Here is a 243,793-nt window from a genome sequence, read left to right as displayed (position 1 = left end):
GAGCTCAAAGTAAAGTGTGACCTTAATCTTTTATTGCAGGTCTCCAGAGTGCCTCTCCAGCCTGTGAGGCCTGCTTAAGTACAGGTGCTCCCAAGGGACTGCGGGATCCCTTGGGACTCCAGGGGATAAGCCCTCTGGTGGTTAAACAAGGTATTTACAGGTTTACATATATAACAACACCCCGCCCCCCCCCCCCCCCCACCTCCCGCCGCAAAGTCAATAGTGTAGCTATTTACAAGGTGAGTCGATCTGGGGCTTTTCTTTCCCTGGTTGATCGTCTCGGTGTAAATGCTGGTTTTGGTGAATCGCTTGTTGGGCCCGCGCTGGGCAGCTGTGCAGCTAACCTTGCTGGGCAGCCTGGTGTGGTGAATCCTGCTGGGCTGCTGTGTGTGATGGGTTCTGCTTCATAGTTAACCGCTGTTCGTGTAGATCAGGGTGGATTAACGAGAGCCTTGTCTTATGTGCCCTTTTCATGAGCAGTTCAGCGGGTGGAATCCCAGTAAGTGAGTGTGGTCTTGTGCGGTAACTAAGCAGGACTCGGGATAAGCGAGTCTGCAGTAAGCCTTCAGTTACCCTCTTCAAGCTCTGCTTGATGGTTTGCACTGCTCTCTCTGCCTGACCATTGGATGCTGGTTTCAACAGGGCAGATGTGACACGTTTGATCCCATTGCAGGTTATGAACTCTTTGAACTCGGTACTGGTAAAGCATGGCCCTTTGTCACTCACAAGGACATCAGGCAATTAAGTTAATCTAAGGGTAAAGTTAATCTAAGGGTTAAGTCATGGCACGACAGCTCGGACACGTGTTATGCTCCTCCTGTACTATGTGGGAAGTCAGAGATGCTTCCGGTGTCCCTGATGACCACATGTGTGGGAAATGTATCCGCCTGCAGCTCCTGACGGACCGCATTGCGGCACTGGAGCTGCGGGTGGATTCATTCTGGAGCATGCACGATGCTGAGAATGACATGAATAGCATGTTTAGCAAGTTGGTCTCACCGCAGGTAAAGGGTGCACAGCCAGATAGTAAATGGGTGACCAACAGGAAGAGCAGTGCAAGGAAGGTAGTGCAGGGATCCCCTGCGGTCATCCCCCTGCAAAATAGATACACCGCTTTGGGTACTGTTGAGGGGGATGACTCATCAGGGGGGAACAGCAGCAACCAAGTTCATGGCACCGTGGGTGGCTCTGCTGCACAGGAGAGCAGGAAAAAGAGTGGGAGAGCTATAGTGATAGGGGATTTGACTGTAAGGGGAATAGTTAGGCGTTTCTGCGGCCGCAACCGAGACTCCAGGATGGTATGTTGCCTTCCTGGTGCAAGGGTCAAGGATGTCTCGGAGCGGGTGCAGGACATTCTGAAAAGGGAGGGTGAACAGCCAGTTGTCGTGGTGCATATAGGTACCAAAGATATAGGTAAAAAAACGTGATGAGGTCCTACGAGACAAATTTAGGGAGCTAGGAGCTAAATTAAAAAGTAGGACCTCAAAGGTAGTAATCTCTGGATTGCTATCAGTGCCACGTGCTAATCTGAGTAGGAATTGCAGGATAGCTCAGATGAATACGTGGCTTGAGCAGTGGTGCAAGAGGGAGGGATTCAAATTCTTGGGACATTGGAACCGGTTCTGGGGGAGGTGGGTCCAGTACAAAGCAGACGGTCTGCACCTGAGCAGGAGCGGAACCAATGTCCTAAAAGGGAACCTATGCAGGGAGACAGAGGGAAATAAAATGGAGGCAGAAGCAAAAGATAGAAAGGAGAATAGTAAAAGTGGAAGGCAGAGAAACCCAAGGCAAAAAACAAAACGGGCCACATTACAGAAAAATTCTAAAGGGGCAAAGTGTATTAAAAAGACAAGCCTGAAGGCTCTGTGCCTCAATGCAAGGAGTATTCAGAATAAGGTGGACGAATTAACTACGCAGACAGCAGTTAACGGATATGATGTGATTGGCATCACGGACACATGGCTCCAGGGTGACCAAGGCTGGGAACTCAACATCCAGGGGTATTCAACATTTAGTCAGGAGAGGCAGAGAGGAAAAGGGGGCCAGGTGGCATTGCTGGTTAAAGAGGAAATTAATACAATAGTAAGGAGGGACATAAGCCTGGATGATGTGGAATCGATATGGGTGGAGCTGCGGAATTCCAAAGGGCAGAAAACGTTAGTGGGAGTTGTGTACAGACCACCAAACAGTAGCAGTGAGGTTGGGGACAGCATCAAACAAGAAATAGGGGATGTGTGCCATAAAGGTACAGCAGTTACCATGGCGACTTTAATCGACATATTGATTGGGCTAACCAAACTGCTAGCAATGCGGTGGAGGAGGATTTCCTGGAGTGTATTAGCGATGGTTTTCTAGACCAATATGTCGAGGAACCAACTAGAGATCTGGTCATCCTAGACTGAGTGATGTGTAATAAGAAGGGACTAATTAGCAATCTTGTTGTGCGAGGCCCCTTGGGGAAGAGTGACCATAATATGGTAGAATTCTTTATTAAGATGGAGAGTGACATAGTTAATTCGAAAACGAGGGTCCTGAACTTAAGGAAAGGTAACTTCGACGGTATGAGGCACGAATTGGCTAGAACAGACTGGCAAAGGATACTTAAAGGATTGACGGTGGATAAGCAATGGCAAACATTTAAAGATCACATGGATGAACTTCAGCAATTGTATATCCCTGTCTGGAGTAAAAATAAAATGGGGAAGGTGGCTCAACCATGGCTAAGAAGGGAAATTAAGGATAGTGTTAAAGCCAAGGAAGAGGCATATAAATTGGCTAGAACAAGCAACAACCCTGAGGACTGGGAGAAATTTAGAATTCAACAGAGAAGGACTAAGGGTTTAATTAAGAGAGGGAAAATAGAGTACGAGAAGAAGCTTGCAGGGAACATAAAAACTGACTGCAAAAACTTCTATAAATGTGTGAAGAGAAAAAGATTAGTGAAGACAAATGTAGGTCCCTTGCAGTCGGATTCAGGTGAATTAATAATGGGGAACAAAGAAATGGCAGACCAATTGAACAAATACTTCGGTTCTGTCTTCACGAAGGAAGACACAAATAACCTTTCGAATGTACTAGCGGACAGTGCGTCTAGTGAGAAGGAGGAACTGAAGGATATCCTTATTAGGCGGGAAATTGTGTTAGGGAAATTGACGGGATTGAAGGCCGATAAATCCCCAGGGCCTGATAGTCTACATCCCAAAGTACTTAAGGAAGTGGCCCGAGAAATAGTGGATGCATTGGTGGTCATTTTCCAACAGTCTATCGAATCTGGATCAGTTCCTATGGACTGGAGGGTAGCTATTGTAACACCACTTTTTAAAAAAGGAGGGAGAGAGAAAATAGGTAATTATAGGCCGGTTAGCCTGACATCAGTAGTGCGGAAAATGTTGGAATCAATCATTAAGGATGAAATAGCAGTGCATTTGGAAAGCAGTGACAGGATCAGACTAAGTCAGCATGGATTTATGAAAGGGAAATCATGCTTGACGAATCTTCTGGAATTTTTTGAGGATGTAACTAGCAGAGTGAACAAGGGAGAACCAGTGGATGTGGTATATTTGGACTTTCAAAAAGCTTTTGACAAGGTCCCACACAAGAGATTGGTGTGCAAAATCAAAGTGCATGGTATTGAGGGTAATGTACTGATGTGGATAGAGAACTGGTCGGCAGACAGGAAGCAGAGAGTCAGGATAAACGGGTCCTTTTCGGAATGGGAGGCAGTGACGAGTGGAGTGCCGCAGGGTTCAGTGCTGGGACCCCAGCTCTTTACAATGTACATTAACGATTTAGATGAAGGAATTGAGTGTAATATCTCCAAGTTTGCAGAAGACACTAAACTGGGTGGCGGTGTGAGCTGTGAGGGGGACGCTAAGAGGTTGCAGGGTGACTTGGACAGGTTAGGTGAGTGGGCAAATGCATGGCAGATGCAGTATAATATGGATAAATGTGAGTTTATCCATTTTGGGGGCAAAAACACGAAGGCAGAATATTATCTGAATTGCGGCAGATTAGGAAAAGGGGAGGTGCAATGAGACCTGGGTGTCATGGTTCATCAGTCACTGAAAATGGGCATGCAGGTACAGCAGGCGGTGAAGAAGGCAAATGGTATGTTGGCCTTCATAGCTAGGGGATTTGAATATAGGAGCAGGGAGGTCTTACTGCAGTTGTACAGTGCCTTAGTGAGGCCTCACCTGGAATATTGTGTTCAGTTCTGGTCTCCTAATCTGAGGAAAGACGTTCTTGCTATTGAGGGAGTGCAGCGAAGATTCGCCAGACTGATTCCAGGGATGGCTGGACTGTCATATGAGGAGAGACTGGATCAAGTGGGCCTGTATTCACTGAAGTTTAGAAGGATGAGAGGGGATCTCATAGAAACGTATAAGATTCTGATGGGACTGGACAGGTTAGATGTGGGAAGAATGTTCCCAATGTTGGGGAAGTCCTGAACCAGGGGACATTGTCTTAGGATAAGGGGTAGGCCATTTAGGGCTGAGATGAGGAGAAACTTCTTCACTCAGAGAGTTGTTAACCTATGGAATTTCCTCCCGCAGAGACTTGTTGATGCCAGATCATTGGATATATTCAAGAGGGAGTTAGATATGGCCCTTACGGCTAAGGTGATCAAGGGGTATGGAGAGAAAGCAGGAAAGGGGTACTGAGGGAATGATCAGCCATGACCTTATTGAATGGCGGTGCAGGCTTGAGGGGCCAAATGGCCTACTCCTGCACCTATTTTTATGTTTCTATGTTTCAGGCAGGCCTTTCAGTGGTGGCAGCGGACGTGCATGCTGACATTATCTCACATTCAATCCATTTGGAGTACGCATCTACAACCACGAGGAACATTTTTCCCAAGATCAGGCCTGCATAGTCGACATGGACCCTAGACCACATTTTGGAGGGCCAAGACCATAAACTTAGTGGCGCCTCCCTGGGAGCATTGCTTAATTGTGAACATGTGTTACACTTGTGCATGCAGGACGCTAACTCCGCAACGATACCGGGCCACCACATGTGGGATCTGGCTATCGCTTTCATCATTACAATGCCTGGTGGGTACTGTGCCGATCACTAATGAAAGTGTCCCTGCCCTTTTTTGGTACGACTACCCGATTACCCCGTAGAAGGCAGTCTGCCTGTATCGACATTTCATCTTTGCGCCGCTGGTACGGCTCTATTTCTTCCTGCATTTCTAATGGAACAGTGGACCAGCTCTCGTGAAGCACACAGTTTTTTACTAAGGACAGTAAGGTGTCCTGGCTCATCCAGGTTCTAATCTGTCGGGCGGTAGCAGGTGATTGCTCACTCTCGAATGCTTCCATTACCATAACAAAATCTGTGGGCTGTGCCATTTCCACCCCCGTGGTGGGCAATGGCAGCCTCCTGAGAGCATCAGCACAGTTTTCTGTGCCTGGCCTGTGGCGGATGGCATACTTGTATGCGGACAATGTGAGCGCCCATCTCTGGATGCGGGCTGATGCATTCGTATTTATTCCCTTACTTTCAGAAAAGAGGGATATCAGTGGCTTATGGTAAGTTTCCAATTCAAATTTGAGACCAAACAGATATTGATGCATTTCCTTTACCCCATAAACACACGTTAACGCTTCTTTTTCAATCATGCTGTAGGCCCGCTCAGCCTTAGACAGACTTCTGGATACATAAGCAACTGGTTGCAATTTCCCAGATTCATCAGCTTGTTGCAATACACACCCGACACCGTATGACGACACATCACATGCTAGTACCAAACGCTTACATGGATCATACAACACAAGCAAGTTGTTTGAGCATAACAGTTTTCTAGCTTTTACAAAGGCATTTTCTTAGCTTTTACCACATACCCATTCGTCTCCTTTACGCAGTAAGATGTGCAGTGGTTCTAGCAGGGTGCCGAGACCCGGTAAGAAGTTACTAAAGTAGTTCAGGGGTCCTAGAAACGACCGCAGCTCCGTCACATTCTGTGGCCTTGGTGCATTCTCGATTGCCTCCGTCTTCGAATCGGTGGGCCTGATGCCGTCCGCCGTGATACTTCTCCCCAGAAACTCCATTTCAGGCGCCAGGAAAACACACTTCGAGTGTTTTAACCTGAGCCCCACGCGATTGAGCCGACTAAGAACCTCCTCCAGGTTCTGCAGATGTTCGATTGTGTCCCAACCTGTAACCACGATGTCGTCCTGGAAGACCACGGTGCGCGGGACCAATTTCAGTAAGCTTTCCATGTTTCTCTGGAATATCGCCAGGGCTGATCGAATCCCAAACAGGCATTTGTTATAAATGAAGAGACCTTTGTACGTGTTAATGCAGGTGAGGTCCTTCGATGATTCGTCCAGCTCCTGCGTCATGTAGGCCGAGGTCAAGTCCACTTTCATGAATATCTTTCCTCCCGCCAGCGTCGCTAAAAGGTCGCCTGCCTTTGGTAGTGGGTATTGATCCTGCAGGGAGAAACGATTGATAGTTACTTTGTAATCACCACAGATTCTGACGGTGCCGCCTCCCTTGAGAACTGGAACAATCGGACTGGCCCACTTATTGAACTCGATCGGCGAAATGATGCTCTCTTGTTGCAGCCGGTCCAGCTCGATCTCCACCCTCTCTCTCATCATGTACGGTACTGCTCTCGCCTTCTGATGGATGGGTCGTGCCCCCGGAATTAGGTGGATCTGCACTTTTGCTCCTTGGAACTTCCCAATGCCTGTTTCGAACAGCGAGGGGAGCTTGTTTAGGACCTGGGCACACGAAGTGTCGTCGACTGGCGAGAACACTTGGATGTCATCCCAGTTCCAGCGTATCTTCCCCAGCCAGCTCCTGCCGAGCAGCGTGGGGCCATCGCCCGGTACCACCCAGTGTGGTAACTGGTGCACCGCTCCATCGTAGGAGACCTTTACAGTAGCATTGCCGATTACAGGAATCAGTTCCTTTGTATAAGTTCTCAGTTTAGTGCGAATGAGAGTCAGGACTGGTCTTGAGCCTTGCTGCACCACAATTTATCAAAAGTCTTTTTGCTCAAAATGGACTGGCTCGCGTCTGTGTCCAGCTCCATTGACACCGGGAGTCCATTTAATTCAACCTTCAGCATTATCGGGCGACACTTTGTGGTGAATGTGTGCACCCCATATACCTCTGCCTCCTCGGTCTGAGGCTCTGGTTCATTGTGATCCGCTGTGGATCTTTCCTCCTCTGCAACATGGTAGTTTGTAGGATTAGCAGGGTTTGCAGCTCGCCTGCACATACTTTGGAGATGTCCCATTGTTCCACAGCCCTTTGAAGTGGCATGAATGGAAATGATGATCACCCCCCCGCAGCACCAACAAGGTGTTAATGGCCCAGCATTCATTACCCTTGATGGTGGACGCAGACATCTGCGGATGTGCAGCTGCAGGCATGTGAGGCCTGCCCTGTACGTTACGATTTGAAAACAACATTCCTTTGTTCACAGTACTTGTAGCAGCACTCGTGTGCTGAGAGATTTGCTTAGTATTATCACTGGTGGCGATGAATGCCTGGGCTATCACTATGGCCTTACTCAAGGTTGGTGTTTCTACAGTCAAAAGTTTGCGAAGTAGTACTTCATGGCTAATGCCAAGTAAAAAGAAGTCCCTGAGCATGTGCTCCAAATGTCCTTCAAATCTGCAATATCCTGCAAGGTGTCTTAGCTCGGTGACATAGCTTGCCACTTCCTGGCCTTCAGACCTCTTGTACATGTAGAACCGGTACCTCGCCATCAGAACGCTTTCCTTTAGGTTAAGATGCTCCTGGACTAGTTTGCACAAATCATCATACGATTTCTCTGGGTTTCGCTGGAGCAAGCACATTTTTCATGAGGCCATACATTGGTGTCCCGCAAACGGTGAGGAGAATCGCCCTTCGTTTGGCAGCGTTCGCTTCTCCTTCCAGCTCGTTAGCCACGAAGTATTGGACAAGTCACTGCACGAAGATTTCCCAATCATCTCCCTCCGAAAATTTCTCCAGGATGCCCACTGTTCTCTGCATCGTTGCGGTGGGGTTTGTCATCTGTATCTTGTCGGCAGTTGTGGTGTATGAATAAAGAGTCTGACCAGATACTATGAGCTCAAAGTAAAGTGTGAGCTTAGTCATTTATTGCAGGTCTCCAGAGTGCCTCTCCACGCTGTGAGGCCTCCTTAAATACCTGTGTTCCCAAGGGATTGTGGGATCCCTTGGGACTCCAGGAGATGAGTCCTCTGGTGGTTAACTAAGGTATTTATAGGTTTACATATTTATAAAACAGTTTACATGGGTCATACAGTACAAGAAACATATTAGAACTAAGTAGGTTTCTGACCTTCTCAAAGGCTGTTTCTTGAGATTTATCCCAAACCCAGTCATCACCTTTATGTAGCAACATGTGCAACAGGTCCAGCAAAGCGCTTAACCCGGGTAGAAAGTTATCAAAATAGTTGAGGAGTCCCAGGAACGAATGCAGCTGTCACATTCTGTAGTCTGGGTGCATTCTTGAGTCCGTGGGTCTGATGCCGTCTGCCGCAATCATTCTCCCCAAAAATTCGACCTCTGGCGCTAGGAAAACACATGTGGAGCATTTCAGCCTGAGTCCCACTCTGTCTAGTCGACTTAGAACCTCTTCCAGGTTGTGCAGGTGTTCAGTGATGTCACGACCGGTGATCAAGATGTCGTCTTGAAACACAACGGTGCACGGAACCAATTTCAGCAGACTCTCCGTGTTCCTCTGGAAGATGGCAGGAGCTGAGCGAATCCCAAAAGGGCACCTGTGGTATATAAACAGTCCTTTGTGCATGTTGATGCCCGTCAATCTTTTCGAAGATTCAGCCAGCTCCTATGTCATGTAAGCGGAGATAAGGTCCAACTTGGTGAACAACTTCCCCCCCGCCGACTAACGTTGTGAACAGGTCATCCGTCTTAGGTAGTGGGCACTGTTCTTGTAACGCTACTCGGTTGATCGTTACCTTGTAGTCTTCGCAGATTCTGACCGTGCCATCGCTTTTCAACACCGGAACAATCGGACTGGCCCACTTGTTGAACTCGACTGGCGATATGATTCCCTCTCGTTGAAGTCTGTCCAGTTTGATCTCGACTTTCTCCATCATATATGGAATCGCTCAAGCCTTGTGATGAACAGGCCTTGCATCGGGGACTAGATGGATCTGTACCTTGGCATCTGTGAAGTTGCCAATGTCTGGTTCAAATAGTGACGGAAACTTGCTCAGCACTTGGGTGCACGATGCGTCATTCATTGAAGATAGTGCTTTGATGTCGCCCCAGTTCCATCAAATCTTTCCCAGTCTGCTTCTACCGAATAGCGTTGGGCCATCGCCTGGTACAATCCACAGTGATAAATCATGCACAGCTCCATCGTAAGGTACCTTAACTGCTGCACTGCCAATGACTGGTATGAGCTCTTTGGTATGGATGTGCAGCTTTGTCTGAATCGGGCTCAGTTTGGGCCTTTGTGCCTTGTTGCCCCACAGTTTCTCAAAAGCCTTCTGACTCATAATTGACTGACTCGCCCCCGTGTCCAACTCCATTGATACCGGAATACCGTTCAATTTGACTTTCAGCCTGATAGGAGGGCTCTTGGTGGTGAAGGTGTGTACCCCATACACTTCTTCCTCGGGTTGAGTTGCTTCTCTTATTTGTTCTGCATGATCTGCGCCGATCGATCATCCTCTGCCAACTCTGCAACGTGGTGAGTCGCAGCAATCGTGCACATTCGCTGGAGGTGCCCCATTGTTTTGCAGCCTTTGCACACGTAGTGCTTGAATCGACATTGATGGGCTCGGTGATTACCCCCGCAGCGCCAACATGGTGCTAATGGATTTGCATTCACACCCGATGGCGGACTCTGAGTCATCCTAGGTCTTGCAGCTGTAGACGTGTTGACCCTGCCATATGCAGTTCTGCCTGCTAGCGATGTTATTTATGCACAGTACTTGCCGGTGAGCTTCGATGCTGGGAAGATATCTGTCTGGTATTATCGCTCGTGGATGTGAATGCCTGGGCTATCGCGATGGCCTTACTCAGGTCTAGGAATTCGGCGGAAAGCAGCTTGCGCAGAATGACCTCGTGGCCGATGCCAAGCACAAAAAAGTCCCGCAGCATTTCCCCCCAAAATCCAGCAAATTTGCAAGTTCCCGCAATGCGTCTCAGGTCGGTGACATAACTCTCCATGTCCTGGCCCTCGGAGCAGTGGTGCTTGTAGAAGCGATACCTGGCCCTTAAGACGTTCTCCTTCGGCTTGAGGTGGTTCCGAACCAGCGTATACAACTCTGTATATGTCTTCTCCGCTGGTTTCTCCGGTGCTAGCAGAGTCTTGATGGGGCCATATATTGTGGACACACACATGGTGAGGAGAATTGCCCTGCGCTTGATCGCTTTATCGTCAGCCACGAACTACTGGTCGAGACGCTCAACGAAGGCTTCCCAATCATCACCCTCTACAAATCTCTCTAAAATACCAACGGCAGTGATGATCGTGTGAAAGTTCCAAATCTGCTACTCGTCGCCAATTGTTATGTATGGAAGAACTCCACAAGACTGAGTACTGTGAGCTAAAACTGATGTGATCTTAGTCTCTTTAATACAACTCCAGAGTGCCGAAGCAGCATGGCAGACAGCCTTTTATACTCCCTCGCACGAGGTGTGCAGGTGACGCTTGGGCCTCCAACAGTTGCGCCCTCTAGTGGCAAGTCTTACACAGTTACAATGTTTACATACATAACATCAATGTACATTTCCTAAGTCTGTTGTCAAATGCTCTAATAAATCCAAATACAAAAAAGAAAAGACTGCGAGTCAACAGGGGCCGCAATGCCACTGCCAACAACAGGAGTTGGGGGCGGAAATGCTCAGGGCCAGCTGTTCAGAGATGAACTGACCTTATGTTAACAATGATACCATCCTGGCTGCAGCTTAAAAGAACAGGCACCGTAAGTCGGACATACATTATATCAGATCTGTCTGTCCATTGTTAAGGCTAGCCAAGGAGCAAATCTGACATAATAGAAACATAGAAACATAGAAAATAGGTGCAGGAATAGGCCATTCGGCCCTTCTAGCCTGCACCGCCATTCAATGAGTTCATGGCTGAACATGCAACTTCAGTACCCCATTCCTGCTTTCTCGCCATACCCCTTGATCCCCCTAGTAGTAAGGACTTCATCCAACTCCTTTTTGAATATATTTAGTGAATTGGCCTCAACAACTTTCTGTGGTAGAGAATTCCACAGGTTCACCACTCTCTGGGTGAAGAAGTTTCTCCTCATCTCAGTCCTAAATGGCTTACCCTTTCTCCTTAGACTGTGACCCCTGGTTCTGGACTTCCCCAACATTGGGAACATTCTTCCTGCATCTAACCTGTCTGAACCCATCAGAATATTAAATGTTTCTATGAGGTCCCCTCTCATTCTTCTGAACTCCAGTGAATACAAGCCCATTTGATCCAGTCTTTCTTGATAGGTCCGTCCCGCCATCCCGGGAATTAGTCTGGTGAACCTTCGCTGCACTCCCTCAATAGCAAGAATATCCTTCTTCAAGTTAGGAGACCAAAACTGTACACAATACTCCAGGTGTGGCCTCACCCAGGCCCTGTACAACTGTAGTAACACCTCCCTGCCCCTGTACTCAAATCCCCTCGTTATGAAGGGCAACATGTCATTTGCCATCTTAACCGCCTGCTGTACTTGCATGCCAACCTTCAATGACTGATGTACCATGACACCCAGGTCTCATTGCACCTCCCCTTTTCCTAATCTGTCACCATTCAGATAATAGTCTGTCTCTCTGTTTTTACCACCAAAGTGGATAACCTCACATTTATCCACATTATACTTCATCTGCCATGCATTTGCCCACTCACCTAACCTATCCAAGTCCCTCTGCAGCCTCATAGCATCCTTCTCACAGCTCACACGCCACCCAACTTAGTGTCATCCGCAAATTTGGAGATACTACATTTAATCCCCTCGTCTAAATCTTTAATGTACAGTGTAAACAGCTGGGGCCCCAGCACAGAACCTTGCGGTACCCCACTAGTCACTGCCTGCCATTCTGAAAAGTACCCATTTACTCCTACTCTTTGCTTCCTGTCTGACAACCAGTTCTCAATCCATGTCAGCACACTACCCCCAATCCCATGTGCTTTAACTTTGCACATTAATCTCTTGTGTGGGACCTTGTCGAAAGCCTTCTGAAAGTCCAAATATACCACATCAACTGGTTCTTCCTTGTCCACTCTACTGGAAACATCCTCAAAAAATTTCAGAAGATTTGTCAAGCATGATTTCCCTTTCACAAATCCATGCTGACTTGGACCTATCATGTCACCTCTTTCCAAATGCGCTGCTATGACATCCTTAATAATTGATTCCATCATTTTACCCACTACTGAGGTCAGGCTGACCGGTCTATAATTCCGTGTTTTCTCTCTCCCTCCTTTTTTAAAAAGTGGGGTTACATTGGCTACCCTCCACTCCATAGGAACTGATCCAGAGTCAATGGAATGTTGGAAAATGACTGTCAATGCATCCGCTATTTCCAAGGCCACCTCCTTAAGTACTCTGGGATGCAGTCCATCAGGCCCTGGGGATTTATCGGCCTTCAATCCCATCAATTTCCCCAACACAATTTCCCGACTAATAAGGATTTCCCTCAGTTCCTCCTCCTTACTAGACCCTACGTTTGTCTTTACTAACCTTTTTCTCTTTACATATTTATGGAAACTTTTGCAATCCGTCTCAATGTTCCCTGCAAGCTTCCTCTCGTACTCCATTTTCCCTGCCCTAATCAAACCCTTTGTCCTCCTCTGCTGAGTTCTAAATTTCTCCCAGTCCCCGGGTTTGCTGCTATTTCTGGCCAATTTGTATGCCACCTCCTTGGCTTTAATACTATCCCTGATTTCCCTTGATAGCCACGGTTGAGCCACCTTCCTTTTTTTATTTTTACGCCAGACAGGAATGTACAATTGTTGTAGTTCATCCATGCGGTCTCTAAATGTCTGCCATTGCCCATCCACAGTCAACCCCTTAAGTATCAATCGCCAATCTATCCTAGCCAATTCACGCCTCATACCTTCAAAGTTACCCTTCTTTAAGTTCTGGACCATGGTCTCTGAATTAACTGTTTCATTCTCCATCCTAATGCAGAATTCCACCATATTATGGTCACTCTTCCCCAAGGGGCCTCGCACAATGAGATTGCTAATTAATCCTCTCTCATTACACAACACCCAGTCTAAAATGGCCTCCCCCCTAGTTGGTTCCTCGACATATTGGTCCAGAAAACCATCCCTTATGCACTCCAGGAAATCCTCCTCCACCGTATTGCTTCCAGTTTGGTTAGTCCAATCTATGTGCATATTAAAGTCACCCATTATAACTGCTGCACCTTTATTGCATGCACCCCTAATTTCCTGTTTGATGCCCTCCCCCACATCACTACTACTGTTTGGAGGTCTGTACACAACTCCCACTAAAGTTTTTTGCCCTTTGGTGTTCTGCAGCTCTACCCATATAGATTCCACATCATCCAAGCTAATGTCCTTCCTAACTATTGCATTAATCTTCTCTTTAACCAGCAATGCTACCCCACCTCCTTTTCCTTTTGTTCTATCATAGAAACATAGAAAATAGGTGCAAGAGTAGGCCATTCGGCCCTTCTAGCCTGCACCGCCATTCAATGAGTTCATGGCTGAACATGCAACTTCAGTACCCCCTTCCTGCTTTCTCGCCATACCCCTTGATCCCCCTAGTAGTAAGGACTTCATCTAACTCCCTTTTGAATATATTTAGTGAATTGGCCTCAACAACTTTCTGTGTTAGAGAATTCCACAGGTTCACCACTCTCTGGGTGAAGAAGTTTCTCCTCATCTCGGTCCTAAATGGCTTACCCCTTATCCTTAGACTGTGACCCCTGGTTCTGGACTTCCCCAACATTGGGAACATTCTTCCTGCATCTAACCTGTCCAAACCCATCAGAATTTTAAACGTTTCTATGAGGTCCCCTTTCATTCTTCTGAACTCCAGTGAATACAAGCCCAGTTGATCCAGTCTTTCTTGATAGGTCAGTCCCGCCATCCCGGGAATCAGTCTGGTGAACCTTCGCTGCACTCCCTCAATAGCAAGAATGTCCTTCCTCAAGTTAGGAGACAAAAACTGTACACAATACTCCAGGTGTGGCCTCACCAAGGCCCTGTACAACTGTAGCAACACCTCCCTGCCCCTGTAATCAAATCCCCTCGCTATGAAGGCCAACATGTCCTTTGCTTTCTTAACCGCCTGCTGTACCTGCATGCCAACCTTCAATGACTGATGTACCATGACACCCAGGTCTCGTTGCACCTCCCCTTTTCCTAATCTGTCACCATTCAGATAATAGTCTGTCTCTCTGTTTTTACCACCAAAGTGGATAACCTCACATTTATCCACATTATACTTCATCTGCCATGCATTTGCCCACTCACCTAACCTATCCAAGTCACTCTGCAGCCTCATAGCATCCTCCTCGCAGCTCACGCTGCCACCCAATTTAGTGTCATCCGCAAATTTGGAGATACTACATTTAATCCCCTCGTCTAAATCATTAATGTACAGTGTAAACAGCTGGGGCCCCAGCACAGAACCTTGCGGTACCCCACTAGTCACTGCTTGCCATTCTGAAAAGTACCCATTTACTCCTACTTTTGCTTCCTGTCTGACAACCAGTTCTCAATCCATGTCAGCACACTACCCCCAATACCATGTGCTTTAACTTTGCATAATAATCTCTTGTGTGGAACCTTGTCGAAAGCCTTCTGAAAGTCCAAATATACCACATCAACTGGTTCTCCTTTGTCCACTCTACTGGAAATATCCTCAAAAATAGATCCTTCCTGAATGTTGAATACCTCTGGATGTTGAGTTCCCAGCCCTGATCATCCTGGAGCCACGTCTCTGTAATCCCAATCACATCATATTTGTTAACATCTATTTGCACAGTTAATTCATCCACCTTATTACGGATACTCCTTGCATTAAGACACAAAGCTTTCAGGCTTGTTTTTTTAACACCCTTTGTCCTTTTAGAATTTTGCTGTACAGTGGCCCTTTTTGTTCTTTGCCTTGGGTTTCTCTGCCCTCCACTTTTCCTCATCTCCTTTCTGTCTTTTGCTTTTGTCTCCTTTTTGTTTCCCTCTGTCTCCTTGCATTGGTTCCCATCCCCCTGCCATAATAATCTGGACAGCACTGAATAACCAAAGTATTTGTAATTTAAAAAAATCAATGCTTTAAAATCACTATCATTTTATACATACAAACTTGAGGGATTGTTGTTTTGTGCATCATAACTACCATATTGCATATAATATCTATGCAATATTACCATAGCCATATTGCAAATCATTGTGAGAAGATCCTAGTACAGTTTCAATACAAGGGGACAATAATAATTTAGATGGGTTAGGGTGAGTCCGTGATTATTAATCCATTTGAAAAAAGAGTCATTTAACCAAAAAAGTTTGAAAACGACTGCCCTAGATAATTCTTGTATGATGCTACTGTGGGTCCTTCAGCAATCTTGAAAAGCCACTGTACACAAAGCTATAACATAATATTACTTCACTGGAGAATATACGTACTACCTTAGCACCTAGTATGATTTGCAAACACAACCATAACACTACACTTCGCTAAAGACCTTCACAACCTGATAAGGTTTGTTCTTTTCCAATGCACAATTTTATATTATGGAATCGGTCTTTATTTATTACTTTTACAAAATTCACTTTAACATCATCTATATTTAACTGACTAAGAAAGCTGCTTTGCAAGAGAATTTGACAAGACGACAGTGCCACTTTAATACTGAGGCTATGACACAATGATTAAAATATCTTAAGAAATGTTGCTTGCAGCAGTCTATAGCGAACTTGAGCTGTTAACCAGTGCAAGGTTGAAGAGAGAACAAAAGAAACTTGGGAGCTTTAAATTGTCGCGCGTGCGCACAATTATTTTTTAAAGTCGGCAGCTTGTTCCAGTGCAGCCTCTGGTAAATGCGTGATGCCGGTGAAGGACATGCAAGCATGCTCTCTTCGCTGCTGCCTCCTGAACAGAGAGAATTACTACAGGCACTTTGTGGCAGGAAGTTGGTGTAGTGCGATGTGAGAATCTAAGTGTTTGCTCACTATCTGGCAGGGAGGAGAGGGAGGGAGCTTTAACGTCGTCGCTGCTGCTGCAGTATGTTTGTGTGAGACCGTGCTGTAGAGTTTGTGTGCGCGGGGGAAAAACAGAGACTCCAATTTTTTGTATATATATAAAAAAAGGTAAAGGAAATGAATACATTTTTTACCTTTTACAGTTTATACGCAGTCTGTCGGGTTTTCAGAAATAGAGCGACACCGGGTAAGGTAACCGGGGGAGGGCAGAATAAAAGGGAGAAAGATGAAGAAATACAAGTGTGCATAAAGTGAGGGAGCAGGCAGGCAGGCAGGGAGCGGGCGGGCAGCTCGGGCTCCTTTGTTTGAGCGCGAGCGAAGGTTAGAATCCGAGCCCAGACGCTGCTGGTTCCAGGGCTGTTCGTGCAGACAAATTGTGCGGCATCGTTAGCCTGCATCATGGTTGCTACGTTGCTGCTGTGATTTTCAATATTTCTGTTCCTTTTTTTTTGGGGTGCTGTAAAGCGCCCATCGACTTCAGTGGGAGCAAAACTGCGATTTAAGTATTGAAATGACCAGCCTGTGTGTAGGTTTTGTTTTGCTGCTGTCCTTTCTGCCTTCCTGGATTCAGGTTCACTGTGTCATTGAAGGGGAAAATATTTTTTTTTGTCGACGGAAAGAAAAATGCATATTTTCCATAAACCAAGAGAAAAGAAAAATAAATACATTTGAAAGATGTTTTTTTTTTAAATATTCTGTTTGCTTGTATAACGGAATATTAGACAAAGTCAGCTGGATTCGAGACTTGTTTTTGGAACAGTTTTATTGTGAAGTGCAGTTACATTTATAACGGATGTAAATGCTGTATTCAGGCGTTAAATCCAGGCTTAAATATTTTTACATTTCTCAGATGTAACCGTTCAAAATATTTATGATTTTGGAAATAGCATTTCATGGTGCTTAACTGCAAATGACCAATACATTTAGAGTATGATGTCAGTCTAGAGGACATGGTGCATAGAGGAGACGTAGTATCTGCACTGACTGTTCCTGCCGACACACAAACTGACCCAAAACAGAATAAACTCCCACATAACATGTAAACATAAAGTCATTAAAGATTTAAATCACTAATAGTATTACGTACATGGCTTGTAGATGACGGAGCAGACTTGATGGACCCAAAGGTCTTTCTACCTTCCATACTTTGTTTTCTAATTTTGAGTAATTTGTGATCTGATACCAAGATTTCATATTGAATTTGAACAGAATAACAATACCTTTTATTGTTTAGGAATCAGAGTTTTATTTAAAACTCTAGAGTATAAATTATCATACTGGGGAGAAATAGAATTGTTAACTGGGCAATAAGCAGATTAAGAAGCCTCATAACAAAATGCTGTCATTGCTCACTTATCAAACCATTATCAAACTGCACTTAACAAGCTTTTATATGTTCCAATTTCATACTTAATATGAATCCTTGTAGATGCTTTTGGAAATGTCATTAATACATCATATAGGTAATATTGAAATGTTATTTATTTTTCAAATTTCCTCCCTTCTGAAGGTATTAGCCCACTCAGGAATATGGTTTCGTGAGCATCGGCCACTCTGCGGTTCTTCATTTAAATAGTCATTTTTGAGGCTAGGTAAGGAGCATCACAGTCAAGCTCGATCCTGTTCACACCAGGCATTTACATGTCTATTTTCCAATAATTGCAATTAACAGTGAGAATTCTGACTATTTCTACTCTTCCTGCCCTCCAGCCCAAAGCTGATAGAGCCAATTTTAGTGTACCACCTGTTGGTAGAGATCGGTTAACTCATATTGAGAATCAAATCTAGGATCTTCTTAGTCATGACATTGGATGGGGCTTTTACCCACTAAAGAAAGAATGTTCACTGCTTACATCCTCAGGATGTCCCAAAGCACTTTACAACCAATGAAGTACTTTTGAAATGTCGTCATTATTGTGAAGTAGGGAAACTCAACAAGCAGTTTGCATGCAGCAGATCCCACAGAAAGCAAAGTGATTAATGATCAGATAAGCTGTTTTAGTGATGTTGGTTGAGGGATAAATGTTGTTCAGGATACTGGGAGAGCTCACCTGCTCCTCTTAGAAACATAGACATAGAAACATAGAAAATAGGTGCAGGAGCAGGCCATTCAGCCCTTCTAGCCTGCACCGCCATTCAATGAGTTCATGGCTGAACATGAAACTTCAGTACCCCCTTCCTGCTTTCTCGCCATAACCCTCGCCATAAAATAGTGCCATTGAGATCTTTTACATCCACCTGAACGGGCTGACATGGCCTCAGTTTAATGTCTCCTTCGAAAGAGTCACCTCTGAAAATGCAGTACTCCTCCAAAATGCACTGGCGAATCAGTCTAGATTATTTGTTTTAAGTTTTGAGTGGAAGTGAAAGTGCTACCACTGAGCCAAGGCTGACACTAGGTTGTCAGTAAGGCATGTTTAGAATTCTGTTCTACTTCTACATTTAAGAACAGACTCTGATTTATTCAGAATTTGTTTTTTGATTGTATAAATTACTTTCTTAAAAACTACTGATCTTAAGTCTAACCAGCTTCTAGCATAGTCCGCTCATGTTTTCTTATATTTGTATTCTGGCTAGGGTGGGTAAAGGCTGTTACTTCATCTTATCTTTATATAGTGTTATTTGTCCCTGAAAGACGAATTGGACTGATTTGCAGTGAGGTGAGAACAAATGGATATTGAGGAGGAAAGAACAAGTCAATGGAATTAGGGAAGGGGCCAAAATAACTGGCAAATATTTTAAGAAAGCTTTTGAAACCAGGAATGGAGGAGGTGAGGTGGAAAGATTTCAGGAGGGAATTTGAGGGCAGGGATATGGTGGATAAATGTGCAGCCACCAATAATGGAATGTAGAGGATGGCAAACAAGGAGTTAGACCAGTGTCGGAGAAGGATATGAGCAGGTGTATAGACTGAAAAATGGAGCAAGCTGGGGGTGAGAGACAGTTGAAGGCAAGGGCAAAGATTTTGAAATTGACATGCATGGTCACAGGGAGCAGTTGGGTTGATGGAATTGTGAAGCTATGAATGAATAGTGCTTTTCTTGATTAGTTGCAATTTATTGAGGGTAGAAATGGGGAGACCAGCTTGGGAAATGGTAGAGAAATAGAGTATGAGGTGACAAAGACATTGAATACAGTCTCAACATCAGTGGTGGGTTGGCAATAGAAGCTAGTTCTAGCTTTAATATTAAAATGTTTAGTTGAAGATGGATAAATAAGCTGTATTTGCCCAGCTTTCTAAGGATGGCTGAGTTTATTACCCTTTTCACATCCTTTTTATATCAAATATTCTGGAATTTGTAATTGTTATTTCTGACCAGTGTGTGGATTTCAGTGCCATTCACTGTAATGTAATCCTTTCTGATTTGAATACTGTTAAGGTCAGCTTCTGCAGGCCTGCAGACTGTGCAGTGTTGCAAGCATATTGGGGTGGGTTCTGTCCCTTTTCTGTATCAGCAGAAACTACTTTGGATAGATCGTGTCTTGCACAGGTACTACTTTTAGAGTCTGTGATGCTTTTCTTCCATTGGTGGAGTCCTCAGATTTTGTATAAATAGGTTGAGCAAATAAAGCATGGAAGCGATTATGCTGCCTTTACTTCCAGCTTCTGGATTGCTTGTCTTTGTTTTACACTCTGTGTACTAGAATGCATGGCCAAATTCCAGAGTTGGGTTGGTAAAGCTTTATACAGTCTGAGAAAAGATCCATGGATGACACTATGGGGGCGAAATTGCATACCGCCCCAGTTAGAGGTGGTGACAGCTGTGAGGTAGGACTTCCTGCGCCAAGTGCCAAAGTCCCGCCTCGGCTGCTAAATTGGAGTTACCGCCCCGAGAGGAAGTGGAGCGCAATGTCACATGCTCCACTTCCTCTTGGGGGCGGGACTGGGGTGCCAACATCGGGAATTTTACAGTGCTACGCGTGAAGAGGCAGGTAGCACTGGCGAGTGCACGGAGCCCTCCCTTTCCGTCAAAGGGAGGGCACACTGTGGACTCTGCATTGCGGAGAAGGCCACCACTACACCACTGGGGAGTGGGGTGCCGTGGAAGCAGCCCGGCACAGAAGCGGGCAAGGGCAGGACAAGGCCATGACCAGTAAGTCAGTTTAAAAAAAAAAAAGTCAGCGCCGTACCATTAATTTTTGCCCCATTAGCGGTACGTGCCCTGCGAAGCTGGCGTGGGCATCGCCTGCTGCAGCCCCACAGGACACTACTGAATTTTCGCTTCAGGATGAAAACGGGTTGCTGCGCATGATGATGATGCGAAATTTCATGGGAGTCGCTACCGGTACTGTGCCCCGGATGCTAACGGGAGGCGCAAACATCCAGAATTTGGCCCCCCATGTTTCATTCCACAGACAATTTGCAGTTGGCCCAGCTTGGCTGATGCCTTGGCGTTGACGGTAGTGTCATCGATTGTCATTTCGGGAATGTCAGACTTTTCCGAGTGGCAGCACTCTTGTCTCTGAAGGTCATGGGTTCAAGTCCCACTAGAGCACATAATTTGGGCTGACACTTCAGTGCAGCAATGAGGGAGTGCTGCACTGTCACAGGTGTCCTGTTTGGATGAGACATTAAACCAAGTGAGGTTACATCAACCTAATATCTGCCCTGTTAGGTGGATGTAAAGGATCCCATGGCACTGTTTGAAGAAAACAGACATTTTCTCCCTGGTGTCCTGGCCAGTAATCATCCCTGAATGGTCATGATCTCATTGCTGTGTGCAAATTGGCACCCGTGTTTCCTACATTACAACAGTAAATACACTTCAAAAGTACTTAATTGAAATGTAAAATGTTTTGGGGCATCCAGATCGTGAAAGACACGAAATAAATGTAAGTTCTTGTATCTCTGCCAATGTGTGGATTTGACAGCTCAGCATCACTCATAATCTGCCTGGCGTGACCTGGTGGAACGTCAAACCTGATGTACTCACTGTTTCCTTTGTCATTTCACATAACTCAGGTTGACCCAGAATTGGTGGACTTCCCCTAAAACTTGTAAGCCAAATAAGGAATAGCATATATTTTTTATTTAAAATGCAACATTTTAGAGACACACTTCATTTTTTTTTAATTTAGCGGAATTATGGAGCCTAAGGAAATATCAGTGTTTCTTTTGTACTCTTAATGGACACAAAAGGAATTTGTGGAAGTACTTTGTATTTCAGGTAGACAGTCTCATATTGCACTTTAATGTTCTAAATAACTTGGTGAAAAGGGACTGGATTGTGTTTGTTACTTTAAGAATCTGGCTTCAGTGTTGATGGGAAGAAGATTATCTAGATGTGTTTGGTGCTTGGGAACTCCTGTCTCTAGTGTGGAAGAGCTCAGTGAGCTACAACTTTCTGATTATATGCTCAAATTTCAACCAAAGAGCACTTGAATATTGAGCTTGACCACCAACAAGTTCACATAATGTGTAGACACTTTATAAAGCAAAAACAGTCTATGGAAGCAAGTGTCTGACTTTTATATTCTCTTTGCATTACCTGCTGTTGTAATGTGTTATTTTATATTTTGTATATTTTTCGGCCCTTTACTTTTTCTCTCCTTTCCTCACCCCCTCCACCCAAAAAAGGGAGAATGGACTGATAGCCTGACTCATTAGTTGAGACATTTTAATTTAGATCTCTTGGATGGAAATCCCAATGCATTATCATACTCTTGTGCTTCACTGCTTACAATCTGGTCGCAAAATGTTGAAACTGATGTTTACTCGTTGTCCGACATCCAATTGTATGACATCTAGTGTATTTACAAATTGTGGATACATTTTAAAAATGTTTATGTCCATGGATCTCAGTTGCTTTTAAAACTTCTGTACATACTTCGTGTTGTAAATTCTGTAATGACTAATTGAAAAGTCAACATTTTCCTGTGAATTCAATGTTTCTTCATTATTTTAAATTTTGTTGGAGTTGCTGTTTCGATTGTCTGTTTGTTTTGAAGATAAATCAGTTTGCTCAGTACTTCAAAATAATTTTTCCTTTGGCCTGTGGAAGAAAGTGTTCAGGCTTAGTTGCAGTGGTATTGACTTTGCTCATGGACTGTTGTATGTGCACACGCGTGTGTATGTTCAGAGCCAGTGAGACTCGTGTAATGAGCACACAGGCTATGTAAGACACACATACAGAGTGAAGACCTCCAGACATGTAAATTTGGGGAAATCCTTTTAGGGGTACATACAGCATCCTTTGTAAGCAAGATTGAGAGTCCCACATGGTATGTTGCCTACCTGATACCAGGGTGAGGGACATCCAGAAGCTGCTTGAAAGGATATCTGAGAGTGAGGGGGAAGATCCAGTTGTTGTGATCCATGTTGGGACCAATAACATAGGGAAGAGTAGGCAAGAGGGCCTGTTTGGAGAATAACAGGAACTAGAAGCTAAATTAAAGAACAGGATCTCCAGGGTAATTATCTTTGGATTATTACCTGAGCCACATGCAAATTGGCATAGGGATAAGCAGATTAAGGAGGTGAACATGTGGCTGAAAGAGGGGTTCCATTTCATGGGGCACTGGCGCAGTATTGGGACAGGAAGGAACTATATCTTTGGGACGGGTCCTAGCAGAAAGGATAAATGGGGTGGTCGCAAGGACTTTAAACTAGTAAAACGGAGAGGCTCAGGTAGAAAATGTAGTATAAATAATAGTTCAAAAACAAACGAAGGGAAGAGAGTAGAGTAACAGTCAGAAATTGTGCTTTAGGCACTACAGGTAAAGGGAAAACTAAAAGATGTTTGGGAGGTGTTAAACAAATATGGCAGGGGAATGGGAACCTATGCAGGGAGACAGAGGGAAATAAAATGGAGTCAGAAGTAAAAGATAGAAAGGAGAATAGTAAAAGTGGAGGGCAGAGGAACCCAAGGCAAAAAACAAAAAGGGCCACATTACAGCAAAATTCTAAAGGGGCAAAGTGTATTAAAAAGACAAGCCTAAGGCTCTGTGCCTCAATGTGAGGAGTATTCGAAATAAGGTGGACGAATTAACTACGCAGACAGCAGTTACCGGATACGATGTGATTGGCATCATGGAGACATGGCTCCAGGGTGACCAAGACTGGGAACTCAACATCCAGGGGTATTCAACATTTAGGAAGGATAGACAGAAAGGAAAAGGAGGCGGTGTGGCGTTGCTGGTTAAAGAGGAAATTAATGCAATAGTAAGGAAGGACGTTAGCTTGGATGATGTGGAATCGGTATGGGTGGAGCTACGGAATATCAAAGGGCAGAAAACGCTAGTGGGAGTTATGTACAGGCCACCAAATAGTAGTAGTGAGGTTGGGGACAGCATCAAACAAGAAATAAGGGATGCGTGCAATAAAGGTACAGCAGTAATCATGGGCGACTTTAATCTACATATTGATTGGGTTAACCAAACTGGTAGCAGTGCGGTGGAGGAGGATTTCCTGGAGTGTATTAGGGATAGTTTTCTAGACCAATATGTCGAGGAACCAACTAGAGAGCTGGCCATCCTAGACTGGGTGATGTGTAATGAGAAGGGACTAATTAGCAAACTTGTTGTGCGAGGCCCCCTGGGGAAGAGTGACCATAATATGGTAGAATTCTTTATTAAGATGGAGAGTGACAAAGTTAATTCAGAAACTTAAGGAAAGGTAACTTTGATGGTATGAGGCGCGAATTGGCTAGATTAGACTGGCAAATGATACTTAAAGGGTTGACGGTGGATAGGCAATGGCAAACCTTTAAAGATCATATGGACGAACTTCAACAATTATACATCCCTGTCTGGAGTAAAAATAAAACTGGGAAGGTGGCTCCACCGTGGCTAACAAGGGAAATTAAGGATAGTGTTAAATCCAAGGAAGAGGCATACAAATTAGCCAGAAAAAGTAGCAAGCCGGAGGACTGGGAGAAATTTAGAATACAGCAGAGGAGGAAAAAGGGTTTAATTAAGAGGGGGAAAATGAGTACGAGGAAGCTTGCCAGAAACACACAAAATGACTGCAAAAGCTTCTATAGATATGTGAAGAGAAAAAGGTTAGTGAAGACAAACGTCGGTCCCTTGCAGTCGGATTGGGTGAATTTATAATGGGGAACAAAGAAATGGCAGACCAATTGAACAAGTACTTTGGTTCTGTCTTCACCAAAGGAAGACACAAATAACCTTCCGGATGTACTAGGGGACCGAAGGTCTAGCTGAGAAGGAGGAACTGAGGGAAATCCTTATTAGGCGGGAAATTGTGTTATGGAAATTGATGGGATTGAAGGCCGATAAATCCCCAGGGCCTGATAGTCTGCATCCCAGAGTACTTAAGGAAGTGGCCCTAGAAATAGTGGATGCATTGGTGATAATTTTCCAACAGTCTATTGACTCTGGATCGGTTCCTATGGACTGGAGGGTTGCTAATGTAACGCCACTTTTTTAAAAAAGGAGGGAGAGAGAAAACGGGTAATTATAGACCAGTTAGCCTGACATCAGTACTGGGGAAAATGTTGGAATCAATCATTAAGGATGAAGTAGCAGCACATTTGGAAAGCAGTGACAGGATCAGACCAAGTCAGCATGGATTTATGAAAAAGAAATCATGCTTGACAAACCTTCTGGAATTTTTTTGAGTATGTAACTAGTAGAGTGAACAGGGGAGAACAAGTGGATGTGGTGTGTTTGGACTTTCAAAAGGCTTTTGACAAGGTCCCACATAAGAGATTGGTGTGCAAAATCAAAGCACATGGTACTGGGGGTAATGTACTGACGTGGATAGAGAACTGGTTGGCAGACAGGAAGCAGAGAGTCGGGATTAACGGGTCCTTTTCAGAATGGCAGGCAGTGACTAGTGGCGTGCCGCAGGGCTCAGTTTTACTATAAACATTAATGATTTAGATGAAGGAATTGAGTGTAATATCTCCAAGTTTGTAGATGACACTAAACTGGGTGGCGGTGTGAGCTGTGAGGAGGATGCTAAGAGGCTGTAGGGTGACTTGGACAGGTTAGGTGAGTGGGCAAATGCATGGCAGATGCAGTATAATATGGATAAATGTGAGGTTCTCCACTTTGGGGGCAAAAACACGAAGGCAGAATATTATCTGAATGGCAGCAGACTAGGAAAAGGGGAGATGCAACGAGACCTGGGTGTCATGGTTCATCAGTCATTGAAAGTTGGCATGCAGGTACAGCAGGCGATGAAGAAGGCAAATGGTATTTTGGCCTTTATAGCTAGGGGATTTGAGTATAGGAGCAGGGAGGTCTTGCTGCAGATGTACAGGTCCATGGTGAGGCCTCACCTGGAGTATTGTTAGTTTTGGTCTCCTAATCTGAGGAAGGATGTTCTTGCTATTGATGGAGTGCAGCGAAGGTTCACCAGACTGATTCCCAGGATGGCTGGTCTGACCTATGAGGAGAGACTGGATCAATTGGGCCTTTATACACTGGCGTTTAGAAGGATGAGAGGGGATCTCATAGAAACATATAAGATTCTGACGGGACTGTACAGGTTAGATGCGGGAAGAATGTTCCCGATGTTGGGGAAGTCCAGAACCAGGGGACACAGTCTTAGAAACATAGAAACATAGAAAATAGGTGCAGGAGTAGGCCATTCGGCCCTTCTAGCCTGCACCGCCATTCAATGAGTTCATGGCTGAACATGCAACTTCAGTACCCCATTCCTGCTTTCTCGCCATACCCGTTGATCCCCCTAGTAGTAAGGACTACATCCAACTCCTTTTTGAATATATTTAGTGAATTGGCCTCAACAACTTTCTGTGGTAGAGAATTCCACGGGTTCACCACTCTCTGGGTGAAGAAGTTTCTCCTCATCTCGGTCCTAAATGGCTTACCCCTTATCCTTAGACTGTGACTCCTGGTTCTGGACTTCTCCAACATTGGGAACATTCTTCCTGCATCTAACCTGTCTTAAACCCATCAGAATTTTAAACGTTTCTATGAGGTCCCCTCTCATTCTTCTGAACTCCAGTGAATACAAGCCCAGTTGATCCAGTCTTTCTTGATAGGTCAGTCCCGCCATCCCGGGAATCAGTCTGGTGAACCTTCGCTGCACTCCCTCAATAGCAAGAATGTCCTTCCTCAAGTTAGGAGACAAAAACTGTACACAATACTCCAGGTGTGGCCTCACCAAGGCCCTGTACAACTGTAGCAACACCTCCCTGCTCCTATACTCAAATCCCCTCGCTATGAAGGCCAACATGTCATTTGCTTTCTTAACCGCCTGCTGTACCTGCATGCCAACCTTCAATGACTGATGTACCATGACACCCAGGTCTCGTTGCACCTCCCCTTTTCCTAATCTGTCACCATTCAGATAATAGTCTGTCTCTCTGTTTTTACCACCAAAGTGGATAACCTCACATTTATCCACATTATACTTCATCTGCCATGCATTTGCCCACTCACCTAACCTATCCAAGTCCTCCTAGCATCCTCCTCACAGCTCACACTGCCACCCAACTTAGTGTCATCCGCAAATTTGGAGATACTACATTTAATCCCCTCGTCCAAATCATTAATGTACAATGTAAACAGCTGGGGCCCCAGCACAGAACCTTGCGGTACCCCACTAGTCACCGCCTGCTATTCTGAAAAGTACCCATTTACTCCTACTCTTTGCTTCCTGTCTGACAACCAGTTCTCAATCCATGTCAGCACACTACCCCCATCCCATGTGCTTTAACTTTGCACATTAATCTCTTGTGTGGGGCCTTGTCGAAAGCCTTCTGAAAGTCCAAATATACCACATCAACTGGTTCTCCCTTGTCCACTTTACCGGAAACATCCTCAAAAAATTCCAGAAGATTTGTCAAGCATGATTTCCCTTTCACAAATCCATGCTGACTTGGACCTATCATGTCACCTCTTTCCAAATGCGCTGCTATGACATCCTAAATAAATGATTCCATCATTTTACCCACTACCGATGTCAGGCTGACCGGTCTATAATTCCCTGTTTTCTCTCTCCCTCCTTTTTTTAAAAAGTGGGGTTACATTGGCTACCCTCCACTCTATAGGAACTGATCCAGAGTCAATGGAATGTTGGAAAATGACTGTCAATGCATCCGCCATTTCCAAGGCCACCTCCTTAAGTACTCTGGGATGCAGTCCATCAGGCCCTGGGGATTTATCGGCCTTCAATCCCATCAATTTCCCCAACACAATTTCCCGACTAATAAGGATTTCCCTCAGTTCCTCCTCCTTACTAGACCCTCCGACCCCTTTTATATCCGGAAGGTTGTTTGTGTCCTCCTCAGTGAATACCAAACCAAAGTACTTGTTCAATTGGTCCGCCAATTCTTTGTTCCCCGTTATGACTTCCCCTGATTCTGACTGCAGGGGACCTACGTTTGTCTTTACTAACCTTTTTCCCTTTATATATCTATAGAAACTTTTGCAATCCGTCTTAATGTTCCCTGCAAGCTTCTTCTCGTACTCCATTTTCCCTGCCCTAATCAAACCCTATGTCCTCCTCTGCTGAGTTCTAAATTTCTCCCAGTCTCTGGGTTCGCTGCTATTTCTGGCCAATTTGTATGCCACTTCCTTGGATAATGGGTAGGCCATTTAGGACTGAGATGAAGAGAAACTTCTTCACTGAGTTGTTAGCCTGTGGACTTCACTGCCGCAGAGAGTTGTTGATGCCAGTTCATTGGATATATTCAAGAGGTAGTTAGATGTGGCCCTTACGGCTAAAGGGATCAAGAGGTATGGAGAGAAAACAGGAAAGGGGTACTGAGGAAATGATCAGCCATGATATCGAATGGTCTACTCCTGCACCTATTTTCTATGTTTCTATTTGGGATGTGAAGTTCAGGGCATTGTGCGTCCAAGATTATAATCTAAGTGAGGCTTGTGGCATAGCGTACATTGTGCCATGTCTGGGGGGGGGGTTGCGAAGAAAGTCAGAGCAATTTGGAGACAGGATTGCTAAGCGCATGAGTAAGTTTTTTTTTTTGAAATTTTTTTTTTGTGTTCAGTTTTATGTTTTGGGTGGATGGGGAATTGTTGTGGCAAATTTCTGTTGAAAAAAACTGTGCTGCAATGTGATTGGGGAAAATTTATTGATTGGTTTTGCGCATTCTCATTGGCGAGATAACCAGTAGAAAATAAGCAATTAGAAAACACAAAATTTCAGACTGGATTTACAATTAATTGCAATTGTACAAGTGGTACAATAAAAATTGGAGGGGGGAGGCTGGAATTCAAAATCAGGAGATAAATTACAAATCAAAAATATCAAAGGGCTTAGGTAGACATCATGCACGCTTTAGACATAGTGAACCAGTATGAAATGAGCTGCCATTCAATAGATGTGCGGTACCCTCAACTGCACCACAGCTACAAAGAGGGCTATTACTAAGTCCCCAGGTGTGGTCATTTGCTGCACACCTTACTACCCCACATCTAAAATGATTGAGTTTGCAGCAAATATGGTGTGGCAGCTCGAAGGCAGGCATTGGGCTGGATGATGAGCAAGGAATTTCTTGCAGAGTGAACAACTTGTCCCTGAACTGTTCATAATGAGGTTGCATCTGCCATTACGTTGATTGCTAGCATGGCCCAGATTAGTTTTTTGTTCATGAGTCGGTGACACTTTGAAAAGTGATAGTTGTGGCATCTCATAGAATCATAGAATGGATACAGCACGGAAGGCGGCCATTCGGCCCATCGAGCTCATGCCTGCTCTCTGCAAGAGCACTTCAGCTAGTCCCACTCTCCCGCCCTTTTCCCATAGCCCTGCAATTTTTTTTCTTTCAGGAACTTATCCAACCCCCTTTTGAAAGCTGTGATTGAGCCTGCCTCCACCATCCTTTCAGGCAGTGCATTCCACATCCTAACTACTCGCTGTATAAAAAGTTTTTTCTTGTGTTGCTTTTGGTTCTTTTGCCAATCACCTTAAATCTGTGTCCTCTGCTTGACGTTTCTGCCAATGGGAACAGTTTCTCTCTATCTACTCTGTCCAGAACTCTCATGATTTTGAACACCTTTATCAAATCGCCTCTCGATCTTTTCTGCTCTAAGGAGAACAAGCCCAGCTTCTCCAGTCTATCCACGTAACTGAAGTCCCTCATCCCTGGAATCATTCTCGTAAATCTTTCCTGCATCCTTCGTAAAAGTGCGGTGCCTAGAATTGGACACAATGCTCCAGTTGAGGCTGAACCAGTGTTTTACACAGGTTCATCATCATTTCTATGCTTTTGTTCTCTCTACCTTTATTCATGAAGCCCAGGATCCCGTAAGCTTTTTTAACTGCTTTCTCAACCTGCCCTGCCACCTTCAATGATTGATTGTGCACATATATCCTTGGGTCTCTGTGTTCCTGCACCCCCTTTAGGATTGTACCCTTTAGTTTATGTTTCCTCCCATTCTTTCTACCAAAATGTATCATGGCACTTTTCTGTATTAAATTTCATCTGCCACGTGTCTGCCCATTCCACTAGCCTGTCTATCACTATCCTCCTCACTGTTCACTATACTTCTAAGTTTTGTGTCATCTGCAAATTTTCCCAAGCGATTCTTTGCTGCAATATATCACCCTGATGTTAGGAGACAATATATTTGCGAGGACTGGTAGCCATTTGCTGTTTGTTGGATTCATAGTCCCTGTTGTTCTCGTGCATTCGTTCCTCAAGTTGAGCCTGCAAACTTTTGCATCATCTGAGCTACCTTGGTGCTATGGTCCTTGTAGGTAAAGGTGCAATATATAGTTACTCCTTTATATGCTTTCTTTGTGCTTGTCATCCAAGAGGACGTTAAATTCTCGTGAAGCATTGTTACGATGAAGATAGAAGCATGAAAACACTGTCACTTTTTGCAATTGTCACTTTTTGCAATAGTCACTGATGGCTGCCATGACTTGACTCAAAAGCAAAATACTGCTCCTTCCGCTTCCCGGCCTGCTCCGATGGTGCTCGCAAGCCAAGGGTCGCGCAGACTGATGGTACCGGTACGCTTTTATTGACAACAAAATCTTGGCTGCCCGCGCTTACAAACATCATACTAGGTACTAGGCCCCTTGTTTTTGTCATATCCATCAATGATCTAGACTTGAACATAGGGGGTATGATTTAAGAAGTTTGCAGATGATACTAAAATCGGCTGTGTTGGTTGCTAATAAAGAAGAAAGCTGCGAACTACAGGAAGATATCAATCAACTGGTCAAGTGGGCAGAACAGCGACAAATAGAATTTAATCCAGAGAAGTGTGAGGTAATGCATTTTGGGAGGGCGAACAAGGAAAGGGAATACACATTAAATGGTCAGTCATTGAGAAGTGTAGAGGAACAAAGGGACCTGGGAGTGCATGTCCACAGATCCCTGAAGGTAGCAAGCCAGATGGATAAGGTGGTTAAAAAGGTATACGGAATGCTTGCCTTTATTAGCCGAGGCATAGAATACAACAGCAGGGAGGTTATGCTTGAACTGTATAAAACACTGGTTAGGCCACAGCTGGAGTACTGCATGCAGTCCTGCTCACCGCATTACAGGAAGGACGTGATTGCACTGGAAAGGGTACAGAGGAGATTAACGAGGATGTTGCCTGGAGTGGAGTCTAAGCTATGAGGACAGAATTAGATAGGCTGGATTTGTTTTCATTGGAACAGAGGAGGCTGAGGGTAGACCTCATTGAGGTGTATAAAATTATGAGGGGCCTAGATATAGTGGATAGCAGAGGGGTCAACAACCAGGGGGCATAAATTTAAAATAATTGATAGAAGGTTCAGAGGGGATTTGAGGGGAAATGTCTTCACACAGGGTTGTGAGGGTCTGGAACTCACTGCCTGAAAGGGTGGTGGAGGCTGAAACACTCACCACATTTAAAAAGTACTTGGATGTGCACCTGAAGTGCCGTGACCTGCAGGGTTACGGACCTAGAGCTGGAAAGTGGGATTAGGCTGGATAGTTTCTTGTTGGCCGGCATGGACACGATGGGCCGAAATGGCCTCCTTCCATGCTGTAAACTTCTATGATTCTATGATCATGTCACCACACCTGCGCCGCAAATATGCAGTCTCCAGAGAATACAACTGCTATACCAGCAAAGACATGACGATCCAAGCCGACTTGAACAGCATACCACAAACCCATTTCAAATCTAGAAAGCGGAAGGAGTAGCGTGGCGGCATACCACACCAGGGAGCAGCACGTGCTGGAGCAGGAGAACGACAACAGCGAAGAGTGACTGGATTGGACGTCACCAAGGTCCAGGTCGCTGATTGGAGCGTGAGCAGGTACATCAGGAACAGCGAGGTTGGGATGCAGGAGCGGCAACTGATTGTAGAGTGACGTGATTGGGGCCCAGGAGAGGGGAGGGCCAGGGTCAGCACGGGCCAGCCCACACTGCAATATGTGTGCGTACTAGGTCCGTGCAGCAGAGCTGGTCTCCAGTCATCTTGGTTAATCCTTGCCACTGGACCAAGACCTAGCTTTGTCAAGCCCGTGTGGTCGCTGGTGTGCAACAGCCACCACACGTTTAATTTAAAAAAAAAATAAAAAAAAATCTTCCATCCGTCAAAATTTAGTTCGGGACCTGGAATATTAGGTCCTTCATTGAACACCTGTGAACTTTTTGGCATGGAAGCAAGTCATCCTTGATTCGAGGAACTGCCTATGATGATGTTGTTTGTGGGCAGGATTTGGGATGTGTTTTGCTTAATATTGATTATCTGGCTTCAAGAAAGAAACCAGGCTAATCACTTGTGACTGTTCCAGCAGGTCCCAAGGCTCTCAGTTGGCTCTGTCCTGAATGGGCATCAGTAGGTTGGAAACTGCTTTTGAGGAAAGTAGCCTATGCTTTTTTTAAATCCTACTATAAGTGCAACGAGTGGGTTTAACTAATTGTAATGCAGCTAAGTTTTTTTTAGTGAATTTCTGCTTTGCCAGGCCATTTGTCAAGTTGGAGCTGGTGGGAGCACTCCACAAATTCCATGTTTCAAAGATAACAAGTAGTTATTGGTTGGGCTTGAGACAATTTGCATGCAGCGAAGTCCCATAAACAGCAGTGAAAAAATGACCACATAATCTGTTTTTGTGGTGTGATTGAAAGACAAATCCTGGACAGTACAAAGACAAAATTCCCCTGCTCTTCAAATAGTGCCAAATAATCTTTTGCTTTCAACCAGTAGGGCAAACAGGCTCGCTTTAATATCGAATACAAAAGACAGTATCACCGACTGTGCAGTAATCCCTCAGTACTGCACTGAGGGTTTGGCTTTGAATATGTGCTAACATTTCTGGAGCGAGGCTTGAGTCCACATTTTGACTCTGGTGAGAATGCTATGATTCAGCTATGGCTGACCAGAATCTGTTGTGATTAAATTGGAGGTTTCGCTCCTGAGAGACGTATTTTTATTCGTGTTGCTCGTATAGTATTGCCCATGGTGAGTTGGTAAATATGTTGTTTAATCCCATGTAAAGTACAATATATTACTGTATACTTATGTCATTATTCCACCATTCACACCCTATCTTGACTAATTTTTTTTCTAACTCCTGGCATTACCATTTCAATTCGGCCTATCGTCCCTTTTATATCTCTGATCTCTCCTGCCTGCCATCCTCTCTCATACCTTCCCTTTTGTTCTTCCCCTCCCCTTTTCAGTGCTTCTTAAGAATATGTTCTTTTCGAACACTTACCAGTTCTGACGAAGGGACGTTGACCCGAAACGTTAACTCTTTCTCACCCCAGATGCTGCCTGACCCACTGAGATTTCCAGCATTTTCTGTTTTTATTTCAGATTCCAGCATTCGCAGTATTTTGCTTTTGTACTTATGACTGTTGGTGATCAAGTGAGTTAAAATTGTTTTTGTACACCGTATCATGAGAATGTTAATGGTGTTTTCTGTTTGAGTTCCATTGTTATATGCATATCTTCATAGAAACATAGTAAATAGGTGCAGGAGTAGGTCATTCGGCCCTTCGAGCCTGCACCACCATTCAATATGATCATGGCTGATCATGCACTTCAGTACCCCATTCCTGCTTTCTCTCCATATACCTTGATCCCTTTAGCCGTAAGGGCCACATCTAACTTCCTTTTGAATATATCTAACGAACTGGCCTCAACAACTTTCTGTGGTTGAGAATTCCACATGCTCACAACTCTGAGTGAAGAAGTTCCTCATCTTGGTCCCTAAATGGCTTACCTCTTATCCTTAGACTGTGACCCCTGGTTCTGGACTTCCCCAACATCGGGAACATTCTTCCTGCATCTAACCTGTCCAATCCTGTCAATTTTATATGTTTCTATGAGATCCCCTCTCATTCTTCTAAATGCCAGTGAGTATAAGCCTAGTCAATCCAGTCTTTCTTCATATGTCTATCCTGTCATCCCGGGAATCAATCTGGTAAACCTTCGCTGCACTCCCTCACTAGCAAGAATGTCTTTCCTCAGATTAGGAGACCAAAACTGTACACACTATTCAAGGTGTGGCCTCACCAAGGCCCTGTACAACTGTAGTAAGACTTCCCTGCTCCTATACTCAAATCCTCTCGCTATGAAGGCCAACATGCCATTTGCTGCCTTCACCGCCTGCTGTACCTGTATGCCAACTTTCAATGACTGATGTACCATGACACCCAGGTCTCGTTGCACCTCCCCTTTTCCTAATCTGTCACCATTCAGATAATCTGCCTTCCTGTTTTTACCACCATGGATAACCTCTCATTTATCTACATTATACCGCATCTGCCATGTATTTGCCTAGTTACCTAACCTGTCCAAGTTGCCCTGCAGCCTCTTAGCATCCTCCTCACAGCTCACACTGCCACCCAGCTTAGTGTCATCTGCAAACTTGGAGATATTACATTCAATTCCTTTGTTTTATTGATTAATGTATATTGTAAATAGCTGGGATCCCAGCACTGAATCTTGCGGTACCCCACTAGTCACTGCCTGCCATTCTGAAAAGGATCTGTTTATTCCCATTCTTTGCTTTCCTGTCTGCCAACCAGTTCTCTATCCACGTCAGTACATTACCCCCAATACCATGTGCTTTAATTTTGCACACTAATCTCTTGCGTGTGGGACCTTGTCAAAAGCCTTTTTGCAAGTCGAAATACACCACATCCATTGGCTCCCCCTTGTCCACTCTACTAGTTACATCCTCAAAAAATTCTAGAAGATTTGTCCAGCATGATTTCCCTTTCATAAATCCATGCTGACTTGGACCGATCCTGTTACTGCTTTCCAAATGTGCTGCTATTACATCTTTAATAATTGATTCCAACATTTTCCCCATCACCGATGTCAGGCTGACTGGTCTGTAATTCCCTGTTTTCTCTCTCCCTCCTTTTTTAAAAAGTGGGGTTACATTAACTACCCTCCAGTCCATAGGAACTAGGCCAGAGTCTGTAGAATGTTGGAAAATGACCATCAATGCATCCACTATTTCTAGGGCCACTTCCTTAAGTACTCTGAGATGCAGATTGTCAGGCCCTGGGGATTTATCTGCCTTCAATCCCATCAATTTTCCTAACACAATTTGCTGACTAATGAGAATTTCCTTTAGTTCCTCCTTCTCGCTAGACCCTCGGTCCCCTAGTAATTCCGGAAGGTTATTTGTGTCTTCCTTAGTGAAGATAGAACCAAAGTATTTGTTCATTTGGTCTGCCATTTCTTTGTTCACCATTATAAATTCACCTGATTCTGACTAAGGGGCCCACATTTGTCTTCACTAATCTTTTTTTCTTCACGTATCTGTAGAAGCTTTTGCAGTCAGTTTTTATGTTCCCTGCAAGCTTACACTCATATTCTATGTTCCTCCTCCTAATTAAACCCTTTGTCCTCCTCTCCTGCATTCTAAATTTCTCCCAGTCCTCAGGTTTGCTGCTTTTTTTTGGCCACTTTATATGCCCCTTCCTTGGATTTAACACTATCCTTAATTTCCCTTGTAAGTCACGGTTGAGCCACCTTCCCCATTTTATTTTTACGTCAGACAGGGATGTACAATAGTTGTAATTCATCCATGTGGTCTTTAAATGCCTGCCATTGCCTATCCACCGTCAACCCTTTAAGTATCATTCGCCAGTCTATCCTAGCCAATTCATGTCTCATACCACCGAAGTTACCTTTCTTTAAGTTCAGGACCCTAGTCTCTGAATTAACTGTGTCACTCTCCATCTTAATGAAGAATTCTACCATATGGTCACTCTTCCCCAAGGGGCCTCGCACAACACAGAAAATTCAATTGCTTTGATTATTATGTTTAAGTCATTCGATAATTTTATCTCCTGCCTTTTATAAACATCAGGATACAGATGATGATGCTGGGGAAGATCCTCTAGCATGCAAGTAGACATTAAGGGAGATTCCAGGTACTGTGTTGCAGTACAGGGGATGCTATGTGGTTATCTGATTTTGGGAGAGTAGTTTTGAGTGTGGGAGCCCTGAGAGGGGGTAGTGCAATGTGGTAGAACAGAAGGTTGTCAGGATGCAAGCATTGGAGTGGGGGATCTTCTGGCTGTGGGGCAAGCATTCCAAAATGTGGGAGTGCTGTATCAGTGTGTGACCATGTCAGATTTAAGTTCTGGGTTGTGGCAGTGATTGGAAAATGGTGCTAGGGTGAGATGTCACGGCCCGGGTCTGGTAGGAGATGGAGTGCATTCTCATAGTGAAGGGTGAAGGGGTCCCTTGTCTGTTAAGCACTTGGAGGTGGGAGGATGGGGTGGGTACATCCAGGTGTAGTAATGCTGGCATAATAGTCGGGGTGTGGGAACACTTGCATGATGGTGGTAAGGTGTGGAAATAATGGAAGAAAAGTTCTGAGGTCTGACAGTGGTGTCAGGATGGAATGGGGGGTTCTGGATTGTGTCGGTGCTGGGAGACGGTGGCATCAATGCTCCGTGAGTGATGGGACCAGTAAGAGGTAGTGAAGAGTACCATTTCTCTCGACCCCTGCACTGTCTTTAAATTGTCAGACTCTTTGTCCGCCATCCGGTATTGGATGAGCATAAATTTCCTCCAACTAAATATTGGGAAGCCAAAGCCATTGTCTTCGGTCTCTGCCACAAACTCCATTCCCTAGCCACTGACTCCATCCCTCTCCCTGGCAACTGTCTGAGGCTGCACCAGACTCTTCACAACCTTGGTGTTATATTTGGCCCTAAAATGAGTTTCTGACCACATATCTGCGCCATCACTAAGACCACCTATTTCCACCTCTCTAACATCGCCCGACTCTACCCCGGCTCATCTCATCAGCTGCTGAAACCCTCATCCATGCCTTTGTTGCCTTCAGACTTGACTCTTCCAACGTACTCCTGGCTAGCCTTCCACATTCCACCCAAGTGAACTTGTTTATCCAAAACTCTGCTGCCCGTGTCCTAACTCACGCCTAGTCTCGTTCACCCATCACCCCTGTACTCATTGACCTACATTGGCTCCCGGTTAAGCAACACCTTGATTTTTAAAATTCTCATCCTTGTTTTCAAATCTTTCCATGGTCTTGCCCCTCCCTATCTCTAACCTCCTCCAGCCCCACAACCTCCCAAGATGTCTGCGCTCCTTTAATTCTACCCTCTTGAGCATCCCTGATTTTAATTGCTCAACCATTGATGTCTGTACCTTCAGCTGCCGAGGCCCGAAGCTCTGGAATTCCCTCCCTCAACCTCTCTGCCTCTCTATGGGCCCAAGTTTCCACATGATTTGCGCCTGATTTTTAGGAGCAACTGGTGGAGAACGGACTATCTTAGAATTCGCAATTCTCCACATTTTTTTTTCTGCAGTTCTAGTCAGGTAGAACAGTTCTACTTTGGAACAGAATTTTTTCTTCAAAAGGGGCGTGACCGGCCACTGACGCCTGATTTGAAAGTTTCCACAGTGAAAACGTACTCCAAACTAAAGTAGAATGGCGCAAGTGAAGATTTTTGTAGAACTGAAAAAACCTGTTCTACACTTAAAAAAATCAGGCGTAGGTTACAAATCAGGCATCCAGAACGAGGTGAGGGGGGAAGGGAACTCATTAAATTCTACAATCAATCCTTATTTATACTTATACAAATATTATACAAATAAATCCAACCTGAATAAACATTTATAAGCAAAGAAAAGATTAAATAAACCATCTTCCTACCTGTGTGAAAGTGCTTCAGCCAGGGAGAATGGTGCAGCAAGCCTCACAAAACGAGGGAGCCGACCGAACACGGGCGGGGGGGGGGAGGAGGGAGCCGACCGAACGCGGGCGGGCGGGGGGAGGAGGAGGGAGCCGACCGAACACGGGCGGGGGGGGGGAGGAGGGAGCCGACCGAACACGGGCGGGGGGGGGAGGAGGGAGCCGACCGAACACGGGCGGGGGGGGGAGGAGGGAGCCGACCGAACACGGGCGGGGGGGGGAGGAGGGAGCCGACCGAACACGGGCGGGCGGGGGGAGGAGGGAGCCGACCGAACACGGGCGGGCGGGGAGGAGGAGGGAGCCGACCGAACACGGGCGGGTGGGGAGGAGGAGGGAGCCGACCGAACGCGGGCGGGCGGGGAGGAGGAGGGAGCCGACCGAACACGGGCGGGGGGAGGAGGAGGGAGCTGACCGAACACGGGCGGGCGGGGGGAGGAGGGAGCCGACCGAACACGGGCGGGGGGGAGGGAGCCGACCGAACACGGGCGGGGAGGGAGGAGGGAGCTGACCGAACGCGGGCGGGCGGGGGGGAGGAGGGAGCCGACCGAACGCGGGGGGAAGGAGGGAGCCGACCGAACGCGGGCGGGGGGGAGGAGGGAGCCGACCGAACGCGGGCGGGCGGGGGGGAGGAGGGAGCCGACCGAACGCGGGCGGGGGGGGGAGGAGGGAGCCGACCGAACGCGGGCGGGGGGGGAGGAGGGAGCCGACCGAACGCGGGCGGGCGGGCGGGGGGAGGAGGGAGCCGACCGAACGCGGGCGGGGGGGGAGGAGGGAGCCGACCGAACGCGGGCGGGGGGGGGAGGAGGGAGCCGACCGAACGCGGGCGGGCGGGGGGGGAGGAGGGAGCCGACCGAACGCGGGCGGGCGGGGGGGAGGAGGGAGCCGACCGTACGCGGGCGGGCGGGGGGGAGGAGGGAGCCGACCGAACGCGGGCGGGCGGGGGGGAGGAGGGAGCCGACCGAACGCGGGCGGGCGGGGGGGAGGAGGGAGCCGACCGAACGCGGGCGGGCGGGGGGGAGGAGGGAGCCGACCGAACGCGGGCGGGCGGGGGGGAGGAGGGAGCCGACCGAACGCGGGCGGGCGGGGGGGAGGAGGGAGCCGACCGAACGCGGGGGGAGGAGGGAGCCGACCGAACGCGGGCGGGCGGGGGGGAGGAGGGAGCCGACCGAACGCGGGCGGGGGGAGGAGGGAGCCGACCGAACGCGGGCGGGGGGGAGGAGGGAGCCGACCGAACGCGGGCGGGGGGGAGGAGGGAGCCGACCGAACGCGGGCGGGCGGGGGGGAGGAGGGAGCCGACCGAACGCGGGCGGGCGGGGAGGAGGGAGCCGACCGAACGCGGGCGGGCGGGGGGGAGGAGGGAGCCGACCGAACGCGGGCGGGCGGGGGGGAGGAGGGAGCCGACCGAACGCGGGCGGAAGGGAGGGAGCATGCCGAACGCGGTGGTGGGGGGGATGGAGGGAGCCGACCGAACGCGGGGGCGTGGGGGGGGAGGGAGGGAGCCGACCGAACGCGGGGGCGTGGGGGGGGAGGGAGGGAGCCGACCGAACGCGGGGGCGTGGGGGGGGAGGGAGGGAGCCGACCGAACGCGGAGGCGGGGGGGGGGGGGGGGGGAGGGAATGGAGCCGTTGCAGACGGCTGGTGGGAAAGAGAAGGCTGCCGGAAGCCTCAGAAATTGAGGAGCCATTTCCCGACGGCAAAAGGGGGAGATCGTCGGGAAACGGCTGCCTCAACTTTCTGAGGCTTCCTGCACCCTTCTCAGTGCTACAAGAAGCCTCTGTGCTGATGGCAATGTACTTTTATTAAAAATTTTAAAAAAACTAAACAGCTACAAAGAACTACAAAAATGGCCGAGTGCCAATGTTTTTTTCACACTGAGCATGCGCGAACGCTCCAACGCGCACGTGCAGCGTTGCCGGCAGGAAAAAAACTAATTTAAATAGTACCCGCCCCCTCTCACTTACAAAATTGCCGCGAGTGTAGGCTCCGCCCCCCTGGGCGCTGCGCCAAGCAGACAAGGAGCTGCAAAGCGCTCCAGAATCGCTCGTTTTTTTTCCGGCGCCGTTTTAGGCGCGAAAAACGGGCGCCCAGCTCGGAGGGGCGCCCGTTTTTTATCATGTCCAAACTTGGGCCCTAAATCTCTTTCCTCCTTTAAGATGCTCCTTAAAACCTACCTCTCATCTGCCTTAATTTCTACTTATGTGGCTTGGCGTGAAATATTGTTTTATAACACATCTTGTGCTGGCAAGTGGAGAGTATTCCATCACACTCCTGGGATATTGGCTGAAAGGTATGATTCTGAGAGTATGACTATGTCAGGCTGTTGCTTGACTAGTCTGTGGGACAGTTCTCCCAATTTTGGCACGTCCCCAGATGTTGGTGAGGAGTACAATGCAGGGTCGACTGGGCTTGTCGTTGTGTCCGTGGCCGGTGCCAAGGTCAATGTTGGCTGGTACTAGTTGCGATAAAACTAAGAGGCTCAGTGATAATTTCCTATGTAACTTAGCCAACAGAGACAGTTAATCAATTCTTACTGGAAAGAGCTCTAAGAATCTTGCTGTGTCTTTCTGTTTCCATATATTATTTTGCCTTAAATAAAGCTGACAAACCTTGTGTTCACTGATCTAATATATTGTGTTTTTATTCACTGATGAAGGTTAAAGGTACCAGAATAATACATGGATGTCGACCACATTCACCCATGAGTGGCTTACATTGGTTAGCGGTTAATACTTAAACTTGGATACACTATAGGCGGTGAATAAGGACACCTGTTCAGATTCACATTGACCAGTCTGCTTATGAAAATTACCGTCTAGCTGTGAACAAGAGAGCAAGTGTTGGGGGAGGGGGGGACCAAAAGTGTTTTTATAAATGTCTTAAAATATTTAACTGTCTGAATAAAGGACATAGGTTCAGCCCTTCTTTACTGTCTCCTCCTGTTTCTTTCATCTAGTCAAGCCACCTTTCTTTTCTCCCCACCTCGGTTATTTTGCCTCCCCATTCTCTACCCTAATACATCACTGTTGCTCTACCTTACTACTCTCCTGTCATCACCCCAGACTAGTCCTCCTTGGATAAGCCCACAGCTACCCTCTGTGCTTGTTTCGGCATTCTCCAAATAGCCCATCAAGGTACTCCCTGTTGCCTACTTATAAGCAACAACCCCAAATGCCCCACCCTGAAGGGGAAGTCGTGTTTGACAAATTTGCTGGAATTCTTTTGAGGATGTAATGAACATGGTGGATAAAGGGGAACCAGTGGATGTGGTGTATTTGAACTTCCAGAAGGCATTTGACAAGGTGCCACAAAAAAAGTTACTGCGCAAGATATAAGTTCACGGGGTTGGGGGTGATATATTAGCATGGATAGAGGATTGGCTAACTAACAGAAAACAGAGTCGGGATAAATGGTTCATTCTCTGGTTGGCAATCAGTAACTAGTGGGGTGCCGCAGGGATCAGTGCTGGGACCCCAACTATTTACAATCTAAACGACTTGGAAGAAGGGGCTGAATGTAACGTAGCCAAGTTTGCTGATTATACAAAGATGGGAGGAAAAGCAATGTGTGAGGAGGACACACAAAATCTGCAAAGGGATAGAGACAGGCTAAGTGAGTTGGCAAAAATTTGGCAGATGGAGTATAATGTTGGAAAGTGTGAGGTCATGCACTTTGGCAGAAAAAAAATCAAACAGCAAGTTATTATTTAAATGGAGAAACATAGAAACATAGAAAATAGGTGCAGGAGTAGGCCATTCGGCCCTTCTAGCCTGCACCGCCATTCAATGAGTTCATGGCTGAACATGCAACTTCAGTACCCTATTCCTGCTTTCTCGCCATACCCCTTGATTCCCCTAGTAGTAAGGACTTCATCTAACTCCTTTTTGAATATATTTAGTGAATTGGCCTCAACAACTTTCTGTGGTAGAGAATTCCATAGGTTCACCACTCTCTGGGTGAAGAAGTTTCTCCTCATCTCGGGTCCTAAATGGCTTACCCCTTATCCTTAGACTGTGACCCCTGGTTCTGGACTTCCCCAACATTGGGAACATTCTTCCTGCATCTAACCTGTCTAAACCCATCAGAATTTTAAACGTTTCTATGAGGTTCCCTCTCATTCGTCTGAACTCCAGTGAATACAAGCCCAGTTGATCCAGTCTTTCTGGATAGGTCAGTCCCGCCATCCTGGGAATCAGTCTGGTGAACCTTCGCTGCACTCCCTCAATAGCAAGAATGTCCTTCCTCAGGTTAGGAGACCAAAACTGTACATAATACACCAGGTGTGGCCTCACGAAAGCCCTGTACAACTGTAGCAACACCTCCCTGCCCCTGTACTCAAATCCCCTCGCTATGAAGGCCAACATGCCATTTGCTTTCTTAACCACCTGCTGTACCTGCATGCCAACCTTCAATGACTGATGTACCATGACACCCAGGTCTCGTTGCACCTCCCCTTTTCCTAATCTGTCACCATTCAGATAATAGTCTGTCTCTCTGTTTTTACCACCAAAGTGGATAACCTCACATTTATCCACATTATACTTCATCTGCCATGCATTTGCCCACTCACTTAACCTATCCAAGTCGCTCTGCAGCCTCATAGCATCCTCCTCGCAGCTCACACTGCCACCCAACTTAGTGTCATCCGCAAATTTGGAGATACTACATTTAATCCCCTCGTCTAAATCATTAATGTACAATGTAAACAGCTGGGGCCCCAGCACAGAACCTTGCGGTACCCCACTAGTCACCGCCTGCTTTACAGCCAATGAAGTACTTTTGGACTGTAATCACTGTTGTAAATCATAGAAGCTTACAGCACGGAAGGAAGCCATTTCGGCCCATCGTGTCCGTGCTGGCCAACAAGAGACGATCCAGCCTAATCCCACTTTCCAGCTCTAGGTCCGTAACCCTGCAGGTCATGGCAGTTCAGGTGCATATCCAATTACTTTTTAAATGTGGTGCGGGTTTCTGCCTCTACCACCCTTTCAGGTAGTGAGTTCCAGACCCCCCTCAGCCCTCTATGAAGAAATTTCCCCTCAAATCCCCTCTAAACCTTCTACCAATTACTTTAAATTTATGCCCCCTGGTTGTTGACCCCTCTGCTAAAGGGAATAGGCCCTTTCTATCCACTATATCCAGGCCCCTCAAAATTCTATACACCTCAATGAGGTCTCTCCTCAGCCTCCTCTGTTCCAAGGAAAACAAACCCAGAATATCCAATCTGTCCTCCTAGCTAAGATTCTCCACTCCTGGCAACATCCTTGTAAATCTCCTCTGTACCCTCTCCAGTGCAATTATGTCCTTCGTGTAATGGGGTAATCAGAACTGCATGCAGTTCAAGCATAACCCCCCTCCCGTGTTATATTCTATGCCTCGGCTAATAAAGGCAAACATTCCATATGCTTGCTTAACCACCTTGTCTACCTGGCCTGCTACCTTCAGGCATCTGTGAACATGCACTCCCAGGTCCTCTACACTTCTCAGTATCCTACCATTTAATGTGTATTCCCTTTCTTTGTTAGCCCTCCCTAAATGCATTACCTCACTTCTCCGGATTAAATTCCATTTGCCACTGTTCTGCCCACCTGACCAGTTCATTGATATCTTCCTGCAGTCCACAGCTTTCTTCTTCATTATTAACCACACAGCCTATTTTTTGTTTCATCAGCAAACGTCTTAATCATACCCACTATATTCAAGTCTAGATCACAGATGTATACCACAAAAAGCAAGGCACTGAGCCCTGCGGAACCCCACAGGAAATGTCCTTCCAGTCACAAAAACACCTATCAACCATTACCCTTTGCTTCCTGCCTCTCAGCCAATTTTGGATCCAACTTGCCACTTTGCCCTTGATCCCAATGGGCTTTTACTTTGGTGACCAGTCTGCCATGTGGGACCTTATCAAAAGTTTTGCTAAAAGCCATATACACCGTATCATACGCACTGCCCTCATCGAACCTCCTGGCTACCTCCTCTCAAAATCCAATGAAGTTAGTCGGACATGACCTTCCCTTAGCAAATCCGTCCTGACTGTCTTTCTAAATGTAGATTTAATCTGTTCTTCAGGTTGTTTTCCAATAATTTTCCCACCACTGAGGTTAGGCTGATTGGCCTGTAATTACTCGTTCTATCCCTTTCTCCCTTCTTAAATAAAGGTACCGCAGAAGCAGTCCTCCAATTCTCCAGTCCTCTGACACCACACCTGAAGCCAGAGAGGATTGGAAAATGATGGTCAAAGCCTCTGCTATTTCCTCTTTTACTTTGCTTAACAGGCTGGGATACATTTCATCCGGGCCTGAGGAGTTATCGATTTTCAAAGCTGCTAAACCCCTTACTACTTCCTCTCCCTCTGTTTATTTCATCTAATATTTCACATTCCGCCTCCTTGATAGCAGTGTCTGCATCGCCCGTCTCTTTTGTGAAATCAGACGTGAAGTATTCATTAAGAACCATGCCCACATCTTCCCATGAACGTAAGTCCCTTGCAGTCAGATTCAGGTGAATTTATAATGGGGAACAAAGAAATGGCACACCAGTTGAACAAATACTTTGGTTCTGTCTTCACGAAGGAGCTAGGAGCTAAATTAAAAAGTAGGACCTCAAAAGTAGTAATCTCGGGATTGCTACCAGTGCCACATGCTAGTCAGAGTAGGAATCGCAGGATAGCGCAGATAAATACGTGGCTTGAGCAGTGGTGCAGCAGGGAGGGATTCAAATTCCTGGGGCATTGGAACCGGTTCTGGGGGAGGTGGGACCAGTACAAACCGGACGGTCTGCACCTGGGCAGGACCGGAACCAATGTCCGAGGGGGGAGTGTTTGCTAGTGCTGTTGGGGAGGAGTTAAAGTAATATGGCAGGGGGATGGGAACCAATGCAGGGAGACAGAGGGAAACAAAATGGAGGCAAAAGCAAAAGACAGAAAGGAGATGAGGACTCGTTTATCCCGACTCTCTGCTTCCTAGGAGGACAAAGGCAGCAGGTGCATGGGAATGCCACCACCTGCAAATTCCCCTCCAAGTCTCATACCACCCTGACTTGGAAATGCATCGCTGTTCCTTCCTCGTCGCTGTGTCAAAATCCTGGAACTCTCTCCCTAACAGCAGTATGCGAATACCTTCACCTCATGGACTGCAGCGGGTCAAGAAGGCATCTCGAGGGCAAATAGGGATGGGCAATAAATGCTGGCCTTGGCAGCAACGCTCACACCCCATGAATGAATTTTAAAATTCATTCATCATGTTTAAGAATCTTCGAAACAAGCTGCTGAGGAATCTACACCCGTTTGAAAGGTTTCTGTTTGTCCAGTGGAGTACATATACTCTTCCTCCACTTAACTTTCCTTCACTTGACTAAGTCCCAGAAAACTTGGATTCAGGCCGTCAGTCAAAGGTTTAACAACTAAATCTACACCTTTACCAGGGTAAGCTTCATGTTGCTTTTTTTAGAACCAGCCTGACCATTGCAGCTTTAGCTTGCAAGGTTATCTGGAACCAAGTGGAAAGAGAACCAGTGACTAGAGTATCTTTCCAGGCGGGATCAGTGAGCTCGGCTGGCTGGTCAATCATCAACAGTCATGCAGTACGGTGGCTCTGCCTGGTTCAGGTATTGCATTACCAAGTCTACGTTGGAAGATTTACTTAAGTCTGAACTTCCTTCACGGTAATGTCAGTAAGTGGACAGCAGATACAAGAGTTCCTCATGACTGACATTGTGAGCAGTGCAACTCATCATGAAATGTAACTGAGTGCATTGACTACAGCTGGGAACACTACAGGTGCAACATCCTGAATCCGGAACTCCGAAAGCCAGACATTTCGTCGAGCAGAGGATTGGCGGGTGGCGAGGTCCAAAATCTGGCAAAACCTAAAATCCGGCACAGATTCGGGCCGTGAAGAAGTCTGAAATCTGGCAAAACCCAAAATCCGGCACGGATTCTGTCCCGAGAATTCCGGATTTCGGACGTTGTACCTGTACATCCTAAAGAATGATGCTTCCAGGTTTTGAGTATGTGGAGCTTCAGTGGGAGCTGCTTGCCTTTTTGCAACCCAATTATGGTAGGTAGCAAGCCCTGGGTATGTGAGCATGTGGTCTCATATCCGACTTTCATTCCCAGTAGCTGTTGTCCGACGTCTGTTTTCGCATCAGCAAGACTAGAAAGATCGATGCATTGTTTGCCCCTTCCCAGAGGATTGCATCTAGATTGAAGCTGGCATTCTCCAGGAGCCTCAGGCACCAATATGAATAAAGAAAAATTGGGACAGCTGTCTCTTTAATCTTCCAATCATATGTTTGAGATTTCCTCTTAAGTTGTGCAAGGCCCAAATCCTGTATTGGGAGAGACACTAATCTCCAAGTGAATCTGCCAGCAACATATCATCTGCAAATAGGAATGCCACAATATTTTCAGAAATTCCTGGAACAAATACGCTGAGGCTATCCCTTCTGGCTATGGTGGGGGCATTGAATATGATGGGGAAACAGTGGACAGCCTTGTCTCGCTCTCTTCTTGAATGAAGTCCAGTGAGTCATCTACTTTTATAACCATCTTGGAGCTGGATAAAATCCAAGATATAGCCACTTACTCCTGTAGCTTCTTCATAAGGGCTGCATAGACACTTTTTTGAGAATCGGTGATAGTAATGTATGTGGGGTTCCTCTGAGCCTTGTGATGATCGACAATCTTGTATAAAACCACAACTTCTCGAGTGAAATCTAGCCTGTTCCTTTGAGTATTCATTTAATATGCATTCTTCCTCTTCCATTCCTTCTCCAAAACTGAAGCTCTACAATTAGTTAAGCAATGCAATATGTAGTCCACATCCTCAACCTTGTTTTATTTAAGGCTTCTCATTTATGCAGCATATTGTCCCAGCTTTTCCAGCCTCCATTGAGATGGATCCTTACTGTGTCATGTTGGGTCTGATGCCAACTCTGTCTAATCATTTCTCCAGTCCTTGAAGATACCTTCCTGGGGTTTTGTTTAGGGTTCCAGATTTGTCAGTCATTGGCACTAGCCCACAGCAGCTATTTTGATTATTACTGATGACAGACTTTATTCAATGAAAAAACAATTAAGGTCATTTTTGTATAATTGTGCACTTTTATGGATAAACATAATCCACTGATTACCTTCATCTCTGTACTGACCTTCCTGATTCTCCTTTTAAAAACTGACATAGATTTCATAGTTGTACCAGGTTTAATAGCTGTGAGTGTTACTTTTTTATCTATTTACTATTCCGAAGGCTACTTCTACCAGCCTATTGAGCAGAAAGGTGGATCAATTGCATGTAGATAGTCGAAGGGTCAGAACCATATCTGAACAGATTAATAAGGTTATGTTCTGTTGTGTGGTATTCCAGTAACCTTAAGTTTAGATCTATTGGTTGTATGGCTTTGTCATAGTGATGATTGTTGAAGTTGCTTTCTTGCTATTGATCGTGGAATCTATAACTTCATTGCAACATTGATATATAACTATCAAATTAGCTACATGTTTTAGTTGGGCTTTCCGCAGACGTTGTTGAGTTCTTGATGTCTGTATTGAGCTGAAATTAACCAGTAGCTCTATCATTGTGGCGTCATATTTGTAGTACTGGTAATGAGATCTTTTATTTGAGGCGCTTTAAGGTAGGGGTGAGAGAATCACAATTACAGGTTGTACCTCCCCCAGATCGGGGGGAACTTGACCTAATGTTTATTCGTTTACTCTAAAAGAGTTGTACCTCTCCAGTCCGGGACTTTTTTTTTAGTCCGGAAACATCCCTGGTCCGGCATCAGTCCTGGCGTGGGTGGCATAAATTGGGGAAAAAAAAAATGTGGCTCCACATGTTAAACGTACATGTAATGCACTTTAGATGACACATCTTGACAGCCTTGCCTTGGCCAGCTGCAGGTTTTACACACCGGCTGGTGCTGTGGTTTGACACACGCTCCTCGCTGCCTCAGCTGCTCTTCTTGCCTGATTGACGGCGGGCGGGCGCCGCATGCTCGGAAGGCTGCAGCTGCAGTGCTGGGCTGAGCTGACATTTTGCTCTCCCCACCCCCTTCCCCCCCCCCCCCCCTCCCCCGGTCTCTGGGGTGGGTGGGGGGGCGGAGTGGTTGTTGTGTGTGTCCCAGTACAAGGAAGCTGCTGCTTCCACCAGTCAGGTTCTGCTCGCGGCTTACAGATGGACTGGCACCGGAAGTAGGATCGTGGGTAAGAGTTGGTGTCTCTCCTTGACTTTATCCTCCACTTTATCTCCGATCTTTAGGCTTTTTTTTGTGTGTATGCATGTGATTTTTTTGAGGTATTGGTGTTGATGTTCATTGAGATAAGTGGGCCCGAAAGGGAAGGGTAGTCAGCTGACTTAGACGCCAAAGCTGGGCCTGAAGATTTAAAAAAAAAATGGAGTAATTCTGGACGACTAAATGCTGCGCAGTAGACTTCTGCGCAGCGCATGCGCAGAATGCGTCCTGGTCGTTGTCAGCAGCATTGTCACCCGTTGACCTCACGTGGTTCGGAAAATTCTCTGGTCCGGCACCAGTCAGGCCCCAAGGGTGCCAGACCAGAGAATTTTCCGAACCACGGGAGGTCAACGGGTGACAATGCTGCTAATTCAGTTGTGAACAAAATCTCGATAAATTCAGAGTTGGTCAGTTTTCCATTTTGTGGGGTCATCTCCGATATTGTCCTATTAATGGAAAGTCACAAACTTACCAATGCTGTTAAATTATAATTACTCGGCTGCCTAGTCAGCAATTAGTTTATTTTTTTTCTTCCAAGCTTGCATCTGAAGATGTTTAGGACAAGCATGTATAAGGCGAGGCCAATTGTGTCGTTTTGAGTCAAGAACAGAGTTTAGTGTCTGTACTCAATAGAGATAAGATGATTATACTCCCTTGGATATGAATTTTAACTTCTGGAGTTGAACTTGATCAAAGCACAATATCTTAGAATTTTACAACATAGCAGAGGCCTTTCAGCCTATCACGCTTGTATCAGCTCTCTGAAAGATGTAGCCACTTAGTCCCTGTTATAAATTTAGGAACTGTCTTTTATATTTTCTTGGGTGCAGTGGTGCCAATCAGGCCTGGAAGTGGTCTGACTTATGTTCTGGAATGTGCGTATAGTGTCCAATATCTAATTATACAATAGCGTATCACGGGTGTATCAATAGGATCGGCTTGTGATCTGAACTGGATATTGTGGCTTTCACACATGACCTCACATCAGCTTCTCCAATCTTTTTCAAGGAGAACTCAAAAAACACTTGAAGGCAAGGCCAGATACAGAATGTATTATTTCATAGACAGCAAGTTAGCATACAGGGATCAGTCAATGCAAATTCCATTTACTTCACTCGCCCTCACTGCTCAAAAAATGGGGAAAATAATATATTCACATACACTGATCCTTTTGTGGGCTAGAAAACTTAAAAATATATATATTTCTAGACTATGACTAACTGCAGAAACTGATTGCCTGCAGCTTAGCTTATCTTCCAGCCTTCCTGAGCGAAATAAAGATTGGCACATTCACATGGGGATAATGTAGAAGCTGAAATATCATGAACAAACTTAATAAAAATATATACATTTTAAAAATTTAGCAATCATTATCAAAATAGAGAAATTTGACATTCCACAAATATAAATTTAGTTTTTCAGGGTCAGAATGGTTTCAGAAGTCAATATGCCGGTAAAACCCCAGTTATACCTATTCCAACAAGGATTAACTTTTTATGGGTTGTTAACAGTGCAATTAGAGTGGAAAAGTTTAAGTTTTCATCAGTTCAAGTGATTCACTGATTGCTGGCTTATGGAGAGTTCCACAGCGCAACCTGTGGCAGATGTTTCCAAGGATAGGGGAGACTAGAACTCGAGGACATAATCTTAGAATAAGGGGCCGCCCATTTAAAGCTGAGATGAGGAGAAATTTCTTCTGAGGGTTGTGGATCTGTGGAATTCGCTGCCTCAGAGAGCTATGGAAACTGGGACATTGAATAAATTTAAGACAGAAATAGACAGTTTCTTAAACGATGAGGGAATAAGGGGTTATGGAGAGCGGGCAGGGAAGTGGACCTGAGTCCATGATCGTATTAAATGGCGGAGCAGGCTCAAGGGGCCGTATGGCCTACTCCTGCTCCTATTTCTTATGTTATTACATACACGTCCTGAGTGGGCATAAACCCACAACCTTCTGACCTCGGATTTGTTTCTTATAATTCAATACTAAAACCACAATATAAACATCATACAAGAAAGTTGGAGTGAATGGCAGATGTACAAACCATTATGCACTCTGCTTAGAAAAGGAATACAACAGGCCCTCCATCATTCATTTTATGATTAATATGGCAATTTTTTGAGCAACTGAAACACTGCAAACCCAAGAGAATTCTACAGGAAGCTTTGCTGCACGAAGTTTGTAGGAAGGGATAATGACATACAAGAAGAGAGTTTTCAAGGATGTTTCAGAATTTACAAATGTTCGAAGCAAGTGTTTTATTTTATATTCGTTCATGGGATGTGGGTGTCGCTGGCAAGGCCAACACTTATTGCCTATCCCTAATTGCCCTTGAGAAGGTGGTGATGGTGAGCCACCGCCTTGAACCATTGTTCAACTGTACCATTTGTATAGATGTAAAAGTGCTCATCTCTCTTGTAGATATGAGGGTGTGGTAGATACTTCCGTCATTGTCATGTATTCAACCAGCATTGTAACCCATGTATAATCTGACCTAAGTTGTACACTGAGAATAATGACCACTAGGTGGGAGACACTCCTAACCTGGACCTTCAGGTATAAAAGGGGAAGCTCCACCTATCTTCATCACTTGATTGCTAAGGAATAAAGGACAGGTCACAGACTGACCTCTCAAGCATGGGCCTCGTGAGCATTTATACTGTATAGTAAGGACGTATCAATGGCGACGAGAAACTGGGATTTAAATCACGCGAGCATGGCCACTAGCAGAACAGACGAGAGGTACTGTGTTAAGGAATGGTTGGGACAGAGATTCAACATTGTTAAAGCAGCGCACAGTTCTCCAGGCAGACGAGGACAATCGGGCATGCCCCAACATGCAGTCGAACCCAGAGGGGGAGTTCGACAGAGACAATGGCAAGTTGAACGGCGATTCACGCCATTGCAAGGGACAATGCGGCCAGTAATGGGGCCATCAACACCTGTTAATGGCACATTCAAGGATAGTCACAGGGGCAGTCAGGGACGATTGACTGGCAAGGGACCTTTTGTTTCCAACAACAGCTCATGTTGGAGGCGTGGAGGCACACACTCAGCCGGAGTTTGTAGCGATGAGCAAAATACCTGCAGAAATTGCAGAAATGAATGCTGGGGGAAATCGCTGGAAGCTGAAGTTCAGCGAGTTCATGTGGAGCACGTATACAGTTCATACACCAGGACGCCACCGATAATGATGAAAGTGCTCCTCAATGGCATCCCAGTATCAATGGAGCTAGACACTGGGGCCAGCCAGTCCCTGATGGGTATCAAACAGTTCGAAAAGTTGTGGGCGTCCAAGGCCAGGAGGCCAAAATTATCGCCAATTGACGCACAGTTACGGACTTGCACCAAAGCAGATCATTCCGGTGCTAGGCAGCGCCACGGTAGTCGTGATCCACAAAGATTCAGAGAACAGGTTGCCACTCTGGATTGTCCCAGGGGACGGTTCAGCACTACTGGGGAGGAGTTGGCTTGCTGTCATGAACTGGAAATGGAACGATGTCAATGCAATTTCCTCTGTGGAGCGAGTATCATGCTCACAGATCCTGGACAAATTTGACTCATTATTTCAACCCGGCATCAGCACTTTCATGAGGGCCAGGGTAGTGATTCACATAAACCCGGACGCCAGGCCAGAGCGGTGCCGTGCATGATGCGGGAAAAGATAGAAGGCGAATTGGACCGCCTGCTGAGGGAAGGCATCATCTCGCCAGTCGAATTCAGTGACTGGGCAAGCCCGATTGTGCCAGTTCAAGGCGGATGGGTTGGTCAGGATATGGTGATTACAAGGCCACCATCAATCGGGTGTCACTCCAAGACCAGTACCCGCTACCGAGAGCTGAGGACCTCTTTGCGACACTTTCCGGTGGCAAACTTTTTTTCAAAATTGGACCTGACCTCAGCTTACATGACCCAAGAGCTGGCGAGTGAGTCGAAGAAGCTGACCACCATCACGACACACAAGGAGTTGTTTGAGTACAACAGATGTCCGTTCGGGATTTGCTCGACCGCCACGATCTTCCAACGAAATATAGAAAGCCTCCTCAAGTCGATTCCAGGGACGGTGGTTTTTCAGGACGACATCCTCATCATGGGTTACGATACTGAAGAACACCTCCACAACCTGGAGGAGGTGCTACGCAGACTGGACCGGGTAGGGCTGTGACTGAAAAAGGCGAAGTGCGTCTTCCTAGCTCCAGAGGTAGAATTCCTGGGGATGAGGGTAGCAGCAGATGGGATCAGCCCTACTGCGTCCAAGACTGAAGCGATCGAGAGAGCACCCAGACCCCGTAACACGACGGATCTGCGTTCGTTCCTGGGGCTCCTGAACTATTTTGGTAACTTTATTCCCAAATTGAGCACGCTGCTAGAGCCGCTACACGTGCTCCTACGCAAAGGTCGTGAATGGGTCTGGGGGGACAGCCAGGAAAGGGCTTTTAATAGAGCACGCAATTTGTTATGTTCCAACACTCTCTTAAAACTATATGACCCATGTAAGAAACTTGTGTTAACGTGCGCTGCGTGCGTGTGTGTTGCAGCAGGTCAATGTCAAGGGTCAGTTACAGCTGGTAGCTTATGCCTCCAGGAGTCTGTCCCAGGCATAAAGGGGTTACGGGATGGTGGAAAAGGAGGCGCTCGCATGTGTATATGCTGTAAAGAAAATGCACCAGTACCTGTTTGGCAGGAAATTTGAGCTGGAGACAGATCGCAAACCCTTTTTGGCCGACAACAAGGCCATAAATGCAAACGCATCGGCCCGCATACAGAGGTGGGCACTCACGTTAGCCGCCTACGACTATACAATTCAGCACAGACTGGGCACCGAAATCTGCGCCGATGCACTCAGCAGGCTCCCACACGCCACCACTGAAGGGGCTACAGAGCATGCTGCTGAGATGGTCATGGCTGTTGAAGCTTTCGGAAGCGAAGGCTCACCCGTGACAGCCCGTCAGATTAAAGTCTGGACAAATAGAGACCCGCTATTGTCTCTCGTCAAGAAATGTGTCCTGAGTGGGGACTGGGCAGCCACGTACAGGGCATGCCCTGAGGAATTTAAACCATTTCACAGGCGCAGGGATGAACTCTCGATTCAGGCCGATTGCCTACTGTGGGGAAACCGCGTAGTCATGCCCCAGATGGGCAGAGAGGTGTTCATCAGAGAACTCCACAATGAGCACCCGGGCATTGTCACGATGAAGGCAATTGCCAGGTCACACGTTTGGTGGCCAAGGATAGACGCAGACCTGGAACTTTGTGTTCGTAGGTGCAACACGTGTGCCTAGCTGGGCAATGCGCCTAGGGAAGCCCCCCTTAGCCCCTGTCCATGGCCCGCCAAGCCTTGGTCACGCATCCATGTGGACTACGCAGGTCCTTTCATGGGAAAAATGTCTTTGGTTGTAGTAGACGCCTACTCCAAATGGACCGAGTGTGACATTTTTAATTCAAGCATATCCTCTGCCACGGTAGAAAGTCTATGGGCAATGTTCGCCACCCACGGTCTACCGGACGGTCTTGGTCAGCAACAATGGCCCGTGCTTCACAAGCACTGAATTCCAGGACTTCATGGCAGGCAATGGAATTAACCATGTCAGAATGGCACCGTTCAAGCCGGCCTCAAAAGGCCAGGCAGAACGAACAGTGCAGATAATCAAACAGGGCATGCTCAGAATCCAAGAAGGTTCCCTACAAAGGCGCTTATCACTCCTCCTGTTGGCCTATAGATCCCGACCACACTCGCTCACAGGGGTTCCACCTGCAGAGCTGCTAATGAAAAGGACGCTCAAAACCCAGCTATCCATTATACACCCCACCATGAAAGAAATTGTCGAGAGCAGGCGCCAGCCACAATATGACTACCATGACAGGACTGCGAGGGCGCGATGTATTGATGTAAATGACCCTGTTTTTGTCCTCAACTCTGCTGCAGGGCCCAAATGGCTCGCAGGCATTGTGATTGCCAAAGAGGGAAATAGGATTCTGGTAGTTAAACTTATCAATGGACAAATCTGCCACAAACACGTGGATCAAACTAAAAGGAGGTTCAGCAACCCCATAGAAGAAGCAGAGGAAGAACACGATGTAGAGTTCACTCCATCACAGGTGGCCGCACACCGGAACCCAAGGGAGGAGAGCCCAATCACTGTGGGCAGTCTGAATAGGCCTGAGGCACCGCAAACAACAGACACTCAGGCCAGCGCCCAACAACCGGAGCCCCAACTCAGTCGCTCTACAAGAGAGCGTAAACCACCAGAGACTCAACCTGTGATCCCAATAAGATTTTGGGGGGTGGGGGGAGGTGATGTCATGTATTCAACCAGCAGTGTAACCAATGTATAATCTGACCTAAGTTGTGCACTGTGAGAACAATGACCACTAGGTGGGAGACACTCCTAACCTGTACCTTCATGTATAAAAGGGGAAGCTCCACCCACCTTCATCACTTGAGTGCTAAAGAATAAAGGACAGGTCACAGACTGACCACCTCTCAAGCATTTATACTGTATAGTAATAGTAAGGACGTATCAGTCATCATTAAATACCTTTCCAAAAAGAAAAGCAAAACTAATGTGTATGCCATCATTATGATGCATACAAAGTTACAAGATGGGAAAGAGAATTGTTAAACTCTTAACAACTTAACAAAAATACAAATAATACTCAACACGGATCAGGTTTACTAAGGAAGGGCTGGAGGAGCTTACAGAGAAAGAAAGGGGTGAGGCCATGAATGGATTTAAACATGAGGATGAGAACTTTAAATCTGAGTTGTTTGGGTACTGAGAGCCGCTGTAAATCACAGAAATTTACAGCACGGAAGGAGGCCATTTCGGCCCATTGTGTCCACGCTGGTCGAAAGAGCTTTCCAACCTAATCTCACTTGCCAGCACTTGATCCATAGCCTTGTAGCTTACGGCACTTCAAGTGCATATCCAAGTATTTTTTTAGTGTGATGAGTGTTTCAGCCTCTACCACCCTTTCAGTGAGTCCCCATTACCTTGCACTTCTCTGGATTTAATTCCATTTGCCACTTATCTGCCCACTTGACCAGCCCATCAATATCTTCCTGCAGTCTACAGCTTTTTTCTCACTAACAACCACATGGCCAATTTTTGTATCATCTGCAAACTTCTTAATCATGCCCCCTATATTGAAATCTAAATCATTGATGTATACCACAAAAAGCAAAGGGACCTCGTTCTGGGCACTGAGGAACCCCACTGGAAACAGCTTTCCAGTCACACAAACATCCGTTGACCAATACCCTTTTCTTCCGGCCACTGAGCTAATTTTGGATCTAACTTGCCACTTCCCCTTTGATCCCATGAGCTTTTAATTTTCTGACCAGTCTGCCATGTGGGACCTGATCAAAAGCCTTGCTAAAATCCATGTAGACTACATCAAACACACTGCCCTCATCAACCCTCCTTGTTACCTCCTCAAAAAATTAAATCAAGTTAGTCAGCCTCTATCTTCCTTTAACAAATCCATGCTGACTGTCTTTGATTAATCCATGCCTTTCTAAATGACGATTAATATTTTCCCTCAGAATTTTTTCCAACTATTTTCCCACCAGCGAGGTTAGGCTGACTGGCCTGTAATTACTTGTTCTATCCCTTTCTACTTTATTAAACAATGGTACAACTTTAGCAGTCCTCCGGTACCATACCTGTAACCAGAGAGGATTGAAAAATAATGGGCAGAGCTTCCGCTATTTCCTCCCTTGCGTCTCAACCGCCTGGGATACATTTCATCTGGGCCTGGCAATTTACCTACTTTCAAAGATACTAAACCCCTTAATACTTCCCCTCTCGCTATGCTTCTCTCATCTAATATTTCACACTTCTCCTCCTTAACTACAATGTCTGCATCGTCCCCCTCTTTTGTGAAGACACGCACAGTATTCATTAAGAACCATACCCACGTCTTCCGTCTCCACATACCAGCTTCCTTTTTGGCGACTAATAAGCCCTATTCTTTCTTTAGTTATCCTCTTGCCCTTTAAAATTAATAGGTGATTGGGACTTGGTGCAGATAAGATACATGCAGCAGAGTTTTTGATGAGCAGAAGTTTATGGAAGATGGGAAGCCAGCCAGAAGAGCCATAGTCGAATCTGGATGGGGATTTCCGTGGCTGGGAAGAGAAGGCATTGCTTGGGAAACTCAAGCTGCAATTGATTAGATAAGCGTGGAACCATGTGCTGGCACAGTCGACCACACCATCCCCCTCTTGCAACACCCCCCTCCACTGAGCTGGACAACAGAGGAGAGCTGTTGCAAGAGGATGGTGTTGTCAAAGGCTTCAGATATGTTGAGTAGGGTTAGTGCATCGCTGTCGGAGAATGTCATTTGTGACTTTCATTAGGGCAGGGAGGGAAACCTGATTCGAAGGTAATCAAGCCATAAAGCTTCTAACTTAACTATACCATGAAGGTTTGTGCACAAACAATGTGTTTCTTGGGGTCGTAAAGCCATTTTGAAGACTCTGGTCCATGGAATAAGCACATTGTGAGTTGTAAACATATCGCATTTCCATATGTTTGTGAGACATCTTAATGGATAGGCAAGGTGGGTCATAAAACGGAGGCATATCAGGTGTGCTTGGGATATTTAGGTCACTAACTCAGATAATCCAGGACCCTCCATGTTAATTAGAAGTGATTGACAGAAGAGAGGGTGGAACACTTCTGGGACACGTGTCATTCCAATTAGTCAGGCTTTCTTTGTCTCTATCAGTAGTAGCAGTCTCTCGATACTTTATTCTAGTCTGTAGTAGTCAGTATTAGTAATCTTTGCCGAGTAGATATAAAAGATACCTGTACCAATATAATGTACCTTTAAGGACAGAAAGGTAGTGGTTAGAAGTTAAATTGTGGTTACACTAGCCAGTTACAGGCAGACATAAGTGTCTGAGATCAAGAATGGTGTGAGGCAATCCAGTTAACTCAGGCATAAGGTGGGTTCAGCCAGAACCAAAGATCCAAGTGAAATAGATAACCCTGCTGCCAAAGGGGTTCATTAACTCGATGCTCCAAAAGCTAATTTCTCCATCCCAGAGGACATGGTAGATTAATTCAGCCACATTACTCATAATGGCAATGTTGCATAAGCTCTGTAACATTGCTATTCACATTCTTAAACTCTGAGCTATTTGATAGACTGGCTATCTAATGCTGTTAACTTCTCAGCTATCTAGGGATTTAGCCCTTGAATAACCACCAATTGTAATAAACTCAAACTCTGGTCATTGCTATGATAAATATTCCGTGTCTCTTAATGTTGATTTACAGTGATGCACTGAATTGGCAGTGTAACCTGATACTTTAAGTATCTCTGTTCATTAATTGTTGCTATTCAAATTGTTAGGTAACTCTGACTACATCTACTTGTATACAAGTGCCATTTGTGCAGTTAAGCAACCATGGTCAACAAACAAGGGAAGAGACAGTATTTAGCTAAAAGAAAAGTCATGCAAATGCAAGGAAAAGTAGAAATCCAGTGGACTGGGAGACCTGTTTTTTTTTAAAAAAACTTAGGGATACAAAGAAAGTAGTAAGAGGTGCAAAGAAGTATGAACAAAAATTTGCAAGAGATAAAGTGAAAGGTGGAAGTTTTTATAAATATATTGAGAAAGAGTGGTGAGGGGGTCATTAAAGGCAGATGCAGATGATTGGTGCTACAATGCATAATAAAGGAATGGAAGACTTGTTAAATTAATCTTGTATCCATTTTCACAGTAGAGGAAGCAGGCAAAGTATAAGGGAACCTAACAATAAATCAAGGTGAGGAACTTACTGGATTTAATATAAGTTTAAAAAAAAAAATAGTTATAGAGAAAATAATGGAACTTATAGGCAAATCTCCAGGACCTGATGGTTTCCACTCTAGGGTATTAAAAAAAGTGAGTGGGTATAGTGCTGATGCAGTTGTCATAATTTCCCAAAGCTCCCTAGAGTTGTGAATTTTGCCTTTTTGGATTGGAAAATTGCAAGTATCACTCCATTCTTTAGGACAGAAGGGTGAGAGAAACCAGGAATCTATAGCCCTGTCAGTTGTGTGGAAGCTATCATCAGGGACAGAGTGCCTGAGCATTTAAACAAGTATGAGCTGATCAGAGAATCGGCATGAATTTGAGAAGAAAAAGTTATATCTGACTAATCTAATTGAATTTTTTGAGGAGGTCACTAACATGGTGGACAGGGGAATGTCTGTGGATGTTGTCTATATGGACTTCTAGTAGGCATTTGATAAGATTCCGCATAAGAGATTATTAGCTAAAATGAGTGCGCACGGAATTGGAGGAACCCGATGACATGGAAGTTTAGGGATAAAGGGACTCTACTCTTGATTGGCTGGATGTGACAAGTTATGTTCCCCAACATACTGGGGCCTCAGTTTTTCACCACATATATCAATGACTTGGATGAAGGAGTAGAGAGTTGTATATCCAAGTTTGCAGATGACAGTAAAGTTGTGTAGATGGGAGCAGGAAATTACAAAGGAGCATTGACACACTAAGTTCGTGAGCAAAACTGGCAGATGGAGTTCAATGTGGGCAAGTGTTTGGATCGAAGAAATACGAATTGGAATATTTTCTTAATGTCAACAGACGAGGAACTGTGGAGGAGCAAAGGGATTTGGGTATCCAGGTACACAGATCACAAGTGTACAGGTATAAAAATGAATTAAAAAGGCTAATGGAATCTTAAAATTAGAGGTAGGTCATTCAGGAGTGAAATCTGGAAGCACTTTTTCAAAGAGTGGTGCAAATCTGGAAAGATCTTCCCCCAAAGGCTGTGGACACTGGGTCAGTTGAAATTTTCAAGACTGAGATTGCTCATTTTTTGTTAAGGATATGAAACAATGGCAAATAAATGGAGTTAAGGTACAGGTCAGCCATGATCTAATTGAATGCTGAACAGGCTCGAGAGGCTGAATTGACTACTCCTGTTCCATTAGGCCCAAGTTTCCCCAGGAGTTGCTCCTTTTTTTTTGGGAGCAACTTGATTTTTCTGGACTATCTTTTTAGTTGCAATTCTGGCCATTTAATTTGCGCCAGTGTAAGTGAGTGAATAGGTTTGTTTTTAGTTCCGTTTTTTTCCAAAAGGGGCGTTCTCAGCCACTTACCCCTGTTTTAGGCGTTTGGCCAGCAAATAATTGCTCCAAACTAATTTGGGCCAGCATATGTTGCCACTTCCATCCACACAGAAAAACCTTGCCGAGAGTTAAGGAATCGGCGCAAGTAACTACATTTAAAGCACCAAACAAAGCGTAAAAAGTAATAAGCAATTAATTAACAAATAAAATAGAAGGAACCCTGCACCTAAAGCACCAAAATCAATCAGTAAATAACAAATAAAAAAAAATAGAAGTCCTATCTTGGGGAATGCAGCGGGCCGCCGATGAGGGAGCCCATTTGGCCAGGGCTAGGGACAGTGTGCTTCGTGCCCCTCCCACACAGCCTGCAGCGCGCGTTTGCAGAAACGGCTTGCCAGGAACTACTGCACATGCGCGCAGAGTCCAGTGCGCATGTACAGAGGTCCCAGCACTGTTTTTAGCGCCGGGACCCGGCTCCGCCCCCAATCCATTGGGCCACGCTGCACCAGGACCGATGAGAGGTTGGTGAGCGGCCAGTATACGGACGTCTTTTTTCACCGCGCTTGGAGGTGGACAAAAACGGCACACCTCTGGTGAGGGCGCCAGAAAAACTGGTTAGGGAAACTCTAGCCCTATGTGTCTATCAATTGTTTTTGTATTCGATGTTTAACTTTGATGTGAGTTTGTAGTCAATAAATGCATGACTCGTCTGGCTTTTTCTTCGATGGTTTGTCATTCCCACAGTGGCTTGTCGAGGGTTGGGAAGAGAAACTTAAATTCAATCCGAACTGGGCAAAATGATTCAATGAACCAACTCTGGCATCATAAAACTGGGTGGTAAATTCCAGACTTAACAAGCGAGGAGTCCAGTGCGGATGTTAAGGGTCCAGTCTGTTTCCTTGACATTTGTCATGATACTGAAACCCAGTGTTCTTGCAAAGCCCTCAGAGCAACATAAGATGGGTAATAAATGCTACCATACCAGTGTCATCTACATCCCAGGAATAAATATTTAATTTTTTTTTTAGCAGAAAGCTAATATTCCACTGTCAGATTAAAATAAAATACATCTTAAACGTACTTATGTCATGAACTGTTGCACCCATGAGGGAATTGTTACATTTATTTCTGTGTGCACCTGGATGATTGAGCAGTAAACCTATTCTGAGACTCCAGAGTTAGTGTCAGATACTTTTTGTCCCGGAACTAAATAATTCTAAAGCAAAAATAATTTAAAATGGCGCAAGAATATTGCACCTTTTTTCTGCTTCTATAAAGCAAACTGTTACAATGGCACTGTTTTTGAGGTTGTTAACCACGTTCGGTTAGTTTGCCTGCTGCCACAGTGAATCCCAGTGCAGTCTTACTAATGTGATTTGTGCATTGTAGGGATGTGATGCACCTACATGTCTGCTTAGAAAAATATCTTGAGGTTTCAAGGCTAGAAGTAAAAAGGAACACAAACCTGTTACTTGAACAGGTATGAGAAATAACTTGTTTTGTTCAACTAAACTGTCCCAAAGGTACAGAATGATGTTGCAAGATGCAGAGTAAGCACAGAGGAGTGGAAATTCGGTCTTCTGCCGCCCCGCTTAGTGCCCTGGAGGGGTGGCAATGGCGGTGGAAAGCACTCGAATCCGGAAACACCCGAGCCCAGGTTTGGGCATTTCCAGATTTCTGAACGTCAAAGGGGCCGGCGTGCTCCGGCCGAGGAGGTGTTCGGGCTTCCGGCGTCCCACTGGGACATTCGGTGCTGGTGGGGGTGGGGGTGGGGGGGGCGCAGAGCAGTACTGCCCAAGAGAGGCGAAACGGTGTGCAACGCCCCTGGTTGCGACACGGCTCGATTTTTGGTTGCCGCCCAACCATTAGCGCTCCGTAGCACGCCATGGTGGAACGCCTGTGAAAGCTGTTGTTCCAATCTGTAGCGGCTGCAGTGAGGTAAATAATGCTGACTTCAGGTAAGTGTCATTATTATATCTCCCCGCTGGAGTGGAGCTAATCTACAGAACAAACAGAAACCTGTTCAACCTCCGCCGCCTCCAGGTCAGATCCAAGGTCGTCCCATCCCTCTGTCATTGAATTACAGTATGCAGATGACACTTGCGTCTGCGCACACTGAGGCCGAACTCCAAGCCATCGTCAACACCTTCACCGAAGTGTACGGGAGCATGGGCCTTATACTAAACATCCGTAAGACAAAGGTCCTCTGCCAACCTGCCCCTATCATGCAGCACTGCTCCCCGATTATCAAAATCCACATAGAGGCCTTGGACAACGTGGACCATTTCCCGGGAGCCTACTGTGAACAAGGGCAGACGTCGATGACTAATTCCAACACCGCCATCAGTGTGCCAGCGCAGCCTTCGGTCGCCTGAGGAAGAGAGTGTTTGAAGACCAGGACCTCAAATCCGGCACCAAGCTCATGGTCTGCACAGCAGTAGTGATACCCGCCCTCCTTTTTACTTCAGAGACATGGACTATGTACAGCAAACACTTCAAAACATTGGAGAAGTACCACCAACACTGCCTCCGCAAAATCCTGCAAATCCATTGGGAGGATAGACGCACCAATGTCAGCGTTCTCACTCAGGCCAACATCCCCAGCATCGAAGCACTGACCACGCTTGATGAACTCCGTTGAGCGGGCCACGTTGTCCGCATGCCTGACACGAGACTCCCAAAACAAGTGCTCTACTCTGAGCTCCGACACGGCAAGCGAGCCTCAGGTGGGCAGAGGAAACGCTTCAAGGACACCCTCAAAGCCTCCTTGGAAAAAATACAACATCCCCACTGATACCTGGGAATCCCTGGCCCAAGACCGCCCAAACTGGAGGAAAAGCATCCGGGAAGGCACCGAACACCTAGCGTGTCTACGCTGAGAGCAAGCTGAAGCCAAGCGTAAACAGCGGAAGGAGCGCAAGGCAACTCGAGCACCCCACCCACCCATTCTTTCAACAACCGTCTGCCCCACCTGTGACAGAGACTGTAGGTCCCGCATCAGTCACCTGAGAACTCATTTTTAATGTGGAAGCATATCATCCTCGACTCCGAGGGACTGCCTAAGAGAAGAAGGAGTGATTGTTTTAAAAAAAAAATTTTTTTTTGAGATTTCTTTTGTACTAGCGTGAACTATGTATTGGAATAGTTTTTTTTCTCTGGTTTCTCCCGCCTCCCCGCAGACCTCTGTTATGGCAATCTGAGGCCGGCTCTCTAGCTCTGGATTTTGCCTTGCTCAGCCAGCCTAGCACCCTAAAGGAGGTGTGCAACTTCCCTTGGCGCCCAGCTCCAAACTCCAGGCCCAGCTGATGAATTTTGCGGTGGCAGACGCAAACCATTTGCCGGCGCAAAATTACAGCTCTGCCTGAGACACTGCCCCAACTGAGGCACGACTGAATTTTCACCCCATACTGTTTTAAATTGCAATAGTCTAGATCAGAAGTGCAGGTACTGCATTGAGAATCTGGAATTCCGGAGCCGGACTCCGGACCGATCGGTGGCAGGGTCGTCTGGAATGGGTGGGGGGAGCCCCCGCCACGGCCCGACTTTGGGCCACGCTTGCCACCGCCATTGCCCTTACCTCTGGCCTCATCGCTGGCCCGCCCGAGCGCCACCTCGGCTGGGGCCGGCGCGCCCGATGCTAACAGCTCCTCGACGGGGCCAGATGGCCCGAATAGCTCCTCTGAGGGAACCCCCCCCCCCAACCCCAACCCCCTTTCTGACGTTCATGAATCCGGAAATACCCAAACCTGGGCTCGGTGTTTGCGGATTCGAGACATCAGAAAGCAAATTGAAAACCCGGAATCCGGAACAGCCTCGATCCCGAGGGTTCCGGATTTTAGGCGCTGCACCTGTACTCTGTGTTTTGTGCATCTATGGTATTTAGTCAAATAATACAAAATGTTAGTGTTGTATATGTAAACCTGTAAATACCATGTTTAACCCCAGAGGGCTCATCCCTTGGAGTCCCAAGGGATCCCACAATCCCTTGGGAGCACCTGTAAATAAGGAGGCCTCGCAGGCTGGTGAGGCACTCTGGAGACCTGTAATAAAGGACTACGGTTACACGTTACTTTGAGCTTACAGTATCTGGTCAGATTCTTTATTCGAGACATAACAGCTGACAACGAGATACAGATAATGAACCCCACCGCAACAATGCAGAGAACAGTGGGCATCCTGGAGAAATTTTCGGAGGGAGATGATTGGGAAACCTTTGTGGAGCGACTCGATCAATACTTTGTGGCCGTCGAGCTGGAAGGAGAAGCGAACGCTGCCAAACAAAGGGCGATCCTCCTCACCATTTGTGGGGCACCAACGTGTGGCCTCATGAAAAATCTGCTTGCTCCAGCGAAACCCATAGAGAAGTCGTACGATGATTTGTGCACACTGCATCTAAACCCGAAGGAAAGCGTTCGGATGGCGAGGTATTGGTTCTACACGTACAAGAGGTCTGAAGGCCAGGAAGTGGCGAGCTATGTCGCCGAGTTAAGGCGCCTTGCAGGTCATTGCGAATTTGAAGGACACTTGGAGCACATGCTCAGGGACTTTTGTACTTGGCATTGGCCATGAAGTAATACTTCGCAAACTTTTGACTGTAGAGATCCCAACGTTGAGCAAAGCCATAGCGATAGCCCGAGTGTTCATCGCCACCAGTGACAATACCAAACAAATCCAACAGAACACAAATGCTGTTGCACGTACTGTGAACAAAGTAATGTTGTTTTTGAATCATAACGTACAGGGCAGGCCTCACATGCCTGCAGCTACACATCCGCAGATGTCTGAGTCTGCCATCAAGGATGGTGAATGCAAGGTCATTAACACCTTGTTGGCGCTGTGGAGGTGATCAGCGCTTCCATTCATGCCGCTTCAAAGGATATGTTTGCAAGGGCTGTGGAACAATGGGACACCTCCAACGTATGTACAGGCGAGCTGCAAACCCTGCTAATCCTGCAAACCACCATGTTGCAGAGGAGGACAGATTCATGGTGGATCACGGCGAACCAGAGCCTCAGTCTGAGGAGGCGGAGGTAAATGGGATGCACATATTTACCACAAAGTGTCCCCCGATAATGCTGAAGGTTGAATTAAATGGACTCCCGGTGTCAATGGAGCTAGACACTGGCGCGGGCCAGCCCATAATGAGCAAAAAGACTTTCGACAAATTGTGTTGCAGCAAGGCTTCAAGGCCAGTCCTGACTCCCATTCGTACTAAACTGAGAATGTACACAAAGGAACTGATTCCCATAATCGGCAGTGCTACCGTAAAGGTCTCCTACGATGGAGCGGTGCACAAATTACCATTCTGGGTGGTACTGGGCAATGGCCCCACGCTGTTCGGCAGGAGCTGGCTGGGAAAATTACACTGGAACTGGGACGACGTCCGAGCGCTATTGCCCACTGACAACACTTCATGTGCCCAGGTCTTAAACAAGTTTGCCTTGCTATTCGAACCGGGTATCGGGAAGTTCCAAGGAGCAAAAGTGCAGATCCATTTGATTACGGGGGCAAGACCCATCCATCACAAGGCGAGAGCAGTACCGTACATGATGAGAAAGAGGGTGGAGATCGAGCTGGACCGGCTGCAACGAGAGGGCATCATTTCGCCGATCGAATTCAACGATTGGGCCAGTCCAATTGTTCCAGTCCTCAAGGAAGACGGCACCGTCGGAATCTGTGGTGATTACAAAGTAACTATCAATCGTTTCTCACTGCAGAATCAATACCCACTACCAAAGGCAGACGACCTATTTGCGATGCTGGCGGGAGGAAAAGCATTCACGAAGCTGGACTTGACCTCGGCCTACATGACGCAGGAGCTGGACGAATCATCGAAGGGCCTCGCCTGCATCAACAAGCACAAAGGCCTCTTCATTTACAACAGATGCCCGTTTGGGATTCGATCAACCGCGGCAATATTCCAGAGGAACATGGAAAGCTTGCTGAAGTCGGTCCCGTGCACCGTGGTCTTCCAGGACGACATCTTGGTTACAGGTCGTGACACCGTCGAGCACCTGCAGAACCTGGAGGAGATTCTTCGTTGGCTTAATCATGCGGGGCTCAGGTTAAAACGCTCTGTGTTTTCCTGGCGCCCGATGTGGAGTTCCTGGGGAGAAGAATCACAGCGGACGGCATTAGGCCCACCGATTCGAAGACGGAGGCAATCAAGAACACAGAGCCCACAGAATTTGACGGAGCTGCGGTCGTTTCTAGGACTCCTGAACTACTTCGGTAAATTTTTACCAGGCCTTAGTACACTGTTCGAACCACTGCACTCTTTACTGTGTAAAGGAGATGAATGGGTATGGGGTAAAAGCCAAGAAAATGCCTTTGAGAAAGCTAGAAAGCTGTTATGCTCAAACAAATTGATCCATGTAAACATTTGGTACTTGCATGTGATGCGTCGTCGTACGGGGTCGGGTGTGTATTGGAACAAGCTAACGAATCTGGGAAATTGAAACCGGTTGCTTATGCAACCAGAAGTATGTCTAAGGCTAAGAGGGCATACAACATAATAAGAAGTGTTAGCGTGTGTTTCTGGGGTAAAGAAAATGCATCAATAACTGTTTGGGCTCAAATTTGAATTGGAAACCAAACATAAGCCACTTATATCCCTCTTTTCTGAAAGTAAGGGGGTAAATATGAATGCATCAGCCCACATACAGAGATGGGTGCTTACGTTGTCCGCATACAACTATGCCATCTGCCATGGGCCAGGCACAGAAAACTGCCGATGCTCTCAGTAGGCTGCCATTGCCCACCACTGGTGGAGATGGCACAGCCCGCAGATTTAGTTATGGTAATGGAAGCATTCGAGAGTGAGCAATCATCTGTTACCGCCCGACAGATTAGAACCTGGACGAGCCAGGACCCCTTTCTGTCCTTAGTAAAAAAACTGTGTGCTCTAAGGGAGTTGGTCTAGTTTCCCGTTAGAGATGCAGAAAGAAATGAAGCCGTACCAGCGGCGCAGAGATGAAATGTCCGTACAGGCAGACTGCCTCCTATGGGGTAATCGTGTAGTGGTGCCAAAAAAGGGCAGGTATACTTTAGTTAGTGACCTACACAGTACCCACCCAGACATTGTAATGATGAAAGTGATAGCCAGATCCCACGTGTGATGACCTGGTATCGATGAGGACTTGGAGTCCTGCGTTCACAGATGTAAAACGTTCGCAGTTAAGCAATGCACCCAAGGAAGTGCCACTAAGTTTTATGGTCCTGGCTCTCCAAACCGTGGTCTAGGATCCATGTCGACTATGCAGGCCCATTCTTGGGAAAAATGTTGCTTGTGGTTGTAGATGCGTACTCCAAATGGATTGAATGTGAGATAATGTCAGCAAGCATGTCCACTGCCACCATTGAAAGCCTGCGGGCCATGTTTGCCATACACGGCCTGCCTGATGTCCTTGTGAATGACAATGGGCCGTGCTTTACCAGTGGTGAGTTCAAAGAGTTCATGACCCGCAATAGGATCAAACATGTCACATCTGTCACAAATAACCTTCCGGAAGTACTAGTGGACCGAGGATCTAGTGAGAAGGAGGAACTGAAGGATATCCTTATTAGGCGGGAAATTGATGCGATTGAAGGCCGATAAATCCCCGGGGCCTGATAGTCTGCATCCCAGAGTACTTAAGGAAACGGCCATAGAAATAGTGGATGCATTGGTGATCATTTTCCAACAGTCTATCGACTCTGGATCAGTTCCTATGGACTGGAGGGTAGCTGATGTAACACCACTTTTTTAAAAAGGCGGGAGAGAGGAAACTGGTAATTATAGACCGGTTAGCCTGACATCAGTAGTGGGGAAAATGTTGGAATCAGTTATTAAAGATGAAATAGCGGCGCATTTGGAAAGCAGTGACAGGATCGGTCCAAGTCAGCATGGATTTATGAAGGGGAAATCACGCTTGACAAATCTTCTGGAATTTTTTGAGGATGTAACTAGTAGAATGGACAAGGAAGAACCAGTGGATGTGGTGTATTTGGACTTTCAAAAGGCTTTTGACAAGGTCCCACACACGAGATTGGTGTGCAAAATCAAAGCACATGGTATTGGGGGTAATGTACTGACGTAGATAGAGAACTGGTTGGCAGACAGGAAGCAGAGAGTCGGAATAAACGGGTCCTTTTCAGAATGGCAGGCAGTGACTAGTAGGGTGCCGCAGGGCTCAGTGCTGGGACCCCAGCTATTTACAATATACATCAGTGATTTAGATGAAGGAATTGAGTGTAATATCTCCAAGTTTGTAGATGACACTAAACTGGGTGGCGGTGTGAACTGTGAGGAGGACGCGAAGAGGCTGCAAGGTGACTTGGACAGGTTAGGTGAATGGGCAAATGCATGGCAGATGCAGTATAATGTGGATAAATGTGAGGTTATCCACTTTGGGGGCAAAAACATGAAGGCAGAATATTATCTGAATGGCGGCAGATTAGGAAAAGGGAAGGTGCAACGAGACCTGGGTGTCATGGTTCATCAATCATTGAAAGTTGGCATGCAGGTAAAGCAGGCGGTGAAGAAGGCAAATGGTATGTTGGCCTTCATAGCTAGGGGATTTGAGTATAGGAGCAGGGAGGTCTTACTGCAGTTGTACAAGGCCTTGGCCTTGGTGAGGCGTCACCTGGAATATTGAGTTCAGTTTTGGTCTCCTAATCTGAGGAAGGACGTTCTTGCTATTGAGGGAGTGCAGCGAAGGTTCACCAGACTGATTTCAGGGATGGCTGGACTGACCTATGAGGAGAGACTGGATCAACTGGGCCTTTATACCCTGGAGTTTAGAAGGATGAGAGGGGATCTCATAAAAACATATAAGATTCTGACGGGACTGGACAGGTTAGATGTGGGAAGAATGTTCCCGATGTTGGGGAAGTCCAGAACCAGGGGACACAGTCTTAGGATAAGGGATAGGCATTTAGGACTGAGATGAGGAGAAACTTTTTCAGAGTTGTTAACCTGTGGAATTCCTTACCGCAGAGTGTTGTTGATGCCAGTTCATGGGATATATTCAAGAGGGAGTTAGATATGGTCCTTACAGCTGAAGGGATCAAGGGGTATGGAGAGAAAGCAGGAAAGGGGTACTGAGGGAATGATCAGCCATGATATTGAATGGTGCTGCAGGCTCGAAGGGCTGAATGGCCTACTCCTGCACCTATTTTCTATGTGTGTTTGTGTGTTAAAACCAGCATCCAATGGTCAGGCAGAGAGAGCAGTGCAAACAATCGAGCAGAGCTTGAAGAGGGTAACTGAAGGCTCACTGCAGACGCGCCTACCTCGAGTCCTGCTTAGTTACCGCACAAGACCCCACTCGCTCACTGGGGTTCCCCCGCTGAACTGCTCATGAAAAGGGCACTTAAGACAAGGCTCTCATTAGTCCATCCTGATCTACACGAACAGGTAGCGAGCAGGTGGCTTCAACAGAATACATATGATCACGCAAATGTGTCATGCGAAATCGAGATTAATGATCCTGCGTTTGTGTTGAACTATGGACAAGGTCCCAATTGGCTTCCCGGCACTGTCGTGGCCAAAGAGGGGAGTAGGGTGATTCAGGTCAAATTTTCAAATGGATTCATCTGCAGGAAACACTTGGACCAAATGAAACTTAGATTCACAGACTATTCAGAACAACCCACAATAGACTCTACCTTTTTCGACCCTCCCACACAAACACAAGTGGCAACCGACCCAGCGGTTGACCACGAAGCAGAACCCATCACCCGCAGCAGCCCAGCAGGATTCACCACACCCACCAAGGCCAGCAGCCCAGCAAGGACCCAACAAACGACTCACCAAAACCAGCATTTGCACCGAGATAATCAACCAGGGACAGGAAGGCCCCAGATCGACTCACATTGTAAATACTTACACCATTGACTTTGGAGGGGGTGGGGGAAGTGTTATATATGTAAACCTTTAAATACCATGTTTAACCACCAGAGGGCTCATCCCCTGGCATCCCAAGGGATCCCACAATCTCTTGGGAGCACCTCTACATAAGGAGGTCTCTCAGGTTGGAGAGGCACTCTGGAGACCTGTCATAAAGGACTACGGTCACACGTTACTTTGAGCTTACAGTATCTGGTCAAATTCTTTATTCGAGACATAACAGTTAGTTAGATTGTCGTTATCGTCAACCAATAGACTGAGCTGTAATGGGGAAAAGTAAGCTTGGGTAAGTAGACAAAGTCGACATAATGCTATTTATTTATTTCCCTTAGGGAATGATTGCAACTTGAATGTCAGAAATACGCACAATAATCCCACTATAATTTGGTGTATTTTCATGATCTGTGGTGTACTGTTCACACAAAAAAGCACACAATCTATACTATGAACGTCAAATTAAATTCACGCTAGTTTTGATTAAATTTGTAATAATATATACACACACAATTGTGATTGAAAATTTGCACGCCTGCACTGCTGCTGTCCAACTCCAAGACTGACCACAGCTTTGTATTGCGTTGGTTCCAATTCAAATTAAGGAGCTTGTCATAACATTCTAGAAATAGTTGCATCTTATGATGTCACAGTACACGTAGAAGTTTGTTGTTAATTACCAGTGCATGTTGTCGCCTGCCACCACCCCCACCCTCCACTCTTTGGATTTATGATGGTGAATATAGTTCACTGTGTGGAATAAAAGCAGAAAATGCTGGAAACATTCAGCAGGTCAGGCAGCATCCTTGGAGAGAGAAACAAACTTAATGTTTCAGGTCGATGACCTTTCATCACTGCGTGGAGTTGGTTTGAAACAGGATGCGTGTGCTAGGTGCTTCCGTTATGCAGTGTACCTGATGCAACTATATATCCGCAGCATTCAATCGTGCACTCTTAAATCTGAGGAATTACATTGCTGCAGGCAGGTATAATGCTATTAATGTGAAGAAGCATTTTAATGCATCCTGATCATGCTGGAGTCTATAATGTAATGATAGCGTACATTTTCATGGACTCTGATTTCTTTTCAAATGGTTTGGCTTTTTCTGTTTTGCATGGGTTTAAAAACCAGAAGGATGAAGGACTCCGATAAATAACTTTGTCTGTGAACTGTTGGTGTGTTGTAATTTGTCTGTCATCGAAACAGTAACATAGTGCATGTGTCTTTTTTGAGTTTTTCTATCTAAATGTACACATCCTTAGTAGTGATTTTAAGTGAAATGATTCAAGTCAGTAAAATAGCCAGCCAAGCTGTTGGGACATTGGGCCCAAGTTTCCACAAGAAAAAAAACGGGCGCCCCTCCGAGCTGGGCTCCCGTTATTCGCGCCTAAAACGGCGCCTAAAAAAATCCTCGGTATTCTCCACCTACTTACAGGTCCTGTGGCCCTCGGCACAGCCAGCACGAGCTGTGGGGGGGCGGAGCCAGGTCCCGGCGCTGAAAACAGTGCCGGGAACCTCTGCACATGCGCGCTACAGTCGGTACGCAAGTGCAGTAGCTCCAGGCGCCGAACTGTGTGGGAGGGGCCCGAAGCACGCAGCCCCTAGCCCTGTCCCAATGGCCTCACTGGGGCTGCGTGAATGAGGCTCCTCCCACGGCCAGCTCCTGCTCACCGCCCGACCAGACCCGACACTCGCTCCCCCCCCCCCCCTCCACGCCGACCAGACCCGATCCGACACCCGCTCCCCCCCCACCCCGCCCCGACACCCGCTCCCCCCGACCCGAGACCCGACAACCGCTCCCCCCCGCCCTGACACCCGCTCCCCCCGAGACCCGCCCCCCCCCGACTGACCCGACCCGCGCTCCTGTTCCCCGACCCCCTCCCCCCGCTCCTGTTACCGTCCCCCCCTGTTCCCCGACGCCCCCCCCCCGCTCCTGTTCCCCGACGCCCCCTCCCCCGCTCCTGTTCCCCGACTCCCTCTCCCCCTCCCTCCCCCCCTCTCCCCGTCCCCTCCCTCTCTCCCCTTCCCCTCCCTCTCTCCCCTTCCCCTCCCCCTCCCCCTCTCTCCCCTCTCTTCCCTCTCTCCCCCTCCTCTCTCTCTCTCTCTCTCTCTCTCTCTCTCTCTCTTCCCCCCCCTCCCTCCCCCCCTCTCTCTCTCCCTCTCTCTCTCTCTCTCTCTCTCTCTCCCCCTCCCGCTCAGCGGCACGAACGGCTGCAGAATTCTCCCTGGCTGAAGCACTTTCACACAGGTAGGAAGGTGGTTTATTTAATCTTTTCTTGGCTTATAAATGTTTATTCAGGTTGGATTTATTTGTATAATATTTGTAGAAGTATAAATAAGGATTTATTGTCGAATTTAATGAGTTCCCTTCCCCCCCACCTCGTTCTGGACGCCTAATTTGTAACCTGCGCCTGATTTTTTAATGTGTAGAACAGGTTTTTTCAGTTCTACAAAAATCTTCACTGGCTCCATTCTACTTTAGTTTGGAGTACATTTTCACTGTGGAAACTTTCAAATCAGGCGTCAGTGGCCAGACACGCCCCTTTTGAAGAAAAAATTCTGTTCTAAACTAGAACTGTTCTACCTGACTAGAACTGCAGAAAAAAAAATGTGGAGAATTGTGATTTCTAAAATAATCCGTTCTCCACCAGTTGCTCCTAAAAAATCAGGCGTGAATCATGTGGAAACTTGGGCCCATAATATTTAATTTTACCTCCAGCATTAATATTGGGCCAAAAATTGCAGTCAGAGGCTTCCTTTATACGAACGCTTCTGATCCGAAAGAAATAATGGACAAGGTTTTAAAAATAAAAATGAATGATGAAATTAAATTTTTCTATATTTTAAAAGTGTTACGCTGGTAAAAGTAAGCTATGTGCCTACTTTTACCAGGCATTAAAGTTTGAAGGGCATTTGCTGGGCATGAGTTGGGCAAATAGCCCAATCTCTGCCGCGCGGTTGTTCTTCTCCCGAGATGTGTAGAATCTTTGACAGAGCGGAAAAGCCGCTTCTCAGTGTATGCGCATTGCAGGATGAGAACCAGCTTTTATGAGGCCTCTTCACCTGTGTACGCACTTTGTGTACACCCGGCGAGACTGCAATTTTCGGTCCATTATTGCCAGAAAGACCTAATGGGGCCGAAATTGCCCCTTTCCGAAAGGCCCATTACCGCCTCCAGGGTGCGCTAATGGGGTGATATGGACTTTTTGCCCGGGGACAGGCGGCAAAAGCTGGTCTGGCCGAAACCCTCCCTGGTGGCCAGTGGTTGCCACGGAAGCAACTGCAGAGTTCGCAGCAGCCCTCTCCTTTAACATAGAAACATAGAAACATAGAAAATAGGTGCAGGAGTAGGTCATTCAGCCCTTCCAGCCTACACCGCCATTCAATGAGTTCATGGCTGAACATGCAACTTCATCTAACTCCCTTTTGAATATATTTAGTGAATTGGCCTCAACTACTTTCTGTGGTAGAGAATTCCACAGGTTCACCACTCTCTGGGTGAAGAAATTTCTCCTCATCTCGGTCCTAAATGGCTTACCCCTTATCCTTAGACTGTGACCCCTGGTTCTGGACTTCCCCAACATTGGGAACATTCTTCCTGCATCTAACCTGTCTAAACCCATCAGAATTTTAAACGTTTCTATGAGGTCCCCTCTCATTCTTCTGAACTTCAGTGAATACAAGCCCAGTTGATCCAGTCTTTCTTGATAGGTCAGTCCCACCATCCCGGGAATCAGTCTGGTGAATCTTCGCTGCAATCCCTCAATAGCAAGAATGTCCTTCCTCAAGTTAGGAAACCAAAACTGTACACAATACTCCAGGTGTGGCCTCACCAAGGCCCTGTACAACTGTAGCAACACCTCCCTGCCCCTGTACTCAAATCCTCTCGCTATGAAGGCCAACATGCCATTTGCTTTCTTAACCGCCTGCTGTACCTGCATGCCAACCTTCAATGACTGATGTACCATGACACCCAGGTCTCGTTGCACCTCCCCTTTTCCTAATCTGCCGCCATTCAGATAATAGTCTGTCTCTCTGTTTTTACCACCAAAGTGGATAACCTCACATTTATTCACATTATACTTCATCTGCCATGCATTTGCCCACTCACCTAACCTATCCAAGTCACTCTGCAGCCTCATAGCATCCCCCTCGCAGCTCACGCTGCCACCCAACTTAGTGTCATCCGCAAATTTGGAGATACTACATTTAATCCCCTCGTCTAAATCATTAATGTACAATGTAAACAGCTGGGGCCCCAGCACAGAACCTTGCGGTACCCCACTAGTCACTGCCTGCCATTCTGAAAAGTCCCCATTTACTCCTACTCTTTGCTTCCTGTCTGACAACCAGTTCTCAATCCACGTCAGCACACTACCCCCAATCCCATGTGCTTTAACTTTGCACATTAATCTCTTGTGTGGGACCTTGTCGCAAGCCTTCTGAAAGTCCAAATATACCACATCAACTGGTTCTCCTTTGTCCACTTTACTGGAAACATCCTCAAAAAATTCCAGAAGATTTGTCAAGCATGATTTCCCTTTCACAAATCCATGCTGACTTGGACCTATCATGTCACCATTTTCCAAATGCGCTGCTATGACATCCTTAATAATTGATTCCATCATTTTACCCACTACTGAGGTCAGGCTGACCAGTCTATAATTCCCTGTTTTCTCTTTCCCTCCTTTTTTAAAAAGTGGGGTTGCATTGGCTACCCTCCACTCGATAGGAACTGATCCAGAGTCAATTAAGAGAAGGAGGAGGACATTGTGACATGTCAGCTTAACGCAGCACATCCGCGTGGAGGCGCAGAGCATCTCCAACACCGTCCCGACAATTTTTCTCCATTAAAGACCCACAATCAGGGTCAGTAGCCTCCTCTTCCTGCCGGGCGATAAACTTTTATTTAATTCAAATGATGCGTTCTAAACCGGGTGTGGGGCAATTTCGCCCCGACTATATTTAAACCTAACTGTAGAAAAATATGCATTTGAACTTTTATTAATCCCCTGTAATTGAGGGATCCGCTTCCCTGGTGGTGATGGAAATTGGCAGATAATCGAGTTTCACTAATAATTAATACATACAAGATTAATGCATCTTTTATACAAACTTCAATCTAGCTGAAAGTCTTAGTCACGAGAAGATAAGATTCTGTTAAAACTTCTGGGTTAAGCATTAATGCTGCTTAAAAAATGTGACTGGAATTAAATTTTGCAAATGAGAATAAGTCACTTGGATTCAATATCTCTTTGCCCCCCCCCCCCATGGAGTAAGCCCCCACCTTATTAAGAAGCTTGTTAAGCAGGCTCAGTCCCTGCCTGCCAGTACTATTTCTGAAATCACAACTCCTGCAGAATGCAGTTGCCACAAACCAGGACAAGCAAAATGCATCCTGTTAATGCTGCTACCCCCGCCTTGACTCCATGGGCATTTTCACAGATAATCAGGTATGCTGAGAACATGAAGGTGGATAATTCATCTTGTATATGCATAACACACACACTGCTTCATGTCTGCCTTCTAGCAGAAACATGTTTTTGTCATGTAGGTTACATTTTCGTCCAGACACCATGACCGGAATTTTAACAGGAAAGAGTGAGTGGGTTTGGGAGTGGGTGGTTGGTTAAATGCGCTGAAGTTGACAGCCCATCGGGGTGCTGGCTTCAACACGCTGGCTTCCATATTTAACTGGAGCGGGTTCGGCTGTGAGTGAGAAATCCCCTCGGGAGGCGGGTTAGCAATTTAGAGCTAGTTAAGAGGCTATTAAGAGCCTTTCTTTTTACTTGGGGTTTAAAGTTTTACTGTGTGTGCACAGACCTCCTGGACCTCACCAGTGAATGCAAGACGAGAACACAGCTGCAATTGAGGGGGCTGAACAAACGACAGTCAAAAAATCCGCTAAGTACTGAGACCTCGCACCTGCTTTCTTGCCGAAGGGAAAGGCTTTTGCTCACAACACTTGTTCTGAGAATTTCCTTTCAAGAGATTGCAGGTGATTTTTACAACTTTGGAGGTCACTCTCACTACATTGGAGGATTGCACAACTGATCTCCACTTTACATCTGTCATATCAGATCAGCATGGGTGGCGCTTATGCTGTATCACCTTGGACCTTGGATCTCAGATGAGGACCAAGATGAGCGCCAGCAACAACAGCATCAGCAGGAGAGAGGGGCTGAGCACAGGTGCTGCTCGCAGGAGGTGATACCCAACACTGGCTATAGAGGCACAGGATCAGCTTCCTGGACATGACTGAACACAGTGCCTCAGGAGGGCGTGACAGACATTTGTAGCCTGCTGGAAGACGACCTGCATTATCAGTGGCTGTCAAAGTGACCACCGCCCTCAACTTCTTCGCCTCAGGCTCCTTCCAGGGATCTGAAGGATATATTTGCAGGATTTCGCAGTCTGCTCCCCACAAAGGCATCACCCAGATGACCAATGCTATTTTGCCAGGGCAGTTATGTACACGTTACCACTGATGAAGCCAGTTAGAATGAGCGGGCGCTCGGCTTTGCAGCTCTGGCTGGCTTCCCACAGTTGTAGGGCCTCATCGACTGTACACATGTGGCCATCGGGGCATCTCCAGATCACCCAGGAGTGTTTGTGAACCGTAAGGGCTTCCACTCTTAGCACTGTGCTGCTCATCTGTAACCACGAAAATATCATCATGCCAGATTCCCAGGGAGCTGTCCTGGGAATTCATCCTTCCCTAGTCTACCCTCCCTCAGCTCTTCACACCTCTGACCAGACTTGCTGGCTGCTTGGGGACCAGAGGTATCCGCTGAAAATGTGGCTGATGACACCCTGAGGAGGCCAAGCAATGAGGCCGAATAGCACTACAATCAAAGCCAAATGTCGACAAGATGTGTAATAGAGCAAGCAATCGGGATGCTGAAGATGGGCTTCAGATGACTGGACAGATCTGGAGGAGCCCTTCAGTGCACACCAGCCAAGGTCTCCAGAATGATCGTATTATGCTGCACTTTTCACAACACAGCACAACAGCGAGGATTGGAGCAGCAGGATGAGCAAGGCACAGAGCTGCTGCTTCGGAGGAGGAGGAACTTGATGTGGACATGGCACCAGCAGTGGTGCAAATTGCTGCCCGGGATTCCTGGGATCACTTCATAATGGCACAATTTAGTTAGGTTGCACCAGTGCACTCATCCGGCACCCAGATACTGAATCCACTTCCCCCGATCACAAAGCAGTCCTACAATGATCAAACCATTCCTTTCAAAGATACCCATTGCTCACAGTTAATTCATGTCTTACCATTCATTACGAGTGACAAGGCCACTTGCCAGGCAGCAGGCAAAAATGGGCAAGATGGGAAAGTGGTGCAAAGAAATAAGCTTATGTTGCTATTTGGAGGCACAGAAAATTAACAGTACAACATTGCCTAACACACCCTTGTGCATAAAGAATGATTTCATCTTCCTTTTCCTACCATTTCTAAGTCATGCAACCCCTGTGGCTTCAGCAGAGGTAGAGGCAGGCTGCTCACTTTCCTGCTCTGACTGCTGAGATGCTTTTGGCTGACATCCTCTGGGTTTTGGAGCACGTGAGGGCCCTGTCAAAGACTTCTCCTTCTGTTCCTGTCGTCATCATAGGTAGTCCCTCGAAATCGAGGAAGACTTGCTTCCACTCTAAAAGTGAGTTCTCAGGTGATTGTACAGTCCAATATGGAAATTACAGTCTCTGTCACAGGTGGGACAGACAGTGGTTGAAGGAAAGGGTGGGTGGGGAGTCTGGTTTGCCGTACCCTCCTTCCACTGCCTGCGCTTGATTTCTGCTGCTCTCGGCAACGAGACTTGAGATGCTCAGCGCCCTCCCGGATGCTCGTCCTCCATTTAGGGCGGTCTTTGGCCAGGGATTTCCAGATGTCGATGGGGATGTTGCACTTTATCAAGGAGGCTTTGAGGCTGTCCTTGAAACGTTTCCTCTGCCCGCCTGGGGCTCGCTTGCCTGTACCTGTGCAGAGGCAGACACAGCCATCGGGAGACAAGGTAGCATGTGGGATTCTGACTGAGGGGGGTGCAATGGTTGAGCAGAGTCCTCACTTCAATGTCCCCTTTCACCATCATCCCTCTCATGGCCCACCCACACTTCCCTGCTAGTAATGAATATTTTTTTTATTTGTTCATGGAATGTGGGTGTCACTGGCAACGCCTGCATTTATTGCCCATCTCTAATTGCCCTTGAACAACTGAGTGGTTGGTAATGCCATTTCGGAGGGCAGTTAAGAGTCAACCACATTGCTGTGGGTTTGGAGTCACATGTAGGCCAGACTGGGTAAGGACGGCAGATTTCCTTCCTTAAAGGACATTAGTGAACCAGATGGGTTTTTACGACAATCCGGTGGTTTCATGGTTACCATTACTGATACTAGCTTTTTATTCCAGGTTTATTTATTTAACTGAATTTAAATTCCACAGCTGCTGTGGTGGGATTTGAACGAACGTCTCTGGATCACTAGTCCAGTAACATAACCACTGCACTACCGTTCCCAGTTTGAGAGCATTTTGCTGCAAATCAATGGGGCGATGAACGGACAAGACTAGGTTTTTATCCATCCTTGTTAAGTTGGCATTTGGAGCGTGCAAGCTGTTCGTGAGAGCAAGCATGCACCCGTTTGAATGCCGCGTTTGATGCTCCATGCAGGTGGCCATCCTTTCCATGGACAAAAATATTAGTCATGGTCATCAGCATCATGTCAGTCATCCTCCATTCTCCCTGCAAGCGAGTAGATAGTGGCTGGAAATCTTGCCAGGGCCTCGTACATTTTTTGCTGCTCCTAGAATCATCCTCTTTGTCGACGGCCCCTGAGGTTCAGCATCTACATGCAGCTGAGCAGAGCTTGGAGCATCCTGCACCCTCTGACGAGCACTCTCCATTGTTGTCCCTGTCTCCACCATCTGCTCTTGCTCATATATGATGGGTGAGACAGCAGTACTATCTGACTTAATGTTCCCACCAACGTGTGTGCATTTGCGCTGGTGCTTAGTGTGCATGCGTCCTGTGACGGTGCACCCTCAGAGTTAGTGACCTCCTCCTGAGGAGTTTGCTTCCTCCATTGGCTGTTGGACACTTGATGGGCCTGTGGGAGAGTAAATAGATGAATAAAAACTGTCATGGTAAGAATGTTTTAAGTGAACATTATGCATATGATCATATTTCACTGACTGACATCAAGTCAACATGAGTGACTGTTGTATGCCATGTGACTGATATGTAATTCCATCACCAGGTATCTGGGAGCTCCCTGTCTCTCCATCTCCCACCATCATCAGTGCGATTACTCCATTTAACTTGAGTGACTCCTTCTCTGCAGCAGTCAGCTTGGCTGTGACTGGAGGGCCAGCTCCAGTTCGCTGCCTCTCCCTGGTGTTTTAGGCTCTCTTCTGTAAATAGGGAAACAAGAGACCTTGGAGTGAGAGTCATGAGGGGGTGACTGAGGGAGAGACATGACATTGCATTAAGATGAGGGTGAGTGACACTGGTGGATGGTCAGATGGGAATGTGAGGAAATGTGTCGACAGAGGGATGGGTTCACTTGCAAAGTATGTTGGCGTGAGGAGTGACGTGCAGGAGTAGGCTTGGGAAGGCAGAGTGAGGGGGGTTAGGGTGACACGCACATCAGGATGTAGTTGTATGTGGCATTGTACTCTCCTTTCCTGACCTCATGAGATCATTAAATCTCTTCCTCGAATCCAGGACCTCGCCGCCATGCTCCTGCTGCTCACCTCTGCCGCAATCTCTAGCCATGCTTCCTTGGTCTCTGAGGCTGGCTTCTTCCTCCTGTCAGCGGGGAATAACACTTCACTGCAGACCCTAACTCCTTGCAGCAACTCTTCCAGGCAGGCATCGCTGAATCAAGGGGCAGCTTTCGTATGCTGAGACTGTTTTTTGTTCACCCACCCAACCAATGTCTCTCCCACCAATCATAGAATCATTGAAATTTACAGCTCGGGAAGAGGTCATTTCAGCCCACCGGCTGACCAAGAGCTATCCAGCCTAATCCCACTTTCCACCTCTAGGTCCGTAACCCTGCAGGTCACTACACTTTAAGTGCACATCCAAGTACTTTTTAAATGTGTTGAGGGTTTCTGCCTCTACCACCTTTTCAGGCAGTGAGTTCCAGACCCCCCCCCACTACCCTCTGGGTGAAGAAATTTCCCCATATATCTCTAAACCTCCCCACCAATTACTTTAAATCTATGTACCCTGGTTGTTGACCCCTCTACCAAGGGAAACAGTCCTTCATATCCACTCTATCCAGGCCGGGGCCATTACAGGGAGCAGTGTGTGGCGGCATGCCACTGCAGGGAACAGTCAGTGCTGCTGCAGGAGGGCGACGGCTCGCTGCAGGAGGGCGACGGCTCACTGCAGTGCGGGCAGGTACAGCAGGAGGGGCGAGGTCCGGTTGCAGGAGTGGCGAGAGTTCGTAGAGGGATGTGATCGGGGTTGAGGAGAGGCGTGAGTTCGGGGCCAGAAGAGACGTGGGCCCAGGGGCAGCACGGGCCAGTCCACACTGCAAAATATGTATGCACACTAGGTCCGTCCAGCAGACCTGGTTTCCAGTCATCTTGGTTAATCCTTGCCACTGGACCAAGACCTGACTCTGTCAAGCCACACCAGCCACCACATGTTTTTAAAAAAATCCATGCACAGGCATCTTCCAGCCTTCAAGATGTAGTTTGGGATCTGGACTATTAGGTCCTTCATTGAAACACCTGTGAACTCTCATCCCTTTTCGGCGTGGAAGCAAGTCCTCCTCGCTTTGAGAGACTGCCTATGATGATGATGCTCCAGGCCCCTCATAATTTTATACACCTCAATCAGGTCTCTCCTCAGCCTCCTCTGTTCCAAAAAAAACAGACCCAGCATCTCCAATCTTTTCCTCATAACCAAAATTCTCCAGTCCAGGCAACATTCTTGTAAATCTCCTCTGCACCCTTTCCAGTGCAATCACATCTTTCCTGTAATGTGGTGACCAGAATTGCACACAGTACTCCAGCTGCGGCCTAACACTGTTTTATACAGTTCTAGCATAACCACATTGCTCTTGTATTCCATGCCTCGACTAATAAAGGCAAGCATCCCATATGTCTTCTTAACCACCTTAAATACCTAGCCTGCTACCTTTAGGGATCTGTGGACCTGCACTCCAAGGTCCCTTTGTTCCTCTACACTTTTCAGTGTCGTACCATTTAATATGTATTCCCTTGCCTTGTTAGACCTCCCCAAATGCATTACTTCACACTTATTCGGATTGAATTCCATTTGCCACTGTTCTGACCACTACATTGATATCTTCCTGTAATCTGCAGCTTTCTTCTTCATTATCAACCACACATGCTATTTTAGTGTCAAAAGCAAACTTCTTAATCATACTCCCAACATTCAAGTCCAAGTCATTGATTATATAACTACAACAAGCAAGGGACCCAACACTGAGCCCTGTGGAACCCCATTGGAAACATCTTTCCAACCACACACACCCATCAACCATTACCCTTGCTTCCTGCCTCTGAGCCAATTTTGGATCCAACTTGCCACTTTGCCCTTGATCCCACGGGCCTTTACTTTCGTGACTAGTCTGCCATGTGGGACCTTATCAAAAGCTTTGCTAAAATCCACGTGCACTGCATCATACGCACTGCCCTCATCAACCTTCCTGTTTACCTTCTTGAAAAATTCTATCAAGTTAGTCAGACACAATCTACATGCTGACTGTCTTTCCAAATGAAGATTTATCCTGTCCCTCAGGATTTTCTCCAATAATTGTCCCACCACTGAGGTTAGGCCGACAGGCCGGTAATTACTCGGTCTATCCCTTTCTCCCTTTTTAAACAAAGGTAAAACCGTAGCAGTCCTCCAGTCCTCTGGCACCATAACTGTAGCCATAGAGGACTGGAAAATGATGGTCAAAGCCTCTGCTATTTCCTCTCTTGCTTCTCTCAACAGCCTCTGATGCATTTTATTTGAGCCTGGGGATTTGCTGCTGAGCCCCTTAACACATCCTCTCTCATTATGTTATCTCATCTAATATTGGACACACCTCCTCTCTCGTTGCAAAGTCTGCATCACCCTTCTCTTTTGTGAAAACAGATGCAAAGTATTCATTAAGAATCATACCCACATGTTCTGCCTGCACACACACATGTCCTTTGTGGTCTGTAATCGGCCCCATTCTTTTTCTAGTTATCCTCTTGCTCTTAATGTATTTATAAAACATCTTTGGGTTTTCCATGATTTTACTTGCCAACATTCTTTCATGCTCTTTGCTTTCCTGATATCTTTTTTAATTGCACCCCAGCACTTCTTATACTCCTAGAGTTTCTGCAGTGCTGAGTTCTCGGAATCTGTCAAAGGCTTTCCTTTTTTCTATATCTTACCCTGTATGTCCCTTGACATCGAGGGGGCTCGAGATTTGTTAGCCCCACCCTTTTTCTTTAAGGGAACATACTTGCTCTGTACTCTCAGGATTTCCTCCTTGAATGCTTCCCACTGCTCTAACACTGATTTACCATCAAGTAGCCACCTTGGCTAAATCTCAGCTCAGCAAAATTGGCTTTACCCCAATTGACAACTTCTTTTCCTTGTCCAACTTTGTCCTTTTCCATAACTACCCTAAATCTCACTGAATTATGATCACTATCACCAACATGCTCTCCCACTGATACCCCTTCCACCTGCCCCTCTTCATTCCCCAAAACCAAGTCCAGAACCACCCCCTCCCTTGTTGGGCTGTTACAAACTGGCCAAAACATTTCTCCTGAATCCATCTTAGGAATTCCTGTTTTAAATTTATTCAGTGACCCAGTTTCCACAGCTCTCTGAGGCAGTGAATTCCACAGATTTACAACCCTCTGAGAAGAAATTTCTCCTCATCTCTGTTTTAAATGGGCAGCCCCTTATTCTAAGATCTTGCCCTCTAGTTCTAGTATCCCCCATCAGTGGAAACATCCTCTCTGCATGCACCTTGTCAAGTCCCCTCATAATCTTATACGTTTCAATAAGATCACTTCTCATTCTTCTGAATTCCAATGAGTAGAGGCTCAACCTTTCCTCATAAGTCTACCCCCTCATCCCCGGAATCAACCTAATGAACTTTCTCTGAATTGCCTCCAAGCAAGTATATCCTTTCGTAAATGTGGAAACCAAACCCGCACACAGTATTCCAGGTGTGGCCTCACCAATACCTTTATATAATTGCAGCAAGACTTCCCTGCTTTTGTACTCCATCCCCTTTGCAATAAAGGCCAGGATACCATTGGCTTTCCTGATTACTTGCTGTACCTGCATACTATTCTTTTGCGCTTCATGCACAAATACCCGCAGATCCCGCTGTACTGTGGCACTTTGCAATCTTTCTCCATTTAAATAATAACTTGCTCTTTGATTTTTTTTCTGTCACAGTGCATGACCTCACACTTTCCACCATTATACTCCATCTGCCAAATTTTTGCCCATTCATTTAGCCTGTCCTTTTGCAGATTTTTATGTCCTCCTCAATGCTTTTCCTCCCATCTTTGTATCGTCAGCAAACTTGGCTATGTTACACTCAGTTCCTTCTTCCAAGTTAATATAGATTGTAAATAGTTGGGGTCGCAGCACTGATCTTTGCGGCACACCACTAGTTACTGGTTGCCAACCAGAGAATGAACCATTTATCCCGACTCTCTGTTTTCTGTTAGTTAGCCAATCCTCTATCCATGCTAATATATTACCCCCAACCTCGTGAACTTTTATCTTGTGCAGTAACCTTTTATGTGGCACCTTGTCAAATGCCTTCTGGAAGTCCAAATACACCACATACACTGTTTCCCCTTTATCCACCCTGTTACATCCTCAAAGAACTCCAGCAAATTTGTCAAACATGACTTCCCCTTCATAAATCCATGCTGACTCTGCCTGACCGAATTTTGCTTTTCCAAATGTCCTGCTACTGCTTTTTTAATAATGGTCTCCAACATTTTCCCAACCACAGATGTTAAGCTAACTGGTCTATAGTTTCCTGCATTTTGCCTGCCTCCTTTTTTAAATAGGGGCGTTACATTCGCAGTTTTCCAATCTGCTGGGACCTCCCCAGAATTCAGGGAATTTTGGTAAATTACAACCAATGCATCCACAATCCCTGTTGCTACTTATCTTAAGACCCTAGGATGCAAGCCATCAGGTCCAGGGGATTTATCTGCCTTTAGTCCCATTATCTTACTGAGTACCACCTCCTTTGTGATTGTGTTAAGTTCCTCCCTGCCCCCCCCACTCGCCCTCCCGAAAGCCCCTTGATTATTCACTGTTGGAATATTGTTAGTGTCATCTACCATAAAGACTGATACTAAATATTTGTTCAGAGTTTCTGCCATCTCCATGTTCCCCATTATTAAATCCCTGGTATCGTCCTCTTAGGGACCAACTTTTACTTTAGCTACTCTTTCCTTTTTATATACCTATATTCGTAACAAGGTGGATGAATTAACTGCGCAGATAGCTGTTAAAGTGTTAAAGGATATGATTACGGAAACATGGCTCCAGGGTGACCAAGGCTGGGAACTCAACATCCAAGGGTATTCAATATTCAGGAAAGATAGACTGAAAGGAAAAGGAAGTGGGGTAGCTTTGCTGGTTAAAAAGATTAACACACAAGTAAGGAAGGTGCATTAGCGTGGATGAGGTGGAATCTGTATGGATAGAGCTGCGGAACACCAAAGGACAGAAAACGCTAGTGGGAGTTGTGTACAGACCACCAAACAGTCATAGTGAGGTTGGGGATGGCATCAAACAGAAAATTAGGGATGTGTGCAATAAAGGTACAGCAGTTATCATGGGCGACTTTAATCTACATATAGATAGGGCTAAACAAACTGGTAGCAATATGGTGGAGGAGGATTTCCTGGAGTGTATAAAGGATGGTTTTCTAGACCAATATGTCGAGGAACCAACGAGAGAGCTGCCATCCTAGATTGGGTGTTGTGTAATGAGAGAGGATTAATTAGCAATCTTGTTGTGCAAGGCCCCTTGGGGAAGAGTGACCATAATATGGTAGAATTGTTCTTTAAGCTGGAGAGTGACACAGTTAATTCAGAGACTAGGGTCCTGAACTTAAAGAAAGGTAACTTCAATGGTATGAGATGTGATTTGGCTAGGATAGACTGGCGAATGATACTTAAAGGCTTGACGGTGGATAGGCAATGGCAGACATTTAAAGGTCACATGGATGAACTTTAACAATTGTACATCCCTGTCTGGAGTAAAAATAAAACGGGGAAGGTGGCTCAACTGTGGCTAACAAGGGAAATTAAGGACAGTGTTAAATCCAAGGAAGAGGCATATAAATTGGCCAAAAAAAGCAGAAAACCTGAGGACTGGGAGAAATTTAGAATTCAGCAGGGGAGGGCAAAGGGTTTAATTTGTACATTAATGATTTGGACGAGGGGATTAAATGTAGTATCTCCAAATTTGCGGATGACACTAAGTTGGGTGGCAGTGTGAGCTGCGAGGAGGATGCTTTGAGGCTGCAGAGTGACTTGGATAGGTTAGGTGAGTGGGCAAATGCATGGCAGATAAAGTATAATGTGGATAAATGTGAGGTTATTCACTTTGGTGGTAAAAACAGAGAGATAGACTATTATCTGAATGGTGACAGATTAGGAAAAGGGGAGGTGCAACGAGACCTGGGTGTCATGGTACATCAGTCATTGAAGGTTGGCATGCAGGTACAGCAGGCAGTTAAGAAAGCAAATGGCATGTTGGCTTTCATAGCGAGGGGATTTGAGTACAGGGGCAGGGAGGTGTTGCTACAGTTGTACAAGGCCTTGGTGAGGCCACACCTGGAGTATTATGTACAGTTTTGGTCTCCTAACTTGAGGAAGGGCATTCTTGCTATTGAGGGATTGCAGCGAAGGTTCACCAGACTGATTCCCGGGATGGCGGGACTGACATATCAAGAAAGACTGGATCAACTGGGCTTGTATTCACTGGACTTCAGAAGAATGAGAGGGGATCTCATAGAAACGTTTAAAATTCTGATGGGTTTAGCCAGGTTAGATGCAGGAAGAATGTTCCCAATGTTGGGAACCAGGGGTCACAGTCTAAGGATAAGGGGTAAGCCATTTAGGACCGAGATGAGGAGAAACTTCTTCACCCAGAGAGTGGTGAACCTGTGGAATTCTCTACCACAGAAAGTTGTTGAGGCCAATTCACTAAATATATTCAAAAAGGAGTTAGATGAGGTCCTTACTACTAGGGGGATCAACGGGTATGGTGAGAAAGCAGGAATGGGGTACTGAGGTTGCATGTTCAGCCATGAACTCATTGAATGGCGGTGCAGGCTCGAAGGACCCAATGGCCTACTCCTGCACCTATTTTCTATGTTTCTATGTTTCTAATTAGGAGGGGGAAAATAGAATATGAGAGAAAGCTTGGAGGGAACATAAAAACTGACTGTAAAATCTTCTACAGATACGTGAAGATAAATGTAAGTCCCTTACAGTCAGAATCAGGTGAATTTATAATGGGGAGCAAGGAAAAGGCAGACCAATTGAACAAATACTTTAGTTCTGTCTTCATTAAGGAAGACACAAATAACCTTCCAGAAATACTATGTGACCGAGGATCTAGCGAGGAGGAGGAACTAAAGGAAATCCTTATTAGTCAGCAAATTCTGTTACGAAAATTGATGGGATTGAAGGCTGATAAATCCCCAGGGCCTGATAGTCTGCATCCCAGAGTACCTAAGCAAGTGGCCCTCGAAATAGTGGATGCATTAGTGGTCATTTTCCAACATTCTGTCGACTCTGGATCAGTTCCTATGGACTGGAGGGTAGCTAATGTAACCCCACTTTTTAAAAAAGGAGGGAGAGAGAAAACAGGGAATTATCGACTGGCCAGCCTGACATCGGTAGTGGAGAAAATGTTGGAATCAATTATTAAGGATGTAATAGCAACGCATTTAGAAAGCAGTGACAGGATCGGTCCAAGTCTCAGCATGCATTTATGAAAGGGAAATCATGCTTGACAAATCTTCTAGAATTTTTTGAGGATGTAACTAGTAGAGTGGACAAGGGGTGCCAGTGGATGTGGTGTATTTAGACTTTCAAAAGGCTTTTGACAAGGTCCCACACAAGAGATTAGTGTGCAAAATTAAAGCACATGGTATTGGGGGTAATGTATTGACGAGGATAGAGAACTGGTTGGCAGACAGGAAGCAAAGAGTAGGAATAAACGGGTCCTTTTCAGAATGGCCGGCAGTGACTCATGGGGTACCGCAAGGTTCAATGCTGGGATATACAATATACATTAATGATTTAGATGAAGGAATTGAATGTAATATCTCCAAGTTTGCAGATGACACTATAAGCTGGGTGGCAGTGTGAGCTGTGAGGAGGACGCTAAGAGGCTGCAGGGTGACTTGGACAGATTAGGTGTGTGGGCAAATGCAAGGCAGATGCAGTATAATGTAGATAAATGTGAGGTTATCCATTTTGGTGGTTTTAAAAAAAAAAGGAAGGCAGATTTTTACCTGAATGGTGACAGATTAGTAAAAGGGGAGGTGCAACGAGACCTGAGTGTCATGGTACATCAGTCATTGAAAGTTGGCATACAGGTACAGCAGGTGGTGAAGAATGCAAATGGCGTGTTGGCCTTCATAGTGAGAGGATTTGAGTATAGTGGCAGGGAGGTCTTACTACAGTTGTACAGGGCCTTGGTGAGGCCACACCTGGAGTATTGTGTACAGTTTGATCTCCTAATCTGAAGAAGGACATTCTTGCTATTGAGGGAGTACAGCGAAGGTTCACCAGACTGATGCCCAGAATGACAGGACTGGCATATGAAGAAAGACTGGATCGACTAGGCTTATATTCACTGGAATTTAGAAGAATGAGAGGGGATCTCATAGACACATATAAAATTCTGATGGGATTGGACAGGTTAGATGCAGGAAGAATGTTCCCAATGTTGGGGAAGTCCAGAACCAGGGGTCACAGTCTAAGGATAAGGGGTAAGCCATTTAGGACCGAGATGAGAAACTTCTTCACTCAGTTGTGAGCATGTGGAATTCTCTACCACAAAGTTGTTGAGGCCAGTTTGTTAGATATATTCAAAAGGGAGTTAGATGTGGCCCTTACGGCTAAAGGGATCAAGGGGTATGGAGAGAAAGCAGGAATGGGGTACTGAAGTGCATGATCAGCCATGACCTTATTGAATGGTGGTGCAGGCTCGAAGGGCCAAATGGCCTACTACTGCCCCTATTTTCTATGTTTCCATAGAAACTCTTGCTATCTTTTTATATTTTGTGCTAGTTTACTTTCATAGTCTTCCCTTTCTTTTTTTTAGTTGTTCCTTGCTGGCTTTTAAAAGCTTCCCAGTCTTCTGTCCTCCCACTAGTTTTGGCCATTTGTATGCACTTGTTTTTAATTGGATACCATCCTTAGTTAGCCACGGATGGCTATCTTTTCTCTTACACCCTTTCCTCTTCACTGGAATATATTTTTCTTGAGTCTTGTGAAATATGTTCTTAAATGTGCACCACCTTTCATCAACCGTCCTACACTTATCTATTTTCCCAGTCCACTTTACCCAACTTTGCCCTCATACCTTCATAATCTCCTTTATTTAAGTTTAGTATGCTCGTTAGAGATCCAGCTTTCTCACCCTCCGTCTGGATTTGAAATTCAATCATGCTATGATCACTCATTCCAAGGGGATCCTTTGCTAGGAAATTGTTTATTAATCCTGTCTCATTACACAGGACCAGATCTAAGATAGCCTGCCCCCTGGTTCGTTCCGTTACATACTGCTCAAGGAACCTGTCCCTTCTGCACTCTATGAACTCCTCCTCAAGGCTACCCTGACCAAATTGGTTTGTCCAATCAGTATGGAGGTTAAAATCACCCAATATTATTGCTGTTCCCTTTTTACAAGCCCCCACTATTTCTTGGTTTATGCTCCGACGAACAGAGTTGCTACTGTTAGGGGGCCTATAGACTAGGCCTACCTGTGATTTTTTTTCCCCCTTATTGTTCCTTATCTCCACTCAAACTGTTTCAACACCTTTATCATTTGAGCCAATATCGTTTCTTACGATTCCAATAGAGCTACTCTACCTCCTTTTCCTTTTTGTCTGTCCTTCCGAATTGTCAAGTATCCCTGAATATTTAATTCCCAGTCCTGGTCACCTTGCAGCCATGTCTCTGTAATGGCAATCACATCATATTCATTTGTCTCAATTTGTGCCGTCAACTCATCTATTTTGTTACAAATGCTACATGCATTTAGACAAAGTGCTTTTAAGTTTGTTTTTGACCCTTTTTTGCTGCTTGTTTCCTCTCTCCTTCAAACTCACTTTCTTTATTTTTGCTTTCTAATTCCAGCTTTACTCCCCTCCCTACTGAATCTATTTTCAGACTCCCATCCCCCTGCCAAGCTAGTTTAAACCCTCCCCAACAGCACTAGCAAACTCCCCCACGAGGATATTGGTCCCAGCTCTGTTGAGGTGCAACCCGTCCGGCTTGTACAGGTCCTACCTTCCCCAGAAGCGGTCCCAGTGCTTCAAGAAACTAAAGCCCTCCCGCCTGCACCATCTCTCCAGCCACGTATTCATCTGCTCTATCCTCTTATTTCTGTACTCACTAGCTCGTGGTACTGGGAGTAATCCGGAGATTACAATCTTTTGAGGTACTGCTTTTTAATCTCCTAGCTCCCTAAACTCTGCCTATAGGACCTCATCCCTTTTTCTACCTATGTTACTGGGGTCAAGTTTTGTCCTGAGTTGCTCCTATTTTTTTGGCGCAACTGGTTTAGAATAGAGTATCTTAGAAATTGCAATTCTCGGCATTTAGTTTGCTCCAGTTCTAATCAGTTGGAATAGATTTTTTTTTCAAAAGGGTGCGTGTCTGGCCACTTACCCCTGTTTTGCAAATTTAGGCAGTAGAAACGTACTCCATTCTAAGTTAGTTTGGAGTAAGTATAGATTTTTGTACGCTCAGACAAACCTTGCCTCCACTTTAGAAATCAGACGTAGGGAACGAGGGGGTGGGGGGGGGGGTGAAGGTGAAGTAATTAGATTCTACAAGCATTCAACAGTCTGTCTTATACAAATAAAGAGCCATCCTGAATGAAAAATTATAAACAAAGCAAATAAAAAATATTGAATATTCCTACCTGTGTGAAGCAGCAGCAGCTTTCGAGATGCAGTGCTTCAGGGCAGGCCTTTCATGGAGGAGACAGGGGTGGCGTCAGTGACTCGACGACAGGCGAAGAAACAGCAAGCAGCCTTCGAGCTGCAAAGGAGGCTGAGGCCATTCGGCCACGGGATAGGGTAGGCGTGCAAAGCACTGGGAGGGAAAGCTAGCCAGTTTAAAACTTAAATTTGTAATTGCAGTATGGGTGCTGCATTATCAACACCACGGATTATGCAATGGTTCACCAGCAATTCACTGCATAGGAGAGAATTGATTAGATCTCACCGCACCAGGATCGTCATAGCCCCTAGGATGATGGGCAGAAGACCTTACCCATATTGGCATTATCGAGCCAGGCGCTCGTACCTGGACATGAGCGAGGCTGATTGTGTCAAAAGGCTGCGTTTCCACAGAGAAGTTATCGTTGAGATCTGTGATATGCTGAGAGCAGATTTGCAGCCTAGAAGCAGAACGCCAACTGCCTTGTCTGTTGAAGTGAAGGTAACAGCTGCACTTGCCTTCTATGCCTCAGAATTGTTTCAGGCTACAACTGGAGATGTGTGCGCCATCTCTCAACGTGCAATGCATGCCTGCGTTTACCAGGTCACGGCTGCACTGTATGCATGGAGGAATGACTTCAGCAATTTCCCAATGACCGCACAAGTGATCCATGAGAGGGCTGTGGACTTCTTCAGGATTGCTGGCTTCCCAAAGGTACAGGGCTGCATTGATTGTACCCACATTGCGTTATGCGCACCTGTGGCGGATTCCGAGCAGTACAGGAATAGAAAAGGCTTTCACTCCATCAATGTGCAGCTAGTGTGTGACGTCAAGCAGCGCATCGTGTCAGTCGATGCAAGATACCCTGGCAGCACTCATGTTGCGTTCATCCTACGGGACAGCATTATATCTGACATGTTTGAGCAGCAGAAGGGCAGAGCTGGCTACTGGGAGACAAAGGGTACGGCCTGACCACCTGGCTCATGACGCCCCTACGCGTGACACGGACAGAAGCTGACCGTCAATACAACATGGCGCGCATTGCGATGCGCAGCATCATAGAGAGGACCATTGGCATATTGAAACAGCGTTTCCGCTGCCTGCACCATTCCAGAGGCCACTTGCAATACTCTCCTCAGATTGTCGGTCATTTCACTGTTGTGTGTTGCATGCTCCATAACTTAGCCATCATGAGGCAGCAGGAGCTGGTAGTGGAACCAGAAGACCCACATGAGGGGCCAGTGCCTGATAATTTGGAAGAGCAGGATGTGGATGATGACAACGATCAGGAAAGCATGCAAGTGCATGAGGTCGGAGGAGGGGCGTCCATCGTTCTCCTTTAACGATTGCTCGAGCCCTGCGCCAGCAGCTCATCCGTGAACGCTTCAACTACTGATGCCTGAGGGCTCTGCGACCACTGTTGCGCATGGACATGTTTATTCTTTGGAGTTGTTCCTACGTTGTGTTGTGTTAATGGAACATGATTCAGTTTTAATGAAAAAATATTTTATTGAAAAGTTAATGTAATTAATAAAATATTTGTATCAAACTTTACTTTTTAATATGACTCGAAGATCATAAACTTGTAAAGTTACAAAACAATTTCAATGTGAAAAATCTTACTCTTAAGACTACTTAAACTTCAGGATCACTTTTTAGGTGCAAAATTAAATGAGATACAAAATATGAGCGCATTTACACTATAAGATCACTTAAAAACCCTAAGATCACTTATGAGTTGTAAAGTTACAAAACTTAGAAAACAATTTCAATTTGAAAAACGCTACTACAGCTACATCAAGAACAAAAGCAGCAAAGAAAGGCTGCAACCATCTCTCATCCACATCTCAGTGAATGTTCACTTCTTCATGGGGGTGTCATTTGATTGGCGGGGCTGAGTGCCCTTATTGCAGCAGCTATCTCCATGACGGCCTGTGCCGTCGATTGCATGCCCTCCCTGACGGCCTGTGCCGTCGATTGCACTCCCTCGGACATTCCCTCCCTAAATTCCCGTGTCATTACTGCTTTTCCTCCCGTCGGTACCGTCCCCTCTTCACCCACTGCACTGACGCTACTGATGAGTGATCGGGTAAGCTCATTGGTCTCCACACCCAATGCCACAACCTGAGCCACATCTGTTGCACGTTGCATCTCAGTAGAGCGAGTCTCCAATAATCTCCTCCTCTGCCTGGGTCTGCCTCGCGGCACCACTACACTGGGAGGCGCGGGCTGGGACGGTGCGGCCCTGGGTCTTGCATCTGGCACCACTCGAGTGCGAGCCGTGGGCTGGGATGGTGGGTCAATAGGTGTAAACTGCTCCATTATATCAGCAGCATCACTGGGACCCGCAACGTCGGAATCAAAACCGTGGAAGGTGGAACCAGAACCTATGCGAGTGGGAAGCGCAGGCTCGGACGGTGGTGCACTGGCTGTAAACTGCTGCATTACACCAGCAGCACCACTGGGACCCGCAACATCGGAATCAAAACCATGGAAGGTGGAACCAGAATCTATGCAAGGGGTTGAAACTCTGATGCCCCTTAATGTAGGCTCATAAACATTAATTTGGAAGGTCTGCCCTGTAGACATTTCAGTCATCGCTGCCAGCATCCAGTCTGGATTGTCTGCATCTGGTTCTACTGGTTCTTGTTCTGGATCTTCAGGGTTGGCATCATCATCATCATCATGTTCTGCAAAATATATCAGAACAGTCAAATGTTTAACAGCAAGGGAGGGGGAAGGATGGGTGGCATGAGTACTCTCACACATAGCAGGCCAGGCAGCAGGTTGATTTGAAGGGCCACGATGCATTTTCAGGACTTGCCCTCTTCCTCGTGTGCGGGCCCAGCTTGTGCTGTACTGATTGCTTTTCTCTATGTACGACTCATCATAGCAGCTACTCTCTGTTCCAAGGGTGTCAGTGGATGCAGATTGAGCGTGCCTCCTCCTGTTCAAGTTGCTTCTCTTTTGTTGTGGGCCAATTTCTTCTGCAAAGAGTAAAATCTAACTTTTTTTTACAGAGTGCGTCTTTCTGCAGGTTGGGACATACAGATAGTCACATAACAATTATGATTACATTAAAAAATGAAAATATCACTTACACTAACTACTTGACCAAGGTCGTGCCATTTCTTTTTACACTGACTTCCAGATCTCATGGTATGCACCACTGCGCAGTAATCTCTGCAACTTGGTTCCAGCGTTTCTTCATTTTTTTGGGTGGCACTTTTGTGCGACCTCTGTTGCTGGTATCCAGCTCCTGCCATCTCTGCTCAATGACGTTAACTAATGTCTCCACTTCCTCATGCAAGAAATTCTTTGTTCTTGGTGGACGTTATTCCATTGCTGTATTGAATTGACACTCTTATTTTTCAAAGCGCACAGTCCTTATTTTGCATGCACCTATGCAGCACTTGTTCTGGAATTTTAGCAGCAAAAAGCAGCAATCACTGATTTCAGCAGGTGATTTCTTCAACAGTGCTGCTAAAAGCACTTCTTAAGGCACCAAAAAATCACCAAGATACAATCCCAAGCCTTTCCAGAGGTCCACGAGACAAATCAGCACTTTTCTTCAAGTTCCTTTAAAAATGGCCGAGTGCCAATGTTTGTGACCTACTGCGCGTGCACGCGTAGGGCTGCCAGCACAACGTCCTCGCATCTAAGTTAGCCCCGCCCCCCTGCACTTCCGGAATCAGCACGACGCTGTGGCTCTGCCCCCTGCTGATCTCTGTGTGCCGCGCCGAGCTCCGAGGGACCTGCAGGGAGGCCGAGAATTCCAAGGTAAGTTTTTGTCGCGCTTTTGGGCGTGAAAAACGGGCGTCGATGTCGGGGCTGCGCCATTCTCCGCGCGACCCAAAACTTGACCCCATTGGTACCGATGTGGACCATGACCTCTGTCTGTTGCCCTCTCCCTCCACCAGAATGCCTTGCAGCCGCTCAGTGACATCCTTGACCCTGGCACTAGGGAGGCAACATACCATCCTGGAGTTACGTCTGCGGCTGCAGAAACGCCTGTCTGCTCCCCTGACTAGTGAATCCCCTACCGCTATAGCTCTTTTATTCTTTTTCCTCCCTGCCCGCCCCCACCCCCCGCCCCCAGCCCCAGCTGAGCCACCTGTGGTGTCATGGACTTGGCTCTGGTTGCACTCCCCAGAGCCATCATTGCCCCCACCGGTACTCACAACAGAGTACCGGTTGGAGAGCGAGACGGACTCAGGGGACTCCACTACCTGCCTAGTCCTCCTCTTCTGTCCAGGGGTCGCCAAATCCCTCTCTGCCTGCACACTCTTAAGCTGCGGGGTGACCACCTCTAGAAACGTGCTATCCACGTAGCTCTCAGTCTCACGGATGCACCGCAGTGACCCCAGCTGCCTCTCAAGCTCCAAAACACGGAGCTCGAGTTGGTGCAGCTGGAGACACCTCCTGCACATGGTCGCCGCATCTGGGACTTCCCACATGCCACAGGATGCGCAATCCACGGGACTGAGCTTCCCTGCCATCTCTCTAGTTACACTCGCAACTATCGAGTAGAACTAAACTCTAAACTTTAGCACAACACACCCAGCCGCTACTCAGCAAACAGCCGATTTAATTAACTGGCTCTCCTTAGATAATAAAGATCACACATATTTACAGGCAGATGCTACTTACAACAATGCCAAAGGTTTCCTTCTGAAAGGAAAAAGAAAAATACTCTCCAATCCACCAGCCAATCACTTACCCGCTTGGCTGTGACGTCACACTTCGATTTTGATTTTTTTAAAACTTTTTGTCCCTGCACCAGCTGGCTCCTCCCGATGGCCGCGCCCTTTTTATGGGCCTCTCGATCCTCCCGCTCCTCTGGTTTGTCCAAAGTTGTAATTGTAGGTTGAGAGATTGGATTTGTATTCTGTAGCTTTTTGGTCAGCCTTGAGAGTTGAAGAGAAATTTCAGAAAGGTTTACTTTTAGATGTTTTACTTATGGCTGGTGGCCTCCCTCAGGAGTTGTAGTGGGTTGTGTGGTGTACAAGAGCAATATTTGTTCATTTTTTTCCCCATTCCATCAGGAAAAAGACTTGGAGCTGGATTTTAGGTTGTCTAACACCTCAGATAGCGGCCAAAGGGGGTGTTGATCGGAGCGTAAAAGTTTACCGACCGGGAGTGCAGCTTTTAGCGCCCTGGCCAAAAATTCATTAAAGGCTCACTGGAGGGCACAAACCAGTAGCGCCTGGCTGCTGATGATCAGTGCGATCCTGACGTTGGCCCTGGTGCAACGCCCGCCCTCATGCCCTGGTCGATAAGTTGGGTGCGACCGTCTTATTTAGCGGCTGCCAAGAACAATGTCTGGAAAATCAGTTGGTACAGGCTTGCAGAGTCGTTAACCGGTGGCTACTTAAAGAGATGAGGAAGCGGTTCCCTTGGAGGTCACAGTCAGTGCAACATTTACACAGAGCAAGCAGGGTCCGTGAGCCTCCGGGTTTCCAGTGGCAGACAGCGGCCACACCTACTTTATGTTGTGCTGGGATTCCCGGGGCTTCTCCTGAGGGGTGGGGTAGGACATACGTCTACAATAAGCAGAGATCCAACATATTTGTGTAAATAAAGCAGGCGGGGCTCTCCGGGCCTTCAGCCTCTATTTTCTGGAACTGCGGCTCAGGGACACCCCCAAGTAGGTTCTGAAAGCACCTGGCAATAAGCTAAAGAAGACCTGAGAGGTGGGTGGGAATATTTGTTTTCCGTTCCAACCAGATCTTCAGGCCGTGGGGCTTTAAGAAAATTGAAAAATATTAATTAAAAATGTAGTTTAAAAAGGTATTAAATTAGGCATAGTGGATATCAATAGTGGTTAATACATTTGTATTTCAGTAGTATTCCTTACCATTGAGCCAAACTGGTACTTTAAGGCAAGATGATTATAATTTAATTTTGTATACAAAATAAATAATATGGATAAGTACAAATTAAGTCCTGGAAAATATTTATTTACATGTGGAATTTCTTTAGTTATGTTTTATCAAGCAGATGTGATTTCCAAGAATAGTTACATTATGTATTTTTTTTAAAACAGGTCTATTGGACCCCTGTGCACTAAACCTGGTTCCATGTAACTCTTACTAGTGCCAGATGCTACCACAGCAGTTGTCTGCATTGCTTGGGGCTCCCTACATCACACTGTAGGCATCACTTTAACTTTACCTTACCAAAGCTGTGCTACCTATCCAGATGAATGAAGACCCCATTTGGGAAGCGATCCAGTCAGAGGTTATCGATTGATGCAGCAGGTAAAAGCTGTTAAAGCTAAAGGATGCATTTGCTTGATTTGGTCTGTGCTCCCAACAATTTCTAGATTTGTAGGGCCCAAGTTTCGGCATCAGGTGAAAACGGTGCACGTCCGAGACTTACGTGACCTGCCTGGGCTCGAAGGTGCGGTGGAATATTTTGCTGCAATTCTCCGGTCCTCGACCGTGGCGTGGTGCAGCAAAGTCTTCCTGGGGCGGAGCAAGCTGCAGGTGGGCGGGGCTAAGCCCCTGCGTGTCTGAAGACTGCCGGCTTCGTTGCGCATGCGCCTTGCAACGTGCGCGCCTGCGCAATGGCTCAGCAGGGCGTTTTTCCCCAGTCTGTTTCAGAATGGTGTGTGTACCGGGGAGGGATGGAGGAGCGTAGAAAGAGGGCACTGGGGAGGTGATCGGTGGGGGAGAAACATGGGGAGGTGATCGGTGGGGGAGAAACATGGGAAGGGATGGAGGAGCGTGGCAAGGGATGGAGAAGTGTGGGTTGGGGGGCACTCGAAATGATCGATGGGCCGGAGGAGAGAGCAGGGGTGCCCACGTTCAGCCCCCCACATCCCCCCCCCCCCACGTTCCACCCCACAGCCCCTCCCGCGTTCAGTCACACCCCCCCCCACACACTGCCACCCCACACCCCCCCACCATACACCCCCATCTCACACCATCCCCGCCACCACACCCCCCCCCACACACACACACCCCCCCCCACACACACACACACCCCCCACCCCACACACACACACACACACACGCACCTTACCCCACCCCTCACTGTCAGATACAGAGAGAGAGAGACACTGACGGAAACACCTTCCCTTCACATAAAGGTAGGACTTCTATTTTTTTTATTTTTTATTGATTGGTTGCTTATTACTTTGGTCTTGGAGCTTTAGGTGCAGGGTTCCTTCTATTTTTTATTAATTAATTGCTTATTACTTTTTGTGCTTCGTAAATGTACTGCTTTGTTTTGTGCTTACTGCTTTAAATGTATTTTACTTCTTTAATGTTGTTATGAAGGTGTTTATGGAAAATCCTCTAACTTCCCTTCCCCCCCTGTTGTGATGTTGATGTGTCCTTTCTGTTTAATGCTTCCCATCCCCTGTCTCTGGCTGTGTCTGCACTAAACTTAACTCTAGGTAAGGTTTTTCAGAACTTACAAAAGTGGATACTTACTCCATCCTAAGTTAGTTTGTAGTAAGTTCTCACTGCCGAAACTTGCAAAACAGGCCTGAGTGGCTGGACACACCACCTTTTGAAAAAAAAAATACCTTATCTAAAGCCAACCTAAACTAACTCACTAGAACTGGAGCAAACTATTATCTGAGAATTGCAATTTCTAACATACTCCAAACTAAACTAGCTGCTCCAAAAATCTAGGAGCAACTCCACCCGAAACTTGGGCCACTTGTAAAAACATTTGATGCTGCAGATGACAAACCTACACTGCTTCCTTCATTGTGGATTCCACCATCAGAGGAACTAGTTCCTGTGTCTACCATATTGAATCCCTTTATAACTGTAAAAACCTTGATTTGATTACCCCTCAACCATCTAAACTCCAGGGAATACACCACATGTTTATGCAACCTGTCCTCACAATTTAATAAGCCCTGGAACAACCTGGTGAATCTGCTGTATTCTCTCCAAAGCCAGTATATCTTTCCTGAGGTTTGGTGTCAAGGTACAATTCCATGAAATGTTTGGATGTGGGTTCAATTACCCCATTTTGGTAAGTTTTCTTTTCTTTTGTCAATGATACTGTGGGAAGATGTTGATTAGAGGGACAGAAAAGGCCAGGTTCTCTGTATTTGTATAAGTTTTAGATTGGCCAATCCAACGTGGTGCCACTTTGAAGAGCCTTGGGTCACAACTTCCTTATCTATTTCCCCCACAATTTTCATCATTTGAGTTATCCGACCCTTAATCTTTTTCTCCAGTGAAAACAAATTTAGTTGCTTTCCTTGTAACACTGGAGTCATATTAGTCATGTTTCTTTGTATCCTCTCCAATGCATCCATCATTTTGAAGATAAGGTGTCCAAAACTGGACAAACTACTCAACTGTACATTCTAGAGTATTAAAATAGTGTGGTCAGGTTGCTGACTTTTTTTGGGGGGTGGCGAAAAACAATATTCTTCACCTTTAGGGAATTGAGTTGAATCACAATGCAATAAGCTAATACAGAACAGTTAAGCCACATCGTATATAAAGGTTTATAGCATCACATGACTGATACTATTTTAAAGGGGGTGCAGGAACAGGGTGTTGTGGAGAGATACTGATTAAAGGCTTAGCTGCTCCTCAAACGGTGAAAGTGAAAATTGGAAGGAGGAAGTCATTCCTGAATGATTTTAGCATATCTTCTCCTGGCTAATTAAAGAGCAGAAGCCTGGAACCAGGTGACTTGGCTATTGTCCCGGTTGAGAAGTGTGACATAGAAAGAAAGACTTGCATTTATATAGCGGCTTTCATGACCACCAGATGTCTCCAAGCGTTTTACAGCGAATGAAGTACTTTTTGAAGTGTAATCACTAATGTAATGTGGAAAATGCAGCAACCAATTTGCGCAGAGCAGGTTTCCACAAACAGCAATGTGATAATGACCAGATAATCTGTTTTTGTTATGTTGATTGAGGGATAAATATTGGCCAAGAGACCGGGGATAACTGTCCTGCTCTTCTTTGAAATAGTGCCATGGGATCTTTTGCGTCCACCTGAGAGAGCAGACAGGGCCTTGGTTTAACGTCTCATCCGAAAGATGGCACCTCCGACAGTGCAGCACTCCCTCAGCACTGCACTGGTGTGTCGGCCTAGATTTATGTGCATAGGGACATAGAAAAGTATAAGACTGGAAAAGACTCTACAGTCCATCTGCCAGTACTTAAAAAAAAAAATGCTAACTCTCAATTGCCCACTCCCTCAAATAAATCTATTTCTCCCTTAAATTATCCTACACTCTGCATCCCTGGACAGTCCATTCCACACATTTCCCCACAATCTGTGTAAAGTAGTTTTATCTGAACTTAGCTCTTCTAAACTTAAGTCTGTATTCCCTGGCTCTGGGGTTTATGGCAATCTCAAACAGAAGAACATAGGAAATAGGAGCAGGAGTAAGCCATTTGGCCCCTCGAGCCTGCTCCGCCACTCAATAAGATCAGGGCTGATATGATCTTGGCCTCAACTCCACTTCCCTGTCCGCTCCCCATAACCTTGACTCAATTATGATTTAAAAATCTGTCTTGTCTCCACCTTAAATATATTCAATCATCCAGCTTCCATAGCTATCTGGGGTAGAGAATTCCACAGATTCTCTGAGAGAAGAAATTTCTCCTCACCTACGTTTTAAATGGGCAACCCCTTATTCTGAAACTATGCCCCCTAGTTCTAGATTTCCCCACGAGGGGAAACATCCTCTCTGCATCTACCCTGTTAAGTCCCTTCATAATCTTATATGTTTCAATAAGATCACCTCCCATTCTTCTAAACTCCAATGAGTACAGGCCCAACCTGCTCAACCTTTCTTCATAAGACAACCCCTTCATCTCAGGAATCAACCTCGTGAACCTTCTCTGAACTGCCTCCATTGCAAGTATGTCCCTCCTTAAATAAGGAGACCAAAATTGTCCGCAGTACTCCAGGTGTGATCTCACCAATGCCCTGTACAGTTGTAGCACGACTTCTCCACTTTTATACTCCATCCTCCTTGCAACAAAGGCCAACATTCCATTTGCCTTCCTAATTACTTGCTGTACCTGCATGTTAACTTTTTGCGTTTCATGTACAAGGACCCCCAGGTCCCTCTGTACCGCAGCATTTTATAATCTCTCTCCATTTAAATAATTTTCTTTTTTACTTTTCCTACCAAAGTGGATAACCTCACATTTTCCCACATTATACTCCATCTGCCAAATTTTTGCCCACTCACTCAGCCTATCTATATCCCTTTGCAGATTCTTTGTGTCCTCCTCACAACTTGCTTTCCCACCTATCTTTTGTGTCATCAACAAACTTGGCTATATTACACTCGGTCCCTTTATCCAAGTCATTAATATAGAGTGTAAATAGTTGAGACCCCAACACTGATCCCTGTGCCACCCCACTAGTTAGTTTGCCAACCTGAAACTGACTCATTTATCTCGACTCTCTGTTTTCTGTTAGTTAGCCAATCCTCTATCCATGCTAATACATTACCCCCAGTCCCGTGAGCTCGTATCTTGTGCAGTAACCTTTTATGCGGCACCTTATCAAATGCCTTTTAGAAATCCAAATACACAACATCCACTGGTTCCCCCTTATCCACTCTGCTCGTTACATCCTCAAAGAACAATAGCAAATTTGTCAAACATGATTTCCCTTTCATAATACCATGCTGACTCTGTTTGATTATATTATGATTTTCTAAATGTCCTGCTACTACTTGCTTAATAATGGATTCCAACATTTTCCGAATGTGAAATGTTAGGCTAACTGGTCTATAGTTTCCTGCTTTCTGTCTCCCTCCTTTCTTAAATAGGGGCGTTACATTTGCGGTTTTCCAATCTGCTGAGACCTCTCCAGAATCCAGTGAATTTTGGTAGATTACAACCAATGCATCCACTATCTCTGCAGCCGCTTCTTTTAAGACCCTAGGATGCAGGTCATCGGGTCCAGGGGACTTGTCCTCCTTTAGTCCCATTAGTTTGCCTAGTACTTTTTATCTAGTGATAGTGATTGTTTTAAGTTCACCTCTCCCTATAGCCCCTTGATTATTTGTTATTGGGATGCTTTTAGTGTCTTCTACCGTCAAGACCAATACAAAATATTTGTTCAAAGTCTCTGTCATTTCCTTGTTTCCCATGATTAATTCCCCAGTCTCATCCTCGAAGAGACCAACGTTTACTTCAGCTTTCCTTTATATATACCTGTTGAAGCTCTTGCTATCTGTTTTTATATTACTTGCTAGTTTACTCATAATCTATCTTCTCTCTTTTTAGTTGTCCTTTGCTGGTTTCTAAACATTTCCCAATCCTCTGGCTTACCACTAATCTTTGCAGCATTGTATACCTTTGTTTTCAATTTGATACCATCCTTAACTTCCTTAGTTAGCCACGGATGGGTCATCCTTCTCGACAGTCTTTCTTTCTCACTGAAATATATCTTTGCTGAGAGTTATGAAATATCTGCTTAAATGTCTGCCACTGCTTATTTACCGTCTTACCCTTTAATCTGTTTTCCCAGTCCACTTTAGCCAACTCTGTCTTCATGCCTTTGTAATTGCTTTTACTTAAGCTCAGGACACGAGTTTGAGACCCAAGTTTCTCACCCTCAAACTGAATTTGAAATTCTAACATGCTATGATCACTCTTCCCTAGAGGATCCTTTACAATGAGATCATTAATTAATCCTATCTCATTATACATTACCTAAAATAGCCTGCTCCCTGGTTGGTTCCACAATGTATTGTTCGAAGAAACCATCCCATATACACTCTGAACTTTTCCTCAAGGCTACCTTTGCCAATTTTATTTGTCCAAACTATATGATGATTAAAATCGCCCATGATTATTGCAATACCTTTCTTACAAGCTTCCAATATTTCTTGATTTTTACTCTCTCCTACAGTGTATCTACTGTTAGGGGGTCTATAGACTACTCCCACCAGTGACTTCTTTCCTTTATTATTTCTTATCTCCACCCAAACTGATTTTGCATTTTGATCTTCTGAGCCAATATCATTTCTCACTGCTGCACTGATCTCATCCTTTATTAACAGAACTACCCCACCTCCTTTTCCTTTCTGCCTATCCTTTTGAAATGTCAAATACCCCTGAATATTCAGTTCCCAGTCTTGGTCATCTTGCAACCACGTCAGCTATCAGATCATACTCATTTATTTCTATTTGTGCTGTCAACTAATTTATCTTCTACGAATGCATTCGTTGCATTCAGATAAAGAGCTTTTAATTTTGTCTTTTTAAAATTTTTCCCTAATGACTCCACTTTCTGATGCACTCTTACGTTTATACGTTCTGTCCATTCCTGTCACACTCGGGTTGTCTTACCCCTATCGCTAACATGCTTTATCCTATCTCTTTGACTTTTAAAATATGCGCTTACCTGAACCCCCCCCCCCCCCCCCAACTATTTAGTTTATAGCCTTATCTACAGTCCTAGTTATTCAATTCGCCAGGCCACTGGTCCCAGCATATTTCAAATGAAACCTGTCCCAACGGAACAACTCCCTATTACCTTAGTACTAGTGCCAGTGCCCCATGAATCAAAACCCATTCCTCCCACACCAATCTTTGAGCCACACGTTCATCTCTCTCATCTTATTTACCCTATGCAAATTTGCTCATGGCTCAGGTAGTAATCCACACCTTTGTGGTTCTGCTTTTTAATGTAGTCCCTAGCAGCTCATACTCCCTCAGCAGAACCTCTTTTATTTGTCCTACCTATGTAATTGGTACCTCATCATCATCAAAAAAACACTGCCATGGATTTGCAGAATGTTGGCACCATCATAGGCAGTCCCTTGAAATCGAGGAAGATTTGCTTCCACTCCAAAAGTGAGTTCTTGGGTGACTGAACAATCCAATACGGGATTTACAGGTGGGACAGACAGTGGTTGAAGGAACGGGTGAGTGGGGAGTCTGGTTGCCGTACGCTCCTTCCGCTGCCTGCGCTTGCTTTCTGCATGCTCTCGGCGACGAGACTCGAGGTGCTCAGCGCCCTCCCGGATGCTCTTCCTCCACTTAGGGTGGTCTTTGGCCAGGGACTCCCAGGTGTCGGTGGGGATGTTGCATTTTATCAAGGAGGCTTTGAGGGTGTCCTTGAAACATTTCCTCTGCCCACCTGGGGCTTGCTTGCCGTGTAGGAGTTCCGAGTAGAGCACTTGCTTTAGGAGTCTTGTGTCAGGTGTGCGAACAATGTGACCCACCCAACGGAGCTGGTCAAGTGTGGTCAGTGCTTTGGCCTGTTGGCCTGATCAAGTACACTAATGTTGGTGCGTCTGTCCTCCCAGGAGATTTGCAGAATCTTGCGGAGACATCGGTGGTATTTCTCCAGTGATTTGAGGTGTCTATTGTATATGGTCCATGCAAGCTGTGTTTACTGTATATGGACATCTCAGCCGTGATTCTGACCAACGGATCCAACACAGACCCAATCCACGTCTGGACCTGAGTCAAGCAGGGCTGCGTCATCGCGCCAACCCTCTTCTCGATCTTCCTCGCTGCAATGCTCCACCTCACGCTCAACAAGCTCCCCGCTGGAGTGGAACTAAGCTACAGTGGGAACCTGTTCAACCTTCGTCGTCTCCAGGCCAGATCCAAGACCGTCCCATCCTCTATCGTCGAGCTACAGTACACGGACGACGCTTGTGTCTGCGCACATTCAGAGACTGAACTCCAAGTCATAGTCAACATCTTCACTGAGGCGTACGAAAGCATGGGCCTTACACTAAACATCCGTAAGTCAAAGGTCCTCCACCAACCTGACCCTGCCACACAGCACTGACCCCCAGTCATCCAGATCCACGGCGCGTCCCTGGAAAACGTGGACCACTTTCCATACCTTGGGAGCCTATTATCACCAAGGACAGACATCAACGACAAGGTTCAACACCGCCTCCAGTGCGCCAGCGCAGCCTTTGGCTGCTGAGAAGAGAGTTTTTGAAGATCAGGCCCTCAAATCTGGCATCAAGCTCATGGTCTACAGGGCTGCAGTGATACCCACCCTCCTGTATGGCTGAGACATGGACCATATACAGTAGACACCTCAATTGGTACCTACGTAGACCACGACAACTGGATCTTTCTCCTCCCACTCCAAGATACTCTCCAGCCCAGAGATGCCCTTAACCCTGGCACTGGGCAGGCAACACAGCCTTCGGGACTCATGCTGTCAGCTGCAGAGAACAATATCTATCCCCCGAACTATACTGTCCCCTACCACTACTACATTTCCTTTTACTCCCCTAACTAGAATGGTCCCCTGTACCACAGTGCTGTGGTCAGTTTGCTCATCCTCCCTGCAGTCCCTGCTCTCGTCCACACAGGGAGCAAGGAACCTTGTACCTGTTGGACAAGGGCTTAGGCTCCTCCAATGCTATCTTCTGGGTCCCCATACCTGTGTCACTCATAGTCACACCCTCCTGTTCCTGACCACTGCCAAAATTTGAATTATTTAACCTAATGGGTGTGACTGCCTGCTGGAACACAGAATCCAGGTAGCTCTCCCCCCTCCCTGATGTATGGCAGTGTCTGAAGCTCGGATTCCAGCTCATCAACTCTGAGCCGAAGTTCCTCGAGCCTCCAACACTTACTGCAGATATGGTTGCTGTGGACCACACAGGTGTCCACCAGCTCCCACATGATACTGCTGCAACACATCGCCTGCCCTGTCAGCTCTATTGTATCTATTTAAATAATTAGATTTTCAAGTTTTGAAATTTCAATAATCTATGTAATCCTGGCTTTTAATTTGAACCAATGCCCAAGTTTGGAAAAAAGAGAGAAATACTCACCAACTAATCACTTAACTGCTTTCCTGTGACGTCACACTTTGATTTTTTTTTTCTCCCTTCACAGATCTTTTTGTACTCAAACCTATTATTTGGGTTCAATTTATCTATTCCCTTAAGAATCTTGAGTACATGAATAATATCTCCAGTGAGGCTTCTCTTCAGGTTAAACAATTTGAAGCTCTCCAACTTTCCTTTTTAGCTCAGAATCCAACACCTCTGAAAATCCTTGCTCTTGACAGCAGTCAGAATTGTACACTATACTGCGGGTGTGGTCATACCAGTGGCTTGCATAGACTCTTGGGATTTTTGCTATATTCCTCTGGCGAAACATTCCAAGATCTGCTTAGGTTTTCTTAATGCCATTAGTTTCTGTGAGCTATCCACAAATACCCCTAATCTTTCTTGTGTGGTGTCCTATAGCCTAGAGCCGTTGTTAATATTCCTGCTGTTTATTTCTCTTCCCTAGTTTCATTATATTTCATTTGTCCATATTAAATGCCATTTGCGACTCAATGAGCTCACCTTCCTAGATGTGGTCTTTCCCTTCTGTTATAAACCACGAGGCAAGAAGGGTATCTGTTTTGCACTGTGTGTGTAGTATTTGTAAACAGGATTCACTTTTCTCCCATGCTTTTTTGCTCTAACAGTGCTGTACAATCCAGTTTCTACAGCCCACACCACAAAACCCGCTATTTTAATATCATCTTTGCTACCTTAAGCCTAACCTTAAACTCCACTGTGTTGCCAAGGAATTCTGTGACTCTGACATGCAGTATCATCTGATTGATGCTTAATATCAGGTCCAATAATGCTGTATATGTATGGGTTCCTTGACTAATTGTTCCATGTAAGAATCCAATAAATGTTTACTTCTATTCCACCCTTTCTAGATTTCCTGATCTATCCTTGATAAGTTGAAGTCACCCATAACAACTGCACATGTTCCTGTGCACACTTTGCTTATTTGACTACAAACTTATTGATCCAATCCCTTTCTCCTGATCTGAAGATCTACAATAAACGCTTATGGTTCATTTTGTGAGCATCTGATATAGACTACCATGTCGAGAGAGATTAGACAAGAGCTCGTACCATAGTTAGGCATGGTACAGATGAGTGGGGAAAGGGAGAAATAATAAGTACTATTCAAAATACAGCACCTCTTATCGAAGGAGGCTACTGTTTGATCCAGCTATATATTGCCACCAGTTGTTGTAATCGGGTACGGTAAGAATCAGATTAAATTTAATTCAGCTTCAGTGGGTCCACTTGATGTTTATTAAAAAATGGTGGAAAAGTAGGTTCCAGTGAAATGTGTGGATTTTTTGATCTGTACACTGCATCTGTACAAAAGATCAGAGATTTCATGCATTTTGAAATTCTCGTTGGAAATCATTTTGATTCGGTGTGTTACATTGACGCACCAACTTGAATCTGTTTATTTTCACATTTTAATATAAAATGTTGTTTAAAATTGAGAGATGATAACTACAAGAGTTAAGTACATTTACTGGCAATATATATATATAAAAGTAATCAAGACCTTCTTTTGAGCCCTGTAGGTGCTTTGTGGTGTGAAACGGAAAGCAAGCTTGCTTCCGATGTGTGCCAAAGTAATTTTCTGGGAGCCTCGCAACATCTGACAGTTGGTGCTGGTGTTTGACCACTTTTAGTGCTGGGTTTCCCCAATTCTGTCTCTGAGATATTGTTAGCTGCTTCTAATAACACTTCATCTTTTGTTGTATTTCAGTTAAGGATTACCATCTGTCTATTCAAGCACACAAAGTGAAATACAACTTTGCTTAATAAATGTGTACTCCTTAATAAAGAGCAACTAAACTAAGACTATTTCCCCCTTAATGCTTATTTAAAGTGTCTTTGAGTTTACTTTTGATCATATTACATGTGGTAAAATGGGTAATTTATGCAAAGCTAAATTATTATAAAAGGGAGTAGACCAGCCAAGTTGAGTGGGTTTAATTTTGAGCCTGAGCATCATCACATTTTACTCTGTATACGGAGTGCACATGGGCAATAAGAAGTTACTAACATTTTTGAAACTGCAACAAAAGCTACTACTTTCACACCCGAATAGCATGCCAGCTGAGTGAATACCCGCTGTAGCATTAACTAGCAAGCACATAGATTCTGTTCTTAGGGCCTTATAAAATTAGAACCAGTATGTAACTCGCATGGTAAGTCCAAGCATTACAGTATTGAAATGTGAGCGTTTGATAGTAAGTAGACTTCAGAGCATTGAACTGAGAGCAATGAGACTCTCTAAACGATCTGAAAACCATATCGCAAAAGCAGTCACAGAATTTAGATCCATGTTGACTCCAAACTGATACCTGGTTTGCTGCATAAATTGATATTTGATAACTTGTCAGTGTGCTTGAACCACATGCGTTTGTCATATGTAAACATTCTTTTTCTTTCTTCTAGGTCTTTCTGGTGTGTCTGGTAATATGATGAAGAAGAAAAGTAATCACAGGTGTGTCTGCCAAAACAATTGCGATTATAAAATCTAATGAGCTGGGTAGGGTTACCAACTTCCCAGGATTGTCCTGGAGTCTTCAGGAATTGCAGATTAATCTCCAGGACACTGCTGGGGACAAACCTGGGCATTAAAAATAATTTTCTTTCAACATTTTCACTTATTAAAAAAAAATATTGGAGTAGGTAAAGAAAAGGACTGACAGTCAAGAATCATCCAATCGGGTAATGAAGATTCTGTTTGCTTTCTAATTGGTGAGGGAAGGTTTTGCGGCGCGCGAATGGACATGTCGGGCAACAAATGGGGGGGACCATGAGGGAGGGGCAGTTGGAAGGGGGAGGTCATGCAATGAAACCACCAGGAATACATCCAACCAGAGTTGGCAACCCTAGAGCTAGGTGAGTGCCAGTTCTGCAGTGAGGCATGTTTGATGTTGTATAACTTCTCATACTGTCAGCCTAAGCTCAATGGTGGCACTCTCCCCTGAGTCAAAAGTTCATGCCTTAACTAGAGACTTGAACATTTAATTTAGCCTGGCACTTTAGTGCAGTCCTGAGGGAGTGCTGTTCTCTTGGAGATGCTGTCTTTCAGATGAAACATTACACTGAGGGCCCGTCTGTCCTCTTGCATAATGTAAAAGATCTCACGGCACTAATCGAAGATGAGCTGGCGAGTTCTCCCAGTGTCCTGACCAACATTTATCGCTCAACCAACACCTAAAAACAAATTATTTGGTCATTTATTTAATTGCTGTTTGTGGGACCTTGCTGTGTGCAAATTGGTTGCTGCATTTTTTTACGTTACAACGGTGACTACACTTTAAAAGTACTTTGTTGGCTGTAAAGCGCTTTGAGATGTCCTGAGGTCATGTAAGGCGCTATCTTTCTTTACACCATGGAGAGAGATTAACCATGCCTGTATTTTCTAAACATACTGTCAATGTACTTGCAATAACAAACAATAATTTTAGCTTGCACTTGTGCATCAGTGCAGGTGAACTGTTGGCTCTGTTAATGTCTGTGTATATTTTTTAAAGTAACGCTAATTATGTAGAAAAAGAAATAATTTGCAGAAACCATCTTTCAAATGAACATACGAAAAAAGACATGAAAAGACCAACTGGTCCATCTAGTCTGTCCTGTCCTGGCATGGTGTTAATTTCTGCATACCATCACCCCCATTTCCATCCCCCCAACAAAGCCTGGGAGAAGCAACACAAAACCTTGGACAGTTTGAAGAAAAACTCTGGGAAATTACTCTCTGACCCCCATACACAATTGTGTATCCAGGAAACCATGGTGACTGGATGACAACCCTTCAGGAGGAGCAAGGATTCAAATTAAAAAGCAGAACCTCAAAGGTAATAATTTCTGATTATTACCTGAGCCACGTGTAAATTGGCATAGGGACAAAGAAAAGAGAGTTAAATGCTTGGCTCAGAGTGGTGTAGGAGGAAGGGGTTTTGATTCATGGGGCACTGGCACCAATGCTGGAGAAAGAGGCAGCTGGGACTAGTGTCCTGGCAAATCAAATAACTCGGGCTGTAGATAGGGCTTCAAACTAAAAATGGACAGAGAGGGGGTCAGGGGAGCGGAAATTTAGAAATCTAAAGAGAAAAGTCAAGGCAATGGAACAGTGTAGCGATTTGGGTAAAGATAAGCAGAGTGTGACAGGAAGGGACAGAGGGGTTGAAATTCGGTTATGTTAGGTTTGGGGGTGGTAACCAAGGAGAGGCAGAACTACCTGCGCACAGCGCAGAAGTCCCACCCCGGCCATAAAATTCTGGTTACCACCCCCCTCAGGAAGTGGAGCGCAATGTCGTGCACTCCACTTCCCTTTGGGATGGGTGTGGGGATGTTATGCGGGCAGGCACTGACACGTTTCAATGCCCTTTCCCTTCTGTTAAAGGGGAGGGATGCTGCAAACTCTGCAGGCCCTTTGAAGGCTTCCACTGGGCCACCAGGGGCTAAGGGGTGCCGTGGCCGCAGCCCGGCACTGAGACGGAGTGCCGGGCTACACAATCGCGGCTGGGACCCTGCGAACGGAGTGGCAAAATGCGCGACCGATAAGGGGGGGGGGGGTGGTGAGAAACCAAAGATGGTGGCGCGCCGCACAGCACACCTCCCTTTAAGGTTTGCTCTGCGATGGGTGACCGACCTGGTTCACAACCCGCGCGGCCTGGCGCGGGCATCATGAGGCGCTGGCCAATTCCCGCCGTAGGGCGTAAAGGGGTCGCCGAGCACGGCGATGATGTCATCGGCAGAGGTGCAGCTGCCCAGGGCGCTACCGATTTCGTGCCTCCACTAACTCCTCCGCAGAAATGTTGCGGGAGCCAGTACCGGTAGAGCGCCCCGCCCCCCATCCCTCCTCTGGCGATAACAATTTTGCTCATGGGAAGCGTAGAACTGGGGAATTTTGGTCCCAGAGAGGTTAATGGTAAAGTGCATCAGCGAATAAGGTGAAAGCAGGGAATAATGGTAAAAAGTTAAAATTAAAGGCTTTTTATCTGAATGCACGAAGCAGTTGTAACACGATAGACAAATTAGTGGTACAAGTCGAGATAAATGGTTTTGATCTAATAGCCAATACAGAGACGTGGTTGCAAGGTGACCAAGGTTGGGAACTAAATATTCCAGGTTACTTGACGTTTAGAAAAGTCAGTCAGAATGGAAAAGGAGGGGGTGATAATGGTAGCCCTGATAATAATGGCTGGTTTAAGGACAGTTAATGAGTAAGGATCTTGGCTCGGAAGATCAGGAAATAGAATCAGTATGGGTGGTGAGAAATAACAAGGGGCAGAAAACACTGGTGTGAGTAGTTTATAGGCCCTGAAACAGTATCTATACTGTTGGACAGAGTAGTAATCAACAAATAACGGGAGCTTGTAACACAGGTAATATAATAATCATGGGGAACTTTAATCTTAATATAGACTGGGTAAATCAAATTGGCAAAGGTAGACTGGAGAACGAGTTCATGGAATGCATTCGAGACAGTTTCCTAGTACAATACGTCATGGAACCCACCAGGGAACAGTCTATTTTAGATCTTGCATTGTTTAATGAGACAGGGTTAATTCGTAATCTCATAGTAATGGATCCTTTGGGAAAGAGGGATCATAATATAATATTTCCCTTTGAATTTGAGAGTGAAATACTTCAGTCGGAAACAAAAGTCTTTGGGCTAGAATTTCCAGTGTTTCACCGCCCGGTTTCTCGGCGGTATTGCATGTTTTAGGTGAGAACTGGGTCAGCGAAAAATTCAGCAGCTGAGTTCCGCCAGCAGTTTCGAAGTACCGCTGGGGAGCGGACTGCCGGCGCGCACCGTCCACAGATCACCATGGCGCAATTATCGCCCATTTTATTTAAGAAACGGCCCAACATTCAATTTTTTTGCTGAGAATCGGTGTGCAACGCCCATATTTTCCATTGGGCGGATTTTTTCCGTTTTTGGGGGGAATTTTTCGCCGGCGATAATCTTGGGAATCTTAGCGATCCTTTGGGCAGCAATTGGGCGCTGGAGGATTGTTTGGAAATTCTAGCCAATTAACTTAAATTAAGCCAATTACATAGGTATGAGGGGCGAGTAGATTGGGACATTAGATTAAAAGGTATGACGGTAGATAAGCATTTAAAGAAATATTCAAAAATTCCATTGACAAATTAAAAACTCCATGGGAAAAGGGATCCATCCGTGGCTAACTAAAGAAGTTAAGGTTAGTACTAGATTAAAAGAAGAGGCTTATAATGTTGCGAAGAATAGTCGTAAGCCTGAGGATTGGGAGAGCTTTCGAAGCCAGCAAAGGATGACCAAAAAAGTGATGATGAGGGAGAAAATAGAACATGAGAGAAAACAAGCAAGAAATATAAAAACAGATTGTAAGAGCTTCATAAATATGTAAAAAAGAAGAGAATAGCAAAAGTAAGCATTGGTCCCTTAGAGGCTGAGACAGGTGAAATTGTAATGGGGAATAAGGAAATGGCAGAGACTTTAAACAAATATTTTGTATCTGTCTTCACAGTAGAAAACACAAAAAGCATACCAAAAATAGTGGGGAACTAATAAGAGTGAGGAACTTAAAGTAATTAAGATCAGCAGAGAAAAAGTACTTGAGAAACTAATGAAACTAAAAGCCGACACATCCCCTGAACTTGATGGCCTACATCCTAGGATTCTAAAAGAGGTGGCTACAGAGATAATGGATGTATTGATTGTGATCTTCCAAAATTCCCTAGATTCTAGAACGATCCCAGCGGATTGGAAGGTAGAAAATGTAACCCCGCTATTCAAGAAAGAAGTGAGAGAGAAAACGGAACTACAGGCTAGTTAGTCTGACATCAATCGTCAGAAAAATGCTGAAATCCATTATTAGCAGGGTAGATAAAGGGGAACCAGTGGATGTAGTATATTTGGATTTCCAAAAGGCATTCGATAAGGTGCCACATAAAAGGTTGCTATGCAAGATAAGGGCTCATGGGATTGGGGTAACATATTAACATGGTTAGAGGATTGGTTAATGGACAGAAATCAGAGTACGGATAAATGATTCAGTTTCTGGTTGGCAAGCTGCAACTAGTGGGCTGCTGCAAGATCAGTGCTTGGGCCTCAGCTATTTACAATCTATATTAATGACTTGGATGAAGGGACAGAGTGCAATGTGTCCAAGTTTGCTGATGATAGAAAGCTAGGAGGGAAAGTAAGCTGTATACTAAGAGGCTGCAAAGGGATATAGACTGGGCAATAAGGTGGCAGATGGAGTGAAATGTGAAGTTAGATAGATAGATTTCTCGAAACAAAAGGCATCAAGGGGTATGGGGAAAATGAGGGAATACGGTGTTGAGATAGAGGATCAGCCATGATATTGAATGGCGGTGCAGACTCGAAGGGCCAAATGCCCTACCATTGCTCCTATTTTCTATGTTTCACTTTGGTAGGAAGAATAGAAAAACAGGATATTTTTATAAATGGTGAGAAATTATTGAATGTTAGTCTTCAGAGAGATTTGGGTGTACAAGAAACACAGAGTTAGCATGTAGGTACAGCAAACAATTAGGAAGGCAAATGGCATGTTGGCCTTTATTGCAAGGTGGTTGGAGTACAAACAAGAGTAAGGAAGTCTTGCTGCAATTGTACAGGGCTTTGGTGAGGCCACACCTGGAGTACTGTGCACAGCTTTGGTCTCCTTATCTCAGAATGAACATACCTTGGAGACGGTGCAACAAAGGTTCACTAGATTAATCCCTGGGATGAGGGGGTTGTCCTATGAGGAGAGATTGAGTAAATTGGGCCTATACTCTCGAGTTTAGAAGAATGAGAGGTGATCTCATTGAAACATATAAGATTCTGAGGGGATTGACATGGTAGATGCTAAGTGGTTGTTTCCCCTGGCTGGAGAGTCTAGAACCAGGGGTTATAGTCTCAGGATAAGGGGTCGGCTATTTAAGACTCCAAGAGTTGTGAATCTTTGGAATTCTCTACTCCAAAGGGCTGTGGATGCTGTCGTGAGTATTTTCATGGCTGAGACAAATAGATTTTTGGACTCTAGGTGAATCAAGGAATATGGGGATTGGGTAGAAAAGTGGAGTTGAGGTTGAAGATCAGTCATGATATTGAATGGGCTCAAATTACCGTAAGGCCTACCCCTGCTCCTAATTCTTCTGTTCTTATTATGTTCTTGATGACTCACTCAGTTTCTATTTGTAGATATGTTTGTCAGTTCTAAAAAAAACATAATTTTCTTTCTCCCCTCTAACTTCCCTCTTTCATGACCACTGGACATCCCAAAGCACTTTACAGCCAATGAAGTACTACTTTGAAGTGTAGCCACTGTTGCAATGTAGAAAATGCGGCAGCCAATTTGCGTACAGCAAGCTCCCATTAATAGTAATGTGGTAATGATCAGATAATCTGTTTTAGTGATGTTGTTTGAGGGATAGATATTGGCCAGGACATCGGAGATAACTGCCCCGCTCCCCTCAAAATAGTTCTACAGAATATTTAACGCCCACCTAAGAGAGCAGACGAGGCCTCAGTTTAACGGCACCTCCAACAACGCAGCACTCCCTCAGTATGCTCAAGTCTTTGAAGTGGGACTTGAACCCACAACCTTCTGAATCATCGGCGAGAGTGCTACCAACTTAACTATGGCTGAACTCACAAATGAGGGGATTGAAATGAGATCTGACAACAATTGCAGAAAGGTTTCCTAACTGGATAAACTGTTACTTTTTGATTGACAATGGAGTTGAGCCCTAATACATTTGACTGAGTTACAATTGTCTGGGTTATGTTATGCCTAAACTGAATTTCTAAAAGTCTATCCTGTAACCAGAAGTTTGCAGATGACACTAAGCTGGGTGGCAGTGTGAGCTGTGAGGAGGATGCTAAGAGGTTGCAGGGTGACTTGGACAGGTTAGGTGAGTGGGCAAATGCATAGCAGATGCAGTATCATGTGGATAAATGTGAGGTTATCCACTTTGGTGGCAAAAAACAGGAAGGCAAAATATTATCTGAATGGTGACAGATTAGGAAAAGGGGAGGTGCAATGAAACCTGGGTTTCATGGCACATCAGTCATTGAAAGTTGGCATGCAGGTACAGCAGGCGGTGAAAAAGGCAAATGGCCTTCATAGAGAGAGGAGGTCTTACTGCAATTGTACAGGGCCTTGGTGAGGCCACACCTTGAATATTGTGTACAGTTTTGGTCTCCTAATCTGAGCTAGGACATTCTTGCTATTGAGGGAGTGCAGCGAAGGTTCACCAGACTGATTCCTGGGATGGCAGGACTGACATATGAAGAAAGACTGGATCGACTAGGCTTATATTCACTGGAATTTAGAAGAATGAGAGGGGATCTGATAGAAACACACAAAATTCTGACGGGATTGGACAGGTTAGATGCAGGAAGAATGTTTCCGATATTGGGGAAGTCCAGAACCAGGGGGCACAGTCTAAGGATAAGGGGTAAGCCATTTAGGACCGAGATGAGGAGAAACTTCTTCACTCAGAGAATTGTGAACCTGTGGAATTCTTTACCACAGAAAATTGTTGAGGCCAGTTCGTTAGATATATTCAAAAGGGAGTTAGGTGTGGTCCTTACCTCTAAAGGGATCAAGGGGTATGGAGAGAAAGCAAGAATGGGGTACTGAAGTTGCATGATCAGCCATGATCATATTGAATGGTGGTGCAGGCTCGAAGGGCCGAATGGCCTACTCCTGCACCTATTTTCTATGTTTCTGTTCAGGAAACTATTAATAAATAGTTCCACCTTTTCCTTCACATTCTCCCCAGCCCTTCTCCAAAATTCCTCTACTAAGAACCCGCTTGGGTTGTTTCATCATTTCCTGAGACACTGACTCCATCCCTCTGCCGAGCATCTGTTTGAGGCTCAACCAGACTGTTCGCAACCTTGATGTCATATTTGACCCAGAAATGAGTTTTCGACCACACACCCGCTACAAAACTAAGACCGCCTATTTCCATCTACGTAACATCGCCAGTCTCTGCCCCTGCCTCAGCTCTTCTGCATGCAAGTACAGCAGGCGGTGAAGAAGGCAAATGGCATGTTGGCCTTCATAGCGAGAGGATTTGAGTATAGGAGCAGGGAGGTCTTACTGCAGTTGTACAGGGCCTTGGTGAGGCCTCACCTGGAATATTGTGTTCAGTTTTGGTCTCCTAATCTGAGGAAGGACGTTCTTGCTATTGAGGGAGTGCAGTGAAGGTTCACCAGTCTGATTCCCGGGATGGCAGGACTGACATATGAGGAGAGACTGGATCGACTGGGCCTGTATTCACTGGAGTTTAGAAGGATGAGAGGGAATCTCATAGAAACATATAAAATTCTGACAGGACTGGACAGGTTAGATGCAGGAAGAATGTTCCCGATGTTGGGGAAGTCCAGAACCAGGGGACATAGTCGAAGGATCAGGGGTAAGCCATTTAGGACTGAGATGAGGAGAAACTTCTTCACTGAAAATTGTTAACCTGTGGAATTCCCGACTGCAGAAAGTTGTTGATGCCAGTTCATTGGATATATTCAAGAGGGAGTTAGATATGGCTCTTACGGGTAAAGGAATCAAGGGTATGGAGAGAAAGCAGGAAAGGGGTACTGAGGTGAATGATCAGCCATGATCTTATTGAATGGTGGTGCAGGCTCAAAGGGCCGAATGGCCTACTCCTGCACCTATTTTCTATGTTTCTATTTTTCTATGCTGAAATCCTCATCCATGCCTTTGTTACCTCTAGACTTGATGATTCCAAGGCATTCCTGGCTGGCCTCCCACATTCTATCCCATGTAAATTTGATGTCATCCAAAACGTGGCTGCCCATGTCCCAACACTAAGTCCCGTTCACCCATTACTCTTGTATTCTGACCTACATTGACTTCCGGTTTAGCAATGCATCGATTTCAAAATTCTCATCCTTGTTTTGAAATCCCTCCATGGCTCGCCCCTCCCTATCTCTGTGTAATCGCTTCCAGCCCCTCGACCCTCCGAGATATCTGCGCTCTTCTAATTCTGCCCTCTTGAGCCCACTGGTTATAATCTTTCAACCAATGGTGGCTGTGTCCTCAGTTGCCTACGCCCTAAGCTCTGGAATTACCTCCCTAAACCTCTCCACCTCTCTACCTCTTTTTCCTCCTTTAAGACGCTCCTTAAAACCTTTGACCAAGCTTTTTGGTCACCTGCCTTAATTTCTCCTTGTGTCGCTCGGTGTCAAATTTGCAACTTATAATACTCCTGTGAAGTGCCTTGGGACGTTTTACTACGTTAAAGGCGCTATATAAATACAAGTTGTTGTTGTTAGTAGTGACTTTATTTTGCTGGTATTGTTGCACATATATTGACAATATTAATTTATCAGTTTCCGCCTGGGAAAACAAAAATGTTACTCCCACCTCTCCAATTGATGGATCTATTTGAGAATAAGTATCTTAGCAAAATATTTGGCTATCCCTTCTTATACTAATACTTTTTGGTAGTATAAGAGACTGCATATTGTTTTTACTCAGTTCATGATTGATAACACTCATTGGATCTCTAATTGGATCTCTACTGTAAGGGATGGGTCGCTGCAGTTTAATTTCTTTAGCCACTTTTTGCAAGTTAGATCCTGGTTTATAATCAATGCCATTAATTAAATCTGTATTGCACTTTCACTCGACTTGTCCTGCATGCACACGTGTAAATGCATTGGAAAACCTTTGCTCAGTTGTTGTCAACAGTTTCCTTTGGGTTTCCCCAAAAAAACATTTCCAATTGCACCAAAATATGGAGTTCATAATATTCTAATTGTAAGTCTCTCTGAAATTGCAGTGAACTCGATGTTTGTTCATGACCATATTTGTGTGATTTGTTTCCTCTCTTTTTTCATAGTAGGAATGATGGTTGAATTAAACATTCAAATTTAAGTGTTGCATATATGATTTAAGTAATATGGTATCTCATTGCAAGAAGAGAGCACAATATTTACAAAACTCAGAGGGTGTTCCAGATGGCTGAGTGGGTAAATGTACTGCATGTTACAGTACAGATTCATTGAGGCCAGGAAGATTCCTGGTTCAATTCCTCCCACTGGCCATGAGAGGTACTAACCCCAACCAACACAACCATGAGTAAAGAAACAGAAAATCCCAGAAGGTAGTGTTAATGCTTCAGATCATAGTCATAAGGCCTGAAACGTGCACCCCAGCTTTCTGTCTCAGATGCTGCCTGACCTGAGTTAACTACTCTCAGTTGAGTGGCAGGGATGCTACAATTGCCCTCCAATGTTCCCAGGTAGAATCTGCCAGGGTTCTCACTCCTGAAGGAGTGTGATGAAGATAGGATCAGGTTCAGCTATGGTGCTGCCCTGCTTCCACCCCAGTGAATGTGCTGCTAAGACTCACTGGACTCTCGCATGATTGGCCACTTATGAGGCACCAGAGTGCTAGAGCCTTTTGAACCTTTACCCAACACAAGTTAATGCGTTGAGAGAGGAAGGGAGACGAGGGAAGAAAACTTTTTTTAAAAGTTAGAAGAAAATTTGATGAGTATTTTTAGATTTTTTTTAATTGGGTTTTCAAGAAGTACATTCATATTTTATTAAACTATTGTACAAATGTAATTGTGTGCATATATTTCATGACGCTATTACATATATGGGTGTACATTCACATTTTATGATGCTATTTTGTGTTAAAGGTACACTCACATATATTTTGAGGTTGATGTGTACTTGGGTGTAAAATTGCATGCATTTTATGAGAATGTATCTTTCCATACATAGTTTAAGAAGTCACTGCACATTCTGACTTGCATGGTCTGTGTGGGAGGAATGTATTGCCACATCAGGCTGATTGTACTGAAAGCAATGCAGGCTGTATGTGTGTGTTGGGCAGGGGAGTGGGCAAGGCAGGTTGATTAGCCCTGGGTTCTGGGGGTTAGTTTGGCTTGGAGATGGTGGGGAGGGGCTCTGCATACCAGTGAAACAAAAATAAACTACTGCAGATGCTAGAAATCTGAAATAAAAACAGAAAATGCTGCTCAAACCACCTATTTACGGCTCTGGAACATCGCTCAACTCCACCTCTGCCTCAGCTCCTCAGCTGCTGAAACCTTCATCCATGTCTGTTACCTCTAGACTATACTATTCCAACGCACACCTGGCTGGCTTCCCACATATTACCCTTCATAAACTTGAGGCCATCAAAAGCTCTGCTGCCGTGTTCTAACTTGCACCAAATCCCATTCACCCATCACCAATGTTCTCGGTAATTTTTTGGAATGCACAGCCCATTCAAAATATAGCTCATGCGCATTTTTTCCTATTTAAAAACCAGTGAGCCAGCCGCGTGGGAGCTGCAAAGTGCTGCGTGGCCATGCGACCTAAAGGGAACATTGCCCATCACCCTTGTGCTCGTTGACCGACATTGGCTTCTGGTTAAGCAACGCATCGATTTTAAAATTCTCACCCTTGTTTTCAAATCCCTCCATGGCCTCACCCCATTCCTATCTTTAATTTCCTCTAGCCCCACAACCCTCCGAGATATCTGCGCTCTTCTAATCTAATTCTGGCCTCTTGAGCATCCCCGAATCTAATCGCTCCACCATTGATGGCCATGCCTTCGGTTGTCATGGCCCTAAGTTCTGGAATTCCCTCCTTAAACCTCTCCACCTCTCTTTTCTCCTTTAAGACGCTCTTTAAAACTTAACTCTGACCAAGCTTTTTGTCATCTGCTCTAATATTTCCTTATGTCGCTCGGTATCAAATTTTGTTGTATAATGCTCCTGTGACGGACCTTGTGACATTTTGCTACACTAATTCTGCCCTCTTGAGCATCCTTGATTATAATCACTCAACCATTGGTGGCCGTGCCTTCTGTTGCCTAGGCCTAAGCTCTGGAATTCCCTCCCTAAACCTCGCCACCTCGCCACCTCTCTACCTCTCTTTCCTCCTTCAAGACGCTCCTTAAAACCTACCTCTTTGACTACCAAGTTTCTGGTCACCTGCCCTAATTTCTCCTTATGTGGATCGGTGTCAAATTTTTTGTCTCCTAATACTCCTGTGAAACACCTTGGGAAGTTTCACTACGTTAAAGGCACTATATAAATATAAGTTGTTGTATTAAAGGCACTCTATAAAGACAGGTAGTTATTTTTCAACAGGTCAGGCACCATCTGTGGATAGGTGAAGCTGGGGTGAATGTTTCAAGTCTTATGACCCTAAAATCTGAAACATTAATTCTTATCACCACCTTTCTACAGATGCTGCCTGTGTTTTTATTTTTCCATACTAGTGGTTGTGGCTGGGGTTAGTAACCGTCATGGCTAGAGGTTAATTGCAGCGTTTGTGTTGAGCAGGTCTTGAAGAACAGCAGTTCCTCGACTACCTGATATTTTTCCACTTCAAGGGGAAGGCAGAGAATTTAAAAAATATATATATTCCTCTATCTATTTAAATTTCTATTATGGTTGATCTGTGTGCTCCTTTGACATTTTGATTGCCTGAAAGGGAGCTTATTGGTGCTTTACTTAATCTATTCTTTGCAGGTTTTATTGCATATGGTCTATTGATATGGTTTGATCACCCCAGGCTACAAATTCCTTTGTAGAGACTAGCTGTTTTGGAGGAAGTAGCTCATTAGCCAGCGTAATGTGTTTATGTACTGTTGCACTTTATTTGCACTACAGGTGTACAAGTTAACCAGCTAATCTGTGGCCATGTGTATTGATTTTCACTCTTGCTTAACATTTCTAAAGTATATGTTCCTCTTGTACAGGAAACACCGTAGTAATGTGGGACCAAGCAAGACAGTATCTCATTCACGACGGAACATTGTGGGTTGCAGAATTGAACATGGATGGAAAGAACAAGGTGGAATAACGCAGTGGAAAGGCACAGTTCTGGATCAAGTTCCAGTAAATCCTGCACTTTACCTTATCAAATATGATGGATTTGACTGCGTATATGGACTTGAACTTCACAAAGACGAAAGGGTCTTAGGATTTCGGGTCCTTCCAGATAGAGTTTGTGAGTGAATATATGGTTTTAAGATCACAAATGATTCAAGTTCATATTGTGTTATATATTACTACTTATGTTATGTCTTTACATGCTCTGATAACGACTCCACGAGGCAATGTGTTGTACTTGAACTGTAGTGACCTTAGTCCTTTATTGATAACTCCAGAGTGAGCATCACACCTGGTGGCCTGCCTTTTATACTAGGCCAGGCACACCTGTACAGGTAACCTGCAAGTCTCCCACTGCTGTGCCCTCTGGTGGCACACCTTGTAATAGTGCACCCAGTAACTATGTAGGATACATGACATCACTCTTCCCCCAAGCCTTTAGTGCAAATCGCCTCTGCATTGACTGTGCTCTGGGCTTAGCTCTATCCGGTTGACCCTTGGTGGGTCGTTTCTATCTTGGGTGAGTGGTTGGTGTTTCGTTGGCAGTAGAGTGCTGGTGGTTTCTGTTTGTGTGTTCATGACCACTCCATTCTCTTCTCTTCTCTTCCTCCCCTCTTCCCCCCCCCCCCCCCCCTCCACGTATAGATTATGCCGAAGACTCATTACATACATATACATTCAAGTCCCCAAAAAAAGTTTGCATTAACAGCATTACATTTCTGGTTCAGTTGTGAGGCGAGTACATTTGACTGGTGAGATACATTCTTAATTCGTACAAGGGATCGGTAACCGGTGCATAAGGACAAGTTAGTTCCAGAACTGCTGGATGGTGTCCAGGTAGTCTGGTGGTGGCGCGGCACCCTGTGCTGGCAGTGGGAACCCAGTTGGCTCAAGTTGCCTGCTCTCAGGGTTTTTTGCCGTTGTTCCTAGCGTCGGGCAGGTTCACAGATGCCTGTGACCTCCCTGTTCTTTGCGCCAACTGCTGCTCCCTGAGAAGCTGTCGTCTAGCAGTGCACAGGGAACTGCTGACTTGCTTGCCTGGACGTTGTTTGGTTTGGGATCCTGGCTGGTCCCGATCCCAGTTGCGAGTGACCCTTCGTTCCCGGGTATGACCTTGGTGGCGACAGGGTCTGGGGGCTGCGCCTTAGCGCGGTTTGCTCTTTCAGGCTCGTGGCGATTGGTGCCATCGGATGCCTGAGAGGTGGAGCCGATCAGGGGCAGGGTATCGATACTGGTGCCGTTGCCCTCTTGAGATCGCTTGTTCTGCAGTTCGTGTGTATTGGCTGCTTGTGGCCACACTCCATGATGCATAACTCTGGTCCCAGGGATGCAGGCTATTACATTGGGTAGCTCGCTGGACCTGTGTGCTCCTGATGGGTGTCTGCCCGCTGCATTGACTGACTGCCTTTGAAATCCTACATCGCACAACATTTCATTACTCATTGTAAATAACTTGTAGCTCCGATCACGATTGCGCGCCTTTTCTTTATTTATTGTATGTACACAATGCTAATCATCAATTACATATCTTACATCTAACTCACAGTTGTTATTACATTGTTTGAAAATGTGGAATGTCCCTTTTAAGTGTGGTGGGTTGCAGGTCTCCTTTAAGAGAGCCTTGCCATCTTTATCCCAATCCTTTTCTCCGTTTGGTGCCACGTGTTGCTCCATCAGCGCGGCACCTCGTGGTTTGGGCGCCATCTTTCCTCCATCCATGATGTCGACTGCGGTAATCCTCTTCTCCCCAGGTTCTGCCACTAAAGCTGGGAAGTCGCCTCTGGATCCGATTTTCTCCCTCCGGAGTCCTGCCACTGGAGCCTGGAAGGTGCGTTCGGGTCGTCTCAGCTGGATCATCTCCACGCATCTGTGCCTCGGGTGCTGTGCTGGTCTGCTCACTGGTGCCGGGCCCACCCTCAGGTGAGGGCTTGCTTTGCCTCTGAGCGCGGAGGGCGTCGATCGCTGGAGGGGTGAAGTCTTCCCAACTCCAATGGATCTTCTCCATCCACCTTCTTCCGAGTAGCGTTGGTCCATCACCTGCAACAATCCACAGAGGTAACTTGTGCACCGCGCCATCATGGAGTATCTTTAGGTCCACACTACCAATGACTGGGATAAATTCATTGGTGTAGGTGCGCAGCTTTGCCTGAACCGGGACCAACTTGGGTCGTTCAGCCTGATTGTCCCATAGCCTCTCAAAGGCTTCTTGATTCATTACTGACTGGCTCACCCCTGTGTCCACTTCCATGAAGACTGGAACGCCATTTATCTCAACTTCCATCCTCAACGGGGAACACTCGGTGGTGCAGGTAAACATGCTATATACCTCATCGTGGGGCTGAGCTGCCTCTCTGCCTATCGTTTCATAATCCACGCTGGATTCATGGCCATCTGCAGACTCTTCATCAACACAGTGAGTCATATTTCTTTTACACGTTCGCTGGAGGTGGCTCTTTGTGCTGCAGCCTTTACACACACAGTCTTTGAAACGGCACTGGTGAGCCCTGTGATTCCCTCCGCAATGCCAGCATGGAGCTACTCGGTTAGCCCCCCTCGGCGGACTCTGAGTTAAGGGACTCGGGTGGGGGGGGGGGGGGGGCCTGTTCTCTCTTCCCTGAGAAGGTTCACGCTCTACAATCCAGCCTCTAAAAGGCGCCACTCTGTGCACAGTACTTGCCGGGTTTGAGTCCTGAGGATGAGTCATCTGCCTAGAGCCACAGATCGAGATCATGAATGCCTGGCTCATGGAGATGGCCTTCTGTAGTGTGACTGTGGTATCCGCAGACAGTAGCTTGTGAAGAAGGCCCTCATGGCCGATTCCAATGACAAAGATGTCCCGCAGCGCTTTGGTGAAGTGGTTGCCGAAATCACACGGTGCCGCCAGTCTCCTGAGGTCTGAAGCATATTTCGCGATTTCCTGGCCTTCGGGCCGTTGGTGGGTGTAAAACTGGTGTCTGGCTGTGAGGATGCTCTCTTTGGGCTTGAGTTGCTCTTGGATCAGCGTTACAAGCTCCTCGTATGTTTTGGTCGTTGTCTTCGCTGGTGCCAGCAAGTCCCTGACGAGGCCGTAGACAGTGCCCACAACTGGTTAGCAGGATAGCTCTGCGCTTATCAGCCACTGTAGCCAGATTGTCGCCTGCCAGGTCATTTACTGTGAAGAAATGGTCGCGCCTTTCCACAAAGGCGTCCCAATCATCACCATCGGCGAACTGCTGCAACGTACCAAGGGTAGCCATTTTCGCTGAAAGTCCGTAATCTCTTCGCCAATTGTTATCTCTTTAGATGCTCTGATAATGACTCCATGAGGCAATGTTTTGAACTTGAACTGTAGTGACCTTAGTCCTTTATTGATAACTCCAGGGTGAGGATCACACATGGTGGCCTGCCTTTTATACTAGGCCAGGCACACCTGTACAGGTAACCTGCAAGTCTCCCACTGCTGTGCCCTCTGGTGGCACACCTTGTAATAGTGCACACAGTAACCATGTAGAATACATGGCAAATTACATTACAAAGTTATTAAGTATTGTATGTGCATTTTGTTTTGCTTTTAGCTGCCTGTCGAATCAGTGATGTGGATCTGGCAGAAATGATGATAGGCAAAGCAGTTGAGCACATGTTTGAAAAAGATGATGATGGGGCTAAAGATGAATGGCGGGGAATGGTGCTTGCACGTGCTCCAATCATGAATACATGGTTTTATATCACCTATGAAAAGGATCCTGTCTTGTACATGTACCAGCTTCTCGAAGACTACAAAGAAGGGGATTTACGTATTATGCCAGACTCAAGTAAGTACAAGGGGAGTTTTTATTATTTATATAAATAATTGTGCTTTTTCTGTCCATGTGTGTTGATATACAACAATTATAAAAGTTACTTTAATTGGATGCTAGAGAATTAATGTTGCATTTGTGGAGACCATGGAATGTAATATGGGTTCTGTGCAAATTTGAGTGTGTGAACTGAAGGTATTGCTCAAGTCTTACAGTGAGCTCTTAACAAAATGACTTTACAAGTACATATTTTTCAATTTTTTTTTCTTGTTTAAATTTAATGATTAAATGGTGTGAAAATACAGGATGACAAACATTTAGCAGGGGTTTGAGAAAACGTTTGTCTCCACTTTCTATCTGGGCTTGTTTTGGCACTGGAGCTTGAAACTGATCTGAGATGGCTTTTTATTAAATTTAACATTTATTTGGTATGCTTCATGTTCTAATGGAACTAAAGATTTGGCTAAAGTCTCATCTCCATTTAACAATTTAATAGACAGGTTAAATATATCACCTGGATTTCTACCACAACTTTATAATGTTGGTACTGAAGCTGATAGCAATGTAATCAAATGTTATAATGTATTGAACTGAAAAAAAAAAGAAATCCAGTTAAGGAAAGCTTAGCATGTATTTAGTATTATGGAAGAAAGAAAAGATAAAGAAAGACTTGCATTTATATAGTGCCTTTCACGACCACTGGATGTCTCAAAGCAATTTACAGACAATTAAGTACTTATGGAGTGTTGTCACTGTTGTAATGTGGGAAACGTGGCAGCCAACTTGTGCACAGCAAACTCTCAGAAACAGCAATGTAAAAATGGCCCAAAAAACTGTTTTTGTGATGTTGATTGAGCGATAAATATTGGCCAGGACACCGGGGATAACTCCCCTGCTCTTCTTTGATTTATGTCCACCTGAGAGTGCAGACGGGACCTCGGTTTAACGTGTTATCCGAAAGATGGCACCTGTGACAGTGTGGCTTTCCCTCAGCACTGCACTGGAGTGTCAGCCTAGATTTATGTGCTCAAGTTCCTGGAGTGGGACTTGATCCCACAACCTTCTGACTCAGAGGCGAATTTGCTACCCACTGAGTCACGGGTGACACTTATCAGCTTCATTGGTTGTGCTCATTCAATAACCATTATATACATTAGGCATATTTCATATTACACTGCGCTAAGTCCATGCAGCAGAGCAGGTCTCCAGTTGTCGTGGTTAACCCTTGCCACTGGATAAAGGCCTAGCTCTGTCAAGCCCGTGTGGTGGCTGGTGTGTCGGATTGTCATTAAAAACACAACTGAACCATTAATTAACCATTTAGGGAAGGAACCTACCGTCAAAAAAAATTCACGCACAGGCATCTTCCACCCCCTTAATTGGAGTTCAGGACTGGAACATCGGGTCCTTCATTGAAACATCTGTGAACTCGTGGAAGCAAGTCATCCTCGTTTGAGGGACCGCCGCCTATTTCATGGATCTTTGAGCACATTACTCACAAAACAGCATGAAGCATAATCTTGCAAACAAAGCTTGCTCAAATCTATTTGTAGTGGTCTTGCAGATGCTTGCTCAAGGGAAAATAAATCACCTAACGTACAATATTTGAGCCAAATAACAAACAATTCATGATTGGTCCTAGAAGCTGATTGACAAGAGTGCTCAGTATGCAAGAGTGATTTAAAAAAAAATTCATTCTCAGGATATAGGCGTCACTAGCATGCCAATATTTATTATCCATCCCTAGTTGCCCTGAGGTGGTGGTGGTGGTGTCTTCTTGAACTACTGCCATCCATGTGATAAAGGTGAGCGGTTCGATACAAATGAGTGGCTTCCTAGGCCACTTCACAAGGCAGCTGAGTCAACCATGTTGTCGAATCACATATAGGCCAGTTTGAGCAAGGACGATAGGTTCCTTCCCTAAAGGATATTAATAGTTCAGTTGTGTTTTTACGACAATCTGGCAGATTCATTTTCACTTTTACTGACACCAGCTTAACTTCTAATGTCATATGACTGTGTTCTGTGGAATATTGAGGTGTCTGAAATGACCTGGTTGCTACTTTGTAGATTATAACTGCTAAATTCTTCTTCTTTTACCTTGACTGACTGACATTTGTAGTGACACACTTCATCCACTATGAAAAATGTATTTTACGTTCTTTGAAACCAGTTATCTACTTGACCTTTCAAGGTCAGTTAAGGATTTCAGACAATTAAACTACGTAGTTGGGTATTGATCTTGTAGAGGTGGAAAGATTTCTCACAAAGTACAGTTATATCATCCTCTTCAGATTGGGGACATAGTGTTCTGTAGACTCTTAGTTTTGCTGATGGTTACATTTCTGATTCTACAGATAATGATTCTCCGCCAGCTGAGAGAGAACCAGGAGAAGTAGTAGACAGCTTGGTGGGTAAACAAGTGGAATACGCCAAAGAAGATGGCTCAAAGAGGACTGGCATGGTCATCCACCAAGTAGAAGCAAAACCATCAGTGTATTTTATCAAGTTTGATGACGATTTCCACATTTATGTCTATGATTTGGTGAAAACCTCTTAGACACACTCCATAATGCAGTGGGAAGGCCATATTGGCCTACACATGGACTATTCCACATGCGGACCTTGATATACTAGGCTTCTAAAAGCCCAGTAAGCTATTGTGATCTCGCAATCTCTGCCATAGACAACAAACACAACACAAGTTTGAATCAGCCAAATGGTTCTACAAATGTTACCATTTATGATGGTTTGAATGCAAGACGGTTACTTGCAAAACAGTCTAAAACCAGTATTTACGAATAAGGGAACTAGGTTTCCAGAGTACTTTGTCACTCATGGGAAGCAATCGGGCTTCAAGATAATAAAACCTAAATTAGGGTCTGGAAATAAAGTGATAAAATGTAACAGCATAAAACAAATTTCAATTGGACAGGAGCAAAAAGGATTTTCTGAATTTGAAAAAATAAATAAAATGGGAAGGGAAGAGAAGAATGGATCAGGCACTATTCAGTCTTCTAACATGTTTCCATGTTACAACCCTTTTTGACAACTATATTCCATTTTGAAATCAAGTACATCTTTGGCCTCAGAGAAAGCTGCAAATTTATTAAGATTTTATAACATACTTTTTGATCTTAATAAAACTGCAAAGAGCCATAAATATTAAAGGAATGCAGTTGAACATTTTTCTTAAACACTTTAGTTTTTCTTAAGGAAGTTAGGTAAATTTGATCTTAAACATGCCATATTTTAGTTAGGTAGTGGAAGTACATATACGCAAGAAGAAATGTAATATGTGAACTTCGCCAATGAGGGAGAGGAGTAAGGAAGAAGAATAAGTTGCGAAAGTCTCTGGAAAACGTAACCACGATACCATTGTAATGGTTATAATAGTGCTCAGAATACAAGAGTGATTCTTTTAAAATTCATTCTCAGGATATGGGCTTCGCAGGCAAGGCCAGCATTTATTACCCATCCCTAGTTGCCCTGAGAAGGTGGCGGTGTGCTGAATTCTTGAAGTGCTGCCATCCATGTGGTGAAGATGAGCAGTTCGATACAAATGAGTGGCTTCCTGGGCCACTTCACAAGACATCTGAGTCAACCACGTTGTCGAGTCACATATAGGCCAATCTGAGCAAGGACGGCAGGTTCGTGGCCAAAAGGACATTAATGAACCAGTTGGGTTTTTGCGAAAATTCGACAGCATAAATTCGAATGTCATCAGACCTTGTTCTATGGAATATTATGAAAAGATGTCTAAAATGACTTGGTTGCTACTTTGTAAATTACAACTGCCAAATTATTCTTGTTTTACCTTGGCTGACTCTTTATGCAGTGATACATTTCATCCGCTATGCAAAAGTACTTTATTTGTGCCAAAAAGGTACACAATTAATTAACTAAAATATTCTAATTAAGTTTAAATGTTTCTCCTGAGTGTAGTAATTTGTAAACTTAATAACACTAACTGTATCGTATAGCTGAACTAATTCCAAATTTGCTGATTTGGCTCTGGCTGGCTGAATATTGATCAAACCAATTTTAAATTCAATTTTAAGATGTGTTGTACAAAATAATATATAAACTGTCAAAGTTAAGACTCTTTTATATAAAAAAAAATAAGAATCCTTTAACATTCTAAGACTTGTTATCTAATAACCCTTTCAGGTCACAAGTCTGAATTGTCTATAATACTCTTCATCCTATGTCTAAATGCCTTGAATTCTGTCATTGTTCAGTGCGAACTTGTACTTAATAACACTAATAAAATTAATGTTCTCTAAAAATGCAGTATTCTAGATATGGTTGGGGGTGAGCGAGAAAAGCTGCATTTCAAATGATGGTACAGCAATTTACATTTCCAATTGCAGCTGCTTAGACCTTTAGGATAAGTTTGTGCCTATGGCTCTTCAGACATTGAGCATTTTCAGTCATGGGAAGGTCCTAAGAGGAGATCGGTCATTTTGTCGTTGGTGGGAGGAACTATCAGAAGTACTCACACTTGAGACTTCTTGCACACCTTTTAACAGTCATTAGCAGAGGCCAGGAAACAGGGCACATGCGTTCGGAGCTTGAAAGTTTATAGCGCAGAAGGAATGGCATGTGACAAATGATGGATTTTAACCCAGTTAAGATGTTTGGAGTTACAATATCTGAAGGCTTAATAAATTGCTTGTCAATCCATTCATATTTCCTTTATTCCATCAAAGTAACTATTTTTGAAGCATAACTAATCTTTCTACCATAAAAGTTAAACAAGTCTGTGATTACATTGTTTATAAGAAATGCAAGCTCAAGTTTATTTGTTCACAATAGTTTTAGATCTGTCTTACTTTTTTTATTTTCTCCTGTTTGAGATTGACCAGATTGAGAATAGATTAATGTTCTGTGGGCACTGTTGGTATTTCAGTCTGAGGATATTTTACAGGAAGCAAAAAAACACATTATTGCTCCCCTGAAGAATATCACCTGTCTCTTGCATGTATTGAATTTGGAAATGATTTAAGAACATAAGAACTAGGAGCAGGAGTAGACCATTTGGCCCCTTGAGCCTGCTCCGCCATTCAATAAGATCATGGCTGATCTGATCTTGACCTCAACTCCATTTCCCTGTCAGCTCCCCATATTTCTTTATTCCCTTAACGCTCAAAAATCTGTCCATCTCTGCCTTAAATATATTCAATGACCCAGCCGCCACAACTCTCTGGGGCAGGAAATTCCATAGATCTACAACCCTCAGAGAAGAAATTTCTCCTCATTTCAGATTTAAATGGGCGGCCCCTTATTCTAAGACTATGTCCCCTAATTTTAGTTTCCTCAATGAGTGGAAATATCCTCTCTGCATCCACCCTCATTATCTTATATGTTTCAATAAGATCACCTCTCATTCTTCTGAACCCGAATGTGTCTCGGCCCAACCTACTCAACCTATCTTCATAAGTCAACCCCTCATCTCCGGAATCAACCTAGTGAACCTTCTCTGAACAGCCTCCAATGCAAGTTTATCCTTCCTTAAATACGGAGACCAAAACTGTACGCAGTACTCCAGGTGTGGCCTCACCAATACCCTATACAGTTGTAGCAGGACTTCTCTGCTTTTATACTCTATCCCCCTTGCAATAAAGGCCAATGTTCCATTTGCCTTCCTGATTACTTGCTATACCTGTATACTAACTTTTTATGTTTCATGTACAAGGACCCCCGGGTCTCTCTCTAATGCAGCATGTTGCAATTTTTCTCCATTTAAATTATAATTTGCTTTTCTATTATTTCTGCCAAAGTGGATAACCTCAAATTTTCCCACGTTATACTCCATCTGCCAAATTTTTACCCACTCACTTAGCCTGTCTATATCCCTTTGCAGATTTTTTGTGTCCTCTCACAATTTGCTTTCCCACCCATCTTTGTATCATCAGCAAACTTGGCTACATGACACTCGGTCCCTTCATCCAAGTCATTAATATAGATTGTAAATAGTTGAGGACCCAGCACTGATCCCTGCGGCACCCACTAGTTACTGTTTGCCAATCGGAAAATGACCCATTTATCCCGACTTTCTGTTTTCTGTTATTTAACCAATCGTCTATCCATGCTAATATATTACCCCCAACCCTGTGAGCTTTTATCTTGTGTAGTAACCTCTTATGTGGCACCTAATCGAATGCCTTCTGGAAATCCAAATACACCACGTCCACTCTGCACCCTGCTCATAACATCCTCAAAGAACTCCCAACAAATTTGTCAAACATGATTTCCCTTTCATAAAACCATGCTGACTCTGCTTGATTGAATTTTGCTTTTCCAAATGTCCCGCTACTGCTTCCTTAATAATGGTCTCAGCATTTTAAATATTAGTGCAGAAATGTTCTTAAAATAAGTAGTGCATCTGGCAACATTAATGTTTTTCTTATAAGGTCTTTTGCAATTTTTGTGTCAGATGGGCCTTTCACACCATTGCAAGTGGTATATCAAAATATTTATTCCATAGTGTTAGGGTCACAGGTATGTATCCTTGTTAAAGAACTTTAAATTGTACCTTTTGTCATATTATAGCATTTCTGATCTCACGACATGAAGAAAGCAAGAACTTTCATTACATTATATAATTTTATTTAAACTGCTTTCCTTATAATTGTTAATGGATCATAACTTATTCCATTCCCCACCCACCCCCAGTGCCTGATTTTTCTTTAGCCTCTCATAACGGCAGTGATTTACACTGGGATATGATTCCACAGGCACTGGTAGAAATCCAATAACTCATCCAAGTGACGATTTAACACTTATGGACCTAAGTATTGGGTGTTGATGGGGTATTGAACTGCAAAGAAGCATAATCATAATATTCAGATGGGGCCACTGTGTAGTGAACAGAATTGGTACCTTAGCTCGATTTTTATTTGTCCTTCCTTAGTGATTGAAACCTCCTGCCACCTGGTGGTGACATTACAATTGGCTTTAGCTAACTCTGCAAACCTGGGGCTTTCCTGGTCTGCCTGATTCGGTACGACACTACAAAGTGCATATATCCATGGAGCCATTGGGAGTTCTAAAATTATATCTTCCAAATAAAATTGATACCAATTTTTGTGTCTGAATGTTTCATATATATTGTAAACACAGTACATAGTGGTGGAACTATTATGATGTAATTTTAAATTCCAGTTTTGAGAGACCTTCACATGCAGATCCCATCTTTGTTACTCCTCTTGGGATGTGTAACTATATATGATTTGCAGTGTTAACCTTTTGTACATCCTTCATTAATCTGAACCATTGATCTTAATTGACTGCACATAGTCTTGCGGGCACAATTGTTTGGTTAATTCATAGCACACAATGTATTTTTAAGGATTCTGATGTAAATGGTACTGTTTTTAATATTTCATTTCAAAGTTCTTTAATGCACTGGTCCATCAGTTGTAATTCAATAGTGGTTTGCTTGTGCTCCTGTTCTTAGTTATAACTGGATTCTGGAACACTAGTCTAACGTTAGCAACTTTAAAGTGAAAACCATTTTACTTATTGTTACACCACTAGGTTTGAAACTTTATCGTATCTTTTTCTTAAGACGTTATGGTACTTTTCCAGACCCCTCTATAACCATGTTTATTCCTAAAAGCAGGCACACCTAGCTGCCACTTTAGTTAAGCTACCTTGATCTTTACTTGCAGCTAAACCAACAGTCGTTTTTCAAGAGTTTGTGGTAGAATATTGACTGCTTGTAAAAATCCCACTTTCATGTGAGGCATTTTTCGACAAGGCTTTCTGAATCTGGATGATAGTTACTTCAAGGTTTGAGCCGCTAAGGATTCTTTAAAAGAAAGTGTTAACCACCTCTTCAAGTTTTTGCTTATTTATTCAAGTTTTTATTCTTTAGCCTTATGGCTTGTGCCTAGATGTGATGTGTTGGACAATAATATGAATACATCACTGTTTAATCTTCAAATGTCTACATGCAGGAACTGTCGTTCCTCCAGTATTCCAAAGTGGGCAACCAAAGGCAGGTCACCGTGTTCTTTTTAAATTATTTCTACCAGCAACACACTCCTTAATATTGTATTATGAAGCACTACGTAACCCAGCTCTAAATCTGTTGTGCTGTTAATTTGTTTAAACAAATTCATCAGACCTGCAATGCAGTGTTGGCAGAGTTTCTGCAAGATTTGTCAACTTGTAAATGTTTCTAGAATGAGGTCTGCAAGCAGATTTTAAGTCTAATCCTTATTGGTAGTTGAGCCAAATGTGACTCTTTATTTTAGATCCTTCAACAGAAAAATAAATTGGGCAGAGAGCTCCAAAACAATAATTGATGGATTGAGCTTCAAATTGAGTTTGTAACAGATGTGGATGCATTGCTCTAATGACCTTGGTTGACAGTATAATAACTTGTTCTGGGGGCCAACATTGTTTTCTAAAATTATCTTGGGGCTTGTGGTTGTAAATGACACAATCTTGGATACGTATTAAAAATTGTTGATCATTTAACTTGGGTTATATAACTACTGTGTGTGAAGTATGGCTTCTATAATGTGATCTTTTAAATACAAACATTGTGTTTTTCTGCATGTTCTAAAGTTAGATCCATTTCACATAACCAGCTTTTCATGTAGAACTTTATTTTAGTTTGTCTGTTTGCTTATTGTATTGTCTGATTGTTAGCTAGAATGAAATGCACTGATTTTAGAACAGTGCCAATTGTGGTGGCTTATGTCTTAAAAGGGACCATACTTTTTCCTTTCTGAGTTGGGTGGGGCGGGGGTCGGTGGGGAGATAGAAAATCTGGCAAGGTTTCTTCATCATGAATTAGCAAATGTGAAAAAAGCTAAGTTTACCTTTTAAACATGTAACCCCTATCTTGGAATCTGTATCCCGAACATTATAAAATATCAGTGGCAGTGCCAAGTTTGGCAAAGATACAGATTTGAAATAGCATTCATTGGAGCTTATAAGCAGAAAGGGGCCTTTTGTTACTAAAAAGAAACGCACAAAATGAGCATTTATTGATACTTGTGCCTTGAGCCATTGCTTTATCTCTTGCAGATTTGGCAAAGTTACAGATGTATGTGTGTAGGAGGGAGCTAGATATGGGCTTTGCTTTTGGAAAACAGCCCACTATTTCCACTCTACTACATTTTTGAAATATTCTTGAATAAGGGGGGAAATACCACCATTATAATAGTTACAAAATGTATGGTCCTTCATTAGTTACAGTGCTTAAAAAAAACTTTAATCAGCTTAACAGTCTATGGTATATGTATAGTTAAAATGTAATGTTTGCTTCTGGAGTTAGGCAAATTTTCAAATGTATAGATATTGTAGATCATGCTGCCGTATGCCATTAGATCTATAAACATTTCACATCTTAAAAATCTGTTTGCTTCTGTAAGGTTTTTTTATAATTATGTTGTATAACTATAAAAAATAAAATACATTTCTGTGCAATTTAAATGTGTATGAAACTATTTTTTAGCCTCGATTTTTACATTCTTATTGATATTGAGCAAGAACTACATTCACACCTCAGTGATTAATAATACGTCCCAGCAATGAAGTACCAAGCGCTCTACTCGGAACTCCTACACGGCAAGTGAGCCCCAGATGGGCAGCGGAAATGTTTCAAGGACACCCTCAAAGCCTCCTTGATAAAGTGCAACATCCCCACCGGCACCTGGAAATCGCTGGCCCAAGACCGCCCTAAGTGGAGGAAGAGCATCTGGGAGGGCACAGTGTACCTCGAGCCTCATCGCTGAGAGCATGCAGAAACCAAGCGCAGACAACAGAAAGAGCATGCGGCAAACCAGACTCCCTACCTACCCTTTCCTTCAACCACTGTCTGTTCCACCTATGACAGAGACTGTAATTTCCCATATTGGACTGTACAGTCCACTTTTCGAGTGGAAGCAAGTCTTCCTCGATTTCGAGGGACTGCCTATTATGATGATGACCGAGTGCTGCTGCACTTACAAGTGCAATACTTTGTAGGGAATTTTTTTAATTTTGACTCACTGGATCGTGCATTACTCCACCATGTAAAGGAAACATAGAAACATAGAAAACATGCTTATTCTTGTTGACACAGGCTATTTATTTGAGCAGTCAAGGTTTACATGACTTGCAATGTGTGGCTAACATGAAAGCTAAGAATGGGAAGGGTATGTAAAATGTACTTGTGTATATTATCTTGGGAAAGTCATAATATAGTTTTAATGTGTGTTTCTTTGTAGTTCAGTATCCTGAGCGCCAGTAGCTAATTGGGAGAAGGGAAAAGATAATTGAGCAGGCAGTGGCTAAGTGTATAACCATGAACCACAGGAAGAATAGTAAGTAAAAAGGCAGCCTGGAATATGGGAAAGGTAACAAAAGCTATTGGAGATAAAGATATTACAAGTTGCCTGAGAGAGAAGATAGTAATAATTAGTACAAGGAAAAACTCGGTGTAAAGGAACTGTTAAAAGAGCAGAGCAATCATATATGAAACTAGAAGTGCTAAGGGAATTGAAACAAAATGATGATGTTTTGTAAGTACACAGGGGAAAAGGAATAATGGTGAGCATGTAGGGACATTGGTTACAATGGAACTCATACACCACCATCCCCAACCACTAGTATTGCCAGACCTTGGAGGCAAAAAAAGCACGCTGTTGCCAATTTCAGCAAACATGGTGCAAATTTCTTCACTGGTTGCTTAAAGCTAAGAAGCGAATTGCAGGAGAAAGTGACTATCCATGACTTAACTAGCTTAACTAACTTAAACTTTCTTTGTTTGGTGAAAGATCAACTAGGTCTACAGACACTGGTTCTAGTAATTCTGTTCCTGGAGAGTTTTTCTGGACATCCCAAATTATATATTTAAGTGTGATGTAATGGAATTTCTGAGCTGCTTTGTTTTTCCAAATGGGTTAAAAGACTGAAAACAAATTTTTAATTTTTTTGGTAAAAATTTCAGGTTCAAACTATTGATTGTGACACGTGCGCTAGCTGCAAGACTTTTACATATATACCAACAAATCTGTACACAGTTAAGTTAGGATGTGCTGATTTATAAGGACAAGAAGATAATATCATGTTTTAAAATATATATATATTTATTCATTCACTGGATGTGGGCATCGCTGACAGGGCCAGCATTTATTGGCCTTGAGAAGGTGGTGGTGAGCTACTGCCTTGAACCGCTGCAGTTCGAGGGACTGCCTATGAATGAAAGGTACTCCCTCAGTGCTGTTAGGTAGGGAGTTTCAGGATTTTCAATCAGCAAGTGAAGGAACGACGATATATTTCCAAGTCAGTATTGTGTGACTTGAAGGAGAACTTGGAGGTGGTGATGATTCACATGCACCTGCTGCCCTTGTCCTACTAGGTGGTTGCAGTTGCGGCTTTGGATGCTGCTGTCGAAGAAGCCTTAACGAGCTGCTGCAGTGCATCTTGTAGATGGTGGCGGGAAAGAATATTCCAGGTGGTGGATGTGCCAATCAAGCATGCTGCTTTGTCCTGGATGGTTTCGATCTTCATGAGTGTTATTGGATCTGCACTCATCCAGGCAAGTGAAGAGTATGGTGGAAAGGCATTGGGGAACCAGGAGATGGGTCACTCACTGCAGAATACCCATCCTCTGACCTACTTTTACAGCCACAAAATGTATGTGACTGGTCCAATTAAACTCATGTTCACTGGCGACCCCCAAGATGTTGATGGTGGGGGATTTGATGGTAATGCCGTTTAATGTCAAGGGGTGGTAGTTAGACTCTCTCTTGTTGGAGATCCTTTGTGACCCTGACAAAGGCAAACTATCTCCTTGTCCATCTTGACTTGTCTGCAGCCTTTGACATGGTTGACCACTCTATCCTTCTCCAATGCCTCTCCGTTGTTGTCAAGCTGGGTGAGACTGCACTTGCCTGGTTCCATTCTTCCCTATCAAATCGCAGCCAGAGAATCATCTGCAACAGCTTCTCTTCCCGCCCCTACATCGTTACTTCTGGTGTCCCCCAAGGATCTATCCTTGGCCCCCTCCTATTTCTCATCTATATTTTTCCCCATGACGACATCATCCGGAAACACAGCGTCCATTTCCAAATATATGCTGATGATGCCCAGCTCTACCTCACTACCACTTCTCTCAACTCCTCCTATTGTCTGACTGCTTGTCCGACATCCAGTTTTCGATGAGCAGGCATGGGAAGACCTAAGCCATTGTTTTCAGTCCCCGCCACAAACTCCGTTCCCTAGCCACTTACTCCAACCCTCTCCCTAACTTCTGTCTGAGGTTGAACCAGACTGTTCACAACCTTGGTGTCATATTTGACCCTGAAATGAGCTTTCCGCCTCATATCTGCAGCATAGCTAAGACTGCCTATTTCCACTTCTGTAACATCACCCGTCTCTGCCCTTGCCTCAGCTCATCTGTTGCTGAAGCTCTCATCCTTGCCTTTGTTACCTCTAGACTTGACTATTCCAATGCACTCCTTGCTGGTTTCCCACATTCTAGCCTATGTAAACTAGAGGTCCTAACTCGCACAAAATCCCGCTCACCTATCACGCCTGTGTTCGCTGACCTACATTGGCTCCCGGTTAAGCAATGCCTCGATTTCAAAATTCTCATCCTTATTTTCAAATCCCTCCATGGACTCACCCCTCCTTATCTCTGTAATCTCCTCCAGCCCCACAAGCCCCCTAGATGTCTGCGCTCCTCTAATTCTGTCCTCCTGGGCATCCCTGATTTTAATCGCTCAACCATTGGTGGCCGTGCCTTCTGTTGCCTAGGCCCCAAGCTATGGAACTCCCTGCCTAAACCTCTCCACCTCTACCTCTCTTTCCTCCTTCAAAATGCTCTTAAAACATACGTCTTTGACCAAGCTTTTGTTCACCTGCGCTAATTCCTACTTATGCGGCTCGGTGTCACATTTTATCGTATAATACTCCTGTGAAGTGTCTTGGGATGTTTCACTACGTTAAAGGCACTATATAAATACAAGTTGTTGATATGATTATTACCTGTCACGTATGTGTCGCTAATGTTACTTGCCACTCATCAGCCCACAACCTGGATGTTGTCCAAGTCTTGCTGCTTGCGGACACGGACTGCTTCATTATCTGAGGAATTACGAATGGAACTGAACACTGTGCAATCATCAACAAACATCCCCACTTATGCCCTTATGATGGAGGGAAGGTCATTGATGAAGCAAGTGAAGATGGTTGAGCCAAGGACAGTGTCCTGAGGAACTCCTGCAGCTATGTCCTGATGCTGAGACGATTGGCTCCAAGAACTGCAGCCTGCGAAAGGTTTTCCCCCTGATTCACATTAACTTCATTTTTATTAGGGCTCCTTGATGCCACATAGTCAAATGCTGCCTTGATGTCAAGGGCAGTCACATTCACCTCATCTCTGCAATTCAGCTCTTTTGTCCATGTTTGGACCAAGACTGTAATGAGGTCTGGAGCCAATTGGTCCTGGCGGAATCCAAACTGGACATCGGTGAGCAGGTTATTGGTGAGTAAGTGCCGCTTGATAACCGCTAACGACACCTTCCATCACTTTGCTGATGATTGAGTGTTGACTGATGGGGCGGTAGTTGGTCGGATTGGATATGTCCTGTTTTTTGTGGACAGCACCAATGTTCTCTCAAAGCTGCGTGGCGCTCTGGAGCTCCTGCACAGCAGGCTCACTGGTTTTAAATCTAAAAAACAGGTGTGCGGATTTTTGAATGGGCCACGCTGCCCATTAAAGGGGCCGTGCAGCTCAACAAACAATTAGAGGAAACATTGGACAGCACATACCTGGTCAATTTTCCACTTTGTCGGGTAGATGCTGTACTGAACAGCTTGGCTAGAGGTGCGGCTAGTTCTGGAACACAAATTTTCAGCATCACAGCCGGAATGTTGTCGGAGCCCATAGCCTTTACTGTATCCAGTGCGCTCAGCCGTTTCTTGGAGTGAATCGAATTGGCTGAAGACTGGCATCTGTGATGGTGGGGACTTCAGGAGGAGGCTGAGATGGGTCATCCACTTGGCACTTCTGGCTGAGGTTTGTTGCAAATGCTTCAGCCTTGTCTTTTGCACTCATGTGCTGGGCTCTACCAATGTTGAGGATGGGGATGTAATTGAAGCCTCCTCCTCCCACCCATTAGTTGTTTTATGGTCCACCACCATTCACGACTGGATGTGGTAGGACTGCAGAGCTTTGATCTGACCCATTGTTTGGAATTGCTGAGCTCAGTCTATAGCATGCTGCTTCCACTGCTAAGCATGCACAGAGTCCTGTGTTGTAGCTTCACCAAGTTGGCATGCCATTTTCAGGAATGCCTGGTGCTTCTCCTGGCATGCTGCTCTACACTCCTCATTGAACCAGGGTTGATCACTTGGCTTGATGATAATGGTAGAGTGAGGGATATGCCGGGCCATGAGTTAGATTGCAGTGGAATATAGTTCTGCTGCTGCTGATGGCCCATAAGCACCTCATGGATGCCTAGTTTTCATCTGCTATATCTATTCTGAATCTATCCCATTTTGCATGGTGGTAGTGCCACGCAACATGATGGAGGGTGTCCTCCGAGAGAAGACAGGGCTTCTTCACCACAAGAACTGTGCTGTGGTCAATCCTACCAATACTGTCATGGACAGATGCATCCGCGACACATAGATTGGTGCGGACGAGGCCAAATAGGTTTTTCTCGTTGATTCTCTCACCTTCTGCCGCAAGTCTAGTCTGGCAACTATGTCCTTCAGGACTTGACCAGCTTGGTCAATAGTGGATCTACCGAAGCGCTCTTGGTGATGGATATTGAAGTCCCCCACCCAGAGTACATTCTGTGCCCTTGCTACAATCGTGCTTCTTCCAAGTGGTGGTCAATTTGGAGGAGTACTGATTCATCAGCTGAGGGAGGGTGATAGGTGGTAATCAGCAGGTTTCCTTACCCATGTTTGACCTGACGCCATGAGACCTCATTGGGTCTGGAGTCAATGTTGAGGACTCCCAGGGCCATTCCCTCCTGACTGTTCCGCCATCTTTAGTGGGTCTGTCCTGCTGATTGGACAGGGATGATGACTGAGGAGATTGGGATGTTGGCTGTGATTCTGAGAGTATGACTATGCCAGGCTGTTGCTTGACTAGTCTGTGGGACAGCTCTCCCAATTTTGGCACAAGTCCCCAGATGTTAGTGAGGATGACTGGGCTGGGTGTGCCTTTGTCATGTCCGACTCCGATGCCGAGGTCGATGCCAGGTGTTCCGTCCAGTTTTATTAATCTACAATGTAAACCATAATGTATTATCCTGCTAAAGTACAGGTGTGTGTTTGTAAGGAAAAGAGGATTATATATTGTAATGCAGAATGTATTATATGTTTTAAGTGTTGAGAATAAATTTGTTGGTTAAAAATAAAATATTATGAAATAGATTAACGGTAGAGAGAAATTATGTAGAAATTGATTAAATTACATATTGGATGATTTTATAACATTAGAATGTTAAAATAAATATGTATAATATAGGAAATAGTGAAATGTATTTGTATCAATGTTATCCAATAGAAATTTCTGACTAGCCGTAGGTGTGGCTACTGTTTTAGCCATATGCACTACTTTTAGTAGAAAATGTCTGAGACACATGCACAATACAGATAAGTAAATTTTCACGTGTGAAGTAAATTTAACAAACATCTACCGCCATTTAGTAATCATGGAAGTAAAGCACTCAATAATTAAAAGACACTCGTGTACATTGCTTTATATCTTAACTTTTTTCTGTGTTTATTGGTGAAATGGTATGGTACATGCATACGCTATGCAAATATGAGTAATGAGATCACTTCCCTATCCACTACCTTCCCCTTGTCCTGCCCATCCTTGTACGTTTCCTCTTTCACTACCCTAAACTTTCAGGTTTAAAAAAACTAAAAGCTTGTTTCCCAGCTTTAGTTTTTTTTATTAAAGTACTTAAGTTTTTTTAAACACTACAATCAGTCGCTTACCTTGTATAGCCTTGAGGCATACGGCCTTCCTCATCTGTCTCATCCTGAGTGATCAGTATTGTTTTCTGTTTTCCTGTTGTATTGTTCTGCTCACTGTTACACCCTCTGTAACCATGTATATGGTCCCGCTGTGATTGTATTTGTTGCATCCCCAATACTCCCATTTAAAGCTATTGATTTAAAAGAACTAAAAGCTTGTTTGCCAACACAGACCAGGGAAACAAGACTATGGTTTGCCAAAGCACTAACAGTTAATAATATATATTTTTATAGTGTAATGACTTTTAAATACTTAGAAAATATTTAGTGCCATACTTCTCATTTTCAAGCGAATGCTTTGAAAAAAGCATAGAGAGGGTGCAATGGCTGAAACTTCCGATGGTTGAGGTCAGGGGAGTGGTGTGATGTGGGAAAGATGCAATGTGATTTGAGACTCGGGCCGAAGAGTAGGATAGGCAGCGGGCACCCTGATGCTCGAAGCAGGCTAGGAAAGGAGCGGGTAGCTTGAAGCCAGAGAACCAGGGACATGAGGCAGGAAACCAGGTTGGCGCATGAGTAGTCTGCGACCTGAAATCAGCATAGGATGTGCAGCAATAACAGAAATAGATGGGAAGTGAGACAGAGGGCTAAAGGCCCCAGGTTCGATGTTTCAATAAGGTGAATGGCAGAAGTATCGGAGCGAGTGGGAGCAGAGTGCACGAATGGTGGAGAGAATTTAATAGAAATCTTTGGCCCCATGTGGCCAAAAGTCACTACTAGAGGGACAATGTCATGTGATCCACTGTATAATCAAGGGTAAGTATCAGGAAAGATTGGTGCTACAGCATCACCTAGCAGCGAGGTCGAATTAAAGAGGACTAAATGAGCACCATTTCAGTGCCATTGAAATAAACAGAAAAATTCAACAGTGACTGCAATGACGTGACAGAATTAAATTTGACAGGATATAAGCATTTGACTGATAGGAAGGGTGAGTATATGCAAGACATATAATCGATCTCCTGTAACATTGTTGACAGTGAGTTGGACGATACACTATTTTGTAATAACAGGAGTGTTATACTATGTAGTACACAATGTATTAAATAGCTAACCTCCCATGGAATTGCTCTTGTACGAAAAGCTCATTTGTTGCCTTTGCCCATAAAACAACAGTGACACTAGTTCAAAAGTAATTAATTGGCTGTGAAGCACTTTGGGACATCCTAAGAACATAAATGGATGCAACTATGAATACAAATTCACTCATTCATAGAATCGTAGAAACTTACAGCACAAAAGGAGGCCATTCTGCCTATCATGCTTGTGCTGGCTCTTAGAAAGAGCAGTCATGCTTAGTCCCCCATTTTCTCCGTAACCCTGGAAGTTCCTCATCTTCAAGTAACTGTCCAATTCATTTTAAAATTATTTATGGAATCAGTTTCCACCAGATAGGGAATTCCAGACACTGACAAGTCTTTGAGATAAATAATTTCCCCTCATCTCCCCTTTAGATCTTTAGCCAATTATTTTAAATCTATGACCTCTGATTATTGACCCACTTGCCAGAGGGACTAGTTTTTCTTTATCTACTCTACCGAAACCTCTCATCATCTTAAAAACCTCTATTAGTTCACCTCTTAACCTTCTCTGCTCCAAGCAACAGTCCTAACTTTTCCAACCTCTCCTCATAACAAAAGTCCCTCATCCCTGGTAACATCCTGGTAAACCTCTTCTGTACCCTTTATAAGGCTTTTGCATCTTTCCTGAATTGTCCACAATACTCCAGCTGAGCCTAACCAGTAATTTGTAAAGTTCTAGCATGATCTCTTTGCTTTTATATTATATTTATAAACCCAAGTAACCCATATGCTTTTTTAACCAACTTATTAACTTGCTGCCGCACTTTTAAGGATTCGTGTATATGGACACCATAGACTACTTCTACACTTTTGAAAATTGGGCCATTTCTGGCATTTTGTCTTTCCATATCAATCCTCCCAAAGTGCATCACTTCACACTTCTCCACATTGAATTCCATCTGCCATGCTTCTGCCCATTGCACCATCATGTCTGTGTCATTCTCATCACCACTACTTTGCCAAGTTCCGTATCATCTGCAAACTTTATAATGCTGCTCCCTCCATCTGAGTCTAGATTGTTTATAAAAATTGAAAAGAGTAATGGACCCAAAACGGACCCTTGGGGAACACCACTGCAAACCACTTCCCAGTCTGAAAACCATCCATCCATCACCACCCTTTGCCTCCTGTCACTGAGTCAATTTTGTATCCAAACCACCACTTTCCCCTTAATTCCATGGGCTTCCATCTTAATATGCCTCCTGTGTGATACTTTGTCAACTGTCTTCCGAAAGTCCATAAATTCCATATCTACTGCACTACATTGATCAACCTTCTCAGTTACCTCATCAAAGAATTCAATGAAGTTAGTCGGGCATGATTTGCCTTTATCAAATCCATGCTGGTTCTCCTTGATTAACCCATGCCTTTCCAAATGAAACTTTATTTTGTCCCTGATAATGGTTTCCAGTAACTTCCCCACCACTGATGTTGAGCTGACTGACATGTAGTTTCCAGGTTTATCCCTCTCCCTTTTCTTGAATAATGGTATAACATTAGGAACCCTCCACTCCTCCGGCACTAATGTAGAACTCTTTAGAGCTTTTTTATCCATAGGAATATAGGAAAAGGAGAAAGCCATTCAGCCCCTTGAGCCTGTTCCGTACTTCAATGAGATCATGGTTGTCCTAATTCCATATACCCGCCTTTGGCTCATATCCCTTAATATCTTTGGTTAACATCACTTATTTCCTTAGTTAGCCATGGATGGTTATCCCTTATCTACAGTCTTTCCTTCTCATTGGAATATATATTTGTTGAGAGTTATAAAAATCTCCTTGAATGTCTGCCACTGCTCATCAACCGTCCCAATTTTTAATCTATTTTCTCAGTCCACTTTAGCCAACCCTGCCCTCATATCTTCGTAGTATCCTTTGTTTAAGCTTAGAACATTGGTTTGAGATCCAACTTTTTCACCCTCCAACTGAATTTGAAATTCAACCATGCTATGGTCACTCATTCCTAGAGAATCCTTTACTAGGAGATCGTTTATTAATCCTGTCTGATTTCACAGTACCAGATCTAAGAATGCCTGTTCCCTGGTTGGTTCCGCAATGTACTGTTCAAGGAAACTATACCGGGTACACTCTATGAACTCTTCCTCAAGGCTACCTTGGCCAATTTGTTTTGTCCAATCAATATGAAGATTAAAATCGGCCATGATTACTGCCATTACTTTTTTACAAACCTTCATTATTTCTTGATTTATACTCCGTCCAACTGTGTAGCTACTGTTAGAGGGCCTATAGACTATGCCCACCAGCGACTTTTCCCCCTTATTATTCCTTACCTCCACCCTAACTGATTCAGCATCTTGATCTTCTGAGCCAATATTGTTTCTCACTAATATATTAGGAATGTGGGACTTCAGTTACCTGGAGAGGATAGAGAAGCTGGGTTTGTTCTCCTTAGAGCAGAGAAGGTTATGGGGACATTTGGTAGTGGTGTTCAAAATCACAAAGGGTTTTGATAGAGTAAATAAGGAGAAACTGTTTCCACTGGCAGAAGCGTCAGTAAAGAGGGTCACATATTTAAGGTGATTGGCAAAAGAACCAGAGGCAAGATGAGAATTTTTTTTTACCCAATGAGTTGTTATGTTGTGGAATGCAATGCCTTAAAGGACAGTGGAAGCAGATTCAATAATAGTGGGACTAATTGAATAGCTCCTTCTGAACTGTATCATTTAATGTTTAGCCAAAGAAACTATAGAAGTTACTTTGCAACCTCAGCACTATAGAAGAACACCAAACAGAAACACCGTTTTTGATGGAAACAATTGCTAAATAGAGTTTGAAGCACCAGTTTTCTAATTGGTCAGTTGCGATGTCAATCAAGCAGAGGGGGCGGTAACAAAAACTGACTGGCATGTACTCCTTTGTAAAATGGAACACGCACTCATATCTAAAATGGGACACGTGCTCAGTTCTAGAATGGGACTCGCGTGCTCATTACTAGAATGGGACGTTTCCTGAGGCATTGGGCCCATTTCTGGGGTAGGTGGGACCTGTACGAACCGGACAGGTTGCACCTCAACAGAGCCGGGACTAATATCCTCGTGAGGGGGCGGGGGGGTTTAAACTAGTTTGGCAGGGGGATGGGAACCTGAAAATAGATTCTGTAGGGAGGGGAGTAAAGCTAGAATTAGAAAGCAAAAATAAAGAAAGTATGTTTGAAGGAGAGGAAACAAGCAGGAAAAAAAGGTAAAAAAACAAATTTAAAGGCTCTTTGTCTAAATGCACGTAGCATTTGTAACAAAATAGATGCGTTGACGGCACAAATAGATACAAATGGGTATGATCTGATGGCCATTACAGAGACATGGTTGCAAGGTGACCAGGACTGGGAATTAAATATTGGGTATTTGACAATCTGGAAGGACAGACAGAAAGGAAAAGGAGGTGGGGTAGCTCTCTTGATGATAAAGGATGGAATCATTGCAATAGTGAGAAATGATATTGGCTCAAATGATCAGGATGTCGAAACAGTTTGGGTGGAAATAAGGAATAATAAGGGGAAAAAGTCACAGGTGGGCGTAGTCTATAGGCCCCTCTAACAGTAGCAACTCTGTTGGTCGGAGTAGAAACCAGGAAATAGTGGGGGCTTGTAAAAAGGGAATAGCAATAATCATGGGTGATTTTAACCTCCATCTTGATTGGACAAATCAAATTGGGCAGGGTAGCCTTGAGGAGGAGCTCATAGAGTGTACCCGGCATAGTTTCTATGAGCAGTATGTAACGGAACGAACCAGGGGGCAGGCTACCTTCGATCTGGTTCTGTGTAATGAGACCGGATTAATAAACAATCTCCTAGTAAAGGATCTCCTTGGAATGAGTGATCATAGAATGGTTGAATTTCAAATTCAGATGGAGGGCGAGAAAGTTGGATCTCAAACCAGTGCATTAAGCTTAAATAAAGGAGACTATGAAGGTATGAGGGCAGAATTGGCTAAAGTGGACTAGGAAAATAGGTTAAAGTATGGGATGGTTGATAAACAGTGGCATACATTTAAGGAGATATTTCACAACTCTCAAAAAAAAAATATTCCAGTGAGGAGGAAAGGGTGTAAAAGAAAACATAGCCATCCGTGGCTAACTAAAGAAATAAAGGACAGTATCCAATTAAAAACAAGGGCATATAAAGTGGTCAAAACTAGTGGGAGGACAGAAGATTGGGAAGCTTTTAAAAGCCAGCAAAGAATGATTAAGAAAATGATTAAGAAAGGGACGATAGACTATGAAAGTAAACTAGCACTAAATATAAAAACAGATAGCAAGAGTTTCTATAGGTATATAAAAAGGAAAAGAGTGGCTAAACTAAATGTTGGTCCCTTAGAGGACGAGACCGGGGAATTAGTAATGGGGAACATGGAGATGGCAGAAACGCTGAACAAATATTTTGTATCAGTCTTTACGATTGAGGACACTAACAATATCCCAACAGTGGATAGTCAAGGGTCTATAGGTGGGGGGAGGAACTTAACACAATCATCATCATCATCATCATAGGCAGTCCCTCGGAATCGAGGAAGACTTGCGTCCACTCTCAAAATGAGTTCTTGGGTGACTGAAAAGTCAAATACACGAAACACAGTCCCTGTCACAGGTGGGACAGGACAGTCGTTGAGGGAAAGGGTGGGTGGGTGGGACTGATTTGTCGCACGCTCTTTCCACTGCTTGCGCTTGATTTCTGCATGCTCTCGGCGATGAGACTCAAGGTGCTCAGCGCCCTCCTGCATGCACTTCCTCCACTTAGGGCGGTCTTTGGTCAGCGACTCCCAGGTGTCGGTATGGATATTGCACTTTATCAGGGAGGCTTTGAGGGTATCCTTGAAATGTTTCTTCTGCCCGCCTTTGGCTCGTTTGCCGTGAAAGAGTTCCAAGTCGAGCGCTTGCTTTGGGGTTCTCGGGTCAGGCATGCAAACAATGTGGCCTGCCCAGCGGAGCTAATCCAATCACAATCACTAAGGAGGTGGTACTCAGTAAGATAATGGGACTAAAGGTGGATAAATCCCCTGGACCTGATGGCTTGCATCCTAGGGTCTTAAGAGAAGTAGCGGCAGGGATAGTGGATGCATTAATTGTAATTTACCAAAATTCCCTGGATTCTGGGGAGGTCCCAGCAGATTGGAAAACTGCAAATGTAATGTCCCTATTTAAAAAAGGAGGCTGCAAAAAAGCAGGAAACTATAGACCAGTTAGCCTAACATCTGTGGTTGGGAAAATGTTGGAGACCATTATTAAAGAAGCAATAGCAGGACATTTGGAAAAGCATAATTCGGTCAGACAGAGTCAGCACAGATTTATGAAGGGGAAGTCATGTTTGACAAATTTGCTAGAATTCTTTGAAGATGTAAGGAACAGGGTGGATAAAGGGGAACTGGTGTTTTTGGACTTCCAGAAGGCATTTGACAAGGTGCCACATAAAAGGTTGCTGCACAAGATGAAAGTTCATGGGGTTGGAGGTAATATATTAGCATGGATAGAGGATTGGCTAACTAACAGAAAACAAAGAGTCGGGATAAACGGTTCATTCTCAGGTTGGCAATCAGTAACTAGTGGGGTGCCACAGGGATCCCAACTATTTACAATCTATATTACACTTGGTCCTTTCTTCCAAGTCATTAACGTAGCCAAGTTGCTGATGATACAAAGATGGGAGGAAAAGCAATGTGTGAGGAGGACACAAAAAATCTGGAAAAGGACATAGACAGGTTAAGTGAGTGGACAAACATTTGGCAGATGGAGTATAATGTTGGAAAGTGTGAGGTTATGCACTTTGGCAGAAAAAAATCAAAAAGTGAGTTATTATTTAAATGGAGAAAAATTGTTAAGTGCTGCAATACAGCGAGACCTGGGAGTATTTGTGCATGAAACAGAAAAGGTTTGTATGCAGGTACAGCAAGTGATCAGGAAGGCCAATGGAATCTTGGCATTTATTGCAAAGGAGATGGAGTATAAAAGCAGGGAAGTCTTACTACAGTTATACAGGGTATGGGTGATGTTGTAGGCATTAGGCACCTGCTGAATATATCTAAACTCATATAAGTTTAAAGTGGCCACATATAAAATGGCTGCCCAAGCATGACGGGTACTCAGTTAGTCAAGTAATGAACTGGGGCTGACCGAGCAATGACCCTGTGAGGCCCACGACCGGGAATGCCTTAGCTCACTCACTTCAGACAAGATAACTATAAACTAAGGACTTCACACAGCAGAGCCCGAGGAACTGAGATAAGGGAGGGGGGGGGGGCCACCTCACATAACGAGGTCATTAATCAGCCCGAACTGACAAAAAACGAACATACAGCCCCCGAGATATCAGGAGAATTCTATTGGGTTAAAGAAACCTATATGTAATCTATAATCAGTATGATTGGATTGTGTCCAGCCGAAGTGGGCTGAGTAACTGTAAAGAACTATTGTAAAACATATAAATATCGATGAGTTTCTTTGTTCGTTGGAGAGAAGTGCCTGGATCCAGTCCTGAGGCTTCCTCCCCGCTAGCGAAAATAAAGGCCGCTTTGGCGTTGGAACCGACTCCGAGTGTTGAGTGATTCTTCCGAGAAAACATTCACGCTAACAGTGGCAACACGAACAGGATTTCGGGGCCGCTGACGCTCTTGGAGAAACCGGGTGAGTATACCTTAAACAAAATTTTATAACAGGTGCGGAAGGTTGATGCTGGTTGATCGATACGAGGAGATGGTCCAATATCTCAAACACCTAGCCTGAGCCTGAATTAAGAGGACTTTAGTCCCACGTGACGGCCAGGAACTAAGTAGGTGCCAGGAACACACTTGGACCGTGGGATCGTGATACCGAAAGACATCTTCCGGACCCAGTAGTGTGATTTGAAATATACCCCGGGGTAGAACCAAGCGGTGTACAGCGGCTAACGGAATCCAAACCTGTGAACAGGGTCGGACCAACGGGCAGAGCGGTGGTAGGTAGTCGTTAAGGATACGTAGAGCACTGCGGGAATTGCTTAAACGCGTTTTAAGAATTGTATAAGTTTGTGTAACAGCAGAACTTGTGACCTGACAGTAGCCAGGAGACGGTCTACTACAAGTTACGCTAGGTAGAAAGCGGACCTCAGAGTAGATTCCTAACGATTCTAGTCCTACCCAGGAATGGCCACGAAAGCAAGTAACCTCGAGTGGGGACCAGAAGGGTCCCTTACCCGCCACCTGCCGGAAAAACAAAAGAAACTAATCGAGAAAATGATTAGAGCAGGGTGGGATCCTCAGGACCTGCCAGCGAATCAAAGGGAATGGTGGGAGAAGGAAAAGAAAGACAAAGAGGAAAAGACAGTAGTTTTGATACTGCGAGCCTACGTAAAACTAACAGAGGAAGTAAATCAATATGTAAGAAATAAAAAAAAACCTGATAGTGATTATCTTAAGTGAAGTATAGATCCAAGAATAGAGCCGGCCAAAAAAAAATGAATAAGCTTAGTTGAATGAAGAGAGACTTTTGTGAATGTCTGTCGTTGAGAGTCCTTGTGTGATTTTTTGACTGCGGAATTAATTTTTTTATGTTTTCATGTTTCCGAAAGCCTGGTTGGAAGAGGAATGCAACTGTCTGTTTATTTTAGCTCCACCCACTTTTCTAAACAGAGTAAAAGTTTTTTAACCCTTTGTAGTGTTGTCCTGTATGTGGGAAGTTTTAAGACATTTTAAGTTAGAAACGCAGGTGTGGATTTATTCGGATGATAAGTTACGGAGCTAGGAAATGTACAAAGGATAGGTTTGTTGAGCAAAAGATAAAAAATACATGGTCCCGGTGGTTAAGAAAAAAGAATTTATTTGACACGCTCACTTGTCGAAAGAAAACATGCAATGATTGATTACATTGAGTTGAAAGACATAAATTTAGTCTCGGAATGAGATAAAGAATGCCTTTTTAAAAAAAGCTTCTAGCTCAAAAAAAAAGTTTTAAATAAAGATTGAAATTACAAAATTTGAATTGGGATTTTGAGATATTCAGAGAAGGCACAGCAAAATACTGAGGTGGATTCAAAAAAAAATTATTAAATTAAATCTGATCTCTTAAAGAAAAAAGGAGATATAAAACGAAAAGGTTTGGAAACAATCTAGAAATACCTTCAGGGATCAGGTCAAACTCCTGGGCGAGTGGCGAGCTATCTGCGAAGGTGTAAAAGGGACTTTTGAAAAATGTTAAAAACAGCAAGCTTTTTAGCAGTTTAGAAGAGACATTTTAATGACTTTGAAACTGGAGCATTTTGAGATAATGAAAAGCAGCCCTCAAAGCCTAATTGCTGGGCTCCATTCTAGTTATAGAGAAAAGAAAAAGATAGACGCCACTTTGAAAGTAAACAAATGATTTTAAATTAACAAATTTATGGAGTCACGAGCCCTCCGTGTAAAATACAAAACCTAATTTGAAGAAAGGAGATCTGAAAAAAAAAGATGTAATGTACTAAATAAGTGCTGGAAAAAAAATGTGTTTGTGATGGAAAAAGACATAACTTACTAAATATTAGTTGATGTTTGCTGTGAAAAAGATATTGGTTTAATTAGGAAAAGGAAAAAAAAAATTGGAAGAGGTAAAAGACACTCTACAGTGATAATGATTTTAAATTACGAGAAAATTTCACTGCAGTTTGAAAAGACTTCCAAAATGGACGTTGTTTATCAAGAAAAGTCCCGAACAGTCTAAACAAGCAGGAGGGTTTTGAAGATAACGAGGAGAAAAGATCTAAGCTATGCGAACTCAGCACAGAAAGAAAAAACTGGGAATTAGACAATCTTACTGAATTTTTAAATTCTTATAGAAAATGGAACTGGCACGGATGTTTAGATTTTGTGCTGAGAGAGAAATAAAACACAAGATTTGCCCAGTGAACGGGACCGTAAAAAAAAACGAAATGTTGGAATGTATGAAAATAACGAGAAGAAAAGATCGAAGCTATGCTAACTCAGCACAGAAAGAAAAAATGGAACTGGCACAGAAGTTTAGATTTTGTGCTGAGAGAAATTTAAAAAAAAAATTGAATTTCAGTAAACAAAATAGCTATTAAAAATGTGTGGTCTCGTTTTAAATCAATTTAAAAAAAAAAAATTCTTTGGCAAGTACTTGAATTAGAAGTTAAGAAAAAATTGGAGTTTAATCTAAAATGCTGTCTTTCCCGATGAGAAGATTTTTATTATGACCACTTTACTAATGATTTATGCTGTTTTAACGGATTCCTAATTTCTAAGCAAGTTTTGAAGGCACAAAGACTTGAAAAAAAATGAATTTTTCGGATGATTACGTGAAGTCATGTAATGACATCAGGCTTTCTTACAAAGCTGTAAAGGAGTTAACCCTTTCCATTGACAGCTTTTTTTATACTGGACATTATTAATTTGGATTTCTTAATAAAATAAAGACTCACCTGACAGACAGAGGAAATGGTGGGATATTCAGAATAAAAATAAAATGGAACTAGCTGGTCAAGAGTTAAAAGCTAAGATAAACAGGCTGGAAGAGATGTTTTAAAAAACGGGACTAGACGGATAGTCCAGTGCGCAGCTATAGCACCATCACCTATGGCAATAGAGCCAATGTACCCCACGGTGGGTAGGTATAGTCCACAAACCCAACCTAACGGTAAAGCAGACAGCGATGTTTGGAGGAATAATGGTAGCACTGGTGTTGATTGGAGTTTGGATAATATTTAGATGGGTCATCGTGCAGGCTCGAGCACAGCAGGCTCAAACGCAAAACCGACGGCAGCCCAGACAGGGACATGAAGTGATAGAGATGGTACGACTATAAAGAATATGGTTAACCTAACCCTTACCTTCGATTCCACAGAGTGACAGCGACACAAGTAGACCAGAACCTAACACCTGGTGACGACCAGGCTATCTGTTTAAAATTTTCAGATAAAACAACTCACCAAGATGGGACCGCAGTGGTGACTTCGACTCTGGGGACTCATGATACTGGGAACCTCAAGACCCATGCCAACACTGGATGATACCAATGGATTGCAGCGCACTCAGGAAATAAACAACTACATGAACTATGGAGTCTTGTTTAATTTAACGGATGGAATGTGCATCCCAGCAGCCAAGGATTGGAGCAAGGATAGGACTTATTTTAATGCATGGTTACAAGTGAATCCTAATAAGAACCGGGTATGTGTACAGTGCTCCATGGGTATAAGGAGCAGCTGCATTAAACGGAGGGATGTCAAAGGGCCCGATGAATGTACTTTCGGCATAATTTGCGCGCCTCCGGGACAGTCCCAGCAATCAGTCATCCGCAAAAAGGGAATGGGGCTGTGTGGGTACTACGATGAGGTGGGGGCGGCTGCAATATCATTGTATGTATGCTTCTCACCCCCTCTGACACCGCGCCCCATAAGAACCACTACATTGCCCGAGGAACTGCCTTGTCCCATAACTACTAAGGTACCAGAAAATGGGATTGTAATGTACAACGAAGGGGAATTAGTGTATGATAATGTTAAACATGAAATTGTGCCTGTCCTGATCAATATTTTAGGCATCCAGATGCCGGAATACTGTACAGAACAGTCAAGGAAAATGTACAATGTATTAAGTAAAGTTGTAATGCAGCAGGCTGCCGATGCAATGGGTGCCAGTAGATTCCGAAGACCGGGGTCAGTCCCCAGGATAAAGAGGGGAATAGTTAATGATGTTGCTACCGGCTTCAATACAGGGACCTCCGAGTAAACGCGATAGACATACAAGGGTTAAACGAGAGGGTGGAACAGCTTAGAGAGATGATGAAGGGGTTATTAGAAAGGGTGGAGCAAAACCAGGAAGAGCAAGCCAACCTAGGAAAGGAGGGTGCCGAAATCCAGTTGGATGGCATCTCAGTCCTGGAAGCTCACGCCAAAACCATCAATCACCTCATTGATAGAGAAAAAGAAGATACAGGAAAGCAAAGACAGGGGCAACTCTGTCATGCTTATGGTCTATGGATGGTGGGACAGATCCGCCACAATCTCGACCAGATCCAACGCGGGGAAGTACCCGATTGGATAGACAGTTCACATTTAGCTCAGTTGGCTAACCAGAGGGGGACTCTGGATAATTGTACTCTGAAGGGACTGACCTGAGTATACCCAGCAATTCCAGATTGCCAGATGGGTAGGAATATTGGGATAGGGATAGTCCTGATGATCCCTAGAGCCACGCCGGACTCCGGGCCGTTACCCCTGTACCAACTAGAGAATATCGGAGCAATACGGGAAAATGTCTCTATAAGTTACTATCTGACCACCACCTCCGCCGTTCGTCGAAATGACATACTTACCGGGATTTCCCTAACAGAAAGCAAGCAAAGGGGGGAGATCACAGTATGCCCTCACCCGGTAGGCCGAGGTGAGCTAGACGAGTGCGGTTTAACCGAACCGACGGGTGTACTAGAAATAGTGCCCGCACACAGGCACTTCGCGAGGGCAGGCTACAGAGGGAAGGGAAGATACTGCGTCTCTACACAGAGCGTTCATACCAGTATAATGACCTGCAGTGCCCGATACCACAGCCGAACTTTTGCTTTGCGCCGCTAGGACCTGTCGCGATCGGGCAAGCGCATATCACCCAGGTTAGGCGCCGGAAGCCCGAAGTTATTGATGTAACCGATCAGCTCCACGATCATTTGCAGGATTATGACGAGCCAGAGCAGGTCCCTATCCCACATCTAACCGAAGTATTACGAGAATTGAGGCTCCGGGTGGGTCAATCTGTAAAGCTCTACCACCAACTGCAAACTAAAATCAAAGTACTGGAAGAAGATATCGATGTAGACTTACAAAGTCAGAGTTGGTGGAGAAAGGTCTGGGACTGGGGAATAAATGTGAACATCTATCCTTGGATTCGAATAATTTCACAGATACTGGTCGGGATACAATTGATCTTAGCAGTAACATGGGGCATAATAGCCTGCCAGGCATGCAGGCACCAAGCACAACGAAGAGGGACCCATGACCGGTCCCCAAATACAAAACAAGCCTGTCTAATAAAGGGGCAGGAGGATTTGGCCTTTGTTAATTTGATTTAAGCAACCGGGACTCCTGAAACCGCGTGGCTGGCCAGCACGTTGAGGCAGGGAGTACCGGGGGCCATGCACAAAATCTAATAAAAGTAGGGCGGTCGGTTAAAGGGGGACTAGGACTAGTCCCTTTACCGAAAGGAGGGAATTGTTGTAGGCATTAGGCACCTGCTGAATATATCAAAACACTAGGCATTAGGCATCTGCTGAATATATCTAAACTCATATAAGTTTAAAGTGGCCACATAAAATGGCTGCCCAAGCATGATGGGTACTCAGTTAGTCAAGTAATGAACTGGGGCTGACTGAGCAATGACCGAGCAATGACCCTGTGAGGCCCACGACCGGGAATGCCTTAGCTCACTCACTTCAGACAAGATAACTATAAACTAAGGACTTCACACAGCAGAGCCCGAGGAACTGAGATAAGGGAGGGGGGGGGGGGGGGTGCACCTCACAAAACGAGGTCATTAATCAGCCCGAGCTGACAAAAACCGAACATACAGCCCCTGAGATATCAGGAGAATTCTATTGGGTTAAAGGAACCTATATGTAATCTATAATCGGTATGATTGGATTGTGTTCAGCCGAAGTGGGCTGAGTAACTGTAAAGAACTATTGTAAAACATATAAATATCGATGAGTTTCTTTGTTCGTCGGAGAGAAGTGCCTGGATCCAGTCCTGAGGCTTCCTTCCCGCTAGCGAAAATAAAAGCCGCTTTGGCATTGGAACCGACTGAATGTTGAGTGATTCTTCCGAGAAAACATTCACGCTAACAGGTGAGGCCACACCTGGAATACTGTGTACAGTTTTGGTTTCCATATTTATGAAAGGATATACGTGCTTTGGAGGCAGTTCAGAGAAGGTTCACTAGGTTGATTCCGGAGATGAAGGGGTTAACTTATGAGGAAAGGTTGAGTAGGTTAGGCCTCTAGTCATTGGAATTCAGAAGAATGAGAGGTGATCTTATCGAAACGTATAAGATTATGAGGGGGCTTGACAAGGTGGCTGCAGAGAGGATGTTTCCATTGACAGGGGAGAGTAGAACTAGGGGGCATAATCTTAGAATAAGGGACGCCCATTTAAATCTGAGATGAGGAAGAATTTCTTGTCTGATGATTGTAAATCTATGGAATTTTCTGCCTCAGCGAGCTGTGGAAGCTGGGACATTAAATAAATTTAAGGCAGAGATAGACAGGAAATAAGGGGTTATGGGGAGTGAGCAGGGAAGTGGATCTGAGTCCATGATCGAATCAGCCATGATCTTATTAAATGGCGGAGCAGGCTCGAGGGGCCGTATGGCATACTCCTGCTCCTATTGCTTATGTGCACGTTCATTATTAGAATTGGACACGCATGCTCAATTCTAAATGGGATACTCGTGCTTGGTTTTACAATGGGACACGTGTTCAGTTATAGAATGGAACGCCTGGGCTTAGTTCCAGAATGGGACACTCGTGTTCAGTCCTAGAAATGGGGCAATTATGCTCGGTTCTAGAATGGTTTGCATTCATTCCAGAATGGGTCGCTGCTCAGTTCTAGCATGGGGCAAGCGTTCACTTCTAGAAGGGGCCGCGTGATTAGCTCTAGAACAGAAACTCGCGTTCAGTTGTAGAATAGACACTCACACTCGGTTCTAGAATGGGACACGTTCAGTTTCGGAACGTGTTGCGCACTCTGTTCTAGAATTGGATATGCTAGCTCAGTTCTAGAACGGGCCGCGCGCGCTGACCAACTGGCGATTCGGTCGGAAACTTTAACTGAAGAGAACCTGTACTGCACGAGCAACGTCACCCCGCTCGCGCGTCGTGACCCTGCCGTCGGCCAATGGGCAAAGGGGGTGGGGCGCCGCGCCGAGCCGCGCCTGCTGTCAGATCGGAGAAGGTGCAGACAGATACTTGACGTGGGCAGTCGGTGAACTTCAAACCGCCGTGCGGGAAGCGGCAGTGGGGACGGAGTAGGGGCCGGGCGGCTTTCAGTAACGTGCGCTGGCCTCGCCTCCGAGAAGCAAGTGGCTGAAGGGGTGAAGCCCGCCTTGCACCAACGGCCTGTTCGGGCTGAGCCGCGGCTAGAGCGATACCGGTCACTTTGGCAGTTACTGGAGATGGTGGACGTGTTCGTGGGTCACACGCTGGTGAATAAGGACGGGGAGGAGGTGGACCCGGAAGAGGCTCTGAAGAATAAAGTTGTAGGTATTTATTTTTCGGGGGGCTGGTGCCCTCCCTGTCGCGATTTCACCCCGCTGTTGTGTGAGTTTTACACCGAGCTGATTCATGAGACCGAGCCAGCGGCGCAGTTCGAGATCGTCTTCATATCTTCCGATAAGAGCGAGGATGATATGACGAACTACATGGCAGCGATGCACGGAGACTGGCTGGCACTACCCTGGCAAGATGCATACAAAGCGTAAGTACAGTAACTGTCAGTGTTAACTGGTGTCCGAGACATTGACATGACCAGCGCGATGATATACTACATGTGTTGGGAGAAGGAATGTCAGGGAATAACATTTCTACACCTCAGCTTGTAGTCACGCATGCAGTTACTGTACCAGTGAAATTATTTTAACATTAGGTCAAACGCCGATTCTTCATGGAGATTATCTCTGAGAGAATTTGTTCTTCAGTAATTTCTGGCTGTGAGGTCACATTTTGACCTGAAGAGAGGATGGGAGATCCCTTTGGACATACCACAGAGCAGCATACTCTCCCTTTATTTTCATTGCGACTACTTAATGGAAATTCATAGCAAGAACATGGAACAAAAAAAGACATTACCGTCCATCAAAGCTCTTATCCTAACTTTTTGGTTTTATTCAACCTGTTCATCCCTTGAGGAAAGACTGCATGTCATTCTCCCTGTTTCCACAAAATATCTTTCCAATCTCTAGACTTTGAGAGTTTTATTTTACATAGAATCATAGAAAATAGGTGCAAGAGTAGGCCATTCGTCCCTTCGAGCCTGCACCACCATTCAATAAGATCATGGCTGATCATTCCCTCAGTACCCCTTTCCTGCTTTCTCTCCATACCCATTGATCCCCTTAGCTGTAAAGGCCATATCCAACTCCCTCTTGAATATATCCAATGAACTGGCATCAACAACTCTCTGCGGCAGGGAATTCCACAGGTTAACAACTCTTGAGTGAAGACGTTTCTCCTCATCTCAGTCCTAAATGGACGACCCCTTATCCTAAGACTGTGTCCCCTGGTTCTGGGCTTCCCCAACATCGGAAACATTCTACCCGCATCTAACCTGTCCCATCCTGTCTGTTTCTATGAGATCCCCTCTTATCTTTCTAAACTCCAATGTATAAAGGCCCAGTAGATCCGGTCTCTCCTCGTATGTCAGTCCAGCCATCCCGGGTGATCAGTCTGGTGAACCTCCGCTGCACTCCTTCGATAGCAAGAACGTCCTTCCTCAGATTAGGAGACCAAAACTGAACCCAATATTCCAGGTGAGGCCTCAGCAAGGCCCTGTACAACTGCAGCAAGACCTCCCTGCTCCTATACTCAAATCCCCTAGCTATGAAGGCCAACATACCATTTGCCGCCTTCAGCTCCTACTGTACCTGTATGTCAACTTTCAATGACTGATGAACCATGACCTCCAGGTCTCGTTGCACCTCCCTTTTCCTAATCTGCCGCCATTCAGATAATATTCTGTCTTCGTGTTTTTGCCCCCAAATTGGATAACCTCACATTTATCCACATTATACTGCATCTGCCATGCATTTGCCCACTCACCTAACCTGTCCAAGTCACCCTGCAGCCTCTTAGCGTCCCCCTCACAGCTCACACCGCCACCCAGTTTAGTGTCATCTGCAAACTTGGAGATATTACACTCAATTCCTTCATCTAAATCATTGATGTATATTGTAAAGAGCTGGGGTCCCAGCATTGAGCACTGTGGCACTCCACTAGTCACTGCCTGCCATTCTGAAAAGGACCCGTTTATCCCGACTCTCTGCTTCCTGTCTGACAACGAGTTCTCTATCCACGTCAGTATATTAGCTCCAATACCATGTGCTTTGATTTTGCACACCAATCTCTTGTATGGGACCTTGTCAAAAGTCTTTTGAAAGTCCAAATACACCACATCCACTGGTTCTCCCTTGTCCACTCTACTAGTTACATCCTCACAAAATTCCAGAAGATTTGTCAAGCATGATTTCCCCTTCATAAATCTATGCTGACTTGGACCGATCCTGTCACTGCTTTCCAAATGTGCTGCTATTTCATCCTTAATGATTGATTCCAACATTTTCCCCACTACTGATGTCAGGCTAACCGGTCTATAATTACCCACTTTCTCTCTCCCTCCCTTTTTAAAAAGTGGTGTTACATTATAGCTACCCTCCAGTCCATAGGAACTGATCCAGAGTTGATAGACTGTTGGAAAATGATCACCAATGCCTCCACTATTTCTAGGGCCACTTCCTTAAGTACTCTGGGATGCAGACTATCAGACCCAGGGATTTATCGGCCTTCAATCCCATCAATTTCCCTAACACAATTTCCCGCCTAATAAGGATATCCTTCAGTTCCTCCTTCTCACTAGACCCTCGGTCCCCTAGTACTTCCGGAAGATTATTTGTGTCTTCCTTCGTAAAGACAGAACCGAAGTATTTGTTCAATTGGTCTGCCATTTCTTTGTTCCTCATTATAAATTCACCTGAGTCCGACTGCAAGGGACCTACGTTTGTCTTCACTATTCTTTTTCTCTTCACATATCTATAGAAGCTTTTGCAGTCAGTTTTTATGTTCCCGACAAGTTTCTTCTCGTACTCAATTTTTCCCCTCTTAATTAAACCCTTTGTCCTCCTCTGCTGAATTCTAAATTTCTCCCAGTCCTCAGGTGTGCTGCTTTTTCTGGCCAATTTATATGCATCTTTCTTGGATTTAACACTATCCTTAATTTCCATTATTTGCCACGGTTGAGCCACCTTCCCCGTTTTATTTTTACTCCAGTCAGGGATGTACAATTGTTGAAGTTCATCAATGTGATCTTTAAATGTCTGCCATTGCCTATCCACCATCACCCCTTTAAGTATCATTTGCCAGTCTATTCTAGTCAATTCATGCCTCAAACCATCGAAGTTACCTTTCCTTAAGTTCAGGACCCTAGTTTCTGAATTAACTGTGTCATTCTCCATCTTAATTTAGAATTCTACCATCTTATTGTCACTCTTCTCCAAGGGGCCTCGCACAACAAGATTGCTCATTAGTCCTTTCTCATTACACATCACCCAGTCTAGGATGGCCAGCTCCCTAGTTGGTTCCTCGACATGTTGGTCTGGAAAACCATCCCTAATACACTCCAGGAAATCCTCCTGCACTGTGTTGCTACCAGTTTGGTTAGCCCAATCAATATGTAGATAAAAGTCACCCATGATAACTGCTGTACCTTTATTGCATGCATCCCTAATTTCTTGTTTGAAGCTGTCCTTGTTTGATGCTTGTGTCTTCTCTCTCGAGTTCAATTTAAATGCCTTGCTTGCATGTTCAGAGACTCCTTTGTCACAGTGGAATACCCTGGTCCCTTGTTTACATGCTAAAATGATGTTTGAATGACCAATTATGTTTTTCTACTAAATTGCGTGTGAAAATAATGTCAACTTCCCACCATTGCTTCATACGCCAATGTTCTAGATTTATCTTTGGTAAGCTCTTTAGCAGTTTCATATTATGGGTTAATACAATGTATAGCTTGGAATGAGGTACGGTTGCCTTCCTCCATCAACCATGTACAATCTGCTCAATTATGAACTCCACCCAACTCATTTAATTTACCGAGGAAAGGTACTGTAGAATTACTACTTGTCTCTGAAAGGTAAATAGATTAAAATTATGGAGTACCCATCTAACTGAGTCCTTTTTATTATCCATTACTGTCTGGTTGCCTTCTTTAAGATTAACTTTTCTAGTCCCTAAAAGATCGGACATCATCATGCCCCGCACAGAATTTGGCCATTTCCATTTATTATCTTCAAAATCCTCAATTATATCTGAACCAGATATTCATCCAGCTCTTTTATTTAAAGGTGCAATCAGCTTTCCTGTCAAGGAAGTAGACTTTGTTGCTGCCTTCCGTGAGAAATGAAGTGACATATTTACTGCTATAGTGTTGGCCAGATGTTCTGCCTGGATGAGCTCCACTTGAACCGCTTGTTGAATTTAGGAGTGCAGGCACACTAGTAATTAGCATAAATTCAGAGCCAGAAAATTATACTCTGCAGCTACAGTTGGTGTGCTGGAAAATCCTCTGTCAGCTTTCCTGTTGCATTTGTGGCAAAACTTTACTACCCCACAGTCCTTGGCCATGTTACAGATGTATTTTTGTCTTGACATTTGCTTCAGGTTTAAGTTTTAAAAAGCTTTGTCAAGTAACTTTTTAAATTGTTTTGCCAGCCCTGGTTTACAATTGGATGTTGTGTTTTGCTCTCCATAATCATTGAATCAGTACTATTGCCAAAATAGTTGTAGGCCAGTGTTAAGAATATCTTCTCACGGCTGGAGAAGAACTTGGAGTGAGAGGGGGAGGATCCAGCTGTTGTGGTTCATGTAGGAACCAATGACATAAGTAGAACTAAGAATGAGGTTCTGCTGAGCGAGTTTGAGGAGCTCGGGGCTAAATTTAATAAGCAGAACCTCAAGGGTAATAATTTCTAGATTACAACCTGAGCCATGTGCAAATTGGCATCAGGTCAAACAGATCAGAGTTTTAAATGTGTGGCTCAAAGAGTGATATGGGAAGAAGGGGTTTCAATTCATGGGGCACTGGCACCAGTACTGAGGAAAGAGGGAGCTGTTCTGTCCAGACAGGTTTCATTTAAACCGGGCTGGGACAAGGGTCCTGGCGAATCGAATAACTAAGGCTGTCGATAGGGCTTTAATCTAAAAAACGGGGGTGGGGGGGGAGGGATTATGTGATGGAAATTTAGAAAGTTAAAGAGAAAGGAGACGGCAATAGTGCAGGGTAACAATATGGGTAATGATAACCTAAGTCTGACAGGAAGGGACAGAGCGCACAAACATAAGAGTGCACCAGCAAATAGGGTCAGAGTAAGGAAAATGGTAAAAAGACACAATTAAAGGCTCTTTATCTGAAAGCTAGATGAATTGATGACACAAATAGAAATATATGGGTATGATCTGATAGCCATTACAGAGACGTGGTTGCAAGATGGTTAAGGCTGGGAACTGAATATTCAGGGGTATTTGCCATTTCGAAAGGACATGCAGAAAGGAAACGGAGGTGGGTAGCTTTGTTAATAAAGGATGAGATCAGTGCAATAGTGAGAAAAGATCTTGGCTCGGAAGATCAAGATGTAGAATCAGTTTGGGTGGAGATAAGAAATAATAAGGCAAAGAAGTCACTGGTGGGAGTAGTCTATAGGCCCCCGAACAGCAGCTACATTGTAGGATAGAATATAAATCGAGAAATAATGGGGGTTTGTAAGAGAGGTACGGCAATAATCATGGGCGACTTTAATCTTCATATAGATTGGACTAATCAAATTTGCAATGGTAGCCTTGAGGATGAGTTCATAGCGTGTATTCAGGACAGTTTCTTAGAACAATACGTTGTGGAACCAACCAGGGAACAGGCGATTTTAGATCTGGTAATGTGTAATAGTAAAGGATCCTCTAGGGAAGAGTGATCATAACATAATAGAACTTCACATAAAGTTTGAGAGTGAGAAACTTGGATCTGAAGCTAGTGTCTTAAACCTAAATAAAGGCAATTACAAAGATATAAAGACAGAGTTAGCTAAAGTGGACTGAGAAAATAGATTAAAGGGTAAGACGGTAGATAAGCAGTGGCAGACATTTAAGGAGATATTTCATAATTCTCAACAAAGATATATTCCATTGAGAAAGAAAGACTATGAGAAAGGTGAACCATCCAAGGCTAACTAAGGAAATTAAGGATGGTATCAAATTGAAAGAAAAGACATCCAATGTTGCGAAGAATAGTGGTAAGCCAGAAGATTGGGAAAACAGAGAGTAAGAGCATCTACAAGTATATAAAAAGGAAGAGAGTAGCTAAAGTAAATGTTGGTCCCTTAGAAGATGAGACTGGGGAATTAATAAAGGGAAACAAGGAAATGGCAGAGACGTTGAACAAATATTTTGTATCTGTTTTCAAGGTAGAAGACACTAAAAGCATATCAATAATAGAAAATCGGAACAAAAGGGAGGGAGGAAATTAAAATAATCGTTATCACTAGAGAAAAAGCACTAGGCAGACTAATGGCTGACAAGTCCCCTGGACCCGATCCTAGGGTCCTCAAAGAAGTGGCTGCAGAGATAGTGGATGCATTGGTTGTAATCTTCTAAAATTCCTAGATTCTGGAAAGGTCCCAGGGGATTGGAAAACCGCAAATGCAACGTCTCTATTCAAGAAAGGTGGGAGACATTAAGCAGGAAACTATAGGGCAGTTAGCCTAACATCTCACATTCGGAAAATGCTGGAATCCATTATTGAATTAGTAGCAAGACATTTAGAAAATCAATACAATCAAACAGGTTCAACATGGTTTTATGAAAGGGAAATTGTGATTGACAAATTTATTGGAGTTCTTTTGAGGATGTAATGAATGGGGTGGATAAAGGGGAACAAGTAGATGTAGTGTATTGGGATTTCCAAAAGGCATTCGATAATGTGCCACATAACAGGTTACTAGACAAGATAAGAGCTCTTGGTGTTGGGGGTAAAAGCAGCGCAAGAGCAGCGGTGGATAAAAGCAGCGCCCGAGAGCAGTGGGGTATAAAAGCAGTGACGGAGAGCAGCGGGGGATAAAAGCAGTGACTGAGAGCAGCGGGGGATAAAAGCAGTGACTGAGAGCAGCGGGGGATAAAAGCAGTGACTGAGAGCAGCGGGGGATAAAAGCAGTGACTGAGAGCAGTGGGGGATAAAAGCAGTGACTGAGAGCAGTGGGGGATAAAAGCAGTGACTGACTGAGAGCAGTGGGGGATAAAAGCAGTGACTGAGAGCAGTGGGGGATAAAAGCAGTGGGGGATAAAAGCAGTGGGGGATAAAAGCAGTGACTGAGAGCAGTGGGGGATAAAAGCAGTGGGGGATAAAAGCAGTGACGGAGAGCAGTGGGGGATAAAAGCAGTGACTGAGAGCAGTGGGGTATAAAAGCAGTGAGGGATAAAAGCAGTGACGGAGAGCAGTGGGGTATAAAAGCAGTGACGGAAAGCAGTGACGGAGAGCAGTGGGGTATAAAAGCAGTGATGGAGAGCAGTGGGGTATAAAAGCAGTGACTGAGAGCAGTGGGATATAAAAGCAGTGACTGAGAGCAGTGGGGTATAAAAGCAGTGACTGAGAGCAGTGGGGGATAAAAGCAGTGACGGAGAGCAGTGGGGGATAAAAGCAGTGACGGAGAGCAGTGGGGTATAAAAGCAGTGACGGAGAGCAGTGGGGGATAAAAGCAGTGACTGACTGAGAGCAGTGGGGGATAAAAGCAGTGACTGAGAGCAGTGGGGGATAAAAGCAGTGACTGAGAGCAGTGGGGGATAAAAGCAGTGACGGAGAGCAGTGGGGGATAAAAGCAGTGACGGAGAGCAGTGGGGTATAAAAGCAGTGATTGAGAGCAGTGGGGTATAAAAGCAGTGACGGAGAGCAGTGGGGTATAAAAGCAGTGACGGAGAGCAGTGGGGTATAAAAGCAGTGACGGAGAGCAGTGGGGGATAAAAGCAGTGACTGAGAGCAGTGGGGGATAAAAGCAGTGACGGAGAGCAGTGGGGTATAAAAGCAGTGGGGGATAAAAGCAGTGACGGAGAGCAGTGGGGGATAAAAGCAGTGACGGAGAGCAGTGGGGTATAAAAGCAGTGACTGAGAGCAGTGGGGTATAAAAGCAGTGACTGAGAGCAGTGGGGTATAAAAGCAGTGACGGAGAGCAGTGGGGTATAAAAGCAGTGACGGAGAGCAGTGGGGTATAAAAGCAGTGACGGAGAGCAGTGGGGTATAAAAGCAGTGACTGAGAGCAGTGGGGTATAAAAGCAGTGACGGAGAGCAGTGGGGGATAAAAGCAGTGACGGAGAGCAGTGGGGTATAAAAGCAGTGACGGAGAGCAGTGGGGGATAAAAGCAGTGACGGAGAGCAGTGGGGATAAAAGCAGTGACGGAGAGCAGTGGGGGATAAAAGCAGTGACGGAGAGCAGTGGGGATAAAAGCAGTGACGGAGAGCAGTGGGGATAAAAGCAGTGACGGAGAGCAGTGGGGATAAAAGCAGTGACTGAGAGCAGTGGGGGATAAAAGCAGAGCCCGAGAGCAGTGGGGTATAAAAGCAGTGACAGAGACCAGCACGAGAGCAGTGGGGGATAAAAGCAGCTAGCTACATTACAGCAGTAAATATATCACTTCATTTCTCATGGCAGACAGCAACAAAGTCTACTTCCTTGACAGGAGAGCTGATTTCACCTTTAAATGAAAGAGCTGGATGAATATCTGGTTCAGGATATAATTGAGGATTATAAAGATAATAAGCGCGAAAGGACCTGTGAGGGGAGAGGGAAACAAAAAAAAATCAAAGTGTGACATCACAGGAAAGCAGGTAAGTGATTGGTGGTTGAGTATTTCTCTATTTCTCTCTCTTTCTAAACTTGGGCATTGGTTTAAATTAAGAGCTGTGGTACAGATTAAAAACTATACATAGATAATTTGATATTTCAAAACTTGAAAACCTAATTAGTTAAATAAAATACAATAGAGATGGCAGGGCAGGCAACATGTTGGAGCTGTAGCATGTGGGAGTTGGTGGACACCAGTGTGAACCACGGCGACCACATCTGCAGTAAGTGTTGGAGGCTGGAGGAACTTCGGCTCAGAGTTGATGAGCTGGAGTCCGAGCTTCAGACACTGCGATAGATTAGGGAGGGGGAGAGTTACCAGGAAGCTGTATTCCAGGAGGCAGTCACACCCCTTAGGTTATATAATTCAAATTTGGTCCGTGGTCAGGGACATGAGGATGTGACTAGGAGTGAGGCAGGTATGGGGATCCAGAAGGTAGCATTGCAGGAACCTCAGCCCTTGCAATTGTCCGAACAGGTACGAGGTTCTTGCTCCCTGTGAGGACGAGAGCAGGGATTGCAGGGAGGATGAGAAAACTGACCACAGCACCGTGGTACAGGAGGCCATTCCAGTTGAGAGAAAAAAAAATGTAGTAGTGGTTGGGGACAGTATAGTTAGGGGAATAGATACTGTTCTGTGCAGCCGAGAGCATGAGCCCCGAAGGTTGTGTTGCCTGCCTGGAGAGGAACTTGGAGTGGGAGGGGAAAGATCCAGTTGGTGTGGTCCACGTAGATACCAATAACTTGGTAGGACAACGAAACAGGTTCTGCTGAGGGAGTATGAGCAGCTGGGACTAAATTAAAAAGCAGAACCCACAAAGGTAATAATCTCTGGATTACTACTGAGCCACAAGCAAATTGGCATAGGGTAAATAAGATCAGAGCGATAAATGCGTGGCTCAAAGATTGGTATGGGAGAAATGGGTTTCGATTCATGGGGCACTGGCACCAGTACTGGGGAAAGAGGGAGCTGTTCCGTTGGGACGGGCTTCACTTGAACCATGCGGAGACCAGTGTCCTGGCTAACCGAATAACTAGGGCTTTAAACTAAATAGTGGGGGGGAGGGTTCAGGTGATAGGAAATTTAAAAAGTTAAAGAGAAAGGAGAAGGCAATAACGCAGGGTAGCAATAGGGGTAATGATAACCAGAGCGTATAAACATAAGAGTGTACCAGAAAGTAGAAGCATAGTAGGGGAAAATGGTAAATAGACATAATTAAAAGTTCTTTATCTGAATGCATCCAGCATTCTAACAAGATAGATGAATTGACGGCACAAATAAAAATAAATGGGTGTGATCTGATAGCCATTACAGAGACGTGGTTGCAAGGTGACCAAGGCTGGGAGCTAAATATTCAGGGATACTTGACATTTTGGAAGGATAAGCAGAAAGGAAAAGGAGGTGGGGTAGCTTTGTTAATAAAGGATGAGATCAGTACAGTAGTGAGAAATTATCTTGGCTCGGAAGATCAAGATGTAGAATCAGTTTGGGTGGAGATAAGAAATAGCAAGGGAAAGAAGTCACTGATCGGAGTGGTCTATAGGCTCCCGAACAGCAGCTATACTGTAGGACAGAGTATAAATCAAGAAATAATGGGGGCATGTAAGAGAGGTACGGCAATAATCGTGGGCAACTTTAATCTTCATATAGATTGGACTAATCAAATTTGCAATGGTAGCCTTGAGGACGAGTTCATAGAGTGTATTCAGGTCAGTTTCTTAGAACAGTGCGTTGTGGAACCAACCAGGGAACAGGCTATTTTAGATCTGGTAATGTGTAATGAAACAGTAATGATCTCACAGTAAAGGATCCTCTAGGGAAGAGTGATCTTAGCATGTTAGAATTTCAAATTCAGTTTGAGGGTGAGAAACTTGGGTCTCAAACTAGTATCCTGAACTTAAATAAAGGCAAGTACAAAGGTATGAAGACAGAATTGACTAAAGTGGACTGGGAAAATAGATTAAAGGGTAAGACGGTAGAAAAGCAGTGGCAGACATTTAAGGAGATATTTCATAACTCTCAGCAAAGATATTCCAGAGGGAAAGAAAGACTCTAAGGGAAGGATGAATCATCCGTGGCTAACTAAGGAAGTTAAGGATGGTATCAAATTGGAAAAAAAGGCATACAATGTTGCAAAGATTAGTGGTAGGGCAGAGGTTTGGGAAATTTTTAGAAACTAGCAAAGGATGACAAAAAAATAATAAAGAGCGAGATTATGAGAGTAAACTAGCAAGAAATATAAAAACAGACAGTGAGAGCATCTACAGGTATATAAAAAGGAAGGGAGTAGCTAAAGTAAACGTTGGTCCCTTCGAGGATGAGACTAGGGAATTATAATAGATAATCAAGGGGCTATAGAGAGGGGCAACTTAAAACAATTACTATTATGGGAGAAAAGGTACTAGGCAAACTAATCGGACTAGAGGCAGCCAAGTCCCCTGGACCTGATGGCCTGCATCCTAGGGTCATAAAAAAGTGGTTGCAGAGATAGTGGATGCATTGGTTGTAATCTAACAAAATTCGCTGGATTCTGGAGAGGTCCTAACGGATTGGAAACCGCAAATGTAAGGCCTCTTCAAGAAAGGAGGGAGACAGAAAGCAGGATACTATAGACCAGTTAATCTAACATTTGTCATTGGAAAAATGCTGGAGTTCATTATTAAGGAAGTAGTGGCAGGACATTTAGAAAATCATAATGCAATCAAGCAGAGTCAGTGTGGTTTTATGAAAGGGAATTCATGTTTGACAAATTTGCTAGAGTTCTTTGAAGATGTAATGAGCAGGGTGGATAAAGAGGAACCAATAGATGTAGCTTATTTGGATTTCTAGAAGGCATTTGATAAGGTGCCACATAAATGGTTACTGCACAAGATAAGAACTCATGGGGTTGGGGGTAATATATTAGCATGGATAGAGGATTGGCTAACAGAAAACAGCGTGTCAGGATAAATGGGTCATTTTCACCTCGGCAAACTGTAACAAGTGGGATTCCACAGGGATCAGTGCTGGGGCCTCAACTATTTACAATCAATATTAATGACTTGGATGAAGAGACCAAGTGTATTGTAGCCAAATTTGCTGACAATACAAGGATCGGTGGGAAAGCAAGTTGTGAGGAGGACACAAGGAGTCTGCAAAGGGATATAGATAAGTTAAGTGAGTGGGCAAAAATTTGGCAGATGGAGTATAATGTGGGAAAATGTGAGGTTATCCAATTTGATAGGAAGAATAGAAAAGCAAAATTTTAATTAAATGGAGAGAGAGTACCGAATGCTGCGGTACAGAGGGCTCTGGGTGTCCTCATACATGAAACACCAAAAATTTAGCATGCAGGTATAGCAAGTAATTAGGAAGGCAAATGGAATATTGGCCTTTACTGGAAAGGGATGGAGTACAAAAGTAGGGAAGTTTTGCTAAACTGTACAGGGCGTTGGTGAGACCACACCTAGAGTACTGCATACAGTTTTGGTCTCCTTATTTAAGGAGGAATATATTTGCATTGGAGGCAGTTCAGAGAAGGTTGACGAGGTTGATTCCTGAGATGAAGGTGTTGTCTTATAAAGAAAGGTTGAGCAGGTTGGGTCTGTACTCATTGGAGTTTAGAAGAATGAGAAGTGATCTTATTGAAATGTATAAGATTCTGAGGGGGCTTGACAGGGTAGATGCAGAGGAGGATGTTTCTCCCCATGGGGGAATCTAGAACTAGGGGGCATAGTTTCAGAATAAGGGGTCACCCATTTAAGATGGAGATGGGGAGGAATTTCTTCTCTGAGGGTTTTGAATCTTTGGAATTCTCTATCCCAGAGAGTTGTGCAGGCTGGTTCATTAAATATATTCAAGGCTGAGATAGACAGATTCTGGAACTGTAGGGGAATAAAGGGTTATGGAGAACAGGCAGGAAAGTGGAGTTGAGGCTAAGACCATTGAATGGCGGAGGGGGTTCGAGGGGAGATATGGCCTACTCCTGCTCCTTTTTCAAATTCTTTTGTGATCGTAATGAAAAATACACATGTAAGTTAGAGCTGATGGATTTTCAGTATTCATTCACAAAATGATAAATTGCTGTATGGAATATTTGGGCCGTAAATTGCAGCCTCTCCCCGAAGAGGCCTCGGAAATGCCGATTCTCAGCACGCAATGCACATGCGCCGAGAACCGGCATTTGTGATCTGTCAAAATGTATTTCGACAGATTGCATGCATCCACGGGAGAAGGCCATTTGCGCGCAGAGATTTGGGCTATTTGCCCAACTCCTGCCCAGCGAATGTCCTTCAAATTCTTACGCCTGGTAAATAGCCTACTCTTGCCAGCGTAAGAGTTTTAATAGATAGAAAAATTTAATTTGATCAGCAATTTTTATATTTAAAAACTCTGTCCATTAAGGGAAGTTAATTTTTACCCCTAGTAAAACATTTTTTAAATTCAAAAGAATACATTTTAGTCTAAAGCATTTAATTCAATCAATTTTAAATATGTGAGGTGTTTTTAAAATTTATTTTGTGTTGTGTTTCTGTGTTTTTGGGGGATATTCTCATTGATAGGAAAAGGAGGTGGGGTAGCGTTGCTGGTTAAAGAGGAGATTAACGCAATAGTAAGGAAGGACATTAGCTTGGATGATGTGGAATTTGTGTGGGTAGAGCTGCGGAACACCAAAGGGCAGAAAATGCTAGTTGTAGTTGTGTACAGACAGTGGTAGTGAGGTTGGGAATGGCGTCAAAAATGAAGCTATCATTAAGGAAAAAATAACGGGACATCTAGATAGGAATAGCGCAATCAAGCAGACGCAACATGGATTCATGAAGGGGAAATCATGTTTAACTAATTTACTGGAATTCTTTGAGGATATAACGAGCATGGTGGATAGAGGTGTACTTATGGACGTGGTGTATTTAGATTTCCAAAAGGCATTCGATAAGATGCCACACAAAAGGTTACTGCAGAAGATAAAGGTACGTGGAGTCAGAGGAAATGTATTAGCATGGATCGAGAATTGGCTGGCTAACAGAAAGCAGAGAGTCGGGATAAATGGGTCCTTTTCGGGTTGGAAATCGGTGGTTAGTAGTGTGCCACAGGGATCGGTGCTGGGACCTCAACTGTTTACAATACATCGATGACCTGGAAGAGGGGACAGAGTGTAGTGTAACAAAATTTGCAGATGACACAAAGATTAGTGGGAAAGAGGGTTGTGTAGAGGACACAGAGAGGCTGCAAAGAGATTTAGATAGGTTAAGCGAATGGGCTAAGGTTTGGCAAATGGAATACAATGTTTGAAAATGTGAGGTCATCCACCTTGGGGGGGGGAAAAAAAACAGTAAAAGGGAATATTATTTGAATGGGGAGAAATTACAACATGCTGCGCTGCAGAGGGACCTGGGGGTCCTTGTGCATGAATCCCAAAAAGTTAGTTTGCAGGTGCAGCAGGTAATCAGGAAGGCGAATGGAATGTTGGCCTTCATTGCGAGAGGGATGGAGTACAAAAGCAGGGAGGTCCTGCTGCAACTGTACAGGGTATTGGTGAGGCCGCACCTGGAGTACTGCGTGCAGTTTTGGTCACCTTACTTAAGGAAGGATATACTAGCCTTGGAGGGGGTAGAGACGATTCACTAGGCTGATTCCGGAGATGAGGGGGTTACCTTATGATGATAGATTGAGTAGACTGGGTCTTTACTTGTTGGCGTTCAGAAGGATGAGGGGTGATCTTATCGAAACATTTAAAATCATGAAAGGGATAGACAAGATAGAGGAAGAGAGGTTGTTTCCACTGGTCGAGGAGACTAGAACTAGGGGGCACAGCCTCAAAATACGGGGGAGCCAATTTAAAACTGAGTTGAGAAGGAATTTCTTCTCCCAGAGGGTTGTGAATCTGTGGAATTCTCTGCCCAAGGAAGCAGTTGAAGCTAGCTCATTGAATGTATTCAAATCACAGATAGATAGATTTTTAACCAATAAGGGAATTAAGGGATATGGGGAGCGGGCGGTTAAGTGGAGCTGAGTCCACGGCCAGATCAGCCATGATCTTTTTGAATGGCGGAGCAGGCTCGAGGGGCTAGATGGCCTACTCCTGTTCCTAATTCTTATGTTCTTATGAAATTAGGGATGCGTGCAATAAAGATACAGCAGTTATCATGGGTGACTTTAATCTACATATCTCTTGGTAGTCTGTCGTATTCAACAAAGACGTTCATGTGCTAATCATCAATGGCATGTGTCTTCAAGTGGCTGTATAGGCCAATTCTGGATGTACATAGTCTCTTGCACGTTGGACAAGGGAAGTTCGATGTGCCTGATGCTGACAGTACTGCCACCTGATGTCGTCTATCTCTAGTGTCCTGCAGAAGTTGACATCGGCTTTCTTCGAAGGTCTGGCAGGCAGTCCTCGCGAGGGTTCGCCACTGGATTTTATTAGCTGCTGTATTCTCGAGGTCCTTTGGTCGGATGCCACAGTACTGGAGGTTAGCCTTGATGCAATCTTTGTAGAGCTTGCGGGGGCGCCCCTGGTGTCTTCGACCTTCACAGCTCGCCGTGAAGAAGCTGACGAGGGATCCTTTACTCATCCATGCGGATGACATGTCCAGCTCACCGGAACTGGGCTTGCATGATCATCACCTCTATGTTAGCTGATTGTGCTCTCTCCAGAACCTCAAAGTTTGGCACCCGGTCTTGCCAGCGTATGTGGAGTATAGATCTGAAACTGCACATATGGAAAGCTTTCAACTTTTTGATGTGACGCCTGTAGGGTGTCCAGGTCTCATATCCATAAAGGAGAGATGAGAGAACAACTGCTCTATACACCAACAGTTTAGTTGACAGTCGGATGTGGTGGTGACTCAACACCTTAGTGCGCAAGCGACCAAGTGCCTGGCTGGCTTTACAGATCCTTGCATCAATCTCCTTGTCCAAGGACCCATCACTTGATATGGTGCTGCCAAGGTATTTGAAGCTGTCCACTGACTTTAGTTGTATACTGCCGATGAAGACTGTGGGAGCAGATGCTGTGGTGCCAGGGGCAGGCTGATAGAGAACCTTGGTTTTACTAAGGCTGATGGTTAGGCCAAACAATTCTGTTACCTCAGCAAATTTGCTGAATATGATTTGTAGGTCGTTCTCCTTGTGTGCCATAAGGGCGCAGTCGTCAGCAAAGAGTGCCTCTAGGATGAGTCGTTTCCGTACTTTGGTCTTTGCAGCAAGATGGCGGAGGTCGAACAGTGAATCATCTAATCGATATTTCAGGTAGACCCTAAACTCCCAAGTCTTTTATGGCATAGTTCAAGACGCAAGTAAAGAATAGGTTGAACAGAACTGGAGCGAGTACACAACCTTGTTTCACTCCATTTGAGATGGCAAATGGGACCGTGGTTGTGTCGTCTGAGAGCACGTCACCTGTCATGTTGTCATGAAACAGCTCGATGATGTGGACAAACTTCCTTGGGCACCCAAGTTTCGTCAAGATTGACCACAGCACTGCTTTGTTGACAGTATCAAAGGCCTTGGTGAGGTCAATAAATCAATGCACTTGTCTGAGTGCAAAGATCATGTCCGCTGTGCTCCGACCAGTTCGAAAGCCACATTGTGTTTCTGGAAGATTTACTTCTGAGACACTAGATATGAGTCGGTTCAATACTATGCGGGCGATGATCTTCCCAGCAATGGACAGCAGCGATATTCCCCTGTAGTTGCCACAGTCTGCTTTGTTGCCCTTGTTCTTGTAGAGGGAAACTAACATAGCATCACACAAGTCCTGTGGCATGTCTTCATCTTCCCAGATGCTAGTTATTATGTCATGAAAGGCCTCGAGAGTTGCTGGGCCTACTGCCTTGTAGATTTCGGCAAGGATTCCATCCTTTCCTGGAGCCTTTCCAGTACTCATCTGGTTGATGCTGGGAGGAAGATCAAGATCTTCTTTGACAGGTTGCTGGGGTATGGAGTCAAGTGCTTCTTCGTTCACTGTTGAAGGTCGATTAAGAAGATTACTGAAGTGTTCTCTCCACCTCTCATTTATGCCAGTCCTGTCTTTGATCAAAGTGCTGCCATCTGCTGAAAGGAGTGGAGTAGTGCTGGGTTTTGATGGTCCATAGACTGCCTTGATGGCGCTGAAGAACATCTTTGAATTGTGAGTTTCAGCATAATGTTCCACTTCCTCTGCTTTCGTCTGCCACCATTTATCTTGCATCAAGCGAAGGTCTCTTTGTGCTTTGCTCTGCATGTGTCTGTAGCGGTCCCTCTTGGAAATTGAGGAAGGGTCATTTTGCCATTCTAGGTATGCTTTTTTCTTTTCATCCAGCGTCTTGCAGATCTCAACGTTGTTTTCATCGAACCAGTCTTGGTGTACCTTCTTTTTAAGTCCAAGAGTTGTCTTTGCTGAGTCTGTCACCATCTGTTTGAGCTTTGTCCACTTCTGTGTGGTGTTGCCGATGAGCGGTCCGTGAGACATCAGCCTGCTATCGAGGTCATCCTGGAACTGCTCACGGTAGCACTGATGTTTCAGCCTAGCGGTGTTAAAGGCACTTCTGCTCGGTTTTGGACACTTGCGCTGAAGTGGAGCAATGTACAGCTGGAGAGTGGATCTGACTAGACGGTGATCTGTCCAACATTCTGCTCCCCGCATGGCTCTTGTGATTTTTACATCCTTGATGTCTCGCCTTCTTACAATGACATGGTCTATCATGTGTCATTGCTTAGACTTGGGGTGCATCCAAGTTGTTTTGTACTTGTCAGCCTGCCTGAATAGCGTATTTGTGATAGTCAAGTCGTTCTCCGCGCACATACTCAAGAGGAGGAGGCCATTACTGTTTAATTTTCCTGTGCTGTGCTGTCCAATGACTCCCTTCCAGTGCTTGCTGTCTTTTCCAACTTGTGCATTGAAATCACCCAGGATGATCAACTTGTCCCCAGCAGATGTGGACCTGACTAGTCTGTCTAGATCTTCATAGAATCTCTCTTTCATCTCATCGGGGCTTGGAAGGGTGGGTGCATAAGCACTTATAATGGTGATGTGGCGCTTGGCATTCAGGGGGGAACGCAGTTTCATAAGTCTTTCGTTAATCCCTTCAGACAGATTCGGAAACTGTTGCATAAGAGAAGTCTTCACTGCTATGCCAACTCCGTGGATCCTATTCTCATTCTCTGCCTTGCCCTTCCAATAGAAGGTGTAGCCGCTACCTTGTTCACTCACGCAGCCCTCCTCTGCAGGTCTTGTCTCACTCAGAGCCGCTATAATGCTGCAGCTCTCTTGCAATAAGGGCAGTCCTTCTTTCCGGTCTTGTAGTGTCAGCCCTGTCTAAGAGTGTGCGAACTTTCCATAGTCCGAGAAGTTGTTTTCTTGTGTTATGAAGTTTTCGACTGTTGCTATATTTTCGAGCGCAGAATGGGTTGAACTGTCAGCCGTGGTATACTGGCCAGTTAATGGAAGGGCAGGCAATGTTTGGGCCACCTTTTCTAGGCCCCTCCCTTATAAAGGGTGAGCAGTGCTGTCCTAAAAAGGGCTGCTCAGTCGCCTGGGGTGCTGCCGGGTTCCTCTGCTGCCCTGGATACAGAGTCAAACGACCACAGGCCGCCTACGTGCAGGTTTGAGGCTACGACTCCCAGTGATCACCTAAAGTGGGAAGGCCGGTGCACAGGGGCGGTCCCACTCTCTCCTCTGCAGAAGCTAGGGTTTCAGTGGCCCAAAATTTGGTACAACTGAAGACTTCGTTGGCGCAGTGGATAGCCGTGATGTCTTTCGTGCTCTGCCATGCCCTATACACTCCTCAGTGCATTGCTGTTCCACCTTCATGGCCGTTGGATCAAACTTGATTTCCTCCGCCCAGTCCACCGCAACAGTCTTCACATACTGGGGTGAGCAGGTCCCGAAAGTCACCGAGGGATAATACCCATCGGCTACCCTCATCTGGTTTAGCCTGCCTGTCGAAGCAGTTTACCAGGGTGTGGCCGCTGTGCATGCTACAGCTACTTGGAGCCACAGATGAGAGTTGGATGCCAGGTGGGGACCAAGGCAGAGGAACTACTTCGAAGAGCACGACAAGTCCACTGTCAGAGGTGCTACCCCTCCCAGACACCCCAATCTATATATAGATTGGGCTAACCAAACTGGTAGCAATACGGTGGAGGAGGATTTCCTGGAGTGTATAAGGGATGACCAATATGTAGGGGAACCAACTAGAGAGCTGGCCATCCTAGACTGGGTGTTATGTAACGAGAGAGAATTAATTAGCAATCTTGTTGTGCGAGGCCCCTTGGGGAAGACTGACCATAATATGGTAGAATTCTTCATTAAGATGGAGAGTGACACAGTTAATTCAGAGACTAGGGTCCTGAACTTAAGGAAAGATAACTTCGATGGTATAAGACGTGAATTGGCTAAGATAGACTGGCGAATGATACTTAAAGGGTTGATGGTGGATAGGCAATGGCAGACATTTAAAGATCACATGGATGAACTGCAAAAATTGTACATCTCTATGTGGCGTAAAAATAAAGCTGGGAAGGTGGCTCAACCGTGGCTAATAAGGGAAATTGGGGATAGTGCTAAATCCAAGGAAGAGGCATATAAATTGGCCAGAAAAAGCAGCAAACCTGAGGACTGGGAGAAATTTAGAATTCAGCAGAGCAGGACAAAGGGGTTAATTAGGAGGGAGAAAATAGGGTACGAGAGTAAGCTTGCAGGGAACATAAAAACTGACTGCAAAAGCTTCTATAGATATGTGAAGAGAAAAAGATTAATGAAGACAAATGTAGGTCCCTTGCAGTCAGAATCAGGTGAATTTATAATGAGGAACAAAGAAATGGCAGACCAATTGAACAAATACTTTTGTTCTGTCTTCACGAAGGAAGACATAAATAACCTTCCAGAAATACTAGGGGATCGAGGGTCTAGCGGAAGGAGGAACTGAAGGAAATCCTTATTAGTCAGGATATTGTGTTAGGGAAATTGATAGGATTGAAGGCCGATAAATCCTCAGGGCCTGATAGTCTGCGTTCCAGAGTACTATAGGAAGTGGCCCTAGAAATAGTGGATGCATTGGTAGTCATTTTGCAACATTCTATAGACTCTGGAACAGTTCCTATGTATTGGAGGGTAGCTAATGTAATCCCACTTTTTAAAAAAGGAGGGAGAGAGAAAACAGGGAATTACTGACCGGTTAGCCTGACATCGGTAGTGGGGAAAATGTTGGAATCAATTATTAAAGATGTAATAGCAGCGCATTTGGAAAGCAGTGACAGGATCGGTCCAAGTCAGCATGGATTTATGAAAGGGAAATCATGCTTGACAAATCTTCTAGAATTTTTTGAGGATGTAACTAGTAGAGTGGACAAGGGAGAACCAGGGGATGTGGTGTATTTGGACTTTGAAAAGATTTTGACAATGTCCCACACGAGATTAGTGTACAAAATTAAAGCACATGGTATTGGGGATAATGTATTGACGTGAATAGAGAATAGGTTGGCAGACAGGAAGCAAAGAGTGGGAATAAACGGGTCCTTTTCAGAGTGGCAGGCAGTGACTAATGGGATATGGCAAGGTCCAATGATGGGACACCAGCTATTTACAATATACATTAATGATTGAGACGAAGGAATTGAATGCAATTTCTCCAAGTTTGCAGATGACACTAAGCTGGGTGGCAGTGTGAGCTGCGAGGAGGATGCTAAGAGGCTGTAGGGTGACTTGAACAGGTTAGATGAGTGGGCAAATACATGGCCGATGCAGTATAATGTAGATAAATGTGAGGTTATCCACTTTGGTGGCAAAAACAGGGAGGCGGAATATTATCTGAATGGTGATAGATTAGGAAAAGGGGAGGTGCATCGAGACCTGGGTGTCATGGTACATGCGCCATTGAAAGTTGGGATGCAGGTACAGCAGCGGTGAAGAAGGCAAATGGCATGTTGGCCTTCATAGCGAGAGGATTTGAGTATAGGAGCAGGGAGGTCTTACTGCAGTTGTACAGGGCCTTAGTGAGGCCACACCTTGAATATTGTGTACAGTGTTGGTCTCCTAATCTGAGGAAGGACATTCTTGCTATTGAGGGAGTGCAGCGAAGGTTCACCAGACTGATTCCCGGGATGGCAGGACTGACCTATGAAGAAAGACTGGATCGACTCGGCTTATAATCACTAGAATTTAGAAGAATGAGAGCGGATCTCATAGAAACGTTTAAAATTTTGATGGGTTTAGACAGGTTAGATGCAGGAAGAATGTTCCCAATGTTGGGGAAGTCCAGAACCAGGGGGCACAGTCTAAGGATAAGGGGTAAGCCATTTAGGACCGAGATGAGGAGAAACTTCTTCACTCAGAGAATTGTGAACCTGTGAAATTCTCTACCACAGAAAGTTGTTGAGGCCAGTTTGTTAGATATATTCAAAAGGGAGTTAGATGTGGCCCTTACGGCTAAAGTGATCAAGAGGTATGGAGAGAAAGCAGGAATGGGGTACGGAGGTGCATGATCAGCCATGATCATATTGAATAGTGGTGCAGGCTCGAAGGGCCAAATGGCCTACTCCTGCCCCTATTTCTATGATTGTAATGGGAGCTCGTACAAACGGAGCTCCTATTATTATCAATGAGAATGCTCCATGTTCATTGGTGGTCCGGGCCCACGTGATCCTGGATTCGCCCGTGCGTTCCTGGGATGTATGAGCCTATACACTGGGCTGCGAAAGGAGGCCTTGTACCGCAAGTATACGTTCCTCCGGGAGCAGCGGGTACTCGTGTCAAATGTTCAGTATAAAGATAGATGTGAGGTCCTTGGATACTGAAATGCAATATGTTCTTTGACACACTTGCACACCTAGCAAAGTAATTATAAGTTTATATTTTCTCCTTATACAATAGCAATTAACGTTCAAGACAGTTCTGTGTATGTTTGTGTGTGTGTGTATCCATCCATAAGGACATATTATTCTGTTTTTCACCTATCCTCTTGATTTATCTTGAGTCACATAGCTGTGTGGTATCAGTTGAGTAGTTCTGATGCGTGAGAGGCAATTGTACCGATGTGAACATTTTAGGGGGGGGGGGTGGCGGAGGATGTTATTTCAAATTGGTGATGAATTCAGACTTAATAAACTACAGGAGTAAAGATCTCTCAATTTATAACTGTCATCTGAACCCTGAGATGATACAGCCTTGAAAGCAGTCCTTTGTTAATATTCTGTGTTGTGGGTTCAAGAGAATAAGTAGTTTTATCTTATTGCTGATCCATTATTTGCTTGTTGCTAGTGGCAGATATCAAGGTGAACTTTCTCAATAGATAAAGGATTGACCATGGTGGTGTGATTTAATGTAATCCACTGTGGCTATTTTAAGCAAATTTCCCACATTACTACAGTGACTACACTCCAAAAGTACTCCATTGACTGTAAAGCGCTTTGCGACGTCTGCTGAAAGGCACTATATAAATGCAAGTCTTTCTTTTCAAATAATTTTTTTTAAAGAGAATGGTGAGTAAGATCCTTTTTCGATAATTTCAACTGATTGTGTATGCTTTGACCATCGAACTTACTGAATATAAGGCATATAATTAGAACAGGGGCATAATTTATTCCATTCCTTCTTCGAATCATAAATTTTACAGCACAAAAGGAGGTCATTTGGCTCATTGTGCCTGTGTCAGCCCTTTAAAAGAACTATCCACTTCGTCCCATTTCCCTGTACTCTTTTACATTTTTCTTTATAGATTATGGACTCTTCCACTACTGTTTCTGGAAGGTGCCCTAAAAACCCTCTGTGTAGAAACAAAACTCCCAATCTCTCCCTTCATACTTTTGTTGATAAATTGATAATAAAAGCCTTGCTGATGATCTCTGGTTACTGACTACATTAGTCTTTTGTATTCTCGCAATAGCTTTGACTTGCATTCTAAAGTAAAAGAAAGACTTTGATATATAGCGCCTTTCACGGCCGCAGGTCACAGAAAAGCGCTTTACAGCCAATGAAGTACTTTTGAAGTGTAATGTAGGGAAACGCAGCAGCCAATTTGCACATAGCAAGCTCCCACAAGCATCAATGAAATAAATGACCAGATCATCTGTTTCAGGAGTTGGTTGCGAGATGTATATTGGCCAAAACACCAGGAGAACTCCCTTGCTGTTCTTTGAATTAGTGCCATGGGATATTTTATGTCCACCTGAGAGGGTAGATGGGGCTTCCCTCAGCACTGCACTGAAGTGTCAGCCTGGATTATGTGCTCAAATCTCTGGAATAGGACTTGGACTCTCAACCTTCTGACTCAAAGGTAACAGTGAGCCATGGCTGACACCAAATACGGCACCCAGAACTGGGCACAGCATTCTATCTATGCCCTAACCAATGATTTTTATAGATTTAACATTACCTCTTTGTTTTTGTTCCCTATACTATTTATAAAACTGAGGATTCCATATGCTTTTATTTTTACAGATTTATCAACTTGCCTCATTGTATGTATCTGAATCTTTAAGTGTTGTTGCTCTTCTTAAAGTTACACCATTTAGTGGGAATTGATGACACAGATAGCACCTACTTCTATGTATGTCATTGGTTCCAACATGAACCACGACCTCTGGCTGCTTGCCCTTCCATTTCCAGAACCTTTTGTATTTGTTCCGTGACATCCCGAACCCTGGCAACTGGGAAAAACATACCATTTGAATCTCTGGATTGTGACTACAAAATAAGCTACCTACACCCCCGCTCCCCCACCCCTTGACTATGAAATCACCTTACATCACCACTTGCTTATTCTTACTACCTGTACTGATCCCCCACGGCTAGCTATTTGCTCCTCAGTTCCTTTCGTCATTCATGATTACCCTCCTCTGTCGCTCTTTTTGTTTACATCACTGGTACCTAAACTGGTATATCTATTAGACAAATCCAGCGCCTCTGATGATGTGCTTTCTAACCTGACCTGTTACTTCCTGCCCTGCCTGCTGATGGTCACCCGATCTCCTTTACCAGCTTCTCTACTCTTAGTAATCTGTGAGGTGACCACCCTCTGGAACATCTGCTCCAGAAAACATTCTCGCTCCCGAATGTTGCAGAGTTTGTCCAGTTGACTCTCCAGCTGTATAACTTTCTGCTCAAGGAGGGCAACCTCATACACTTCAGACACATTTATTCACCCTGCATTGTACGTGATTCCAGACAGCTGCAAGCATACATGCGCACACATCACTCTATGCTCTGATCATATCATCCCTATTTTTATATTTTATATTTGACCCAATAGGCATTCTTTTTAAGTTCTTGTCATTGAATTATTTCTATTTACTCACTCCGGTTTATTTTTACTTGATCTGTTTTGAAAGTCTCTTTCTGTCCTACCCCTGAAGCTGTTGTGTAATAACAACTGTAAGTGGTGGTGACGCTGCATGCAAATTCACAGTTCATTGAATCTTGCTGTACCTAATTAACAAATCTGAGTGTCAGGGAAAAATCCTAGCATTCATCCACATCCACTCACTATCATCAGAGGCAGAGTGACCGAGCACTTGGAAAAGTATGAGCTGATCAAGGAATCAGTATGAATTTGTGAAAGATAAGTCATGTCCGACTAATGTAGTTGAATCTTTTGAGGACGTTACTAACATAGTGCATAAGGAAGTGTCTATTGGATGTTGTCTATATGGACCTCCATAAGGCATTTGTTAAGGTTCCGCGCAAGAGATTATTAGCATGATTGAAAGCTCAAGGAAATCCAGGCAACCTTGTGACATGGTTTGGTAATTAGATGGTAGGTAGGAGATAGAGAGTAGGGATAAAGTTCTCTAATTGGTGGGATGTAGTAAGTTGTGTAAAAGAAAAATAGACTTGTATTATAGTAGCGCCTTTCGCAACCTCAGGAAATGCCAAAGCGATTTATAGCCACTTAAGTACTTTTGAGGTGTAGTCACTGTTGTAATGTAGGAACAGTGATTACACAGTGTGCATGGGAGCAGGAAGTTAAAACAGGTGCATAGACAGATTGAGTGAGTGGCCAAAACTATGGCATATGAAGTATGAGGGCAACAATTTTGGATCTGAGAAAAACAAATCACAATATTTTTCTAATGGTGAGTGACACAAAGCTTGGGAGAAGCAATGGGTTTTGAGTGTCTATGTGCACAAATAACTAAAAGTGAGTGCACAGGTACAAAAACTAATAAAAAGGTATAATTTGCACAGGCACAAAAAGCAATCAAAAATTCTAATAGAAAGTTGGCTTTTATTTCAAGGAGGGTTGCATTTCAAAAGTCAGGAAGTGTTGCTTCAGTTCTACAGAGCTTTTGTCAGGTCCCATCTAGAGTACTGCATTCAATTTTGGGCATCAAACCTCAGGAAAAATATATTGACCTTGTACAGGGCTAATTCACCAAAATGATATCCAGGGTTAAATTTAGTACTGGTTGCATAAACTTGGTTTGTATTCCCTTGAGTTCAGAAGGTTGAGGAGTAATCTAATTGAGCTCTTTAAAACGATAAAGGGATTAGTTGAGAAACTAATTCCTCTGGTGAGGGAATCCAGAATAAGGTCAAAAGGCTGTGGCTGCTGGGTCAAGACTAAGATTGATAGATTTTTGGTAGCTAAGTGTTATAAGGAATATAAAGAAAGAAAGCCTTGGATTTATATAGCGCCTTTCACGACCGCCGGATGTCTCAAAGCGTATTACAGCCAATGAAGTATCTTTCGGAGTGTAGTCCCTGTTGTAATGTGGGAAATATGAGTAAAGGTGGGTAACTGGAGTTAAGGTGCAGATCAGCCATGATCTAATTGAATGTTGGAACAGGCTCAGGAGGTTAAATGACCTACTCATGTTCCTATATTCCTAGTGTATCTGCCCTCTCTTTATTCCTCCCAAAATGTTTTACCTCACATTCCTAACACTGAATTTAACTTCACCTCTATGTACCCAATCTACTAACTTTTCTGTCTTCCTGAAGTTACTTACAGTCCTCTTCACGGTTAACCACAATATCTATTTTTGTGTCATCTGCAGTTTTGATACTGTGATGCCAATACCTTCTGAGATCACATCAATATTGAGAAGAGCAGTGCTCATAATACTGACCTCAGGGGCCACCACTATTTACATACCTCCAGTCAGAAAGGCATCTGTTAACCATTATTTTATTTTCTTTCTTTTGGCCAATTTCCCATCCCTGCTGTCAGATTTTATATTATAGCATTTTATCAACAAGCACTTTATCAAATACCTTTTGAAAATCCATGTGCACAACATATATCGCATTTCCAGTATAAATACTTTTATGATCTTGAAGAGCTCTATTAAATTTGCCAGACACAACTTGCATTTTACAAATCCATGCAGTTCTCTTGTTGATTTCTGGATTCTTTTACCTCAATCTGGTTCAGCACAATTACTGAAACGAATACCGTTTGTGCTTTAAACAAAGCAAGCTTTTATTTAAAAAGCAAATCCCGATCGGGGACCTTATCAGACAGAAGGAATGCACTCTGATAGAACACACCCACTTCCTATGGAAAAAGTGACGTTACATTGTAAAGGCACGACGGTTATACATTTTCGGCAAAAGATAACAAGATAGGGCTAGAGTGACATCCTAGTCCAGCCTATCCCTTTTGATCCCTCTTTCCCTTTGTCCACTCATAAGCCGACCTAAGTATGGTCTGATTTTAAACAAAGACCTTCTGTTAATGTTTCAGGTTAATAACATGATTTAATAAGACCTTGAGGTTTTTCTGCAAGCTGTGGGTTTTGTTTCAATATGTGTTAGTGTTGTAACATTTCGCAGTCTCGAGTCTGAGATGTCATGGCTATTCATCCATGAATTCTTTGTTAGCTTATACTGTCCCTATACAATTCCCACATTCTCAACTTCAATGTCTCTATACATTTTTAAACATTCACATTCCCCCCTTTTATCATTCCATGATAACACTTAGGATCATTCTAGGAGTGTCGCATTCATCCGTTCACACTCTTATTTCCTGAATCATATTGTTGTTAGTGTCGAGTAGTTTAGTTCGTTGGATCATAACTCGGGAGCCCTTGACCACAAGAGGGTTTGCTAACCTTGCCATTATTACTTTACAACAAAGGTTAAGGCAACCAACAATTAGATAGGATCTCCAAGATCCATCTGATAGCCAATCAAACCACCTAGATCCTTCTGCTGGTATGGATAACTTCTTCACCTCCCTTCTTATGTGATCAGCGAGATTGGTTATGTTTTCTGAACTATCAGGAATGTAAGTGCAACATTCAGACCCTATCAGGGCACACGTTCCCCCTTTCTCAGCTAACAGGTAATCGAGGGCCATTCGGTTTTGTAATGCTACGGTCCTTATTGCTACCATTTCAGCTGTGATGCCTTCCAGAGCTTCAGCAGTATTGTTAGCTATCTGTTCCAATATCGTCTCTAGGTTCTGTACTTCATCCATGAGACTTCCTATCCTGATTGGGAACATCATGACCCCAAAGAACTTGTCGGTGGGGGTGATGGCTCGCTTGTATCGGCTGGAGGCATGTGCTTCCGCCAGGGTACGTACTTGCCGCACAAATGGCACCACATATCCCAGATAACAGGACCCTGTCCATCGCCTAGGCAACCAAGGATATGCCTTATGACCGCACACGAAATACGTGCCGTTAAAAGCTGCTTTCTGATATATTGCTTCCGGGTCCCAGGACTGGGCCCACAAACCTCCACCTGTTTTATTCGGAAGGTGAGAGAGGATGGTGACTCGTGCACCTGTGGTGATGTTGAGACTGTTTGGGCATTTGCTGTACCCTATGATATGTCCCTTGTTACTGGTGTCATTTCGGGTTAGACATATGTCCCCGGTTGGCCTCCCAATCCCCGAGGTATTGGTCAGGGCTAAGAATGGGGGTTCCATTCCACGGTCGTAGGTTGGTTGTTACCATCCCTGGAACGTCTGACTAATGGGGTCTCCAATACTCTCCCACTTGGTGACCTCCCCGTGGTCATTCATGTGGCAACGGTATGATACTCCTCCTGATCTCCGTGATCCCTCTTTTGATCCGCCTTTCCTCTCTCGTATTTGTATTGACCCCCTTCCTCTCTTGATAGTTTGGCTCTGAATCCATCTGACAGTCTCAGTTAGGGTTAGTGGAATGGGGCGCAAAGGAATTCCCCCTTTGGAATGTATAGGGAATGTATAGGGAATGTGAACACACCCAACATCTAGAAAAGTTCCCATTTTGCGCATAAACATAAGACATGTACAAAAAGGTGTTTACATGGAGCTCTCGTCTCTGTCTCCCCTCCCATGCGCCGAAACTGTCATATATCAACACTATTATACAGACTGTGGCATACAGACACAGTTTCATCTTATGGCTCAGGATTCAGATAAATAGTCCAATTATTTTGCTGATTAAAAGAGTTCAGTTTTCCCGTCTCTCTTAGGTCACCGTCGGTGTAGCTGGCTGTCTATCACTACGGGTAAAAGTTCAAACTGGTCCATGTTCCAATTAGGATGCCAACGGCCTTGTTCAGCTATGGAGAAGAGGAAGTTAGAATAACCAGTAAAATAGGTTTGTTAGAGGGTGGTGAGCTTGCAGTGGTGCAGGTGAACCCAGGCACTTTTCCCCTCAACCTTGGCTACAGTGGGGGTAGTGAGTAACACCTGAAAAGACCCCTCCCATCATGGCTCCAATCCCTTCCGAATCCACCTCTTAATCAGGACATACTTCCCAGGTACCACGAGGGACAATTCAGGTAAAACTGGGAGGTCAAGGTGAGCCTCTCGAACCTGGTTGTGAGCTAGTCGCAGAGCCTGAGTTAGAGAAAGAACATAGGTGGTCATCAGTTGAGCTGAGATACCATATCTAGGAACAATTTCCCTCATTAACACCTTAACAACAGTTTGAGCCTTATTGTCCAGGGTAGGGTAGGCTTCAATCCATCTGCTAAACACATCTACTATTACTAACACATATTTGTAACACTGAACTTTTTTGCAACTCAATGTAGTCCAACTGAAATGTCTCAAAGGGACCTTCGGGTAGGGGCGTTTTACCCCAATCACACGGGACTCCCTTCCCTGGATTATGTTGCTGGCAAACCAGGCAACGACTACTGATGTTCTGGGCGAGCGCCTGGAGTCCAGGGTGCCACCAAGTAGCCAAAAGTGTGTCACTCGTGGTCCTTGCTCCACAATGAGTAGTAAAATGCATACATTCAATAACCCATAGAGCCAACTCGTCAGACATGCAAGTCTGTTCCGCGGGAGTGGTCCAGAGTTTAGAAACATTGTCATAAGTACATCCATAATATTTCCACAACAGTTTATCTTTTTCAGGAGCGTCCTCCTGTGCTTTAATAACATCTTGGATGGTTGGCATTGGTTTTTCCGAGGCTAACTTATCCTTCGCAGGATTTTTAGTCTGACTCATCATGTTGGGCACTACCATCTGTTGGTCACGAGAGACCTGTTTAGCCTCTTTGTCAACACAGTGGTTCCCTATATCAACCGGGGATTTTCCGGTGGTGTGGGCGGTACATTTAACAATGGCAATGTGCTTGGGGAGCATGAGGGCTTGCAACAAATCAGATACTAGTTGCTTTTTTTCCATAATTGTCTGAAATCATGGGCCACCCCAAAGGCATACCTAGAGTCGGTATAGATCTTGACTTTGAGGTCTTTGGCCAAGATACAGGCTCGGGTGAGGGCGAATAGTTCAGCTTGTTAGGCAGAATAGGCGGTTTTAAAAGCGGCAGATTCCAAGACCTGATTCTCCTGGTTTACTATGGCATATCCTGAGATTCGTGTACCTTCTGGATTAATAGAAGAACTTCCGTCAACATACATAATACAGTCTGGATCTTCAATTGGTACATCAACTAAATCTTCCCTGACTGATGTGGCCTCTTAAATTAAAGATAAACAATCATGACTGGGATCTTCCTCGTCTTGGGGTGGCTCAGTAAGAAAACAGGCCGGGTTAATTGCAGTACAGTGTCGAAAGGTCAGTTTAGGATTGCCTGTGATTTCAGTGGGTTCTATCGGATAGAGGGCCAGTCCACATTGCCCTGCACTGGGATCTCAATCGGATCAATGGGAGTATAACCCACTTGGGAGTGGTCCTCTGCCCTCACATGAGGATCCACATAGTCAGGTATGCCAGAGCCAGTATGATGCTGCAGAGTCGTTAAGACCTTCTCGGGGTCCCCGTGGAATTGGACTGTTCGGCCATGTTTTACAATTTGCACATCCCGGCTGGTAGGGTCAGCCTCGTCTATAGCCTGGCGCACCATAACTTCCAAATCTTTAGCGTGGTGGGGAGGTAATACTTCGAGTAATTTGTGGTGCCACCGTTGGGGGCTGTCCATTTCCACAAAATCTGCCTTCCCTTCTGGTCCAGTCACTCTAGCCCTTAATAGAATTTCCTTCACTTCCCCTTCGTGATCCTGATAAAAGTTCTGCAGGTCCTGATTCTTTCCACTGGGATCGATGGCTAGGGTCACGTGATAGGGTGACTGCGGCAGGTCCAGAGACCACCACTGAGGGGTTCTAGTGGTATAATACTGCCGCTTAAGGGTTCCCTGTTTTACAATAATCCCATCATCTCCACACTCCAAATGCAACTGGAATTTGCAGAGGAGGTCTCTAGCCATCAAGTTACAGTCCAGATTGGTTGTGATAACAAATCGATGTTCCACCGATTCTTCCTGGTAAACCATTTTAACCGGTTCTGACACCGGGAATGTAGAGACTTGTCCCAGGAATCCTGACAGTCCCTGTGTTTCAGTAAAGGCGGGGAGTTTAAGCTTTGATTGTACAGAAGACATGAAGGCTCCCGTGTCTATCAAGAAGGGTTGCCACTCATTCCGAATTTTTAACAATATCATTGGTTCGTCGTCCGGGGAGGGTCACTGCACAATCAAGCTGCGTAGTCAATACGAATCGGGGGACGGTTGGCCAAAGGGGTTGTTCTGGGAGAAGTTAGTGTAAGATCCCCATCCTCTCCCCCCTTGCCCCCCTCCTCTTCCTCCTCTTCCTTTTTCATGCTGACGGGAGGGACAATTTCTATTCCAATGTCCTTCTTGCCCACAAATAAAGCATCCATCTCGTCTTTCCCAGCCCCGACCTCTTCCCATACCAGGCTGGGGACAGTAGGGCGGTCCGTAATTAGCAGGGCCCGGGCCATTTGGGTGTTTGATATAACCGTATCCCCGTTTATCCACCCAACCCTGCATGCAATACTACGATTCCATCTGGTATCCTCTTGGGTCAGGTTTTGGTCCTTCCACCCGAGGCGGCTCCATACTGATGGGCTTCTGAAGGGTCGTGGTGAGAGCATTAAAGATAGCGTTTAGGCGATCCTGGACATCGTTAGGGTGAGCAACCACCAATGCATCATGAGTAGCACGTCCTAGGTGAGTTAGAAATTGGGCATGCTCAGTTGGGCTCAGGGTTTGCTTTACCAGGGCCCACAGGTCCCTTGATTCTGCATTATATCCATGCATGTCGAGGTCACTCCGTGAAATCGGAGGTCAGGGTTAAGTTGGGTTTGTGGATCCCTTTCAGCTTATTTATCTTAGCCTTTTAACTCTTCAATTTGTTTTGTTTGAGTAGCAATTTCTTTATTGTATCAGGCAAGTATTATTACATAAGCTAGTTCTGTTTTTATTTTTATTCTGACTATCGCACCATTCCTCTGTTAGGTGAGTCTTTTTTCTATTAAGAAATCCAAATTGATAATGTTCAGTATGAAACGGCTGTCAATGGAAAGGGTTAACTCCTTTACAGGTTTGTAAGAAGACCTGATGTCATTACGTGACTTCACGTAACCATCTGAAAAAAAAAATCTTTTCATCAGCAAAGGCAGCAAGTACTTGCCAAAGATATTTTTTTAATTGATTTAAAACGAGACCACACATTTGTTTACTGAAATTCAATTTCGTCATCAGCCTCGGTCAATGCAAAGCCAACTATTTTAACTAGTAGTCTATCGATACCTTTCTCAGAGGTCCCAGTGGAACTCTGAGTACGTTTCTCGTGCGTGCACTCTTTAAGACGTCTACGGTTTTTAATATGTCCTCCTTCTGTCAATGAAAGCCCGAATTTAATGGAGTTTTTCTGCCAACTGGACAGGAGTGATTTTTTTTTTAGACTGCAGTGGAATTTTTCTCATAATTTAAAATCTCAGAACATTTGTTTTGCTGTGCCTTCTCTGAATGTTTTCTTTCGACAAGTAAGTGAGAATGTCAAATCCTTTTTTAACCACCGGGACCATGTATTTTTTTCTTTTTTTTTTTACTCAACAAACCTATCCTTTGTGCATTTCCTGGCTCCGTAACTTATCATCCGAATATACGTAATTCAATAAGTTCACACTCTTAAACTTCCCACATACAGGACAACACTACGAAGGGTTAAAAAAAACTTTCATTCTGTTTGAAAAAGTGGGTGGAGCTAAAACAAACCACAACTCCCCGGCTTTTTTTTTACACAGTAAAAATCACACAAGCATTTCTCATTTAAAACAAACGTTCACAAGAGTCTCTTTTCTTTCCTATTAATTTTTGGATCCATGATTGATCATCTATCACTATCTAGCTCTAACTATCCCTACTTTCCGTGTCGCCGCACGGATCTACTTCTAACCTATCTTTCCAAATCGCCGCTTGGTTTGCGTCACCGCGCAACTCTAACCTATCTTTCCAAGTTGCCGCTTGGTTTGCGTCACCGCGCAATACTTACCTATTCTAACCTATCTTTTCAAGTCGCCGCTTGGTTTGCGCCACCGCGCAATTTCCCTATCTCTATCCCTATTCTAAGTTTGAAAGGTATTCACCAGATTGTCCTGGATCTCGTTCAGACACTACCTGAGAACCAGCGAGTGGCTAAACTTTCCTCAGACTTTTGAAACCGGGGGAAACTGGAGCAGTATTGAAATCATACTCACTCCAGTGGCCACTTTCCCCTCGTCTCGTCCAAGGCTAGTCTGGCTCTTAATTCGCAAGTTTTCGGCAGTCGTCCGTTGAGATCCCACTTCTGACACCAAATGTTGATTTCTGGATTCTTTTACCTCAATCTGGTTCAGCAAAATTACTGAAACGAATACAGTTTGTGCTTTAAACAAAGCAAGCTTTTATTTAAAAAGCAAATCCCGATCGGGGACCTTATCAGACAGAAGGAATGCACTCTGATAGAACACACCCACTTCCTATGGAAAAAGTGACGTTACATTGTAAAGGCACGACGGTTATACATTTTCGGCAAAAGATAACAAGATAGGGCTAGAGTGACATCCTAGTCCAGCCTATCCCTTTTGATCCCTCTTTCCCTTTGTCCACTCATAAGCCGACCTAAGTATGGTCTGATTTTAAACAAAGACCTTCTGTTAATGTTTCAGGTTAATAACATGATTTAATAAGACCTTGAGGTTTTTCTGCAAGCTGTGGGTTTTGTTTCAATATGTGTTAGTGTTGTAACATTTCGCAGTCTCGAGTCTGAGATGTCATGGCTATTCATCCATGAATTCTTTGTTAGCTTATACTGTCCCTATACAATTCCCACATTCTCAACTTCAATGTCTCTATACATTTTTAAACATTCACACTCTTTGTAGGCAATATTCTCTGTACCCACAGATAGCTGTCTAATTGGTAAATATTTATCTCATGCTGAAAATGGCAGTACATCAGTTAGATGGCTGTCATACAGTATTGCCCTGGCCATTTTGGATTATTGATTAGTGATATTTCTACAAATGTTAAGCATGTATTTAAACCATATGTACTGTACTGCTGATGGTTACCTATATGCTTTACAGCCAATATGTAATTAAAGCCTTGCTGATGCAGTATTTAACAGTTTGTCGATATTAATCATTACATTATTGATGTGGTATTCCCTGAATATCTCAAAGCAAAAAATAATTTGTAAAAATAATGAGAGAAAATAATTAAGGAGAAATTTTTAAAATACAGTTCTGAAAATGTAATTATTTTTAAGGTTGTCTGATCACTTTCGGCCGTAAATTGCGGCCTCTCCAGGTGCATATAATGTGCACTGCGCATGTGCCTAAACCCGGCACTTGCGATCTGACAACATTTATTTTGGCCGATTGTACGAATGCAAAAGTAAAGTGCCTCTGCGGGCAGTATTAGGAGCCCAGCAAATAAAACTCTTAGACCTGGTAAAAACAGACGTAATGCCTGCTTTTCCCAGCGTAAGCATTTTAAAAGATAGAAAAAATAAATTTTATGAGTAATTTTTGTGTTAAAAACCCTGTCCATTAAGGCAAGTTTATTAACACTATTAAAACTTATTTTAAAAAATCAAAAAAAAATTAAAATTCTAAACCATTTAATTTAATTCAATTGATATTAATTTTAAATAAATGAGGTGTTTTTTTATTTATGTAAAGTGTTTTCTTTGTTTTTGGGGGTATTCCCATTCATAGTAATGGCAGCTCCGTACAACAAGACTGGAGTGTTTAAAAAGTCGGGGGCATGGCCTATTCAAATTAACTTTTTTGACAGGTCTTGTGGGCGGTACTATTTTCCAAATGAAGCCACAGTCTATGCGCATGCAGCGTTCCTGGGCAGCGTGACATCATGGGTTGCCCAGGACTCTGCCGGTTCAAAACACAATTCTCCGTGTGCACAGGGACTTCGGGTAGGGGCGTGTTCAGTGGTCGGAGGCTTGCATCTACGGGTATTCAATATTCAGGAAAGATAGACTGAAAGGAAAAGGAGGTGGGGTAGCATTGCTGGTTAAAGAGGAGGTTAATGCAATAGTAAGGAAGGACATTAGCACGGATGAGGTGGAATCTGTATGGGTAGAGCTGCGGAACACCAAAGAGCAGAAACTGCTAGTGGGAGTTGTGAACAGACCACAAAACAGTGGTAGTGAGGTTGAGGATGGCATCAAACAGGAAATTAGGGATGCGTGCAATAAAGGTACAGCAGTCATCATGGGTGACTTTAATCTACATATAGATTGGGCAAAACAAACTGTTAGCAATACGGTGGAGGAGGATTTCCTGGAGTGTAAAAGGGATAGTTTTCTAGACCAATATGTCGAGGAACCAACTAGAGAGCTGGCCATCCTAGTCTGGATGTTCTGTAATGAGAGAGGATTAATTAGCAATCTTGTTGTGTGAAGCCTGTTGGAGAAGAGTGACCATAATATGGTAGAATTCTTCATTAAGATGGAGAGTGGCACAGTTAATTCAGGGTCCTGAACTTAAAGAAAGGTGACTTTGAAGGTATGAGATGTGATTTAGCTGGGATAGACTGGTGAATGATACTTAAAGGGTTGACATTGGATAGGCAATGGCAGACATTTAACGATCACATGGATGAACTTCAACAGTTGTACATTCTTGTCTGGCGTAAAAATAAAACGGGGAAGATAGCTCAACCATGGCTTACAAGGGAAATTAGGCATAGTGTTAAATCCAAGGAAGAGGCATATAAATTGGCCAGAAAAAGCAGCAAACCTGAAGACTGGGAGAAATCTAGAATTCATCAGAGGAGGACAAAGGGTTTAATTAGGAGAGGGAAAATAGAATATGAGAGTAAGCTTGCAGGGAACATAAAAACTGACTGCAAAAGCTTCTATAGATATGCGAAGAGAAAAAGATTAGTGAAAACAAATGTAGGTCCCTTACAGTCAGAGTCAGGTGAATTTATAATGGGGAACAAAGAAATGGCAGACCAATTGAACAAATACTTTGGTTCTGTCTTCACTAAAGAAGACACAAATAACCTTCCGGAAATACTAGGGTCTAGCGAGGAGGAACGAAAGGAAATCCTTATTAGTCAGCAAATTGTGTTAGGAAAATTGATGGGATTGAAGGCTGATAAATCCCCAGGGCCTGATCGTCTGCATCCCAGAGTACTTAAGGAAGTGGCCCTAGAAATAGTGGATGCATTGGTGCTCATTTTCCAATGTTCTATAGACTCTGGATCAGTTCCTATGGCCTGGAGGGGTAGCTAATGTAACTCACTTTTTAAAAAAGGAGGGAGAGAGAAAACACGGAATTCTAGACCGGTCAGCCTGACATCGGCGGTGGGGAAAATGTTGGCATCAATTATTAAAGATGTAATAGCAGCGCATTTGGAAAGCAGTGACGGGATCGGTCCAAGTCAGCATGGATTTATGAAAGTGAAATCATGCTTGACAAATCTTCTAGAATTTTTTGAGGATGTAACGAGTAGAGTGGACAAGGGGGAGCCAGTGGATGTGGTGTATTTGTACTTTCAAAAGGCTTTTGACAAGGTCCCACACAAGAGATTAGTGTGCAGAATTAAAGCACATGGTATTGGGGGTAATGTATTGACGTGGATAGAGAACTGGTTGGCAGACAGGAAGCAAAGAGTAGGAATAAACGGGTCCTTTTCAGAATGGCAGGCAGTGACTAGTGGGGTACCGCAAGGTTCAATGCTGGGACCCCAGCTATTTACAATATACATTAATGATTTAGACGAAGGAATTGAAGGTAATATCTCCAAGTTTGCAGATGACACTAAGTTGGGTGGCAGTGTGAGCTGTGAGGAGGATGCTAAGAGGCTGTAGGGTGTCTTGGACAGTTTAGGTGAGTGGGCAAATACATGGCAGATGCAGTATAATGCAGATAAATGTGAGGTTATCCACTTTGGTGCTAAAATTGGAAGGCAGATTATTATCTCAATGGTGACAGATTAGTAAAAGGGGTGGTGCAACGAGACCTGGGTGTCATGGTACATAAGTCATTGAAAATTGGCATACAGGTACAGCAGGCAGTGAAGAAGGCAAATGGCATGTTGGCCTTCATAGTGAGAGGATTTGAGTAGAGGAGCAGGGAGGTCTTACTGCAGTTGTGCAGGGCCTTGATGAGGCCTCACCTTGAATATTGTGTACAGTTTTGGTCTCCTAATCTGAGGAAGAACATTCTTGCTATTGAGGGAGTGCAGCGAAGGTTCACCGGACTGATGCCCAGAATGACAGGACTGACCTATGAAGAAAGACTGGATCGACTAGGGCTTTATTCACTGGAATTTAGAAGAATGAGAGGGGATCTCATAGAAACACAAAATTCTGACGGGATTGGACAGGTTAGATGCAGGAAGAATGTTCCCGATGTTGGGGATGTCCAGAACCAGGGGTCACAGTCAAAGGATAAGGGGTAAGCCATTTAGGACCAAGATGAGGAGAAACCTCTTCACTCAGAGTTGTGAGCATGTGGAATTCTCTACCACAGAAAGTTGTTGAGGCCAGTTTGTGAGATATATTCAAAAGAGAGTTAGATGTGGCCCTTATGTCTAAAGGGATCAAGGGGTATGGAGCGAAAGCAGTAATGAGGTACTGAGGTTGCATGATCAGCCATGATCATATTGAATGGTGGTGCAGGCTTGAAGGGCTGAATGGCCTACTCCTGCATCTATTTTCTATGTTTCTATGACCTGCAATTTTTGGCCCATTATATAATCAACTATCAAAAATGGTGTGAACATTTGTATACTACCCTGATTCTATTGTCATGTTTTCTATTATAACTTTGATAGGTATAGGTTATTTTAGGAGCTAGACCTGCACTTGAATCTTTTCCCATTTCGTGGCCTGGCCATGATGGGAATCCAGTATCATTGTTGGGAGCATGATCAGCAATAGCGAATTACTGCCTACTTACTATTATAGTTAACTACAAATATTATTTTAAGACTACTCTCAGCTAGTTTAAATCTTCAATCTCTGTGATTCATACCCACTCAATCTATTTAAAGCTGCTATTAAATAACGATGACGGTTGGGGGATTGCAATCTTGGCCTTCATGCTCAGTGTTCCAGCGTTGTATATTCAACAGCTGCCATGCATAATAATGAAAGTTGCATAGATGATCAAAAACAGAAACTGCTTGAAAAAATCAGAAATTGTGATTTGCTCGTAACTTTTATGTTGATTTTTGTACACAAGATGAAGGAATATTGGTGCTAAGGAGAGGAAAACTTCCATTTTGGCACTGTTTCAGCACCAAGGACTCCCAGTTCTACATTTGAAATATTAACCTTTCTTTTATCCTTTTCAGTTACTGACTGACCTGCAGTGTATTTCCAGCATTTTCTGTTAATTTAGATTCCAATGTTTGCAGTTTTTTCTATGTGGCTCAATAGCACACCACATTATTAATTTACCTATTGAGGCACAGGGAAGGGAAAAGGATGTTGAGAGTTGGTGTCACCAGTGAGTATGTCAATGATGGATACTAGCATAGTATTTTCTGGGTTGTATCAGTCCATATTGATGGATTGGATAAAGATGCTGATGGATTGGTGTTGATTTTTATTTTAAATCAATCCTGACTGTCTATCCCTTTGAGCTTAACATATGTTTTTAATCTTCTTCCTCAAGGACAGGAGGGTGTGACTACGAGTGAGGCAGGTGTGGGGTCCCAGGATGTAGAGCTGGAGGAGCTCTTGCCCTTGTCCAACAGGTACAAGGTTCTTATTCCCTGTGTGGACGAGAGCAGGGACTGCAGGGAGGATGAGCAAACTGACCACAGCACCATGGTACATGGAACCATTCTAGTTGGGGGAGTAACAAGAAATGTTGTAGTGGTAGGGGACAGTATAGTTAGGGGTATAGATACTGTTCTCTGCAGCTGAGAGCAAGAGTCCTGAAGGCTGTGTTGCCTGCCAGGGTAAAGGACATCTCCTCCGAGCTGGAGAGGAGCTTGGAGTGGGAGGGGAAAGATCCAGCAGTCCACGTGGGTACCAATGACATAGGGTAGGACAAAAAAAAGAGGTTCAGCTGAGGGAGTATGAGCATCTAGGGGCTAAATTAAAAGGCAGAACCACAAAGCTAATAATCTCTGGATTACAACCTGAGCCACGAGTAAATTTGCATAGGGTGAATAAGATGAGAGAGATGATTGCGTGGCTCAAAGATTGGTGTGGGAGGAATGGGTTTCGATTCATGGCACTGGCACCAGTACTGGGATAAGAAACATAGAAACATAGAAAATAGGTGCAGGAGTAGGCCATTCGGCCCTTTGAGCCTGCACCGCCATTCAATATGATCATGGCTGATCATTCCTTCAGTACCCCTTTCCTGCTTTCTCTCCATACCCCATGATCCCCTTAACCATAAGGGCCATATCTAACTCCCTCTTGAATATATCCAATGAACTGGCATCAACAACTCTCTGTGGCAGGGAATTCCTGAGGGAGTTGTTCCGTTGGGACGGGCTTTACTTGAACCAAACTGGGACCAGTGTCCTGGTGAATCAAATAACTAGGGCTGTAGATAGGGCTTTAAACTAAATAGTGCGGGGGAGGGATCAGTTGAGCGGAAATTTAAAAAAGTAAAAGAAAAAGCAGGCAGAGTAGCGAAAGGGGTAATGATAACCAGAGTGTGAATGGAAGGGACAGAGTGTATAAACATAAGAGAGTATCAGAAAGTGGGGTCAGAGTAGGGAAAAATGGTAAAAAGATTAAATTAAAAGCTCTTTATCTGAATGCACGCAGCATACGTAACAAGATAGATGAGTTTGACGACAAAAATAGAAATAAATGGATATGATCTGATAGCTATTACAGAGACATGGTTGCAAGGTGACCAAGGCTTGGAACTGAATATTCAGGGCATTTGCCATTTCGGAAGGCAGAAATGAAAAGGAGGTGGTGTAGCTTTGTTAATAAAGGATGAGATCAGTGCCATAGTAAGAAATTATACTGGCTCAGAAGATCAAGATGTAGAATCTGTTTGGGTGGACGTAAGAAATAATAAGGGAAATAATGGTGGGAATAGCCTATAGACCCCCTAACAGTAGCTACGTTGTAGGACAGAGTATAAATCAAGAAATAATGGAGGCATGTAAGAAAGGTACAGCAATAATCATGGGCAATTTTAATTTTCATATTGATTAGACAAATCAAATTGGCCAAGGTAGCCTTGAGGAAGAGTTCATAGAGTGTATTCGGGATGGTTTCCTAGAACAATACGTTGTGGAACCAACCATACACACAAACTCACACACACACACATACAGTCAAGCAGAATCAGCATGGTTTTATGAAGGGGAAATCATGATTTACAAATTTGCTGGATTTCTTTGAGGATGTAATGAGCAGGTTGGATAAAGGGGAACCAGTAGATGTATTTGGATTTCCAGAAGGCATTCGATAAGGTGCCACATAAAAGGTTACTGCATAAGAGCTCACTGGGTTGGGGGTAACATAGTAGCATGGATAAAGGATTGACTAATTAACAGAAAACAGAGAGTCGGGATAATTGGGTTATTTTCAGGTTGGCAAACTGTAACTAGTAGGGTGACACAGGGATCAGTGCTGGGGCCTCAGCTATTTACAATCTATATTAATAACTTGGAGGAAGGGACCGAGTGTAATGTAGCCAAATTTGCTGATGATACAATGATGGGTGGGAAAACAAGTCGTGAGGAACATAGAAAGAATCTGCAAAGGGATATAGATAGGCTAAGTGAGTGGGCAAAAATTTGGTAGATGAAGTATAATGTGAAAAATGTGAGGTTATCCAATTTGGTAGGAAAAATAAACGAGCAAATTATCATTTAAATGGGGAGAGATTACAAAATGCTGCGGTACAGAGGGTTCTGGGGGGTCCTTATACATGAAACACAAAAAGTTAGCATGCAGGTACAGAAAGTAATTAGGAAGGCAAATGTAATGTTGGCCTTTATTGCAATGGGGATAGAGTATAAAAGCAGAGAAGTCCTGCTACAACTGTGCAGTGCGTAGGTGAGACCACACCTAGAGTACTGCATACAGTTTTGGTTTCCTTATTTAAGGAGGGACATACTTGCAATGAAGGCAGTTCAGAGAAGGTTCACGAGGTTGATTCCTGAGATAAAGATGTTGTCTTATAAAGAAAGGTTGAGCAGGCTGGGCTGCAGTTTAGAAGAATGAGAGGTGATCTTATTGAAAAGTATTATAATCTAAGGGGGCTTGACAAGGTAGCTGCCGAGAGGCTGTTTCCCCTCGTGGGGGAATCTAGAACTAGGGGGTATAGTTTCAGAATAAGGGCTCGCCCATTTAAAACGGAAATGAGGAGGAATTTCTTCTCTGAGGGTTGTGAATTTTTGGAATTCTCTACCCCAGAGAGCTGTGGAGACTGGGTCATTGAATATATTTAAGGTGGAGATAGACGGATGTTTGAACAATAAACGAGTCAAGGGTTATGGAGTTGAGGCCAAGATCATATCAGCCATGATATTGAATGGCAGAGTAGGCTCGAGGGGCCCAATGGCCTACTCCTGCTCCTATTTCTTATGTTCTTATGTTCCAAAAGTGTACTTCAAAATGATTATTGTTTCACACAACATCAACCACTTCCCTCTCCAAGTACTCTGTGAAACATAGAAACATAGAAAATAGGTGCAGGAGTAGGCCATTCGGCCGTTCGAGCCTGCACCACCATTCAATGTGATCATGCAACTTCAGTACCCCATTCCTGCTTTCTCTCCATACCCCTTTAGCCGTAAGGGCCACATCTAACTCCCTTTTGAATATATCTAATGAACTGGCCTCAACAACTTTCTGTGGTAAAGAATTCCACAGTTCACAATTCTCTGAGTGAAGAAGTTTCTCCTCATCTTGGTCCTAAATGGCTTACTCCTTACCCTTAGACTGTGACCCCTGGTTCGGGACTTCCCCAATATCGGGAACATTCTTCCTGCATCTAATCTGTCCAATCCCGTCAGAATTTTATGTTTCTTTAGATCCCCTCTCATTCTTCTAAATTCCTGTGAATATAAGCCTAGTCGATCCAGTCTTTCTTCATATGTCAGTCCTGCCATCCCGGGAATCAGTCTGGTGAACCTTCGCTGCACTCCCTCAATAGCAAGAATATCCTTCCTCAGATTAAGAGACCAAAACTGTATACAATATTCAAGATGTGGCCTCACCAAGTCGCTGTACAACTGCAGCAAGACCTCCCTGCTCCTATATGCAAATCCTCTCTGAAGGCCAACATGCCATTTGCCGCCTTCACCGCCTGTTGTACCTGCATGCCAGCTTTCAATGACTGATGTACCATGACACCCAGGTCTCGTTGCACTTCCCCTTTTACTAATCTGTCACTATTCAGGTAATATTCTGCCTTCCTGTTTTTTGCCACCAAAGTGGATAACCTCACATTTATCTACATTATACTGCATTTGCCATGCATTTGCCCACTCATGTAACCTGTCCAAATCACTCTGCAGCCTCTAAGTATCCTCCTCACAGCTTACATTGCCACCCAGCTTAGTGTCATCTGCAAACTTGGAGATAATGCATTTAATTCCTTTGTCTAAATCATTAATGTATATTGTAAATAGCTGGGGTCCCAGCACTGAACCTTGCGGTACCCCACTAGTCACTGCCTGCCATTCTGAAAAGGACCTGTTTATTCCCACTCTTTGCTTCCTGTCTGCCAACCAATTCTCTATCCACGTCAGTACATTAGCCCCAATACTATGTGCTTTAATTTTGTACACTAATCTCTTGTGTGGGACCTTGTCAAAAGTCTTTTGAAAGTCCAAATACACCACATCCACTGGTTCTCCTTTGTACCATTCTACTAGTTACGTCCTCAAAAAATTCTAGAAGATTTGTCAAACATGATTTCCCTTTCATAAATCCATGCTGACTTGGACCGATCCTGTCACTGCTTTCCAAATGTACTGCTATTGCATCTTTAATAATTGATTCCAACATTTTCTCCACTACCGATGTCAGGCTAATTCACAGTTTTCTCTCCCTCATTTTTTAAAAAAGTGGGGTTACATTAGCTACCCTCCATCCATAGGAACTGATCCAGAGTCTATAGAATGTTGGAAAATGACCACCAGTGCATCCACTATTTCTAGGGTCACTTTCTTAAGTACTCTGGGATGCAGACTATCAGGCCCTGGGGATTTATTGGCCTTCAATCCCATCAATTTTCCTTACACAATTTGCTGACTAATAAGGATTTCTTTTAGTTCCTCCTTCTTGCTAGACCCTTGGCCCCGTAGTATTTCCAGAAGTTATTTGTGTCTTCCTTAGTGAAGACAGAACCAAAGTATTTGTTCAATTGGTCTGCCATTTCTTTGTTCCCCATTATAAATTCACCTGATTCTGAGTGCAAGGGACTAATCTTTTTCTCTTCACGTATCTGTAGAAGCTTTTGCAGTCAGTTTTTATGTTCCCTGCAAGCTTAGTTTCATACTCTATTTTCATACTCCTAATTAAACCCTGTGTCCGCTGCTGAATTCTAAATTTCTCCCAGTCCTCAGGTTTGCTGCTTTTTCTGGCCAATTTATATGCCTCTTCCTTGGATTTAACACTATCCCGAATTTCCCTTGCTAGCCACGGTTGAGCCACCTTCCCCGTTTTATTTTTACGCCAGACAGGGATGTACAATTGTTGAAGTTCATCCATGTGATCTTTAAATGTCTGCCATTGCCTATCCACCGTCAACCCTTCAAGTATCATTCGCCAGTCTATTCTAGCCAATTCACATCTCATACCATCGAAGTTACCTTTCTTGAAGTTCAGGACCCTAGTCTCTGAATTAACTGTGTCACTCTCCATCTTAATGAAGAATTCTACCATATTATGGTCACTCTTCCCCAAGAGGCCTCGCACAACAAGATTGCTAATTAATCCTCCCTCATTACACAACATCCAGTCTAGGATGGCCTGCTCTCTAGTTGGTTCCTCGACATATTGGTCTAGAGAACCATCCCTTATACACCAGGAAATCCTCCTCCACTGTATTGCTACCAATTTGGTTAGCCCAATCTATATGTAGATTGAAGTCACCCATGATAACTGCTGTACCTTTATTGCACGCATCCCTAATTTCCTGTTTGATGCCATCCCCAACCTCACTACCATTGTTTGGTGGTCTGCACACAACCCCTACTAGCGTTTTCTGCCCTTTGGTGTTCCGCAGCTCTACCTATACAGATTCCACATCATCCAAGCTAATGTCCGTCCTTATTATTGCGTTAATCTCCTCGTTAACCAGCAGCGCTATCCCACCTCCTTTTCCTTCTGTCTATCCTTCCTGAATATTGAATACCTCTGGATGTTGAGTTCCCAGCCTTGGTCACCCTGGAGCCATGTCTCTGTAATACCAATTACATCATATCCGTTAACAGCTATCTGCGCAGTTAATTCATCCACCTTATTACGAATGCTCCTCGCATTGAGGCACAGAGCCTTCAGGCTTGTTTTTTTAACACACTTTGTCCTTTTAGAATTAACAATTGTGAATATCTAAATAAAAATTACAGGCATTTTGTTGCCCATGCTTTAACTGTTCTGCAATTACCTTGAGACTGCAACAAAATATCTCTTGTTCCATATTTCTGCCTGCCTAATGCAAAATTTGAACATTTCAGTTAGTTCTGCCTTTGTAGTAGTTATAAAATTGCATTATCAGGTCAGATTTTGCTGCAGAGACATGCCCAGTTAATTCTACTTGTTCGTGCATATTAGGTTTTAAAATTTTTTGCCCCCAAAGTTGCTGGAATTGCGAGCTGATAATAAATATTACTAATGAAGGCAACAGGCCAACTGGGACCTTGGTGAACGACAAGACAAACAATGTCTCCTTAACCAATGTGCTTTAAAGATTGAGAAATAAACAGAGCAAGGGCTGAATTTGTGAGTGAAGTCAATGCCAAATCAGGTACAGAAAGCGAAATAACGAAAGTAAGAATTTTTAAAAATGGACTTTTTAAAAATCTCCAGAAACAGTTCAAAACCTGAAGGAATGAGACAACACACACAATTGTTTACTTTCTGAGTTGATTGACAGTCATTGACAATTATCACATTGTTAAAAGGGTACTTGCGCTGTTGATTACTAGACTTAACTTTCTGTGGCAAGTTTAATAGGCAGTTAATATGCAAATGAAGCAGTTTCATGAAAATCACAGAATATCTCTTCCTCGCTATACATTGCTGTCTGTTTTGCATAGTAATAACAGAATCATTGTTCAGACACCCTTATTTTTTTCAGCAAAATCTGGATCATTATGTGAACAAAAATTGCTGCAGTGAATGGAGAAATGGTCTAGAGCAAGCAGCCGTGGAAAAATTTGGGTGGGAGTGGGGAGGGGGTTGCGGACTGTGAAGACTGGTGGGGGAGAAACAGCAGGGAAGTTCAAGATCCAAGGTGTGTTGCATAAAGCACCAGCAAGACACTAAAGGCCGCACAAGCAAATACGTGTTGAAGGGGACTGAGCTTGTCCATAGGCTATGTTGGTAAATATTACTAATGAAGGCTAATGGCTCCAGAAGTGGAGCAGAAGTCAAGCCCCAGATAGAGACAGCCTTGTGCAGGAGAAAGTTTGTGTATTGAACTGTAATGTTTCATGGGTATGTTTTTAATTTTTTTTTTATATGTTACAAATTTACTTGGGAGGATATAGTTCGCAGGGTCAGAAGGCAGCACAACTTTCAAAATTACATTACATTTGAGCAACTTGGAGCTGTGGAGCTTTTGGTTTTAGATCGGTAGCTGGAGGGTGGGAGAGAGGAAAAAGTGATTTGGTTGATTTTGTAAAGGTTTACTTGTCAGTGATCGGTAGTGGTGGTTTTTTCTACCTGTTGGATCTCTAACCAAATCAGTATACCTAACTGAACAGGTAATGGTCATTTAGTTTTGTTTGAGATTTTTCATGCTGGAATCGCATGAATGATATTGTGAGTGTGATGTGTGCGATGCACAAGACTTCAATTCTGTAGAAGATAAACTACTTTTTAATTTGCTTCAAATGGAAGCAGAGTTTTTTAATGTACATATATTAGCATTCAGTCTAAAAACACTCTAAAGGTTTCTGCTTCTGTATCTATCTCTACAATATTTTGTATCACCTGAATGTGTTTCTGTGGAAGGGTAACTCATTTTAAGCATGATAACTCATAATATTTGGTCTCGAAGGTTAGGCGATTTTTATTTTTTTAGGCTTCCTTTGAATGCCTTAATATCTGAATAACCTTTGCAAAGGCAAGCACTAATCAGAATTTATGTGCAGCTTCCAGAAATAGGGCAGGAGTTGTAGATGGCAGAAAGCACAATGGTGAAGATGCTGCAATGTGTGTAACCTTCCTGCTTTACTAACAATTTTTTTCTGTGTCAGAGAGTTAAAGAAGAAATACTGCATTACAGCAATACCAAAACTGGTGATTGTAAAACAGAATGGGGATGTCATCACTGACAAAGGCCGTAAACAGATACGAGATCTCGGCATGGCATGCTTCCGGAACTGGATCGAGGTGGCAGAAGTTTTCCAGAATTTTTCAGTTGATTGAGAACTGCCATGAAATAAACTGTAGAATCTGGAAATTAATGTATAAGGAAAGCCTGTGACATTTGAATGTAAATTTTATAGTTGAAGCATAGGTTTGCAACAAAAAAGAAGCTTTAGTTTTACATGCACATTCTTATTTTAAACAAAGCTCTGTAACCAAATGTAGCAAACTGCAATTATAAATAAACAATTTCTTTGCATATTTTGAAATGTTTCTTCTAAAATTTGTACGGTATAGATCTTATAAAAAATCATTTTTATTAAAGACATTTTAATCCTAATTTTTTGATTTTCTGTTTTTTTCAAACTGCCAGATGAGATGGTATTTACTGCTATCATTTTTTTTGTATGAAGTAGGCCTGCTTTTAATGTGACCCTGTGGTGCAATCCAAACATTTTACTGAACTAATACAAAAGCAAAATACTGTAGATGCTGGAAATCTGAAAGAAAAATAGAAAATTCTGGAAATACTCAGCAGGTCAGGCAGCATCTGTAGAGAGAGAAACAGTTTTAACTTTTCAGGTTGAGGGTCATCGACCTGAAACATTAACAATTTCTCTCTCCACTGATGCTGTCTGACCTGTTTGTAATCTGTAGGGCCAGGACATAACCTTCACAATTAGGAATTTTTAGAATTATTACAATTACAATGAATATGATATTACAATTAGGAATCTCTTGTGATTAGTGTGAGGGACATTAGTGGAGACTTTTGACATTTACAGACATTGAAAACTGGAAAACTGAAGGAAGGAGATATTGCTGGATAGTTCAAGGGAATGAGTGGGATAAGTAAAGGAAGAAAAGAAAGACTTGCATTTATATAGCACCTTTCACAACCTCAGGACGTCCCAAATCGCTTTACAGCCAATGAAGTACTTTTGAAGTGTAGTCACTGTTGTAATGTAGGAAACACAGCAGTCAATTTGTGCATGGCAAGGTCCCACAAACAGCAATATGATAATGACAAGATCATCTATTTTAGTGATGTTAGATGAGGGACAAATATTGGCCAGGACACCATGGATAACTTCCCTGCTCTTACAAAAGCAAAATACTGTGGATGCTGGAATGAAATAAAAACAGAAAATGCTGGAAATATTTAGCAGGTCGGGTACCATCTGTGGAGAGAGAAGCAGTTTTAAAGTTTCAGGTCAATGATCTTCAAAAGAACTGGAAAAAGTTAGAGACATAGCAGGTTTTAAGTAAGTACAGAGGCAGTGAAAGGGGAGGAAAGAACAAAAGGGATGATTAGAGATAGGGTGGAAAGCAGGAGTGATTAAATTACAAAAGGGATGATGGTGCTAGGCAAAACGGGTGGTAATGGGAAAATAAAAGAAACAAAAGATGGGTCTAGAGGAGCTGAAAATGACAAAATCAAAATCATTACCAGCAACTACTGTCCGAGAAATAGGAGCAGTGGTTATGATTTGAAATTGTTGAACTCTGTGTTGAGTCCGGAAAGGTGCAAAGTGTCTTCTTGAAAGATGCCCTGCTATTCCTCAAGTATCCGTTGAGCTTAATTAGAACAGTGTAGGAGACCAAGGGTAGAGAGATCAGAGTGGGAGTGGGGCGGAGAATTCACATGACCAACGACCGGAGCTTGGTCCCACTTGCGGACTGAACGGAGGTGTTCCGTAAAGTGATCACCCAATCTGTGTTTTGTCTTCCCAAAGTAGAAGAGAGCGAATACGGTATACTAAATTGAAAGAAGTACAAGTAAATTGTTGTTTCACCTAGAGGGAGTGTTTGGTGCCCTAGATGGTGGGAAGGGGAGATAAAAGGGCAGGTGTTCTTTCTCCTTCTGCAAGGGAAGGTGTTGTGGGATGGAGAGGGGATGTTGGGGGTGATTGAAGAGTGGACCCGGGTGTTACGGAGGGAATGGCCCATTTGGAATGCTGAAAGGGGAGTGGTGGCATCTTGCTGGAGATGGTGGAAATGGCAGAGGATGATCTGTTGAATGTGGAGTACAATAGTAAGGAAGTCTTGCTACAATTGTACAGGGAGTTGGTGAGACCACACCTGGAGTACTGTGCACCGTTTTGGTCTCCTTATCTGTAGAAGGACATCCTTGCCTTGGAGGTGGTGCAACAAAGGTTCACCAGATTGATCCCTGGGATGAGAGGGTTGTCCTATGAGGAGAGATTGACTAGATTGGGCCTATGCTCTGGAGTTTAGAAGAATAAGCAGTAATCTCATTGAAACATATGATTCTGAGGTGGATTGACAGGGTTGATGCTGAGAGGTTGTTTCCGCTGATTGGAGAGTCTAAAACTCTTGGGTGAAGGATAAGGGGTCGGCCATTTAAGACTGAGATGAGGAGAAATTTCTTCACTCCGAGAGCTGTGAATTTTTGGAATTCTCTACCCCAAAGGGTTGTGGATGCTGAGTAGTTGAGTATATTCAAGGCTGAGATCGATAGATTTTTGGCCTCTAGGGGAATCAAGGGATATGGGGATCGGGCAGGAAAGTGGAGTTGAGGTTAAAGATCAACCATGATCTTACGGAATGGCGGAGCAGGCTCGAGGGGTCATATGGTCTACTCTTGCTCCTAATTCTTGTGTTGTGTTCTTTGCTGAACCAATGCAAATTTATTCTCAAGAGCTAAATGGAGAGTACTCTAAAAGAATTAAAAAAAATAATTTTGCTGTAATTGCACAATTAATTCCAATGGAACTGGTTTGGTCTCGGGATAAAATTAATAGGCTGTTAATGAAAATGTTTGCAGGTTCTTTCAAATATGATCAATCCCACCTGCAATAAAATTCTGGTTATAAGTTTTGCCGGTCTACAAGTCAATGATATATCAAAGTGGCAATGTGTGAATTGGTGTATCGGAGGCATGAAAAAAAATCATGAAGTTCGGGCTTATTCACCAAATCTTAGTGAGTTATAGTGAAAGAACTACATGTTCTTTCTCTTTTGAATGCTGCTATTCGGCTAAATCATCTGACATCCCCTAGTGGAGAAGAGGTCTAATTTACTACATAACTAATGTATCCCTTTGCCCTTCTCTACTCCACTTTTTAATAAAATTGTGTATCCTTCGTTCCTACATTACAACAGTGAACACACTTCAAAAAGTACTTTGTTGTTTGTAAAGTGCTTTGGGACATCCTGTGGCTGTGAAAGGCACTATATAAATGCAAATCTTTCTCCCATCCTTGCCTGAAGACATTACCTCATTTTTGGGGATTGACTTTGAGCACCAGCCACCCTCTAGTGCTTTCTGCATTATTCATGTGAGTATGAATGTTGACAGGCTATTTAACGGCAGAGAGCGCTACAGTTGATTCTATTCTAATCCAACATATTTGTATGTGAATTTTCACTAAGATTATTGGATAGCAGTCAATTGTTGCATCAAATAGATGCAAATGAGGTAGGCAATTTAGTTCCTATTAGCTCATTCATGCAGACAAAGGACCTGCATTACCCATTATGTCATCTCTTTGACTCTTGAATGATTCAACGGTTTTTGTCTCCCATTACCCAACCCAGGAGACCATTCCAAGTGTTGACCATTCTGTACATAATGAAATTCTTCCTGACGTGTCCTAAATTTTCCTTTCACTAAGTTAGATTTATGCACCCATATTCTAGTATCCTGACAGACCTCTGAGTAGTGCTTTGGATTAACCTTACATGTGTCATTTAATACTTTATGTATTCTATAAGGCCTACCTTTCAGTTACTTCTTTCCAAGACTAAAGAACCTCAGTTCCTCCAGTTCCTACACTATCTTTATGGTTGGATGTTTCACTTGTATTTTGATGAATAAAACATATTTTGATGAGTCTGCAGCCTCTTGATTCAGCAATGTTTCAATTGCTGAAGGGATTGTCCCAGATTATTTTATATTTTTCAAGCAAAAAAGAACTTTCTTTCACTTCTCATAATCATTGGCTCCTCAAAGAAAAAGAGCTATGTGAAAAAAATGTTTTCTGTTCTTGGAATGTCAGTAATGCTGGCAAGGCTATATTTATTGCTAATTCCTAGTTACTCTGAGGTGGTCATGATGAGTGTCCCTGCAGTGATGATGCTCCTACAATGGTGTTGCGTAGGGAATTCCAGGATAGTGATGCAGTGACAACGAAGGAACAGCAGGTATATTTCCCAGTCAGATTATGTGTGACTTGGGAGAGGGACTTGCAGGTGATGGTGTTCCCATGACTTTCCTGCTTTTGTTCTTCCTGATAGAGGTTGTAGGGCTGAGAGATGCTATCAAAGTAAATGTAGGGAGTTTGCAGTGCATCCTATTTACTGCAGCCACAGTGTGCCATTGGTGGAGGGGGTGCCAATCAAGTGGAATACACTGTCCTAGATGGTGTTGAGTTTCTTGAAGGTTGTTGCCCATCAAGCCAAGTGGTGAGCACTACAGCACACCCTTGACTTGAGCTTTGTCAATGGTGAGAAGGTTTTGAGAAGTCAGGAGATGAGCCCTTCATTGCAGTGTACACAGCTTCTGCCCTGCTGTTGTAGCCAGTGTTAATATAACTTGTCCAATTATGTTTCTGGTCAGAGGTGTCTTTGAATCAAGCAATTTTAGCTGCTTCATCTGTAACTTTTCCTCTGTCATTAGGTCAGGAGTGAGACTGTATGTGTACAGTTGTATTGTGTTCAACTTCATTCACAACTCTCTTGATAATGAAGTGTCCTATGCCAATCTACAGCAGGACCTGGACAACATCCAGGCTTTGGCTCACTAGTGGCAGGCAACATTCGTGTGATATAAGTGCCAGGCAATAACCAGCTTCAACCTACACCTGGCCTTCAACGGCACCACTACTAAGTTAATTGCTGCCACCTCATCAACTAATACATACACAGATGTCAGAATAGAAACTGCATAAAAGTTATGCTATGAAAATATATTGCAATATTCAAATTAAATGTTAATTGTATGTCTAATTAAAACATTCAACTGGCAACCGGCATCAATTTAAAAAAAGACTGTCATTGATAAACCCGCCAGATGGTACCTTTAGCTGATAATCAGATCTGCAGCTCCTTTCAGCTTACTGCCTTTATTTTTAACAAACTTAATTGACCTTCATAAAGAACATCCTCTGTAAATTTTATGATAATACAGATTTGCTACTGCATGACTTGATCATGTAAAACCTCAGATACAGTAACCATAGGCATTGAAAATTGATTCCTTCACTTACATTTTCAAAAATGTTCTGCTTATCTTCGATAAATTACATTGAGAGCACCATACAGGCAGATCATGACACTGGTCTGTGAGTATAATCAAATAATGCAATTCCTAATAAGTAACATAAGCATGTGTAAATATTCAAATAGTCACACATAATCTGACTTGGATATATACCTGCTGTTCCTTCGTTGTCACTGCATCAATATCCTGGAATTCCCTACGCAACACCTTTGTGAGAGCATCATCACTGCAGGGACTGTAGCAATTCATGGCGGACACTCATCATGACCTTCTCAGGGTAACTAGGGATTAGCAATAAATATAAATATTCAGGTGGTAAATATCCAATCTGGATAATTACCACCCCATCAGTCTACTCTCAATCATCAGCAAAGTGATGGAAGATCCTTTGCCATTGGTGTCTTGTGTATCATTCCAACGTTCACCCAAGATGTGCCTTTATGAGGGCACATAGCATATCCAGTATTAGCTCCATCCCTCAGTTTCCTCCATCCCTCAGTTTCCTCCATTTAGGAGAACAGGTCCATTATGAGCTGGCGACATGTGACTCTTGGTCCGGCAGCATCTCCACGCAGCCTCCCTCGTGGATGGTGTGGCTATCCAATGGGGGCCTCGCCAGGCTCGTCTTCGTCGTCCTTCTCTTGAGGTGGACATGCAATCCCCACTGGCAATGCCAGGCCGCTCATGAAAACCAAGCTGTGCAACATGCAGCACACCACAATGAATTCGGAAACCTGTTGATGGGAGTATTGAAGACTGCCTCCAGAGCGGTCCAGGCATCGGTCTGCCTGTAGGAGATGGCATATCTCTGTCAGCACTTCCTTTCAGAAGCGCAGCCTTCTCACTCACTGCTCCTCGGAGAGCTCAAGGTCTGAGCGTTGGTGCCTGTAAATCCGTGGGGGGCAAGCCTTCCTCCCCAGACGTCTTTGGCCTCTCCTCATCCGGGTCCCGACATGGCCAATAGCCCTTGCTGTAGCCTGATGCTACCTTGCAATAGCATGGAGCATGATACGCTGTTGAACTAGTAATGTCCCAATTAAATTCTTTCAGTGAAGATGTAAGGACACTGTAATGGCAGATAAAAGTTTTAAGTCAGAGCTTCACGCAATGTGCTGTGCGCAACCGTTGCAGTCAATGTGAACTGCGATGTAGGATCCTCATTCCTCAATTTAAATACACCGCCAATACTGTCTGCTGTACCCTGGGAATGCCTGTTTTTGCAGACATTTCCTGGGAGGGGCGTATAATGAAGCGTTAGGGCGCAATTTTGCATCCGGGATGCTAGTGGAGCGGTGCACAACGATTGACGGCATGATCTCAGTGAAGCTAGAGGTAGGGCGGTAAGTTTTTGTGCTGCTGCAAACCATAAGCCGAATTTGACGGGCGAGCCCTAAAATCTGGATGCCTGCAATAACGTCTAGAACCACCATTTACTGCCCCTCCAGGGCACTAACAGAGGCACAAGTGAGCCGAACATCCAGCCCAAAGAATGGGAATTTAGGTCAAACGTATGGAAGGAAACCTGTCATCCTTACCCAGTTTGACACAGGCTACATCCTCCTCCAATGCCTCTCCACCATCATCCAACTGAGTGGGACTGCACTCACCTGGTTCCATACTTATCTATCTAATCGTAGCCAGAAAATCACCTGCAATGGCTTCTCTTCTCACTTCTGCATCGTTACCTCTGGTGTCCCCCAAGGATCTACACTTGGCCCCCCCACCTATTTCTCATCTATATGCTGCCCCTTGGTGACATCATCTGAAAACACAGCGTCAGTTTCCACATGTACACTGATGACATCCAGCTCTACCTCACCACCATCTCTCTTGACCCCTTCACTGTCTCTAAATTGTCTGACATCCAGTACTGGATGAGCAGAAATTTCCTCCAACTAAATATTGGGAAGACCGTTTCAGTCTCCGCCAGGAACTCCGTTTCCTAGCCACTGACTCTATGCCTCTCCCTGTCATTTGTCTGAGGCTGAACCAAACTGTTTGTAACCTTGGTGTCATACTTGACCACAAAATGAACTTTCGCCACATATCTGCACCATCATTAAGACCGCCTATTTCCACCTCTGTAATATCGCCCGACTCCCCCCTTGCCTCAGCTCCTGCTGCTGAAACCCTCATCCTTTGTTACCTCTAGACTTGACTATTCCAATGCACTCCTGGCCAGACCCCCAATGTTCTACCCTCCGTAAACTTGAAGTCATCCAAAACTCTGCTGCCTGTGTCCTGACACATACCAAATCCCATTCAATCATCACCCCTGTGCTCATTGGCCTACATCAGTTAATCATTGCCTCAATTTTAAAATTCAAATCCCTCCCTGGCCTCGCCCCTCCCTATCTCTGTAATCTTCTCCAGCCCCACACCATTCTGAGATATATACACTGCACTAATTCTGGCCTCTTGAGCATCCCCGATTTTAATCTCTCAACCATTGGTGGCCATGCCTTCAGCTACTAAGGCCCTAAAGTTGTTGTGAAGCACCTTAGGATGTTTTACTATGTTAAAGGCGCTGTATAAATAAAAATTATTATTATTTAAGTCCTGGAAGTCTCTCCCTAAACTTCTCCGGCTCTCTACCTCACTTTCTTCCTTCAAGACACGCCAGAACTAGCCATGCCTCCAGCAAAGCTGTTCCAGTACATCTACAACACTGGCATCTACTTTACAATATGAAAAGCAGGACAAATCCAATCCAGTCAATTACTGCCCCAATAGTCTACTCTCACTCATCAGTAAAGTGATGGAATGTGTTGTCAACAGTGTTATTAAGTAGCACCTACTCACCAATAACCTCCACACCAATCCTCAGTTTGGGTTCCGCCAAGACCACTCGGCTCCAGACCTCATTATAGTCTTGGTCCAAACACGGACAAAAGAGCTGAATTCCAGAAGTGAGGTGAGAGTGACTGCCCTTGACATCAAGGCAGCATTTGACCGAGTGTGGCATCAAGGAATTCTAATAAAATTGAAGTCAATGGGAATTGGGGAAAACTCTCCACTAGCTGGAGTCATATCTAGCATAATGGAAGATGGTTGTGGTTGTTGGAGGTCAATCATCTCAGCCCCAGGACATCGCTGCAGGAGTTCCTCAGGGCAGTGTCCAAGGCTTGACCATCTTCAGCTGCTTCATCAATGACCTTTTCTCCATCATAAGGTCAGAAGTGGGGATGTTCGCTGATGATTACAGTGTTCAGTTCCATTTGCAACTTCTCAAATAATGAAGCAGTCCATGCCCGCATGCAGCAATACTTGGGACAACATTCAGACTGTAGGCTGATAAGTGACAAGTAACATTCGCGCCATACAAGTACCAGGCAATGACTATCTTCAACAAGCGAGAGTCTAACCACTGCCCCTAGATATTCAACGGCATTACCAGTGCCGAATCCCCCACCAGAAACTTAACTGGACCAGCCATATAAATACTGTGGTAACAAGGGCAGATCAGAGGCTGGGTATTCTGCGGCGAGTATCTCACCTCCTGACTCCCTTAAGCCTTTCCACCATCTACAAGGCACAAGTCAGGAGTGTGATGGAATACTCTCCACTTGCCTGGATGAGTGCAGCTCCAACAACACAAAAGAAGCTCGACACCAACCAGGACAAACCAGCCCGCTTGATTGGCATCCTTGAAGGGCCTTGGGACGTTTTACTATATTATATAAGTACAAGTTAATGTTGTTGTTGTAGAAAAGAGGGACATGTTACCTACATGTCTTATCAAACCAGGAAGTGATTGAGTTCACAGGCTTTGAATGTCCACAAACTTTGTCTGAAACATCAGCTTTGACTGAAACAATAAGAAAAATCTTTTCTCAGCTGTGCAACTATGAAATGATACTGTAAGCTTCCCTTCGGCAGTTTCAGGTAGGGAAACCTTTTCCTTTTCACCATTCTGTCATGGAGCCCTTACCATTTTAATAGTGTTATCATTCTTCTGGATTGATATTATAACTCCTCTCTGTTCAGTTTCTCTAATAACCTCATATTAATCACATATGTTATCATTCATTGTATAATGCCCACAATCATTACATGCCACGCTTTCACCCACAACAACATATTTCTCTTACAGTTTGTTAAAATGAAAACAAGAATGGAGCCCTTCATAAACTGAAATGTCTTCTTTTCAGATCTCTTGTTGCAAACTGTAAGTCCTGTTCTGATATAGGAAGAAGTCACTTTATTTCCAGTGTTTGTTTTGATCTAGGATTCCCCAAGTGCATTGAACCTGGAGTCACATATCAGGGCACTTTAAGCACAGGTTACCCATTGAATTATTTCAGATGGAGTTCAGGCACTACCAAGAGGTGATAGGGTACATCTCTTGTCCCACCGAAGACATAGTTCTGTGGATTCTAGACTCATTTACTAGTTGGACAATTTGGGTAATTTTCACAAGGGTAGCTATCATGCTGACCTAATACCTCCAAATAGAGTTCAAAGGAGAGCAATACTCTAGGGAAAGGTAGAATTCAATCTAAAATCGTTTCTGATAACTACTGTTCAAGATTGTTTAAATCATCTCCTGTGCGAGAGAAGTTTTCTAGTTTACTAGTGACAAAGCAGCTGACTCCCAGTGTTGGGCCTACCAGCTAAATAGATACTACATAGATAAGGTATCATTACGTCAAGTAATGGCTGACTTTATTCAGACAATGATCCTGTGGAAGGATCCATCAAAATATAGGTTCACCTAAAGTGCACAGATGCTGCATTATACACTTTGTAACTAGAAAATAAGTGCCTATTGTTTTATAAATAATGTTATTGAAAAAATATAATGCATCCTTGAAATTAATCTTTTTTTCCCTTTGTTATTTGTGTATATTCTTATGCAGTAGAACACATAACTAATACATCATTTCACAGATTTTAAAGAAGTACATATTTTTGATGATTTTTAAATATTTATTTCATTTTGCAAGTGCTGTATTGACATTAATTGCACTTTGGTAAAGGTTTGTTGGGTCAAATGACCCTATCTGATTCAAAAATAACTCTTACATTTTTATGTATATAATCCATTTAAAACTCATTAATAATATAGCTCAACATTAGGTGTATTAAATGTATTGGATGAGTCAGCAGTGTCAGAAAAAAACATTTGTATTTATTTTTGGTGGTGTACAATGCATAATTAAGGTCCAAATACATATTTTATATTTAAAATGATGTAATGTGTTTAGAAAATAAAAATAATCATGCTGACTTAACGAAAGAAAGAACTTGCATCTTTATAGCACCCCTTTCATCCTCAGGTTGTCCTTAAGCATGTTACAGCCAATAAATAACTTTTAACCTATTAGGTGCCCGCAGCTCGATGATAATGAGGCTCGAGATCATATGTGCCTTGGGCCATTCCATTCAGGTGCAGGAATGTATGCCCCCTTTGGACGCGCTCGAATTTCTGGGCACAACAGTTTGAATATGGGGCGAGGTGATTAAGTGTACAAAGTGCTTAAAGTCTATGTTTGGCAAAAAACAAATGTCATCTTTATTATTTTAAGTATTAAGGAGGGTCGAGTAATATATGTTTCACTGTGTTATACAGTTTACTGTTTAGTCATAGAAACATAGAAAATAGGAGCAGTAGTAGGCCATTCAGCCCTTTGAGTCTGCACCGCCATTCAATATGATCATGGCTGATCCTCTATCTCAACACCATATTCCTGCTTTTTCCCCATACCCCTTGATGTCTTTTGTGTCTAGAAATCTATCTATCTCCCTCTTAAATATATTCAGTGACTTGGCTTCCACAGCCTTCTGTGGTAGAGAATTCCACAGGTTCATCACCCTCTGAGTGAAAACATTTCTCCTCATCTCGGCCCTAAATTTCCTACCCAGTATCCTGAGACTGTGATCCCTTGTTCTAGACTTCCCAGCCAGGGAACACATCCTCCCCGCATCCAGTCTATCCAATCCAGTCAGAATTTTACATATTTCAATGAGATCCCTCTCATTCTTCTAAACTCCAGTGAATACAGGCCTAGTCAACCCAATCTCTCCTCATACGACAGTCCTGCCATCCCAGGAATCAGTCTGGTGAACCTTTGCTGCACTCCCTCTATGGCAAGTATATCCTTTCTTAGATAAGGAGACCAAAAGTGCACACAATACTCCAGGTGTGGTCTCACCAAGGCCCTGCATAACTGTAGTAAGACATCCGCGCTCTTGTACTCAAATCCTCTTGCAATGAAGGCCAACATACCATTTGCCTTCCTAACTGCTTGCTGCACCTACATGTTTGCTTTCAATGACTGCCGTACAAGGACACCCAGGTCCCTCTGTACATCGACACTGCCCAAGCCATCACCATTTAAATAATACTTTGTCCTTATGTTTTTCCTATCAAAGTGGATAACTTCCACATTTATCCACGTTGTACTGCATCTACCATGTGTTTGCCCACTCACTCAACCTATCTAAATTGCTTGCATCGTCTTTGCATCCTCTTCACAACTCACAATCCCACCTAGTTTTGTGTCGTCAGCAAACTTGGAAATATTACATTTGGTTCCCTCATCTAAATCATTTATATATATATATATATATATATTGTGAATAGCTGGGGCCCAACCACTGATCCCTGTGGTACCCCACTAGTCACTGCCCGCCACCCTGAAAAAGACCCGTTTATTCCTACTCTCTGTTTCCTGTCAGTTAACCAATTTTCAATCCATGTCAATACATTACCCCCAATCCTATGTGCTTTAATTTGGTACACTAACGCCTTATGTGGAACTTTATCAAAGGCCTTCTGAAAATCCAAATGCACTACATCCACTGGTTCTCCCTTATCTATTCTATCAGTTACAGTCTCAAAATACTCCAGTAGGTTTGTCAAACATGATTTTCCTTTCATAAATCCATGTTGACTTTGTCTAATCCTGTTGATAATATCTAAGTGTATCGTTATCACATCCTTTATAATAGACTCTAGCATTTTCCCTACCGCTGATGTTAGGCTAACCGGTCTGTAGTTCCTTGTTTTTTTTCTCTCCCTCCTTTTTTAAATAGTGGGGTTACATTTGCCACCCTCCAGTCTGCAGGAACTGTTCCATAATCTATAGAATTTTGAAAGATGACAACCAATGCATCTACTATTTCCATGGCCACCTCGTTTAGTACTCTGGGATGCAGATCATCAGGCCCTGGGGATTTATCGGTCTTCAGTCCCATTAGTTTCTCCAGCACTATTTTTTTTACTAATAATCATTTCCTTTAATTTCTCTTGCTCACTAGACCCTTGGTTCCCTAGCATTTCTGAGACGTTATTTGTGTCCTCTTCCGTGAAGACAGAACCAAAGTACTTATTTAATTGTTCTGCTATTTTCATGTTCCCCATTACAAATTCTCCCATTTCTGTCTGTAAAGGATCTACATTTGTCTTCATTAATCTTTTTCCTTTTACGTACTTGTAGAAACTTTTGCAGTCGATTTTTAGATTCCTTGCAAGTTTGCTCACATATTTTATTTTTGCCCTCTTAATTAATCTCTTGGACCTTTTTTGCTGAATTCTAAACTGCTCCCAATCCTCAAGCTTGCTACTTTTTCTGGCAAATTTGTATAACTCCTCTGTGAATGTAATACAATCCTTAATTTCTTTTGTTAGCCATGGTTGGGCCACTATTCCTTTTGTGTTTCTCCACCAGAATGGATGTATAACTGTTGCAATTCATGCATTCGTTCCAACATTCTATAGACTCTGGATCTGTTTCTATGGATTCGAGGGTAGCTAATGTAACCCCACTTTTTAAAAAAAGGAGGGAGAGAGAAAACAGGGAATTATAGACTGGTTAGCCTAACTGGTAGTGGGGAAAATGTTGGAATCAGTTATTAAAGATGTAAAGCAGCGCATTTGGAAAGCAGTGACAGGATCGGTCCATGTCCAAACAGTAGTAGTGATGTTGGGGAGGGCATCAAACATGAAATTAGGGGTGCATGCAATAAAGGTGCAGCAGTTATAATGGGTGACTTTAATATGCACATAGATTGGGCTAACCAAACTGGAAGCAATACGGTGGAGGAGGATTTCCTGGAGTGCATAAGGGATGGTTTTTTAGACCAATATGTCGAGGAACCAACTAGGGGGGAGGCCATCTTAGACTGGGTGTTATGTAATGAGAGAGGATTAATTAGCAATCTCGTTGTGCGAGGCCCCTTGGGGAAGAGTGACCATAATATGGTGGAATTCTGCATTGGGATGGAGAATGAAACAGTTAATTCAGAGACCATGGTCCAGAACTTAAAGAAGGCTAACTTTGAAGGTATCAGGCGTGAATTGGCTGGGGTGGATTGGCGAATGATACTTAAGGGGTTGACTGTCGATGGGCAATGGCAGACATTTAGAGACCGCATGGATGAACTACAACAATTGTACATTCCTGTCTGGCATAAAAATAAAAAAGGGAAGGTGGCTCAACCGTGGCTATCAAGGGAAATCAGGGATAGTATTAAAGCCAAGGAAGTGGCATACAAATTGGCCAGAAATAGCAGCGAACCTGGGGACTGGGAGAAATTTAGAACTCAGCAGAGGGTTTGATTAGGGCAGGGAAAATGGAGTATGAGAAGAAGCTTGCAGGGAACATTAAGACGGATTGCAAAAGTTTCTATAGATATGTAAAGAGAAAAAGGTTAGTAAAGACAAACGTAGGTCCCCTGCAGTCAGAATCAGGGGAAGTCATAACGGGGAACAAAGAAATGGCGGACCAATTGAACAAGTACTTTGGTTCGGTAGTCACGAAGGAGGACACAAACAACCTTCCGGTTATAAAAGGGGTCGGGGGGTCTAGCAAGGAGGAGGAACTGAGGGAAATCCTTATTAGCCAGGAAATTGTGTTGGGGAAATTGATGGGATTGAAGGCCGATAAATCCCGTGGGCCTGATGGACTGCATCCCAGAGTACTTAAGGAGGTGGCCTTGGAAATAGTGGATGCGTTGACAGTCATTTTCCAACATTCCATTGACTCTGGATCAGTTCCTATAGAGTGGAGGGTAGCCAATGTAACCCCACTTTTTAAAAAAGGAGGGAGAGAGAAAACAGGGAATTATAGACCGGTTAGCCTGACATCGGTAGTGGGTAAAATGATGGAATCAATTATTAAGGATGTCATAGCAGTGCATTTGGAAAGAGGTGACATGATAGGTTCAAGTCAGCATGGATTTGTGAAAGGGAAATCATGCTTGACAAATCTTCTGGAATTTTTTGAGGATGTTTCCAGTAAAGTGGACAAGGGAGAACCAGTTGATGTGGTATATTTGGACTTTCAGAAGGCGTTCGACAAGGTCCCACACAAGAGATTGATGTGCAAAGTTAGAGCACATGGGATTGGGGGTAGTGTACTGACATGGATTGAGAACTGGTTGTCAGACAGGAAGCAAAGAGTAGGAGTAAATGGGTACTTTTCAGAATGGCAGGCAGTGACTAGTGGGGTACCGCAAGGTTCTGTGCTGGGGCCCCAGCTGTTTACACTGTACATTAATGATTTAGATGAGGGGATTAAATGTAGTATCTCCAAATTTGCGGATGACACTAAGTTGGGTGGCAGTGTGAGCTGCGAGGAGGATGCTGTGAGGCTGCAGAGCGACTTGGATAGGTTAGGTGAGTGGGCAAATGCATGGCAGATGAAGTATAATGTGGATAAATGTGAGGTTATCCACTTTGGTGGTAAAAACAGAGAGACAGACTATTATCTGAATGGTGACAGATTAGGAAAAGGGGAGGTGCAAAGAGACCTGGGTGTCATGGTACATCAGTCATTGAAGGTTGGCATGCAGGTGCAGCAGGCGGTTAAGAAAGCAAATGACATGTTGGCCTTCATAGCAAGGGGATTTGAGTACAGGGGCAGGGAGGTGTTGCTACAGTTGTACAGGGCATTGGTGAGGCCACACCTGGAGTATTGTGTACAGTTTTGGTCTCCTAACCTGAGGAAGGACATTCTTGCTATTGAGGGAGTGCAGCGAAGGTTCACCAGACTGATTCCCGGGATGGCGGGACTGACCTATCAAGAAAGACTGGATCAACTGGGCTTGTATTCACTGGAGTTCAGAAGAATGAGAGGGGACCTCATAGAAACATTTAAAATTCTGACGGGGTTAGACAGGTTAGATGCAGGAAGAATGTTCCCAATGTTGGGGAAGTCCAGAACCAGAGGTCACAGTCTAAGGATAAGGGGTAAGCCATTTAGGACCGAGATGCGGAGGAACTTCTTCACCCAGAGAGTGGTGAACCTGTGGAATTCTCTACCACAGAAAGTAGTTGAGGCCAATTCACTAAATATATTCAAAAAGGAGTTAGATGAGGTCCTTACTACTAGGGGGATCAAGGGGTATGGCGAGAAAGCAGGAATGGGGTACTGAAGTTGAATGTTCAGCCATGAACTCATTGAATGGCGGTGCAGGCTAGAAGGGCCGAATGGCCTACTCCTGCACCTATTTTCTATGTTTCTATGTTTCTATGTTAGCATGGATTTATGAAAGGGAAATCATGCTTGACAAATCTTCTAGAATTTTTTGAGGATGTAACTAGTAGAGTGGAAAAGGGAGAACCAGTGGATGAGGTGTATTTGGACTTTCAAAAGGCTTTTGACAAGGTCCCATACAAGAGATTAGTGTGCAAAATTAAAGAACATGGTATTGGGGGTAATGTATTGACATGGATAGAGAACTGGTTGGCAGACAGGAAGCAAAGAGTAGGAATTAACGGGTCCTTTTTAGAATGGGACCCCAGCTATTTACAATATACATTAATGATTTAGATGAAGGAATTGAATGTAATATCTCCAAGTTTGCAGATGACACTAAGCTGGGTGGCAGTGTAAGCTGTAAGGAGGATGCTAAGAGGCTGCAGGGTGATTTGGACAGGTTAGGTGAGTGGGCAAATGCAATATAATGTAGATAAATGTGAGGTTATCCACTTTGGTGGCAAAAACAGGAAGGCAGAATATTATCTGAATGGTGACAGATTAGGAAAAGGGGAGGTGCAATGAGACTTGGGTGTCATGGTACATAGAAACATAGAAACATAGAAAATAGATGCAGGAGTAGGCTATTCGGCCCTTCTAGCCTGCACCGCCATTCAATGAGTTCATGGCTGAACATGCAAATTCAGTACCCCCTTCCTGCTTTCTCGCCATACCCCTTGATCCTGCTGTACCTACATGCCACTTTCAATGACATGAATCATTGAAAGTGGCATGTAGGTACAGCAGGCGGTGAAGAAGGCAAATGACTTGTTGGTCTTCATAGCGAGAGGATTTGAGTATAGGAGCAGGGAAGTCTTACTACAGTTGTACAGGGCCTTGGTGAGGCCACACCTTAAATATTGTGTACAGTTTTGGTCACCTAATCTGAGGAAGGACATTCTTGCTATTGAGGGAGTGCAGCGAAGGTTCACCAGACTAATTCCAGGGGTGGCAGGACTGATATTTGAAGAAAGACTGGATCGACTAGCTTATATTCACTGGAATTTAGAAGACTGAGAGGGGATCTCATAGAAACATGTAAAATTCTGACAGGATTGGACAGGTTAGGTTCAGGAAGAATGTTCCCAATGTTGGGGAAGTCCAAAACCAGGGGTCACAGTCTAAGGATAAGGGGTAAGCCATTTAGGACCAAGATGAGGAGCAACTTCTTCACTCAGAGAATTGTGAACCTGTGGAATTCTCTACCACAGAAAGTTATTGAGGCCAGTTTGTTAGATATATTCAAAAGGGAGTTAGATGTGGCCCTTACGGCTAAAGGGATCAAGGGGTATGGAGTGAAAGCAGGAATGGGGTACCGAAGTTGCATCATCAGCCATGATCATATTGAATGGTGGTGCAGGCTCGAAGGGCCGAATGGCCTACCCCTGCACCTATTTTCTATGTTTCTATGTTCCTCAAATGTTACCCATTGCCTATCCACCGTCATACCTTTTAATGAATCTTCCCAATCTATCATAGCCAATTCATTCCTCATACCTTCGTAGTTTCCTTTGTTTAGATTTAGGACTCTAGTTTCCGATTGGACGACTTCACTTTCCATCTTAATAAAGAATTCAATCATGTTATGGTCACGTTTCCCTAAAGAATCCTGCACAACAAGAGTGTTAATTAACCCCTTCTCATTACACAATACCCAATCTAGGATAGCCTGTTCCCTAGTAGGCTCCTCAACATACTGGTCTAAAAAAACATCTCGTACAGGAATTCATCTGCCAAAGTATAGAAACATAGAAAATAGGTGCAGGAGTAGGCCATTAGGCCCTTCGAGCCTGCACTACCATTCAGTAAGATCATGGCTGATCATTCACCTCAGTACCCCTTTCCTGCTTTCTCTCCAAGGGGTAAGCCATTTCGGACCGAGATGAAGAGCAACTTCTTCACTCAGTGAGTTGTTAACCTGTGAATTCTCTACCGCAGAAGGTTGTTGAGGCCAGCTCGTTAGATATATTCGAAAGGGAGTTAGATATGGCCCTTATGGCTAAAGGGATCAAGGGGTATGGAGAGAAAGCAGGAAAGGGGTACTGAGGTTGAATGATCAGCCATGGTCTTATTGAATGATGGTGCAAGCTCAAAAGGCTGAATGGCCTACTCCTGCACCTAATTTCTATGTTTCTATGTTTCTACTCCTTGATCCCTTTAGCCATAAGGGCCATATCTAACTCCCTCTTGAATATATCCAACGAACTGGCACCAACAACTCTCTGCGGTAGGGAATTCCACAGGTTAACAACTCTGAGTGAAAAAGTTTCTCCGCATCTCAGTCCTAAATGGCTTACCCCTTATCCTTAGAGTGTCTCCTCTGTTTCTGGACTTCCCCCAACATCGGGAACATTCTTCCTGCGTCTAACCTGTCCAGTCCCGCAGTCCCGTCAGAATTTTATATGTTTCCATGAGATCCTCTCTCATCCTTCTAAACTCCAGTGAATACAGGCCCAGTCGATCCAGTCTCTCCTCATATGTCACTCCTGCCATCCCGAGAATCAGTCTGGTTAACCTTCGCTGCACTCCGTCAATAGCAAGAACATAGAAACATAGAAACATAGAAAATAGGTGCAGGAGCAGGCCATTCAGCACTTCTAGCCTGCACCACCATTCAATGAGTTCATGGCTGAACATGAAACTTCAGTACCCCCTTCCTGCTTTCTCACCATACCCCTTGATCCCCCGAGTAGTAAGGACTACATCTAACTCCCTTTTGAATATATTTAGTGAATTGGCCTCAACTACTTTCTGTGGTAGAGAAGTCCACAGGTTCACCACTCTCTGGGTGAAGAAGTTTCTCCTCATCTCGGTCCTAAATGGCTTACCCCTTATCCTCAGACTGTGACCCCTGGTTCTGGACTTCCCCAACATTGGGAACATTCTTCCTGCATCTAACATATCTAAACCCGTCAGAATTTTAAACGTTTCTATGAGGTCCCCTCTCATTCTTCTGAACTCCAGTGAATACAAGCCCAGTTGATCCAGTCTTTCTTGATAGGTCAGTCCCGCCATCCCGGGAATCAGTCTGGTGAATCTTCGCTGCACTCCCTCAATAGCAAGAATGTCCTTCCTCAAGTTAGGAGACCAAAACTGTACACAATACTCCAGGTGTGGCCTCACCAAGGCCCTGTACAACTGTAGCAACACCTCCCTGCCCCTGTATTCAAATCCCCTCGCTATGAAGGCCAACATGCCATTTGCTTTCTTAACCGCCTGCTGTACCTGCATGCTAACCTTCAATGACTGATGTACCATGACACCCAGGTCTCGTTGCACCTTCCCTTTTCCTAATCTGTCACCATTCAGATAATAGTCTGTCTCTCTGTTTTTACCACCAAAGTGGATAACCTCACATTTATCCACATTATACTTCATCTGCCATGCATTTGCCCACTCACCTAACCTATCCAAGTCACTCTGCAGCCTAATAGCATCCTCCTCGCAGCTCACACTGCCACCCAACTTAGTGTCATCCGCAAATTTGGAGATACTGCATTTAATCCCCTCGTCTAAATCATTAATGTACAATGTAAACAGCTGGGGCGCCAGCACAGAACCTTGCGGTACCCCACTAGTCACTGCCTGCCATTCTGAAAAGTCCCCATTTACTCCTACTCTTTGCTTCCTGTCTGACAACCAGTTCTCAATCCACGTCAGCACACTACCTCCAATCCCATGTGCTTTAACTTTGCACATTAATCTCTTGTGTGGGACCTTGTCGAAAGCCTTCTGAAAGTCCAAATATACCACATCAACTGGTTCTCCTTTGTCCACTTTACTGGAAACATCCTCAAAAAATTCCAGAAGATTTGTCAAGCATGATTTCCCTTTCACAAATCCATGCTGACTTGGACCTATCATGTCACCATTTTCCAGATGCACTGCTGTGACATCCTTAATAATTGATTCCATCATTTTACCCACTACTGAGGTCAGACTGACCGGTCTATAATTCCCTGTTTTCTCTCTCCCTCCTTTTTTAAAAAGTGGGGTTACATTGGCTACCCTCCACTCCATAGGAACTGATCCAGAGTCAATGGAATGTTGGAAAATGACTGTCAATGCATCCGCTATTTCCAAGGCCACCTCCTTAAGTACTCTGGGATGCAGTCCATCAGGCCCTGGGGATTTATCGGCCTTCAATCCCATCAATTTCCCCAACACAATTTCCCGACTAATAAAGATTTCTCTCAGTTCCCCCTCCTTACTAGACCCTCTGACCCCTTTTATATCTGGAAGGTTGTTTGTATCCTCCTTAGTGAATACCGAACCAAAGTACTTGTTCAATTGGTCTGCCATTTCTTTGTTCCCCGTTATGACTTCCCCTGATTCTGACTGCAGGGGACCTACGTTTGTCTTTACTAACCTTTTTCTCTTTACATACCTATAGAAACTTTTGCAATCCACCTTAATGTTCCCTGCAAGCTTCTTCTCGTACTCCATTTTCCCTGCCCTAATCAAACCCTTTGTCCTCCTCTGCTGAGTTCTAAATTTCTCCCAGTCCCCAGGTTCGCTGCTATTTCTGGCCAATTTGTATGCCACTTCCTTGGCTTTAATACTATCCCTGATTTCCCTTGATAGCCACGGTTGAGCCACCTTCCCTTTTTTATTTTTACGCCAGACAGGAATGTACAATTGTTGTAATTCATCCATGCGGTCTCTAAATGTCTGCCATTGCCCATCCACAGTCAACCCCCTAAGTATCATTCGCCAATCTATCCTAGCCAATTCACGCCTCATACCTTCAAAGTTACCCTTCTTTAAGTTCTGGACCATGGTCTCTGAATTAACTGTTTCATTCTCCATCCTAATGCAGAAATCCACCATATTATGGTCACTCTTCCTCAAGGGGCCTCGCACAATGAGATTGCTAATTAATCCTCTCTCATTACACAACACCCAGTCTAAGATGGCCTCCCCCCTAGTTGGTTCCTCAACATATTGGTCTAGAAAACCATCCCTTATGCACTCCAGGAAATCCTCCTCCACCGTATTGCTTCCAGTTTGGCTAGCCCAATCGATGTGCATATTAAAGTCACCCATTATAACTGCTACACCTTTATTGCATGCACCCCTAATTTCCTGTTTGATGCCGTCCCCAACATCCCTATTACTGTTTGGAGGTCTGTACACAACTCCTACTAACGTTTTTTGCCCTTTGGTGTTCTGCAGCTCTACCCATATAGATTCCACATCATCCAAGCTAATGTCTTTCCTAACTATTGCATTAATCTCCTCTTTAACCAACAATGCTACCCCACCTCCTTTTCCTTTCTGTCTATCCTTCCTGAATGTTGAATACCCCTGAATGTTGAGTTCCCAGCCCTGATCATCCTGGAGCCACGTCTCCGTAATCCCAATCACATCATATTTATTAACATCTATTTGCACAATTAATTCATCCACCTTATTGCGGATACTCCTTGCATTAAGACACAAAGCCTTCAGGCTTGTTTTTTTAACACCCTTTGTCCTTTTAGAATTTTGCTGTACAGTGGCCCTTTTTGTTCTTTGCCTTGGGTTTCTCCGCCCTCCACTTTTCCTCATCTCCTTTCTGTCTTTTGCTTTTGCCTCCTTTTTGTTTCCCTCTGTCTCCCTGCATTGGTTCCCATCCCCCTGCCATATTAGTTTAAATCCTCCCCAACAGCACTAGCAAACACTCCCCCTAGGACATTGGTTCCGGTCCTGCCCAGGTGCAGACCGTCCGGTTTGTACTGGTCCCACCTCCCCCAGAACCGGTCCCAATGCCCCAGGAATTTGAATCCCTCCCTGCTGCACCACTGCTCAAGCCACGTATTCATCTGCGCTATCCTGCGATTCCTACTCTGACTATCACATGGCACTGGTAGCAATCCCGAGATTACTACTTTTGAGGTCCTACTTTTTAATTTAGCTCCAAGCTCCTTAAATTCGTTTCGTAGGACCTCATCCCTTTTTTTACCTATGTCGTTGGTACCAATGTGCACCACGACAACTGGCTGTTCTCCCTCCCATTTCAGAATGTCCTGCACCCGCTCCGAGACATCCTTGACCCTTGCACCAGGGAGGCAACATACCATTCTGGAGTCTCGGTCGCGGCCGCAGAAACGCCTATCTATTCCCCTCACCATTGAATCCCCTATCACTATTGCTGTCCCACTCTTTTTCTTGCCCTCCTGTGCAGCAGAGCCAGCCACGGTGCCATGAACTTGGCTGCTGCTGCCCTCCCCTGATGAGTCATCCCCCTCAACAGTACTCAAAACAGTGTATCTGTTTTGCAGGGGGATGACCACAGGGGACCCCTGCACTACCTTCCTTGCACTACTCTTCCTGCTGGTCTTCCATTCCCTAGCTGGCTGTGGACTCTTTCCCGGCGGTAAGACCAACTCACTACACGCGATACTCACGTCATTCTCAGCATCGTGGATGCTCCAGAGCGAATCCACCCTCAGCTCCAACTCCGCAACGCGGACTGTCAGGAGCTTGAGGTGGACACACTTCCTGCACACGTAGTCGTCAGGGACACCGGAAGTGTCCCTGAGTTCCCACATGGTACAGGAGGAGCATAACACCCGACCGAGCTCTCCTGCCATGTCTTAACCCTTAGATACACTTAAATTGGCAACAACAATGTTAAAAGTTACTGACTAATATAAAAAGAAAAAGAAAAACTACTCACCAATCACCAGCCAATCACTTACCCCCTAGGCTGTGACGTCACCTTTGTTTCTTTCTTTGCCTTCTCCCTGTAGCTGCACCGGTACGCCTCTCGCCGACCCCGGACTCGCGCTGCTCCGAGCTCCCGCCTCCTCGACTGACTGCTCGAACTGCTCGACTCCCGCTGGCCTTTATAGGCCTCTCGCCGACCCCGGACTCGCGCTGCTCCGAGCTCCCGCCTCCTCGACTGACTGCTCGAACTGCTCGACTCCCGCTGGCCTTTATAGGCCTCTCGCCGACCTCGGACTCACGCTGCTCCGAGCTCCCGCCTCCTCGACTGACTGCTCGACTCCCGCTGGCCTTTATAGGCCTCTCGCTGACCCCGGACTCGCGCTGCTCCGAGCTCCCGCCTCCTCGACTGACTGCTCGACTCCCGCTGGACTTTATAGGCCTCTCGCTGACCCCGGACTCGCGCTGCTCCGAGCTCCCGCCTCCTCGACTGACTGCTCGAACTGCTCGACTCCCGCTGGACTTTATAGGCCTCTCGCTGACCCCGGACTCGCGCTGCTCCGAGCTCCCGCCTCCTCGACTGACTGCTCGAACTGCTCGACTCCCGCTGGCCTTTATAGGCCTCTCGCCGACCCCGGACTCGCGCTGCTCCGAGCTCCCGCCTCCTCGACTGGCTGCTCGAACTGCTCGACTCCCGCTGGCCTTTATAGGCCTCTCGCCGACCCCGGACTCGCGCTGCTCCGAGCTCCCGCCTCCTCGACTGACTGCTCGAACTGCTCGACTCCCGCTGGCCTTTATAGGCCTCTCGCCGACCCCGGACTCGCGCTGCTCCGAGCTCCCGCCTCCTCGACTGACTGCTCGACTCCCGCTGGCCTTTATAGGCCTCTCGCCGACCCCGGACTCGCGCTGCTCCGAGCTCCCGCCTCCTCGACTGACGAACATCCTTCCTCAGATTAGGAGACCAAAACTGAACGCAATATTCCAGGTGAGGCCTCACCAAGGCCATGTACAACTGCAGTAAGACCTCCCTACTTTTATACTCAAATCCCCTAGCTATGAAAGCCAACATACCATTTGCCTTCTTCACCGCCTGCTGTACCTGCATGCCAACTTTCAATGACTGATGTACCATGACACTCAGGTCTCGTTGCACCTCCCCTTTTCCTAATCTGCCGCCATTCAGATAATATTCTGCCTTCGTGTTTTTGACCCCAAAATGGATAACCTCACATTTATCCATATTATACCGCATCTGCCATGCATTTGCCCACTCACCTAACCTGTCCAAGTCACCCTGCAGCCTCTTAGTGTCCTCTTCACAGCTCACACTGCCACCCAGCTTGGTGTCATCTGCAAACTTGGAGATATTACACTCAATTCCTTCATCTAAATCATTAATGTATGTTGTAAATAGCTGGGGTCCCAGCACTGAGCCTTGCGGCACTCCACTAGCCACTGCCTGCCATTCTGAAAAGGACCCGTTTATCCCCACTCTCTCCTTCCTTTCTCCCAACCAGTTCTCTATCCACGTCAGTACATTAGCCCCAATACCATGTGCTTTAATTTTGCACACCAATCTCTTGTGTCTGACCTTGTCAAAAGCCTTTTGAAAGTCCAAATACACCACATCCACTGGTTCTCTCTTGTCCCCTCTACTGGTTACATCCTCAAAAAATTCTAGAAGATTTGTCAAACATGATTTCCCTTTCATAAATCCATGCTGACTTGGACCGATCCTGTCACTGCTTTCCAAATGCGCTGCTATTTCATCTTTAATAATTGATGCCAACATTTTCCCCACTACTGATGCCAGGCTAACCGGTCTATAATTACCCATTTTCTCTCTCCCTCCTTTTTTACAAAGTGGTGTTACATTAGCTACCTTCCAGTCCATAAGAGCTTATCCAGAGTCGATAGACTGTTGGAAAATGATCACCAATGCATCCAATATTTCTAGAGCCACTTCCTTAAGTACTGTGGGATGCAGACTATCAGGCCCCGGGGATTTATCGGCCTTCAATCCCATCAATTTCCCTAACACAATTTCCCGCCAAATAAGGATTTCCTTCAGTTCCTCCTTCTAACTAGATCCTCGGTCCCCTAGTATAGCTGGAACGTTATTTGTGTCTTCTTTCGTGAAGACAGAACGAAAGTATTTGTTGAACTGGTCTGCCATTTCTTTGTTCTCCATTATAAATTCACCTGAATCTGACTGCAAGGGACCTACATTTATCTTCACTAATCTTTTTCTCTTCACATATTTATAAAAGCATTTGCAGTCAGTTTTTATGTTCCCTGCAAGCTTACTCTCATATTCTAATTCCCGCCTCCTAATTAAACCCTTAGTCCTCCTCTGTTGAATTCTAAATTTCTCCTAGTCCTCAGGTTTGCTGCTTTTTCTGGCCAATTTATATGCCTCTTCCTTGGATTTAACACTATCCTTAATTTCTCTTGTTAGCCACGGTTGAGCCACCTTCCCCGTTTTATTTTTACTCCAGACAGGGATGTACAATTGTTGAAGTTCATCCATGTGATCTTTAAATGTTTGCCATTGCCTATCCGCCGTCAACCCTAGAAAACCATCCCTAATACACTCCAGGAAATCCTCCTCCACCGTATTGCTACCAGTTTGGTTAGCCCAATCTATATGTAGATTAAAGTCGCCCATGATAACTGCTGTACCTTTATTGCATGCATCCCTAATTTCTTGTTTGATGCTGTCCCCAACCTCACTACTACTGTTTGGTGGTCTGTACACAATTCCCACTAGTGTTTTCTGCCCTTTGGTATTCCGCAGCTCCACCCATACAGATTCCACATCATCCAAGCTAATATCCTTCCTTACTATTGTGTTAATTTCCTCTTTAACCAGCAACACTACCCTACTTCCTTTTCCTTTCTGTCTATCCTTCCTGAATGTTGAATACCTCTGGATGTTGAGTTCCCAGCCTTGGTCACCCTGGAGCCAGTGATGCCAATTATATCATATTCATTAATTGCTGCCTGTGCAGTTAATTTATCCACCTTATTATGAATACTCCTCGCATTGAGGCACAATGCCTTCAGGCTTGTCTTTTTAACACTCTTTGCCCCTTTATTATTTTGCTGTAATGTGGCCCATTTTGATTTTTGCCTTGGGCTTCTCTGCCCTCCACTTTTACTTTTCTTTTTTCTATCTTTTGCTTCTGCCCCCATTTTATTTCCCTCTGTCTCCCTGCATAGCTTCCCATCCCTCTGCCATATTAGTTTAACCCCTCCCCAACAGCTCTCGCAAACACTCCCCCGAGGACATTGGTTCCGGTCCTGCCCAGGTGCAGACCGTCCAGTTTGTACTGGTCCCACCTCCCTCAGAACCGCTTCCAATGTCCCAGAAATTTGAATCCCTCCCTTCTGCACCACTCCTCAAGCCACATATTCATCTGAGCTATCCTGTGATTCCTATTCTGACTAGCACATGGCACTGGTAGCAATCCTGAGATTACTACCTTTGAGGTCCTACTTTTTCATTTAACTCCTAGCTCCCTAAATTCACCTTGTAGGACCTCATCCCGTTTTTTTTACCTATATCGTTGGTGCCTATATGCACCACGACAACTGACTGTTCATCCTCCCCCTCCAAAATGTCCTGCAACCTCTCCAAGATATTCTTGACCCTTGCACCAGGGAGGCATCATACCATCCTGGAGTCTTGATTGCGGCCGCAAAAACGTCTATCTATTCCCCTTACAATAGAATACCCTACTACTATAGCTCTCCCACTCTTTTTCCTGCCATCCTATGTAGCAGAGCCACCCACGATGCCATGGACTTGACTGTTGCTGCCCTCCCCTGATGAGTCATCCCCCCCCAACAGTAGCCAAGGCGGTGTATCTGTTTTGGAGAGGGATGACCGCAGGGGACCCCTGCAGTACGTTCCTTCCACTGCTCTTCCTGTTGGACTCCCATTACCTATCTGTCTGTATAACCTTTACCTGCGGTAAGACCAACTCACTAAACGTGCTATTCATGGCCTCCTCAGTATCGCGGATGCTCCAGAGAGAATCCACCCGCAGCTCCAGTGCCGCAATGCAGTCTGTCAGGAGCTACAGCAGGATACACTTCACTCACATGTAGTCCTCAGGGACAATGGAAGCATTCCTGAGTTCCCACATAGCACAGGAGGAGCATAACATGTGTCTGAGCTCTCCTGCCATGATTTAACCCTTCGATTAACTTAATTACTAATTTATTACTAATTTGATTTGGCCAGTCTATATGTAGATAAAAGTTACCTACGATTACTGTAGTCCCCTTGTTACATGCATCTCTAATTTCCTATTTGATGTCGTCCCCTACACTACCACTACTGTTTGGAGGCTTATAGACAACTCCCACCAATGTTTTCTGCCCCTTGGTGCTCCTTAGCTCCACCCAGACTGATTCTACATCTTAATTTTCTGAGCCAATATCCTTTCTCACTATTGCTCTGATTTCATCCTTACTAACAATGCCACACCACCTCTCTTCCTTTTTGCCTGTCCTTCCTAAATATCGAATATCCTTGCTATTCAGTTCCCAACCCTGGTCACCCTGCAACCATGTCTCCGTAATTGCAACTATATCATATCTGCTTACATCTATTTGCGCTGTTAATTCGTCTACCTTATCACAGATGTTCATGCATTAGATGCAATGCTTTTAAATTTGTCTTTCTAACATTATTAGACATCTTAACATTATTTTGTACTATAGGCCTATTTGTCTTATCGCTATTTTTTCTTACCTGGACCCTATTTTTTTGTGCACTCTTTTGTTTGTATGCTCTGTCCCTTCCTGACATAATCTGGTTATCCTTACCACAATCACTTTCCTGCATTGCTTCCTTTTCTTTTCTCTTTAGCATTCTAGATTTCTCTCCACTGCGACCGTCCTCCCCCTGCCACCGCCCCCCCACCCCCCACCCCTCTTATTGAGTTTAAAGCCCTACCTACCTCCCTAGTTATTCGGTTCGCTAGAACTCTGGTCCCAGCGTAGTTCAGGTGTAGTCCGTCCCCACGGAACAGCTCTCTCTTTCCTGAGTATTGGTGCCAGTGCCCCATGAATCAAAATCCACTTCTCCCACACCAACCTCTGAGCCATGCATTCGTCTCCCTGATTCTATTGACCCTATGCCAATTTGCTCGTTGCTCAGATAATAATGCAGAAATTATTACCTTTGTGGTTCTGTTTTTCAATTTAGTCCCTAGCTGTTCAAAGTCTCTCAGCAGAACCTCTTTCTTAGTCCTACCTATGTCATTGGTACCTACGTGTACCATGACAACTGGATCCTCCCCCTCCCACTCCAAGTTCTTCTCCAGCCAGAGGAGATGTCCTTTACCATGGCACCGGGTACAACACAGCGTTCGGGACCCATGCTCTCGGCTGCAGAGAACCCTATCCCCCTAACTATACTGTCCCCTACTACAATCACTTGCCTCTTCCCCCCACTTGAATGGCTTTCTGCACCATGGTGCCTTGGTCAGTCTGCTTATCCACCCCACAGCCTGCACACTTGTCCACAAGGGTTACAAGAACCACAAATCTATTGGACAAGTGCAGGGACTGAGGCTCCTGCAATACTACCTCCTGGATTCCCTTACCTGCTGCACTCGCAGTCACACCTGTAAAGTCCTGTCCCCTCATTACAGATTCACACGAGGCATGTAGTGAAGTCAAGGTCACTCTGGACCTGCACCTTTATTTCACAGCTCTGGAATGCTGCACTTGCCTGAGACCTGACCTTATATACCTGTCTCTTGCAAGTGCACCCCTGGTGGTAAGGTATGCTGGTGGTTACAGGTCATATCTTATTCCAGTCATGTATAGCATGTTAGGATACAGTTATATATAATAATGTAAGATACATGACATCAGCCTCCCCCAAGGTCTTATTGTCTTTATAGGTTCAGTCTCTCAGGTGGTCTACGCTCTCGCGTGGAGCATCTGAGTTGTGGTTCAGTTGTTTGCCTTGGTGTCTGTTTTTCTTTGGGTGTGGTTGCTGGTATCTCGCCTGGGCTGTCTGTTTCGATTGGTGTGATTGTTGTTGACTCGCTTGGGCTGTCTGTTGGGATTGCCCTTTCCTCAGGTTATTCCCTCTGTCTGTCCACCAGGTGTGGTGCGAGTTCCACATTGTAGTCTGCCTCTGGTTCCGCAGTGTTGTTGGTAAATCTGCTTTTGACTTGGTCTACATGCACCCGGCAGGTTTTGCCATTGTCCATTTGTACTACCTGTTTCCTTCTTTGCCCATTACTGTCCCTGCAAGCCATTTGGGACCCCTGCCATAGTTTAGTACAAACACTTTGTCCCCTATCTCATTCCATCTCCTCCTTGAATTTCTGTCATGGTACTCAGTCAGCTTACGGCGCTTTGCCTCAATAATTTCGTGCATGTCTGGGAAGATTAATGAGAGCCTTGTTTTTAAAGACCTTTTCATCAACAGTTGCGCGGGGGGGATCCAAGTCAATGAGTGCGGACGAGATCTGTATGCCAGCAGCAGTCGCGACAGGCGACCCTGCAGCGTGAGACCTTGGATTTTAAGCATGCCTTGTTTAATGATTTGCACTGCTCTCTCCGCCTGGCCGTTGAAGGCCGGCTTGAACGGTGCCGTCTTGATGTGATTTATGCCGTGGTCAATTATAAAATCTTGGAATTCTGCGCTGGTGAAGCACGGACCATTGTCACTGACCAATATGTCAGGGATTCCGTGCGTTGCAAACATGGTTGCGAGGCTCTCCACAGTGGTGGAGGTTGTGCTCGAGTTTAAAATGGTGCATTCGATCCACTTTGAAAATGCATCTACAACTACGAGGAACTTTTTGCCCATGAATGGGCCCGCATAGTCTACGTGCACCCGCGGCCACGGTTTGGTAGGCCAGGGCCAGGGGCTCAGGGGAGCCTCCCTAGGGGCATTGCTGAGTTGAGCACAAATGGTACACCTTCGGACGCAGAGCTCCAAGTCCGTGTCAATACCAGGCCACCAGACGTGGGATCTGGCTACGGCCTTCATGAGAACGATCCCCGGGTGCTCGCGGTGGAGCTTCAGGACAAATGCCTCTCTGCCTCGCAGAGGCATGAATACTCGGCTGCCCCACATCAGGCAGTCTGCTTGTAGTGATAGCTCATGCATGCGCCTGTGAAAGGGTTTTAATTCCTCGGGGCAGGCATCGCGAGCCTTTGCCCAGTCACCGGTTAGGACACATCTTTTTACTAAGGATAACGTGGGGTTGTTGGCCGTCCAGGCTCTGATTTGGCGAGTCGTCATGGGCGAACCTGTGGACTCAAAGGCATTGATTGCCATGACTATCTCACAGTCCTGTTCATCAGACCCTTCCGTGGTCGCCAGGGGTAGCCTGCTGAGCGCTTCGGCACAGTTGTCTGTGCCTGGTCTGTGTCTTATGGTATAGTCGTAGGACACCAGCATGAGTGCCCACCGTTGAATTCGCGCCGAGGCGTTGGCGTTTATTGCCTTGCTCTCAGATAGGAGGGACGTGAGGGGCTTGTGGTCAGTTTCTAACGTGAACTTGGCCCCGAAAAGGTATTGGTGCATCTTTTTGACACCGTACACACACGCGAGTGCCTCCTTCTCTACCATTCCGTACCCGCGTTCCGCCCGCGAAAGTGACCTGGAGGCATAAGCTATGGGTTGTAATTTGCCCGCACTATTGACATGTTGCAAAACGCACCCGACCTCATATGCTGATGCATCGCATGTGAGAACTAGCTTTTTACCTGTATCAAAGAAAGTCAAAACATTGTTGGAACACAGAAGGTTGCGTGCCTTATTGAAGGCGCGTTCCTGGGCGTCCCCCCAAAACCAATCGCACCCCTTCCTGAGTAGCACGTGGAGAGGCTCCAGCAGTGTGCTTAAGTTCTGCATAAAGTAATTGAGTAGCCCGAGAAAGGCGCACAGTTCTGAGACATTCCGGGGCCTGGGTGCCAGGCGAATTGCTTCTGTTTTGGACTCTGTTGGGCGGATTCCATCAGCGGCAATCCTTCTGCCCAAAAGTTCAACCTCGGGTGCGAGAAACAGGCACTTGGATTTCTTGACTCGTAGGCCTACTTCCTCCAAATTACGGAGATGGGAGTCGGTGTCCCTGCCCGTGATAAGTATGTTGTCTTGAAATACAACCGTCCCCGGGATGGACATGAGCAGACTCTCCATGTTGCGCTGGAATATGGCAGCTGCCGACATGATGTCGAATGGGCATCGATTGTACATGAAAAGGCCTCGATGTGTGTTGATGGTTGTGAGTAGCTTGGATTCCTCAGTCAATTCTTGCATCATATACGCAGATGTGAGGTCTAGTTTTGAGAAAAGTTTACCTCCAGCCAATGTGGCAAATAAGTCCTTCGCTCTGGGCAGCGGGTACTGGTCCTGTAGGGAGACTCTGTTTATGGTAGATTTGTAGTCCCCACAGATTCGTACGGATCCATCAGGCTTCATGACTGGGACGATGGGACTTGCCCAGTTGCTAAATTCCACAGGTGATATAATGCCTTCCCGCAGAAGCCAGTCGAGTTCGTGTTCAATCTTTTCCCTCATCACATAGGGTACAGCTCTGGCCTTGTGATGGACCGGTCTAGCAACCTGTGTGATGTAGATTTTGACTTTGGCTCCTTTGAAAGTGCCCACACCTGGCTGAAAGAGATGTTCAAATCGCTTTATAACTGTTGAGCAGGAGGTCCATTCCTCTAATGACATGGCATGGACATCATCCCATTTCCAGTTTAGTTTTGCCAGCCAGCTTCTCCCCAGCAGTGCTGGGGGTCTCCGGGGACAATCCACAGGTGAAGTTGGTTCACTGTCCCTTTGTGTGAGACACAGAGAGCATGGCGCTGCCGAGGACTGGTACGATTTCTTTGGTATAGGTCCTTAGTTTGGTGTTGACCCTTGTGAATTTTGGTCTGTCTCTTTTATGCGGCCACAGTTGTTCAAATTGTTGAGCGCCCATGAGAGATTGACTCGCTCCCGTATCCAGCTCCATGTTGACAGATATCCCGTTGAGTAGGACCCTCATCATTATAGGAGGTGTCCTGTTGTAGGAGCAGCAGCCATTGATCGTGTTTACTCGCTGTACATCGATGTCCCGGGTACTGTCCCCACCGTCTTCTGGTCCGCTTTCCGACCCATCCGATTCCTATACCAGCCGAGCTGCCGTTTTTTTGCACATGCAGGCCAAATGCCCTGTATATTCACAGTTCCTGCAAACAGTCTGCTGAAATCGACATCCCCTTGATGAGTGCCCACCCCCACACCTCCAGCACAGACTGCTTCTATTGTTCCCAAAGAATGAGCTGTGTCTGGCTAATCTCTCTTGAGCTTCTCTCAGTTTGTAGTTGATTGCTCGCATTGTGGGTTGATGAGGTGTGAACGGCCGTTCCTGTGGCCCTTGATGGCTTCTGGCGCCATTGCCTGCTGTCGAGAGCCTGTTCTCCCGGTTTTGTCTATGTGTGGGGGTAGCGGCTTGTTTAGTGCTGTGAACTTCTTGTTCCGATATTTCGTTAGTTGTCGTACCTGCATTGTAAATCAACCTCGTTTCTTCTTCTCCTACCAAGAATGTCTGTGCAACCAGTGCTGCTGTCTCTAAGGTCAGGTTCTTGGTCTCTATGAGCTTTTGGAATATGCCTGCGTGGCCTATTCCTTCAATGAAAAAGTCTCTCAGCATTTCTCTCCTCAGTTCATCGGAGAATTAATTGTGCAAATAGATGTTAACAAATATGATGTGATTGGGATTACGGAGACGTGGCTCCAGGATGATCAGGGCTGGGAACTCAACATTCAGGGGTATTCAACATTCAGGAAGGATAGAATAAAAGGAAAAGGAGGTGGGGTAGCATTGCTGGTTAAAGAGGAGATTAATGCAATAGTTAGGAAAGACATTAGCTTGGATGATGTGGAATCTATATGGGTAGAGCTGCAGAACACCAAAGGGCAAAAAACGTTAGTAGGAGTTGTGTACAGACCTCCAAACAGTAATAGGGATGTTGGGGAGGGCATCAAACATGAAATTAGGGGTGCATGCAATAAAGGTGTAGCAGTTATAATGGGTGACTTTAATATGCACATAGATTGGGCTAGCCAAACTGGAAGCAATACGGTGGAGGAGGATTTCCTGGAGTGCATAAGGGATGGTTTTCTAGACCAATATGTTGAGGAACCAACTAGGGGGGAGGCCATCTTAGACTGGGTGTTGTGTAATGAGAGAGGATTAATTAGCAATCTCATTGTGCGAGGCCCCTTGGGGAAGAGTGACCATAATATGGTGGAATTCTGCATTAGGATGGAGAATGAAACAGTTAATTCAGAGACCATGGTCCAGAACTTAAAGAAGGGTAACTTTGAAGGTATGAGGCGTGAATTGGCTAGGATAGATTGGCGAATGATACTTAGGGGGTTGACTGTGGATGGGCAATGGCAGACATTTAGAGACCGCATGGATGAATTACAACAATTGTACATTCCTGTCTGGCGTAAAAATAGAAAAGGGAAGGTGGCTCAACCGTGGCTATCTAGGGAAATCAGGGATAGTATTAAAGCCAAGGAAGTGGCATACAAATTGGCCAGAAATAGCAGCGAACCTGGGGACTGGGAGAAATTTAGAACTCAGCAGAGGAGGACAAAGGGTTTGATTAGGGCAGGGAAAATGGAGTACGAGAAGAAGCTTGCAGGGAACATTAAGGCGGATTGCAAAAGTTTCTATAGGTATGTAAAGAGAAAAAGGTTGGTGAAGACAAACGTAGGTCCCCTGCAGTCAGAATCAGGGGAAGTCATAACGGGGAACAAAGAAATGGCAGACCAATTGAACAAGTACTTTGGTTCGGTATTCACTAAGGAGGATACAAACAACCTTCCGGATATAAAAGGGGTCAGAGGGTCTAGTAAGGAGGGGGAACTGAGGGAAATCTTTATTAGTCGGGAAATTGTGTTGGGGAAATTGATGGGATTGAAGGCCGATAAATCCCCAGGGCCTGATGGACTGCATCCTAGAGTACTTAAGGAGGTGGCCTTGGAAATAGCGGATGCATTGACAGTCATTTTCCAACATTCCATTGACTCTGGATCAGTTCCTATGGAGTGGAGGGTAGCCAATGTAACCCCACTTTTTAAAAAAGGAGGGAGAGAGAAAACAGGGAATTATAGACCGGTCAGCCTGACCTCAGTAGTGGGTAAAATGAGCACATGGGATTGGGGGTAGTGTGCTGACGTGGATTGAGAACTGGTTGTCAGACAGGAAGCAAAGAGTAGGAGTAAACGGGTACTTTTCAGAATGGCAGGCAGTGACTAGTGGAGTGCCGCAAGGTTCTGTGCTGGGGCCCCAGCTGTTTACATTGTACATTAATGATTTAGACGAGGGGATTAAATGCAGTATCTCCAAATTTGCGGATGATACTAAGTTGGGTGGCAGTGTGAGCTGCGAGGAGGATGCTATTAGGCTGCAGAGTGACTTGGATAGGTTAGGTGAGTGGGCAAATGCATGGCAGATGAAGTATAATGTGGATAAATGTGAGGTTATCCACTTTGGTGGTAAAAACAGAGAGACAGACTATTATCTGAATGGTGACAGATTAGGAAAAGGGAAGGTGCACCGAGACCTGGGTGTCATGGTACATCAGTCATTGAAGGTTAGCATGCAGGTGCAGCAGGCGGTTAAGAAAGCAAATGGCATGTTGGCCTTCATAGCGAGGGGATTTGAATACAGGGGCAGGGAGGTGTTGCTACAGTTGTACAGGGCCTTGGTGAGGCCACACCTGGAGTATTGTGTACAGTTTTGGTCTCCTAACTTGAGGAAGGACATTCTTGCTATTGAGGGAGTGCAGCGAAGGTTCACCAGACTGATTCCCGGGATGGCGGGACTGACCTATCAAGAAAGATTGGATCAACTGGGCTTGTATTCATTGGAGTTCAGAAGAATGAGAGAGGACCTCATAGAAACGTTTAAAATTCTGACGGGTTTAGACAGGTTAGATGCAGAAAGAATGTTCCCAATGTTGGGGAAGTCCAGAACCAGGGGTCACAGTCTGAGGATAAGGGGTAAGCCATTTAGGACCGAGATGAGGAGAAACTTCTTCACCCAGAGAGTGGTGAACCTGTGGAATTCTCTACCACAGAAAGTAGTTGAGGCCAATTCACTAAATATATTCAAAAGGGAGTTAGATGAAGTCCTTACTACTCGGGGGATCAAGGGTTATGGCGAGAAAGCAGGAAGGGGGTACTGAAGTTTCATGTTCAGCCATGAACTCATTGAATGGCGGTGCAGGCTAGAAGGGCTGAATGGCCTGCTCCTGCACCTATTTTCTATGTTTCTATGTTTCTAGAACTCACATAAACTAGCCAACCTCCGAAGTTCCGCCACGAAGTCGGGTATGCTCTGGCCCACACAGCGTCTGTAGTTGTAGAACCTGTGTCTGGCCATGTGTAGGCTGCTCGCTGGCTTCAGGTGGTCTCTTACCAGTGTGCTCAATTCTTCAAACGACTTGCTTGCTGGTTTCTCGGGTGCCAACAGATCCTTCATTAAAGCGTATGTTTTCGAGCCACAGCTGGTCAAGAGATGGGCTCTTCTCTTGTCTGCCTTATCATCACCTAACCAGTCTTTGGTTACAAAGCTTTGCTGGAGCCTTTCTATAAAGTCCTCCCAATTGTCTTCCGCATTGTACTTTTCATCTGATCCGTTGGTAGCCATTCTGTGGATTCTGTAATCCCGTAACTCGTCGCCACTGTAAAGTCCTGTCCCCTCAGTACAGATTCACACGAGGCATGTAGTGAAGTCAAGGTCACTCTGGACCTGCACCTTTATTTCACAGCTCTGGAATGCTGCACTTGCCTGAGACTTGTCCTTATATATCTGTCTTTTTCAAGTGCACCCCTGGTGGTAAGGTATGTTGGTGGTTACAGGTCATATCTTATTACAGTCATGTATAGCATGTTAGGATACAGTTATATATAATAATGTAAGATACATGACAACACCCTCCTGTCCCTGACCACATGTCAATTCTACAGGATTTAACTTAGAGGGTGTGGCTGCTTCCTAGAGCAAAAGGTCCAGGTAACATTCTCCCTCCCTGATGTCTCGCAATGTCTGCAGCTCGGATTCCAGCTCCTCAACTCGGAGCCGAAGTTTGTCGGGCCGCAGACACTTACCACAGATGTAGTCGCCCTGGACCAAAACGTCCAGAAGCTCCCACATATTACTGCAGCAACACATCTCCTGTTTTCCCATCATTTTATTTAATTAATTAGTTTAGCGTTAATCAAGTATTTACCCTAAAGAGTTTATTAAATTAGTTAACCAAATAAAAGATTAGTTTTTAGTATTTAGTTATATGCTATATGTTAATTTAAAATAAAAACAGCCCACAATCACTTACCTGTGATGTCACATAGCAGTGTTCTCCTCACCCGGAACCGTGCGATCTCCTGGGAGAGGCAAAAAAACAGATTAAAAACCCAGGCCAATTCGAGAAAAAAACTTGGAAAATTCCTCTCCGACCCAACCAGGCTTTCGAAACTAGTCCAGGACATCACACTGGCCGTATGCTGTGGTCTGCTGTGGCTTCTATCCCCACTCTCGGGCATTGGTCTGCTCCCGCTCAGGTACGCTGCCGCTCTGCGGGAAAAGTTAGGAAAAACAAGGCAAAGCAACACCTCCCGCCCCCACTTCACCCAACTCTACCACTTACCAAACTCTGTTTTCCCACTCTGAGCTACTGCACTCCGAGCTAACAGCACTAGCCCTTGGTTTTTAAACTACTTGTGGCTCAGATGAGTCACCACTGGTCAGCTGTTCGAAGAACCGGTTTCAACTAGTTTTAACTAGCTGGCTATTTAGCAAACTACTGGAGAGCTAGCAAGCTAGTTTGTCTCTACTTCAGCCTGCAAGAATCCTAAATATTTAACTGTTAATCTTACTTAGAGGCTACTCATCTGTTTTATGTAACAAAGCCATTTATCCAGCGCATCAGCCTCAGTCTAGTAAGATTGCTTGTCGAAGAGACAAGAACCATGTGGTGGCACATGATACATTCCAGCAGCCAGTGCACAGAGTAAGAGTTCTCTGAGATCCTTGCATCTCTCTACCATTGACCTCGATACCGGTCAGAAAAATGTGCATTCTCGATTGCAGGGCATGAGGTCAACATGTGGGAGTGTCTGGTGATGTTGCACCTGAGAAAATATGTAGAGTAAAAACGCAGAAAGTTGACACCTCCAGTCTTCCCTTTACCCCAGTTCATTACTAGCATCAACCCCAACGATCCCATCCTACTCTCTTGCCGACCTTCCCGCCCAGTGCATCCACTGGAAGCTAATCTTGCCAATCTCCTCCCCGTCCAACTCACTTGCCCTCCCTCAGTGCTGACCCTGTGGATGCAGGCAGTGGGGCAGCCATCACCGACCTTCTCTGCACCAACTCCAGAACGTCCATTCGCTTGCGAACAAAGCCCTTCCCATCCATGAGCTTATCGTGTTGATGGCATCGACATCATGGCCCTGACAGAAACCTGGTTAGAGGGCAATGACACCTTACCCTTAAATGAAGTCTCCCTGCCTGGCTATAGCTTCCACCACGTGGTGGCATTGTGGCTCTCATCAGCAAATCACACCTTGGTCTGTCTCCCTACTCCGGCACATTCTCCTCCTTTGAGCATCTCACCCCATTCCTCTCACCTCTCATTTAAAATTCTCATTCTCTACCGCCCACCCATGTACTATAAAAATTTTATTATCGATATTTCTTCACTGCTTTCCTCACTCTGTCTCTGCACAAATGACTTCTCACCCTCGGTGATTTCAATTTCCATCTAAATTCACATGCTCTCTCTCCTCTGAGTTCACTAGCCTCCTATCCTCCGTTAATATCTCCCTCCATGTAAACTCACCAACTCATATTCACGGCCACCCCCTTGACCCTGCCATCTCTCCTGGCCTAGCTAGTCCCATTGTGTCAATCACAGATAAGACCATCTCTGATCGCTCTCCAACCACATCCCCCTTCCACCTCCCCCCACCTCCCCCCGCAACCCTACCTCCTTCTCTTTCCACCCCTGGAAAAAACTCTCTCCCGACTCTCTTGCAACTCACTTATGAACTCCCAACTATCCAGCCTTTGACCCTCCATGCACTGTGACATTTCTGCAGTTACCGATCTGCTCAATCACACCCTCACCACCACCTTTGATGCCCTCGTCCCAGTTAAAACAATTACTCTCTATCACCCTGGCCATACCCCCTGGTACAGCCCTGATCTTCGCTCCATTAAGTCCAAGGGACACAGACTTGAAAGGATATGGCGGACAACTGGTTTAGCCATTCACTGCCAGATCTGGCTGACCACATAAAGCACTCTTGGGTCCTGCTCTCATCTGCATAAACCCCGGCTTCTATTCTCCACTGCAAACTGCCTTTTTAAATCCCTCTCCCCAGTCTCCACCCTCACCTCCGACAATAAGTGCGAGGAGCTCATGGACTTATTTGTCTTTAAGATTGAGACCATTTGTTTGGTCACCCCTGCCACTTCCCTTCCTTCCCCTAGCCCACAGGATCAAACTTCTTCTAACGATTCACCCTGCCCTAGCCCTGACCTCACATCTTTCTCCAGTTTCTCTCCGATCTCCCCTCATGACCTTTCCGAGCTCATCCTGCCCATGAGACCCACTTCCTGCTCCTTTGACCCTATTCCCACTAAACTGCTGACCACCCAACTTCCTTTTCTGGCTCCCATGTTAGCCGACATTGTTAACAGTTTTCCCTCCTCATGTAATGTCCCCCTCTCCCTCAAATCTGCTGTCATTACCCCTCTCCTCAAAAAAACAACCCTCGATCCCTCCGTCCTTGCAAACTACCACCCCATCTCCAACCTCCCTTTCCTCTAAAAGTCCTTGAATGTGTTGTCGCCTCCCAAATCTGTGCCCATCTTTACCGCAATTCCATGTTTGAATCCCTCCAATCTGGATTCCGTGCCTGCCACAGTACCGAAACAGCTTTCATCAAAGTCACAAATGGCATCCTTTGTCACTGTGACAAAGGCAAACTATCCCTCTTGTCTTTCTTGACTTGTCTGCAGCCTTTGACACGGTTGGCCACTCCATCCTTCTCCAACGCCTCTCCACCACAGTCCAACTGGGTGGGACTGCACTCACCTGGTTCCATTCTTACCTATCTAACCATAGCCAGAGAATCACCTGCAATGACTTTTCTTCCCGCCCCCGATCGTTACCTCTGTTGTCCCCCAAGGATCTATCCTTGGTCCCTTCCTATTTCTCATCTACATATTTCCCCTTGGTGACATCAGGACTGACATATGAGGAGAGACTGGATCGACTGGGCCTGTATTCACTGGAGCTTTGAAGGATGAGAGGAAATCTCATAGAAACATATAAAATTCTGACGAGACTGGACAGGTTAGATGCAGGAAGAATGTTCCCAATGTTGGGGAAGTCCAGAACCAGGGGACACAGTCTAAGGATAAGGGGGAAGCCATTTAGGACCGAGATGAGGAGGAATTTCTTCACCCAGAGAGTGGTGAACCTGTGGACTTCTCTACCACAGAAAGTTGTTGAGGCCAATTCACTAAATATATTCAAAAAGGAGTTAGATGAAGTCCTTACTACTAGGGGGATCAAGGGGTATGGTGAGAAAGCAGGAATGGGGTACTGAAGTTGCATGTTCAGCCATGAACTCATTGAATGGCGGTGCAGGCTAGAAGGGCCGAATGGCCTACTCCTGCACCTATTTTCTATGTTTCTATGTTTCTAAACTTATTCACTCAGATAGTTGTTAACCTGTGGAATTCTCTACCACGGAGAGTTGTTGATGCCAGTTCGTTAGATATAGTCAAGCGGGAGTTAGATATGGCCCTTACAGCTAAAAGGATCCAGGGGTATGGAGAGAAAGCAGGAAAGGGGTACTGAGGTGAATGATTAGCCATGATCTTATTGAATGGCGGTGCAGGCTCGAAGGGCCGAATCGTCTACTGCTGCACCTATTTTCTATGTTTTTATTTTTCTATGTTTCTAAAACATAGCATCAGTTTCCACGTTTACGCTGATGACATCCAGCTCTACCTCAATACCACAATACACTTCTCTCGACCCCTCCATGGTCTCTAAAGTTGTCAGACTGCTTGTACGACTTCCAGTTCTGGATGAGCAGAAATGAACAGCCATTGTTTTCGGTCCCCGCCACAAACTCTGTTGCCTAGCCACTGACTTCAACCCTCCCCCCAACTTCTGTCTGAGGCTGAACCAGGCTGTTCGCAACCTCGATGTCACATTTGACCCTGAAATGAGCTTTCGACTACATATCCACAGCATAACTAAGACCGCCTATTTCCACCTCCATAACATCGCCCGTCTCCACTCTTGCCTCAGCTCATCCGCTGCTGAAACCCTCATCCATGCCTTTCTAACCTCGAGACTTGACCATTCCAACACACTCCTGGCTGGCCTCCCACATTCTACTCTACGCAAACTAGAGGTGATCCATAACACAGCAGCCTGTGTCCTAACTTGCACCAAATCCCAATCATCCACCACCCCTATGCTTGTTGACCTACATTGGCTTCTGGTTAAGCAACGCCTTGATTTCAAAATTCTCGTCCTTATTTTCAAATCCCTCTATGGCCTCGTCCCTCCCTATCTCTGTAATCTCCTCCAGCTCCACAACCCCCCGAGATGTTTGCGCTCCTCTAATTCTGCCCTCTTGAGCATCCCTGATTATAATTGCTCAACCATTGGTGGCCGTGCCTTCTGTTGCTTAGGCCCCAAGCTCTGGAACTCCCTGCCTAAACCTCTCCGCCTCTCTACCTCTCTTTCGCCCTTCAAGACGCTCCTTAAAACATACTTCTTTGACCAAGCTTTTGGTCACCTGCGCTAATTTCTACTTGTGCAGCTAAGTGTCTTGGGGCTAGAACCTCCACTTTTTTTGCATGCTTAACGCCCACTTAATGGCCATGTTACCGCTGAAATGACGTATAACGCCCATATATCGCCCATTTTGGCACAAAATGGAAACTGACGGGCATATTTGGGAAACTTATCGCCGAGCGTTACTTTCCCCATGTGCTTAACGCTGAGAAAAAATATTACCGCCTGCCCACGTTTTTTGGGCGGAATCATCAGAATGGGCGAAATCAATGCACATAATATCGCCCAGCGTTACTTCCCACATGGAATTAACACCGAGATTCAATAATACCGCCCGCCCATTTTTTTTTGTCGTAAAGAGCACATTTGTTGAAACTAACGCCCAGCAGATCATCCACCGTCACTTTCACCACCTCGCACACATATCGCCCACAATATTGCTTGCCCAAAAAACCGCCCAGAAAAAGTGGAACTGTTCTGAAAGAACGCCAGCAGTGTGGCTGGCATTTTTAAAATCGCAGGTCGCTTCATTCAAAAGGCTGCTTCAACTTCGGGGGAGTTCTTCTCAGGTGAAGTGAACATCTCAACACACATATTTTCAGACTCTTGACTATTGGGGGTTTACGCTAGGTGTATTTTAGTGAGGAAATCATTGCTTCTGATCAATCGCTATTATACTTTCAATGCAATGGGGCCAGCGAACAATAACTGTGCTTAAACAGCACTTCAGCTGTCTTGACCAATCAGGAGGGGAGCTACAATACAACCCTGAGCAAGTAGGTATATTTGTGGTCATGTGCTCTGTTATATATGTAAATCTGTAAATACCGTGTTTAACCAACAGAAGACTCATCCCCTGGAGTCCCAAGGGATCCCACAATCCCTTGGGAGTACCTGTACATAAGGAGGCCTCACAGGCTCGAGAGGCACTGGAGACCTGTAATAAAGGACTACAGTCACACATTACTTTAATCTTACAGTATCTGGTCAGATTCTTTATTCAAGACATAACAACTGGCGACAAGATACAGATGACGAACCCCACTGCAACAATGCAGAGAACAGTGGGCATCCTGGAGAAATTTTCGGAGGGAGATGATTGGGAAACCTTCGTGGAGTGACTTGACCAATACTTGGTGGCCGACGAGCTGGAAGGAGAAGCGAACGCTGCCAAACGAAGGGTGATTCTCCTCACCTTTGCAGGGCACCAACGTGTGGCCTCATGAAAAATCTGCTCGCTCTAGCGAAACCCACAGAGAAGTTGTACGATGATTTGTGCACACTGATCCGGGAGCATCTAAACCCGAAGGAAAGCGTTCTGAAAGCGAGGTACCGGTTCTACACGTACAAGAGGTCTGCAGGCCAGGAAGTGGTGAGCTACGTTGCAGGACATTGTGAATTTGAAGGACACTTGGAGCACATGCTCAGGGACTTCTTTGTACTTGGCATTGGCCATGAAGTGATACTTCGCAAACTTTTGACTGTAGAGACCCCAACCTTGAGTAAAGCCATAGCGATAGCCCAGGCGTTCATCACCACCAGTGACAATACCAAACAAATCTCTCAGCACATGAGTGCTGCTGCAAGTACTGTGAACAAAGTAATGTTGTTTTTGAATTGTAAAGTACAGGGCAGGACTCACATGCCTGCAGCTGCACATCCGCAGATGTCTCAGAGTCCACCATCAAGGGCGGTGAACGCAAGGCCATTAACACCTTGTTGGCACTGCGGAGGTGATCATCGGTTCCATTCATGCCACTTCAAAGGATATGTTTGCAAGGGCTGTGGAACAATGGGACACCTCCAACGTATGTGCAGGCAAGCTGCAAACCCGGCTAATCCTGCAAACCACCATGTTGCAGAGGAGGACAGATCCACGGTGGATCACGACGAACCGGAGCCTCAGACTGAGGAGGCAGACGTATATGGGGTGCACACATTTACCACAAAGTGTCCCCCGATAATGCTGAAGGTTGAATTAAATGGACTCCCGGTGTCAATGGAGCTGGACACAGGCGCGAGTCAGTTCACAATGAGCAAAAAGACTTTCGATAAATTGTGGTGCAGCAAGGCCTCAAGGCTAGTCCTTACTCCCATTCGTACTAAACTGAGAACTTACACAAAGGAACTGATTCGTGTAATCGGCAGTGCTACCGTAAAGGTCTCCAACGATGGAGCGGTGCACTATTGACCACTCTGGGTAGTACCGGGCGATGGCCCCACACTGTTCGACAGGAGCTGGCTGGGAAAGATACGCTGGAACTGGGATGACGTCCGAGCGCTCTCGTCTGTCGATGACATTCCACGTGCCCAGATCCTAAAAAAGTACCCCTCGCTGTTCAAACCGGGCATCGGGAAGTTCCAAGGAGCAAAAGTGCAGATCCACCTGATTCCGGGGGCGCGACCCATCCATCACAAGGTGACTGCGGTGCCATACACGATGAGAGAGAGGGTGGAGATCGAGCTGAGTCGGCTGCAACGAGAGGGCGAATTTAACAAGTAGGTCAGTCCAATTGTTCCAGTCCTCAAGGAAGATGGCACCATAGGATCAATACACGCTACCAAAGGCAGACGACCTATTTGCGACGCTGGTGGGAGGAAAAATGTTCACGAAGCTGGACTTGATCTCGGCCTACATGACGCAGGAGCTGGAGGAATCATCGAAGGGCCTCACCTGCATCAACACGCACAAAGGTCTCTTCATTTACAACAGATGCCCTTTTTGGATTTGATCAGCCGTGGCAATATTCCAGGGGAACATGGAAAGCTTGCTGAAGTCGGTCCCGTGCACCGTGGTCGTCCAGGACGACATCTTGGTTACAGGTCAGGACACCGTCGAGTACCTGCTTAACCTGGAGGAGGTTCTTAGTCGGCTTAATCATGTGGGCTCAGGTTAAAACGCTCGAAGTGCGTTTTCCTGGTGCCTGAAATGGAGTTCCTGAGGAGAAGAATCACGGCGGATGGCATCAGGCCCACCGATTCGAAGACGGAGGCAATCGAGAACGCACCGAGACCACAGAACTGCGGTCGTTTCTAGGATTCCTGAACTACTTTGGTAACTTCTTACCGGGTCTTAGCACACTGTTAGAACCACTGCACTCTTTACTGCGTAAAGGAGATGAATGGGTATGGGGTAAAAGCCAAGAAAATGCCTTTGAGAAAGCTAGGAAACTGTTATGCTCAAACAAATTGCTTGTGTTGTATGATCCATGTAAGCGTTTGGTACTAGCATTTGATGCGTCGTCATATGATGTTGGGCATGTATTGCAACAAGCTAATGAATCTGGGAAATTGCAACTGGTTGCTTAGGCATCCAAAAGTCTGTCTAAGGCTGAGCAGGCCTACAGCATGATTGAAAAAGAAGCGTTAGTGTGTGTTTATGGGGTAAAGAAAATGCATCAATATTTGTTTGGGCCCAAATTTGAATTGGAAACCGATCATAAGCCACTTATATCCCTCTTTTCTGAAAGTAAGGGGATAAATACGAATGCATCGGCCCGCATCCAGAGATGGGTGCTCACATTGTCCGCATACAACTACGCCATCTGCCACAGGCCAGGCACAGAAAACTGTGCCGATGCTCTTAGTAGGCTGCCATTGCCCAACACAGGGGTGGAAATGGCACAGCCCGCAGGTTTAGTTATAGTAATGGAAGTGCAAAGTCCTGACCCTGCAGTACAGACTTACACGAGGCACATGCTGAAGTCAAGGTCACTCTGGACCTGCACCTTTATTTCATAGCTCTCGAGTTTCACACTTGCCTGAGACCTGCCTTTATATACCTGTGTGGAACAGGTATGCAGTGTCTCCTGCAAGTGCACCCCTGGTGGTAAAGTATGCTTGTGGTTACAGGTCATATCTAGTTACAGTCATGTATAGCATGGTAAGATACAGTTATATACAGTAGTATGAGATACATGATATCACCCTCCCCCAAGGTCTTATTGTCTTTATAGATTCAATCTCTCAGGTGGTCTACGCTATCGCGTAGGGTGTCTTAGTTGTGGTTCAGTTGTTTGCCTTGGTGCCTGTTTTTCTTTCGGTATGATTACTGGTATCTCGCCTGGGCTGTCTGTTTCGTTCAGTATGATTGCTGGTATCTCGCCTGGGCTGTCTGTTGAGACTGCCCTTTCCTCAGGTTGTTCCCACTGTCTGTCCACCAGATGTGGTGTGAGTTCCACATTGTAGTCTGCCTCTGGTTCTGCATAAAGTTCCCAAAGTAATTGAGTAGTCCGAGAAAGGCGCGCAGTTCCGAGACATTCTGGGGCCTGGGTGCCAGACAAATTGCTTCGGTTTTGGATTCTGTTGGGCGGATTCCATCAGCGGCAATCCTTCTGCCCAAAAATTCAACCTCGGGGCGAGAAACAGACACTTGGATTTCTTAACTCTTAGGCCTACCCGATTCAATCGACTTAGTACTTCCTCCAAATTGCAGAGATGGGAGTCGGTGTCCCTGCTCGTGATGAGTATGTCATCTTGAAACACAACCGTCCCTGGGATGGACTTGAGCAGATTCTCCATGTTGCGCTGGAATATAGCAGCTGCCGACCTGATGCCGAA

At 44.7% G+C, this 243,793-nt stretch overlaps 2 protein-coding genes across 2 annotated transcripts; both read left to right on the top strand.

The window, feature by feature from the left end:
* The first annotated feature begins 16,205 nt into the window (after positions 1-16,205).
* On the top strand, positions 16,206-131,466 carry LOC139264796 (spindlin-Z). Its single transcript, XM_070881941.1, has 7 exons — positions 16,206-16,291; positions 17,694-17,775; positions 94,717-94,930; positions 105,888-105,936; positions 118,199-118,449; positions 121,886-122,122; positions 124,465-131,466. The coding sequence occupies exons 3-7, from the start codon at positions 94,876-94,878 to the stop codon at positions 124,665-124,667; spliced, it is 795 nt and encodes a 264-aa protein (XP_070738042.1). The 5' UTR covers positions 16,206-16,291; positions 17,694-17,775; positions 94,717-94,875; the 3' UTR covers positions 124,668-131,466.
* Positions 131,467-153,056: 21,590 nt separating this feature from the next.
* nxnl2 (nucleoredoxin like 2) lies at positions 153,057-199,245 on the top strand. The gene is made up of 2 exons (XM_070860442.1): positions 153,057-153,633; positions 198,865-199,245. The coding sequence occupies exons 1-2, from the start codon at positions 153,332-153,334 to the stop codon at positions 199,034-199,036; spliced, it is 474 nt and encodes a 157-aa protein (XP_070716543.1). The 5' UTR covers positions 153,057-153,331; the 3' UTR covers positions 199,037-199,245.
* The last annotated feature ends 44,548 nt before the right edge of the window (positions 199,246-243,793 follow it).

The sequence above is a fragment of the Pristiophorus japonicus genome, chromosome 1, assembly GCF_044704955.1.
Source record: "Pristiophorus japonicus isolate sPriJap1 chromosome 1, sPriJap1.hap1, whole genome shotgun sequence".
Taxonomy (NCBI): Eukaryota; Metazoa; Chordata; class Chondrichthyes; family Pristiophoridae; genus Pristiophorus; species Pristiophorus japonicus.
This window is presented reverse-complemented; position numbering and strand designations above follow the sequence as displayed.

Excerpts from the sequence above, each read along its gene's own strand:
- nxnl2 (XM_070860442.1), top strand. The coding sequence starts at position 153,332 with ATGGTGGACGTGTTCGTGGGTCACACGCTGGTGAATAAGGACGGGGAG. Across the intron at positions 153,634-198,864 it reads TGGCAAGATGCATACAAAGC|AGAGTTAAAGAAGAAATACT; the intron begins GTAAGTACAGTA and ends TTTCTGTGTCAG.
- LOC139264796 (XM_070881941.1), top strand. The coding sequence starts at position 94,876 with ATGAAGACCCCATTTGGGAAGCGATCCAGTCAGAGGTTATCGATTGAT. Across the intron at positions 105,937-118,198 it reads AAGAAGAAAAGTAATCACAG|GAAACACCGTAGTAATGTGG; the intron begins GTGTGTCTGCCA and ends CCTCTTGTACAG. Across the intron at positions 122,123-124,464 it reads ACGTATTATGCCAGACTCAA|ATAATGATTCTCCGCCAGCT; the intron begins GTAAGTACAAGG and ends CTGATTCTACAG.